Here is a 244,791-nt window from a genome sequence, read left to right as displayed (position 1 = left end):
AGCTGGGGGTGCTGCTCACAGGGGAAACTGCCGAGAGGGTGTTCAACCATGAGCGCAGCGTGCCAGCGGGCTCCGTGCCGTCTGCGAAGTGCTTGCGATTTGTTTTTCCCCATCCTGCCAGCACCTCCACGTTTTTGCTCTTCCTTACATCTCCGGATGAATTTGGCCCACGCGGGGCTGGGTTACCATGGTGTTTGCTTTCTCACACTGAGTCACAGTCTCGTTTTGCAGGCTGAAGGCACAAAACTGCCTGAAACAAGCACGTGCTTAACTTTCAAGGAGTGAATATTTACGGAGTAACTGATTCTTCTGTTTCATACAAGTTACACGGCTCAGGCTGAAGTTAGGCTATGAGAAATGAGAGCATATAAAAACCGTGACTGTGCATGCAGTACATGGCTGTGTTCAAGTCTGACTTTTGCTTGGTCCCATTTCCATGTTCAAGCAGCCTCCCCTTTTGAACTGCAAAAATACAGAATGCCTTAGCTTGTAGTCATCCACGTAGAGATAAGTTTTATGCACATCAGCACATTTCTTAGTACATAATTTTAGAACCAATTCAGCAGATTACTGTAGCATTTTAAATACACAAGTTTCGGTAGCTATGGTAGGACATAAATACTGCAAGGTAACATGTTTGTTAAATGCCTTCATGAGTTAGTTTATGTGTATAAACCATAAATCAAAAGTCAAGTGTACATTATAGTTTTATGCGAATGTTGAACTTTGGAAGCCTGTTCAATAGAAACTGTTGTCTGTATTTCGTTCTGTCATTCTTTTCCTTTTTTCTTTCCTCTGTTAACACAATCTCTACTAACTTTTTAATGTATCATTACTTGTGCACCTCCTGCCTTTTTTGGTTTTTGTGAAATAATCTTTGGTGTTTGGTAATACAGAGAGGGAAAGTACTCTTAAGAGCATTCTTTTCCATAGACTTCTGATTCAATTCTGGACACAACATATCTAGAAATTGTAGGGGACAAGTGTTATCTTTCTTGTAGGTGTGTAGACTTTTTATTTCATTTTTTTTAATGTATTACAAAATTCATTTTACAGGCAAAATGACAGGTTTTAGGCACTCAGTCTTTAAACCACCAGCTCATGTATTTATTGCAGTAAAGGAAATCCTTGCATTCCTTCCCTGGTTGATTTGCATTTCACTTTGTGGCCCGCAGATGCTACTGGGAGAGCGCTAAGGCCCATACCCTGTATTGGTGTGTTCCTCAGTTCCTGCCTGCCCTCCAACAGCTGTCATTTTCTTCTGCACCCATTTTTAGAAACTGACACTGATGTGTCATCGTGTCCTGTATACTGTTTAATTGGCAACTCAAGCCTTGCTGCCCGTTCCCAGTGTAAAAGTCTACCTTAAAGTTTCATCAATTAAATATTTTGGAATTTGTTAATGAAAAGTCTTACGTAAGTTCTAAGTAATGTAAAGATATTTTTCTATCATTTAAAATATTTTCTTCAAGGTTACTAGGCTTTGGAATGGCTTCTGTGCTGTTTAAAAACTATGCTGTGAAAATCTGTTGGCAGTTGAAATTCATGTTGCAAAGCCCTTAGTAAATAGTAATTGTAGTCTCGCAATGATGGGATTTTTGTATCAATTGCATTGGAAAATATTTTCAGACCGTACCTTTGTGTATCACTCATAAAAGAAACATGGGTGAAATCTGAGTCAGGCAAACAAAAAGAAACTTTTATTCTCTCAAATAAATCAAAATTATTTTTAGCTGTTGAGTTTTCTTTTCACTTTCTGATATAACTCCTCTGTTTCAGAAAAGAATCATCATCAGCAATGTAGACCAGCTACAGTTTCCCAGGCTGGAATGGTAATGTTTGAATTAATGTACACTTGAAGTCAGTGGAATTACATGGGTGTATGAAACCGTTGGAACATACAGGCCTGTGGGACTGGGGTATTTGGAGAAAAAAAATGAAAGTGAGAGCTGTGACTGGCAGTCTGAAATAGCTGTGTTTGAGAAGGCTGAAGATGCCCTTCCCCGCTTTCTGCACATACTGCTTCCTACACAGCTGTCGGAGCTGCTCTGAGTCAGCTTCCGAACCCCCTGGTTTTTAGAGTGTGTGTATATTTAAAGGCACACAGCAATGGTGCCAAGTTTTAAGCTGATGGCTCCACATCCAATTCATAAAAGTCTGAGGTGTCCACAGAGAATGTTGTGAATAGTAATTTTATGCCAAGCTATTCCCACTCCTAAATCAGAGCCCTCAATATGCACTGAAGCATTGATTCTGCAAAACCGCACGCGTGCCTCTAACTTGACTTGGAAGAAAGCTCATTATCATTCATGTTCATTATTCAAAATGGAGAAGCAACATTCTGGAACAGATTTAACTAAAAGTCACATTTGCAGTTCTTTTCATTCAATCATAGAGATCTATTTCCTGCACCTTCTTAGCATCTTTTTACCCAGGAGCGAGACCTTTGGTAAAGTGAATGAGAACATGATATATCATTAACTTGCAGAATCCTGACCAACTTGGCTTGGAAGCGTGGTGCTTCAAGGACAAGGTTGCTGCCAGGTTTTGGCTGCAGGGAGTTGCCTGGTTGCCGGCAGGCACAGAGTTAACTATAGCTCTGCTTTCCCATTCTTCTGTACAGATGCTTAGAGGCCAACCTACAAGAAATCTAGCTCTTCTCAGAGACAGTGGGAGGAATATTTTAGTAAAGAGGATGATGCCCTAAGTGGGTGAACCCTCAGCCAGGAAGGTTTGTGGAGAAAGGTTATGAAAACTTGCGTCTATTTCCTTCTAAACATGAAAATATTTAAGGAAAAGCCTGTTGGCTGCAGCCATGCTTGTGTTTACTACTGCATCACCCCATTAGTTTGTCAGGGTATTTCAACTAACTTAAAATACTTTCTGGGCTAAGGCTGTGCTCTTTCAAGTATGCATGGAATTACATTTAAGCATGTGGGTTGTCCCAGTAAAACCAAGTGAGCTATTCACATACTTCAGGTTAAACTGTGTGCTTACATGTTCTATGGCCTTCAGTGGCTAGTTGCTCTCTAGCAGAAGTGTCCCTGAGTCTTCTGCTTGATAAATCTTTAAATAATACAGCATTGGCTATCTCAGGAACCATCTGTTGCCTTCCTCCCAGAGCAGGATTTGAAATTCTGGGATTGGAACTCAGAGGTTAGCTGGCAAGACCTGCTTTGTAAGGGCCCCGAGTTCAGTTTCCTTCAGCATACCTATGAATACGTCATTGCAGTCTTTCCAGGCAAAACTATGCGTGTGGGTATGTGCAAGCAATGGATTGTTAAAACTAGCTCTGATTCATGTTGTTATTTTAAAAACCTTTTAATTAAATCCTCTGTCAGACAATCCAGCCTGATTGTATTGCAAATAAAATTGTATTTTAAGAAGTTTGTACACACAGACGCGCACATGTACACGTATACTGATTATTGTAAGTGTCAGTCCAATGAAAATGTATCCCAATTTAACTCCTTAATTCTGCCTATGTCTTGAACTGTCATTTTGGGTGGAAACAGTGCTGCCTGAGAACTCAACAGCGGTCTTTCTGGCTCAGTAAGATGCAAAGCATCCCTTAGGGATATCAGTTTACAAGTAAGCTTTCAAAGTCAGTTAGCATATTTGCCATAATGACATTTCCTTAGCAAAAAGCCATGGATTATGAGAATATGTGTATTTATTAATCTGTTGTCTATGCTGAAGATTTGTTTGCATTTCATATATAAGATGGGGAAATAGCTTCAGCAAGAGAGGCGGATTCACAGTATTTTTTAATATGACAAATGGCACCTGTATTCACCGAAATGCAAAAAAACCCCACCAACCCCGACAACCACCCACCACTGCCAACAACAAAAAGCACGGTAGCCTTTCCACTGTCACTTTCTAAATGCTTTTGTCTGTGGCGAACCAGACCTTTGCAAATGCCACCAAGCACTAACCTCAGCTTTTACAGTTTTCTGTAATGATTGTTCAACATGGCATTTAGAAAAGAAAAGGGAACCACTTCTGTTACCAAATGTTTGCATGTAGAAGTGAACACCTGGAAGCTTGAGTTCTTTCAGACATAATTCCTAATGCTCAGTGAAGGGAATTAAACAAACAAACAGCAAGGTTTATTCTGTCAGCTTCTCAGCAGGCTAACAAGAATTACTGCATGTTAAGAATCAGCTGCTCTTGGAAACTTAATGAATGTAGCAGCCAAAAAAGTACAAAACGTGGCCAAGACATGTAAACCAAATAAATAGGCTGTAGCGAAAAGAAATGAAGGGCATTGGGAAATCTCTCTGTAAATCCAAGGTGGGAAGGGTTCGCTGTAGCAGGGTTTCTGAGCACTTTGATGGTATAGAATGTTTCATGTAAGGAATTGGGTTTGCATCTTGAACTGTAATTCTATTCCCTTGTAATTCTGTTCTCCTTGGAGAATAATAGCAGAAAAGTATTTTTATATTTTCATCTGTCTCTGCTGTGATTTAACAACTGGAACTAAGGAGCCAAGCCAGCCGCACAGCCAGTTCTCTGCAGCACGCTAGCAAGTGGGTTGGCACCGGTCGCCTGCAGATCTGCCCTCTCTAACCACGCTCGGTTTCTAACCATGCCTTTTCAGGGGCATTGTTTAAACCTTTTTTGTAAAACCAGAATGACTGCTACTAGTAAGGAAGAGTCCAAAATATTGATTAATTATAATCAATCCTTCTACTCCCTGGTTTATGAATGAAAGCAAGTTACACACGCTTGTAAATACTACTCATTTGTCGTATAGGTTACAAAGCTTTTGTGTGCAGTTGTTTCACATTTTCCATTTTTTCTCAACTATTTTCATAGCTGCAAGAGACTTAAAAGAGACATCTGTGGTTCTTATGTAATAACATGGCTCCCAGAGCTCGATCTTTGGGAAAAAAATTTAAAAGCAAGACTCGAGATAAAGTCATAAGTGTGGTTAAGCAACCAGAAGAGATTGACGTGAGCTTTAGAGAGATGTAAATAAAGTTTATAGTAATTTAGTTATTTGTCTTTTTGTCTGTAACATCCAGAAAGATTTTTTTTTGCCAGCAGATGAAATAAATGGTCTTACTGAGATTTCAGAAGTATGTACCTCCCTGTTAGGGCTTGTCTACCTCAGAGAAATGTACTGCCTTTCCTATAGCGACAGGGCCATAGTGGTCAAATCAAAGCAGCACCGTAGTGCCTGTGATTTTTCCTTATGCAGATGTGCTCTTAGTCATGATGGGGAAAGCAGCGGTGCTTGTTTCTGCCACAGTGAAATGTGACATTATAGCAAAAGCTGTTTCTCACAGGTCACCATCTAGAGCAGGATCCCAGTGTTTCCCAGCTTTTGCTGAGGGATGGAGCACCTTCGGTGACCTGACTTGCTCTCCTTCCAGCAGATCTGACACCACAGTTACTAAGCACAGACCGTGCAGCAAGCTCACTTAATCCTACCCAGCAAACACATGAGCCACAGTTTGCGTTTCAGTCTGTAAATTGTTCTTTTGTTTTGCAGGCTTTACTGAACACAGTTTTATTTCATGTGACTGTGCTATTTATGGAGGAGTAAATATTGCCGGGGGTCTATTTAAAAAGGCCAATGACCTGAATTTTTTTCCATTTGAATTATCTCCAAGAGTCAGACATGTTTAACAACTGAGGTTTTTCCCCTTGTTGCTGTAGACTGCAATCATTTCTAACATCTTAGATCAACACCAACTAAAAAGACATGGATTTTGAGAGAAATAAAACTCATGTAGTATGAATGTGATTAGACAGTCTGTGACCTTGCCATTTTTGGGAGAGATGAATTCCATCCTGAATTACCAGTTATCAATGTAGCATGTTTTTGACTTCTGAATATTAGCTTTTTCACACTATTGTGGTAATTTGATTTTGTAACTCTGGTTTGTTCCTTTTATTATTATTTTTTTTTTACAAAACCAATTATCAAGTGTGTTTCCACATATTATAAATAAATAAATAAACCATGTTTTCAGAAAGGGAAGATTTAAACAGAGCAAATGTTCTTGCTGTTCTTGCAATCTGAATAGCAGTATTGCTTTACTATTTAAGAAGCAGAAAGTTAAACATCACTGGGAAAACAGTGCTACATTTTCACTTTCAATAAAGAGCTTGGTGAATGCAAACAGGTAGCCAAATGTCAGGAATATTAAATACATTTGAGTGTTCTTAAAAGATGAGCCAACTGTATTTTTTTTAATGTATAACATATTTTAACAGTGTAAAATGAGTTGATCACAGTAATTACAATGGGCTCCAACCTGAAATTTTGCTGTAGACATCTTTACCCAGTCCTATAAAAGCATAAAAAGATATAATTTTTGTGCTGAATGCCATTCAATTAATATTCTAATGTTTGTGGGATTTACCATGTTGTTACAAGGTGCCATGGCTTTGGTGCAATTCAGAAGTCACAACTCTCTTCTCCCCTGGAGAGATGGAGCAGGTGGATGGGATGGAATTCTCTCAGGCTGGTCTTACTACCAAAGCCATTTTCTCACCTGATTGCATTTCTTCAAAATTTCATCTCTACTGGGGAAGGGGCGTACTGGGCAACACTTAGATAATTCAATACTCTGATAATATATGTGATGAACACATCTTCAGGGTTATTCTGGCTTGAACCACACTACAACATGCAGTAGCCACGCTATAGAAGCCATCCATGCACAAGTCTTACCAGTCCTGTTTAGCTTTCAGGAAATCACTGAGAAGCAGAACTTCAAGTCCTGTTGATGTCTTAGGAAAGTTAGTTCAAGGTGTTGAGAAAAATATTCCACATAGCTAGTCAAACTAATAGACGTTTGCATAGACATTTCTTCAAATGAAACAAAACTGAATCCTTGGAAAAGATGTTTTACAGAGAATAAAGCCTTTTTTGAAAGTTTTCTGCCCAAGCCCATCACTTATTACTTCATCCTTCTCATTTTTAGTGTCCCTTTTCAAACATCAGAGTTTACCAGCAGGTTATTTCACACTTTAAGATGAAATCATCTTCCTTTAGTAAAAATTGTGAAACGAACTGCTGTCAGTGACTCCTACAGCCTCCATTAAGATGAGCCATACAAGTGTTGTTTCGTTCTCAGTTGTAACATATGTTTTCAGTTCTTGTTTGTATTAGTGAACAAGAGCTTTCAGATTCTAACTCAAACCGTCTTTCCAGATTAAATTAGCTGAAGCCTTAATTAGACAGCACTGATCAGAACGGATTGCAATGACTACATATGCTACTCTTGTCTCTCCATTAAAAAACTGCCAGCTTTTAAAGAAAGAAAATATTCAGATTATTTTCTGTCTTAATAGACCTCAGAACTGTCTGAGGTGAAGCAGAACAATTATAGTATAACAAAGCACCTGCTGTAATTCATTTCTAGATTATTTCTTACTAATGAGTTAAAACATAAGGCAGACCTTAAAGGAAAAATAGGCTAAACTATTTGGTGATGTATGTCCTCATACAGGGGTGTATCTCAGGTTCCTCTTCCATTTTTCTCCTTCTGTAAAAACTGGTGGCCTGATTCTTCTCTACTGTAGTTTTTGGAGACCATTGAACCACTAAAGTCATCGAAGTTCAGTGACAGAAAATGTACTACCTTATGTCATTAAGAATGAACTCCTCAAATAAGCCTGAAGGCCAGATTTTCTAATTAAAAATGTAAATATCACTTTTCTGGAATTAAAATTTATTTTTAAATATTAAAATTTCCTTAAAACATAACATTGAAGTGGGTATCTGGGAAGTAAGGCTGCCCATTTTACAGAACAGGCAGGCAGCAGAAGTACAAGGTGATCTGCGGGTAAAGCTCAATACTGTTCTAAGAGGACTGGTTCTAAAGGCAACCTAGATCCTGATCTCGCTGCCGCAGCTGAGAACATTGAATATATACTGGGATAGGACTGGACTAAGGCTACATATATACAAACTTAAGTATATATATTGTGCATATATATCTATATATTCTGGAATACGTGTTCTTTGTATCAGGACACCTCTGTCTCTTTGAGTACTCTTGACCTGGGTTAGACATCTTGCTGACCAGCATCCAGCTCCATTGCTATTGCCTGTCTGACTGCTTCTAGTGTCCTACTGCTGTATTATGTTAAATGACAAATTTTTATTCAATGTTATACGATGTGTTATATTCTAGTTATTCTGTTAAGGTTAAAGTGAGTTCAAGACAGTCCCTTGACTTGACAGATTAAAAGGGCCTGCAATGTTCCTTTGCACTGTGCCACTCCAGCAGCTCTTTGCTGAGTTATCTGCCTAATAATTGGAGAGTCTGGCGTCAAGTGTCCCAGATCCACAAAATCCTTAACCTCAAAAATATCTGACAGAGGCATTTGCTGCATCCTTCTGCAAGTTAATGAAATTATCCATAAGGATTCCATCCCACCATGGATGGGGTATCACATTCCCAGCCTTTCTGTAGCTGTTGCCTGTTGATGCTCACTTCTTGCATTGTGCCCAGCTGAACCACACAGTGCATCCTTGGTCCCCCAGTTGCCTTCAGCATCTTGTGTTATTTCTTGTCTGGGAAGCTGCTGCCGCCATCTCCCCTCCCTTTTCACCTGGGTGGTGTTCTGCTCTCCCATCACTGCCACTGGCTGCGGCTAGGATGGTTTCTGGCCCCAGATGGAAAATGAATCTGTCCTGAACTCTCTCTGCCCAGAGCTGGCACAAGTCCTGCAGAATTTATCAGCCTGCTCCACGCCTCTCCTGTGTTACAGGCATTCGTCAGTTGGGAACCAGTGCAACCAAATGTAGCATTGTGTCTGGATCTACTCTGCTTGTCTTAAGATAATGATTTACAGGGTTTTCTTAAGAAAAATAAATGCAATTGCCTTTTCCATAGGATGCATGATGCTGTCACTACATGCACTGCCCACTCCCTACCCCACTGCTTGTGGAAGCTTCCTTCTTCTGGGGAGCCACCACTGGGGGCTTTGAAGTAGCTTAGAAACATGAAATAGGAGAGAATTTCATGGCTGATAAACTAATGCAGTCAAGGAAAACCATAACTGGATTTGGAGATGGATTGCTTTGTAGGTTGAAGATATTTCCCATGCATTTGTCACAAATAGTTTCAATACACCTAAGGTGATACCTAATAAACAGTGTATGAAATATAAGGCAGAAAAATATTAGGTGTTCTTTCAACATAAGCCTTGGTAAAACAGGATCTTCACTGAGCACAAAATTCTCAGTCCTGTTATGACTTCAGCAGTATGATTTCAAAAAATAGACATTGTTGAACAGACCTTTTTATTCGTCTTTAGCCTAAGAATAATTGATCTAACTTGGATTTCTTGGCTTTTACTGAGCATCACATAGTAAGTTTGCTAAGTGAGAGGATCATTTCTGTAAGTGCTGTTGCCATTCCCTGAATTTCTTGTGTAGTGTGTTTTTATTCTGTCCATGTCAACATCCATACTGGGCCATGTGTCAGGTGCTGTGCTGTGAAACCTACACCTGCTTTTCCACTGTGCAAATTGAAGAGCTCAGAAAAAGAGGAGGGTATAGTTAAAAGATGCCTTCCAGTTTTGTTCCATACAGGCATAGTCAACTATTTTTCTAAATCACTCTAATAGAAGATATAGATAGAAGATGGGTTCTTTTCTTATGACAACTTGTGCTAATACTGCATTTCCAAAATAATGTAGACAAATTGAAATAATAACCGTATATTTTGATATCTGTGGTTGGAAATGATCCATTCATCCCTCCATATATATATATTCTACAACAAAAAATGTTTTCTGTCTTCAGCAGTTTTTACCACAGAGGTTTCAGAGGATGTATAAGTTCAGGGCTTTTTATTTTAAAAGTGTCTTCACTGTAGTCCAGTGTTGAATGTACAGTTGGCTATATTATAATTACTTAAACACTACAAAACTGTTGTCACTTAAATGTCCTTAGTATGTGTTTGCCCTGTTCAACAGAGCAGTGGGGATTTCAAGCACATTTCTTTCTGCAATTTTAATATTACCATTGACTACCTTTTTTGTAGGAAAAAAAAAGGGTGAAATTTCAAAATCATTGTTACCAAAATCATACTTAAATATCTGTGTTAATTGACTTAGCTGGTCAGCTGCTGTTTATGAGATTAAAGTAAGCTCAGTCCTGCACTGTCTTAGAAAAAAACTGGAAGCATCCCTTTTAAACAACATTTAAACTCTATTTGATCAGAGGCATATGGGGTGGCCAGCATGTTCTACACATCTTATGAATTTTAGACAATGTTATTATGAACGTCGTATTTTTAATGTGGAACAGGCCGTTTGCTGACTGGGTCTCTACGACATACTTGTCAAAGTGATGAAGAGCCATTAACTTCAATGGCTGTACCAGATAAAGAGGAAAGTTCTCAAACAGGAAGAAGGAACAGGAATTAAAAGAATGGCAGTTCCAGAGGGACTCACAGGGGGAACAAAGGGGAAGATTTATGAAGTCCTTCAAAGGTTTTGAATGGGAAGGAAAAGCAATTTTTTGAAGCAGGAGAAAAGAGGATTTAGCTATAAGAACCTACACAGTCAAAGAAAGGCACCTCAGTTTTGAGGAGATGCAGTGAGATGCAAGAAGCTTTTAGACAGGCTAGAGGATGCCTGACCTATTGCTGAACAACACTGTGGAAACTGAGGCTTGGGAAGTTCATTATTTTGTACATAATTGTATGCTTATTTTGTGAGCTAAGTGCAGAGACACTTGGTTTAGAGTTCAGTACAAAGTCTGCAGGGCCGTGGACCCTGCTTTGCACAAACACCCAGAGACTTACACACAGCCTGATCCCACCCAGCTGTAGGCACCTACCTGAAGCACCTAAATGTTAAGCCTGATAACCACGCTCTCTTTAGTCAGTGGAATGAAATAGGCACTCTGTAGTGGAAAGTCACACTGAGGTGGGCTGACTTGCTCTCTGGAGGCTGCCTGTCTCTCTGCACTGACTACAGAACTAGCTTGCCCTGACCATCAGCCTGTGTAGGTGCTGGATATGATTTACCGAGGCCTTTGGCGTCTAAAGCCAAAAACATCAAAGCTGGAGCTATAGCAAAGATTAACGAAGATCACGAGGAACCTGAGACTATAACTATATGAGTAAATTAAACAGCATAGTGGCTGTCCCTACATACTGAGATTCTCCCATCTCTCTTGCAATGTTATTGGAACAGCTCCTGCCCCAGGCTGACCTTCCCCAGCCCCCAGTATGCAATGCACACGTGGTGCCCTGGTTTTGAGTGTAAAAGCATTTTGTTAGTGACAAAAACTGGTTTCCAAAAACTTTAATTTATCAGAATGGAAGTATACATAACCTATGAAACACTTCAAAATCAGCTCACATTCATTTGCCTGATACGTTTGCACAGCCTACAATTGCTCCTTGGCCAAGTCACTGTGTTACCACAACCTGCAAAACCCACATGTGCTTTCCTTCTCTTTGTCCAGCTGTTCTCCATTTAGGAAGGGATGCTTCCCAGGCATGGGCTCTTTGCTTCTCATGCCTTAGCAAGTGGGTGCCACAAGCCAGCCACTTCATGGTTTCCAGGAGTAGTACTGTGGATCTGAAGAAACTTGGAAGCCTGGGCAGATGACAAGGAGAGACTGTCAGCAGCACTTGGAGGAGTGGGGTTATTTAATTTATAACTAGATTATTAGAATGTTCTGTTCATCTGTGTAATAGTAAGTATGTTATTTAAAGTATTTTTCTTTTGCTAGGTAATGCAAAGCAAAACTAGTTTTCCTTCATTTATTTATTTTCTCCCATTGTTCTTTTACGACCAACGTAATTACTAATAATTGTTTTGGGCCATTTTCTTAGTTCCATTAAGTTAAATAAGTTCATCACCTTCATTGAAGATATACTGATTGACATTAGTTGAAGATCTGGCAATTTCTTCAGTCTTTTCTTAATAGGTTTCTTTTTTTTTCTTCCCCCAACCTATTTTTTTTTTTTTTTTTTTTGTATTACATTCACTGTTTTCATTGACCAGAGATCTCTTTTAACTGCAAACAATCTGTCACTGTAGGAATTGTAGCACTATGTGATTTAGTGTTGCTTTTAGCTCTGCAGACCAGAGTTGAAATTCTTTGTATTACTTTCATAGGCTGTGTCGTGCTGGGTGTCTTTAATCAGATTGCATGCTGCTATCATTTTGCTGTGTCTGAACATCAATTAGGCCTTTAGAGGAGTAAATAGTTTTAATAAATTTAAGTAAATTTTAGTAGCCTGGTAAGAAAAGGGATCTTTTATGGATCAGATAACTGAAACAGTAGGAGCTAGTTTCCAATGCACAAGCATATGCTGGTTTTCTTGAATGCTGTTTGGTGAAGGTTTGTGGTTCTGTGAGAAAGGGCAGAAAAAACCAGAGAAACTGAGATAGGGCAGTAAGAAAGTGATCACTGCAGCCACAGAAGTACTAATAGCCTGTGCACTGTTAGGAATAATTAAAAAAAAAAAAGAGGACCTTTGGGCAGAATGCTAGCTATAAAAGGGATTGGATTTGTGAGCAAAGCCTGTCTCTCCTACTGCTGGATTCCTTTTGCATTCAAAGAATAAAAAGGATTGGATTTGTAAGCAAAGCCCATGTCTCCTACTGCTGGATTCCTTTTGCATTCAAAGACAGGATTTTTTTTTCTTCTTTATAAATAAACAGAACTGAATAAACTAATATTGGCTCCAATTTCTTCTTCTACAGAAGGTAAATTGTACGTTCCCAATTCTAGTTAGGAAACGCTTAAAAGAGGCAGCATGCTATTCTCATGGTTTCTATCTTTCTTTCCTCCTCAACCAGTCTCACCCAACTGGGTGATTCTGGACTTTCCCAAGGGCACAGACCACATCTTCTGTGGTGTGCTGCTTCCCTGGTGATTAGGGTAGTTCTCTGTAGAAGATGCTGGTGGGGATGGGGAAGGCAAGGAAATACAGCTTTTTATGATGCTTTCAAAGTTTGAAGATGGCATTGCCAGCTGGCTGCAGGCTGGTGCTAGTATGCTCACCATCTTTCTGCTCCCTTCAGTGATAGGGATGAGTGGATTCCTAAGGTACTTGTTCAGCTTCACAAGAGAAAACACTGGAAAACTCTTACACTCTTCAGTTTTCATTTGTAGCTCCATGTAAGTTAGAGGCCTATAAAGTTCTAGTTTAACGTGAAATTTCAAATAATAATAAATCAGTAGTATTTTGGGTTTTTTTTAATGAGGCTTTCAGAATGGTAATCTACAGATTATGTGAACATCAGAAGTTATATTAGAGTAGTATAATGTCATGCTATGTCAGTGTGATGCACTTGAAACTACTAGACATTAAAATATTGGCTTCTTGACAACACTTCATTGCAAACTTCATCTCTGTTGCTGTGACCTTTAACAAAGATCTTTCTTCTTTAGATTAATTGAAGGAAAGGAACAACAAGCTGCACAGCAAAACTAATGGGACCTGGTTTCCTATGACAGGTGTCTGATGTCCTACAGCACCTTACTAACCACAGATGTCCCCCATGAGTCCTTGTGACCTCCCCAGTGCCCCAGTGCTCCTGTGGGCAGGACACAGGCAGTGCCATGGCTGGCTCTGAGGTCAGCTGCACCTTGACCTGCTAAAAACCCCACGGCTGTTGAGTTTTCATAGCAATCTTTTCTCACGCTGGAGTAACTGCTGTGGTTTTCCCACCACAACCCATGAGCAGATTTGCACAACGTTCAGGAGAGCTTTTATCTTGAAGACCCCTGCCCTTATGTCAAATGTGGTTAAAGTTGGCCAGCAGACTCAGGATTTGTTGTAAGGGTACATCTGACAGACATAATAACAGACGGTGTGACGGCAGCAGTCCCATTGCCTTGAGAAAGCAGACAAAGATGTAGCTGCCATCAGGTTTTTGTGGGAGTGATAAAATGACGTCCATTTTAAATACCAGCACATCAGTCAGTGTGAGGCTGGAGGTGGCAGCCAGGGAGACTTTGAGGAATGTAGTGCTGGGGCACAACTGGCCATTGCTGCCCCCATCAGCCCCACAGGGCCCTAGACCTTCAGCCTGACCCTCCTGTATGCTCAACCCTGGGCTGAGCTACACCTCACGTACGCCCAGCCCTAGCCGCCAGGACTGCCCTAGAACCAAGTTGCTGCATGGGGCCTATCCCTCAAGTGTGCAAGACCTGGCCACCATGGCTGACCTTGAACCAAGATGCTCCGTGGGGCCTGTCCCTTGGCTTCACAGGGTCTGCCCCCATGGTTCTCTTGGAACTCCAGGGTCATATGTGAGGCAACCCCCAGCTCTGCTGGCCTCTGTAACGCTCCTTTTCTATCCCCCAGACTCTTCCATGGGGGCCAGGAGAGGCCATTGGTCAGATGTGGATAATCTTTACTGTGTACCCAAGAGAGATTGACTTCTCAGCACTAATAACATCCTGACTCTCAAGGGTAGTCTCTGACTGGGTCACCCCCTCTGTGGAGAACGACAACCCTCTGCTCCAGGATGAGGTAGGGTCGTGGTTTTCAAAATAAAAAGGAATTACCAGTGGTGGGTCACTATTCGGCTGCTTCGCTGTAGTGCTGTTTCTGGTCTGAGAATAGAAGAAAATGAGCATGAGATACAAACCATGCATATTGTATGGGGAAAAAATGTATTTTGTTTGCAAAACAAACTTACAAAACTTGCTGCTTTATTTAAACAGTTAATTTAATCTATTAGTTAACAAATAGGTTTTTCAAATTTGCCATTGCAGTTCCTTCAGTCATTACAAATTCCTTTGACTCCTATTTGTCAGGTAAAGTGTTTGATTTGTAATATACATTATTTTAGTACCACCATGAATTTCACAGAAGTCTTCTCTAGCATAATTTATTTTTAATGAGCTAGTAGGGCTTTTTTATTCTCGTGGTCAAAGAATTGCAAAAATATAACTGCACATGCTTCTTGTCAAGATGAAATTGCCAGCTAAATGGGATTATACCTTTCACATGAGGAAAGGAGACACCACTCCTCCAAAAAGACTTGTTTCAAGGAATCTGTGCTCTTAAGTCAGACCTGCTAGTTATTTTAAACAAATGCAGCTGATTTAGGAAGATACATGTGCTGGGTACCCAAGATAACCCTAGTTTATGGACTTGCTTTATTTCCACTATATGGTATTGCCAAATAGTTGTAAGACTAGTGGTATTTGGTGAAGTTTCTAAATTACTGAGCTACATGACTATGTAAGAATCAATATAATTTTTCAGACTTGACTTATGGGACATGGATGCTTGAATTTGGCTCTTACAATTCCATATTGTAAAGAGTGGTCTACATATCCCATAATCAGCCTTATCTGCATAGTATTATACAGCTACCTATGCAAAACTAGATGCAGATACTTAATCATAATTATCAGTTTATCTTTGAATGATGTTTTTGCTAACTCAGAGTGTATTTGCAGTGTGGAACTTCTAGAAGAATCTTTTAGGGAAGCCCCGATATATGGGGTAATTTTGATGAAAAAATCCACCCTTTTTTTCTTTCTCCTGCTTTCTCTCCATGGGCAGTAAGGAGATACATCTTTCTCTCCTTGCTGCTGTCGGTGCTGCTCAGGACCAAACACAGCCAGTAGTAGTGTTCCCACAATCTTGTAGCAGGAGCTAGAAGTTAGTCTTACAAAATATTTTTAAGGAAGGAAAATTGCAAAATAATTAACCTTTAGATTCCTGTCATCACGTCTGGGCAACACAGAAGTTAAGAACTGATAGCTCATAGAAACTGTCTGCTTGAATACTTATCTATGCCAATCAGTAAGAGCTTGCATCACATCTCTTTTGAAAAGGCACTAGTACCTTCAGAGTGAACCATCACTAGCGGTGAACTACTAGGATGAGCAGAAATGGGATTTTAGAAATGAGAACTGGATGGTATTTTTAGCTGTTAAGTCAGTTTGCTCAAAGTCCAGAAAATTTAAATGAAGATAGAAACTCACTATGATTCATAGTGTGTGGCCAGCATTAGTTCCTCATGTTCTGACAAGGAGCTGCAGTGTTTAATATTAGATCCGTTTTTATAAGAGAAGACTAAAGCAGCTGGACGATGGTGCTGTTGTGTAGTTTTCACTGAATACCGCTGCCCTTATTTGAGTATTTTTGTGGCTTGAAAGAGTGGTGTGAGCTCATGTACATGTTTTTTCCTTGCTTTTTTGATGGCTTATGTTACCACCTTCCGCTGTTTTCCTTTTGCTTTTACAGTGACCCATTTTTCTTTATCATCTATTTTATTTTATGATAGATGTCCCTCTGGAAAGCAGTTGGCCTTGCTTTTGTGATACGTCATCCCAGAGTGTTACTTCAGCGGTTGAAAAGAAGTGAGAATTTCAAAACCTCATGGCTGCAAACAGGTTTCAAATAAAAAAACCAAAGTCCTTGGGCTGTGCTCACTGGCTTAATATACAATAACTGTACAGGGAAAAAATGGATGTGATTTCAGGGCCCAGACTAAATACAGAAGAATACCTACCCATAGTGGTGAAAGCACTCCATAATGCTGAATCCTGCTGTCTTCTCACTATTGGTAATGGTGTGTAGAGAGCACTCCTTATTGAGTGCTTGCTTCTATGTTGGCTCAAGTAGGAGAATTTAGGATCCAAACTGGCCCCTTTTAAAGACCTGGCATATTAGTTTTGCAGGAAGCCTATGTCTGATGGTGGGGCTCTGGGATGCAGAACTCACCTAAGGCTGCCAAGGACCCCTTGCCCAGGACAGTTTTGCTACAAGGGCTTGCAAGTCTGTGCTTCTACAGCAGCCATGAAACTCCTGCACATGGTTATTTTTATCTGTATTCCAGAATAGCTGCAGGCCCATTCCTCTGGATGCTGGGTAAACCCACACAAACACAGGAACTATTCCAAGTAAGATACATATATCAGACCTCAATACTCATATCAATCAACACACATGACCGCACGGATTCATACAAACTAATCTTGGGCAGGTAAGGTGCCTGAATTAGGGATCTGTGCTCCCTCTGCAGTCAGTGGAGAAAGGGAGTTGACAGATGTGCTGAAGTTGCGTTCTTGCAGCCTCTCAGTGAGCAGGGGATGATTAGGGATCAATGCTTAAAAGGCTCGATTAATTGTTTGGAGTCATATGGAGTTAGAGTTTCCACCTCTGAAAGATGCAGTAAAAAGAGAGGGAGAAAGGTAACTGTGTCACCTTGGATGAAAGGCTATTTCGCTTGCATTGTGCAGGCTGTGTATGCACAGTCATGCTAATGGCAACCAGGAATTTCACTGGAAAATGAGGTGAGAACCAATATAGGTAGGACAAATGGGCACATGATTGTATGAGAGGCTTCCTAAAGTCATGGTCAGATGGAGGCAAAGGAAAAGATGATATGCCAGATAAATATGTGGTCTGGGTTATTCAGCTGACATCACATCTGAGTGAAAAATTGTCTTTTTGTTGCTGCTGTCTCCTGGGTTTGACTGGTAATAACTGGAAAATGGGTGGAGAGCAGCTGAGTAATGGGGATGGGAAGACAACCTGGGGAAAGACCAATAAGGGATGGCCAGTTTGGGACAGTATAAAAAGATTAAAGTGCAGGTCTGAGTTCTGAAGCCAGGGAGTGAGGGCAGGAAGCCTCCCATTGCTGCTTGTGCTGGGACTGCTGGGGCAGCTGGGGAGGCTAAACTTTGTTGTACAGGCAGCACACCTTAGCCCACCTGTGAGATCGCTAGGGCAGGGGAGCAGCTATAGACCATTACCAGGGAGACCAACAGGACCTCGACATGTCTTGGTTTCTGCTGCAAATATGGGCAAATATATATCACACCTGTTTTGAATTACCAGAGCATCCAAAATGTTTGCAAAACTGTTGCTAACAATTGTATTAACTCAAAATAGCAAACTTGATTAATTGCTGATATTGTAGGTAGACTATGTGTTTTGGTTATAGTTTTGGTACAGTTTGTTCTACTCAGATTTGGAAGGATGCTTTTTTTAACAAACTAGAGAACAAATGGGTACTATGTAAACATAAGAATGAAGCAACTGATTCATAGATTTGGAAGTTAACTTCTGCTGCTCAAGACTGTTATTGATTTTTTGTGTTCTTAAATATTTCCTCTCTTTACTTGGGCTTCTCTGCTGTGGGTGTTGAGGTCCACTGTGGCTGAGTGATTTATGGGGTCCAATGGCTTTAGACAGGGGATCATCACTGGCTGAACTTTCTGAAAGCTCAGGCTCTTTGTGTCTTTCACTGGACCAGCCTTAATGAATAATGTAGGCTATCTCCATTTTTTATATTCCTTAATTTGAAACTCTGAATAATGTTCCCCGAGCCTCATTTCTGAGCAGTCGTTTATTTCGGTGATCTAGGACTACAATGACATTCTGTTGGACATTCAAATTACATTCAGATGAAGTAGTTTTCATATCCACCTTAACATTTTACCACCTAACCTCCTAAATCCCAAATGCAACTTGTCAAGGTGAGGTGAATCATTTCCATATCATGTATTTACCCTCCTAATGAATTTCTGTGAGTACATCCAAGGTAAGGCTTCCCTCTACATTGCCAGGTTGTGTTGAATATTCTAATTAAAATTTCCCCTGCTCAAGGATGAGCACAAACCCTATATAGCACTTGGGTGCTATTTGGACCCTCAAAATCATGTTCCTTTGCAGCTTAAATAATATGTAGGATTTGCAAAGAGTGGTGGATTTAATTCCCAAGTCCTTGAGGTCCGTTTGTAAGTCAACATATTTACAAAGAAAAGCAGGCTGGTGTCAGCAGCGGCTGGTAGAGACCAGCCACCTTCAGACAGTAAGTTCACTCATGAACATAAGCAAGGTTCTCTTAGTTTGTGGTTTCTTCTAATTCACACTCTAGTTACTTTTTAAAACTCAGCATTCCTTGCAGCAAGACAATTTTGTTTTAGAATCAATCCTGGTCTCTCTGACCATTATTATAAATAACAATTTGAACCATTGGTTATCTGCAGCTGGGAGGGCGAAAGAAGCCCCCAAATAGAGAGCCTCATGGTGCCAACAGCTCAGGAAGATGCATTGCAGACCCCCTGGCCATACACTGTGCTTTAAGGCATGGTATGCCTCTAAATATCAAAAAGTGCAGGTTCCTCTGTAAATGGCTTTGGCAAGACACTGTCTCGAGGCCCATGCACTGCAGACTTTTCTCTCTTCATGTACAATAAGAAGAAAAGGTGAAATTGCTGAAAGATTAAGCCTTTTGCTCTGTGACTTGCTTATTTCAGTTTCCAGACATCTCTGAGTTAGGAAATGAGTCAGATGCTTAATACTTACTCATCTGCTCTGCAGTTTCTGCTGTCTTAATCATTTCAGTTGTAGCTGGGAGTGTTACCTTCTTCAAAATAAAGGCTTGAAAGATGAGCTACTAATTGCAGTCTTCACTCCTATGATTACAAAACAGCAGTAGGTACAAGGCTGGCAGCCATATGAAAGCCTGGGATGGAGTACTTTCCTGTGGTGTATAGAGGGATCCCCCAAGTATTTAGTCCGTAAGGAGAGTTAGAAGAGATGCAGTTAGTAATACAGGGACATCCAACCACAGAGCTGTAGCCCAAGGCCTCCTAGTGCCTCTGCACATGGATGGACTCCGAGCCCTGCCAGCTTCTCTGCTCACAGGGCTCAGAGACACTAGAGCCACTCCACCGAAGTGCTCCAGTGCATCACGTTCTGTGATTTGTCTCTTCCTAAACAAAAGTGAAAAAAAATTTTCCTTTTCTGGTCCTTTAATGGTCTCTAATTTTGACAAGCAGTTTCTCTTATTCCATGATGTCCCTTGCAGCCTAGTCCCACTCATGTGAGAGTGGAAAGAGATTCACAGCGGCAACTACCTATGAAATGTTTTCTAAGCCTGCAAATATCTGTGGCAGCCATTGCTATGGTATCTGAGTACCTCAGGAAACCATTGCCGCAACCTCTAACTGCTGGTGCTTGCCTAGACATAGGTTTAGAAAGTGTGGTATATTCTGGGGCTATCCGAAATTTAAGGTGACTTGCAACGCCACCTGACTCGCTCATGTCATCTTCCTTCTTGATGCAGCAGTTTAGTAGCTCGGTATCTTGTTTGCCTTTGTTATCAAAGCAGCATGGTAGAGGTACAGGCTTTTCTACAGAGATTTCACATTCACCCACGACTGCTAGTTCTGTAATTGTTCCTTTGATAACAAGTGCTGGCCTTGTTTGCTGTTTCTATCACTGTCACATAACTGTACTAGTCATCACTTATCATTGGACTACTGCCCTTTCTATATGTGGGGTTTTTCGGTAACCATTAGACTTTGTCACTGCACATCCCTGTATGATTTTTTATTTTGCTTTTTCTTCATAGCAGCAACTAATGGTCCTGGGGAAATACAGGAGCTGTGGTTTGAACCCAGCATGCAAAAATAAGTTGTCCCTGCCTCAGTTAAACAGATTACAGTGTAAATAAATAAAATAAGAGCCGCTGATCAGAGAAAGTTAAGCCATTTCTGTACTACTGCATTTCTGACGCTACTAGCATTTAGCGTCCCTCTCAGAATTGTTGGCAGGATCAAGACACTATGAGAGTGTGAGTGCTGGTTCCAGACAGGCTGAGAAAAAGGGGGGAATAGAAATTCATCCATTAGCCAAAGAATTTCTCTTGATTGCATATGTACGCAGACTGTAACCCAAGTATCACACCATCAAGTCCTATCCACTTACCTACTTCATTAGTTCAAAGATTGTGGTGCTTTTAATCTCTGTGATCTGGGTCATCGCAGGATTCAGGCTAATGTTTGAGTCAATACGGGGCTTCGGTTTCCTCGTCCTACCACTGCATGTTTTGCAGTCCGTCTGTTCTCACTTGAGTCGAGTAAATGTGAAGGAAGTCAGATTCTGAAGCTTGGCTTTTTTTTTTTTCTTTAATAGACACATCAATCAGGTTCTTTCCTTGGTTTGTCACTAGGTTGTTTAAATGACTGACATGAAGCAATCAAGTATCAAAACCCTGCCGTACTCAGCGCTGTGCAGCCCTTTGCTTCCCCAGCTCCCAGAGGTATAAGCTTGAAAGTGTTTCAGGCAAAAGTGAGTTTTCTTGGCTGGGCTTGTGGATTATTTCCCTGAGCAATGTTTTACAGCAGCCTGGTACGTACCCCATCTGTAAGGAGGACGTCAGTGAGATGCAGGTGGCTCTCCAATGCCCTTCTTATGCTTTCCCTCTGAAAATCCAACTGCTCCTGCAGCTGGCACAACCAGCAGAGACATAATCCTCATGTTTACCAGTCCAAAGAGTTGCAGGACATCTTCCTGGACATTCAGGCTGTAGTTAACATAAATAGACAGTTCTTCATACTCATTTTTAATAGGTGAGCCAGGGCTCTCAGATGCCTCTTCAAACTACCGGTGTCTGCTGTGGCACGAAGACGTGTACTCAGACGTAGTGGCAGTCTTCAAGTGGAAGATTCGCCCTCATTTTGCCTCCACCTTGTGATTGCCTCAGAAAAGGGTGAGTTAATGTGTGTACAGGGGCTGAGGGGATGCTGACTCCCTTCAGGAAACGTGGAGGAGTTATTCCAGCAGTGAACTCCCGTGGTCGGGAGTAATTATGTTGCTGCTACTAGACAAGCAGTAGGGAAGATGTATGTACACATGTAGGTACCTTATCCAGTTTTGTGGGGCGGGTGTTAGTTTTTAATTCAAATATCTGATACTTCTAAATGTGCGAAAGCCTCAGAGAGAACTTGTGTGGGGAAAAATAAGGTCTGTACTTAGGGAAACCTCTTTGCAATGGAAAATAGGCTGGTGAGGCAGTCTGATGAAGAAAAATTATACCTCTCTCAAATTGTATTCATTCCGTATCATCCTATATGAAAATGCAGGAATAAGTAACAGTATTGCCTAACACCCACCTGTCCTGCTGGAATAACTGGGCTTGTGTTGGCCTTCTGCTGCAGCTGGTTTGTTAACTCATCTGATAGGAAAGAAGAGGAAGTGACTGTTGGAAGGAAAACTGGAATTTGGATGATCATACCTGTAGGTTTGATCTGAAAGTGTTGCAAGAGGACTGGAAGGAGTCCAGCCTGGAATCAAACCTGGGAAGAGGTTTGAGAGCTGCAGAAGCACACATCCCCAAAGAAAAATCCCGGAAGAAGTGATGGAGAAATAAGTAAGTTCAAGTAAAGGTGACTTTAGTTAGGACTTATAACTAATTGACAGTGGGGTTTTGTTAACAAGAATGTGATTTTTCTGTTGATATATGTCTATATATAGCCAGTGAAAACTGCAGTCTGCATACAGAGCTATAAAAAATATACGCCAGTATACCTTGTTTTGCTGTGTGTAACTGGACTAAACCGTACCAGTATAATTGCTGCTGTGCCAGAAAGGCATTATGCTGCTCTGTGTTAGCATAATTAAAGTAGCAGAACTGGTAAGCATAGATGAATCCTTGAAGACCTTGGAATCTTGTTTGGAGTCAGGCAGATCTGCTGGTCTCATTTATGTTGCATTGCTTTTTAAAAATATTTTTCTGTTTTGGTTTTTGCACAGAAATACTTCCTTATTGCCATATAATCCCTCTCAGAATACTGTATGCACTTAACCGTGTAGTATGCTGGTTTGCTTTTGAAAGGTTTCTTTTTTGATGTGTGGGGCTGCTGAAGCTTTGAAGAGAAATCCTGAATCACTTTTTTAATGAGGTGTGGAAAGCGAACCGTGGGAATAAGTGGACTTGGCTGGACTGTAACTTCCCTAGATCCCCTGGGAGTTTGAGTGTCTGAGGGATGCAGGAGTTTGATGTCAAGAATATCCCAGAAACATGAAGTCACCGAAGGAAATACTGATCATCATCATCTGCATCCTAAACCCTAGCAGCTCCTGAGATTTCGAGCATTTACATTGTACCCCTTACTTCAAAGGAAGTGTGCCTGAAGTGAGTAGTTAGATGATTCACAATAAAGTCCATAAATATTGTAAGGCAGTAAAAATATGTTCTAAAACAATTAATAACATTAACATTAATAACCTGCCTGAAATACTGTAACTTCAGCAAAATGTGTGGTGGAAGATTCTGACTTCCCTCATCCTTTGAGAAAGGCGGAAGCAACCGTTCTAAATACCAGGGAAAAGAATAGCCATGGATCGTCACGCCTCAGCCCTTGGGAAAGATAAGCTAGATCCAGAAAGTACGAGAGGCATTTCTACATACGTCAGTGCAGAGCGGGGACATTTCTCTGAAGCAGTTGAAATACTTTATCTGTTTAGCGGGAGTTATAGCAACAGTAATCAACGAGATATTGGCTAACAAACTTGGGAAGTAATCTGGATGATTTTAGATGGAGAAAAAAAAATCCTCGGGAGCTCATATGTATATGTGCAACCATCTTTCTTTGAAAAGAATGAGAAATGTTTTTTTTTCTGTGGTCCAAACACTGCTAAACCCGAATGGACTCTTTCTTTGCTCAAACTAAAAGTATCCTGCTTCTCTAAGCAAGAATATTTGAATTCTGCCTGGGAGGCGCGGTACGGCTTTGCATGCTCGATGTCTGCTGAGTGTGCAGCTGGATACCTGTGAAATGCTGGGTGACCACAGGCTCATTTCCATGTACACTACAGCATTCCTTTGGGAGGAGAGGCTCTTAATAGGTCTGTTCATAATGGATGTATAAGCATGCAAGCTTTATTACCTGCCCCTGCCAACTCACCAGGAAAGTATGCCATTCCTGCACTGATGGGTATGTAACCAGGGCTGTCTAATTATCACGTGGCTGTGCTGCCAGAAACGATGCCTGGCTCTGTCCTTGGGCTTTTCACTGATATACACAAAGCAGGAGCCTCTTGCTTCTCTGACTTAATACTGGTATTATTGCAGCCGCTGCAGAAAGGGAAGGGCAGGCCAGGAAAGAGTTGGGCTCTCTGCTTACGAAGAGAGGAGATGCTGATTTTAGTGCAAATCTGTCACTTACAAAGTCTGTGCCTGCAATGCGTATGGCATTTGAGATATAATTCTAAAAAAAATTTAAAGGACTTTCTGCAAACACTGTCCATTATAATAGTTGAAATGGTAGGATTTAGACACAGAAGGTTTTTCTCTGCCTCTTCACATGCTTGCAAACTAACGCTCTGACGCAGACCCACAGTGTTGCCATTTCAGCGCTCTGCAAAAGAAGTCTGATTACAGAAATGCTATTACAAGCTTGAGAGGCAAAAAAAAAAAATAGAGCAAAAGAAAGTTGAGGGATTAAGAAGGAAAAGAGAGTGCAAACTCCAGCCAAACCAAAGCCACAGGAAATGGAGTCTGAATGTAAGAGCAGGATCTAGACAGAAAGGGATTTGGCAGGGGAGAAACTGTTGCAAGAACTTCAAGGAGAAATATAAAGTCCAGTTCTGTAAAACTGTGCTTGTGATGAGTCCTTATCCCTGCAAACGAACCCATTTGCATGACACTACTATAATTTGTAGGTCTTAGTATTAGTAAGATCTTAGGAAAACACCGTATGTTAAAAAAAAAGGGTAGCAACACTGAAATGAGAACAAAAGGTAGGAGCAAGGTAATGTATAGGGAGGAGGGATTGCTTGCTTTGAGTTCTCTTTCGCTGAGCAGCAAGGCTCGTATCCACAGAGACAGGTAGCAACTGTTCTTTTCCAAATGGGTAGGGTGTTTGTTGGGAAAACAGTGCCTCTGGTTGTGACAAAAAGGGGTATGTTTCACATATGCTTATTTGCCAGTTCTTCTGTTTCTGTCAGGATACTCCTTGTGATGCTGGATTCCTTCCCAGCCTCCTGTAGATTTTGGAAAGCCTCCCATTCAGCTGCCATGTAGAAGGCTTTGAACTTAAAATGGGAAAGGCTAAAATGCACCCAGCACTGGGGGGGGGACCCTTAGTACCCTCTCCCCATTTCTTTCTTCCCCATCAGGACCACCAGGAAGCTGGCAGGCACCATCCTGGGACTAGCAGCGCTGGCAGCAAGGAAAAGGCAGGGTTTGCAGCATGAGGTAGAAACTTTTGAAGATGGAGGCTTGGATGTTTAATTGGAAGCCAGTGCTTGATTAGTTTTTAGGATGGAATTAAATCTCTTTGTGGAAAGGGAGGCACTTGCCCACAGGAGGGGTTTAGCTGTGCAGGGTCTGATGAAGACACCTGTCCCAGAGCCGTAAAAGTGTGTGGAAAGGCTGCAGAAAGACATACTCCATTACTGTGGAAAAACAGGTAATGTTAGGATTTCTTTGTGAAAAATTAACAAAGTACTTTCCCTTCAAGGAACAGACACACGGATGAGGAAAATGCCATCTGTGCATCAGCTCCCCTCTGATTCTAAATGTGTCTTAAGTCAGGAGAAACAGCATCGCAAACTATTTAGCTGATAAGCACAATCAATTAATTTAGCTGGGGCATACAGTAGGTAAGTCTTATACCAGCGAGAGTTATGTGCAGCTAAATCTGGCTCATGAAACAAACATAACTTTGGGCAGCTACTCAGCAAAGCCCTATCCTGCCTCATCCTGCTTGGAAGCATCATTGTGGCACTGATGTGTAACGTATTTAGTTGTTGATAAGTCTGATGCTTGCGTATAGGGTCTGAACTAGAAAGATAAAGAGATACCTTGGGATTAATATTAATATTTCCCTCAATATCCTTGATACACCCAGTGCTGTGTTTACCTATCACAGCACATTTGAGATCCCCTTCTCGCTGGCATGAGGAGCTGCAGAAAGTTGTTGGTGTGAGAGAGCACGACAACCCACTTTCTTCACTTCCTTCCTTACTCTTGCATAAAGCTGTGGTCACCAGCACAGAATTAAAAATAACGCATCCTTCTCTGTTGTGCTTCTTTTTAAAGCCTTCCCTGGCACAACAGAATTAAGCTGCTGTTCTGCTGGAAAGACCCTCGCGACTGCATGGGCACTGCAGAGCTGCAGAAAATGGTGCGAAGCGCTCCCATATGTACCTCTCACAGTTTGCCTTGGGATCCAGGTTAGAACAGCAGATTTCAGTAGTGATGTAAAAACGTATCCCATCAGCTTATGGGGATTTCTCACAACTTCCAAAGTGGCTGCTCTGTAACAAAGGGTATTTCACTCATGAGGGGTTTGAGCCACACAGTAAATTTAGACGTCACAGGGCTGAGCACTGCATTGTTGGTGGGTTTGTGGGATTTAAAATATCCAGGATAAGAGTTTTGTCCCTCTACAAAACACATTGTGGAGAGAAATATCTGAGTGAACAACTGGGGCAATTTAAGAATAGTCACTTTTCCAGATGTTACACAAATATAGCTACCCACCCTTTTTCCCCCTCAAGTGTATTTAAGAAATAAATTCTTTCAGTTTTATTTAAAAATCAGCTTGGTTCTCCTGGTCAAAAAAATGCCTTGTTACTAAGATTCTAGACCTTGCACAGAGATAATGAGCTAATTTATGGATGGGAGGTACTGATCTTTAAAAACACATCCTTAAGAATATATAAAGTTTACTGGTCCAAGCCTAGCTTAGGGAAATACGCTTTAATCTGTCTTTTCCTTCAATAATTAGAAAAAAAGAGAGTAGATTTTAGGCTTTTGAAGTGTTTTATTGTCTTCCTTGATAACACCCAGTGGACCCTCTCTGAATGTCTGAATGAGGGAAGCTTATTGCATAGCTTGGGCAGTCCCAATGTGTTGTCCTGTTCACATCTCCCATCGGTTCATACATGTTCCTGGAAGAACACACATGATCCTGGCCAGACAATGTACCACTGAGCTGACAAACAAAAAGCTATCCAGGAGATTCATGGACCTGCCTTTCACTGTGCACCTTGAGGACGTGTCTTGCTCCATATCCTTTAGGAAATGTTTAGGTACTTGTTCTACCTCACCCACCCGGGGGAAGCAATCTGGCATAGTGCAGGGATGCTAAAGCAACGCAGAAAAGGAATACCAAATTCAATAAAGTAATCAAATCCAGCAGATTATCTGGGATTTTTCTTTTCCTCTGAGATCTCCTCTGCTGATCACTTGTGTTTGTGTAGGTATACAGTTTCTAGGAGAAGGAAAAACTCTCCACTGAAGAGGTTTCTGAAAGAGAACAGTAGACAAAATAATTCACCGGGAGCAGTCATCATTACAGTAGCAATGTAGCTGTGCTTTAGCTTACTGGTATTTGACTTTCAATAACACGCTTGGGCCCTGGTCACTGTAAGGATATCCTTCTGCTACACCTGACTGGGAATTGTCTGAGTCAGCAGCATTGATTATGCTTTATATAAACGCAGTAATACCACCCAATATGTCATGAGGGGGAGGATGATTTATTGAAGTAAATGATGCACCAGGAATGTTTTGATGTTATTATGCAGAGAGGAGAGCCAAGCTGCTGCTGCCTCTGGACATACCCTTTGTGTGTCAGAAATGCCCTTTGCTCTCCCAGCACATCTGCCCAGAAGACAGCCATCACACTGGAGGCCAGCTAACCTCACCCGCTCTCAAGGCTTTGCCTTAAAAACCACTGCTAGTCACGTGGGAGGTTTGAATCATCATATTGGGAAAAGTGCATAATTAAGGACTTTCTAAAGCATGCAGTGTATCTGTTTCAAACTACAAAGCATTTGAAAGATCAGTGGTCAGGGATTTATGAAATTCTTTATTGTGTCAGTGACCACTTAGATACTAAATATCAATGGATTGTTTTTCTCTATCACAGGAAGAACATTTGTTTTTATCCAGAGCCAAAACCTGAAGTCATTATTCATTTTATTACTTGGGCAAAATTCTCATTAAAGACTTACGTGTTTGGTTCAAGGCTCAATATTCCAAAGGAGAATGTATTTAGAATAGAAAACAGAAGGAAGAGCTTTGTAAACATCCAAATGTCTCTTTAAATTCATTCTACAAACACATTAAGTCCGTAACAATGCAAACAGAGAAAGTTAATTCAGCCATAATTCCCACCCTTCTTCCGTGCCAAGAGATGGATGTGTTTACTCCTTGTGGAGATCGCTTTGTTTACACTCTCCCGAGCTACACTTAGCACCTCCCCTCTTACCACTTTCGTTAGAGGTGAGCCTGCTAGGCGCTTTACCAGCCTGCTGTGATGCTTATCACCTTGGCATCCGAAAAGATCTTGGATAGGCTGTAAGTGAAAACAACTAGAGCGGTAGAGCCTTTCAAGTGTGCTGTCACTGAACAAATGACGTGGTCACTGAGGGAGCCTAAAATGAAAATAAACAGCATACAGATTAAAAATTGGCCTGAGGCCCCCCAGGGAAATATTGAAGGAGAATAGTGCAAGCCTATCAGCAGGCATCGCTGGTGTGTACTGGGCATACATATTCTTGCTGAACTCAATTAGAGAAGTCATATCTGTATAAACACAAGGTACTAGATGATTCTGCAGGTATGTTGTCAAGTTTCATTGGATACTTTTAAAATACGGAAATGGCTTACCTGTAATATATTATACTTTCATCAATCCTTAACTAGACTCGACAGTTCCTTAGTGACATATTTGTCTTCAGTTTTGGTACACATATGGATGACTATTAAAAATCTAGTAATGTATGTAAGGAGAACTGGAAATGATTGTAATTTGCTTTGTTTTTTCCGGAGTCTTAAAACTTGCTTCTGCTCACTGAGGTTACAGTGGCTCTGTGCTTGTGCAGTGGCAAGCTATTGGATTTCGGAGGTCAGTTTTCAGTTTCCTCATGTAAATTATACCACCTTCCATCCTGTAACACATTTTCCCTCTTCATCCATACATCAAAGCATAAGAATGACATTCTCTGAATTTTTAAAATTAATGAACAGGAGCAGTTCCACTTAGTGTTGAGAGCAAACACAGAGAATGGTTTTCTTAAGTATCCAAACCAGCATGAGGATGAAGCAGCCTAATTCACCTTCCCTCAATACAGTTTTAAGATTTTGAATTCACATCGTCCAATATGATCTATTGCCCGATAGCACAGAAAGCTGTTTTATTATTCCGTGGTGTATTCCCCCTAGTCAAAACATCATTACCTGAAATGACACTCTTGGCTGTTCAACCAGAGATAAATGTATATAAATACTAATTTAACTTCAACTGCAGGGTGAATCTGAGCAGATCTCAAACACTGGTGCACAGATGTGAAGCAGATTCATCATTCAAATACAACATGCATTCGTTAGGTAACCTCCTACTCAGAACCGTGTAAAGGCCATCAGCTATGATCAGATAAGATTTTTTCTTCTCTCATGTTCACCAAATAGTTGTTATGCATATGGACAGTTGATTTGCCCATCATTTATTAACCTAGACAACACTTGCATATTTCAGGTATTCCAAAATAAGTCTTTTCCATGTGATATGCGATAAATGGGTAGCAGAGAGATTAATGGTCTTCAATACATGATTGCCATATTTAACATGCACCACGCATGGAATATTTAATGTCCTTTTACTCGCTTTTTTAAGTCACAAAGGGAAGTGCTCAGGGCTGCTGAAATGCCAGATTTTTTTTTTTTAATTGCCTGTAATGCATAATTCTGTCTCTGTGCATCTGTTAGCACAGTCTCCAACTGCTAGTTTTTGGCAAGTGATTGGACCTATTTGCAACATCCAGGTGCATGGACAGGGATTTTCCCACTAGAGCCAAGATGAGCCTTTCGGGAACCGGGCACATGTTGCTGGGGCTGCAGAACTGCTGCGTGACGGTGCCAGGCTCCCAGCTTGGCTTGGCCTGGGAGAGCAGCGTCAGTGGCAAGTGGTAGACTTGTGGATGCAGAAAAAGCAGCCTAGTCCAGCGCCGTCCCACCTCAGCTGGGTCCACACCGCTGTGCACAGGTAGCCACCCTATAGTTCCTAAGGGTGCTGTGCTTGGCCTTCTGCTCTCTGTCCTTGTTGCTGCCCAGATGTGCGTAGCCTGTGCAAGCACCACCAGCCTGGCCAGGAGCAAACATGGCCAGCGTGCTCGGTCACTGACTGTACCCGAGGTGCTTTTGCAAGCTTGCAGGAGAGATAGTAAGTGAATTTGGTTTCCAGGGCAGCCTCTAGGTCACACGTAATAGGTCACCCTTAACGAATGGCGTTGACATGGAACTGGAACGGCGGTGACTGAATGAAACTTAGCTCTCTCCTATTTGAGCAATGGAATTTATTCCCAGCTCTGACCTTGTGCAAACTCTGTTGCCATATTTATCACATGGAAAGAATGACCGTGGCCACGGGCGGCAGCGTGGGCAAGAGGCCTCCTCCATGGGAGCAGCTCCCAGCCTGGTCTGGACACCAAGGAACCAAAACACACCCAGTGGTGCTGGGGGAAGGAGGGACAAGCATGTCTTCTGCTGCCCCACCTGCATCTGAGGATGTAGCAAAAGGCTGCCCAACCCAAACAGCACACGGGGAATGGAGCTGCACAGGACACCGGGCCCTGCTGCTCCCCAGTGTTTCTCTTCTGCCATCCCCTGGGAGCCTCTGGGTGCAGGAGGGCACTACCCACAGCTTCTCTGCCAGGAAGGGGTGAGGGGGACTGGCCTGAAGTGCCACTCTCGCCAGCAGTGACACTGCAGTTGAAGGTGATAAGCCAAGGGGCTGCAGCCTTCCTTTCACCCTCACACATGAAATCAACAGCTGCATCTCTGAGAGATGGGTTTGTGGCGAGAGATGCTGAGCGCGCTCCACCAGCTTCTCAGGAGGCCAGAAGGAAGGGGGATTTCTGCATGAAAAAAAATCTTCGCTTTGAATCCATACCTCCTCTTGTGCTGGCAGGAGCTACTTAGCTGCTTGTACAGAAACTGCCTGTCCTGCGCTCCCTTCTCTCCTGTGTGCCCTGCTCTGCCGGGAATGTACTTTGCCAGAAACAGCGACTGACCTCCTCGAGCATACAGGAAGCATCACACTAAAAAAAGAAAGCAGATCGTGTGAACAGAGCTAAACTTCCCACAAGGTGTAGTTTTCTCCCTTTGTTACTTTTAAATGCAAATATATAATGACAACAAGATATAGAGGAGGGATAAGAGAGCAGGAGAGAGAGCCCTTGGGACCCGTCTGCTTTGCATTCGGGTATCCTGAGCCTGGAGAGACATTTGTGCTAAAGGTTATTTTGAAGTAGTTCAAAGGGGAGGCTTATTCTTGCCTAAGGATTTTTGTTAATCAGCTGTGATGCACCTCAAATCATTCACCTCTTTGGGCTTTATCTGGAATAAGCCTGTGATTTTCCAAGCCACCGCGCTGGAGGAAAGAAACCTCCTATTTTGGCCAAAGCATAGGTTTTGGTAATAGCAGTGAGAATAAAAGCAAAGCCCAACACGCAGGCACACCAGCGCTCACACGGCTGCTTGGCAACCCGCAGGGACCATGCCGGAGCCAGATGGCCTCCCGGGAACACTGGGACAGGATTTGCTGTGAACCAGGGCTGTGGGGAGGGATTCCCTGGCCCAAGCCTGCTTTTTTGGGTGGCTTGTGGCAGCATCACGAGAACACGCAAAGGGCAAGAAGGTTGTTTCAGTGATTAAGCACTTGTTCATTTGGACCGTACAACTTTTTCAGGGTAGCTTCAGCAAACCTGAACCGGTATAATAAAATGTCCACCATGAAGAAATCATACTGTGAAGCAAACTCCTTTTTATTGCCTTAAGATGTTATTTGGATTAAATATTATTTAAAGGCCCTACCGTAGTTATCCTTCCCTGGGTTTCGCCTCCCCTCACCCACAGTGAGATGCCAGAAAGAAGGAGAGTTCACCATGAAGCATTTTTTGGCATCCCCATCTCTAAGACAAGAAGCCTGCTGTTACATTAACTCTTTGGATCTGGGGGGGGCAACATACTTTCTCCTCATTCCACCAGTTACCCTGGAGCTCCATAGATGTCCCTCTACACAGTGATTTTAAAGGATTTTGCAAGTGGGAGATGCCACCAGCATCATTACAAAGGAGGAGAAACAAGGACAAAAATGTCAAATAACCTGCAGAGGACTTGCTGCCAGCAAGAACAGGGCTCAGCTCAAGCCTCTTGTCCTGTGGGCATCGACAGGTATATGGTCACCCCACTGCCCTGGCTCCTCGGGCTGTGCCTGGCACGAAGTGGTAGACAGGGTTTGAGCTGGTGCATCCGATGAGTCACCTGCAGGCTTGCTAAGCAGAAATCATTATCTGTGGTAAGTCTGAACGCAGAACTTATCTTCCTGCTATATGTGATAGATGCAGGAATGTAAGAGGCTACCAACAAATTGCAACCATGGTACAGGAAAATTTTGTGGTACACTATGGCCCATTGAACAAATGTTTTCTGTTTCTGTGGGGGTTTCAGTTTTTCTGTTTGAAGGTGGGGCTGGGTGCTGCTGCCAACTGCACTTGGTAGCTGGCTGCTTGCATTGTGATTGTGTCAAAACCACCCAGAGAAAGTAGAATTGCAGCTGAGATACAGCTGAGCAAGATTAAACTGCTCTTTTTGTTTGCACTGTTTATCTTTTCCCTTGCCAGTGCACTTCCCTGCATTCCTCTGGTGTGCTTTAGAACAAGTTAGCCTTTTGAAATGATTCTTCCAGCACACAGAGAAACCACCTCAGGCAGTCATCAAAAAGCCAGGCTTAATTTAAGTGAGGCATACTGGCAAGAAAGAACAAAGGTGAAGCTTTGTGCCTGAAAAAGTGTGAAGCTGACTGTTGCAGTCTGCTGCAAAAGAGATTTTATTTAGAAACCCCCACACAAAAATAGTCATGTGAAATACTGTAGAAGACATTCAAACTCTACTAGCAGCACTTTCTTGCTAATGATGTGGTACAAACGGTTTGAGGCTTAAATCAGACAAGAATAATATAAGAAAATTTATCTAGTGCTTTTCTGTCTTTGCACTGGCTTCACACAGCACTGTCTTCATCACTTTTCTTGGCATCAATTCCTTCTCGATAGCATGGGCCTTTTACTTCCCCCGTGTTCTGGCCCTTCAAAACACTTTCATAAGAAGTACTGTAGGTCGCTCATATTTAAAGGTGAATATTGATTGTGGAGGTATAAAAAACAGATTGGTACTTACAGTTCAGCTGGGAAAATATGATTCTAAGGTATCATTATTTTGCCATGATAGGATGCTGCAGAGACTTACACATTAGTGTTTGATTTACCACAGCGTGAGTTCAGTGGTGGAAAATAAGCAACATACAAGTGCATCAACACAGGGCACTGAGAAAGTAGGAAATATTTTCATACATTGATCTGTCTGATGATTTGATAAATCAATAAGTTTGGCCTTTAAAATAATATAGGAGAGTTTCAGCAGCTTTGGTTTGAAGACACCAGTCTTTTCTGAGGTGAGATTTTTGTTCTCATTATCTCGACCTTCATAGTTTCCTTCAGTGAAAACAGGTTCCAGTTTGATGATGACAATGCCTAGAGTGAACACCAGGCCAGAACGGCAGGTGACAGCAGTGGAAACCCAGCTATAGTTACTCTAGGAACTGCCATCAGTGGTACCTGGGCTTACAAAGACCCTATGAGGAAATGATCGCTCCGTGTGCTGTACCTGTTCGGAAATAAGCATATGGAAAGTAAACAGCTTTGGTCCTGCCAGGTTTGGTTGGGAGTGCTTCCCCGTTCAACAGCTATTCAAATGCCAATCTATTTTTAGCATTCCAAATATTTTTACAGCACAGTTTTGGCAGGTACATTCATACCATAATTTGCAAGGACTAAGTTAAGGTTTTGCTTTTACTTTTTAAAATGAAACCAGAGGCATAATGCAATGCCCTCTTCAGCCAAGAGCCTGCCAATGAGTGTGATTTGCCTTGTAGAGGGATAGAGAGCAGGTATAAATTAGAATCTAATTCACCTGAAATACAGTGAGCAGCACCCTCCCTTAGTGTAAATGAGCAGAGCTGTGGTGTTGGTGGAGCCTGGCTTATTTACACCTGCGAGAGTCTGGCTCTTTGTCTGTGTAGCTCATGTCAGCTGTGGCTGGCAGGTCCCATAACAGCCTCATCCTCTGCTCCTACAGAGAGCCTTTCTGCTGGCCATCCCATGAGATGTGTCTTGTAGACCCAGAGCTAACCCATCAGGGGAGTGCTTTCCCCTTTTGCCTGACCTAATTCCTAGCAGGTCACCTTGGCGTGAAAAATTGCTTCTCTCTGCAGGTCTGTGCAGGGCCAGATCCCAGTTTTGGCTCCCTGCAATTACCTCTGCTCTACTTAATGAGTCAGGCTCACTGGTGCCAAAGGTCCTTGGAAGACAAAGTCCTGCTTTCTAACATTGCTGCAGAGCCCGCCTGGAAGCTGAGGGGATGAAGGCTCTCCAGGGTTTCAGGCATTCCTGAAGATGAGTGGGAAGGTGGGAAGCAAAAGCTCTGATTTCTGATCCCGTCACACCCTGCTCACGTTGCGGTGGCTGAGGCTCTCCTACTTTGTTCAATGGTAAAGCTATCATTTATTTTTATTTTTTTTTAATTCACCAGGGTGCAACATGAAACAGAGGTGATTTGCATTGCAAGCTGTCAGGGGGCTGCCCGTCAGCATGATGGATGTGTTGTGCCTTGGCTGCTGTCAGTTGATATTGCAGGAGCGACTGTGATGGTTTATTTGTGCTGTATTGCACCACCTCAACCCAAAATGGGAAACTCTGCTCTGGTGTTGACAAGTTTGGCGAGCCACAGTGACTTGATGGTAACTCTTATGCCTGGTCAATGTCAGACTGAATTAATCTTGCTATGGTAGTGGGGTTTGCAGCAGCCGAGTGTTGCTGAGCAATAAAAAAATGGCAGATGTCAGAGCAGAGAGGGCTTTTCTACAAAGCATAGATCATTATCAGGGTTATAGCATACTTCGTAAATACACTGAGAAGTTGAAGCAAAGCTAAAATACCACTATGCAACTGGAGGTGTTCAGGAAACCACTGCGTGCTCTAGCTTCGTAAAATTAAATAGCTGTGTTAATCTTCAGCTGGTTAATCTGCAGCAGCCGATGAGCCACTTTGTTTATAATAGGCAAAGGCAGCCTGCAAAGGGCTTCAGTTAGATGCAGAAATCACATTGTCAAAAAGAATAATACTCCATTAGTAAGTGCTGGAGCCCTGGCCAGGAACAGCACATCTTCAAGATTACGCCCTTATGATCAGAAGGATAATCTATTGACAATCCATTTTTTTAGGAAGAATAACTGGAAAAGCAGTCTGTGAGCAGCTGAGACAGCATTCTGCTGGGTGCCGGTGGTGAAAGGATGTATTATCACAGTCCTCATTACTTAATCATTGAGTGGAATACACAAAAATAGCCAGGAAAGTTGTAGGCTGGGCTGAATAGGTTGAAAGGTTGTGGGAACATGTTCTGGCACACCCTTGTGCTGTGGTGAGACACACGACAAGGGGGAAGGGGAGGGAATGTTTTGGCGGGCCTGGGCAAAGGGGAATATACTCTGGTTTCCATATAAACTCTCTTCTCTCTTTCACTCGGGGTCATTTTGCTTCCTGGAGCAGAAATAACTTCCATTAGTCATTTAGGGTAACACTTTTCTAATGCATATAATGTGGAAACATCTCAGCTGTAAATCTATGGCCCTGTTCAAACGCAGGGAAAGAGCATTAGTATATTATACACAATAAAGTATTTGTAAATTCAAATTTCAGAGGAACTTTGGTCAGCTGAAAAATAAACCAAACACAGGATTACAACACAACAAATGAGCCAGGCAGGGAGCCTGCCTGTGGCTCTTAATTAAACCACCACCACTGCAAGAAAAACCCAAGGCCCATCACTGGAGCAGGCAGGAGAGCAGGTACCCCAAGGAAATTAGGATAAAAGCCGCTTGGTTGGCTACCTGTGATATATATGAAAAAAAAACCCATAAACCCCAGCCATTGTGCCACAGTTAATATCAAGTTAGCCACCTTGCTGCCAGACCAGCCAAGACATGAATACTAATGCTGCCCTTAGCTGCTGTAGAAATTGTCTCTTTGCATAAGAGCAACGAAGACCTTTTGTCCTTAACTTGTTTGTGCCGGGACTAAGTCAGGAGCTCCAGCTGCATCTGCAATCAGACAAGCTCTGCTTAGCGGCACTGAACTCGCAGCATTGTATTTAACACTCACTCTCACCCACCTCCCAGGGAGCAAGTGACAAAGGAGGCTGCACACATATGCTCTGGTAGGGGTGGCCCCAAGGTGGTGTCCCTGCTGGGCGCTTGGCAAGCAGATAAAAGTGCAGCCAGAACATGCTTTTGTGAGTACTTGGGCTGTGTGAGCGCAGGGGGGGGACCTGCAGGCCCTCCCCGAGGGGCAGCGATGGGGGTGGGAGGTGGCGGGAGACCACACGGGTGATGCTCAGAGCAGCAGAGGTGCGGGGACACGGGCGCAGCCGGCTGTGGTGCCTGCCAGAGGTACCCCCAGTTACCGTGGGCAGGTGTGGAGGGGGAAAGGGGAGCAGCAGGATTTTGTGCCGATGGGGAGGCGAGCAGCAGTCCCTCTCGCTCACCAGGAAGGCGAGGGCACTGTCACCGGGCAGCGGCAGCAGCTCCTTCAGCCTTGGATGGGCAGCAGCACGTCAGCGGCCAAACCGCAGGCTGAGTTACTGCTGGAGGTGTGCTCAGTGTCACTGTTCTCTACCTGATATTGCCAAGACAAGAAAATTAAGACATTCATTTTTGTGGAGGAAAGTTTTCCCGCTGCCTTCATGCTTGAGAACATCCTTGGGTTTATTTTATGCTACTCACTCAGCAGCCTGGCATCACTTTCTTGAAGGATCGCCTACATGCTGGAGTTACTGCAGAGCTGTTACTTCAGAATAGCCATTTCTGAACAACCCTGTGCAAAAAAGGCTTATTCTGAAACAAGAAAACCTTATTCTGGCTGATCTTAATACTCTGTCAAAACTGACTTCTTTCCAAGAGTGGATTAGGTTAAATCAGATCAGGTGGAAGAAGATTGCCCACACACAGAAGGGTCAGGAACAGCCCTCAAACTCGCACTCTCTCCTGATTGGGGTGAATTGGCAGGCATGGAGGAAAAAAACTTAGAATATGTAGGTAGGAGTCTGATACGGAGGTGCAGCGCGGGCCTCCCAAGCCTTATTCTTTCTTCTAAGTATGTAACAATTGGGTGAAGATTAGTTTCTCCTGTCAGTGCACCTCTTAGCCAAGGTACTTTGTTTTTTTTAGTTTTATGTGGAGTATTTTTTCCCCTGCTGCCTTCCACAGACATCAGGTTTCTCTTTATTGCTCCGTTCCTGTTTCTTAAAACAATTGCACGTGTACAAACAGCTGATTCCTCACAACGCAACGCTTCCCATTTTCACACAGCCACCTTGCTGTCAGCTACCTGCAGCAAACCAGTGTGCTCAAGCAAATCAGAGCTCATTGCACTTATGTCAGTCACATGTTCTTTTCACGAATCTAGTAGGTCTCTTGACCTCACAGTATATAAGCTGTCACTTCCTCCATCAGTAAATCCCTGAAAATCAGCAGAACAAAAATAATGGTGACACTGAATAATTCAGTAATACACTCCGACAATATCTGCTAAACTGTCAACACAGCCTACTTTGCTGTTGCTGCAGCGTACGGTGGAACTGGCTTTACAGTCCTATGGGCTATTATTAGTCTGGTTTTTGGAGACTTAACACCTTTTGCAAGAACAGGAATAGAACAATAAACTGAGGTTTTTATCATAATGATGTTACAACAAGAAGGATGAAACCCCAACCAAACAAGAATATACTGACATTTTGCCACAGTTACAGGTAATTCAATGTGAGAATATTCAATCAGCTCTACTAGGTCAGCTTCGTCTTGGCTGCTTGGGTATGTATCCATCTCCTCCTCTGCCATGCTCACAAAAATACGATATGAGAGCACACTTATAATACAACCAGGAGTTACATAATTTATGACTCAAATAAAAAAATCCAGGCATGGTACAGAAGTGGATGGTTGAAGATACTTTACCTAATGATTCTGCCATTCCTCTTTAGACAAGGGGGGAGAAGTAAAACATAAAGCTGAGTCCTTGAGGTGAAGGAAAGAGACAGCGTGGCTTTGTATTAATATGAGTGGAGCTACTCCTGTGACACCTTAAAGTGAAGGAATGCACTTCCTTAGCTGTTTTACTCAAACCTGAGAAATGTTTTGGGTTTTGTACGTAGAATCTCTTTAGATCGTGAAAGAGGAGAACAAGAGGTGGTTCAGTCTCATGTCTGGGCTTCCTAAATACTGGATGAAAGATCTATAGTCGTAGAACTATGTTTAATCCAGACCAAAAAGTGAATAATCTGAGCTAACAGGGACAAGGCAAAACTAAACAAATTAAAAATGTCAGTCAGTCAGTCTTTTTGTAGTATTTCACCTCTAGAATAATTTATGTACAACTGTAGTGGACCTGTTATCACTTGAAGCCTTTAAATCAAGACTGAACAACTTCAAAAATAAGAATTTCTGTAGCTTAAACACAATTGAAGATAACATGTTGAAATTATTAAGACAGGGTATTTGGACTTAATTATACATAATGCTGTCTGATCTTTATGTCTAGTTGCACAAGCCTGGAGCAATGGGTCTTCCTGTTGTAATCTAGCTGTACTTCTAGTCCATGGAATTTTTCCATAATGCACAGATTAAGATGGAAAGTCACTTACTCTGATTTAAAAAAAATATATAATTCATCTTAAGACTTAAAAATGAAAGGTAATCCTTGATTATAATTTTGCTGTTGCCCTTTGCATTCATGCTGTCCTCATATCATTGTGCATATTTCTATAAAAAATTGACATCAAATGTTTCTTCTGAAGTTATTTTAGAAGAAATTACGCATGGGCTCCTTCATGTTTGCTTTATCCTTGTCCGTGCTTTCCATCATATTTGGCATTTTGTGCAGTGCAGATGGACAGCAATAGGTTACAGTCAAAGCTGTGCTTCAAAGGACAACACATGGACCCTGTATAGTAGCAGAATGTATTTTGTTTATTGTAGACTGGGCCATACACAAATCAGACAGGAAAAAATGCAAGCTGTTGGGTTCTGGTTTTCTGCGTACAGAAGCAAGGTGATAATTTCCACTCACTTGGAAAGCTTTTTAGGTCAGCTTCAGGAAGGAAAGAATGACATTTAATTGTAATGGACCTGGAGATGAACGCTGTTTCCCATTTACTGCCAAACCCATATTAGTTATGAGAAGACCTTGAGGAACTTTGTTAAGAGGCATTCTGGTGCAAGGCCTCCACGTAAACCCTTGAATATGGTGATGCCTCTAGCCAGGTACAAAATACTTTTGGCAAATCCTGGCTGGAGAACATCTATTTCTATGGAAAGCATCTATTTCTAAGCAAAACTTGTTAAGATAATATATACCATGTACACATAGCACCTAGAATACTTTTTCAATGCCAAAATAGTGTGTTTTTCTTGAACCTGTGTAGGTCAATTTTCAGGGTGGTGTGGGCACCCAAAGGTAAGATGGACCATTCAGGAAATTTCAGCCATATTCAATGGCTGCAGAAACAACGGTGCCAGAGGGAGACTTTAGCATTCCCTGACCTGCAAGAAGCTACTGACTCTACACACTGAGAGAGAGTTTGACAGAACAGTCCCCTCAGTGGCAATGCTGTCCCATACCCTCACTTCTGTCCCCTCAAAGGTTTTGGTATAACCAGCTGCTGCATTGGGGAACTCGGGCAATTACGTTTTTGGTTTTCTTTGTAGTTAGCTTCCCCAAGGGATTCGTAAGTCCAGAAGAAATGCCTGCCAAGGCTTACTGACCATGCTTCCATACAGATCCTGGGAGTGCCTCTGCAGTTTGGCCAAGCCAGTTTAGCACAAGTCACTGTCAAACTGCTGTTACACTGAACTGGTTGCTGACTGCTGGTAGCTGAGCAGTGAGAGGCCTAACTTCCACCAAAGCAGCAGTAACAGTCATTGGAAGCAGTGCCATCGTGAACTGCCGTGGTCATCCCCAAATCCCACCTGGTAATTAGAGTATAAACACTGAGGACAGGGACAAGACATCAGTAAGCAGTATCATCTGCATGGAAAAAACTGCAGGATACATAAGGTGGGATTTACATAAACACATAGGATTTGAGAATAATATCTCAAAAGGCTTAATTTGATTACAAAACATGGAGCACAGTGTTTCTGTAAATCGTTTAGAAGGAAAGGTAATTCAAAGGTATAGTTTGCTGGCTCAAAACAAGAGCTCGGTTCTTTGAACACTTAGTTCAGCAAGTGTCTCAGGTAAAGAACAGCACTGGTCACCTTAAACCACTTGACCTGTGATTTGTGTCAGCAATTCTGTGCTTTTACAATCCTGATTCTATGATAATAAGGTCAAGGCAGTTGCACGTAGAACCTAAGTTTCAGTTAATTCTCCTAGGCTCTGATTCAGGTTGACGTCAGCTTAAGGTGAAATAAATTATGCCTGGTGATCTGTCCTGGTTTCAGCTGAGATAAGAGTTAATTTTCTTAGTGGCTAGTGCAGTGCTGTGTTTTGGATTTGGTGTGAGAATAAGGTTATATAGCACACTGATGTTTTCAGTTGTTGCTAGGTAATGTTTATACTAAATCAAGGACTTTTCAGTTTCTCAGGTCCTGCCAGGAAGAGGGCTGGCCCAAAGGAGCCAAAGGGATATTCCACACCATAGAACATCATGATGAGTATATAGACTGGGGGAAGGAGGAAGGATGCGACGTTCAGAGTGATGGCATTTTGTCTTCCCAAGTGACTGTTACACGTGATGGAGCCCGGCTTCCCTGGGGATGGCCGAACACCCGCTTGCCGATGGGAAGCGGTGAATGAATTCATGTTTTGCTTTGCTTGTGTGCGTGGCTTTTGCTGTACCTATTAAACTCTCTTTATCTCAACCCACAAGTTTTCTAACTTCTACCCTTCCAGTTCTCTCCTCCATCCCACTGTGGGTGGGCAGAGTGAGCGAGCAGCTGTGGTGCTCAGTTGCCAGCTGGGGTTAAACCACAACAGTCAATAAAACAAGTTGTTCCACTAAACAAGCACTATTTGAAAGAAGAAAACCTCACATCCCTACGCAACATTATTCATCCAGGTGGTAACCCACTAGTGTAAATCATCTCTAGGTAGCCATTTACAAGATACAGGAGATAATGGTTTGGCTGCAAAACATTTCTGGACGAGGAAAATATTGTGAAAGAAGTGGAGGAACATAAAATCCTATTGTCGAAATGATGAAGTGGCTGTAGGCAAGGTGGGTTGTACCCTACACGGTTGATCAGATAATTAAAATTAAGACAGAATCCAATCCCAAATCTACTTATTTTAGGTTATATTTCTACTACTTCCATTTACCTCAATATTGAGAAGCAGGTTAAAATTAAACTAAGATTTTTTTATATTCCTGTTTTGCCCAAGATACTACATCTGTTCAGATAATCACTTTCTAAAAATCTTTTTCATTTTTTTAAGCAAGAAATCTTAAAAAATGCCTGAAGCACCATATTACCTTTCCCACTTCCCTAATGGCATCTTCTCAAAACTCATAGGATGATGGCCTGCAAAACTGCAGTAAATGATGACCAGTAAACGGCAGAAAGTTGTTCTGGCCCCTATACATACTTGAGTGCTCCTGCTAAAAGATGCAACTTGAAGATGACTTTTCTTTTTTTAAAAAAGCACACTGCACATTTACTTTTGCTCTGTAGCTGTAAGACACCTTTCACAAAAGCCAGTTTCTCTCATATCCTTTATTTCCTCGCAAAATACAATCTACAACATAAAATACAAACCAGCATGTTTTCCTCTAATCCCTTTCAGCTACCATACTATTCAATGCTACTGTAAAGTAGGTGTGAAAATTTCAGATGGAAAACATCAGTTAGTTGGATCACATCCTCTTCAAATACCTCCATTCTTTTGCAGTAGAAAAACTTCATAGTGATTCAGAGGTTTGGTTTTGTTGGTGGTTTGTTTTGTTGGTTTTTTTTTTTAAAGTTCATAGGAACTATTATGCCAGAAAACAGAGTAAATGCTCCAGCCTAAGATGAGGATCTTCTAGTAGCTCCCCCTGGAGAAAGTATGACTGAGGAGTTAATATCATTAGCAGGACAGTGATCTTATTTCAGTGACCTCATTCTATTAGCATCAGTGATGACTTACAATGGCAAAGCATTTAATATTAATATGTAAACTCTGTCAAGTGTTTCCTAATACGTCAAATGCCCTTTCCCCAATTATTTTATAGATACTGTATTATAAAAGTGTTATGGTGTTATAAGCAGTTATTAATGCCTTTGCTACAGGTGGACCTGTAAGAGGTGACCAAGCAACCAGCTGTTATGGGATGCCTATCTCTGATAGATCAAATTAATTTTTCTAACGCACCTTGCCTGTATTTTGTTTCAGAGAACTGACAAGCTGTTGGCCTCAACAGCTGTAGTGATAATGGTTCAAGAGCCACGTAAGTCTGTAAATACAGACGTTTTCAGACTGAGAGAAGAAAGGGGATGGGAAGAGGAGCACAGGCATTACATACTTGATTATACTTTGTTTCCTCTTAGACAATAATCACCATCAGGTTGACACAGGGTGTTGAAAAGCCTTTTATATTTGCTTAACACATTCATAACTTCCCTGCTGGAAGTGGGTAGTCATCGAGCTCCTAGAGGAATAACTGTAGAAATGCCATTCAGCACAAAGGGGCTCAGATCTACCTCCAGTAAGTTTCTTTACACACATTCCAACACTTGCTTTTCAGGAGGGTGTAATGATTTACACATTATTTTTAAGTAGAGGAAGTTTCAATGGCAGATTAGTAACATAAACTGACAAGCTGTATGTGCCTATCAACAACGCACAGCAAAGCTGTTGCTGTCTTTGGACCGTAACAGTTGCCATGCAAAAAATACTCCATTTTTCTTTACAAAATAATCCATCATCCAAAGTCAGTAAGAAAACATGTGAAGTAATGTGTATTTTTCCTGCACTCGGCTGACTTCAACTGTTAAAAGCTTTAAAAACAGAAGACTAAAATGCCAAGTTTATGAATGTCTTATAACCAACTGTAATCCCGGCGCGTTGTTGTCGGCCTTGCTACATCTGGTTTTGATATCACAGTGTCAACATCCATCAGGTGCAACCGCTGCATGCTGCTTCAGTCATTCTGTGCCTTTCTGTGGAAGTAAGTGCAAATCTTCCTCATGGAAACTGAAGTGGTTGCAGCCTAGGAAGAGAAAAAAAAATATATCTAAACCTAACAAGAAATATTTCTAGGTTACCAGTTCATGTGCTGCAGGAGTCTGTCTTAAAAGTCTCCCCTCCATCATTGCTCCAGTTTGTTTAGCTTCCCAACTAAGATAGTAAATGAAAGGCTCTTTACTATAATCTGTTTGGCTCGCAGATAAGAGGCTTACTACCTACAGGAAACACTGGCTAAAACCTAGGGTCGTCTTACTGCCATAAGCACCCTGGCTGCAGTTTCAGCTTCCCTACAGCAGATAAGAGCACTACAGATTTCCAAGATGTAGCAGATCAACAAAGGCTGCTGGTATTCCAGGCACCTCCTCAGGCTTTGAGTACAACACAGGAGCATCCTGAAATCCGAACTAGAGCACACTGGGCAGGAAAGGTAATTGTTCTACAGTAATCTCTCTGCAGGGAGACCTTTCTGTCTTGTGTTTAAACATGTACAGCATAAAGCACACGTAGTTGTAGGTTTCCTGCAACCACAGGATGAAGAGTTCAGCTGCTGTGTGTAACTTAAGGAGGGGTGGCTTGCCCATTTCGTGTCTGATAGATAGTGCTGGAAGAGGTGAAATGAGATACCAAAATAAGTCTTAACGATGGCAACAACTTGTAGCATCAGATAGTCAAATGAGATACAACTAAAATCCAATGACTGAAAACTTACCTAACATTTACTGAAATAAGGCTCAGTCAAAGACACTGTAGGACTTGGGAGTCCAGTTTCAGACACGAATGCAGTGTGGTTTGTTTTAAAAAAAGTAATTATGGTATCTCAGTTTGCATGTTAAACCCTCATGCCAACTTTTTAAACTGCTTTATAAGCTTAACTTTCAGATCCTAGGATGAGCTCTGTGCCAGGCTTCTTGTACATCAAAAGTAGGATTATTTAGGTCAGATCCTGCCCTCTGACTCTTTACAGTTCCTTTGTTTCCCGCTAGTTTTCAACTGAAGGAACCGAAGGCATTATTTACTCCCACAGTTTTAACATGGGTAACAAATTCTTTTGCTACCTGGGCTAGAATAGAATTTAGCTCTTTCTTCCAGTGCTAAAGTGGCTTTCCAGTAACGTAAACAGGCAGATGTGACGGTGAATACACAAACAGTAGATCTGCCAGGAAAGGTGCTGTCACTATCACGCTTCCCAGAGTAGAGCTGCATTTCAGATGATGGCTACATCCTTTGAACATCCAGCTGGGGACTGCAAGGATCTCGGAGCTCCTGTGTGCCCCAAGTCCCTTTAAAATGAGGGACACCCCCATCCTAAAAGTTCTGTTCTGGCACAGAGGGGATTAGCCGATAACAGCATTAATGTAGCTGGCTTATTAGGCCTGGAATCATCCCTTTTGTCCATAATCAAAGGGATCAGATAACTCTTTGAATGCCTGAGCAGGCATGAACAAACAAGGGGAGAGTGGCAGCTAGGGATAACTTCTTTCATGACCGCTGTCACTGGCCGTCCTACTTACAGTTTTCGGTGAGGTGGCCACTGCTGCAGCCTCCTGTCGTTTGGCACCGGGGCTGCGGGCTGAGGGGGGGCTGTTTGACGTGCTCTGGCTGCCAGGTCTGCCAGTCCGTAGCTTCTCTCCCAAAGCAGACAACCAATTTTTTCTTTCAGGTGAACTATTCTCTTTATCAACTACCTCAGCATCTTTCCCACATGGAGGTCTGAAAAGACTGGGGGGGGTCTGAACACCCGATGGATTAATATGAAAGGAAGGCTCTTTAGGGCTGCGGCTAGAGCCTTCGTGGTCGTTACCCAAGTTAGCCAGGCTGAGAGAGACTTCATCACAAGCTTTTTGGTCTGCAGCCAAGTGACATAAGTTCAGCTTGGATTTCTTAGCTGCGTGGTCCAGTTCAGTCACACAGCTACAGGCCTGCAGACACTTCTGCCCCGCGCTGTCCTCCTTGCTGCAGTCAAGCCTTCTCTTGGCACGCTTTTCAGCCTGTGAGTGTGGGGCTTTAGGAGGGCAGGTGGCTTCCAGAAGACCTTGGGTGACTTCTGCCAGGGCTTTTCTAGGAGAAGGAGCATTCTTCCCCACTTCTGGAGAAGAGTACGGAGTCCTTGTAACCCAATGTTTAATAGAGGAAGGGATCAGTTTGGGAGAAGCGCAGGGGCTGGCCCCACACTGCTTGGCTGGGGTGCAGGCTGCAGCCACCTGGGCTTTGAGAGTGACCGTCGGAGTGTTTGTAGACAGGGGAAGGTCTCCGGAATAAATGGGAGCACAGGCAGCCAGCCGTGGCGAGGAAATGCACAGGCTGCCCACTGTGAAGGCCTTGGCAGGAGTGCTCTGTGGGCTGGCTGGCGGTCCTGGTAGGGGAGAAACAAGTAGCTTGATGAGGAACACAGAACTCCGGATTAAAGGCAGCCCTTTTACAAACACCCCTTCCAATAAGGAGATGAATTCAGCACTGATCCTGCTTCTCAGATATACCATTTTTAATTAAGAGATTGCATAAATCCCTCTAATTTCGGTAAAACCGGTACATAGTTTATATAGGTAAAATCCTATATCATTGATAAGTATAACAGTACATTTGTATACACAGTACCTTTGTGTAACATCTGATATCTATCCGTTCTGTAACAAGCACCCTTACGTGAGCTACAGCCAAGGGGGACAGACAAAACAGATCTTGACTCCTCCAAGTTTGTCTAGCCTTGCTGGAAGCCTTGCAGTGGCTCGGTCTGAACAGCTCTTACTGACATACTGCCCGAGAGAAAGGCCGGTCCTCACCTGCACTACCATCTTTAACAGCTGCATAACTTACTGTAAGCAGGTCCCACAGCTAATTGCAATACCATGGAAGCCTTACGCTATAATGCCCTACCATATGAGTCATGCTCCTAGTCAGGCATTAATAGTTGCATATTTTAAAGATTAAAAAAAAGACTGAGAACAGGAAAGGACATACTTTCATTCTCTTGTCTTTTTGCTGGAGTATTTTCTGCGATGCCATATTAGTATGAAGATGGTTGTTATTTACCACACCCAGGGAAGTGTGAGAAATTCTTCACCTCCTGAGCAAGGACTTAAATTCTGAAGAAAATAGAATCTGTCACTGTGGTAATTAATTTCTTTAAAACAAATGATTCCCAAGCAGATATTTCACAGTGGCTTTTGAGCTCACTAGCTGATATGTAACCCCCCCTACTTTTAAAAAAGAGGTTCGGCATACCCAGCTTCTTAAAACAGTAGTCATAGGTAGGGGCATAAGGACCTCATTACTAACAGTGGGAATCATATATAGCAAAAATCTTGGTCTGCAGCAGTATTAGAGGGTTTCTTTTTATTTTTTCTTTTTTGATTTCTGGCACCCTCCAATGGCAAATACATTGGCAGGTTTGTTAGATGCCTGCTTCCTCATTCATCTGACTTGCAGTGATGCAATTAAATAGGATAGCACCTTGGTTACTCTATGCATCTCCACTGCTGAGCACAAGAGCTCTGAACATTTTCTGTATAGCAGGGGTTTAATCTGAACTCCTAATTCTCAGCATTAGTAGTGTATTATAAAGCACTTCATTAGGACAATAAGTCTAGTGTGAATAACTTACCGTTTTCTTTAGGATGCTGGCCTGTCACACAAATAACATGTTGAGTGAGCACCTACATGCCTGATCATATACCATACTAAGCCTCTTTCAGTTCTTCCTTTTACTGTATTGTCTAGTATCCAAAATACAAGTAGTGGTGCATCACTCAAAATTAAATAGGATCCTGTAATAACAGAACCCACTACAAATCACTCTAACACACAAAACAGAGTTAAACGCTCCTTTCCTGATAAAATATGCTACTTCATAACAACTTGCTTCAATCTGGACTAAGAGAAAGTAACTGCCAAGATTGGTTCTCCTTTACTTTAATGAGCATTACAAGACAATAGTATCTCAGTTGGGCAATTAGTTGCACTTAAAAATCTAAGCTCCTAGAGGCAGAAGAGAAGTAGCAAGGTCAGGTCTTGATCCCTAATGACCATCTACAAATTCACACAGCAGAAATATTGCATGACTTGCTGGGTATGAGCCCTCTCAATCCCAAACCAGTCAGAAAGTTATGCTGTGGAGACACTGGATAAGAGAAAAAAAGCTATCTTGAAAGTTGGATGGGTGTTATGGCCAGAAGCAAACCCAAACTGGATAAACATCCCCAAACATGAGATAAAGAACAGGAAATCAGGCTTTCTGGTAAGACTGCATGCATTATTCAGGCTTCTACTAAGCTAGTTCCCAGCTGTTTCCATTTTTGCTGCCATTGCACATAGTAGAACACTGTAAATACCTGCAGTCAACCTGCATAACACCAGAGTAGGCTCTTTCAAATGTTTGCTGCCCTCTCTGCTACAAATCTTCTAGAGTGATATTATCGGTCTCCAGATTTAAGAGTCACAAATTGTCCATGCACAGGCCTGCTCCAGAAATTTTGTTACACAAAAGCAGAGAAAGTCGTGCAATTTAAGGAAACCACAAAAATAATTTCCAAAGAAAAAGGAAACCGTGCTTGCTCTACTTGATGATATAGGTCAACAGTCAATACACAACCTCAATCCCACAATTTGTTCCAGAAGGTAAATGGGTGGGGAACTACCTAGATCTCACCCCAGCAGGTCTGAAATAGTACTTAGCTTGCCAGCTCTGAATCAGTGCTGCCGATAACTCCTGTATTCTAACAGCACGTGCTTTGTGTTCAAGAGCTAAGGTCAGCAGGAAGCCTGCTGTTGTGTTTGCAGTGTCTGTGTACTTCCTCTTCCCTCCTGTGTTACTTTAACGCAAGAGCAAGGAGAAGTTAAATTAATTTTCAGGTATAATTGCCAAAGCTAACTTGTAAAGTGTAAAGCTACTTTAGGTTTCAGGCTTCTGCACTAGAACTATGCTTACTTCTCTTTTGCTGAAACTAGTACACAAAGAGATTTTTGAGCCCCCCCTGAAGCAAAGCATGTGCACACACAAACCATTTACTGGCTATGGAATGGACCTGGCACTCTCCCTGCTATTGTCTTGCAAACTTCCTGCAAGGCTGTTACTCACTGGCAAAAGGTTAGAGGTAATGTTATCCCATTAGTGGGATTTGGAGACCTTCAGCCTTTATTAGTGTTAGCCAAGGTGAAATTCATTTGGAGGGTGGCTAGAAAACATAGGTGGAACACAGGAAGTCACACCAGCAGCTGCTGGGAAGCTGTTGTATTCTTAGTTTCAGAGCTACTCTACAGAGAAGCTCATCTTACTTCACTTTTTGGGGGCGTTATTCTCCTTTCACCTACTCTACTGCAACAACACACGAGTTTCAGACAAGTCAAAGTAGTGCTGTGATTCAGGGCTCCTTTCTTCTGGTCTAGTGTGCCGTCCAGTGAGTAGCTTCTCTGCAGAGCCCAGATCCGCATGCTGCATAGCTTGTCTGACTGCCTAGGCTTTGTAGAAAGGTATTGCATTTGTTAACTAGCCTTAATACGTGAATAGATGAACGCTACTGATAAATTCTGGAACATTATGATCACATGATGATTGTCTACATGCATTTCTGAAGTACTATCACTTTGTGGCTTTTGTCTGAAGAGATGGTACCATTGTATGAAGCTGAAGAAAGAGATGCAATATTGATAGCAATATTGCAATATTGAAATCTGTGTGGAATTCAACTACTGGCCAGGAGGAAACAGTTCAGAGTTCCAAGGCTGTATATGTGCCATCGGACCTTTACTGGGTAAACTAGCAAACTGGAAAAAGCATGTGATCTTACTGCTCTCAGTTATTATTCGGTATTAAAAAAAAGCATGACTTGTTGCCACAGTGCATGCACACATGACATCTCCTTTGGTTGTTCAGTTATTGGACCCTGCTGATACCCGCTGAAGATCTGGCTGCCCAACAAGCTGTATTAATGAATATTTGCTTTGCAGTCTGGTCATACGGACTTCAGCATACTTGTAAGCTATTTCAGCCAGCTTGTCTCCTTGGTGGCAGAAGTATTTACAAGTAGAAGTGTTTGTCTGGCTATATGAATAATTGCCTAATATCAACAAAATAGAAGACTAGCAAGACAAGCCAAAGGCTTTTGCCGGTGCAGAGAGAAGCCAAAATTCAGAAGCTATGTTGCAGAGCAAGATATCTCAGCTCAAAAGCCTTACCTGCTCCATGTTGTTCTTCTGGTTTCTTCTGAGTGACCCAGCCCACCAAGCTGATTTTGCTGAATGCTGACTTCTCCTCCTCAGGACGACGTCGTAAGCGCCAGATCCTCACAGTGTTGTCATCAGAGCACGTGGCAATCTACAGTACAAATTAGTTTGTTGGAGTAACCAGGGCACATCTTATGGACCACTGGACAAGTGAACTAGAACAGCCACACCCAACACACCAAGCCAATACAAATGAGGGCAAAGCCTGGTTCAGGGAGTGCAGGATTTGCCCATAAAACAAACAAAACAACACAGCTCTGTTTCATTACTGTATCAGACAGCAGAATTTGCTTTAAACCAGGCAAAGCTGCCACCTTCGTGGCTTCCTGCTAGAGAAATCTCAATCACTAGCAACCATTTGCCTTGCATAGCTCTGCAACAATCTGCTCAGGAAGGGCCAAGGCATATTCTGAGATTTCAACCACCCAGCAGACAAAAGCAGCCACGCTGCACCTGCATTTAGGTCTGCCTCTGCTACTCAGGACCTTTTCTGCTTGGGAACAAACATTTCCAGCACACTGAGAAGGTGACGTTGGAAGGTCATTATACTAGCCTTAAACACTATCTCTTCAGTCAGATGTCAGCACTATCTGGCAGAGAAACCAACTCTGCTAGAAACATCGGTCTAGTTTTCCACCGCAGCATCAGATGCTCCCAAAGCATCCATGGAATCTCAGCTGAAGAAGCAGCAGAACCCACCTAGCCCACATTTTATGGCTCTCTTTGGACAGATTAGCTGGTGACTCACATGGGAATTAGCAGTAAGAAAAAGGAAATGCTGTGGCCAAAGTTCATAGTAATCTGAAAGGGAATGTGCCTCTACTCTGACCTCTGTGACACCAATATTGTCCCTACAGAAGGAAATTTTGTCTCTCAAGTCACTCCAAGCAGCTTTCTGATGTATCTTAGCAGCACATTTTCCACTTTTCCTCATGCTTCAGCACCTGTACAATGGCTGACTATTCCTTACCTGTGTCAGTTATGATTTTAAAGTCTGTATTGGTCTGCATTTACAATGCATCCTGATCAGAACGCTGGGCTACCTCTAAGCAACAGATTTCATCTGAAGTGCTAATTCTTATATTTTTGTGCATCTTATACAACTAGAACAATTCCTCCTGTTTGCCTCCCACCCTACCACATTGCAACACTTTTCTGAAGACCCAGTGCTATAGTGCAAGCTGGGGAAAGTGGCTGACTTAATACTGTGGGGTGAAAGAAACTCTGGCTATTATTAGGACACTGTGTAGGATTTTTCAGGGTTATTTCTCATTTTGGGCTAGGGCAGTCATTCAAACTGATGTCCTACTGCAGTTCTCTTCCTTTTGGTGATACTTGGTACATAATTACTGACCCTTTTCACTGTAGTTTTTGGGTGTACATAGCATATATGTCATCAGACTTTGAAAGAAGGTCACAATGAAAAGAGTCCACATGTTTCTTAACAGGCATTCAAAACTTCTTGCAGCTCTGTACAAAACTAGCAGATGCATCAGTGGTCAGAAAGGTAAGGGAGCTGTATGTATGGAACCACAAAACAAGCTTTTGGCTTATGAAAGCCCTGATTAAATGGTTTTACAGTTCTGTCTTTTAAAGGTAGCGTCACAAGCTCTCATCAGGAGAGGTCTTTGTTCATTTGCAATTTCCTAGGTCTTATCAAATAGCCCAGATTATTTGAAAATAATGAAAAAATTCTAATACATGGCACTCATGTGACAAGCTTGGTTCACCACCCCTCTAAATGAACATTTTTAGAAATCGTTGACTAAAAATTTCCACCCAAATAAACAAATATTGCTGCAATTTTGAAAAGCAGATGTTGCCACATCACATCTATTGTTGCACTGGAAAGACAATTTTCCAGAAAACAAACCTTAGTGAAGTCTGAAGGACACCAAGCAATGGAGGTAACTTCTTGAGAGTGACCAGTGAGTATCCATGGAGGAAGGCTGGGCTCAGAAACCTTAAAAATTCCATAAAAAAACAAGTATACAATCAGAAGCCCCACAGCCTAATATACATCGTTAAGAAAAGACCCCATAGCCCACCCACGAAGCATGCAAATCTTTGCATCTTTCCTGTACGAGATGGATAAATCAAATGCTCTCAGACTGTCTTGAGGCAACAGCTGATGGAGCCCTAAGAGTCAGTTCACGTTTCATGTCTAGAAGTTAAGCAGCTGGGCAGCAATAAGAGGTACTGACTTGCCTGGAAACGCTTGTTCAGTTCCTGCTACACACAGGATTTCTGCCTCCAGCTGTCAGCCCAAAACACAACCCAAGCGTTTTATTATATTAAGTACCTCTACCTGTTCTAGGTAAGATGCTTAAAAATTTGGGAAACTCATACTTTGAATCAGGACAGGAAAATATATTCTGCTGCCATTTTACAAATGTCCCAATCACAGGTCAATGGTTTATTAAAAAAATGAAACCGCTACCAACAAAATCCTATAGATGAACTCCAGTGGCTTCAGAACTGGCATTTGTGTGACTGCCAAGTGCCTGTACCTCCTCCAACCAACCAGCTGGACCAGAGACCCTCTTAAGAGCTTATAAAATAGCTCCCCTAAATCACTCATGCTCATGAAACTGATCTCCATTTCTCTTACACCCTTCATAAAAATCTTTCTCCTGTTCTACATTATTACTATTAATCATCGATTACAGCTCATGTAAGTGACACATACAGCTGAAGCTAGCATTAAGTGGCCTAAGGAAGAAAACACACATGCACACGCGCGCACACACACACACACACACACACAGATTATACCCAAGTTTTGCACGCTTTCATCAGGCAATCCTTTCTGGAGCCATGAGTCACCGTTATTGATGTGACATTGTAAGGGGGATTTATCAAGGGGATTTGCATAAATGACTAAGTGAATGAACAGATTCTTTACTGTGTGGGAAAAGGAGTAGACATTACATGTAGATTTCAAAGGAAGATGCAAGACTTTGCGGAAGGTTTCTGATTTACACACAATTTTTTCTCTTTGGATCACCTCCTACAACAGCCTGCAAACCCACAATTGAATATACAGCTTCAGATCTTAAAGCTGTTCTGATAAAAACAGGTGCATCTTAACAGAACACTTTTTTTTTTTTAACCTGTCATAGCAGAGGCAATCACTTGACTAAATATCCACTAAAAGTCTTGGTCAGGGTATTCCCTTGTCTGCCAAAATAGGCAATACCATGGGAACTAAATCCTTATTTAGGGAATAAACAACAGGAGATGTTGGTGTAGAGAACACCTTCATTTACATTTAATAGCAGTCTTGCTATACACTCATAACAGACACAATAGCGGTCCAGTAGCCACAGATTGCTGAAAGGAGAGCAGAGGAAGAGAACTATTCTTGCCGGGACATATTGGTTTTACACTGTACTAGTGTAAATTAAACCAACTACACCCAGCTTGTATTATTGTGTACTAAAGGACGATGCATAATTATAGCTGTGTCCTCTGTGTTTGGCAGAAGCCAGCCAGCCAGCCTGCACATGTGACATCAGGATTAGCCGCAGCACATGCTGCTTTTTGCCTGATTTGACAGGATGTTGGTGGGGAAGTTAGAGCAATTGTGGGCAGGTTAAAAAGAGAAACCTAGGAAATGAGACTTTATTAGTTACTCTACTCACTGAAACAGCTGTTGTATCCATCTTCAGGATTCAGCATAAAACGCTGTATATAGTTTTGTGCACCATATGATACAGAAGCACTTCAATTCCAATGCTGGGACAGACTAAAGGGTAACTTGTATGGTCACCTTGGAGTGGTCCATCCCAAAGGATTCAAAGGACAATGGAAGTTTATGTCTATAAAGGATGTTTTTTTATTACCAGGAAAGTATCATCTCAGCCAGAAACCATCTTTGTTGAGAGAAAAATCTCTGCTCTCTGACTTTTATCATCTTAGGCTTGTTCAAGAGTCAGTTCATCAATCAACGGACTAGTAATTAAAAAAACCCAAAACAACAAAACAATAAAGCCAGTGTTCATTGCCTGGAGGTGATTTATATATGGAAACAGACCGAAACAGCATCCTCATCAGCAATAACTTCTAGCCACAGTGCTCCTTGGGAACTGCTGACCCAAACACAACTTAGCACTGCTGCAAAAGTTTCTCAAAGAAATCATCTGGATAGACAAGGTCTTGCTCTGCCTTTCATTCCTTGACAAGGTCTTCCTCTGCTTTTCATTTGTCTTTAGATATAGAAAGCTAGCGTTCTTCATGCAGTTCTTTCCAACATTACCTGTTAATTGCTCATGCAATATTTAACCATATATTTTTCACAAACAGTAAATCCTCATCCCAGGAAAAGATATGTATGTTTCACAGTCAGTTAAATCTGCCAAGACTTGAAACAAATTAAGAAGCCTCTGGATATGACAGATCTCAAGAGACAGTTTTGCTGTAAGTCCCACTTTCTAACACAACTATGGAATTAAAATAAAAGTAATCATTTGATGATTTACTTAATAAATATGCAATATGATCTGTCACTCATATGTGATAGCAACAGAAGCCTTCCGTACACGAATGCATTTTAAACGTGCTTAAATGCTTTAACTTTGAGATGTAATGATATCCTTAAATGCTCTCAACCCAGTCCCAGTGTGTGTTCCAAGTATCAAAACACACGAATGCAGGATGCAGAACTCAAGTTTGCACAGGTATTTTTGCTGAACTCGCACAGAACGTGACGAAGGTTAAAATAACACCACTTGGCATGGGAGTAGCCATGGTACCGCACTCCTGCTACTACTGAGTAAGCAACATAGCTGCTTACAAGTGTTCTCCAAATCAAAGAGACTACATGCTCAAACTACGACCTCAGCAGACTGACCCTCTGCTCTGAAGGGTTTGTACGTTACTTTCAAACTCAGCGAGAAAGGGGTAAACAAGTCAGCATTCCTTAAAAATTACCCCAGACCTGAAACAGGCAGTCACCTGTGGTTTCTGTCTATTCTGCTTCAGTAAGAAGCCCGCTCTGGTCCCATACGGCTGTTGAGTACGGAGAACAGAACTTGAAGCATGCCTTATTCTGAAGTCCCTGCTATCAACTTGGTGACGTTTGCATTTCCTACACGTCACCCTCTCTCACCCTCTCAGCTGTCAGATGGTACTTCGGAATTTTGCTGAAGGCTCTGGCTGAGCCCTTGCTGTAACACAAACGCTTTAACTACTGTAAATTAAGCATGGGAAACAGCTATGTCTGAAGGAAGAGCTGGAAAAAAGGGAGGTGGGGGAAAGACTGCCCTTTAAAACAATTAAATTGTTAGGTTTCTGCTAATGTGCTCCATTGCTAAATATGAACCAAGAACTGTCTGTCTACTTGTCACAGCTGGCTGAATCAACAGGCTTGAAGGAGGATTTTAATGCCCATTAAAACCAGATTAAGATCAGCAACTTGCAATAAGCAGCGGTGATGAGAGGTATCGATGGCGGGAGGTTAGCTCTGTTTTACATTAAAGTTACATCTAGCCTTGCCAGCAACAAACACAGTCTGGGCACAACATGCCAGGAGCTAACCCCACGCTGCTTATGAGTGGGAGTGGAAGGCAGGGAGTGTCCTACGTGAACATGAAAAGCAAATGAAATGAGAGAGCGGAGCCGCTCCAGGTTGCACACTTGGGTCTCCACCAGTCGCCTCACCTTCCAGATGTACGCGTTGCAGTCACTCGAGCCACTGACCAGGAACTGGTTGTCTGGGCTGGTGCTGGATTTGATGTAAAAGGTTGAATTCTGGTGCCCGCTGAAAACAGCCACTGTGAAGAGAAAAGAAAAAAAAGGAAAATAAAAGACCCACTCAACGTGCTGTAGAGTCAGTTGCGTAAGGAGGGCTGATCTTACAGGCTTTTCCTGCCTGGCCACATATCCTCTGGAGAAAGTGGTTGCACTGCTCCCTCGCTCTGGGGCTCCAGCAGCAGGAACTTTTTGTTATTCAACTGGAGCCCTTCAGGCTTCCCAAACAAAGCAGCAGCTCTCTCCACAGCATTAGGAAGCGGTGGCAGCTTTATTAAAGCTTTGGCTTGACCCATATCTCAAGCAGGCAGAGACATCGCCTGGGCTGCCCCACTGCTCTGGTTAAGGCTCCTTGTCTCTTCCTCCCTCAGCCGCCATCACCAGCCCCACTACATCAACAAAGGCAGTCTTGCAGAAAACATAGAGAGGGCTTTCTTCCACCCAGGCGGCAACAAGGGCACTTGCTGCTTCTTCCTCCTGCTGCCGACATCTTTATTTTGCCAACAAAACTTGCATCATGTCAACCATGCTCACCGGCTGCTTGTATTCAAAGCCTCAGCAGCATTTGCTAAAGTCTTGAAATCCTCGCCTCGAATGACTGCCATTACCCCTGTTGTGAGGACCTGAAGAGCTGGCAGCTGACACAGGGGCTGAGTGTGGATCTCGAGCACTCAGACACACCACATCCCGTCCCCTCACTGGGGCAGAAAGGACCAATTTGCCGATGCAGAACCAGGTAGGACTGGCAGCCCCTCTACCAGCCCTGCTTTAATTGCGGTTTTGGCAAAGGAAGCAACCCACAGACCACGTGGCTGCCTTCGGTGGTTTTTGAAAAGTTGTAAGACCCCAAAACATCCCTCAATTTTCACCCACAGCTCTCTCAGCACAGCAGTTACCAGACAGCAAGTCTCTTCCTAAGCCAGACCTACCAGCAAGTCATGTTACAGCTGGTAACTGTACATTTCTGTACATCCCCCTGCAAACTAAAGCTGCCTCAATACTAGCTAAGAGCAGCCACGATCAGGAGAAAAGCCGGTGAGCGAGGAGAGAGGCACCAACCCGCGGGCAGGCGCTGCCCTCTGCGGGAACAGCGGCACACCGAGAAGCCGCACGGGTTTCATCCAGCTGGATGAATTCAGATGCTTGCTGGGTTTTATCAGCTACACACGTTAGGCAAGAGCTCCATGAGGAGGCCGAGGGTGGGATGCCCTGTGCTTTGGAGAGAGCCCACTCCTGCGGGGGGGACAGACTGGTGAGTGTATTTCCACAGCTTAGCAGTGGCACCCGGGGTTCACCTCAACAACTGATCTATTAATATTTACTACTTGGACCATTTCTCAACTCTGGAAGCGTTCCCACCCACCAGACTGCCTTCTTGAAAAGGCAGACAGAAGGACACATTGTTCATTTAATTTCAGTTAAGTGAGAGACTGAGAAAGGGCAGTGGAACTAAATCATGTGTCTGCCTGGCTGGAATGCATCCAGCAAGTTTTGCCGCTTCCTAAGAAGCAGCCACTGGCCGATGGCAAAGCAGCTTGGTGCACCAGGTCACAGGTGCAGAGCCAAAGGAATCTAAAAAGCTGAAGCATCTCCAAAATATGCTGGGGATACTTTCTGCCAGAAACTGCAGCAGGAGCCAAATTTAAAAGACGCCTTAAACATACCTTAATACAACACATGAAGTGATCACTTTACATGGATTCATATCTAAGAGTTTGAATAAAATCAGTGACTGCCAGTAAGCAGAAGATTCAAACTTGCTTCAGGTGGGTAGCAGTGGGACACTAGCCATTCCTCACCAGGTAACTAGAGTCAACGTGCAAACCAGCATTAGTATCTGTCTAGAAAAAACAGTATCTGCACTTTCATAAGTTTTTATGCTATTAATTTTAAGTGGATGGCTTAACACAAAATATGAACACCCCTTGTTACAGGTGCCTTCTCTCCCGAGTAAGCTTTAGGCAAAAGCGCATGGAATAGGTTTCCTAAGTGTTCAAGAGGTCTCTGTCTCTCTAGGTCATAGGGAGAAACTTGCCTTTCTATGCTCTGTAACATCTATATTTTTTGCAGTTATTTCCAATGATTATCGTGCTTACCTGGAGTGGTCCTTAAACTTGCCATGTTGAACATGTAGATACTGTCATCAGTGCAGTTAGCAAACAGATTAGCACCAGTGGAATCCAAAACCAGGCTAGAATATCCTATAGAAAGAGAAAAGTTCTTAAAAAAATGTTTTGGAAAATAGGCATTCTCAAAGAAATGCCTAGAGAGGCAAATTTGGAAAGGATCTCTATCATGTATGAGATTGTCATTGGAAAGGTTTGTTTGACAGAGCACTTGCTGGAGAGGAAAGTTTCTAGACTAACATCTACATTTTGTCATGAGGGTTCAGGGTGATATTTAGAGAGGAATCTCACTTTCAGAGCAGGCAGGCGATATATTATTTGATAATTTCAAATGGATAACAGAACAACCAATTGTAGAAGCAGAGATTAAAAATAAAAACCCTCATGCTTTGGTAGAATAAGCCATTCTCTGATTTGCTAGTGATTTAGGTTCAAGAAAAATCTTCCCCTGCAAGCAAATTATTGCACAACCAGCTCCTCATCTTCTTGGAACTGACACCAACCATTAATACATCAAGATAATTCATTAGACAAGTCATCAGGAATTACTGTGTTACATCAAAACACTGTAAGGCATTAAGATACAAAGAAGCCCAGAGCAACATGAATAAGAGCACTATTGTTTTTGGTAACAAAAAGCTTCAAGTATTGCTCGACTCTGCAAGGTTATAATGTAAAAATCCCGCCCGGTCTGTTGTCTTTGCAAGATATAATGCAAAGAAAGAGTTCCATCTGATTTCTACTCATGCATCAAAACAACTAGCTAAATTCTACCTCAATAGCTCTACTATTCCCTCATCTCCATTTCTGAAAATGCACTGCTGAAGCTAATCCAAGCTTTTATCATCGATGCAGTGACACCAAGTGGGGCACTTCCACTCTTCAACTTGGTATTAGCAATCAAAATACCCTGCTGAGCTTGTCATTTTGATCAATAATTGGCTAAAAGGGTAAGAGACGGCACTGTCAGTACTTCTTAAACTCACTTTGCACTTTAACGAATACGTCCTCCAATAACTTACCAAGTTTGCGAGTGCTAGTCCCAGGGTAGCAAAAAGACTTGAAAGGCACCGGGTCCTGACGGTAAGCGGCATAGTTCTTGCGCAAGTCCCATACTTTGATCACACTGAAATAGAAAAAGACAAGCATCTTCAACTGCAAAATTTCTTTTGCAATGCTGACAGGGCCTTCTAAGAGCATGGGAAGACAGGTTGCTTGTTACTGAGGAGCATCCAGTGCCAAGAACCAAAACTAAGCAGGCGTAGAGCAGAGACGTGCTGAAAGCAAAACAATTGCTCCGAGTATGGGTGAGGAAGCAGCACTACCTTCTGTAACTAACACAAGATAAACAAGAGCCTGCAAGCCAACTTGCTTCAACTAGGAAAAGGAAATATAAGGATGCCTTTATACTCCTGACTTTTAGTTTTATAAATGAAGTCCAAGGTTTTTCTTGCTCCCCAGGAGCAAGTGTCTCTCACAAGCCATAGGCAATAGGCAATCGTATCTGCCTCAGAAAGGCTCTGACCGCATGGAGCCTGCTAAGGTATCAAGTCCTGAGAGGCTAATCTCCATGCTAATCAATGAGACAGTCTGCCCAAGCTCCGAGATGCTGCAATGGATCTGGCACCTAAAAGAATGCATCTTTTGTCACTTAAGGCAACATTTTCTCAAGCATGCCTACACATATCCAGACACCAACCACCCACTTGCATCCCAAAGCGGCTCACTGTCTAACAATAGTTTGTTTATGTGTGGTCCCGTAGGTCCATGAGAATAGAGAGAGATTATAAATTCTGCCCTGTAGCTAAGACAATAAAATGAGCATTTACCACATACACACAATTTGTCTCAGCGCTGCAGTCTCCAGTAAGGAAAAGAAGTGGCATTCAGCTTTGCCAATGCAAGCTGGCAGCATAGATCTGCTGATTCTACCTAATAGTAACTCTAGCCTCGTAGGCCACAAAGCGATCTTAGAAAAAAATCTCCCAAGTTTTTTGTGCCACTAAGAAGAACACACAGAACAGACAGAAAAGCAGGCATCCTCCCTCCTTACCCATCAACAGCTCCTGCAGAGATAAGAGTATGCTCATCCTGAAGCAGCACCACAGTTACACTCTGCTGGAAATCCTTAAAAAGAAAAGAAAAAAAAGAACTTTATTTTCTTTCCAGGTCAGCAAGATCTTGCTGCTTTGTTCAAGGCCAACTGAATACTAAGAAGACCTTCTCTTAGCCAGACCGGAGCATCTGGAAATACCAGATACAATGGACACAACAATCCTTCAATACTCCAACTTGCCACTGAGTGTTAAGTGTTTGGGCAGCAGTTTTAGATTACGCATTTCAGGTCAGAGATAAGAGAGCTGCCTTCATCACAAGGTTTAATAGATTAAATAAGACCAGGTCTTACTCCAGTAAGGCAGTAACTCACATGGTCAAATGGGAAGGGGCGGGGGGGGGGGAGGCAGGGAATGGAGAGAGAAATAAAATTACAACCATCTCTATCACTCCCCTCAAACAAGGAATGCTGCCCACTCCTTTCCTCTTCGGCAAAAAAAGTATTTTCACATGGCATTTGCAAAAAGAAGGCTTTGATGGCACGTGGGTTGTTGCTGACAATTAAACCACGTGTAAAGTCAGCCACAGCAAGTGACCATGACACAAAAACCTACCGCTGCAAAGATAAACGGAAGCATTTACTACATTCAAACCAAGTATTTTTCATAATAATTACTTAGGAAGACTTCTGTGAAAAACGTTGTCCTTCAGAAGAGAGGCCTACATTTCCTTTGTTCCCCAGACACGTACCACCAAGGGAGCAAGCCCTCGCAGGTTCTGCCTCTTTTTCTTTGGTTTGGAAGGAGTCTGCTTGTCAACCACATTGTGTGCTCCGCTGATATGATTCACCTGCCTATAAAATCCATCTGAAAGAAATCAAAGACATCTCAATTAGTAGTTTCTATGCAATTTTGCTACCACTTTACTAAAACAGGCGTCAGCTTGGAATAAGTCCTAAAAAGTGGTTCAGACTAACCTTTAAAATCACAGAAGTATTCTGAAGACAAAAATTGTCAGTTATATATGAAACTGATAAGCACACAGTAGCAAACAGGAGCATACATTGAAAAAAATTAGAGGTCAGCTTACTGTGGACATTGAAACTAAAACTGGTCTAGGCAGGCTGCCTTTGGAAACCTTCACCCCTTGGTCTAGTCTTCAGCATGCATCATGGTCTGGAGCATTCAACCCACCTCATCCCAAGCAGAACTGCACTCACAGGAAGGTTTCCAGTGATTTTCCACTCTGTTTTATAATTTTCTATTTAGCCTTTTGTCTGCTACTTCTTGCTTTATGAAACTTAGTGCTTTACCAGAGTTAAGTGACTGTTCTACTTTTTTCCTATACCTTCCACTTCAATCACATGGAGCCTCCCTTTTCCCCCCAGTTTGCCAGTTTGAAGAGCCAGTGAACCTGGGACAGATGGAAGAATGAGACATGTTCTGGCTGTGCAGGCCAGGAAACTGCTGGGACAGAGCAGGGAACTGGGAAGAAGTATAAGGGCATGACCTGACCAGGGAAGGAAAAACTCCAGGAAACTGAGAGGAGCAGAATGAGCTCACCCTGCATTTAGTAGGTGCTCCCGTAGTATATTCACTCACTCCCAGTACTCACAAGCCCCTTTGTTCCTGCACTTTCTGCCTTCCTACTCTGGTAGGAGCCTTCCCAGCTTTTCTTCATCCCTCTGGACGGCTCTGACCTAAGGACTCTCACCCAGCCCATCTACCTCCATGCTCTCCCACCCACACAGGGATGTATTCTGTACCTCCTTATCTCCTTACCAATACACAGGGTATTAGCAGGCCAGCATATATATCGTGCTGCAAATCTGAGACTGTTACCAAGTGGGAAAATGTATTATACATAGAAGAAACACCTATTCCATCCTCTTACTGTACTAAAGGCATACCCTAATCTGACAATCCTCTTCTTATCGAAGTGTTGCCTATATTGTAATTGAAAGCGTTAGTCCAACAAGTACATCTGAGTATTTACATGAGATACAGAGCTTTTTCAATACATATCTGAAAGTTTAGTTACCTTTCTTGTTGCATCTGGTATCCCAAACCATGATGTTTCCATCTCTGCCTCCAGTACAGAAGACAGCTGAGAAAGAGAAAGCGTGTATTAACTTCTAAAAGTGTTAATTAACTGGATGCAGTACAATGCCACCTATGTGCCTCTGGCTTTTCTACCCCAACACTTGGGATGCCAGTCCTAGAAATACAAAAATCAGGCCATTGTTCTGCCATGGTTTTTTACTACTACTCTAGAGAAACCTGCATATGAAAAGAGTATTTTCACACTTACATATGGAAGTAGGGATGATATCTTAACCTTGCCCAAGATCAGAAATGTGCAGATGTTAGCATCAGGTCACCATGAAGTTCAAACAAGTTAGTTTTGCTTTACTGGCTGGGTTGCTGCTCAGTCAGTCTGTGCTACTTGTAACTGTCAGCTTCCAAAGCCCTTTCTTAGCCCCAAAAGTATCGATGTGCCAAGGGGAAAGAAGGAAAAAAAAGACAGCAGGGAAGATCAACATTTACCTTTCTCAAATCTAGAAAAAGCAACTGACTTGAGGCTACACTGATGACCTTTGCATATGCCAAGAAGCTCGCCGGCTCTCACATCCCACACCTTGGCTGTCTGATCTCCTGAGGCAGTGACCTTCACAGGAAAAAATAAAAAGCTTTAAACTGCACACAGTTACCAAAGCATTAAAAATAAAGTGAGATGGTAAAAGATTGCTTACAATCCTGTGTTCCCCTGGTACCCAGGCAAGGTCAAATACAGCATTTGAGTGAGCTTGCCATTCTAGCAAAAAAACAAAAGCTCAGATTAGTTCAGTGCATTGCAGCATGGTATTTTGCAGAAGACTAAAGAACATTAGACAATGAAATCAGAAAACTTGTCAACAGCTTGCCTTAGGCATGAAAACCAGCACAGGAAAACTCACCCATTACTGCTGTTCAAAGAGCACACTCACACTGCTGCTTTGTAAAGGAGACTCAGCAAAATATGTGAAAGGATTTAAGTACTGCACACGTTTATGTTTAAACCTTGTAAAAAGCTTTCTTTGACTCCAGTAAATCACATACTTGTCACACCGAATAAGGATCACATTCTATAAAATATTTACCCTTAAAGATGAGTTTGCTGGTAGTTTGAGCTTCCGTATCATACAGTCTAACAAATCCTTCTTCATTTGCAACTGCCAGTACGTGCTCCAGATTTGGGGCTGAAAAGAAATTAAAACATATTTGTGTATTATTTAGCTGATTCATAATCATACTCCTGCTCTTTGCGAAGGGCCACAGGCACTTTAGATAGGGTACACAGCAAACAGATAGCTGTGAAATAAACTGTATTTATAGAGCAATTTAAATGTTCAACATACAGAAATATTGGCAAACATTTTTCTGAGATGTTCCATTTGGAAACTAAGACACATGAGCAATCGAATGGCTTCAGAAGCAACTTTTGAGATAAATGTCTCTTTCACCAGCTATAATAGTTCTCAAGTTATAGTCCTGTGTATTGAAACTACCTATCATCTACAACTTCCAGCACTTCCTATGGATCTGAACTGGAAAAGCAGGAAGCTGCTTTGGAGAAACGTGTAAGCTCACACCAGAAATAGAGTGCTACATATGGAAGTTTTGCCCTGAAGATCCAGGAGCTGCCATGCCTACTTCACCCTTTATGTATTTATCAGGGGGAAATGCGGTGTAACGGCCTGGTGACAGCCATCCATGTCTTTTGATTTCTACATACCATTCTCCATCCTGTTAGATCTTATATTTTTCGCACAAAGCCCATTTTTTCAACTGTGTAGCCTACCCCTGTCACGAAGAGGACATAGCTTCACACAGACAAAGCTGAAACAACAAACGCTTTGTAGTTACTTCTTTAAGGGAATACTTCCCAGCAGCATACCTAGGAGCACCATGACACAATTTATATCACATCTAGGTGCAAGCACACTATTACCGGCTTCCTTTAAAGCAAGACACTCTGAAACCAAATCCTGACACATATTTAAACAAAGAAAAAAACCAACCAAACAAAAAGCTGACAGCTCCGGCCCCTGAAAGGGCCCTTGGGAAGGTGACCTTACCTGCCGAGAAGGTGCAGCCGAAAGGGGGGACCGGCATCCCCGTTTCCCCGTAGGACAGGTGGTCATCTTCTCGGCTGCACTGGTAGCTATCCAAGAGATGCTGCAGGGAAAGCGGCGGGGACCGAACTGCAACGAGACAGGCGGACCGTGAGCGCACCGGACAGCCCAGGTTCAGATGCGGGGAGCCCCGCGGGCCCCGCAGCTGGTGCGGAGATACCCGAGCCACCCGCTCCGCCGCCGGGGGAGGTCTAACCCGGGAGCTCCGAGACCCACGCTTCGGCAGCGGGCAGCCCGGGCTGGCGCCGCCCGGGTAGGGGCGGGAGGAGGCGGCAGCGGGCCGGGGGGCCGCGGTACTCACGGGGCGGCGGGGCCGAGGCGCGGCGGAGCAGCGCGCAGCACAGCATGGCTGGGAACCACCGGCGAGCGCGGACCCGGCTCGTGGCGCCAACTCCCGCCACCGAGCGACCCGCCAAAAGCGCCTCGGCCTCCCATTGGGCAGCATGCGCCCGCCGCGCCGCATCCTCTTCCTCTGATTGGGTGGCGTGGAGGGGCAGGGCCTCCAGGGCAGGCCTTGCCGGGCGGCTCTGCGGGCTGCAGCCGCCGCGGCTGGGGTGGTAGGTGGTGCGCGCGCCTCGGCGTCGCGCCTGCGCGGGAGCGGCGGCGGCGGCGGCGGCGGCGGGAGGGTGACCGCGCATGCGCGGCGGTTGTCCGCGGCCCTGAGGGGGCCGCTATGGCTGCCAGCGCCAAGTCCTTCCTGGCTGATGCGGGCTACGGCGAGCAGGAGCTGGACGCCAATTCCGCCCTCATGGAGCTGGACAAAGGTGGGGCCGCGCGGGCTCGGGGCTGCCGCCGGGCTGGGAGGGGGAGTGGGGCTGCCTGACCCCCGGGTCGCCGGCGCGCTGTGGGGGTGGCCCGGCCCGGCAGTCGGTCCCCGCGGCTGGGGGTTTCGTCCGTCCCGCTTCCCGCGGGCGCCGTGGTGGGGCGGGTTGCGGAGGAGCGCTGGTGTCGACAGTCATTGCTGTTGTCTCGTTTAGGCCTCAGGTCTGGCAAACTCGGGGAGCAGTGTGAAGCCGTCGTTCGTTTTCCCAGGCTCTTCCAGAAATACCCTTTCCCTATTCTCATAAATTCAGCTTTCCTGAAGCTAGCAGATGTTTTTAGAGTGGGGTAAGTAACATCAGTTAGTTCCCATCCGTTCCAATCTCTGATCCGTAGTCATGCGTTGCGTCTTGGAGTGCTGCTGTGTTGGAGCCTGGGCAGTCATGGAGTGGTTTTGCTCTCCTGGTAGTACCACGGTGGTACTTACTCAGTGGAGGGCAAGTTGTGTTTGACTGAAGCTTGCTGTCCTCGACTCTAGTGGGCTTGAGTGGCTGTGAGTGATGAAGGACACGTGGTTCCTTCCCATCTGTCCAGATTTGAGGATTCACTTGCTGACGGGTGTAAATTGTGTTTTGTAGGCATGTTCAAAGTCATCATTAATTAACAGGTGAATGATCACATGTAAATTCCATCTCTAAGGAATGTTAATAACAAAGCCTGAAGTATAGCTTTTTCAAGTGCCTGATGTCTAAATGATGCATGTGATGGAAGTGGAGCTACTTTGTAACAGCTTACAAAACTTACCTGTTGCTGTTGTGGAGTCTTCACTGTTAGCTCCAGGAAGGAAAAGAAAGTCATTCACAGCTGGCAATGGTAACTAGACTTTTCTGTGTTAGTCCTGGATGCGTTTATCTGGTGGAATTAGATCCCTAAGTGTGCACAAAATGGGTACCTGCTTACACTCTTCCTCACTGGTGTCAGCAGTTCATTTCCCTGGAATTGGGCCTAAATTGGATGCTACCTGTACTCGATAATTAAACGATAGTGTGTTAATAGTCTCTCTTTTTACTATATCTACTTGAATATAATGTTTCTAAAGCATAGGCCTTGTCTTGTTTTAATTTACCCTTGGAAGTTTTTTAAAAATAACTTTTTTTACAGTGTTTGAATTTTTATTATAAAGCAGCCTGGTAAAGAAACGTGTGTCTTCCAACAGAAACAACTTCCTGAGGCTCTGTGTGCTGAAAGTTACTCAGCAGAGTGAGAAGCACTTAGAGAAGATCCTGAATGTGGATGAGTTTGTCAAAAGAGTTTTCTCAGTAATTCATAGCAATGATCCAGTTGCTCGAGCTATTACACTTAGGTATGTATTATATAAATGAACCTAATTTACTTCACATTTCTAGCTAATTAGTATGGTAGTCTGGAATAACAAAATCTGCATCCACCACGAATGAAATGTAGGAGGTGTCTTATACATTGGTTATAGAGTTAAAAGCAAAGATGTTGGTCTTTAGAGGGAGTGAATGATAAGGGTCTGTGATCAGAAGAACACGGTTATTAACCATTTGTGATGGTGAGAATTTTGTGGATGGCTCCAGGCAAAACAGAATTTGCAGTGTTGAAATTTTTTGTACTCAAGGAGGAAAACGAACCTGTTGTATGCATAACCCAGACAGTAGCTATATGCAATACATCCTGTGTTATCTATGATATATTTAAATCAGGACCAAAAGGGATATGCTTCCTTATGTGTCAAAATAATTTTTGTGGAATTGTAACAGAGATTTATTTATGTGAACCTTGTTATGCTTGCACCTAGATCTTTCATTTATTGTTGCCCTAGAAGTTTACTGCTTGTTGGTCTCTGAACAATAACTTCTAAGGAAGTACCGTTGTATTATTGATTGCTTTGGACTTCCTGGGAATCAAATGGAAAACCAAAAAAAAATTAAGCTATCTTTAATACCACTGTTTGGCTGCTTTTGTGTCTGTCTCTCTAATGCTATCCAACATGATCTTCTTAACTGCTTCTTCCAACTCTTGTGCAAGTGAATTTAAATGTGAAGAGAGCACTTTTCTTTTCCCCTTTGTATTCTTCTTTTCTATCCACCTGGAACTGTTCCTGATTTCACTACTAAAAGATGGGAGACAGTAACAGGGGTTTGCTTGATTAGCTTACATGTCCATTTTTTTCACCTTTTGATAGTCTATTTGAGTTTATACTTCCATGCTCTGGTGTCTCAATTCTTTAGATTCAGTATATCTACATGTTTTCTGGTACCTTCACTTCAGTATTCTAACATAAGATAACAATTGTTGACTGGTATTGAGGGCTATCTTTACAGACTGCTAAAAATCCCAGGAATCTGTTAATTTTGAAAAAAATAATTAAATTACTGATCAATTCAGAGGTTGCATTAAGTAAAAAGTTAAAATTGCTGTTGATCCAGCAGTTTCAGGTGAAATTCTTCAGCTGATTTTGGCTTTGTCCTTCTTAAGTAGTGTCAGTAAGAAAGAACATGCTGAAAGAAAGATCTGCTAAAAAACCCTTTGTGCCTGTGAAACTTTATTTACACAGAGCACTATCAATATTGGTATAGAACTCTTGCTAAAATTACCATCAGTGCAAATCCTGCATTCATTGTTCTATTAATTGGATTATGCTAAATATGTCTGAAAAGTATCTTAGAGATACCCTTAGCAAATAGATTGATTTTTCTCCTTTTTTTAACAGTTACACAAAATGCATTGCACTATTTCCAGTAATAACCTTATTTCACATCAGCAAAAGGTCTTAGAAACAAATGATGAAAGTCAGGTATTTGTTTGCTTGATCATGGTACCACTCTAGAAACTGCTTTTGTAGCATGTGGTTAAAATTTATGACTGTTCAGACATTTGTCACTCGCTTCTGCAGTCTTCAGTGGAAAGAGGGCTAGAAAAGGTGGAAACAGTTCTCTAAACCTTGTTCTTTTTACCCTCCTAGACTACCACATATCTGAATTTATATCACATGATACATCACGCTTCATGTGTGTCTGAAAATAGCTGTCAGTACACTTTCATGTTAAATCTGTTGTATTGATATCAGAGCTTGAATGTAAAAGCATCTGAAAAATACTTGTTCCTGATGCAGTAGTGCACTCTTAATTTTGTAAGAATCCTTGGTAAGTTTATTGCTGTGCCTATTTCAAACTAAAAGGAGTCAAAATGTAATATTTTTTTTTTAATTAAACTGACATAAGCCACATGACAAGACTTCTTATCTTTTATTTATATGCCTATTTTTAGCATTTGTTTGTTTTTGTAATATATGTGAAAAAGCACGTATTTATATAAAAATAGTCTTCTAACCAGTGCTTCTACACTTCTGTTCAGTTTCATCTTGCATTTCTTCATGATTATTGTTCTTCCTGATTTTGCTGTGATTTGTTTCTGTAGGATGTTGGGCAGCATGGCGTCTATTATTCCAGAAAGGAAGAATGCACATCACAGTATTCGTCAGAGTTTGGATTCCCATGATAATGTGGAAGTTGAAGCTGCTATATTTGCTGCTGCCAACTTCTCTGCACAATCAAAGTAAGATGTAATTTTTTTTCAGTTTCTTACATTACAGAGATTAGAAACTCCGTTGCCACTGGCACTCACAAACTTTAATTATTCCTTCTGTAGTGCTACCCATGTCATTTATAGCAGAACATTTAATTGCATGCAGTAACAGTATTGTGAGGAAATCTGAATACAGGTTTTAACAGATATTTTTTTTTTTATTATTCCTAAATAGTAATGGAAAGCTCGTATATATGGGAATGCAAAGTGGAATAGCAGTTTTAATCAAGGATTATTTTACAGAAGCTGTTAGGGAACAAAATGTAGGGCTGCTTGTCACCAACACATTTTTGAAAGCTTCCATTTTATCGTACAATCACGCCTACATGCAGGGGCTCTAAAACAACAGGTCTTGGCAAGCACTCTTTAGTGAAAGTTTTCATTGTTAAGACACAATGTTTGGTAGTACAGTTGATTTTTATTTTTACTTCTTTTATTTTTCATTTCACCTCATACTTTGTCTTCTCTACAGGGATTTTGCTGCCGGAATATGTAATAAAATCAGTGAGATGATTCAAGGTACATATGTATAATAAATGATAAAAGGGAAAAGCTCTAATTTCTCTTGAGAATTCTTTGTTAGCATTCTGATATCCAATCTTTACATATGGCTGTTGCCCTTATCCTCAAATGATTCCAGTTTTTAAATTAAATTAGCTAACCAATAATCCAACATCTGGCTCTCATGTCCTATTGAAAATGAAGTTCTCAAAACACCCGTTTAGTAAAGAATAAAAACTTATCTATAGTATGATGAATAAACTTGCACAGATTATCACAGGTTGCTTCAGATGAGTTAGTGTGCATTACTTGCAATAAAGCAAGGAGCAACCTTCTCAGAGAACCATGGAAGTGCTTGATGCCGCTTTCATTATGCTGCTACTTAGTAGATGAGTTATCTGAAGCTGATGCAGGTGTCTGCACAACCTACATTCAGCAGTGGTAGCAGTGCAGATATATTGTGTGCCTCAGTATTGCCAAAAGCCAGTACAAAGGACTAACGTTCCACCTGTGTTTCTCTTCCTTGTTGCAGGTTTGGCCACTCCTGTGGACTTGAAATTGAAGCTGATCCCTATTCTGCAGCATATGCATCATGATGCTAGCCTGGCCTCCAGCTCCCGGCAGCTGCTTCAGCAGCTGGTAACATCATATCCCTCTACCAAGATGGTCATTGTTACTCTGCACACTTTTACTCTTCTTGCTGCTTCTTCTTTGGTTGACATTCCTAAACAGGTAGTTCTTCCTGATTCATTCCTTCAACTTAAAAGTGCAAAGTACGCTTATAAAACCCCTTGGATTTTATCTGATGCTGAAAATAAATTGTAAAGGATATGCTAGGATGGGTTCTGTATGTGCTAGAGAAAGAACACCCTGAGAATTGTTGCTGCTGGCGTGTTTCTTTGCCCTATCTGGTCCTGTTTCCAGGTGGGCTCATCAAACACCAGAACCTTTCTTTACAGATCATAACCTTTCTATCTTTAAATCAACTGGAATTAAAATGAACGACAATCAGTTGGTATTTAGGAAAGCAAACACCCTGACTTTTTCTGGAAACATTTCATTTTACCTGTAGAACCTAGGCTTCGCTTATCAATACTGTGATTTTCTTGGGTTTTGAGTGTCTTTTGCCTTCCTTGCATGCAAGCAAATGAATATTTCAATAGTGTAGAGTGCATTTAAAAATGTATTTCTTGAAGAACTCTGAGGAATTTCAATCTGTTCCTATAATTTAAGACTATGAACCAAGCTGTGGGAAAGCAGTGATGGAAAAATACAATGCTTTTATGTTCTGATAATGCGATTTGTGGATCTGATTTATATAGCAGGTCTGAACACGGTGACATTTGAGATTCATCCAACTAACCCTTCTAAAGTAGTCATGAAAATCTACCTCCTTTCTTTCAATTCTGTACAACTATAGAAGGCTGATGTCCGTTACTGTTAGACTAATAGCATTGATCTGCCTGAAATGTTTTTTGTATGGCTGCTTTCTGTATTTCAGGAGATGCTTTTGATAATACTGATTCTATGCCAACTGAAATAGCATTAGAACACTTGATGTGATTTTTGTTTTTAATGATGATAACCATTGTGATTTAGGCTGTCTTTCTGCAACACAACAGCCAATGCTGCTTAAAAGTGATGTAGCCAGCATAGGCATGGAGAGCAAAATCATGGCCAGCATGTTCATGCTTTCATGTGCTGGCTGTTCTCTGTCAATTTGCACGCAATGAACACAGCAAAAGAAGTGCAATTAAGTATCACTTAACTTGAGAGAAATGGTTTGGGGGGGGGTGGGCAGGGATTTTTTCTGCTTGGGTTTTTGGCATGTCGGTTTTGCCATGTTAACTGCAGATCATGCAGACATGCAAATTAGCATCAAATGCACAGAAGACTTGCTAGTAGCAGAATCATGACAGTATAAGGTGTTTACTGAGCTTCTCGGGGATGTTTTATATTTCTGCGAGTGCTGAAATAGCTCTCAAGGCTTCTCAGGGGTGTAGGGTGATGTAGAGAAGGATGTGTGAACAAGGAGTGCAGGGTGGTAGAAATCGGCTGTCAAACTGTTTTAGCTTGCCATAGCATCAGAGCCTAAGTAGGACTTTTTCCTGTGGCAATCAGACAGAAAGTCAAATTGGTTTTGGCTGAGTATGCTCAAGACTTCTTCACAAATACTTTTGAAAATACTTCCTTCTAGTAGCATCTTTCTTAAACAACGAATTTACTTTGTTGCAGATCCAGCTGTTGTTGCAATACTTGAAGAATGACCCCAGGAAGGCTGTGAAGAGGCTTGCAATCCAAGATTTAAAGTTGTTGGCCAACAAGACACCACATACATGGAGCAGAGAAAATATTCAGGTTTATAAATTTCTTTAAGGTTTATTATGAAACTTTGCAATTAGTTTTAAATTTTTTTTTTCAGAATAATTTTGGAGATAAAGGAAGGAAGAGTGTACATCTCCATATCCTAAAGTCAGGTTACTCTGGATATAGAGTTCATAGAATCATAAAATATCTTGAACTGGTTGAGTTGACCTATAAGGATCAAAGCTGAGGTATTATAACTGAGGAAAGGCTTGTGTAGTACTGTACGGAAATAATTTTTCTCACAAACGCATCTAAGATAATAGACGTGAGAGCTGAATGTTTACACGAATCTTATAAATACTGGGTATATATTAATACCTTCATGTAAAAGGGAGAGTCTCTGTGCTGTTTGTTAAAGCATGTCATCCAGCAAGGTATACTTGAAAGGACAAATGTAATTCTGACTTCATTTCTTAGGATTAGTAGCTCATTTTCAGTAGTATCCTTGTGGTTCCTATTGCATGAATGAGACCCTAGAAGCTGTTTATAGTGCATCTGTGTTATCTGGGGAAACAGTTGTTACAGTGTAGATAGTATTGCTGCTTTCTTTCAGTCACAGTTACATACGAACATTTTTTTCTCCTTGTCTTTTTTTCTGGTAGAAATGACAATAGTAAATAACTTGAGGTTAGATTAATGGGAAAGTAAATATTTCAAGAACTTAATGGCACAGGCTTATAGCTCTACTTTTTTCTGGGTCTTTTTTTCTCTGTTTTTACTACTTTTGAAAGCTACTCTTGATATATATGCGGTTGGACCTTAAGGCAGCTGGGAGGAAAAACTATGTGCGTTTTTGTTAATAACTATGTGAGAAATAAAGCATGTTTTGCTTTGTCTCCAGTTGTCAAATAAGATTATTTGGAGTGTGCAGAGGTTTTGTTTTAGTGTCGTAAGGTAGGTGTCCTGATGGTTGAAATGCATGTGAAAAGCTTTCATTGTTGTCAGACTAAACCAGTGACTGAGTTACAACAAAATTGATGGACTGAAGCTTGTTAGTGCTTGCTGCATGGCGTGCAGAAGTGATAGTTTTTTTCTGACTTCTGAAATATAAAGCCATTATTTTGAGTAGGGCACCTCTTTTCCATATGTTTAAATAACTTGGTAATGGTTATACAACAGGGACTAGAAGAGACCCTCATTTTCTCATAGAAAAACCTGCTTGTATCTTTTTACCAACAAGAGTAGCAGTGGTGTTAATGTCTTCAGCATTTTGGGTTGGTCTGTGTAGGTCAGGTAGGAGAGGCTTGGTCTTTGTATTGTGGAGACTTCACTGATTTCTAGACACCAGCTTTAGAAGCTGTTGCTGTTGACACAGCAATCCTGCTGATTGTGAAGGTAACAAGCAGTCTGTGGCCCATCCTGCTAATTCTTTTGTGCTTCTGGCATTCTTCATAGTTACTGTTTCAAGTATGCTGTGTGAGTGGTGATCTAATAGCACTGGAGTAAAATACCAGTTTCTTGGGAGACATCAAGACTCATTTTCAATTCTAATCATTGTTATCTTCTTCTGTCTGTTGATGCCATACTATTCAGTGGGTTAGCAGAATACTACAATGGTATGAATTACAGATTTATTTAGGATTTAACACTTGCACCATATAAGAACATATATATGCCTGGTAAGAACACTATTTGGGGTTTTTATTAGTTCTGTGGAACTAATTCTATGTCATTGCTTTTCTTTATTGAGTTACTGGATGTTATCATTCAGCCTTGGTACTCTCTGGGGCAGGACATAGTTATGTTTTCCATTTGTGCCTCATGCTGACTAAAAAAGCCTCCAAAACCAGTGAATGACTACATTGTGGACAGTGTTGGCATAATGCATCTCAGAACAACATATGTTTTAAAAATTATTCTGATCTCGATGTGATAAGGCCTGAGTAGATCTGGCAAAAAAACCACAAAAGCGTGACAGGAGCTCTACTATAAACACGTTAAAAAATGAAATACGCTTCAAGATGTTTATCAAGAAACTTAAGCTGTATTCTGTAGGACACCAGGACTGTTACAGGAAATGACACTTTAAACTTCACTCTTGAGATATATACTTACATAGATCCCTGCGGGTTGTTATAAGGCAAAGTAATCAGTAAATATTGACGTATTTAAGACTGGGGAACTGTCTTAAAATCTTTCGCAATATTTGATCAGTGAGACCCAATATTTTTTCTACTGATTTTTAATTAATAGATGACTTCTAATCAGTGTTTCCTAGTATATGAGACCCACTCTCTTTTCTGCAAGCCATGTCCTCTGTCTTCTAAAACAGGTGCTTCAGCACGTGACTTCTGACTTTTGATTTCAGTATAATATTTTCTGTGGGAAAACCTTGACTCTCACAACTTCTAATAGAGAAGTGCAACTATCAATACAGATAGCTCATGGGACTTCCTTTCCTTTGTATCTTTTGTCCTGCTAATCTTTAGGCACTCTGTGAATCTGCTCTTCACACTCCGTATGACAGCTTGAAACTGGGCATGCTGTCTGTTCTTTCCACGTTATCGGGGACCATTGCCATTAAACAGTACTTCAGCAGTGCTCCAGGTAAGAAAGCCAGATTAAGTGACTACCTTTGGCATTTCTAATGGGTTGGCTATCTACTGATAATTGGTTTCATCTAAACACTTTGTAGCATATTTTTAAACTTATTTTTGAACTTCAGAACGCTAACTGAGGGTCAGACTGTGTTCATCTTATATAAACTTAAAATGGGATACTGTATACCCATGAATATTCATGGTCTAAAATTTTGTTCTGGATTTTGTGGGTAAATAGCTATATGAAAGGGGTTTTTACCTTTGGGTCTTCAACTTTTTTTCATTTTATGAAGAAATGTAATACCTCTCAAATAGCTGACCTGCATTCTGCTTAAGGTGCATTGAAACCATGGTTTTGCATAGTTTTTGAGTAGCATGGAGACTTAATGGTGCAAGAGTAGGCTGGTATGTTACTGTGGCACAGTGAAGCTATGCTACCCTTTGTGGCAATGACCTGCTCTGGTAGCAGGTGAACCTTTCTGCCTTGTGACTATATTCTGGAGAAATAGAGTTGGCATTTTAAAGTCGTTCAAGGTATCTTGTTCTTAAAATGATGATCATACTTTTATTTTTTCTTCTTGAAAGCCCAGCTACTTGGGCTGCAGAGTTGGAGAAAAAAAGTACATCCTCTTCAGTCATTCTGGCATGTCTTAATGATTAATAGGCTCACCAGCTTTTTTTAAGCAGATGCAATATTTCTGAGTCCCTGAAACATTAGCCTTCAGACCCAGATATTCTTTCGCACGTATGTCTAATTTGTATAATGTTCAAGAAAGGAGGGAGAGCCTCTGTTTGAGTGTGGGGAGAAAGAAAGGTATGTTTTCATCCTACCCTTAAAAAATATGGGGGGAAAAAATCCTAAATCAATATAGGTTTGTTGTTTTGGTGGGTTTTTTAATGAATATGCTTGAAAAGATCTGTGGTGTAATTATGGATTGTGATATTTTATGTTTGCCGTGTCTTTACTTAGGAACGACAGCTACAACCGCGAGATCGCTTGATTTAGTAAAACTAGCACAGGAGTGCTGTTACCATAATAACCGTGGCATTGCAGCTCATGGCGTGAGAATTTTGACCAATATATCAGCCTCCTGCCAGGAAAAAGGTAAATGAAAGCAACGACAATGAAATGTCTGTTTAATCAGGCTTATGCACTTAATGCCCATTAACTGGTCTTGTCTGTGAACCTGTCTGTAAATCTATCTGATCCTTGATGCTGATTAGGGGGAATGGGGACTATAACCTAGTAGAAAATATTTGGTATGATTTTGTGAATAGCTGGGAAGATTTCATCTTAATCTAATTTAAAGAAAAGTACTGGGCGCAGTAGAACTCGTGCTCAATAAATGCTTGTCTTACCTTTGCTGTAAGACTAATGAATTGATGTCAACTTTTTAAAAAATATCTTTGCACAAAGTCTGTTGCAAAAGAATGTGGACTAAGACTTGTAAATGTCCTGTTAGACTTATGCATGCTCTATAAATGTCATGGTGTGACTGCTGAATAGTTACCCAAGACACGGCATGGCAGAATTGTTTCTAAATCAAAATAAGGTAAGGCAGAAGTATTAGGAAGATACTTACCTGTCATGACTGCAACACCAGTGCAAGCATTACACCGTTTATGTTCAGAAAACATAACAGGGAACTAACTTACCTTGCTTTTCTTTTCTTAGATCTTCTGCCTTTGGAGCAAGATGCAGTTTTTGGCTTAGAAGCTCTTCTTGTTCTTTGTAGTCAAGATGACAGTCCAGGAGCTCAGGCAACCTTGAAGGTGACATTACTGTTGCTTTCCCCTAGCACAGCTTAAGTTACAGTAATAGCTTGTATAACAAAGGCTAGCATGCACCACATGGTGGAAGCATAACATACTGGAAGGAAACAAAGATTTTTTTTGATGTTTTGCCTGTAATCGGGGCTCAGATTGGTAGAACAACTGAGCACAACTATAGTGCAATTCGTGGCAGCTCTAGAGTAAGTTGACTGCTTGGGGCAGGGAGAAAGGGGGAAAGCATTCCTGTGAGAGGAACAGCTATAGGGATGGAGGTGCCTCTGGAGGACAAAGAATCTTGGAGAGAACCTGCTTTTTGGAGATGGGTATGCAATGTACGTGGTTACAATGTTTGTATAAACTATTATTTTTATTTTCCCACTTCATAAGCAGTTACCAGTAGTTTTATCTAGTTATTTACCTGTAAAGGCTGGTTGTATGAGAAGATTATTGTTCTTGAATTTGTGATGTGTTTTTGCACTGTGAGCTCAGGGACAGAGGCTTGGGCTCTTAGAAAAATCTCATCTTTTGTAGAGTATATGGTTCTGAAAATACCAGATCTATATTTCTGCAGTCATACTTGCAGATCAGTGTGTCTGGCTTTGTATTTTTAAGTAGACATTGTGCTTACTGTACCTGTTGATTATATGAATTGCAGATCACGTTAACTTGTATGGTGAAGCTGGTGAAGTGCCGTCCTCACCTGAGTCAGTCAGTAGTTGAATCCCTGCTGACTCAGTTGCACAGTGCCCAGGACACTGCTAGGATTCTCATGTGCCACTGTTTAGCAGCTATTGCCATGCAGCTGCCTGTCTTAGCAGATGGGATGCTGGGAGACCTAATGGACCTCTATAAATTAATTGGACGATCTGCCACAGATAAGAAACAGGAACTCTTGGTAAGACCTACTGGTGAATAGCTCTTGATGGGTGAAATCCATATAAACTACTGTGGATGGATTTTATTTAAAAAGGCAGCTAAGCTGTTTGTTATGTCCAAGTTGATGTGCCAGTCTATAGTAACTTTTCAGTTTTACTTCAACTTCTATTTCTCTGTGTTCAATGTGAAGTAGCTCACAGATGGAGCAGAACTACGCAGTGTATTCCATTGTATTTTCCAGCAGATGGCACTGCTTAGACAAACCTAGCTACTGAAATTGGGGGATCTGTAAAATAATGGTTATAGAAAACCAAAATGGCATTTTGCTCAATTTACATATAGTACTTGGATGCCCATGACTTCTACTATACTGTGAGAGATAAAAATGCTTTTTTGACATCCATTTGAAAATGTATTTTAATTTTAAATTAAGATTTGTAATTCCTTTCTTATTTGGAGCATTTGAATTACCTCAGTTAAAAGCCACAGTAAAGAGTCTTTAAGTGACAGATGACTTTCACTTACAAGAAATACTTGGGTTGCCATAACAACTTGAAAGAAGTCTGAGAAAAGTTCCTCAGTTAAAATGCATATGTAATTTTCTATGTAGTTTTGAGTCCAAAATCAGTCAAATAATTTCTGGTAGTTTAGGAAACAGTTAGCTTTTTTTTCTTGTTTTGTTTAGTTCCTGATCTACAACCTTCTTCACCCCTCCACTCTTCCTTAGGTTTCTCTTGCCACGGTGATATTTGTTTCCAGTCAGAAAGCTTTATCTTCAGAAATCAAAACTGTTATAAAACAACAGCTTGAGAATTCTTCCAGTGGATGGACAGCCTACAGGATAGCCAGACAGGCTTCCAGAATGGTAAGTGAAAATACCTGGAGGAAAATGGTTTGATGTGGTTGGGCAGATGCTAGTGATTTCTTGGAATTAGAAAAAGAAAATAAGGAAAATAGTAGGGTTGGGGATGAGGAAATGAATGTGGGGTCAAAAAAAAAATATTTCCGTCTTAATTTCCTGGAATGCTGATTCAGATATATATGCCATTTAGTGTAGTCATCCCATCAGGTTAGTTTTTCACTTGTCTTTTTGCAGTATTTGAGAAGAATGTAATGACCTGGTACTTCCTTGAGCACATGCCTAATCTGCATTGTGTGGCTGTTCTTTAGGAGGTGATATAGGCCATCCTGATGTCTGCTTCTCCAATGTGAGGGAAGGAGAAGGCACAGTTTCCCTTTTCCCTTCAGTAAAGTCACAGCTGGGGTCAGAATTATGTAGAAACCCTAGTATGAGATGCTGGGATAAAAGTAAATTTTGATATTTGTTTCTCCTTTTGTTGAACTATTTTGTGTAAATAAATACTACGTTTTATACAGGCTGATGCTTCCATAAAATAAACATTTGTGCTTCTATTTATTGTTAGGAATGTCATGATCAGATAACTGGAAGTTTCACTAATTCTATTTATAAAGTAAGGGTAGTTTTGGAGATGTTACTGTTTTCTTATTTGTATTTGTTTCATAGAAATCCACAGCCTTCTTTCATGTCTCCTCTTGGAAACATTCTTGTCATTACAGGGCAACCATGACATGGCCAGAGAACTGTATCAAAGCCTGCTGACTCAAGTAGCTTCAGAACACTTCTACTTCTGGCTGAACAGCTTGAAGGAGTTCTCCCATGCAGAACAGTGTCTGACAGGTTTGCAGGAGGACAACTACAGCTCAGCACTTTCTTGCATTGCTGAAGCTTTAAAATCCTATCACAAAGGAATAGCATCGCTGACGGTTAGCACAGATCTTCTACTTTAGTGATGATGTTTCTGTATACTGCAGCAAGTCTTTTTGGTTTCTCTTCTTAAACCTCTGACAAGTTTTTAAAGACATCGGACATCTGCCAGACTCTCTTTCTGAGAGGACTGCAGGGAAGATTTAGTTGTAACACACTGCATCTTCAGAGGGAAGATCCTGTAGCTCAGCTAAGTGTGATTAGCTAGACTTGACTTCCCCCCCCCCCCCCCCCCCCCCATTTCTTCTTCACCCCCCACTTCCTGCCTTGATCAAATCATATGGTATGTGACAGATCTTTTTAAAAGTTACAGTACTTAAAATTTTCCACTCCTTGTCTTGGCTGAATAAATACTATTGTAATAATAGGACATCATTCTTGAGATGTGGAGAAGGGTTTAATTGCCTTCCTCCCTCTTGCTGAGTTCATGTTGACTTGTATTTGATAATGTGATCCTATAGAATCCTAACAACACTGCAACACCAGTTTAGTGGGAGGAGAGAGGACAATTCAGTCTCATCAAATCAACAGAGTTCAAATGGTACCTGCTTTTATGCAAATACTTTCTGCTTTTCTGAAGTGGTGAAAATGCCAAGAAGCTGTGTGATGTCTGTGAATGTAAACAAAAAAAGCATTAATGAATACAGACCTTCAGTTCTTACTGTTAAGTGGCTCCTTAACAAAAGACTATCTGGCTTCACACAGCGCTTGCTTTCATGTTTTAGTTTGCATGAAGAAACCTTTACATACAGTTTTTTGTATGTCTTTTGAATGAAGCTGCTCTCCCCCTGCCCAGCAGTGGAACTGTCAGTGTCGTAACAATTCTGATATTAATGTTTAATAAAGTTCAGATATTACTGTTTATTAATAAAACTATCCCTGAATAATAAGCAGAAGGATGTAAATTTTACACCTTTGTCCTTTGAGAGAAAGCTCCATTGTTCCTGAAGTATGTCTTTAACTTGTTGACTGAGTGAATAAGGCTTTTAATTCAATATTTCAAGATTTCTCCAATGTCTAGAAGACATTGAGGGGGGACCTCATCTAATTAGATGTTCATATTTAATAGAGGCAGGAAAATAAGCTGTTTAAATAGGTCATTCTGTGATTCAGTAATTTAGTTAGCCTTTCCCTAGAGTTTAGGGTTTTTTTTCTGTTGAAGGATTCCAGTCATCTCCTCGGCTGACTTCACTTCCTGCATGTTGCACATAGTGTTTTTGTGGGTGCAATACCTTCCTTGTGAGTTGTTGTGGTCCAGAGTAGTAAGTACAGGTTTCAGAGGGCTAGAAAAGAGGAAACTGAGTGTTACTGCTGGCTGTTGCTGACTTGTTGCACTGCTCTGGACAAATTCCTAACCATGCTGCAGTGTATCAGTTGTGAAAGGAGCCAGTCACTGATTGTATCTACAGAACTCAGCATCTTGAAGGAGTGAAGTGCCATAACATGCACATGATAGTTTTACTGCTATAGACTTTTTCTGTCTCTCCCCTATGACTTTGCTGCTGCTGTTTTAGTGTAGGGCATGACTCAGCACTGTTGGTTCCAGACACCATTAGTGCATATCATGAACCCTGTGTAGCTTGTCTGCTTTGTAGCAGGAAGACGCTTTGCTGGTAAATCTGTTGCAGATATTTGGTCAGCCCAGTTTAGCAATGATGAAATATTTACAGTGTCTGATCTTGTCAGAAAATTTCTCAATTCCTTCTTGATATGCATGCAACTGTCTTGCATTGCTATATGCAAGATGCTCTTTCATGTGAGCTAGTCTGCTTGAGGAAAAAAATCCCATTACTTTATGGATGAAGGGTGTTGGGGGGATGGCAGGGACTTATCATAGAGCATATTGGCCACAGTCCCCATCTGTCTCACTGCGTACTTATTTGTATAGTTTTTGAATAGGACCCGCTCTTTCTGGCGCAGAACATGCATCTTGTGAAAAACAAACACAATGCTTTCAACTGCTGGTAATCTAGAGAAGATGCAGAACTTGAACAAAGCATTAATATAATCATTGATTAAGTAGCACTAACTCCAAATATGTTGATAACAAGTGGTGGTGGTTGAAGAACTTGGCTGAGCCAAAGAACTCTGTCATTTTCAAAAAAGAATTGTAACTCATTTATTGCCCGTGGCTATATGGGTAGCAGATAAGGTAAATTGCAGTATTAATGAGGCAAGCTTGTATTTCCATTTACAAGAATGGAGTCCAATTTGTGCTACTAAAAATGTCTGGATTTTCTGATACAAGTACTGGTACTTTACTCTCAATAAAAGCGTGTAGTCTCTGTAGAGCAATTACTGTGCAGCGAGATCTCTTCTACAGAGGGTTTTCTGAAACCACCCTTGCAGAATAAACTGAACAATTTCCATTCAAAAGGGATTTTTTAATGCTCTTGGAGAAATGAAAATGAAGTGATAGATAAGAGAGGCTAAATGGCTCAAGAGAAGAAATAGTCTTATTTCTTTGGCTGAAATCTAGTTTAGTGGTTGCAGTTGGCTGATGTTTTTTCATTTTAGTGAGTAGTGGGCCAGTTCTCAGTGGGTGGGATGTTTTGTGAGGAACTAGTTTGCTGCTTTCCTGCCAGCAGAAGTGGTTCTTAGTAAGGTTTTGGGATGAATTGTAACAACTTGGTTCCAGAAGTAATCTTTTCTGGTGAGGAATAAAAAGCACTGGTGGAAGGTATGTGTGAGTTTAACATCCATTCTGTGAGTAAGAGAAGGTTCCAGTTCTTTGTTTTGCAGGTGGCTTTTTCCCCCCTAAAGGAAAAAAGTGTACTCTTCTTAAAATCCAGCAGTATAAGAAAAGATAGTAATAAGAATAAAAGGATTTTTTGCCTTAAGTAGTATCAAATCTCAAGCGCTCCAGCTTACTCCCTCCTGGGTGTCCTAAGCTGTCACAGGTGTTTCTACAAGTCAGATAAGCTCCCAAAGTCTTAGGGAACAAAGTTTCCCAGAACCATATATGCTAAATAATAACATGTCTACCATTATGGAGTTCTCTTACTTACTGTTGCTAGTTGTCACTGAACTTGTGTCTAGTCTTCGTCAAATGCAAGGTTCAGTGCCTTCCTAATGTTCCTGTCTATTTCACAGTTAAAAAAAAACAAACCAAAGGTTGTATTACCCCTTCTGCTTGCTGCAGGTAACCTAGGCAATTCTTTCTTTTCTGGCTGATGCAGGGAATCACTTTTTCAGTCCTCTGTTTCAGTTTGCCTTACAATTCGGTGTGCTTTCCTGTAGTAAGGACTGTCTGGACTAATGTAACTTGAAGTCTAAGGCCTGGCCTTGGAGGAAGAGGAAATAGGTGCCCTAATAAATAGCATTTTAACAGCTTATCACATTTGTTACAAGGGTGATTGCTTGCTTGAAATACAGCTTAGTAATTAGCTGACTTCTGTGTTGTTTATATTCAGTATGATTTAAATTAAGCAAATCTATTAAATCTAGCCTTAAAAAAAGCAGCTTTCAGAATTGAACTGAAGGGTTCTGTTGTCTCGTGAGACAGTTCAGTGACATTGTAAAGTTACTTAATCATGTTTGCTTTCAACCTAGATTGCCAGCATTCCTATTATTGTGTTTCAGGCTGCTAGTACACCACTTAATCCTCTGAGCTTCCAGTGTGGGTTTGTGAAACTCAGGATTGACCTTCTGCAAGCTTTTTCTCAACTTATTTGTACCTGCAACAGCCTAAAAACGAGTCCACCACCAGCTATTGCCACAACAATTGCTATGACATCAGGAAATGATCTCCAAAGGTGTGGACGCATCTCTAACCAGGCATGTATTCTTGTTCCACTCTTGTGCAGTTACATTATGGCTCTGGTGTGAATGTTGCTTCTCAGCAAACATATCTGATGAAAGAAAAGTGGTAGTAAACAGTTTTGCTAGATAGTGGGCCTTGGCTTTCACCTGTCACTGTAAAAAAAGTCTGCCTGTAGCAGGCCATATTTTGAAGTTGAGCATGTATGTACGTTTTCTCACACATTGATGCACAGAGCTCCCAAGGACATGCATGCAGTTAAGCCACTCAGTACACTCAAACTTGCAAGACCTTTCACACCTTGATTCGAAACACCTCTGATACTGTGATTACACTTCAGGATCATAATGCAACTTCTTTTGATAAGTGTTGGCAACTCACTTGATACCATACAGAACACCAAAGCAGTCTGCTTCTAAAATGCATGTACCCTTCAAGAAGGAATCAGTGGGTAGTCTTTCAAAGACAGAGCAGTTTGATTGACCAGTAGGAGTTGGAGGAGGTTGGTGGTCGTTTTGTTTTGCTTTCTTTTTAACCCAAAGAGGATATGTTGGTGATACGTTACAGGAAAAATATCTGTTTAATGTGTGGACAATAAAAATCACCAAAGGAACAGGCTATCTGTGTGAAGAAGCAAGAAATTTATATGTTTTGCCAGAGTATGTTGTCTTACTCTTTCAGTGTTGTATGTTTAATGTTTTAATGTGGTTTTCTGGATGTGTGGGGCTTTGATTTTGTTTTGATTTGATTTTTTTGACTAGTAACATTGCCTCTGTAGATGAAACACTCAATGGAGGAGTTCCGAAACCTGGCTACGCGGTATGGAGATCTGTATCAGTCATCTTTTGATGCAGACTCAGCAACTCTAAGGAATGTAGAACTGTATCCTTTTAAAATCTTAGAAATGGTCCACTTCCCTTCTCATGTGACCTGCGTGAAGCTTAGTAATCCTTTTTTCTACAAAGACTGGCACAAAATCATCTTGAAATTAGTAATGTAAAAATTAGGTACCAGTTGCTTAAAACCTATTTGGAATTGCCATACTATTGTCAGGAATTACTTTATGGAACAAATTACGACACAAAAATTGCAATAGCATAAAACTTGGGATTTTCATGGCTTTTGCTCTGCATTTACTAAAGGAGTAATGACTGCAGGATTACTTCACAAAAGCTAGAGAAATAAGGAAAAGTGCCAGTAAATATACTGCATGTCTTGGTTTAGGTGCCAGTTTTGTAAATCTTCCAGCTCCTTAGTATTAAGATCAGACAACAGCAGAGCTGCCTGTTAATTTCACATGCAATAGAAGCTCTGATTTTGGATCCAGAATCTGCAAGGTATGTTTGATAATTAACTTTCTACTCTTTTGCTATTTTTTTCTGAATTCTTGGGGCTTTAAGCCTAGGAATTTGAAGAATGTTCAGAAAGTTTCTCAGTGGACTCTTCTAATTCTACTCTGGGCAGGCTTGAGGACCTGTTGCTGCTGTGCTATACCTGGCAGGCTAGGAACTGTGTTTTGAGTTCTGTATTTTATACAGATTTTGCTCTTGAGAGCACTATACAGAACTTACCTTAAATATAGGCTTATGTTAAAAGAAAAAACTACTTTTAATCTCTTCTTTAGCCACCTGTTTTAACTTATGTCATTGTGTGTTAGCTCCTATACCTACTGTCTGCACTTGTAAGCACACATTATTTTCCTTCAGAGTCCTGAAAATATATGCACTAAATTAGTTTAATCTCCTAATGTAAATCCATTGCCTCTGGCTCTTTTTAACAGTGAAGGTATACCCACCAGAAAATCACATTGAAGTACTTATGAATTGAATCAATCACTCTTTAAAACTGCCAGGCTGAGATTAAATGGAAGATAATGTGGATAAACAGATTTTTAAATGTATGATTTTTATAACTAAAAATACAAGCAAACATCTGAAGTGACTGTCCTCATGAATTAGACATTGTTTAGAAGGTGTATTAATCATACTTGTAAAAAGTAGGAAGCCATGGATTTCAAAACATGGGATCCCTAGGAGATGGAATTGTATTCAAAGCATGAGATTATAAACTTCCAGAATTAGTTTTAACTCTGGCTGGCATTCTTGCTTTTTCTTGAGTTGTGAGACTTTAAAAAACTTTATAAACATTGCAGGCTTAAATAAAAGCCAGTGGAATTAAACACTGCAGGCTTAAGTAAAAGCTAGGGGAATTAAGAACTGTAACTGCTTCAAGTGAGAGAAGGTGGGGACAGAAAGCAGTGGGTAAGCTGTAGTTAAGTAAAGGTTTAAATGTAAAGGGCAAGTCTTATAGTGGAAAGATAATAAGGGAACAGAGGAAACAGTTTGAAAGACAGTTCGTTCTTAATGGATTTCAGGTTGTAACAAAGGGTGATCTTGTTGGACCCATTCGGGTGCGAGAGCCTCCTAGGTCACGGTGAGGAAAGTATGTTAGACAGGATGAAAACTTGTTTTGGTTTGGGTTTTTTTTTTCAGTTTCCAGGAATATAGCTCAAATGGAACAGCACATGTTGAGAGTGAATATGAAAGAAGAATGATGTCTGTATTTAATCATGTACTGGAAGAAGTGGAATCCCTCAACAGGAAGTATGCTCCTGTGTCTTACTTGGCAAGTAACAGTTTTAAATGTATAATTCTGTAGACAAAGTTTCCAAAGACATGGCAACTCAGTATATTTGTGGTGGTCAAGAAACTGAAGAGTGCACTTGATCAATTAACGTAACCTCTTGCTGGCACAAGTAGTCTCTATGAAGACTCACTACTTCAAAAATACTTCAAAAAAGGTTCTGCAAAGACATTTGTAACCGTACAGATTAAAAATAATGTTTTAAAAATTCTGATACTAAGAATATAGCAGATGCTGGTAAGATACCTAAAAGTAATCGTTCTCCTACCACACACAGCACTGGAGGGTCCAGCACTAGCCTAGCTTTGGCTGGTGAGTCGTTGGCAGTTCACGCTGTGTTTTGTGAGTATAGCATTTCCCTTATCGGTGCAGGTCATCAGAGAACACAATGTAAAGTGTGCTGTATGCAAACAGTGAGCTGTAAGTGATAACACCTTTACGGGGCTGGTATGGTTTCTTCTTTTACTGTTGGTGAACATCATAAAACTGAAGTGCATGTTGATGGGAATGAGGTACTTAATTTGTCACGGCTGGCATCTATTTGCCTTCTTTCTGAATTCAACAGTCCTTACCAATTCCAAATAGAATAGAAGAATGAGTAATGTAAAATATAGCGAAGGTAAACCCTGTAAACTTGGTTATCACCAGCTCCGTATCAGTGCAGCTTGGTGACTTCAGTAGCACTCCCTTTGCTCGTCTGAGCCAGAAGGATGGTGTAGTGCAGTGGGGAAGAGACTTAAAACTTAATTATTGCACTGCATTAAGTTGTGGTAGATGCCGGTCTTGTTCGCTTGGAGAATTGCTTATTTCAGAATTTGTGTGTGAGGGTTTTGTGTATGAGCATTTCAAGCAGATCCTGCTCTGCTGACCATAACGCTAGGACTGAAATTATTTGGATTTTTTCTTTTTCTTGGCCTCCTTGTTCTTTCCAGGGCAGAATATAAACAGGCTGAATGTAGTCATCGTAGCAGCTGTTGCTCTATGACTGTATCAATATATTTCTGGACTTCTAGTGGAAACTATTGCAGTTTCAATAGCATGAGTAAATGTCTTTTTCCTATGCTATGAATGATAATTTTTTTCTCTACTATTTTGGTTCTGTTTCTTACAGCATACAGCTTGTCTGTGCGATGCTGTCATTGCATTGTTGAAGGTACCCCTTTCATTTCAGAGGTACTTTTTTCAAAAGCTGCAATCTACAAGCATTAAGGTAAGTGTACTGCTCAAATGTGGCCTAAAATTACTCTTTATAGAGTCTTTACTTCATGACAAAAGTCTTACTGAAGGCACAAGGTTTCAGCATTTCTACTGAAGATACTTAAATGCAAATAGCATCTGGGTTTATCTGTTAAGAAAAACTTCAATAATATGTACATGTAGTCATTAAGAACTACTAGGCTGTGACTTAGGCAAGTAGGATTCAGTTCTTTGATTGCAAAGCCTTAAAGATAAAATCTAACTGGAGTTTTTGTTGATTCTGAGAATGCAAAGCTAAATAACATTCTAGTCCTGTGAAGGCAACTTCTATATATTTTTTTTTTTCTTTTCCTTTTAAAAAAGCAACGTTTACTATCTTGGAAGGAAATTGTGGTATTCAGCTGACTGATTAAGATTGGCTGTATGTGACCTTTAGTGGTTGCATGTTGTTGGGTTTTTGGGGGGCTTTTTTTGTGGTTGTTTTGGTTTTTTACTTAAGTGCTCCTTTTTCTAGGAAAAATGAAAGCCTTGGGATTTTTAATGTTTACTTTGTGCATTTTACTACCTTGTTTGACTTAATATAGTTACCTGTGACTATTTTGTAGTAGATTTTCTGCTTCTTTTGAAGAAGTGCAATTAATGAAACTGATATAAAGACCACATCTGGTATTGCTGATGATGCTTGTTAATCATTATAGTTACGAGTCTCAAATATATGTCTTGTGTTTCCATTTGCTGGTTTCCCTACCAAACCCTCCTTGGAAATTTTTCTATAAGGTGGTGTTCGGTTTCAGCCTTGAATTGCATTTGCTTTTCTGGAGGCATGACATTACTTTTTGGTCTGTTTTCTTGTGTTTCAGCTTGCTCTATCCCCATCTCCAAGGAACCCTGCAGAACCTATTGCAGTACAGAACAATCAGCAGTTGGCCCTAAAGGTGGAAGGAGTGGTTCAGCATGGGTCTAAACCAGGCCTTTTCCGTAAAATCCAATCTGTCTGTCTAAATGTCTCTTCAGTGCTGCAGAGCAAATCTGGACAAGACTATAAGGTATGGATAGAACAGAGCCAGGAGGAGGCTTTAAGCTTTCTTTGCTGTGTTTTCCTGCTCTTTTGTTTGGCTCTGGTTAGTGGAACTTTCAGGTTGAAATGGATGGGTGGTTCTGTAATCTCACTCTTGATAGTTCACAAAAACTGGACAGAGCCAGGCATAGTGCACGGAAGGGATCTGGGATTTTGAAGTCTGCTGTGTGCTGATACCTTTTTAGTAACAGCTTTTCTTCCAAACAAAAGAGGCTTTGTGATGTTTAGAGCAAGTCATTAGGAAAACGCTTGAGATCAGGAAAATTGAACCTAGGTATATATCGTGTGAAACTCCACAGGGGGGAAAAAAGGCAGGAGTAGATTATTCTCTGCCACATAGTTTCTAGAACTTTTTGATCTGCGTTTTAAATTGTTTTTATTTGCTTCTTCATGGGAATCGGGGGGATGGGCTTTCCAAATTAAATATTAGAACCTGAACTTTAGACATGCAATCTTTGATAAAACTGTTGACTTGAATTTTTATGTATTTCCTCAGGTGCTAATGTATGACATATAGTGAAAGGCCTGTTTTGGTGGCGTTTGGGGTTGGTTTTTTGTTTTTGTTGTTTGGGGTTTGCTTTTTCTTTTGAGGAGGAAAAGGAAAAAGTCATTTGCTTCTAAGAGAACAGGGCTAGGAAGTGTGTAATGTTTGTCTGACTCCTTACTCTGGGAAACTAGAACCTCGAGGAGAAAAAGACTTGCTAGCTACCTTGCTTCTGTGGATAGATATAAAAATAACCCATTCATTGATGAAAAAGCATGTCAAGCTGGCTCAATTGTGCACACGCATTGGTTTAGGAAAATTGAGGATAAATATGTTTCTCTTTCTCTTTTCTCCTTCAAGTGGAGAACAGAAAACTTATTTTAACACGTTTATATAAATTGGCATTTTAACCTTCCATGTGTTCTCAGATTCCTATTGACAACATGACCAATGAAATGGAGCAGAGGGTGGAACCACACAACGACTACTTCAGCACTCAGTTTCTGTTAAACTTTGTGATACTTGGCACCCACAACATCACAGTAGAGTCCTCTGTAATAGATTCAAATGGTATTGTCTGGAAAACTGGGCCTAAAACAACTATTTTGGTTAAATCTCTTGAGGATCCATACTCCCAGCAGGTTCGTCTTCAGCAACAGCAAGGACAGCCACCATCACAGCAGCAACAGCAAAGAACAGCATACTCGCGGTTTTAATTCCCAGAAATGACTCTGTTCTGGTCAATGGTATTATAGTTTTTTCTTGGACACTCTTGGTTTTTTGAAAGGCCTACAATTTTAATCTTCTCCTAGAAAGTCTTGGATGCCAATTTGTTGCTTTTTAAATTATCTGGGGTAGGTAAACTTGGAATTTGATTCAGCAGAAGCAACTCTGTTCAAATTTAGAGTTGTGCTTTTCATATAAGAATTTCTATCTGATCACTTCTGTTTACAAACCCATTGCAGCAGGCTCCACAAACTTTGATAGCAGGGGACAGGAAGAACTCTTTGATTAGTACTTTCTCTGCTTTCTTTTGTTGAAGCATATAAGTTCTAATGTTAGGCCTACAGAGCATCAGTAAACACTTTGGCTAGTTATACAGAACTGAATGTGATACCAAGTCTATGTCTTTTAATGTGAAGTAATTGGCAGGAATTTCCAGGGATTTTTTTTCTGACATTTAATAGCAATTTCCAGTATTTGGCTGGTGTATGTGTATTATTACAATTCATCAGCACTACTTAATGCATGCATCTGAAAAATAAAAAAGTTGCAGCTCATTTCTCATACCCAGTCATTGTAGAGGGAGGAGACTGCCTGAGGAGTTGCTGTCTAGGGAGTCTTAAAATTCTGAGGCAGAATTTTACAGGTGGGAACAATTAACTGTTTCTCAGGTGATATAGAGAAGATTACTGTGGTGTTTTTAAATCTTCATGCATCTGTATTCCCGAAGGCTTTGGTTTTGTTGGTTTTTTTGTTTGCTTTTTTAAGAGGGAAGTTAACTTGCAAGTTACCATTTTTTTAAAAAACTCCTTTGTCTTCTAAAAAGAAATTTCATATACCAAAGCTTTGTAATCTTGTGTACTCTTTGACCAATTTAGTAATCTTAATTGTTACTTTTACAGGATAACTTGAAGGAGAATTTTACCAATACTAGAAATTGATTCAGAATAACTTTGGAAATATGCTGCTTCATACATAGTTTCCTTGCTTTCTTTGAGGTGCAAAGGGCTGGACTCTGCCTGTGTCTGGACTCCCAGACAATAGATCACATAACATGTACTTCACCTGGTCCTCATAAATAATCTCTGCTTATCACTCTGCAGGAAAGTAGGGCCCACTTGCTTGGGGAGGAGGAAGGGTGGCAGTTCTTACAGACTTCAGTTTGTAAATGGTTTAATCCCTTTCATTGGAGCAGAAAATTTCATTGTTATTTTCTCGGTGAATTCTGAAGATACTATTACTTCAAATTGCTTTCACTGCAGAAGCTGACTAGAGCTTGCAGATTCTGCTTGCGTTATATGCAGGGAATATAACAAATTGTCGTAAGCCTAGGTTTCTTTGACATAGCTGGATAAAGAAGAATTTTCACTGTGTTTTCCCGTAATAGTTGCTTAAGCAATCAACTTTCATATTCTTGGCTGGACACTAACACCAAAAAAAAGGAAGTGATTATGATAGATTTCATAATATCTTGGTCAGGCTGTAATCCTAAGCAGAAAAGATGATTGGGATGCGAAGTAAAAAAAGAAGATTCAGAAAATTGGTGAAAGATTAACCAGCATACTACTTAAATCTGATTTTTATTTTGTACAGGAGACAAACTACCACTCCCCTTCGCACTGTCTGAGGAAAGTGGTAGTTTCTGTTCCCACTTTCATGTTTATATACTTAGGTTTGCATGTTTGCATGTGTATATGTACATAGAGCTATGTATGCATACACGTATCTATAGCTGCGTATAATTATATAGTCCAGAAAGAGATGATTGAGCCAGTGTTGTGTATGCTGTTTGTCGGACTGAAGATCTGAACCCTTTGTGGTTGGTTGGGTTTTTTCATTAAATTTTTAGATCAGTGCCTTAACCACAAAAACCTCCTTATTGTAATGCAAAAAAGAAAAAGACTAAGAGGTCAAACATTTTTTTTATTTTTTTTATCCTGCATAGTGAATGTGTTTCTTGCTGTTATTGACCAATATGTTGCTGGAAACCTGTGATGGCGGCGTTCCAAAACAACTCTGAAATGAAACAAAATTTCCACATTGGGGAGCAGACTTATTTCCTAAATCTGCTGATGCTCACAGTGCAGAGCTAAACATATGAGAAACCTAGTAGAAAAAACACTTATGCAGGGAAAGCCTGACCTGGCCTGAGGCTTACTTGTCTGTGAGCCAGTAAGATTAACCCTGAAGCAGTTGAAAACAATTGTTCCTTCTCAAAACAACTTTGTTCACCTCATCTGAGAGGCCACTAGAACTCCAGGAATGTGTATCAGTTTTGGAGCCTGGCAAATAGTAACTGAGGTCTGAAAATCTGGATGCTAGGTATGGGAGACCACAGGGTGAGGGTAAAAGTCTTCTGGAGAATGGCAAGTCATATTTCTTGGAAATTATCTTGTATAGGAGGGTGGCTTACTGTGCAAGTATCTGGATTTCTGACAGAAGGATTGCTCATGCTGGCTCATCTGTACGTTAGTTATGTGCATGCTGATCAAGACAGACCCTGGACCTGTTACTGAATGTCCTTTTATGTAAGCACAGTGTTTTATGTTATGTGGTGTCTGTAGTGAGGTTATTCTTTGGGTGTTTGGTTTTTTTTCAAACATTGTGTATGTTTTTTCCTAATACACTTGGAGAACAGGAACCAAGACTTTTCATAGAAATCAATGACTCGGAATACCCAAAGAAAAGTGAGGGTGTTACGGTTACAGCTCCAACAGCAGCTTTCTGTACATTGCTATCAGCAGTGAATGTGATCCTTGATTATTAGTAGAAGCAGGGATTGAATCTTTGGATATCTTGCTTGAATCCTGCATTCTGTTTGTGGTGCTCCTACTTGAAGATGTGCAACAAAGAATCTAGAAAGTACTTCTATGATATGGACATAAGTTAAATCCCCTTAGTGTTTCCAATAAACAAAGCAGTAACTTGATCAGTATGCATAGCTGCATGCTAATAATGGAAGACAATTCAGATCTTGTTCGCTTACTGGCAAAAGAAAGAAAATATTCAGTGGCTAGACATTGGTCTTGAAGCTGCTGCTAAGAATTCAAACAACAAAAAGGCTTATGCAGGCAGCTACATCGTTGTCTAGTCTTAGTAATAAAGATACGCTTTCATCTAGCTTTGATAAATTCTTGGGCTGGGAGGGGTGGAGATGATAAAATTAAGATGACAGGAGGTATTCGTAATAGTGCAGTTCTGCATTAAGCCAGTATAATTGATGCTTAGGCTGTAGAATTTAACCCGGCTTATCCATGGATGATGTAGCCAGTTACTCTCGGAAGTACTTAACATTCACATTCTTGTGAACCTGTGCTCAGACATACTACGAAGTGTCATTTCTAGATTCCTGGCTAATCTCTTGCTCCAGGCAATACAGAATTCAAATGGGTAGGGAAGGCATTTCCCCTGTCAAATTCTGCCTTCCTCTGGAGTTTAGTGTAATCTTCTGCTAAGGTATTTAAGTGTGTTTCTTAAGTGATTCACTGCAGTTGCGCTCGTCATGGATATTCATGGAATCTTAGACTTCCCTTCCCATTTTTGTTTCCTTGGATGTCCAGTCATTTTACCTGAGGACTGAAAAGCCTTAATTTAGCTAGTTTTTGTATTTGATAGTGGATATACGTATATCTTTGACTTTCTGTGAAAATGTACAGGAATCGTCTAGAGGCAAGTTCATGGTTAAGCATATGCATAAACTTTTAAAATTATTTTCTTCAATGATGTCACAACTTTAGTTAAAAACTTATTGAAGGAACTAACAGGATTTGAATGAACTATATTGCATTCCTAAATTCCTCTTCAAATTATGTTCAGTATGTGTATGTATATATAGAGGGATCTCATACAAAGCAGTATTGAAGCATCTTGCCTTCAAAGTAGCTTTATTTCTTTTCTGGCTGTTGTCTTTCTGCTGGCCTGCAGTGCTTTGCTGTCTCCTTGGTCAGCATATTTGCACGTGTCCTTTTAATATTTAGGATCTCCTCAAAACAATCTGTTCCTTTTGTGGCAGCACAGGTGTAGTCGGGTATCTGCATTGTCCAAACCGAGAGGAGGAGAAAACATAAAGGAGGGTAGAGGAGGGGACTTGGGAGCCGTGCCAGCTTGCAAAGCACTTCTGAGTTGAGTAGGGCCCAAGAACTGGTAGTTCTCTTCACCTGGCTGCTGTAACCCAGCATCCAGCACTATTGGAGTGGCTTTTGCTTCACCTGTGTAGATGCCTCCAAGGACACAACCTTGCTAAGCAAAAGGAGGCTTATCCAGCCAGAACCTTGGCCTGTTAACCTCCAAAGCAGAGAGAGTGATAGAGACAAAAGCACTTCTTGAAGGCAAGGGAAACATAAGTGTTAAGTTGCTTTTCTTGCAAGGTGTATTATGTGGTTCTGCGGTTACCTTCTCCTCAGTGGGAATTTTTAAGCCAGATGCTCTTTTGTGTTACCAGGAAACAAGCTTATCTTAATGGTGACCCTAGATAGCTCCTGAGTTCTTTGTACGCTGAGGGACATCTCTTGGACAAACAGCAGCTGCTCAAACTTGCTATTGAAATCGCAGATTACACGTATTTTAGTGAGTAGCCATCCCAGTGGTTGTTCTCAACACTTCAGAATTGCTGTACTCTGCTGAGTGTCAGCGTAGTGCTGAGAAATAGGAAGTATCTTGATGCTCTCATTTGCTTTTAGGATGAAGTCTTTATCTACCTCTTGCTTGCCCACCTCAAAGCAATGCTCTTGAAATTAAGGACAGCTTCGCTGTATGTTAATGAAGTTTACAGTTAGCCTCAGCCTCCTGATCCAAGGATCTTGGGTAAGGTAAGAAGAGCATTTAGTGAATTTTGAGAGAAAAATCTTAGGCTAGAAAGAGCCTGTGCCAGCGTCTTAAACTCTTTAGTCTACTGGACACCTAGCTGTAGTAAAAAGCTGATTTTTTTTTTCTCGTTGTCAGTGGTCCAGTAGAACAGTTGAGATACAGCTCTTCTAATGTGTAGAAATAAAGCTTACGCCATAGCCACTTCATAGTCCTAAAAATCATACACCTCCCACCCCTTCCCCCCCTGTCCCCAGACAGGGAGTCTTACATTCATATTTCCTCAGATTTGAGTTTGGGGTTTTCGAGAAGTCTTTTAAAATTGATTAATAAAAGCAATTGTTTGGAGTTTTTTACAGGTATCAGTGGGGACTACAAAGCTCAAAAGAAGATAAGACTGTTGTGGGTTAGCTGATTTAAAATAACTTTGCTCAATGGTTTAAGCATGTGACTTGCTGGCAGTCCATCTTATACATCTCTTCCCTGCTTCCTAAAGTACTAAATTTAAGAATGCAGTTAATTTGAAATTAATAGCTGTCAATGTTTAACACATAGCTCCTAACTACAGGGCAAAAACATTGAGTAGCAGTTGAACTAGAAGAGACTGTCTGTGGTAAGTACAATCTGAATGGTATGTGGATGGATAAACTCTGCTAGAGATGATGGGTGGATCTTCAGGGTACAGTTTTGTGCTTCACTTAACACACTCTAGGTGTGGTGTGGCTGAAAGGGACACTCTGCTGTTTATTCCTGGCTCCACCTTTGCTCTTTGCATCTGATCACGAGTTTATCCAGTTAAAACAGTTTCATTTTGCTAGGGTGTTTTTTCAGCTGAATTGGCAGGTTTGTCTTGGCAGACAGTGCAGCAACTTTATCAACAGAACCAGTACAAGGGAGATGCTGGGAAAGACGCATGGTGTATCCTAAAAGTAATAACTGTTGCACTGACCATGCATCTGTGGTCACAGGTCTGGAGGGAACAATCTGTTCACATACATTTGAACTGTGATGTTTCTGCATGGCCAGTTTGAGAGGGCAGAGATCGCTGCAGTAGTTGCCTTCCCATCTGCTGTGAGTCACCACGCACGAGTGAGGCAGCAGAAGGGAAGAAATACCCTTGCAGAGCAGTAGTTGAGGGCAAGTCTGCAGTGAGTTGTCAGTCTTTGCTCTGGAGTGGGTGAGGTGTGCTTGGTGATGTCCTGATTCGCCAGCAGTATATGTGGGCAGTAGCTAACAGCTGTGAGTGATGACAGCAGTCTGACTCGCCTTGTTTCACAGAATCCTAAATTCTGCGGGTACCAAGGTTCTGATTTCACATTTTTTAGTTAGATTTAGTTATTCCTACATTAACAGTTTGAATTTTGGCTGAAGCCAGGCTTTTATCACTTAATCTTAAATCCACTGGCACCAGTTTCATGGGTATGTATTTGTAGAAATTGGTCTATGCAAGTGGCAATGTTCAAATTAGATCGTTGTTCACTGAGTGAAGTGGAAAAGCAGCACGGGTGGAGACCTCTTGGAGTTAGTCACTCGTTTCAGACAGATGGGAAATTCCAGGAGGTGTAATGATTCACAAAAAAGTCGTCTGACCTCTCCAGAAGGTCTCTCGGAGGAACAAAAGCTATTGTAATCAACTCTGTTATAACTTGCATAGTGAAGCCGTCCCTCTGCCACATTTTTTCCTAAGCAGTGTGGACTGATCCTGTCTGCAATATACAAACTCTGATAGTTTTTCCTTTGTGTCTCTATATGCCACCAGAAAATGCACATCAATTCTTTACATCCTTGCAGAGGAAAAGATTTACCTGACAGTCTTCTGTGTCCTGTGAGGGACAGATGCAGAACCTTTCCTTGTTTTGCCTCTTGTAAGGGTTTGTGTGTTAGTGTGGACAATCTTCGTGAGTTGGGTAGAAATTTCTGAGGATTAATTCTGAGTGCATCTGGGTAGCACAACCCACATGATAGATGCCCTAGAGAGATTTGTATTTCTGTTGGCATGTGTACACTAGGTTAAAAACAAAGTATACTCTGACTTATTTTTGGGGGGAGTGGTGCAATACAGGTGAAATGTAATGGTAGTGCAGCTTGAAGGCTATAAGTTTAGTTGTCTTCCTGGTATTTTAGCCTGACCCTAATACAAGCACCTAGTTATTTGTGTTGGTTTTCCCATTTAAACAAACAAACAAAAACCCAAACCAAACCCCTAATTCTCTATGCTTTGCTGTTCAGAGTTTTAGAAATTAATTGGAAACTCTATAGAACTACAAAATTCTCTCTCTCTCCCCCTCTCCCCCCATTTGTCAAAAAAAAGTGTTGCAAATCAGGTACTCATGTTCAGGTCTGCCCTTTAATGATATAAGTGTACTAAATGGCAGATGGGAATGTTGGTGATTCACTGAATATATTTATTTATGTATGTAAACACTACTTCACCAGAAAGCAGCTTACAAAGAGGAATATGGTAACTTTAAAATTTGTTTTCAGTGAAGCCCATTTTGTAGTGTAAACATAGTGAGCTCTTGCTGTGACAAGACAGATGGGAGAGCCTTCTGCAATGCCTGCCTAATCACCTGAAATGTGCCTTTCTGCTTCTCTTGGGCTTTGTGCTTTCTGGGCACTGCCCTTATCATCACGGCTAATAACAGCATTTACAGGCTAATATCTACTGCCAAGTCAGCCACTGCTTACCTGTTGTTTAATGTAGTTTTTCTGATTGATGAGTTCTCACCTATGTCTGGCCACTTATCTTCTGCTGGCAGGGATGAGAATATTCTTTGATATGAAAGCTGCTGGGAGCCTGATGCCCTCTTCCTGCTGTAAATCTTCGTGCTTCCAGCTGCTCCAAGGCAGCCCAGGGAGAAGTTGGCATTGGCTACCCCAAATAGTCTGGGATGCAACCTGAATAAATTTTTAAAATGCCACTTTTAATCTCTTGAGTTTTTACTTTCAGCTGCTTCTCCACAATCTTGATAGCCATAAATCATGTTTTGCATAATCTCATTCCTCGTTTTTATGTTTAGTACTAGACTCCAGGAAGCGTAGCTTAAAAAAAAATATTAAAAAATACAAAGAACCAAATGTTCAGTACAATCTGCCCTTCCAATAATATTGTTAGATAATTCAATTAGCTTGGATTTGGCCTTTGAACGTCCAGCCTTGCTGGGCTGTGCCTGACATTTTGGCCATTCAAGGAGTAAAGGAACAGCAGAATAGGAACTTAATACAAGTTTCACAAGCCAAGTGTCTTCCGCTCAAACCTGTAGAAGAGGAAGTGTGGATGGGAGGTGGGGAGCACTTGTGTGAGACTTGCAATCACTTTTGTCAACTTGGAAGTCAGCAATTTAAAAATGTATCACTGTAATTATCACTTGTTGTATCTTCTCATGTCCACCTTTTGGAAGGGGAAAAAACTCAACACCATCTGATTGTGGTCGTATAAATTATTACAGCTAATAAAGTCACATATTCAGTGAACTAGGGTTTTGAAGTATTGAGAACACTGAAAATAAAAACATAACTCATTTTGTCCTTTACCTTCAAAGAAAGGCTCTGACCAGTTTTCTAAAGAAACTGTGGAGCCTGGTTAGTCATAGCAGTTTAGCTGTTTGAGCACTGATTCATTTGTACCTGTTCTTAGTACTAGTTTGGTAATGAAAAATTGATGGCTGAAATTGCAGGACAGAGATGGAGAGGGCCCTGTCCGGCAAGAGAGCAGCAATCTACAGCTGTGCTGCCTGAGATGTAACTTGTTCACCAGTGATCTGGTTACTTGACAGTCTAGATGGATTCACAAGACATTCAGAGGAATCAAATTTCTGAACAAAATGTAGGCAAAAGTTTCCTTCAACGTGGGACAAATCATGTTAATGCTGTACTAGGGTTAACAGAGGACACAGCATCTCTGCTGTGGTTCTGTATTGGACTTTGTTAAAATGAAGTACATAATTCATGCTCAGCGGAGGCAGCCGAGACCATGACTCATTTGTGCCACTCTAAAATATTAAAACTTCCAGGCCAGTTCAATTACAAGCCTGGCAGGACATACAACCTGATACAGTGAAATATTCACTGGTGTTATCCAGGCAATGGCAAAGAATCCAGTCATTGCAAAGAATGCTACCTGTGATTAATGATGTCATTATTTAAATTTGGGTTTTAATTATTTTGACTACCTATGAGTAGAAGGGGCTACAGCTGACTGGGTATTCCACTTTTTAGTAAAGTGTGTTGGAGATACATGAAAGCTTTGTAGCTTTTCTTCAAGAATTTAGTATTTAAAGTATTTGTGCGTGTGTAAGCAACTGCTACTCTGAAGGGGGTTGGAAGGTAAGAGAAACTGGAGAAATTTATATTTCTGTAATAGCAAAGATTAAAGAATTCTGAAAGAGAATCTGAAAAGGATCTTGAGGTGTTTGAGTTTCGAGGGAGAGAGATGTTAGTGCATTTGATAAATACACTCAAATAACATATATTAAGTAATGAAACTACTGATTAAAAACTAGTTTGTGTACTTAATGAAGTGTAATGCAACAGAATTAGTACTTCTGAGTTGCTAAGACTAAAATCATGTTCATAAGCATCTGTTTTTATCTAGCTGATAGCAATGGCTGGAATTTATGTGCTGCTCTGCTTGTTTGGTTTGGGTTTTTTTGTGGACAATCCAATAGCATTGTATCACAAATTCAAAATTTAGTTGTGTGGGTTTTTTTTTTTTTTGCATTTATGCAGGCAGCTCTGAACTCTGTTTTGCAGACAAGAGGTATACTTAGGAGTGGACTTGGCCTGGACGTGAGTGTATGCAAATAGCTCCGTATGTGAAACTGGGCTCGACTGAAAAATCTGAGTATTCCAGTTCATGATTCCCTGCATAATGAAGTCACAGACTAGTACAATCAGATTATATAAAAGTCTTCTCTAGTGTATATATAATAACTAGGCTCACATGAACTGGTTTTAGTCAATAATTCGTATTGCTTATCTTTCACGATGAAGGGATGTAAGTAAACGTACATTTGTGTACATTGTGGTAATCTTTGTAGAAACACTGCAGGAATTTTTAACAGTTCAACTAAAATCCAATGTGAATCAGATCAGCTGTTACAGGCTTGGTAGGATCCAAGCAACATACCTCACAGGATGAACTCTGAACAAGGGCACAGAGACCTAGAAAGAAATAGTTAATTAAGTAGAGATTCTACTGAAAAACAGTGATACTACTTGAAAAATACAGGCTTTCAACTAAAATAGCAAATATATAGGTATTACTGTGACACTAAACACTTCCCTGTTGAACAGAATATTAATCCATTGTGTTTTGCAAGGATATTTCATTTATTTTCTGTTTTTAAAGAAGTGACCGGAGACAGTGTGAGTTCTTGGCAGCTGCTGATGTCTGGCCTACAGGGTTGCAAGTCAATGTTTTTATCTTTTTGTTTTGATCATGAAGTAAGGTAGTGGTGGTTTCTAAGGCCTCTGGTGAATAATTGACGGTGCGTTGGTTAAAGCAGTGATTTGCAAATCTTCCTGACTTCCTGCAATGGTTTAGGCTTCTCCAGAGTGTATTATGTAGTATATTTGAGCAATCTTACGTAAACATTGGAGCAACCTTTTTTCCCCACCCTACAATTTATTGCCTTCATTCTTCAAATCACAACTGAATTTAAACTCATTTGTGTCTCCATCCAGCTGCTAACTTGCACCCTTTCATCCATCTCTTCCAGACTTAATCCATAGCTTCTAACAGGTCATCCTGTGCAACAGTGTTTGCACCCAGTCCTTCCTAATGTACCTAGTGTTACTTTTTGTTACTCCCTTAAGTTATCTTTCAACAGCTGTGATACTTAGGAATTTATATTAAAGAAGGAGGAGCAGAGGGAGCTAGGAAATAGTGTGTTTGTGGAGTAACAGTAGGAATAGTCATCGCTGCTTTTCAATGAGCGAGAGCTGCTGCCTGACCAGGCTGTGTTAGGGCTGCTGTCTTCCTTGGTCATGTTTCGCTGGGAAAATGTTGTAGCCAGGAGCGAGCATTACGGTGGTTGGCAGCATAATGAATAGCAGAGATCCAGGTACATTTCCTCACCTGGAACGTCTTTCTGCTCTAGACTGGGGCGCACACAACTTAGGCTTGCTTGCAGTCCTAGATACTGCCTCCTGCCATCTAGAAGAGTGGAACCCAGGGAATGTTTTAGTGGCCTCATCTAATGACTGCTGTTGTTTTGGGTTGGTAGGGTTGGGGTTTTTTTGTTTGTTTGTTTGTTTTTAATGTGTACCCCATCCTTAGGGGAGAGATGATCAATGTTTATGGTATGTAACAACCCTTATGCTACCTCCCCTTGGAGACAGAAGTTACCACAATAAAAGTGTGTGTTGTAGGGAGTGGAATGTGTAATATAATTTGCGTATTCCAAATTACTAGCCTCCACCCCAGCCTGAGCAGCAATAGCTGATGTGGGACTAGAAGGTGTCAAGCCTCTGCTTCCACTCCTCCTTGCCTTCAGGAAAAGAAACAGTTTACAGCTGGGCATCGTAGATCTTCCTGCAGATTCCTGTGTCCAGGACATTGCCCTAGCTAGGGTTGTTCCCTACTAGGCTATCGGCTGGTAATCTCAGGCACCAAGATAGTCTGGAATTAAGGTACCACCCCATAGTATGTCCTGTTTCTTCACTGCTCAAGCCTGAGAATACTTAGTAACAAGCTGTAACAAATCCAATACAATTTGTTCTTCAACTGCTGGATTTTATTTTTGTGTTTATCTTCAGTAGCTTTTCCTTGATAAGGGTCTAGCTCCAGTCCTCCCCGAGTATTAACAGTGGAAAAGAGGATGCTAGGCTGGTTTGGGGAGGCAAGAATTGCTAGAATACACAAATACTGGAATACACAAGAAAAGAACATTGAAAAGTACGTTAAATACTGAACCCTACAGTCTGCTATATGTAGCTATTTCTCCAGCATACTACTGGTTTGATCCTTACTTAGATTTGCCAATCAAGACGTGTTTTATGACAAGATAATAGTTTACTTACTTTTTTTGTATTCTTACTCTGACTGGAACTTTCTGCTTTTCTAAATTTTTAGCCTAAAAGATTTGAATTAATGTCTTGCCTTTAGACAGATGCTGCCATTTCTAAACGTTATCTAAAAGACATGCAATTAAATTTTGACCTCCGTTAAGTCAGTGCAAAGTCTTCATAGCTTACTGTGATAAGCAGTTATGGTTTTGTGATACTGAATTTGCTGTGATGTTTCATTTTACCACTTGGCATTAACACAAGGCACATCTTTTGATAATTTCTCAGAACCTCAACACATCAGCCTGTTTCCACTTCTCCTCTACATTCCTCTCCCCCCACCCCACCCCCGAATCTAATTGTAGTGGCTTTCACTGCTTTCTGTTGATCTTGACAATAATTAGTGGGAGCAAGCAGAAAGACCTGAGTTATACCAATAACTAGACTTCATTTATCAATCTCACAACTTCATTTAACTACCATTTTTTTAACCCTCAAAGCTGGGGATGCATCACCATCTGAAACAATGTGGTGAGTGTCTGGGGGTAAGTATGCTGCAGGTACTATGTCCTACTCAAATATGCCATCAGACCAGGTCATGCTCTTCTGCCTCCTCCTGCTCAGAGCTCTTTTGGCACCAGCTTCCATTCGAACCCTTGGGAATACAGAGCATGAAGAGGTGAAAACTGGGACTGTAGTGAAACTGCATTTGAGACAGTGTGAGGCACTAGGCATAAAATGCTGGTAGGTTGGATCAGCCACAGCCTGGGTCAAGTGGGATCAACAAGGGTGTATGTGTGTCCAAAGGAGGTCAGTGAAACCGGGACAACTGGGGGCAGAGTATTCATATATGGAGAAAAAGGGGTAATAGTTTAGTAGATGTTTGAAAGGGTTTTTTCTTTTTTTTCTTTTCCCCTTGCATCACTTCTGTGTAGTAAAGAGAGTTTGTGGTTTTATGTTTTAATCATTTTTTTTCTTTTGCAGTTTTTTTCCTTGTGAAACCTTAGTTCTGTTTCCCTCTGCCTTTTTGTTGTAAGACTTAGGCTGAGCAGATCAAACTACATAATCCCTTGTGGTCTGGCTGGATTCATCCACACCATTAGGATTGCTTTTCTTAGCCAGAGTTAACAATGGTGTAATGGCTTTTATAACATTTTATTAAGTTGAAATGCATCAATAGCACTAATGATAAACAATTGTGGTATTTTAGGAAGAACAATTTCCAGCACTTACTGCACATGCCAGCCTGCGGAACTTCTGGGCAGCACTTGACCCTGTGGCATGAAAATAGGGACTATTTGTCCCTTACAAACGTGTGTGCTGTGGCACAGGCTTGGTCTTGGATGTCTCTGGTAAGAAGTATTAGAAGTATTACTTCCATCTCTCTAGATTAAAATTCCTCTTCAACTGTTGCTTAAATCTGCTGCTGGCTAGTATAAATCAAGATAAAATGGCCTAGCTTGCATTTGCTGTGGGGAGGATGGGAAAGGGGCCTTCTTGTTGATGGCAGTCATATGACATAGCAGTGGCAATGGAACCTCCTCCCTTCCTCTCCCTCCAATGCACATTGGGACTGTCCCTGGCTTAGGATGATAAATTTAATGTGAAACTACAACCAAGATGTATAAGGTTTTTCTTATACATTCTTTATATATAAGTATATACATAATGCATATTTATTATGTATAAGAATATACATAATATATATGCATTTCTTATTATTCTTTATAAGGAATTCAACCTCCCCCAACATCTTTAATTCTGAAGGAGGGGAAAAAAAGGCAAAAATAAGGCTACCTTTTTAAGGCCCAATAGCATTATCTAACTTAATGATTACTGATTAACCAATGCCAACAATAGCTTTAACTGAACTTTTCCCAAGGAAATAATTAGTTGCCATTGACAGTATTTACTACATTCAGCAGAGAGACAATAGTGTGTTTCACCCATGAAAAAAGCAGGTAGTGAGACTGCAAAGGATGTGGGTGAAAGTGTAGCTTAAATGCAAATTACGATGCGACTTCTCCTTTTGGATTTCCCAGTGTTGCGCTGTTGCGCTGTTTGTTCAGTCAGATTCTGCTTGTGCGAAAACTGCAGAACTAGCTTGCATATTCATCATTACCTTCTTTCCATAACCAAATAAAACATAGTCTTGAGGAAGCTAAGCAAAAGAGTTGCAAAGAGGCATATGGCACCATAAGACCAGGAGGTCACATGCTGTGCTGAGTTGGGAGAGGGAAGATTGTGTTTTGTTGTTTTTTTTTTTTTTCTTTTCTTAATAGACCTCTGTCCTGATCAAATATCAGTGATGGTATTTATGTTACAATACCTACTTCCTAGAAATGCTCAGTGGACCTTGGATCAGACCTGATTGCTTTGTCCCCAGTTCTTCTGTCAGCTGAAATGGGATGGATCTTTGCACTTTGCACAGGGCTGTCTGAAATCGCTGGAATTCAGCACATGAACAAATAGACTCCCCCACAAAGGCAGCTGTCATTGTTACATTGGACTCTCTACTTTCTTTTTCAAGTAGAAAACCCACCACTCTTCTGAAACATCAATATTAATTTTAGTTTGTAATGATACAGAATCCAACAAACATAGAAAGGATAAAGTAGTCTGAATACCTCTTCAACTTTATAACCAGCTATTCACTGGGGCTTTAAGTGTGAGAATCATCTTAACAATGATAAGTATTTGTTTAGTTCACTTGTATTTGTAGTTTGATGTACAAACATTGACTGGATGTTGATAAGTTTACCAAAACCTAAGTCAGTCAGTCTGGCAAATGTTGACTTGAAATGAACTTTAATGAGTTTGGAGAGAATAGGAGCTTCATCTGATGACTGACCTCGCAGCATATTGATCTGTATGATCAGAACCATGCATTGTAGTGCTTAATTTGCCATTGCAGATGGAGATAAATAGTAGAGGTAACTCAGTGCAGTCAAGTCACCATTTTTACTACATTCTTTTATTTAAAGTGGCTAATGGCAAAACAGTGTGATAGCTAGAAAATGTTAGAAGTCCCATCTGCTTAAAGACAGGTTGGCTTCGTTTTTGTGTTTGTACCGTGCTTCCATATGCAGACTTTATGGGCTTATAAAAATCTTGCAAAATGCAGTCTTATATATGATCATTGTTTGAAGTAATGTGATACTGTAGAGGCGATTGAACTAAATCTATTTGTCATGGATGAAAGATTTCATAACCACGCTAGCACAGAGGTTAAAGATTCAGTAAGTAGTTGGAGTAATTCTAGAGCTTCCTTAAAAAACCCAAAAAAACTAACAAAAAAACCCCAACAAATGCAACCCCCCCCCCCCCCCGAAAAAAAAAAAAAAAAAAAAAAAGAAAAAAAACAACCAAAAAAACCACCCCAAGGAAACAAAAAGAACCAGCCCCAGACAAACCAAAAGTAAGCCCTCGGCTCAAACTCACCTTGGTGACAGCAGTGTCAATGGCTGAAAAACACCCATGTAACTGAGACGAGAACTCAGCTTTGTTGTGCTCTACTGAGGCTGCCCATTGATTGACACACACACTGTGACAGAAACACATTATGTGCAGTAACAAATGAAAGTGTTGCTTGCTGACCATCTGGTTGCATTGCAGTGTATCTGTTACACATCTTTAATAAGTGGTCTCTGTCAAAGTCTTCAGTTTAGTTTTAATGAGAAATTAAACACCTAAACCCATCTGAGTTATTCAGCTTGAATTGACAGGCATTGGTATGGGAAAGCTTAGTATGGTATGAAATGGTAGTGTAATACCTGGAACAACAGGGGTTTTTTTCCTGTTGGAAGATGTATATATTAGGTTACTGCATCAAATGTGTATTTTGTTGAAAAAAACCCCAACCAAACAAAAAATTACAAACCTGAGACTCAAGGCATTGTCCTTCTATGGTTGATACTGAGGTTTTGCTTATTTCATACCCTTATGAAAATAGTAGCCAGAAAAGGGAACTTCAGATCAATGCCTGCATCTTTAAGGAGATTTAAATATCTTTTGAGGGGTTTAGCTGTTGAAAACATAACTTTTTTGAGAGCTAACCTCTCCTTTTTTGACAAAAAAAATGAAATACATTACAAGTAATCTGCATGTGAGGTAAAGAACATGTACCTGCACCAAGAGGGCTTATATTCTTGATATGCTAGATGAAAAGCAACTAAAACAGATGGTACATACATTTTATGTAAAGCAGATTGAGATGGAAAAATCCAAGAGTGGCATTGTTGTAAAGGCTAACAGTCTCTATGTGGAAAATTAAGAAATTTGCATATAGCTGGTAGGAGAGAGATGGTTACAACTGCCTCACCTTCTGCTAGTCTCGACTAACTGGCAAATTGTTCGTATGTGGTGCATTCTGTTTTTTCACCTTTCTTACAAATGGTGAAGGTCATGAACAAAGATGAGTGTGCGTGCCTACCCAGCTCCAAACTTCCTTGATTTGGGTTGCTGTGATGTAGAAAGAGTAAGTACATTCAGATGTGAATCTAGCCAGATTCTTTTGGGAGATCAGGATAGCCTTGAGTGAAGCACCATATGGCTTGGACCCCTTCTGTATCTTATACTTCAAATCCCTTTAGGTTCTTTGTGGCGGAAGTAGTACAGATACTGGTTATCATGCTCCTTTTTTGCTACGAAGAAAATAAATGTGTCCAAAAATAGTTAAAAACAAACCCTTGACAAATCATAAATAACAGAGTGCTTCTAAATTGTAGAACATAATCTCCACCTGAAAAAGTTTGTAAACTATTGTTTTATGTGTCCATACCCAGCAAATCTATTTTGACACTGCCTTGGCCTCCGGAAACTATTGGGAAACATGTGATAAAGAAGAACTAGCTATCACATGGGTCAAAAATACATTGTTATAGAGAGCACCTGGCTATGTTGGCAAATTAAATTGAACAGCAGTAAACCAACAGGTGAGCTCAATCTGAGGTGCAGAGCAGAGAGAGTGCAGTACATGTTGAGATTTCTCACTGTATAAAGACTCATTTTGCTGTGGGACTTTAATTAGACAGTGATGGGACCGTAGCCAGACCCAGCATTAGGTATGAGTGGGCTTCTCTCTTCCCCAGTAGCACGCTTGATAATGTGTACTTGCACTGATTTAGCATAGCTGTGTCTTCCATGTCATATGGCCTCCTTGGCTATAGCTCAGCTTTTCTTTCCCCAGAAGCTGTGTGTTGAATTTTAATTTTTACTTTGTTGGACAAAATTCCAAGCATTATGCTGGAGTTTCCTTACTGGAGCCAGAGTTTGTTCTTCTGTCTGTGTCTTAACTATATAAAATTCCCTAGAGCAAAATTACAAAGGCAGTAATACCTGGTTATAAAATGTTTACTTAGTCTCATTTAGAGATTCCAAAATTACAAAAATTTTTGAATGAAATATTAACTCAAAGAACTATGTAACAATACAACTTGCATAATATTTAATGATTCCTGATATGTAAAAAAACAGCCTACAACATATCTGGGGTCCAGCAACATAACAACGTGGCAGTGCTACTTCAATGCTGTTTTGATTTACTCAGAAGAAATACCATTTGTTTAGTCTCTCTTATCTTAGCAATAACTTGGTTTCTTTGGTTTGTTTGGTTGTGTGTTTATATAGATTGTTTGTTTAAAACCAGGAAATCTTTGCTACTTTCTCCCCAGAAAAAAAAAAAAGGCCCTAAAACAACTCAAGGCCTTAACTTGGTATCATGCAGTCTTGTTAGAACTAACGCTCTCTGAGTCTGATGTCAACTCAAGCTAGTAGAGGGGTGGGGAAAAAGCATGCATTCATCATGAACCTGAAATCTTTGGTCACAGCTGTGACACGTTTTTTCTGAGGCCCATAAATTTTTAATGTGAAAAAAACTTAGCCTCTCATCCAAGAACTTAAAATATTAGAAAAAATGAGCAAAAATGACAACTCTATGCTAGAGCTGTAGGAACTGGCAAGGCTGTCTTGTCTGTGAGGGATACTGCATGTGGGATCTGGAGAGGGGGGCAAGGGAAGGGGCCTTGTTAGAAGGCTGAGCCCTGTGTCAGGTCAAAGCCTTTTTACATAAATACAGGAAGGTCACAAGTGTTCAAGTCAATGCCACTATTTACTTCCATTTTAATGGTTCCTTCACATTACCCTGAAGTGTCCTTAAAAGAATGAAGATGCAAATAAAAGCATCTTTGACTGAAAGGTCAAATAGTCTGGTATCATTTACTTCCCAGAGAAAAATCAGAAAAGGAAAATGGCCTGGGTTTTGCATTTTGTGTGTGATAAATGGATGTGACCCTTCAAAAGGAACTGATGTATCTTAAAGACTACTGTTGGATGGGTAAGAGAAAGGACATTAGAACAGCTTGCCACTGAAGATCAAGGAACTTGAAGCATGTTTCCTCTGTTCCTCTGAAGGTACAGCTGGTAGAGATGGAGTGACTGATACTGCCCTTTAAATTTAAGAATTTACTTGGAAAATGGAGGTGATTTTCCCTCTCATACATAGGATGTAATGGAAGTTGCGGTTACAGAATATTTTTGGAAGGTTTAACTGTCATTATGAAAATGAGTGAAATACTTAACTTTCTGAAGACAGCAATGCAAAAATACTCCATACAAGGGCATTTGACACTCTGTAAAGCAGCTCAGAATTGGAGGTTAAAAATGTAATTAAACCTTTTTTTTTTTTTTTTTTTTTTTTCCTTCCCCAAAGGGCACACGATTTATTCCCTTTGGGTTTTGTGTGTGTGTGTGATTTTGGTTTTTGGGGTATTTTTCCCCATACTGGTTCTTTTCCCTTCTTTCTTTATTGCAGCCTGCAGAAAACATAGTTGTGAAGTTATTCTTGGTGCTTCTTTAAACTTTTTTTCCCCAGATCTAATGCTAACTACTTAATTCACTTGAGATTCTCTCTGGATTTATGCTCCCGTGAGTATAAGCCCTGTTTCATGTTATGCATCTTACAACAGTCTGTTCTGCACATGCTCCCAACTTTGTAGTTCCTTATGGCAGTTTTGTCTACTTTCATCTTTTCTGTCATGCTATTGTTTTGTTGTGTTTTTTTTTTTTTATAAAACTGTATACAATTTCTCAAGTGGCAAGTTGCTGCTTCTGAGAGGTTGGAAACAGTAGTTGTTTTCTGCTGTGTGGAATTTCTGAGATTTCTCAGGCTGTTTTCTTGTCTTTGCTTTCTGTATGACAAGCCTTTATGATTTTTAAAGGCAATTTTGGTTTTAGTGTCATCAGCACACAAGTGCATCCTCCTAACCCCTTTTTCCTCTGACCATATGGCATCTGTGACTTCAGTTTGCTAACAAGGAAAGCAAGCAGGGAGAACTGATTCAATCTGGTTAGGACAAATGAGCAGCTTTCCATTTCCCAACCTTTGACCCAGACAGAGGTTGAAAAGCGTTCCAAAGCTTACTGTTTCTGAACTCCAGAAACAAATCTTTTAGTTGGCTTGGTGTTTACAGCTTTGAACCTGAATTTCATTATGGTTATCCATGCCTCTGTGACTTGTGGACTACTTGAATGTCTGCAATGCATTCCTTCCTTACAGCTATGCTTGCAGGCAGCTCTAATGCTACGGCAAAGTTGGAATGCAAATATGTGCCATTGAATGGTATCATATGAGAATGACAGTGGCTAATCGCTTCTTGAAGTGTACCCAGAGACAAAAAACGTTATCTTCTTCAAAAGCCTCTTATGACAAAAACCTGACTTGAATCTTACAGCCAGATACTGTGGTCAAATCCAGCCTGTGTGAATGAAGAATCTTCCAGATTGCAGCTCCCTTGCAGTAACCTACATGCTGTTTAGGGTAACTTAAGTAACTGAATGTAACAGATGTGTGTGCTTATTACTGTGTAACGTCCCCACCTCAGTAATAAGGTGTTTTTCCTTCTTATAGGCAGGAATAAGTCTAATCTTTTTTGTTTGTTTGGTCTATAGGGGTTTTTTGGAAGTGAGTGGGAGACAACTCCAATATTTAATTATCTGCTCCAGTGATCCTTGACATCAGTTAATCACCTAGTATTACCAATATTAGAATCTGTATCTACTGCTTAATAAGCACATTAAATTGTATTTTTACAATGATCAGTAGTAACATCCCTGTCAGTATTTCTGCAAGGCTAAGAAGACACAGTTATGGGGGGTATCCAGTCAAAAATATGTAAACTTTAGAGAAATCATTAAAAAGGCAACAAGCTGAGAGTCGCTTATATTAATTGTTTGCCTTTTTTTGCATTTGTAATAGTAAAATGTCAAACAACATACAATGAAAGGTCATGAAACTCAGGGATTATGAGGAACTGCTTCCAGAAATCAGATGTTTTTTTTAAAAAATAAAATCAAAATGAAAAAAACAATTTTGAAACTTTGAGCTTCAGCATTAACAGTTATTGACCAAATGAAAAAAAAGAAATTCCTACTGCTTAGTTTTCTTCTTTTTGTTTGCAGTAATGGCACAATATATACATGTACATTTTACTTTATACTAGAAAGGATTCTTCAGAGGCTCAGACTGGATGACAGACAGCAGGCTTCTCAAGATCCATGACGGGTATTTCATTGTGCACGCTTCCTAGGACTTGGGTTGTCCATGTGAAGGCCAGGAAATGAGGAATAGGGGTGGGTCTTTGCTACTAGCTCATTCAGCAAAATGCTAAACCACAGCTTCCTAAGCTTTAAGGCAGTCACTCTGACAAAGAATGCTTTGTACGCCAGCTTCCCCATGTGCAATTCCTTTCTGCAATATAAATTGCCTAATTCATTGATTGTCTAACATAATTTGTGCAGTCCCTCATTTTGATACATCAGATTAGAGAATGTTATTCTAAATTGTACAGTAATACCAAATTTGATTCAAAAGTCATTTTTTTCATCTTGGAATAATACATAAACAAGGCTTTATATTGCTGTTGGGATGTAAAAATTAAGATGTAACATTAATTATGGCTTGGAAATTTTTCTTGCTCTGAGGATTTTCAAGTATAATTTTGGTGAGAATAAGTTCAAGTGTATGCCCAGAGTTGTTTGCATGAGATATAAAAGGAAAAAACAAACCAACCCCCACAACCACCCCATCTTACAGAAGCTGGTAACACTTCAGAACAGCTCAAGATGACTGCATAATGATTACTGAGCACAACTGTCAGATCTAACCCAGTAATAAAAATAACGTAGACAGAACACCCTGACTTGGAAACACTTATGCAAGGCGTGTCCTTTTTGTCAAGAAGGTCAGGAGTTTTGTTTTGTTTTGCTTAAATAGAACATGATGGCATTATTTAGTAGTTTGTGGTTTTAAATTCTCAAATTAAATTTATCTGCAATAGCAACTTTGTTTTCTTCCTGGAATGGAGGTTGGGATTCAATTTTGTCATCTCTGAAGCCTCATTGTCTAGGAAACAGTGGACTAGCTTTACATATGGTATGTTTTGTATGTGAAAGTGATATGTTTCTCAGTCTACAATTTGAAATAAAACCCCATTCTAATTTGAAAATTCTGTAAAACCTTCTAGCATGTCTCCTTTTTAAGGTGTAGTTGTGTTTTTTCCATCTGTTTGGGTTCTTAAGGAATAGAAACAGAGTTAATGTGACTGGCACAAGCCATTCTGCTCAACATAGGTCTTGCAGTACTTGAAGGAGGCTGAGGAAGGGGAGCCTGGTCGGTCCGGAGGGCTGAAGGAGGGCTGGCGCTGCTTTCCAGCCCAGTCGGGGTGTGCAGCGAAGGCAGGGGAGCAGCAGTCCCGTATTGCCACAAGGGATGATGCAGTTACACTGAAGGCAAATATTCCTCACCCTGGAGAGGCTGTGTGGGGGGACAGGTTGGTTGGGGGGGGGGGGCTGGGAAGCCTTCCCCCCCCCCCCCCCCCCTCGGCTGCTTCAGGGTCAGGGTCAAGTGCTGCTGTAGATGGTGTAGAAGAAGTAGGTGACGCCTGTGGCTGCAGGGGGAGGATGCTTAAGAAAAACAGCAGGAGAAATAATCCATAAAAAGCATGCAGAAGGGAATTCTGACTACAGGGACAAGACAAAACATGTTGCTGCTGGCCGGGCCCGAAGGGTCCTTCTGGCGGTGCTGCGGCGACCTGTGGCAGCGTCCCCTCTTCCGCCTGCCCCGGTGACCCAGCCCTAACCCAAACCGCTGACGAGGGCCGCGGGTGGCCGCGGCGGCGTGCGGGGTCGCTGCCGCCCGGCCGGGCTCTGGGGCGGCCACAGGAGCCGCTCCTGCCCTCGGGGGAGCGGGGGCCCGGCGCGGCGGTGCTCCCCTCCCGGGGGCGGGCAGCCGGGGCCCGCTCCGCGCCGCCGGGCGTGTGTGCGTGTGTGTGTGTGAGGGAGGGGCGGGGGGCGCAGCCGCCCGCGCTCTCCGGCGGGGGGCGGCGCTCGCTGCAGCGCCAGCCCCGCTTCTGGGCTGCGAGCGGGCGGGCGGTCACGGCGGACACGCAGCCGGCGGGGGCGGGGACCGCGGCCCCAGCGGCCGGCATGAACCCGGGGCGGCCCGCGCTGCCGGCGGCGGTGCCGAGGTACGGACCCTGCGCGGGCCGGGCCGGGCCCCCGCCCCCAACAGGTGCAGGGTCCTCCCCCCGCCCGCGGCACCCGCCTGTCCTTGCGGGGCCGGGGCTCGGCTCGGTCCCGCCCGTGGAGCGCCGTGCCCAGCCGAGCCGAGCGGGCAGGGAGGGGAAGGGTAAGGGGCAGGGCGGGGAGGGGAAGGGAAGGGGTGCCAGGCCCGGCCCGGCCCGGCCGCCGGCGCGGGAGAACCGAGGTGAACCCGCGGTCTGCGCCTGCCCGCCCGGCCCGGCGCTCCCGCCTCCCCGCCCGCCGGCCCCCGCGCTCACGCCGCCCGCCCCCCTCTCTCTGCAGGGAGCCGCAGGGCGAGTAAGCGCTGCCGCGCCCGGGCCAGCCACCTCCGGGTCCATGAGCCGCCGCCAGCCGGGACTGCCGTCTCTACCGCCGGGCCCAGCTCCCCCAGCCCCGCCGCCGCTTCCGCTGCCGCTCCGCCGCCCTGCCGGAGGTGAGTCCCGCGGCCGGGCCCGCCGCCGCCCGCTCCCCTCAGCGCCGCCTCCGGGCCCCGGCTGCTGTCAGCCGCTGCGGGGCAGGGGGCGAGGCCGCCGGCAGCCGCGCTATCCCCCGCGACCTTTTTTTTTGGGGGTGGGGGGTGGGAAGACGGAGGCCGGCTGGGGTCGCGCGCGTGTCCCCCTCAGGCGGGCCGGCGTCCCGCTGAGGGGAGCGGAGGGGAGGTGGCGCCGGCCGGAGGGTCGCGGCGCTGCCTCCGAGCCCCCTGGAGCGGGGGCCGCTTCCTTCCCTGGTGACTAACGGCGGCGGCGGGTGGTGGGTCCGCGGGGCGCCCTCGCCTCGCCCTCCCGGGGAGCGCTACCTGTGCCTTGTCTCTCCTCTCCCCGCAGGACGGTCCCGCGCCCTCCGCTGTGGAGAGAATGGCCGTGACTGTAGAGCAGGCCCGGCGGGTGGGCTATACCTGCCTGAAGGCACTCCTCAGGTTCGCTTTTATGGTCGCCAATAACCTCGTGGCTATTCCGTCCTACGTCTTGTATTTAATTATGCTGCAGCCTCTCCGAGTGTTGGACAGTGAAAGCTTCTGGTATATCGAAGGAGTATTATTTAAGTGGCTTTTAGCTATGGTGGCTTCCTGGGGCTGGTGGGCAGGATACACAGGTAAGGATGTCTTACTAATTTAAAAACTACAAACGTAAAGGTGTAACTAAGTGTTAAAACACAGATGTGTTCGTATGGGGATGTGCAGGGGAATATCTAAGTATAGTGGATGTGTGGGGTGGTTCTTTTTTTCAGGTTTCTTTCAGAGATGCATTATTATTTCTGAATCAGGGTGCTGAGTGTACTGAAACAGGTTTTTAAATCGTAGGTAAAAACTTAATCATGTGTTAAGTAAGAGTTTCTCAATCGATATTTTGTCTTAGTATAATCAGAAATACGCTTTTTCCTAAGTATCCTGATCGCTTTATTTTAGTTTAACATGGAAAACGTACATCTCTTCAAAAGAGAGTTGATTTGTACTGTAGCTGATAGAGCCAAACTTTTCTTTATGGAGTCTGTGCGTCTCTAAATCTTCTCTGCTTAAAACTATCAGGACACAAAGCTAAGGAGTTTGACACAAAGCTCATGTCAGAAGAGTAGGTCTTCTATTCCTTGCAACAGCGACTGTCTTCTGCTGCTTCAGAACAGAGGGAAGCAGAGGGAGCCTCTTTCGTACGAATAGCGATATGCAATGTTTCTCGACTGTATGGCTCTTCGTTTATTGTTAACAGAGCTAATGACAGAATCTGTAGGGGTTTTTCCCCTCTGCATGCTTGCTTTGCAGCTACTATTGAACTTATTTTTGCTTGTTAGTATTCATAGGCTCATCAAAGTGATGGACTGAACTGAAATATTAAGAAATGCTCTAGTCTTGTCCTCGAACGCACTGATTTTCATCCTGGCTGCTGCACTTTGTTCAAGAAAACAGCCATCTATTCTTTGTGTGTGCTTAGACCTTGGAAAGGGAAGAAAATGAATCTACTGAGTGCAAAATATGAACAGCCCTCCTAAAATTCTTTCCCTCTCTTCTGCCCAGGCTGCATCTGCAGGTCTTGTCCATGTAAACAAGGAAAAAAAGGAATGGCAGCTCACAGCTCTGGAGTCTGGTCAGACTCCTGATTAGTCAGAAAGTCAGTGTTGACCCTGATGGAGCCCTCTTTTTGTTAGGCTACAAGAGCTGAAGCCTCTGATAATGTGCCTTTTGGTACCCTGTCGTGTGCCTTTCCGAGATGCACAAAGTTTCTGTGGATACACTAGGTGAGCTTCCAGTTCTTCTTAAGGAGATGGTGGCAGCAGCAAGCTAGCTAGATTCTGGTCTGTCGGGCTAGAACTGTCGCAACATTGCACTGCTTCAAAACTGCCTTGCCTGGTACAGCTCAAGCTTTTCCAGATACGCTGTTTCAAAAATCTTTTTATATGTTTGTATTTGCTCATTAAAAGAAGTCCACATAGTATTTGCAGTGGCAGGTATATTTTTAAAAGTCTGCTTTGTGCTTTAAAGCACAAAGGCCTTCTAGAAGGAAGGATTGCCTTTCAAGGTGTCGTGTGTATTGTTAATTGGAAATGGGAAAGTTTATGGGCATAATGGTAATGTTAAAGTCATACAGCATATGACCCTGGGGATTCGATGTGTGTATCGAACGTGCTAGTTAAAATTCAAGCCATTGTCCCGTGACAACATGGTTGTCAATTTTTGAAAGCAGCTCCCTTGGGATAGTTTTACTGCTGACTGCAGAACTGTGTGGTTTCTTTTGCCTATTGCTTGGAAAGTGGTCTTAGCATGATCTGCATATCCTAGAGTCTTCCTGAAGCATCTGTTGATTGGTGTTGTTGATGTATCTTGACAATCTGAAATAATTTGTTTTACAGTCTTGAAATGTCTTAGTATGTTTATTTGAAGTATCATTTACAAACAGCTACACAGAAGTTTGTTCTGGGATGGTGTTTGGGTAAGGAGGCCCTTTTCACTTTTTCACTGTAAAGCATGGCTTTTGGGGAGGATTTTAAGCAAATGCTTGTACAAAGTCTCAGTTTAAATATATTTAATTTGATATGAAGGCATTAACTGTTTTATACTGAAGGTACAAAATGGCAAGACTAGTTTATTTCTTTGTTCATTCTTTCTTTACCCTCATCAGTCCTCACCACCATATGCAGAACAAACCTGGAAAGTGTATCTTTCTGGTTTCAACAGATAGTCATTTACATGTCTGTTTCCAGACTGATACACTTATAAAAGACTGTTGCTAGGTCCACTGTTTTTATGGATTACGACATAACTAATTCAGAACTGAAATACTACTTTATTGGTGTGTAAGACTTTCAGTAGTGCATCTGAAGGAGACATTGCTCCAGAATTCTTCTGTTCTCAATTCCAAATACGAAGTCAAAGATAGGCTTCAATATGTTCCATTTTTGCAAAAGTAAAGACAAGGTAGCAGATATGTATAGGTTCATTGAGAGACTAAGGATTCTTCTTTCCCTTTGACTAGCAGAGCACTTGATGAGTTGTTTGGTTGGTGGGGTTTTTTTTGCTCTCGATTGAGAGGGTAAGCAGCTAAATAAGTTTACTTGTCTCTTAATTGGAGGTAGTGTGCTGCTTCAGTTGTGTTCAAGGTGTGTTTCAGTTTTTTAATTTATTTACTTTTCTTCTTTTGAGCTTGGGTCATCAGTTGGGTAAGAGGCGACGTAAACTGTTTGTAATAAGGGACTTAAACTCAGCCTGCAAAGTACATTCAGGGCAAACTTTTTTTCTCTCCTGTAAGTTTGTATGTAATGTGTAGGATAGAGCTCGACACCAAATGAAGAAAATATGGTGAGTGCTAGGTTTTCCTTCTGGGCTTTGTTGCTTTTGTGTATTGAATAAAGCTGGAAGAGCTGAGGAAAACTCATGAGCTAGGTCTGCCCTTCTCCTCCCTACCCCCGCATAAACCTGTGTTTTTGTGCTAGGATCCTAGAGGATTTGTTACAGAAATTACATGATCTGTGTCTGTATTGGCTGCTTTAATCTGTGCTTTTTGATAAACGTGGGTGTTTCTGCTTGCAGATGCACTTGATGTTATGTAAAGAGATAGTATATAACTGGACAAGCAAAATAAAGGAAGGAATGGGAAGAGAAATTGTAAAGGTCGCTCTCCTTTCCCTAATCTCCTTCTTAAGATGCAAGTATGAGAGAACTTGGGGATAATTAGTTGCCTTTGATGTTTTTTTAAAGGGCAGAGTACGATAAATATCAATGTTGTTCTTTTGAAAAGGAAAACTGTCTTTTTATGAACAATGTTCAGATAGCCTAGCAATGTTATTTTTATACGCTTTCAGAAAGGCCTGATAACTTCTAAGCCTTTTTCTTTTTTTAAGGCTTTTTGTATAATCGTATTGCTCTTGTTGTAGGAGCCGTTTGGTTATGACACTCAGAATCTGCGTATTGGTGTGATGTGAAAGGCACCTTTGAATAATACTTTTAAATATTTTCCTGCATTTTTTGGAAGATACATTCTAAAAAAAGCAAACTTGAGAGTGCTTGATCCTTTGTTGGCAAGTACCTTTTTTCCCCCCCCCTATACTACAGTTTGTCATTTAATATACAAGTATACCAGAAGCCACAAAATAGTGCAGTAGGTGTAATGGGAGAGAGATGGAGCATATCTGTGGTTGTGTATTTCTGATGACCTCCTACTCACCTAAAAAACTAGTTATTAAAACGACCGTCTTTTAGATCTGAACAACTTTGGGCAACTAACTATTGCAGACTAAAGTTTAATATCCCTGTATCTAATCAAATCACTAAAACTAGGACTGCTAGAGAAAAGCTTGCTTTGCTTAAATACGCTTACTGTTTTGTAGTCTCCTGCTGTCTAAATGCAGAACTTAACATTAGCCTGTGATAGTGTTATTGCGGTATTGCAATTAGAAGTCTCTAGGACAGCAGAGTAATCTGTTGGCAATGCAGTCCTTGACTGTAGCAACCGTCTGCGCTCCTCTGCCTGTCAGAGCATGAGGGGAGAGGGGTGCTGTATGTGGTTAGCAGGGTTGTAGGCATCTTGGGAAGGGTTTTCCTTGAGAGCTGTGCTTCTGAGTATTTCATAGTCCGGCACTGAAGACTACAACTTGACAAAACCTTGTTACAGCCTCTTGCCGACACACATAGTCTTGAAATACTGTTGGACAGGTTGGTGGGCTGCGGGCTGATGAAAGGAAGAGTAATACACCTCTGTTATGACACACAAAAAAGTCTTAGTGGTGTGAGTATGCTTACTGGTATGATGCAGTACTTAATAAAAGGTGAACTCATCCTGTGCTATTGCCTGTTACTGTTCTCTGTCGGCTGGGAAGGTGGCATTTAAAGAATGTAAGGATTGTCAAGTTTTGTCAAGTAAGGAGAATTTCCCTTTTCTCCTTTGTTATTCAGTCAAGTAGAGTAAAATTCTGATTTGGATTTTTAGTTGTGTCCCTCTGCTCTCCCCTCAAGTGATTTAAAATTTATTGGCTGGTTTCTACGTATGATTAAGTAGTGACCACTCTATAATACTTTTCAGCCGTCATACTTTGTGCCCCCCCCCCGCTGTAATTCGAAATCTTCCTAGTTTCCATTTCATCAGTTCAACAGCCTCAGCTCCTCTGATCTTCTAAGAATGTGAGTATTTTTGTCTTTCAGAACTGTGAAAGATACAGGTGGAGTTGCTGTGACAACATTTCCTCAGTGCAGACAGCGTGTGCGGTCTGTGCTGCTTCTCATGACAAGTCGGCCCCTCTCTGGGCAGGAAGTGCAGCAGAAGCTGGAGAACAGCAGATGAGATTAAGTAAATTTTTTGCTCCAAATAAGGCAGGAGGTGTTATTTCAGGAGATCTATCTATGCCTGTAACCCTGCCATTGTTTTCTACCCTCCTCTGTTCTTATGGTGTGATTTTGAACTGGCAGTATTCTGTTTTGGTCGCTACTCTGGGAACCGGGCAGGGAGGGGCATGAGGGGAACAACTCGTGTTTGGGGAGTCAGGCAGCGTATGGAATGGAGAAACAAAGTTTTTCTTGTTTTCTTTGAATGTGCAAAAATACCTGATGTGACTCAGTAGATTTGGATAGCAACATGCCTCACAGAAATTTTTCATTTATGCTAAGGTTAGGTGTTGAGTTTCTAGGTAATCCATGAATTAAATGCAGCTTTCTCTGATATGTATGATTTATGTGTAGGTTATGCTGAGGTCAAGCGGGGATCTTTGAATTTATTTTGCTGTTTGTGAGAGGACGTTTGTGTATAATTTGTGAGCTCTCTTGATAAGAAAAAGTGAGAGTTGAACGAGTTGGGGACATTGTAGCTGTTTTTACTGTGGCCTCAGAGCAAAGGCTCATTGTGCTTTTGTGTAAGAGGTACAGTGAACTTGCTGTCAACTTGGTTGTGCAAGTGATGTGTCTGTCCGTAAAGAGTGCTATACAGTGACCCTTGTCCTGTTTTAATAATACATAAAATCACACCAGGAAATGCCCCATCTCTTCTTTTTGGCACAGGAGTTACAGGCTTTACCGTATTTCTTTATAGTTCATCTAGTGTCAGCAATTTGTCAAAAGCAATAAAGTTTATATTTCAGTTTCCTATTGTATCATTTAACTATAAAGAATCATTGCAAAAGACTAGGTATTGAAATGCTCTCTGAATTTTATTTTTATAAAGCTACTGCCTTCTGGCACAAAACTTAGAGTAAAAAGCACATGCTATTGTGTTTTTGCTATTGATACTTTTGTTGTTTGTTGCTACTTAACGTGGGGATTTTTAGTGGATTAGTCTCTTCTCCTGCTTCACCAACTCTGGATAATACAAGAACTATTGCAAGTGTACCAAATCTGTCACATCTGCCTAAGGATAGTAAAGGTGAAATTACCGAGGAATACCTGTACAGAAAGGTATGGTTATTTACCTCTAAGTCCAGGAATGGCTGTGGGATGCTTCTGAATTAGCTTATGTGCTAACAGCCAAAGGAAGAAAAAGTTTCAGGAATTCGGGGTTCTATTCCTGCTTATAGCTGAGTCTACTATTTTTAGGATGTGTTTTCATCCTTCCTAGTTCTGGGCCTTTGTTTTTAGTGTATTTATTCGTGCTAGTCATCTTATTTCTCCCTTCATTACTGATTGAGTGTCTGAGAGGATGTAACTCGGAATGCTTGAGAGATCTGTCTCTGTTCTCTGTACCTTTTCTGTTCTTGTTCTTGATGGTAGGCTTTTAGCAACCAGGTGAAATAATTACAGGAAAGCTTTTCCCAGCTCTGATTGGAGAAGCAAAATCTTAGGGACTTAAATTATTTGTCCACAGATTCTTTGCAGAGTGTACAAAGGAGAAATTTTTTTTCCACTTCGACACCATGATTGCATCTGTATTGAAACATGTCAGAGATACAATTTCTCATTCTCCTTTAATGTAACTGTTCTAAAGCATAGAAATTCTAGGCCTTTGCAAGAAAACTGGAGGAAAAAAAATGGGTAAGTGTGGATATACCCTGTTTTCTCTGTCATTTTGTTCTGTACCTTTTCAAGAATGAAACTCAAAACAGATGAACAGAATGTATCGCTTCCCCTTTCTCTGTCAGGTGTATGTGAGGGACAGAGAAGTCTTGCCAAAGGTTAGTTTGGCAAGGTTTTACGCTGCTGAAAACAGGATCTTAAAAATGGAAGAGTTGTGCAACCTTAATTAGACAGGGTAGTTACTAAATCCTTTATGGAATATAAGCTTAGTGGTGTAACTTTCCAGTGTGAACTGAGCCAGCATACAGCTCCAAGATATGTAATCTGCTCGCGTTTATTACAGTGGAATATAAACTCTAATGCTTAAGATGACATGTCAAATGCGTGGTTGCATAGGCATGTAATTGTGCTGCTGTTGCAGTTGACACAGTTGAGATAATAGCGCACCCGTTTGTATATGCAGTTACAGAAAGAAATAAGGCTAATATGTTTGCATCCCTAGAAATGTTCCGTGATACCGCTGAGGGACTCTGTGTATAAGGCTGTTGTTTTTTTGTGTTTGTTTGTGGGTGTTTTTGTTTCCTCCTCTCACAAGCATTTTAAGCAGGAAGTACCACTGAAGAAAGCCAGTCCTCGCCTTTCAGATTCATCCTTCTACTGCTGCTTGAGTTCTATTGGCCAAATATTTTAATGATTGTGTGGTGGTCTGGATCACAGCCCTGATCCACACTGAAACTACCCACCCCCTTTTTTTCGTGGGTGACTCACAAAACACTGTCCCTAACCCAGTTCATTTTGCAGGTGTGATGGAAGAAGGTGGCTACAGATAGCAAAGGGAAAGAGGAAGGAACTGCATCTTTTGGTCACAGTACCAGCTTTAATGTATTTTTTGAACTACTATTTATGGCCCCAATTCAAGAGAGCAGGATAGGACCCCGACTCCTGTGCGCTATAGGGCTTTAGTATATGAATAAAACGTCACTGGATAGACTTCTTCACCTTTTCTTATTATTTTGTTAACTGGTTAGTGTTGGTTAGACTGAAAAAATGCTTTCTGCAAAGTTCCTTTAGAGAGAAAGATAAGCATAGAGTGAGAACAAAGGGTTATCATAAACTGAAAACCGGTTGGTAAAGGGTTAGGAAGCCAGTGTTCATTTTGGTGAAAGCTTAGCAGTGGGGTTCCTCTGAAGTTTTGTATGCGTACTATTTGAGTTTGTCAGCTACGGAGACAATTGTAAAGAACTTCAGAAGTCCTTAAGCTCTATGAATAGCCAACAAAATGGAGAAGTTGTTGAGTGGTGAACAGTCCAAAGAAATAAACATTTAAGTAAAGTAGCAGTTTAGGAAAGATATTAGTATGGTGGTGGAGAGCTTAGGGAAAGTTGTGGTTCAGTCCACATCTGTACCTTCTGTTACAAAATATGTAAAGAACAGGAAGGACAATAATGCTAAAAAATACCTGTGGTTCGACTCCAGTTTGCTGGTTTTGTCTCCATTGTTTTAAAGCTCTAGAAGAATTAAGAAGGGGCTCTAAGAGGGTCAGCAGCTTCATTAGTTCAAGTCAAAATCAAATTAGAACAATTTCATTCACAGTCGAACTTGAATCAGAACTGAATTAGACAACTCAGTGATTCTGTTTCCTGGGCAGAACAGAGTTGAAGAGATGCAATCTTCCTGCCTCTGTGTAAAGAAAGGGGAGTTTTATTGTCATTGGAAGGTAGAAAATTTAAGATTTAATAAGACAGCAGTGCCTGGAGTTTTTGTTTGTTCCTTTTTTCTTAAATACTTCCATTGTGTCTTTTCACAAATATTTACTTTACAGGATAGTGCTAATAGTGTTACTTCTTTTGAGTCATGCAACATAATCTGAAAACTTCTTGTTTAAATATTATAGTTCTAAAAGGCAAGGAGTTGTCCCTGTTTAAGGTGTCTTAATAGTTTAAACTAGCTTAGAGGTTCACCTCGGTTTTGTAATTTAAGTAAAGGGGAAAGGAAAGATTAATAGCTTTATTACTGCTTCTTGCTTATGTAGAACTAAAAATAGAAGTGGTGTTCTAGGACCAAGGGCCAGCACTGCTGCTGTTTGGGAGGACGTGTGTTCTGGAAAGTTGAATTGTTAGGACAACGACATGAGTGCTTGTGGATGTGGGGTTTTTTGGTGGCAAAAAGGAGGATTTTGTCAGAGGCTTTTAAATTTAGTTTGATTTGTTTTCTATGATCCCAAAGTTACGAGCTTGTGCAGTTTCTGTGGAAGTCTGTAGTGTCTGTGGTTGCTTGCCAGAAAGGAGGGCAGGGGGCACGGAATTAACTGAAAAATACATATTCTTAAAAGTAAGAATCAGTTATGTTTTAGTGTGGTGTTTTTAGGGTGGGCCATTGAACACCATGTTAATGTAATTTGGTGACTTTGGTATTTTATTAACTATGTAGATAAATGTGACAGTGTTTTAAGCATGGTTTCCTGATGGGATTAAGCTACTTTTGTAACAGCTATTCTTTCTCTCACCCCTCCCACACTTCTGACTTGTTTCCCTGCAAATCTGTCTGCGATTGACCAGATGGTTCAGATTTGAGACATAATGGTCTCCTCATGAGTTTTGTGAAAATTGGAAGCTGAGTGGAGGAGAGAGAGACTCAAGTTAGTTCCTCAGCTGAGGGTAGCGCAGGCAGGTTTGGCCATTGTATGTCTTGTTGACATCTGCTGCAGGTCCAGCCAGTGCATCAATGGTTTTGGGTTTGCCACAGTGTCGACGTACCTTGTCCTGCCTGTTGAGGAGAAGGAGGTTAGACAACAAGTTTTTGGGAAACCATTTTTTTTTGCTCTGCTGCTTCTAGAGCAACATGTTAATGTGGCAGTGGCAGGCAGTGTATGAAGCAGAATCTTGTCCTTTAGATGATGTTTAGTTCACCTTGCTTATCATAGCCTTTTAGATCCAAAAGGCATATATAGATAACTGTTTGGTCTTAATATTGGGAAAAAGGATAAGGTAGTAAAAGAGCTTAAAGTACTGTGTTTTTAAGACTTTCTACTCTATGTAAAAAAACAAGAGTTGGTGTAGCCTCCTAAAATGAGCACTGGAAGGACATTAACCTGACTGAAACTCTTGAGAAAGAGCAGTGATGCCCAGATTACTGTAGGCAGGGCAGAGAAAAAGTCAGCTATGAATCTGACCCAGGGAGATATAGAAACATGAGGCTCAAGGTGTGTTTCAGTATATTTCAGGAGACCTAGAAGAGAGCAATGGTATGGATGGTAAGCAGCATGAGAATATATCAGGAAGGGTTCTGTACCACCATGTAGCAGGTGTGAAGGCATTACATTAGAAATGTGGCCTCTAGATTTTTGTACCTGAACCTGCTCTGTTTTGATATGCATAAATAGATATAGATGGCCTGGAAAGCCTCCAACTCTGGTAACTGCCAGTTTCCTTTCCAAATGCATTCTTCTTTCATATCTGTTTTTATTGCCTGTGCTTGTTACTGGCATAAAATTCAGTTGCTGTTCCTCCTAGCAACAGCTTTACTTGGAAATAAATATAACCATAGCCTGTGTAGACACTAATGTAACATGAAAGACCTCTGAAGTTCAGTTTACATTTGTAAAAATGCTTTCAGATGCAGGTACAGTTAGTATAAGTGTCTGTTAAGCCTCTTGCATATAGTGGTTTACATGAAAACAACAGATGAGTATTTTTTTGTATTTGAGACTCTTCTGTTTGTATCATCACACCTAATACTTCGGTCTTATAACCTAGTAATGTAGGAAGGGAATGTGACATCAGCAAGGCCATTGCGCAGGTAATTCTCTTATCTCAGATGTGTTTAAAGATACTTTGATGCCTATGTTGGGCTTCTGGAGCTTGACAAGATTTTTACAGGCTGGAGAAGCACTTTTGTCCTTCATCTGTTTCACAGGGAGAAAATAATAAAGCATGCATTTATTATTCCCCCCTTTATTGCTTACATTTTTTGAGAATGTTTTAATAACCTACTAAACTTTTAAAGCTAAAATGCAGAACTGAATTCATGTAACCATGAGTGATGTTGCCATGTGTCACTGTAGAAGGGCCAAGGGTTATTTGGGTGGCCGCTGTGGTGAAGAACTGTAGCAGGTGGCCTGCTTCTTCCTTTTTCAGTCCCATTACCACCCTTTCCTGATACTTTGCAAAAACAATGTGGTAAATCTGAGTGTCTAGTCATTCACTGGATTTGCTTTGAGGCAGGGTTTCTTTGTGCAAAGTATGAAGGGTTTAGTTGGATAGGCAGTATTCAGTGATTGACGTGTATTGACCAAAGCTGTTACTTTGTGGGAGTGCTGGACTTTTGTAGCCTGAATAAATTTATTTTTGCCTAGTTTTCTTTTTTTCTGAGGAAAGAGTAATCTGTAACACTTCCGGCAAGTGCTTCATGAGTAAGCCAAGGCACTTGTAGCCACAGATCATGACAAGTTGCATGTAAAGTGCTTACAGTGCCTATTGCTACCCACAGACTTAGGAGTATTCACATTACTCATTTAATTGTAAAGTGGAATGTTGAGATTTGTAATGTCTTCTTGCATTTGTGGCACACTTGCAGTATTTGAAATAGATAAGTCTGTTTCCACAGTCTCTTCAACAAGTCTGTTGTTCTACCCCTTTATGGGTGCTCTCCAGAAACACTGCTCTGCAGTGAAGTACTCAATTAAGTACTCTGTCTGCTATTTTTCTTTTTTTTTTTTTTGTTCCCCCAGCATTTCTCTACTGTAATTTTTATCATTTGTTCCCAACGTATAGAAAAACTCTTCGATCAACATGTGGATTTTTTTCTTTTAATTTGAGGAGGAAGAAGAGAGAGAGGAAGAGGATCCTCAATTACTGTCACTGCAGCAGTGTATTTCAGAACTGGCACCTGGTTATTTCATTGACAGTTGCATTGAATGTTAGTCTGTGTGCTGAGGATGAAAGGTAGATATTGGATCCAGCCATTCAGAATGTTTGGATAAATTTGTTTGTATTGAGCCCAACCATTTTATGTCAGTAAAAAGTACTAATAAAACTCCCAGTAAGGCTATCAGCCACAAATCCAAGGTATTTTTTGCAGTTGTCAGCAGGTGTAAGAGGATTATTTGTTTTGTAATAGTAACAGATGCCAGAGTGCTACACTTTTTTTAAAATTAGGATCAGTAAACTTTCTGCTGCTACTTTGAGGTACATCAGAATGAGAGAGGCAGATTTTTCTGCTGATGACCTTATTTGTGACAGCCTGAGAGTGCCGTTAAGGTGTTGCTTCTGATTTTTGTGGTGATGGACTTCTTACTGGCAACCTGAAACGTGGCCACACAGTTCTTAAGAGTTGCTGAATCGGTATAGGATAACCTGGGGCAGATTTAAATGTGGTAAGATACTTTGGCTTGAATCATTTGCTGTGTCATACCAGCAAAAGTACTATCTTAAGTTCCTGGCTAGAATTATTACCATACGCTTTCCAGCATGCTTTTCAAACTGTTGTGGTTTAACCCCAGCTTGCAACTGAGGACCGTGCAGCTGCTTGCTTCCACCCCCCTGGGCCTGGTGGGATAGGGAGGAGAATCAGAAAAAAGGTAAAACTCATGGGTGGAGAAAAGAACAGTTTAATAATTGAAATAAAAGAAAATATTGTAATAATAATACTATAATAATTGTAATGAAAAGGGAGACAACAAAAACAGAGAGAAAAGTAAAACCAAAGCAAGGCAAGTGATGCGCAATACAACTGCTCACCGCTTGCTGACAGATGTCCCGTCAGTCCCCAAGCAGCGATCAGTGCCTTCTGGCCAACTCCCTCCAGTTTATATACTGAGCATGACATTCTGTGGTATGGAATATCCCTTTGGCTACTTCTGGGCAGCTTTCCTGGCTCTGCTCCTTCCCAGCTTCTTGTGCACTGCCTTGTTGGCAGAGCATGCGAAATTGAAAAGTCCTTGATTTAGAGTAAGCACTACTTAGCAACAGCTCAAAACATCAGTGTGTTATCAACATTACTCTATACTAAATCCAAAACCACAGCACTGTACCAGCTATTAGGAAGAAAATTAACTCAATCCCGGCCAAAACCAAGATACAAAGTTACTGTGGCCTCTTATTTTAATAATGGGACTAGCATAAACCGAAACATAAAACTGAATAGAGAAATTTTCTGTTAATCTGCATAATTAGCTTCTTATTTTTTTATGTTTAAATTGTTTTCATTAGATTTGTGGTAACTGAACATCATTTTCCCCCAGGCCTTTATAAAATCCATTGTTTGAAAAAAAAAAAAAAAAAAAAGGAAAAAAAAATGAACGTAGTATCTAGAAGTCCAAGGGAAATGTTTTACAGTTCTTGTTCATGGTGTAACTTCTTTATCCTGAAGACTGTTGTATGTAGCATGGGTGAGAAATTTAATAAAGTCCTTGAAACCTAACAGTGCAAACATTTAAGGTTTCTTTTGAAAGGTTTGTCCTTCTGCTTCCTTGCATCTGTATCCAGTTATTTTGTGATTCTTTGCGTGCCTGCATGCCTTTCATTTTTAAGTTTTCTCCTGGACACTGCAACTTGAAAATGTCCAATGATTTGGTTCTGTTTTGTGGTATATGGCAGTGCTAACCCATTGGAGCTGGAAGATGGTGCAGAGATGTTGGGGGAAGAGAATAATGCTGCAGCTGTTTAATTAGTAGCCAGTTTTATTGCTTGAGGATATTGATTTTTAGGTTATGCTACTTCTGTAGTCTCAAAATACACTGTTTGAATACATATTTCTGTTCATATGATCATTCAGGCACTCAGGAGCTCTGGTTTTTCGGTCCAGAGTTGCCTGAGTTGAAGAGGTTTAAATGATCGGCATCCTTAAGCACAGACAAGCCGCTCAGGTCAAAGGTCACTCTAGGGACATGGTAAATAATTGCACAGAACGGCCTTTTGCCTTTCCCATGTAGACCATTTAACAGAGATCATCTAAAAGTAAAGTTTTTCAAATACATGTAGCACTACTTTTACATGGTGATCATTTCTACTGTATCATGAGCTGGACTGAAAAATGTCAGTGTAACAAGACAGCATCAACAGAATTTTGCAGTAACTCGGGCCAAACCTAAAAGAATGTGAAGAGGTAACTGACCTTGATTTAGGTAAGCAGAAGGTAGTGACCAGAGTTGGGATATAGGGGTGGTCTTATCGTATTTAGAATCTTGATTTCCAGTAATAGTGGTGCTGGTTTTCTTGACTTGGACCTTCAGCCAGTTATTGAAGTCATGCAGTTTGCTTCTGTTAGGAGGAAACATTGGTGAAGATCTGGTATTTTTTTTGAATCAATACAAATTATTTAAAGGAAAAATGCAAAAATCACATATTTCTGAGCTCAGCTGGATTTGAACACTGGGAAAATGGTTGCCTTGCTCGGTAGTGTAATTACGTTGGGTTTTTTTAACCTAGCACATCTTCTGAAAATTATAGTCTTAGTTCTTACCTGTAGTCACTCTGGCAGCTTTTCTTGATATGTACCCTTCTGGCTGTAACCCTTGCCTGTGCCCTATCCTGGTGCTACGGTTCTAGAGTGAAGTAGTTGAATGCTCGGGGGCTTATCAAGCTTTTTCACCATGCTATTTAATTAGGTGTGGTATGTAGGGAGAGATGAATGCAAACTCTTATTTGGAGTTTTAGGCAAGTTTTGTTTAAAGAGAAAGTAACGTTTGCTCACTTCCAGCCCTATTACAGTTTTCTGGTTCCTATATGTGATAAACCTCAAGGCACTTCAGAGAATTCATGGGTACCAGAAAACCCTTGATTAGTTATTTTTCAGGCTATAATATAAATGCACTAGATTAATGTGCTTCATCAGCTTCCTATGGGAAGTTGCTCTCCCTCTTTATGCAATCCAGTGCCAAATTTTTGCACTCGGCATGTCTTTTACCTGAAAGAGCCTGTTAGATAGTGCTCTGAAAAGTTTATGGTCCCAAAATATATGGTAACTTAAAACTTGCAGTTAAAAATGGAAATGAGGCTTCCAACTCAGGTCTTTTCATTGCTAGCTAACCTCTCCAGTCCCTTATGCAGCAGGTAATAACTAAGTTCTGTTGAGTTCTTCTGCTGTCCCCAGAGAGGCTTGCTATTCTGTGGCCTTGGGATATTTGTTGTAAGTGCTGAATGTGTCATGTTATTTCTGCAGTTGTGTTTTTTGGGAAAAACATCTGAAAATTTGCTAGATGCTCCGGTTTCCTTGAAATGGTGTAGGAAGCTTGCAATACATAAATCTTAAAAGGGTGAGGAAATGGTCATCTCTTCCTGGGCAAGTTCATTGCTGTATGCCACCCGTTACTTGCTGTTTAAAGCCATACTTGTAACTGACTTGACTTGGAAATTCAGATTAAGTAGAAGCAGAATCTTCTGTATGGCTGGAACGTTTGGATTTTTTTAAATTTACTCAATTTAAGAGCCAGGCAAACAGCAGTTTTTTGCAGAATTTTGTGTAATAGAGCTTGCTCCCTCTTAAATAACAGCGAAAATTTTGTGCAGTCTTTATCAGGAGTTCATTTTGGGCAGTTCAGCTGTTATCACAGAACATACTTTTTGTAACAAGTTCCTTCAGGTCTTATATATTGCTGTCCAGAAGCAGTAAGGACTCGAATCTGTCCACTTCAACAGCAAAAGCAAAATACCTAGTGTGGGTTACATCCACCTACTTACCTATTTGTTGTAACAGATTATTCTTATCTTTATTTTTTTATAGCCATCAAGACTGTGTTCGTGTATAATTTTCTTCTTGAAACAGAATTACAGATTTTCCTCAATTATTTATTTGAAGTCTTGCATCTGTCTTGGTGCGGGTTTTTTTTCAGTGGTGTCTTTGTCAAGTTTCCCCAGCACTGGTATTATTCTGGACTACACAGTGCAGACTGTTTCTGTTGTCTGGATAAGAAAGCTTGATTCCTAATAGAAAGTCCTGTGGTGCAGTGTGCAACTCTGCATAAGCAGCCAAACAGCCGAATGGAAACTAGGAGTGCTGTGGTCCTGTACAGTGGCTTGTTGATTAGTAGTTTGTTTTAGCCAGCTTGCAGTAGGCCAGCTAGTTTGCATCAAGATTCTTAGAATTAACAGCTGAGGCTACAAAGTAGGTTTTGGTCATTCCCCCCTGCTTTGAAAGAGGTAGTCTTCTCACTGGAGGAACAGGACTGCTATTGCAATAATTGCTTTGCATAGACCATTACCCTAATGGGATTTTTCACACGGCTGGTTTGGATATACTGGTTTTTGGTGTTGATTGCACAATCTGAAAAGTATCCTTTTGCTTAGGGCCATGAACCTGGGTGTATTCTCTGGGCACTGTCTTCCCTGGAACCTGTCTGGGAAGTTCTGCTTTTGTCCTCTCTGTTAGCTCTTTAAGGCTGTAAGTGTGGTGGTTGTACTTTTTGAGCCAGCCAACTTAACAGTTGAGGGAAGTGAAGTACCTTATGAATGACTCTGGCATGACAGGGAACTTCACATCTGGAAAGACAAGCAACAGGATCAAATTAGTAATGCATACCATTGCCAGTGACTCAAAAGGAAACTGTAGTAATAGTATTGTAGCTTGTAATACTGCCCCTGGGTAAATTCTGCTGCCTAGGCAGTTGACTCTGCAAAGACAGCTCAGGTTATTGTTACGGTGCAGTACTTGATCTGTGGCGGACAGAGGGTGTGCTTTCAGGATGCTCTCTTAGGGAGAAAATATTTTCTTTACTTTGTTTTCCCCAAACAAATCCAATGCCTACTAAAAATCAAACAACTGTCACCCTGTCCCTGACTAAATATTGGTTCTGTAGTGTCTGTGGCACATGGCTACAGAATTTTTATAACAAGGACATTTATCTTTCTCTTGTACTTGCAGGGAAAAGGTGAAGAGTAGGGGGTTGCATGTTTTTAACGTGTTCTAATGTTCTTTTAAAGGACAAAACTCTATGCTTGCTATGCTCAAAAGACCACTAACAAGTTTGTTTTTAAAAAGAAATTCATAGCAATTTCAAAGGTAACTTAGGTGACTCGTGCTGGTTATGCTTTGCATGTTGGGCCAACTGGACTTGCCCAGCAGGTCTTCCAGCATAGCAGACCACAGTTCCCTAAGGATTCATTCTAGTCCAACTGGTGCTTGCTGCCCCATCATCCCATCTTCTTCTGATAGGTCTGATTGTGCTGGCTTGCCCACCCACCCCACACCCCTCCTCCTTTTTTTTTTTTTTTTTTTTTTTCCCCCACCAGCTCAGACGTCCTCACAATGTTGCAGTGGCTTTCATCGGCTTCTCAAGTATTAGAGCAACTTGCTCAAAATCGGAAAACCAAGAAATACCTTAGATAAAGATAGTAGGGGAAATAATTGAGGCATTCCCACTTTATATGTTGGAGGGTTTTTTGTTTATTTCTTATTACTCTAAGCTTTAAATTTTCTGTTTAAGTAGGTGTCAGTAGCTGTATCTGACTGTTAAATAATAATATGAATGTCTTGGTGTTTGAGTAACTAAAAGTAGCTCAATTTCAATGTAGCTGCATGCACACCTCATGTTTGACTTGCAGATAAAACAGTCTTAATAGACTACTTTAATTTGCCATAGCATTTCATAATATAGCTAAAAATACAGATAAAGGTATAAATTAAGATCTGAAGATCTCGAGATTTTACAGCAGTGAACCCAGTGGCTTATTCTGGCTAAAATGCATCACTGCCTCAAGTTTGTGGTGTTGCTTGCTTGTCCTACTTTTTTGCCTGAGTCTGATGATCCCAGGTGAATCATACTCTGCTTTTTCCTTATTAAGGTTTGAACTATCCTTCAAATTTATGTCTTTGCAGCAGTAAGACAGAAAAAACTTGCCGGTTTGTATTTGCAACATGTGCCTTGTAGAGGCTGCTACTTTTCATGCCGCAGGGTGAAATTGTAGGTTTTGTTGTAGTTGAGGGTATCCACTAAGAAAGAATTATGTTAGCATTGTGGTTTTCCTCCTGGTGTCAGGCTGTCGATCACAGAATCTCAGAATTGTTTAGGTTGGAAGGGACCTCTGAGGATCATATAGTCGAACCCCCTGCTCAAAGCAAGGTCAAATAGAACAGGTTGCCCAGGTGCACCTCCAGACAGGTTTTGAACAGCCCCAAGGATGGACACTTTCACAACCTTACTGTGCAAGCTGTGCCAGTCTTTAACCACTCTTAGGGTAAACATTTTTTTTCTTCTTTTTTCCCTTGTATTGAAGTGGGATATGGTGTTAATTCAATTTGTGCCTGTTGCCTCTTAGCCTGTCACTGGGTACTGCAGGAAAGAGTCTGGCTAAGTCTGTACTTCTTTCCCTGCATCTTTGTCAGGTACTTACACATGGGTAAGATTTCCCCCCCTGAAGTCTTTTCTTCTTCAGGCTGAACAGTCCCAGCTTTCTTAGCCTCTTCTCATATGAAAGATTCTCCGGTCCCCTAATCATCTCAGTGACCCTTTGTTGGACTCACTCCACTAAGTCTGCATGTTACATTGTGCTGGGGAGCCCAGAACTGGACCTGGTGCTCCAGATGTAGCTGCCTCAGTGCTGAGCAGAGGAGAGGGGCCACCTGCTTTTGCTGATGCAGGCCAGGATACTGTTTGCCCTACCATGAGGATGCATTTCTGGCTTGTGGTTAGCTTGTCCACCGGGACTCCCGGGCCTTTTCTGCAAAGCCTCTCCCTAGGTGTGGGGCTCAGCACTTCCCCTTGCTGAACTCCCTGAGTGTCCTCTTGGCTCATTCCTCGAGCCTGTCTGCATCCCTCTGAATGGCAGCATGACCATCTGGCATATCGACCACTCCTCCTGGTTCTGTGTTGCCTGCAAGCTTGCCGCAAACTTGTAGAGGGGGTACACTCTGTCCTATCATTCAGGCTGCTAATGAGGATGTTAAACAGTACTGGTCTCATCAGTATTGACCCCAGGGTACAACCCTAGTGACTGGACTCCAGCAGGGCTTTGTGCTGCTGGAAGTGGTGATTTTCTCTCCTGCAGCTTTCCTTCTTAAAGCTCAAGTCCCACTGTTGACATAATGAATTGCAGACTAGCTTACTCACTCCTTTTTGTGTGCTCTAAAGGAATCTTCTGCTTTCCTCTTGTTTGATTTCTCATTCTTTTCAGATATAGGTATATAGAGGGAAAGCCTACCTGTGACTTGTTCTGACTTGAATCCAGGAGGGAACAAGTTCTCCATCTCATGCAGCAGATGGAATTTTCTTTTAAAGAGACCTGTAGTTTTTGAAGGGAAAATAAAAACAAAAACACCATGGCCCTTTTATTGAATTGTTCCTGTCTGTTGGTATTTTGATGTGTCAGACCCTGTTTGTCAGCTTTGTTCCTGTTTGGTTAGTTGCACAGCAGTAGTGATGGGGCAGATGAGTATGGGTAAAGTACTGTAGTAACCTGCTGGGTTCAAGTTATTAAAAATACAGAGCTGCAGCCAACTGTCCTTGGCTTGAAAGAGTGATAAGGGTAACAATAATAGCCAGCTCTGTATTGGTAGCATTTTTTAGTTACCCAGCTGCACTGGTATGTTTTTTGATCAGAGAAAAACACTCCTCCTCTCGCTGCTCTTCTCTGGAACTTAATCTTTTACAAAGAGAAATGTGCTTGAATTGTAATGGTTTTGTATTCTGAAATTTCCCTGTTTTCAAAGTAACCTTTCTAATTCTAGAAAAGCCAGTCAGTTTTCCATAAAGCAGTCTTACAGATACATCCTAAGCTCAAAGAAAACTGTATTTGCATTGTAACCATACTGATAATACAGTAGTTTCAATATATGCAGTATAATGAATAGGACTTTTAAGACTGTGGTATCAACTTAACAAGGTAGTCCAAATTCAGATTTGCTAAGAGTAAACATCACTGTTAGGGGGGAAACTGCAAGAGTTTGGCTCTTGCATTTAAAAAAAAATTGAAGTGTTCTGTGGATTTAGTATATAAAGTCATGTGCTTGAGTGGTGAGAATCTTTTCTCACTTGTAAAAATTATCCTTGTAGGTAAAGAGACTGAAATGTAGGGCTCCCAGCCTTGTCTGACAAAAAGGGTCTCTTTGGGCAAGTGCTGGACCTCTTTGTGTTGGGGGATTGACTGTGGCGTTTCCATCATTGTCGCTGACCCTGAGTTTGAGTATCAGAAAGTGTAAACTAGTAAAAAAAACTTGTATGTCTGGGTGGTTCTCCTTAAAATTTTCAAATCCATAGTGTCTGTCTAGGGAGCAGATCTGTGGACCAAATTTTCATTGGACATTTTTTCATACAAGTGGTCTTGTGGCCCTGCAGGTTGTCATAGGGGGTTTCTTGCCATGGAAAATTGCACGATCTTAGTAAACTGTAAATCTTGTCTCTGCTCTGTGTAACAACTTGCCTGAGAGCCTTCTATTGAGAGTCTCTTCGATGCTTGTTTTACAGAAATATGTTTCTTTCCCTCTGTCACTTATGGTGTTTCATCTTTTTGGTCATTAGAAGCTTTTTAACCAGAAAAAGGCCATCTTTAGCTTATATACCTTTTTGGGGGTTATGATAATCTCAAAGATAGTCCTGTAAACTTTGTCTTTATTTGATATTGGAAATAAACATATTTATACATAGATTGACAGTGTTTCCTTCCGCTGTGTAACTAAGAATGACCAAAATGGTACTGAGTATCAACTTTAAATATGAGCTGAAGTGATAGCAGTTAATCTGAAGTACACTTACCGTTGGTTCAGATTCTTCTGTCTTTTGAGGACTTTGATGACAGTGTGCTTCTAACTAGGTAATTTTTTGTGCGTACTTGGAAACTTAGAGTTGTTTTTAACTTTCAGGCCTGACTATTTGATTTTTAGTATCCCTTAAGCTTTACATGTTGTTCTGGTGTTTCTAAGTGTGTTAAAAATGTAAAAAAGTCTTCTTTCATTGTGGGGAAAAAAACGCAAGACTGCCCCATTGTTTTGCTTTTCCCTTTTCTAGGCTTCAAACAAACTTATTTTTTTCTGGCAATTATAACATCTGTAGTATGCAAGGTATTAGAGCATTAGGATATTATTTCATGAATGCATTGATGTTCCTCTGGGTAGTTAATGTATTTTATCTGTCACCAAGGAGGAATGTGCTGTACAGCTTGCTCTTTCTGCAAGTGGTCTGACTCATGAGCATGAGGTACTTCAAAAGGATTTCAGCACTTCATCCCATTCTTCAGTCTTGCAGTTGCTTTTCTAATAATAGAAGCAGCAAAACACAGTGGAGTTACTTCTCGGCTGCTACAGTTTATTACCAGTATAGTCATGAAAGCTGACATCAATCACAATCTTCATGCTTCACAGTCCACATTTGCCTGTGTGGCTACGAACACGGAGTCTTTTGTACCACTCCTTGAAAGCAGTAACCACCATATGCAACTGGGGTTCCAGTTTGGATGATCAGAATTACAAGCTGTGGGACGTTGGTGCCTCTGCAATTTAAGCAGTGTTGTGGGAATGGCATAAAATAGCTGTTGGAGACCTCCAGCGAAATATGGAGCCTATGTCCAGTGAAAGATGTGTTGTTGTAAGACTTAAAATACATTAGAACTATTCCTTAAATATCTGTAGGAGCATAGCTTGTGTATCCTGACAGAATTTGTTAACTTTAAAATTTTTCTTACCATATAAACTGCTCGTCTAGTGTGATTGTAAAGAGGTGAGGCTCTTCAAGTGATGTTGCCTGCACCAAAGTCGGTGGAAGAAGTTCACTTCACTGAGGGTGAGCTAAGGTTTCGCTTTTATTGATTCTCAGTCACATATGGGTAAAAGGAGCCCTTTTTTCAGCCACAAGCATCATCTCTTGTGCCAGGGAATTATAGAACTCAAGCAAACTGTACCCATGAGGTCTTGAACATGCACTCCAGGAAAATTAAGTCAATCTTCAAAAGCAGTCATTGCTAGGGCCTATTTCCAAAAGGAACCGCTGTCCTTTAAGAAAGATGTGGTTCTTGGGTTGGTTAGAAAGATGAAAGAGCCGGAGCATCTTTGTTGTAATTGTCTCCTGCTTTTAACACCTCTTATTTGTCATTTAATGGCAGTAAGAGTGTGGGTTGACTTTAGGGCATAAATATTGTGACTTCTGAAGTCCTCTTCTCCACAAAGCAGATCTGTACACTGTACACTGCAGAAAGAGAGGGTGGAAGCTAAGAGGAATGGAACTGAAAGCAAAAGAAAATGTGTGTTGTTTCCTACAATGAAATGTAGAGGTGTGCAAAGTGATTTGTCACAGAAAAATGGAGGTGGTGATGGGGACATCTTGAACCCAGCCCTGGTTTAGTAACATGTACTGTAGGAACAATTTCCTTTATTTGCAGGCTTCTTTTCCCCAGCTGCTGCTGCTTCTCTGACTTCTCTATGACAAGCATTTCTCTTGATTCAGGTAAAAGGAAAAAATTTTCAGTGCAGGTCAGTTTATCATCATAAAAGTCTGAATCAAGCTGGCTGTAAAAGATACTTTTTTGGTATCAAATTCTTGTTTGAAACTGTATATCCACAACCTTAAGTTGCGCATATTGTAATAGCATGGAAATTAAAAATACTTTTGTTATTAAGGTACATTATTTAATAGGAAAAGAAAGATAACACATTAAGTGCATTAAGTGAAGCTGTGTTTAATGAGATATGTTGTCTGAATGTTCTTTCCCTCCTTTCCTGGATTGTACTTTTATTGATCACCTGTATGTCTTCTGTGTACCTAGAGACAATACATGCAGGTTTCCTAGGCAGTATGAATTTCGGAAGGAACGGGTGGGATAGGAAGAGCTGTTTTTCTCTCTCCAATAGTATGTGTCTGATTTTATATAGGTGTTTTCTAAACATCTTCTAACCCTAAAGTACATGCTTAATAAATGTAAAAAAACCTAGCTGCTGATTTGCTTAGTCCGTTGTTTGTTTTCCTTTTTTTCACTGTAGCCAACCTTTAACCTTTTTGTTAAGGACTAAAAACACCTTTAGCCTGTCTGTCGTCTTTTTTTATTATTATTTTTTTATTTAATGTGGTCTAGATGTGTGAAGTAATACTTAACCTTTGGCATCACTTCTGGGATTTCTTATTGCCAGCTATCAAAGAATCCCATCTATAAAGGAGAGACAAATGAGTTTAACAACTGCACATAGCTACTCTAGCTAAAACATACTTTGATGAGCCACTTGTGAATAACAGTAAAGCAGGGTTGCAACTTGCCAAACACAAATGCTTGAGTATGAGGAGGAATGTTTAAAATGTAGAAACCTGGTTGTCATGAGTTACAGTCGCTGTTTGAATACCTAATAATAACGTTCCTTCTTTTAGAAAGAAGGGTGGCTTTTGAGAAAGCAAAGAGATCTGTCCATTAATAATGCACTTTCTGTTACTGAAAGTTTCCAAGTCATTGACGGAAGGTGGTACCGTTCAGTTCCAAGTGTTACCAACCTGCAACTTCTTGGAAAATATTTTCTTGAAGCCTTGCCTCATGGAGGCAAGTGATGAGAAGATGAGAAGAAAAATGAACTAAGCGGGTGAATGTTTTGGAGTAAAAGTTCTTCTCCAGTTTCTGGAGGAAGTGATGAATATTGTTTGTAGACTCAAATCTAAAGGGAAAATTGGATATTCAAATCAATTATATGTTTATGTATATCATAACTTTCAGGTGATTTATCTAGCTGTTTTATGAGCTTGGGGGTTTTAATAATTGTGGTTAGAACACTTAAAATTCCCTGACCTTGCCATAAAGCAACAGTCTTTTCATGTTTTTTGTTTATGGGATTAATACTGTAGCTTTTAGATTTAGATAATGCTACTATGGGAATTGCATCTGGTTCCTTCACTGCCCATTTCCTAATGGCTGTAGAAATTTCTGGCAGGAGATGTGTCGTCATCAACCCCCAGTTGAGAAATAAGAAGTTAAAACTCAATATGTTTTGAAACAATAACCCCAGGTATTCATTAGACCTTATGTTGTTAAGATACCAATAAAATTTATGCCAATTCTTACAGCACACACTGGAGTGAAACTGTTAACTATAGTGAATAAGAGACAGTCAAAAATTTCAAACATTTTTTAAGCTTTAAAATGCAGTGTGCAAAATGAAGTAGCTCGTATTAATTGCTAGGCAGCTGTGCAGAATACTAGACCACCATTCTTGCCAGGTATATTCAAAAGTGTAAAATCTACTAAATTGTGAGTTAACAGAGTAGTCATTTGCCCAGTCTAATGACACACTGCAATTAAAGCGCTTGAATATTTATTCATAGCATCACTTACATGCACACAGTTATGTTAAGGACATGATTACAAAGCAGCCAAGTGTTCTAAGAACTCTCAATAGCTACATTTAGATGTGTAATAGTTGAGCAAAAATGTGGAAAAAAACCTCTTTTATTGCTGCTGCTGCTTCTTTAAGCCCTGCAAGGATTAGCTCATAAAAACTCAGTTTGCAGCTCATTATATGAAATACTTTCTTGATGTTTTAGAGGTGTGTGTACATCTTGGATGACTTTTATAAGTGAAAGAAAAATCTTTTTGTCTTACGGCACATGCAATTGCAAGTAAACTTGACTTCATCCTCTCCTGGAGAAGCCCTTTGCTTACAACACTAAGTACAAATGAAGTATCTCTAACAGCTAAGCCACTTCTGTCTCAATCTTGTGGGTAAAAGATGTCGTTACTAACCCGGATTACCAGATTTTTCTTGGTACGGAGTTTACCATGATTTCAAATCGCCATGTTAAACTGATTTCCTCTCTTTCCTTCCTTCACGTTATTTCACTATGTTAAACTGCATTTGCAGAAATCTTAACTATTGCGAGGCTGTAGACATAGAACCAATATCCTGATAAAACATGCCCTGGCCGTAGAAGGAGGCCATGGAGGAATGTTTGCTGGTTTTCAGGCCCCGAGTGACAAATACTTGTCTTTGAACTGTTTTTTGTCTTGTTACAGTGGAGCAGAGCAGTGTTCCTGGTTCTGTTGCCATGCAGCTGAGGTCTTGATTTGAATGTTTCCAACTGCAGTGGAGGAATGTAATAGCACAAGTATTTCTTAAAGCAAAAGGTGCTCCTTTTGAAAATTTGTGTGGTGAGAAAATCGAAGACATTTATTCCCTCCACAGAGTTTAAAGGGACACTGTGAACTTAAAATTCTAGGTATTTAAGGGGTTTCTTTTCTTCTTTAAACAGTTGTGGTAATGGCAGTGGTTTTTCTGCACTTCTGTGGTTTGCTGTTGTGTTTCCGATCCAGAAATCTCTGTGAAGGACTTGCACAAACTGATTCTTTTCTCCTTGATAATCAGGTCAATCAATTGACTATAAAGTGTTACTAAGCACAAGAGACAGCCTGATTGCCTGAGGAGAAATGACAGAGGGAAAAGAAACTAGAGGATGTCCAGCTGAATCACTGTGATTTAATAACTTACTACCTGTCAGCTGAGCTGTGGAAGTTGAGCTGTTAGCCTGGCCAGTTGCTAGATAAAATGAATAGAATAAGTAAATTTAAAGAATTAAATCAAACCTTTTTTTTCTTTTTTTTTTTTGTTATCTTGCATTTGGAGTGGGATAACAGAGCCTGCCTTTTTGCTAGTACTCAGCTGAAACTTGTTAGTGCCTTGTAAGCAGGCTGTGTGCTTTTACCCTCTTGTTTTAACAAAAGTATGTGTGTAAAATACTCTAAAATACTCTAGGTAGCAGCAGAAGCTTTTTTTCCCCTGCTTTTCTTTGACTGGGGCCTATCTGAAAGTTTCAAAGTCAGGCAGTAGTCTTCACCTGGTATGCTAAAAATGTACTTTTTAATAGCAACTTAAGCTTCATAAGTTCTTCTCTTTAGTTCTTTTCAATTGCGTGTTGCTTTTCATGGTCTACATTTTTTCAGTCGTGACCTTTATTTCAATCATTCAGAAAGCTGGATCTGTGAAACACTTTTGAAGATTAAAAATAGTTTCTTTTTAAACTGCTCTACAGTAGAAATAACTACTAGTAGAAATTGATACATCCCAGGGAAGTATCTATAGTAAAGTAATCCCTTTTTTTCCCTCTGAGTGATCTACAAATAATTGTATTTGGAAATAGTTAGATACTTGTGAGAGAACTTATTTTGCAGATGCTTAATGTATTCAGTACTTAGTTTTTATTACTTTTGGAAAGCCACAGTTCAGTAAAACTATTGTATATTGGCTGCTTAATAAAGACACTGAAGTAACAATTTCAAAATCAGTAGGCGGTTGGTTCATTTCCCTTTAAAACAATTCTGGTTTCATCTTAGTTTCTTGCCTTGTGGGGTGCTGACATAGGTAGATATGTTAAAAACTTGTTAAGGAGGGTGCACGGTCAACTATGACTGCCATGACCAGGCGTTTTCCAACTTCCAGGGAGTTAGAGAGGACATGGGAGGGAATTGGATTGTAATCGAGGAGGAGGGATAAGGAGGATCTTCCAAGTTCATGTTGAGAAAAATAAGAAAGGATCTGTGCTTAGCTTGCCTGGGGAAAGGAAAGGAGATTGGACATTATGGAATGAATAGTCCTCCCGCCTTCATATGTCTAGCCTGATTCTATGTACTTGTAACCAAATACAGCGTTTTATTTTTTTATGGTGTGTTCAAGTCTCAATTCAGTACTAAATCAGGAGCAATTACAAAGTAATGGAAGTGGCAGCTTTCAAAGGTGTGATGCTAATTGGATTTCTGCAAGAACAGGGGAGCTATGCATGGATTATTGCTTCTTTTCTTTGGTGTGTAGCCTACTGCTTTTGTATCGGTTAAACCACTGCTTAAAAGACAGATAGTAAATTAATTAATCGTCCTGTGATGGGAGTCGTTCACTGCCTGGGGACCTGTTAATAACAGTACTAAAGATTCAGCAGTGGAGGTGAAGTATTTCCTTTTGTGTCAGAAATTAAAATATTAGCTGGTAAGAAATACTGAACAAACAGAAAAATAATGATGTCCTACGTGCATGGGCAACGCATTGTACTTTTCCTTTTGAACTTCACAGAGCTACTCTGCCTGCCCATCCTTTCCCTTTCCCCTGCACTGCAGTAGCCATCCTTCTTATTGAAGAGGGCCAGACTCTACTTGCTTGTCTCTTTGCCCCAATAACAGCATCAGGCATATTCTGGTTTTTAATTTATGACTGACTTTTTCTAGTTTTCCATCCTGTGTTCTTCTTTGGGAGGCAGCTTTCATTTTCTCTACTTAGTTATTTTGTGAAGGTGGAACTAGCAAATTTTTATTTTTTTTCCTTACCTCATCATGTTTTTGCTAGTCAGTGTGAATGATCAACACTTAGATGATCAACAGCTGTAGCTTCCTACTGACATCATTCTTGCCTCTGGAGTCTCTGGTCTACAAAACAGTGACTAATAGTTTCTGTCATCTGAGCAGCAGTTTCTGAACCCACTATCTTGCCTATTGCTAACTTGTTTAGATTTGAATTACTGGGTTTCTTTAATGTAGCGTTTTAAATCTAATGATCCAACTACAGATGTTTTGTTTTGCTTTTACTGGAGTAGCTTAATAATAGTAAGTGTAGAAAGGAAACAAACTTGCTAAGTGTAAAAAAAATAAAAATAAAATTGACATCTCGTTTGTTTTGTTTGTTTTTTTTTTTAAAATATGATGAGTTGAGACAGTTGAATTTGAAAGCTGGGTCAAAAGCTTATGTAATTTTGAGACCCTAAATATAGAATGGTGTAATGACACAAGAAGATTGATCTCTGTGCATATGTTCTGGTAGAGTATTTTTGTTTTGTTCTTTTTCTGTGCATGTGATTTAAAACTAAGCTGAATACCCTCTGCTTGGAAAAATGGTCTTGCTAATATTCCTATCTTATGCTGTGTGACAATTTAAATTGACATGTAGCATGTAGGTTTCTTTATTATAATTGTCTGGGTGTGGGGTCTTTGGGTTTTTTCTTTTGTTGATAGTAGAATTTCCATTTGGTCACTGTAAAATTTATATTTTATTATTTTTTTTTTAATAGTAGTGGAATGGGGTGATGATGTTAAAGCAGTATCAGAAGATGAAGCCATGGTACTGGTGAACCATCAAGCAACGGGTGACGTCTGCACTCTGATGATGTGCCTTCAGGATAAAGGCACGGTAGGCTACAACTGGGGAGTGGGATAGGTTTTGTGTATGTGATCTGTTACTGTGGGTGTGCTTGCAATCTGTGTGCAGTACTGGTGACTGACTTCTGTGTGTTAATCCACCAAATAGTCTCAGAGTCCTGAACGAGAAGCTTTTTGTTTAGATTTGGTTTAATGTGACAGCCAGTAACTTGGAGAATGTTTTAGACCATAAATGTTGCCTTTGAGGGTCTAATATGAGGTGAGTCAGTGTGCATTCAGTCTAGCTTAACACAGAGGGAAGCAGATCTCTTTGCAGTTTACTTGACTTTCTCCTTTCACCTCATGCCCACATGCAACTCAGGCCAGCTTTGTTCAGACCAGCACAGATCTAGCTTCTTGGTTACAACTTTATTCTAGCATGGAATTTTTCTCTTGAGTTAGAAGCAAGTTATGCATGGTATTTTGAAACTGGAAGTGACTTCCCTATGAGGGCATGTCCAAGCTAAGCTAAGACTAGTTAAGGTCAAAATTGCTTGAACTCTTATTTCAGAAACTCTTAAGCATTTCTCGGTGAGAGGTGCAACTAATGTCGGGGCTTTTTTGCACATTACTGTTAAGAAAATTCACGTCTAGAGAGTGTAGTGCTGGAAACTAGAGTATGGGATCTAAACAGGAGATTAAATTTATGTGCCAGTCAGGAGGAAAGGGATATGTATGATTAGGTTACAAAGGGTGGGAAACATAGCTGGCAAGGTGAAAAAGTGCATCAGCTATATCTGCCTTAGAGTTGTTGTCTTTTCTGCAACAACATGGTGAAGAAACAAGGAAAACCAACTGCTTTTTGTTGCATCTGCACAACTTGTAACTGGCACTGGTTTTCTTAACATATATTAACATAGGCTGTGGATACACTGTATCTCTACCAGTGTTTTAACATTTTTGAGGAATTTTCCCAGATCTTACTTATGACAGCAGAGCTGATTTAAAAAAATAAAAAACCTAAAAAAAAAAAGAAAATGGCACTCAAGATTGAGCAAAGACTGATTTTTCTTTCTACTGTAGCCTAAAGAAGACTTCATTTTAAAAGTACTTCTAATTGCTTTTATTTCTTTTAGAATTGAGGAGGTCGGATATATATGGTATTCTGTACTGTACCCCAACGAGCAGAATGACAGAATAAACACTCTTTAATTCCCTTCATCAAAATTATGCATAGGACAATCTTGTGATAAAGATATGACTGTGAGGGCATGGTTCTGTGGATATGTATCGCATATAATCTTAAATATTGATGTCTCAGGTGTTTTAAATACCATAGAGCTTCCTTGACTCATCTATGTCATGGTGTATGCTAAGCTGTATTTATCCTGTTTGACTCCATAGCTAGAAAGTTCCAGCCAAGACAGAGTAAGTTGCGGTGAATGTAGATGATGATGTAGGTGAAAGGCTTGCTTCCAGTTCACACAGAAGGGCATACAAAGTAGTAAAACAGTTTACCAAAGGTGGCCTCTGGAAGAACTAGGTTAGAACTAGGAAGACCACCTTCCTGTGCCAGTCCAAAATTTCTCCTGCTTGCTTTTGCAAGCCAGTACAGACTGAAAACAGGAGTAATCTGCAAGCGCTTACTGGTTAATGCTGCTTTTTAAAGAATGTTGATTTAAGACATTGGAAGTGTTTGATTTGAAGTTCTATATTTTTCTGTGTAGTGAGGTAGAATAATTGAAATGTTGTTGCAACTTGACAATATTTCCTAAGGGCCATGTCAGGAACTGTGATGGTATTTTTTTTTTTCTAGTATTTTATAAATTCTTACATACAAACGATAGTATAGCCTATCTGTTTTAAGCAAACTTAATCTCACTAAGCTGTAAACTCAAACACATGTGTTAAGACATTTCTTGTCTTTCAGGTTCACTTACATGAATAGGAAAAACACAATCTCTTATTAGGGAAGTGGAACTTGGTAGAAGTTCTGATTTTTATGAAAGGACTGGACTGGTATTGTTTTGACTAGTACATGTTACCTAAGGCAAGCCACGCAGAGCAGGGTTTCAGGTGAATCAGAAGTGACCTAATTACACTTTTTATATAGTTCAGGAAATAGTTCCAATTTGTTTGTGTAAGTAAGTGTTAAAAGAAACTAAGTAACTTAGTTGAGATCTCATAAACATCAAAGGTTATGTGTTTAAAAAGAGAAATAGGTTAAAATGCTGCTATTGCTGCTTTCTGACTGGATTAGAACGGATAAATGTGGCAATGTTTTTGATTTAGAGCAGAAAGCAGTGCCAGGAAGGAGTGCAGTGGAGACAAAAAAGTAGAGCTTGCAGCTGTTGGAGTGCGAGTTTCAAGACATGCATTCCCAGGTTTCATTGCTAAGTTAGAGGTGCTTGAAAGATGAAAGTCAGTCTATTCAGGTTGCTTTGTTATGAAATCTGTGTAGAGTGAAATGAAAGTGGGCCTGTGAATAGGAGACACCTAGATTTTTTTTTTTTTTTATAAAACTGTTAAAAGCTTTTTCTACATTCTGGATTTAAGCAGGAAGGATGAACCAAAAAGAACCTTAAACAGCATCCAAATACTCTTCCAGTCTGTAAACAACTATGAATATGTGCTCAAAATGCTGCTGAATGTCTTTGCTTAAAACCTACTTGAAATGCAAGTGATAAGAGACTCATCTGATAAACGTTGTTGCATTCCTGAGGAGACTAGATGGAAAAGCTGCCACCAGTACCTTGCAGTGTCCTCTGCTCCGCCCTTGGTGGAACAGAGTGAATCTCCATTAATCGTTTGCCTTCTGATTGCAAACAAGATAATTGTGTCCTATTCTTTGAACTCCTTCTTTTTGATTATGTGTTAGAGTGTGTGTATATATTCATTAATTCATACATAAAAATATTTTCTCTTTGTATTTCTTACCACCGCCTAGGCTTATAGGCAGATTTGTAATTACTGAGCTCTGGAGTTTGCTCACACTTGGAGCAAATTGCCTGTATGTTTTGTCTTAGTTATAACTTCTGTGCCGCACTGATCTTTGACACAATTGCATCGCTCCTCAAAAAGACTGAGGAAGTCCAAGGATCCTAGTTAGAAGCTCTGTGTCACCTAAAACATGGGGAGATGGACTTAAGACTCTGAAGAGCAGTGATCTTCCAGAATAAACGTACTGTCATCTAAATAAAGACAATAAAAAGCGGTATGGGAGGAGAGAAGCACTAGCATTCCTGGGCAAGTGTTCCTCCTCCAGGACTGACATAGAACATCTAGGGACCAACGTTCATTCCTCGAAAGACACAAACCTTTTCTTCCCAAGGAGGCAGATTATTAAGCTTGCTTATCTCCTCTGGTAAAATAGATCATGTTGGTTTAACTTCTGCTTGATATAATAGAACGATAATTGTCAAAATGCCAAAGTAGTAGATGAACGCTGACAGTCATACAGGTACTGCTGCAGGCTACACCATCATCAATGGAATGTTGGTGGTGTTTTTATGAAAGGATATGGTTCCCTACACCAGCCTGTCATCTTTGGGCTGATGCGTAGGCATGAACTTAAGATACTGTAGTGCCCTGGAGAGCAGTAACACCTCTCAGTGATGCTTTTTTTAACTCTTGTCCTTAGGGCACACCTTTTTTCTTTTCCCTCTCCCTAAGACTTTCTACTTTACTGAAATGGAAAGAATGTGAATCTCTGCAGAGAAGAATTTTTGCTTTAAGACCCTCTTTTATTTAACACAGGCCCAGGGATAGCTGTATGAGAAACCATTTGACCAGTATTAGTCTCAAGTGGGGAATTATATCTAGGAACTAATTTTTCTTTTATCACTCACAAATACCTAGCGTGCCTTTGTTCGTTTGTATGTGTAGCATCTGCCAAAAGAACCACTGGCAGACAGGAAAGGATACTAGCCTGTCACAGAGGAAACGGATGCTTGTTTCCAAAGCAAAACCTTTCATATCTTTGAGAGCTGTCCTTATCTCTCAGATGTGTTTTCCTTTTCCACTTTCAGAGATGCTAGAAGTGGGTGCCCTTGCATTATCCATGATCTTCAAATAGAAAGTTCGCTAGTATTAAAAAAACTGCAAAATTTGAGATGTTTTTAATGCGCTTTTAGGCAAGGATAGCTAGTTTCTAAATGTGACATCCAGACTTAGCTGGGAGACCAGTAATGTGTCTAAGGCAATAAAGGATCTTAAATGTTTTTGGCCAGTATGTTCTTGCAACATATTCCAGCTACAGTTGTTTAAGGATGAGTAACAGAAACAGGGTATGTGACAATTATCTTTCCCAAGTATATAACCAAGGATTCATTTATAGCTTCTGTGGTCAAAAGGGAGAATAGGTAGCTGGAGCATTCCAAGAGATAATTAGATTTTTTTGGAAGAAAGATTTACTAATACATGCAATTCTAAATACAAATTGCAAATTATCGAGCTGCTTTTACAAAATAAATTCTTGCATAAAATATGATCTGCTTCTTTCTGGGAATTCCACATAAACATATGAAGATGTGAGAACAGGTAAAAGCCATCATCTTTCACTGTATTTTGTTAGAAGTAGTATTGAAGGCATGGACAAGGATTCTGAGTATTTCAGTTACTGTGCAAGCCTCTGGTGTTTGGAGAGAAGCATAGAGTACACCTTAGCAGTAGATGTAATCAACTAAGACATCAACAATACGTTGTATTTTCTAGAGGAAATCTTTATTTCTTAGACTGCTTTCCTTCTGTCTTTGCCTCAAATTATGTTATTTTAAACAACTGAAAGGTGCCAAGCAGAAGGTTCGTGTTAAAGATTAAAAAAAAAAATCTGGCTACCAGAGAGATGTCATGGTTCTCTGTATGCTTTTTTGACAGTGGTAAATGGAAGAGTACTGTGAATCATTCTTGGTGTGGCCTTATAACATAGGGAAGAGTAAAGGCAAGTAGCCTGGTGTATGATTGAGAGCATGTAAGAGGCACTGGATTTTTCCAGTTCTGGAGAGCCAGTTCCTACCCCTCTCAGAATCTACATGTAGGACCTATAGAGAGGAAAGACCTTGTGGGAGAAGCTTTTCCCTTCTGTTATTTACCTCTTCTGGAGTAATTCTTCCATTTTAAATCTCAATGGACTGAACAGGTATAGTTATCAGCCTTCACTGTCCTGTAAGAAGTGATGGTCAAAGTGAATCTAATGGCTCAACCTCTATTTTTTGCCTTCTTACCTTGCGTCTGGGCTGGGCCAAGGAGCATGATTTAATGAAATACTCAGGGATGCACGTGGCTGCTCTGCTATGAAAGAAATTAGTAACGGCATGTGGGCTGTGCATAGGTCTCAGTGAACACTGCTGTTCATAGATAGAATGAGCATGTATGGAGCATGTGCACATTAGTAGCACGAGAACAACATGATCTCATCCCCAAAATCACCAAGTGCAAAAAAATTTAAGGAGGCGTAAAACAGTTGGAGATTTCAAATACAGACCTCTGTTGTCTTGTGTACTTTAATGAATGTTGAAAATGGTTTTCATTTGCAACTGGCTTAAAATTGCGGTGGTATGTCAATAAGAAGCATTATGCTACCTGTGTGAAAAGACACGGGAATCAGCATATGGCTAATAGTGCAGAACCATATATTATATTACAAAAAGACAGCTATTTATTCCTACGCTTGAAGGAGAAGTGTGGCACCTGTGCTGCTTTATACTTCGGGGCATAAAGGACTTTATTTCATCTATTTGCTAGTTTTATTGCTGTTGTGAGGGTGACAAGAATGGGACCAGTATATACATAATTCTCTGCACTTTGTATTTACTAAACTTTTTTTTTTTTTAACTTTTCAGGTTGTCCGTCAGATGATGTGGCTGATGGATCATATTTTTAAATATACAAACTTTGGTATTGTGTCTCTAATCCATGGAGACTTCTTTATAAGACAGGTAAATGGAAACATGTTGTAGTGCTTTGCTTTATCCTTATATTTGGAATATTGTGGTGTTATGGGACTTACCACCGCCTGGATGGTTTGCAGGATGAAGTAACTATGCTGTAATGTGTATGTTTGGGTAGAGCTTTTTTGTGAAACTGCTTTTTTCCAAGCTTATTTTTAGAGCTTTGTTGTGAAACTGCTTTTTTCCAAGCTTATTTTATTATTTGCCTAGATACAAATGTTTATGGAACCCAATTATGTTGGGAGCCTTTTATGAGAGACTGGTACAAGTGAAGTACATGGGCAGCCCTTTCTCTCACTTCACTTCTGACTGCCCATTCTTGGCATCTCTCTTCTTTCCTTAGTGACCTTGAAGCTGTGTGATGAGTTTGGGTAGTCATTATTCTGATTGTCAAAATTTCAGATAAGGAAAGGCAGGGCCATCCCTTTTGATGGTGACATGGTAGTAGACCAGTTTAAAGTGTTAATGGACTTGCATAAGTAGTAATTAACTGATTCTTGAATCAGTTGTTATTTGAACCAGTTTTACAAATTCATGAAATGAACCAGTTTATTATTATTTGAGCATTGGGAAAGAATGTGTTGAGCTCAGCATCTCAAATGTTAAGGAAATAAATAACCTCAGGTTATTTCTTCCAATGTGGGGTGTTGGGTTTTTGTTGTTGTTTGGTAGTTGCTGATGAAACTGCACGCTAGAAGTACAGTGATGAGCATGAACCTGCTGCCAGATATTTGAACTGCAGCATCCAGCATACACATTTCTTTCCTCTCCTTATTTTTATTTGTCTGGACTTCAAATTTATAGGCAGCCAGAGAGAATTAATGAATTTTCACTTTACAGTGGAGGAGAAGCTAATTTACTCAGAACGAAATAAAGAAATATTTAATCACAGCTAAAGTGAGATTTCTCACTAAGACTAGAGGCATGGTTAGAAAACCTCAGGCAAAATTAGATAATAAAATAAAGATCTCTAGAGATAAACAACTATGTACTGTGAAAGTATGGAAAAGAACAGGTCTGGCACTTCGTGAAATACAGGTCTATTTCAGTAGTTAAAATTGACAAGATACGCATTCTGAGGTACATGTGGGTATGAACTTGTTAATTGTAATTTTCTGAATGTGATGTTGCAATTCCAGTTACAAAATCAAACCCTTACTGAGCTGCAAAACCTAAGGCTTTTCATTTTGTAAAGCGGCTGAGATACACAATGTCACAAATAAAATGTCATCATGAGTCTAAATATAAACCAATTGAAAATAAAATATTTCTTGGCTATTAGTTAGCCTTTGGGTGTAGCAAAAACACTTAAGGTGAGTGAGTAATGATCCTTTGCCTAACTATAGAAAGGCCCTAGGTAATATTTGGATGAGCAAATACTTTTTTTTTTCCGCTGTTAAATAATGTAATTTGATCATGGTACAGTACATCCAATTTGTTAAAAATGTACATTAGCCTAATTTTCCTGAGCAGCACCAACGATAGCTTTAGGAATGCCTCTGAAGTCTGCTAGATGTTGGCTAGTATTTTCTTTTCTCCCATTGAAAATGTTACTGGAAACAGAGACTGTTGGTACCTTGCCATATCGGTGACATGAAATGCATGGCATCCTGAATTTGTCAGCAGTCTGCTGCTATCTCTTTTCTTTCCTTTAAATGAAAGAGGGCCAAGCCCCTTCCCTGTGATGGTGAGCAGCTAGCCATGGTCTTCAAGAACTGGTTATATTAAGGAGCTGCTTCTGCTTTTGTATGACGTGCTTTCTCTTCTTTTTGATCAGTATGTTAACTGTGGTTTATCTTCCAGTACTCCTCAGTATTCTACTAGTCATGGTTGTTTTTAAACACTCCTCTCTTGCCCATTAGTCCAGTAGATTTTTCTGTATTGCAGCAGCATCTTAAACCTCACGGTATTTGCTAAACTGAAATTTATTCACCAGTCATATTAATCAGGTTTGTTTAGGTTTTGGAGAGTTCTAATATCTAATGTGTGAAAAGTTTATTATTCACTGCTCTTTTCTTAACTGCTGTGCTATCCTGGAGTCCTGTGGTGTGGTGAGAAGGGACTGGTTTAACTGAGGAACGTTTATGTTACTCTTTAATTGCATTAATATGAGCAGGCAGAGCTTTTTCCTTCCCTTTCATGAGGTAAGTTGGAAGTAGTTGCCATTGTGAGACTTAAATCTAGGAGAAACTTTCACCAGACTAATCTTCAATAAAATACTGGTTCTTGTTGTCTTCCACTCAACCCCACTCTTTCCCTCTTCCTCCTCTAATCAAAAAACCTAGCCAACCACCAAACAGTGGAAGGTTTGTGGCAGTTTTGCTGATGTTTCAGAGAATTAAAATCACCTCTGCTGAGGAGATCTTAAATTTTGGACTTCTGTGTCTTTTGAGTGATTTGGCAAAGTCACTTTGGAGCACTCAAAAATGCTAATTGATGTAAATTAATTCCTGTGAAAATTGGTGTAGCTTGCTCTTGCAAGTGTGCAGAGACGGAAGAGAAAAGATTGTGGTTGAAAATATCAAAAATACTTCTGCAGTAATTAAGGACATATCTTACTGTCTTAAGTGAAGAAGTTGCGCTAATACATCAAAGAGGAGAAATGAGTCATTCAAGCGTTGCAGATTTGGGTGAAATCTGTGGTTCTGCTGTGGTAAGCCCCCTCAGGCCTGGTCTCGGGGTCTGTCTGTGGTACCTCTGCAATGCTAGTATGGGGTGGAGGTGGGGGGAGAGCTGCGTAGAAAATAGTATAAGCAAGGATACTGTTTGGCTTGCAGAAATTACTGATGATAAGCAGACCTCCAAATCATAGCTTGACCCCTAGACTGTGTTTGCAGAATGCAGTTTAGCAAATTCAGCTTGGGACCCAGTAACAACTAGGGAATTCTGTAAATACATCCCTGTAAATACATCCTCCTGTTACGTGACGCTCCCACTTACAGTCTGGACGTCACTCTTGTGGAGAAGTCATCAAATCAGGAGCTTCGTTCTCAATTTCAGGGACCTTTTTTCAGCCTTTCTGTAAAGTGGTGTTAATTTGGCCACCATAGGTACTCTGAGGAGAACATTGTTTTGTGGTGTTTTAGGGGCTTATTTCTATCTCTGGAAAGAGAGAAATCTTAGAAATGTAGTACTTACCTGTCTAATATTATCTCTTTTAAGCACTCATTTTATTTAGGTAATGTTTTATCCTTACAGGGAAGAGCACACCGTGACCAGCAGCTTGTGTTACTCAAGGAGCATCTAGAAAAATATTACAGGAGCCGCAATCGGAAATGGATTGTTTTATTTCCAGAAGGTGGCTTTCTTAGGAAAAGGAGAGAAACAAGCCAGGCATTTGCCAAGAAAAACAATTTGCCATTTCTTAAACATGTCACCCTGCCGAGACTTGGGGCAACACAAGTAATTCTGAAAACGCTTGTAGCGCCGCAAGAAAATGGAACTCCAGCAGGTGGAGATGCTGTGATAAAAGGTAAAGACTGCTTCACTCTGGTGGATAAAAAGCAAATTGAATGTGTGAGATTTGAGTTAAGCAAAAATATTGTGTTGATTTGGTCTCTTTAAATGTCAAATACATCCATAATGGACCATCATATTTATATAAATGTTTTCATGTTTACTTTTAGTTCCACTAACTTTATTTCTGATGTTGAGACAAAAAAAGAAAAAAGAAAAGAAAAAAAAAGAAAACCGTAGTTTTAATTTGATTTAATCTATGGTGTGGCTGTGTGAAAGCTTGGCTTGGCACACATGATGGGTAAATATAAAGATACTGGAAGAGCACCCAGAGTGAGGAAGGTGGGCTGCTCCTTTCAGCAAGACTGATGATTTGTCCTCGTTTATGGTAGTATGGAAATATAGTAAAAGTATTTCTGGAATATGCAAACTATATATTCATATTTCTATTCCTGGCTGTAGAAGTTTCTTTGCATCCAGTATTGTATACTTCATTCCTCTTCCTGAACTATTTGCTATTGGGTTTGAGTTGTTCTGTTCTCTGCAGATTTTTATGAGAACTGTCCCCTCTGTTGCTGGAGTTAACTGTCGCTGGTGGCTAGATTTGAAGGATTGTTTTTGCTGCCTTATGTTAGAGTTATGAGGGAATAAGAATATTCCTGTAGCATTACTGTTCTGGAACACCTGGGCTGTAGAGGGAGGGTGTAGCTGGGATATAAATAATGCCTGTAGTTATTGGACTTGATGCTTTTACTCTCTTGATTTTAAAATTAACTTCCTGGCACGTTCAAGAGCGGGTTTAGATCTTAACCTAGTTGTAGGTTTCTGTTACTTCATATAGAAACAATGACTGGGGGTTTGTGGTGGTGTCTTGTTGATGGGTGGTGCTGGTATTTCCATAGCCAAATTATTGTAGTTGTTTAGCGGTTTGGAACAAAGGTCCATGCTGATGAAGCCACATATGCAGATGACTTCAGGTTTTTTCTGTCTGAAGGTCAAATTTCAAGGTTAGTAGGAACCTTTATACAGAAATCGCTTCCAGATGTTTCGTTTTGAAGTTAATCTTGTCAGCATAAGAAATTAATGGAGACGATGTTCTTGCAGGGGTGGAGGGAAGATTTTAAATGAACTGAAAATCAAGCCATGGAATGCATCAGAATATTCCAGGCTACATTCAGAAGTGAAAAGCTGAAGAAAGCCCTTTCTGTCTTAGAAAATTTTAGGTTTAGAAGAGAGAAACAGTATACCCCAGTCCTTGTTGTTTTTTAAGGGGAAAAATTTGGCCTGTTCCTTTTCTATTTCTTCCTATCTCAAAGGCAAAAATGTATGAAAAGCAAGAAGTTACCCAGATGAATTACAGTCCCCCTAGTTCTGTAAAGGGACCAAAAGCACTTGTCAAATACCAATTTTATGTTTTCATACTCCTAGATTGCTATCACCTTAGCTGAACATCAAACCTGACTCTTTTTTTTGAGCAGCATGATTCAGACTCTGGACAAGTGAGCATTTGATAGTGGTTGACCTAACTGGGTGCTAAAATAACGGAATTGTCTCACAAATACAGTGGAGCCCCATCTGTCCACCCTACTCAAAAAAACAGAAGGAAAGATAAATGGGCAAAAATAGGAAAGAAATGTGTGGGTTCAGCTATCATTCTTTGAGAGTAATGGACATGAAAACATAATAAAAGGGATGAAGAAGGGAAGTAAAAGTAAATTTTATATGCTAGGAAAGAGTAATATCGATGCATAATGAAGCTGAGAGTGTTTAAGTCCTCTCTTCTTTTAAGCTTACAAAACTGTTTCTAGCATGGTAAAATTTCCCATTCAGAGATGTATGAAAGGTAATTCTTGATCAGTATCTCGTATAGAAGATTCTTCCTTTAACCTTCTGCTTCCCAAATGCTTTTACTGTACTCTTGCCACTGCCACTTCAGAAAATTTTTGAAGAATGTTCAGTTGAATGAAGTATAATTGTATAAATTGATAAGGTTATAATATAAAATTAGAAGCAAGTTAGTGATCACCTGTGCTTTTTACCTGTTCTATCTGTCCCAGTTTTTTAAAACCACATGAAAAACCCTGGCTCAACCTGAAATCAAACATGTCTGTGTCCTCTTCGAGGTGGCCATTTGAGCGGTGGGTGCTAGAACTAGATGTGGTGTATACAGCAAAGGTTTCCCTGGTGTCTTGCCTAGAGATTGCATATAGACTTTTGCGCATCATTACTGTACTCCTTTGCTTGAGAAATGGCGTTTTTGTCAGTAGCATCACACGTGAACGTCATGGTTGACTGAAAATGTTTCTCCTCTGCACTGCTTCTTGTACTTTATACTATCTTATTTAGCAACGTTCCTGGTGTCCTGGGTTACCAAATTATTCAGCCTACTATAATAATCTTTCTTCTCCATTATGTATCATTCTCTCAATCTTTTTGTTAATCATCGAGCTTTATTGATAATGATGGGAGTTCACCTCCCTCCCCCACCCAGTTTTAAATTGGTTTGTAGATTAACAGTTAATTCCTCCTCATCAAAAACTGTGTCCCTTTCCTGTTGAGTTTCCTGGCTAGCTATGTTACAATGAGTCATGATAAACAGTTGCAGTGTTCTTGAGTACTGTCACTGTATTAGTACTTTTTTAATTTTAATTTTAATTAATAATTAATTTTAAATGATGCTTGTAGCTTTTATACCATTGTAGATTTTATAGCATTCTACTTCCTGAGCTGGAACGGTGTATACTACTGGGTGAAAGAAGGAAAGATGATTAATTTGTAATATACCATTACTCTGCACCCTAATTTGGTACTAGCCCAGTTGCTTACAGTGCTCTCGTCATGTCAGCTCCCCAGCCCAGCTTGCTTCTGTCCGTCAAATGTCACTGAAGTTTTGGCCTTCAATAGTTCAAGAATTGTGCAACAGATAAATGCTACATCATCTGTCCTTCTCTAAGGTCTCTAATCTGATTTCTGTTGTCCATTTCCTAAGAGGTGGGTTTATGTTGTGAAGTGCAAGGGTTCAGTAGCCTCCCCAGAATTTCGTTAGCCTTGATTTACGATATTACTATTCTTAATAACCAATCCCCTTTTCAGTTTATTTTTGTACTAGTTATAAATTTTCCACATTGTCTTACCTGATTCTTTCTCTGTAAAGTGACAGGAAGAACAAATGTTCCTGAGCTAGACGATCAATAATATTTAATTATTCTTGTACTTAAACTGATCAGTTCTGTATCAGTTGCTTTTCCAAGGCAAACAGCCTCTATTGTCTTAATTTCCTCCTCCCTCCTAACAGTTTTCCAAGCCTTCTTTCATATTTAAAGTCCCAAGTACTAGCCTTCATCAGGGTGAACTTTAACTTATTGCTGGTAAATACCAAGTTAAATGACTAAAACAGTTGTTGCTTTTGCTGCCTTTTGAAACACTTGTTTAATTTAAGGAAATCTTACAATTTTATTTCTAAATAAATAGGATGGAAAAACACATAGGAAAGATAGTACTATCTTTTGATGGCTTGAGTGCCTTTGAAGCTAGAAAGTACACACAATGTAGTAAAGTGGTGTCTGTGCCTGAAAAGGTGGTGTAAGTTAATTCTGGTGTCTGATGAAAGCATCCCTCTGGGCTCAAGCATCTCCTCAGCACCTGCGTTTGAGGAGAAGTTTTTAGTGCAGAACAGAAATACAGGCAGCACAGAAATGCTTGATGCATAGCCATCATCACCTTCACCCTGTAAGAGAGGGGGTGGTGCGTGCCTGCGGGGGTATTTTATGGGTTCGGGTTTGTTAATTTTTTTAACAGGACACTTAGTCTCTGACATAGTTGCAAGTACAATGTTCCTTCACTTCGTAAGAATTGATCTTGCGAGTTTTAGAACTAGTAAAATGTTCTAAATGCCAAACAGCTGCCAATTCACAGGAGTTTGGAGCAATTGTTCACCAAAGATAAACCTTCCAGAGCTTATTTTTGATCAACCTTGCTCTAGTATGTTTTTTTTAATTCTGCTTTATTTTACCATGTGGCATCTGATCAGAGGTTTTTATGAGTTTGCTTAAAGCTATATTGAAATCTTATCTTCCTGCTTTCAAATGCAGCACAGTACATTCAGTTATGATGCTTTTTGTCAGAAAAATTCAATTTTCTTTTCTGCAGAGCTGGACACTGGACTTCATAATTGATATTTTTTTTAAATCAAACTTTTTGATTCACTGTTATATGAGGAATGTGACTGGAATAACATGTGGGAAGGCCTCCTTTTTTTTTTTTTTTTTTTTTTTTTAATCCTGGAAAAGGGGCTTCTTGTTTTGTTCCAGGTGACTTCTTACAGAGAAATCTGGGAATGATAAAATGTTACATCTGAGAGCTAATCTTTGAGAAAAAAAGTTAATTTTAGGGTCAATGGTCCAGTTGATCACGTAAGGATAAGTAGAGAACAAGGGGCAAGTTACAAGAATGCATTACTGTGCAGGGGGAGGCAACAGCCTCTTCTGGCTGCATTCAGGGTGATGTAAGTGTTCAGGAAACCACACCTGAATACTAGTGAATGCTAGTAAGTATTTTCTTTTTCAAGTGGAAGCTGTGGTGCTCAGGGTCAGGCCTGGCTGGTGCATTCTTTTCCACTCCAGATCCAATCTGGCAGTATCGCACCATCCAGAGCTCGGCTGGGGGTGAGGTTTCCTGCTGAAACCTGTCTTTGCAACTTGCTCTTTTTCTCAGTGGTAAACACTGACAGTGTGCTGGCGGGTTTGAGGAGTTCTGCGCATAGTCAAATCTGGATTTTAGCACTGGTTGAGGGTAAACCCGGGGAAGAAGAGAGAGGGGATGAAGAGAAGCTCTGAACCACAAGAAATTTGTGATTGTAGACAGTCAGGTATATGCTGTGAGAGGAGAGCAGAGGGTGACAAAGCACTGAATGCCTTGAAGACACTGATGTAAGTCGCTTCATAACTAAATAAGAAGCAACTATCACCAAATCCACAGCTAGAACAAAAACAAGGAAGAAAATAGTTACAAAAATTTGCCTCTGCTGGTGACTTAAAAAAAAAACAAACAACAACAAACCAAACACAAAAATCCCCAACCAACCAAGAAGTTAAGAAACTGTTTAAATTCTATTTTGATTTTTTTGTCTAGGCCAGAAAGCTACTGTTAGCTGTGATTGTTCAGTCTTCTCTTAACACTCACAACACAAGTATGTACCATGCATACCAGGGTACATTGTTACTACGTAGTTTGGATGCAGCTGTGTAGACAGATGCCTGCAGGCCTGTTTTGAACATTTATGTACTATTTCAAAAAGAATCAGGCTGCTCACATTTTGAGGCAATTTGCGGAATCAAAATCCTCCACCTGCGCTGAAAGTGGCAAGCAGACTGATACCACAGAAAAAAAACCTAGTGCTCGAAGAGATCTGCTTAGATCTGGCCTCTGAACAGTTTCTTCTGCTGCAGTCTCCAGCAGGCAGGCTGCTCAATCTTTCAGCAGGTACTAGGAATGAAGGATGGGGGTGTCTTCTAATGGTAGGTAGAAAGTAGGTAGAAAAAGGGTTTGGCAAGCAGAAGCACCCATGGCTGCATTGGCCAAGCCAAGCTTGGCAAGAGGAGTTCTTGAACAGGTATATGCAACTGCCTTTTTTTCAGCTACATGTGCCAGGCCTGATTCACACCCCGTTATAACTAACGCAGCAATCTTTCTGTTCCGAGTTTCTGTTAGTGTGTATTTAAAAAATAGAGTTTATTCTTGTTCAAAGGTCTGCTTAGGCCTAAAAGCAGTGTCCTCAGAGAGACTGAGGTCCTACCCTTTGTGTTGTGTTTGTGTTGTCTGGTATTTTTTCAGTTTCAGGATCTGTTAGAGCTTCATGTCTTTAACATAAATATGCTCATGAGCAGGGTGCAACATGGTATAACCCCCCCGAAAGCACTATAAGATTTATTTCACAATTGATTTTCTGAAATCCTTGGTGACTCAGAGGTTTTTGGCAGTGTGAGATCTTGGATGATTATGTAAGGCTTATTTTAAACCAGAGCATGCAGAAATATGCCTGTGGCTGATTTGATAGCATGTCTTGGTAATTGTACATGGAGGGAGTTGTGCTAAGACCTGCTTGCTTGCTCTAAAGGAGGGTCTATGGAGGCTGTTGTTACTTTCAGAAAAATTGTTGTGTGGGTTTTTGTGGGTTTTTTTTTTCCCTTTCTTCCCCTAATCTGGGGTTTCTGGTGGCTGTCAGAGGCAAGTTTTTCTTCCCACCCTGTCCTGGAGGGGCTCAAGGTGAGTTTGGAGCTGGTCTGAGGAATCCATGCAGCAGCTCTGCTCCACAAAAGCAGAATGTAGGACATCAGCACAGAAGAGGACTGCAGGAGTCTTCCCGTAATGAAGTTTGAACCATTAACCACTGAAAGAACAGTTTGAAATACTAGCTAAATATTTAATAAATGATTTTAAAAGATTTTACTGTAAATAATAAGATAATGTGCCCATATTCATCTGGCACTTTTTAATTGCAATTAAAATGATCTCTGTTGCTTACTCGGACAATTTACTTTATCCATTCTTACTTTACATCTGGGAAAATAATAAATTGAATGGCTTTGTTCAGAAATCCATTTCTAAATGAATACTTCTGTGGATCTGCTATTAATTTGTTATTGGCTTTTCTCTAATACATTGCTACTTTTAAAATGGAGGACTCTGTAGTTAGTGCTTTTCTTAAGAGACTTGACAAGCACTCTGTCATGATGCTGGCAAGACTGGAGCCTCTAATGGGACCTCGTGTGCTTATTTTATGTCTCTTGTCAGGGTTTTAAAATACTGCATCTCCAGAAGGCGACACTGGATGTTTCAGCTTAACTCGTGTAGCTTGCTCTTGGTCAAATTTTGGAATAGCATATTGCATGCTACTAATAACTCATTACCTACATACTAGGAAATACTGTCTAGCCTTATTCAGGTAGTGTGCATACATTTGTAACAAAGCAGTACAACTCCGCTGTTGAGTAGACACCACTACTGAAAACACTAGCTGCTTGTTAAAATAATTGATAGATCTATGTGATAGTGTTGCTGTAATTGTCTTCTCACACGTAATTAAATTAAACACAAATTAAATGAAATGGAGGTAGAAACTTGCTAGTCAGTCCTTGCATGTATGTGCTGGTTTGTGCTAATTAATAACAGTGGGGTTTAGAGTGCGCCTCAGACTGTGTGTTGCAGATTTCTTCGTGTGTGGGTAGCTCTTCTGTAAAATTTGAGTGGTGATTCTGGGCAAGAGCAAACATCTGTCTAGCCCAACATCTTGTCCGTGGCCCCAAGTGGGTATTAGAGGAAGAGTGTGAACACAGCAAACAGGCATCATACTTCTCCCACGTGCTCTCCTAGTTTCTGACTTGTTTCCAGTGTGGTAGGTTTCCCAAGCCAGATGGGGGCTGCTGCCCATTTAGTTAACCCTCCAACGGATTTCTTCCATGTACTTGTCCAGTTTCCTCTTGAACCCAACTCTCGGCATCCTTGACATCCTTTGGCAAGGGGTTCCCCACAGTTCTATTCCCCTCTCTACAAATAATTATTTCTCTCAGTTTACTCTGAAAACTTTTCCTTTCGGCTTCATTTTGAATATGCCTGTTCTCGTGTTGAGAAAGACAGTCTGTCCCTGTGCACCTTCTTTATGCTGACAGCGTTTCTGTCAACCTCTGTCGTACGTCTTTCATAGCTATATCAGCTGCAGGCTCAGAGAGTCTTGTACTTTGTACTAAAACTTAACACCTCTTACGTGCTTCTGCCAACAGGTGGCTGTTTTTAATAGTCTACCCTTTAAGTGCTTTAAGATACTGCTGGGTATGATGTAAGCATATCACTATACTAGTATATTAGACATTAAGTAAGCATCTTACTATACTAGTCCAAACATAACGTGACCTCAGATACAAGGCAGCTCCAGTTCCCACAGAATAAAGTTGACAAGATAAACTCAAAGTGCCATCTTGGCAGCGTGCCCCTGCTTCCTGGTTGCTTTCCAGGTCTGCTGCTCTCCCTCTGCAAACCTGTGAATTGAAGACATACTAGAGGGAGATCATGGCTTGGCTGTGTCTGACCTTGACCATTGCTGGTAGTAACCTGTGTTTGGATTTAAGTTTGACTCTCCTGAATCATCTCCACAGCAAATATTTTCACCTCCTTTGATCCTTTTTTTCCCGGTTTCTAAATGTGCTGAGCAGCATTTGAACTTGCACTGGTATCAATCTTACTGGAACCTTGTGGATAAAATCTCCTCTCTGTTGTGAAAACTGACGATCTTCTGTTTGTTGCTTTCTTGTCTTTAATGCACAAAGTGTTGTGTTTACTCTTTATCCCATAACTCAGATTTTTAAGAACCTTTGAGGGATCTGCATGTCTCTTGTTTCATCAGTGAGCTGCAACTGCAAGCTCTTACAAAGGCCCAGTTGTAAATGTGCTTAAAGTCCAGACCAAGAAAGTTGGATTTTTATTTTTTAACTTCCTTTTGGTAGAGGAGGGAAAGCACCTAACTTTTGGGCCAACATGTTTTGTGACTATATTCACACCCAGTGAGTGAACTTGTTCTGTTCTGTGTACTACAATACGTAAGAACAACAGAAATAACTGTGAAAATAAAATCCTGGTCTAGCAGAAGTTTGTAACAATATTTTTGTGCTCTGTAATGAAATCTGGATTTTATTTTTGGCTGTCTAATTTTATTTGTGCCTCATACCTCATGAAGTAATATAAAAATGGAGTAAGTCTCAAATAAAAGACTTGGACATTTTGATTACTTTTAATACCATGTTTCTTTTTGTTTCTAGAGAGCAAATCAAAAGGCCTCCAGTGGGTGATTGATACAACCATTGCGTATCCCAAAGGTGAACCTATAGACATCCAAACTTGGATTCTTGGCTACCGACAACCGACAGTGACACATGTACATTACAGGTAGGAAATAAACCTTCTACTCTTAGATTGAACTCAAATACTAAAACCCCAAGTACTTACAAATTAGTAACATCAAGTTTTAGGATATGGAAAATCTGTAGCAATGTCGTCTTTATGTGTGTGTCTCACAGGTGGGCAACTCATATTATCTAAACAAAACACAGCTGTCTTTTCAAAAGTTCGGAGACCATGCCGTATCTTAGCACATTTAAGTTTTTGGCTAGTGTCCTGTGGCTGGATATAGTAATGAGATATATATTTGATGGCTAGGTCTTCCTTTCCACTGTAATGCTAAGGTGCTGGCAAACCGATCTTGATTGTTGTTTTTTTTAATAATGACAGCAAATTAAAAATCACTGTGTTATTAAATAAACAGGTTTCCTGAGAGATTGTTATATATTGTATTTAACTTTCTGACAAAGAAATGTCAGCTTTTTGACTCAAAGCATACTCTTAATAGTTGAGCAGAGCAACACTCTGGAAATTGACTCTCATCGACACCTAGGATGGGTTACTATTAAAACTTTCCTCCTCAGCAGTTCTTTGTCTCAAGACCTAATCTAATGGAGAGAGAAGCTGCATTATGCTTTTGGTTTGCAGTTAATTGCATGTCTGAAATTTCAAGAAATATTTTAACACTTTTCCTATACCAAATAAGTTGATCACATTTTATCTCAAAATTGCATTATTTTTGTCTTAATTCCCTTTTGCTGATTTTGGGGAGCTTTTAGACTCTTACAGTAAGCTTTCAGATATCCGCGTGTGGATCCCCTGGGGGGATCTGGTTTAACTGGGAATGACCTTCTCCAGCATTGCTGCTGTGTCAGTGTTGTGTGGTGCAGACTCCAGGCTGCTCACTGGAGTTCCTTTCCACGGCCATGTTTAAAATCTGTCCGTGCTTTTTATAGAAATCTGCCTTCAAGTTTTTCTGAAGGTGAACATACTTACACCCTAATTTACGTAAGATACCATAATATCTGTTGTGCTTTATTCAGGTCACCTTAGTGTACTCTCTCAGATATCTGGGATAATTGCAAGTTGAAGGTATTTAGAATTTTACTGAAGAGTATTTCTAAAAATACTTTGAAAAAGAGAGAAGGTTATCTTAAGTTGAATTAACTTCCTGATTCTAAATGTGTATATTCAAAACCTATTTTTGAGCACAAGCATAAAGATGATGTAACCTTCCTTGTATTGAACTTGAATATTACAGTCTTCTAGTACTAAAATTCTAAGAAAAAATACTAGAAATTGTTTATTGTTGGGTGTAGGTTTGTTTTCTTCCAGAGGGTCTAAATCACTGGTTTGGACAAGGACAAGCTTCTCAATTTGATTTTTCTTTCTTAAGATTTATTTTATTTTTAATAACCTCTAGTTGTTACGACTGACCTTTAAAAACATTTGAAGTATGCCCCAAATGGAAACTAGCGCAGCGGCATGTCTCCGAAGGCGGAGTGCTGGATGTAATACCTCTGAAGTGCAAACAGAGGGTTTTAAGTGGCACTTTGGCCAACTTTCCAGTCCTGGTAATTCTTAAATCGACATGTCGAGTTTAGGCATGAGTCCTCTAGACTGTAAATGCTTTGGTTGGATGCAGGTTAGCAGTTCTTAAAGATGTATTTAACAAAGTACTCTGGCTGTGACAGCGGGCAGTAGCAGCAAAGGTGCAGGAAGGCAGCCCGTGCACCGTCCCTCCACACGTAAACATGCGGTGGCTGCGATGTGTTCTGAGCAGGTGTTGCATCTGGATCGTTCTTTTGGTAGGTGCTGATGGACCTGGCCTTCATGAACTTGACTAATACCATTTTTAACCTGCTTATACTTAAACCCTACAGTTGCCCATGACACAACGTGTAACTGTTCTTGAGAGTGGCAGCCAGGACCAGTTCCGTTTTGCTTGTCTTAAATTCCCCACCTGATGCCCTAAGTGGGTGCAGCCTGTTTCCTATGTTGTGCCAGAAGTGGATGAATCATTCCTCGGTGGCGCTCTCCCTGGCCTGTGATTTTACGAGCTTTCTCATATCCTGCCTTAGCTCCCAGCCCAACAAGCTTTCATCTATTTGGTGTCTCCTTACGCAAAAGCCTTTCCCTGATTATCTTGTTACTTCTGTCTGTGTCTTTCCTGGTTATGCTACAACTAGGTTGCGAGTTGACTGACATCCTGAATTCCCCACAGGGATTGTGGGATCGCTTACCAGAGTAATAAATAGCTAACCTTAGAGGCCGTGGCGGTGTATGCATAGCTGCTGGTGCTTTTTCCTTCCCCAGTGTTCATTGCCTTGCATTTACTGGTATTTAATTTTGTCTGCAACTATTGTCAGGTCCTTCTGCAGCTCTTCTCTTTAACTAGCCAAAATAATTCTATACCAAAAAAGTCATCTTGATTTTGTATCCTTTTTTCCAGCTTAAGTGTGTCATCTAGCTATGATATGCTAAGACAGACCTTTTAACGTATCTGGAATTAGAGCTGTAGTTTGGAATGAATATGGTGAATTTTCACCTTCAGTGTTTTTGACAATAAAAATTATTTTTAGATATTTTTGTGTGGCTTTAAGAATATTGTTCTGTTTTACACGAAGGATATATTTATCCATGGCAGGATTAGCAGAGAGTGACTCAACAGCGTATGTACATGACTTCACTCATGTTGCATCATCCTGTTCTGTTGCTTATACAGAAATTTTCCTGTTGGATTCCCTTCAGGGCATTAGAGCAACTGATTATTTTTTTCCCAGATCCCTTGACTAGACTTCTTAGGAGTTATTTTTTTAGCAGAATGCTGTAACGTGATGGGCACCTTCAGGGTTTTGCCAACTTTAAATCATGTATGGATGGTTTGAACAGAGTTATTGGTACCACTGAGGACCTGTGAAGATGGAGCATGTGCCTGGGAAACTGGGGGTGGTGGACAGGGAAGAGTAGGGAACAACTCTCTCTCTGGAGTTAAAGAAAACACTACAGCTCTGCTGTCGCTGTATTAAACCTTCTCCGGGATCAGGAAGCCAGATATTTGAAGCCCAGTGGGCTGACATCAATTTCTTAGAGCTCATTTTTGAAATTACAGGTATGGCCAGTGGAAAACTGTCTCTCAGGAGCTTTGCATGTGTGCCTCCTGGGTACTGTCCTCACTTGTCTGAAAACACAATGATGTCTTGAGCCTGTTTCTGTGTCACATCTTCATCGGGAGCAGTTATGGAAAAACACCAAACCCCTTTATGCTGGTTAAACAGCGCATGCTACAAACAGCTGTACTTCGTGACCAGTTAGCTGATCCTTACCCTGTCAGCCTCCTTCCTCTCATCCCTGGCACTTCTGTTTGGGAATGCAGAGCTACCTCTTACTGTGCTGAAGTGTCCTGGGAGGTTTCTGTCCCATGTTGCTCCCTGGGAGCTGGTCAATCCATTGGGCAGAGGATGATACAGCAGACCTGCATAGCTGTACAGCTTGACCAGGAAACCTGAACTGCTACATTTAAGTTCATCTTCCATGAAGAGACCAAAACATTGCTGTAACAGAGCCCTTAGAGTATCTGGGGTTGGCAGCTGGGAACGCTGGCACTTGTTCTGCAGGTCACAGATTTGAGGTGGTTCCTCAGTATTTCTTGATTTTGATAACAATTTGGTATTAAGTACTCTTTGTCCTTAACAGTGTAGGCAAGGATTAAATCTGTGGCTGAGGTTTGTCCTGTTTGCCAGAAGGCAGCTCTGCAGAGAAGGACCTGGGGGTTCTGGTGGGCAGCAAGTTGCCCGTGGGCCGGCAGTGTGCCCTGTGGCCAGGAAGGCCAATGGGATCCTGGGGTGCATTGGGAGGAGCGTGGGCAGCAGGTCGAGGGAGGTGATCCTGCCCTCTGCTCTGCTCTGATGAGGCAGCATGTGGAGTGCTGTGTGCAGGGCCGGGCTCCCCAGTTCAAGAGAGACAGGGAGCTACTGGAGAGGGTGCAGTGGAAGGCTACGAAGGTGATGAATGGGCTGGAGCATCTCGCTGATGAGGAAAGGCCGAGAGAGCTGGACCTGTTTAGCCTGGAGAAGACTGAGAGGGGATCTTATCAATGGCTACAAATATCTTGGGGGTGAGTGTCAAGATGACAGGGCCAGGCTCTTTTCAGTGGTGCCCTGTGACAGGACAAGGGGCAACGGGCACAAACTGTAGCACAGGAAGTTCCATGTCAATATGAGGAAAAACTGAGGGTGACGGAGCACTGGGACAGGCTGCCCAGAGCGGCTGGGAATCACTCCTGCTCTGGAGACATTCAAAACCTGCCTTGATGCAAGACTGTGCAACCTGCTCTAGGAGAACCTGCTTTAGCAGGGGCTTGGACTAGATGATTTCCAGAGGTCCCTTCCAACCCCAATCATTCTGTGATTCTGTGACCAGATGCCATCTCTACTGTGTGAAAGGACAGTCGGGATTTAAACATGCTTTTCCCCTTTTAGAGTAGCCCAGAGCAAGGAATTGATGCATGACAGCGGTGGGCAAAAAAGCAACGTTTTCTGTGCTAGTCGAACTGGAGCAGGGGAGACTGCAGAGCTTTTTGTTCTGGTTGCCCGGTCAGTCCTTTCTGCTGTTTGCCTTGGTCACAGCCTGTCTCTGTCTGCCTTGTGGTCTTTCGAATCTAGTGTTTTCCTCTTCTCATAGTGATTTTACTGCAGGATTATTTTTTATCCTACCTCGGGAATAACAGATGAGTGTAGAGGACATAGCAAGCAGCCTTATGTTTTCATTTTTATATGGTTTGCTAGCTGATGGAAATGGCAGAGAAGGATCAGTTTAATCCAGTAAAGCTCAATTTTGATGATGAGCTAAACGTTGTTTTTTCAAACTTCATTTTACAGTATAAATTACATGGTTTTTTGAAGTTCATAATCAGGCTAAACTGTGGCCTGATTTTCTTCAGGATGTCAAAAGTAACTTCCCTAGAAAAAAGGACAACTACTAAGTTTCAGTTTCTTTAGAACACAAAGATGTAAGAACTTGCCCTTCTAACTATTGAATCATTTTTTTGACCCTGACAGATTAGTCTCAAAATTCATTTGAAAGTGCTGAAAAACTGGGTTTGCTCCCTGAAACATAATGATGAAAGAGAATATCTAATTAATTTCTTCCAGGTCGAATGGCACTGGGATTTTGGGGGGGATTTTCAACCCATCTGTTAAAGCAGTAAGCACTAAAAAAAAAAAAAAAAAAAAAAAAGCTGGAAGGTGCAAGTCATCTCTAACTAAAAGCATAACTGGGAGACCTGCCCTTTATTACAAGTTTCTTGGAAAGGTTTGTTTCCTCTTCTCAGAATGCTTTAGCTTTATGCTTGGGTCGTTTTGTGATGTGCATTGGCTGTAAGTCCGGCATCACTGCAGTTACACTAGCAGAAATGGGCTGCGTGGTTTGGGGTCTGTGTAGCAAGACTTCATACTGTCTGCTATTCTCAGCTCCCACCATTTCCCCACAGCACGTTGAGCTATGGGATTATTTCTTTTCTTCTTAACACCAGTCACTTCTTTAGTGTACTGACTTGGTGTTTCTCAGCTAGTCTCCAAGTTTCTCTAATAGTAAGATCTCCCACGTGCTGCAGCTCTGTTGTCCAAGCCCGAGAGATAAAAATTGCAAAGACCCTGGCTGTGAAGTCTGTACGATGCGTGGCTTCCCCTCAGTTGAGAATGGCGTGGGGTTGGGGTTTTCTTGCATTAGCTTCCTGCTGGGTCGTGCCTGTGTATGGCCATACCTCCTTGCCTTGGCACTGTGGCAGTGCTTGCGGCGCAGAGGCCCCGACATCGGAGCCAGCCGTAATCGCCTCCACCGCAGACGATAGCTGCATTTAATGCTGCGTGAAAGTACCACGCTATTTCCAGCCGACTCAGCTGTCTTTGTGCCATAATGCGGACAAGTACTATGTCACCTTTCTTTGTCATACCAGTTTTTGTACTGTGCTGCTGTTGAAGCAAGTTTTCGGCTGCTGAGGAAGTTCTTTTTTTGTGTCTACACTGATACACACTTATTGAAATAAACTAGACTCCTAGCTATAAATAAGATGGAAAACATCGTGGTTGCTGTACAAGTTTTGCAGAAATGTGAAGGGTGTCTAGCTTGGCAGTATATTTTAATACACTTTTTAAATGCAAATAATCTCATGCCTGAGAACTACCAACAACCTTCATCGTGCTGAGCTTATTTAAAGAGTCGTTGAAACAGCAACTAATACTATGATTTAGGAAAAAGCAGGGGGTAATAAAGAACTTTAATTCAGGGTTAGGACAGATGGTGAAAGGCAATTAGTACTTCAAGGTGGTACCCGTGAACTTCAGTATTTTAATACAGAATCAAAAGTTGTTTCTCCAATAAGGACCATTTAAGAAGTTTAAATGTTTCTGAAATGCTGTATTTCTGAAAATTATGTGGTATCTTTTGAGGAATGGCCTATCAGTAGCTCCACAATTAGTAGTCTCCATGATTTCTTAGTTACGCCAGTATGTCTTTGGCAGTTACATCTCCTTTTTTTAAAAAATCCTTTCTTCTTTCCTGGACTATCATTTATGCTAATACATTCTGGTTTGGGACAAAATACACATTTGTGTAGTGGTTTAAGAAAGTTGCTGTCCCTCAGTCAGCTATATGGAGTGTCCCACATCTGTTGTCACCTCACAGCTGCAGATGGGTAACCTCCAGCTAGAAGACAGTGCTTCATTACTGAGACAGCTTTGTCAACTCAGTCTTTACTTCTACCACACGCTTAACTTCCCGGGTGCAACCTGTGGTGCCACTGCTGTTACTGAAATTTAGCCCCTTCCCCACCTCCCCCTGATGATAGCAAAGTAGCTGTTCCCTTGGTGAGAAATGAAATATTTCCATTCCACTTGAATTTTCTGGTCAGGTTATCTTATTCAGTGCTCTTAGATTCCTTGTTTGACACACCAGGAACAAAGGTGCTCTTATTTTCGCACAATGTGAGGTTAGTTTTGTCCAAAAGCTAGAGAGATTCAAGTGCCCAAGAAAATCTAGAAGCTTCAGATATTACCTGTTGACCTTATTCCTTGTCAGGACAGCTCTATGTGCTGGCAACATTTCATTTTCTTCACAAGATCAGCAAGCTTTGCTCGTAGTGGCGTTCCTGATGCTGGCTACCCAAAGGTGGGGTAGAGCCAAGACTACGCTCACGCTGTCCACAGTGACACCTGATGCCATGTCTCATTGGAAAGAAGAAACTGTTTCCTGCATCTTTTAACAGCAGACCTGGCAGACCTCGCAGCTGATGGTTGGAGATCCAGTCAGAGCAGTGGCTTTCCGCTGCTGTTTTGGATCAGTTTGGAAGAGTTTTGTAACAGCAGACTTTCTCAGTTACCTGTCCTGAACCCAGACTCCTTAAAGAGGGTGTGCTTTTAAACCACAGGTGCCAACTGAACCATCTGATGGACAGAGAACAATGATACTGGCAGTATGTTTAGTGTAAATACTGGGGAGTTTAGCTTCACCTTTTCTGCTACAGGAAGGGCTTGTTTCCAGAGTTTAAGGGGTTTTTTAAACATTTCATCTCTGATTTAGCTCAGTCATTAGTAAGAATGTTCCACTTGTAAAAATAGCTCTGGAAAATCTAAAAATATATTTGTAAATGCTTCTAAATGCATTCGTGCTTACCATTGCTAAATTGTGACAGCCAGTGTAGCATTATTGGAAAACCAGTTGTTTTCCACTCTGCACTAATATTCATTCAAACTAGTTGTAACAGTGATTGCTTTTTAAACTTCTAAGAAGCAGAGTTTATATCCAGAAGTTCAAGTGTTCTGATACTGTATTGATTCATACAAAAGCCTGGATGGATTCAAGCAAGAAGGTGGCGTGCTGCATTCCATTAGTCTCTCACAATATTGGTATCACTTACACTACTTTGCTACTCCATTAAAGTGCCAGCTTGTAAATTATTTCTAATGAGCATCTTGTAAGATCTTGTAATAATGTTTTCAGACCAGGAGGTGCATCTCTGGAAAAATACCAGGCTTAGCTAGGTTATTGAGCTGTAGAGTTGTTACCCGTTAGGTAACAGAGAAGTGAAAGTGGAGGTGAAGAATATCTCCAGTTTACGATGGAAACGGCGTATGAAGCCAGGCAATCCTAGACCACTGTCCTGAGTCCACACACACGTTCTGGTGGTTCTGAACCATCTTCAGACTTGCGTAAGCAAGCATCTGTCCTTCAAAAATATACCATGAAACACAATATTCAGTTGCTGAGTCTTTTTATCTCTTCACAGCAGATAGGCAGAAGAGAGTATAAATAGCTTTGGCAGCTCGGTTGTGTTTGGGGACAGAGAGTAAGTCTTTCTTAGTGTTATACGCTCAACAAAGATGGTCCTTTCTCTGTGGGTGTGCTTTTTACTTGCCTCTACATGATTTAATTTTAATGCGCTGTACAACGTCTGTGTTTCAAGATAAAATAGTTCTTTATTACCTGTCATTGTTCTTGGTATGCACACTGAGGACCTGAGATATTTACTGGACCACCAACTATTTCATAGTATCTGTCTTTGGCCAAAGACTTTTCTTCAAGCTGTATTTTATGTGAGTTAATAGTTGCTGATTTCTGGTTACTGAGACTGGTTTTGCTAGAGAACTCCAGAGCGTGAGAAAGATGTAGGTAGAATTGCTACAAAGACTACAGTGATGTCTGAGTTCATGTTGATGCCACAGTTGATAAATAAAACTGTTCATCTCCTGACACTGAAGTTATGTCTGTATACCAAAGCACTGTTATTTTTAATTCGCTTACTAGAGCAATGCTTTGCTGCTTTTCTTCTCCACTTAGAGCTTATTTTCCCATGCATCAACCTGAAAGGAAGAGGTACAAATAGAGGTACAAATGACTTGGCAACAAAGCAAGCAAAGATGTTGAAAACAGTAACAGCAGCAAAAGCATTCTTCACGAGCATCTTCTGCAGTTTGACATTCCTGTGTCTGTTCAGACACTGCCCACGTGATTGTGGTGTTACTTCAGATTCTTTTCAGTAGAGTCAGTCAAGACTGTGTTGAAAATGAAATGAAAAATCCAGTCATGAAAATAGAAGCATGGCGTAGATGACAGGGTAAATGGGAGCTCACCTGAAAAGAGAAACTTACAGGTCTTTATGTTTCAGAGTATGACTATTTCAGGCTAGCCTGATACACAAATCTCTTCTGCGCTGGCCTTCCAGTGAAATGTAGTGGATATATAAGTTCTTGTATACGTCAAAAGGCACTTAGGGTCTACTGAGCAGATTTCACAGTTACTGTAAGACTTGAAATTCTTTTTTGGAAAAAAAAAAATCTACTAGGGTTCGGTGGGTCATTTTGGGGGTTTCTGTATGCATGTATCTCGGTGAATTCTGCCCTGGATTTTCTAAGTAGATCTGGTATTCACTGTGGAAGTACCAAAACGGTAATTCTTCCAGTGGAGTTTTTATAATATAGCAGCAGTATTTGAGTACACTTCCTTACATGGTCAGTTTTCAGCATAAAACCTGCCTTAGAAATTTCAGACAAAGATGCTGGCATCCTTTGAAAAGCCCAGAGGACATATTTTCTGGAATACAGAAGAGCTATTGGTATTTAGTGATGTTGTGTGGCTTCTGCCTGTTGAAGAGCTGCTTCTTCAAAACTGTGGATGAACCTTCCCAGTTCTTTATTTCATTCTGTTTCAGTGTGTGAACTTCATTGCTGCTTGGTTTGGGTTGTGGTGGTTTTTTTCAAGGATAGTAATATAGTGTGGTGGTATTCTATCTAAAAAAAAACTCCAGCAACTTGGTAGCTTTATCAAATGCTGCAGCACAGCATTTGCTAGAAGTTAATAATGCCAATGTCTTCTCTGTGCATCTGGCTGGCAACCTGGTGTTTCATATCCTTAATACCCATGTTATCCGTGAATTGGAGTGAGAATGAACCATGCAGTTAGGTTTATACCAGAATCACCTTCTGTGTTTAGAGGTGGGCTGTTGCAGAAGGGGAGAGTTTGTGCTTCGCATACAGAATGCATTTCCTAGGTTTAATTTATGTTTGTTTCTTCGGTAGGATTTTTCCAGTTAAAGATGTACCGGCAGAGCCTGAAGCTCTTACACACTGGTTATATCAACGGTTCATTGAAAAGGAGGATCTCTTGACACATTTCTATGAAACAGGTAGGATGATATCCAGCAAAGAGAGCTGTGCTTTGTTAATGTCTTATCTTGCAAGGATCTCAAGATGCTTGAAGAACATGTGTGCATTCTTCACACAAATGTGGTAGATATAATTAGTACTGCTTTTTATGTGGCAAAGTATGATAAAAATTATCTAGGAAAGGTAAATTACTCAGATAACGTTAGAATGGGGTAGTGTTTGGAAGCTGGCACATTCAAAACAGATCTAAGGAAATCCTCCTTTTTTCTGCAATAACATACAGTTCAGCTGTGAAACTTGCTGCCATGGGCTTTAATTGAGTGGAATAATTTAGCAAGATGCAAAGAGGTAGTGAACATTTGCATACATAGTAATAGTATTCAGAGCTTACGTTAAGTTTGGAGACGATATAAAAACCTTCAGGGTTTCGAATGAGCAAGTTCTTGACTAAAAGGGATTAAGAAAGACCGTTACGGCAGGTTATTTTATCTGCTTAGTCTGGCTGTTTAGCATGTTCCTCTGGCACTTGTACTGTTAGAGAAAACTGACGTAAGTAGTCTGCAGGCCTAATCCAAAACCATAGTCCTCTTCTGTTTCCTGCTAAGTGAAACAGAGATGTGCTATGATTGGAAGGATCTGTAAGAATTACACAGCAGAAAGTCTCTGGAGTCTTGACCTGCAGCCCTGTGCTGGCCCCCTTGCTGCGAGGTACTGAGGATCGCTTCTATCGTGATACACTTTCTATGTTAATGGATCAGAGGAATCTAAATAAACTTGGGCATTAATAACATTACCAAAGGGATACTGGCAAGGATGTGAATTAAAATACCAGGTAAATACTTTGAAACTATAGCTGGAGAAGTGTTTCCTCAAGGCATTTTTTCCCCATCCAGTTGATCCTGAACTATGTGCCCTCCAGCAGGGGGGTGTGGGCGTGTGTCAGAATACAAAATGGAAGAATTCATCATCCTGAAAAAGAAAATCAAGACAGGAAAAGATAGTTTTATTTCAATGTACAGGAAAGGAAGTTTATCAAACAGACTGAGTAGGAAGACTCCAGAAATGATGCAATTTGTCTCTGAAGAAAAATAATCTCTTCATTAACAAGTATCACAGTTGTTGAGGGGGGACGGGGGATATTCCGTCACCCAAACCGAGGTTAATATTCCAGAGTGGCTATGTTTAACAAAGACACTACTTCTATTAGATGATTTATTGCAAAGACTGCTTTAATTTGATTGTGAGTGCTTAATTTATCGTTTGTAGTTCTTAAAAAGATTAACAGACTTCTTTAACAATCCAAAGATGTATTTTGTTTTATGAAATACGGCTGTCACTCTGCCATCATTGATGGCAAAAGTCAGACCCTGCTGTATGTATCACATCCAAATGTGTATAGTGGACTTCATTAGCCAAATAACTTTGTGAATCTGTTTAAAACTGCAAGTGTAGTCTATAGGAGGTAAAGAATTCTTGTTATTGAGACATTATTACACAAATACTATTAAAATAAGTCATACCCAAAAAATCTAACTAGTCCAGAATTTCAGAGAGCATAATGAAAATAATCAGATTTGTTCACAGAAATGTGCTTCCAAAATAGGATAATTGTTTATAATTTGCCAGTGTAATCAGTATGAATTAATAAGATGTTTTAAATGTAAATGCTATGACATAGGCATGTGCCTTACTAGGCATAAATTAGCACAATTTAAAGCTACTACCATTTATGCCAGTTGAGATCTTGCTGGCGTTGCTTTTGTTGGCTTACTGCAGAAATGGTGTTACAGTTTTTGGAAACCCCCTGGAAAAGTCCTGAGGCCTAACGTGAGGGGAATCACTGAAGGTGCTCAAGAGTGAGCTTTGTACTGACGTGTTACGTTGCCTCAAGTTGGTGGGGTTTTAAGACTTAGGGCTGTCTCAGCATTTTGATTTTTATGGGGTTTTTTAGTTTTGTGGGTTGGTTTGTGGCTTTTTTTAAAATACACACTACTTAGGAACTTGTCTCACTTCACAAAGCTAGAGTAACACAATATGTGAAAAGTTATGATATGTTAAAATGATAGGTTAAAAGTTCAAAAGTTAAAAGTTGCATTGGCAATGTCATTGGTAGGAATACAATCTTTTGGCATATTTTTGTTTGGGAAGAGGAAGAAACAAAGCCTAAGACACCTTTTTCCTTTTTGCTGTATTCCTAAGTGTTAAGAACTTTAATTGATCTGGGAAAAACCTGTAATATTAGACCTCTTAAAAAGAAAAGTATCTCCCTAAAATCTGAATATGAAACTGTCCCATCCTTTCTTACAGGTGCAGTTTACACATTTCATTTATAAAATTTAAACCATTTACAGTTAATATCTGTATGAATAAGCAGTACAGACTCCTATTTTAGCAGCTAGTAAAAAGCTCATGTTGGCAAGTTCATGATTTCTCTGAAGTCTTCAGCAAGATAACCTTGAACACTGCAGTAACACAAATGATTACATTCAGCAGGACAAAAGCACGTGGAGACTAATTAAAAAAAAAAAAAAAAACAAACTGTAAACTAGGAGCTTATCAGCTGGAAATAAGTAATTTTATACTGAAGTCCTCATGCTCCTCATTCACTCTGATCGTAAGCCAGCTGGTGATGTCACTAAGAAAGTAAGCCATGTCATCGTACGGGGCAACAGAAGAGGGTTTTCACTAGTGCTGTGGAAATACTTTTCTTTGTATCAAATCTGAAACCTCATCTGGAAATTCTGTGTTCAGGTCCATCATCCCAGTTCAAGAAACACCAGCTGAACTGGGAAGAGGGACAGATAACAGGTGCTAAGGTGATTAAGGGGAAGGAGTTGTTCCTGTGAAGGACAGCTAAAAGTGCTTGGCTTGTGTCAGCTAGGGAAGTAAAGGATTGTTTTCCCTGAAAGATATGAGTTGGGGTGGGGGAGAGACAGTTGCTATCTGTACCAAGGAAAAAAGAAAGTTATTTAAACCAAAGGGCAGTGTTGGTACAGAAAAACAAATGGGCCATGGAAGAACAAGTGTAGTGTAGAGCAGACAAATGGAAGCTTAGCAGTGAGAATTACTGGGGAATAAATGGTGCGGCAAATCTGCCCATGTGTGAAAATGCATATGGGGAAAGGAGGATGGGACTTATCAAGGGGTTTTTTTAGGGTTTGGTTGTTTGGGTTTTTTTAAAGTTGCATTTGGGTTTGGTGTTGTTTTTTTTTTTTATTTAAATTTAAGAGCATTCATACAGGAAAAAAGGCTTTGTCTTAAATGCTTGTGCAATTCCTCCAGTGATTGCAAATATGAAGTGTGGAGATCAGTTGCTGATGGTATCTAATTGCCTAAATTGTGTGGGTTTTAAGATTAAAAATTGACACTGCTATATTGTTACTCTTTGAATCATTCATCTCTTGTTCTTGTATGAGTAGCTGTGATTCCATAATGCTGCAGCAAGTACATCATCTCTGGTATCTTTAGAGTTTTTATATCCACTGTTCAGGATTAACAACAACAAAAGTGGTTCGTATCGTTTAAGCTTTGTGCATCTCAGTAAAATTTAACGCAAATTATTTAGTATGCTGATGTAAATATATGCAAACAATTTGCTTATCATAAAACTGATGCATTCACAAGATACATTTAATTTAGTGTTGTAGGTCAGAAAATGTCAAAATAGGAAAAAGTGAACTTTTTTAATTGTCAGCTGTTATCTCCTGCCAGTCTCTTGTCTAAACAGGCATTTCAGTAAAATCTTTCTGGAAAACTGTGTGGCAAATCACAATGCTTCCTGAGGCTATATGACTGGCTGGCCAATGAATGTTCAAACAACATAAGGAAACTGTTGTTTAAAAAAAAAAAAAATGTGTGTATATTTATATTTTCAAGAGGAACCTTGAGAATATATGTGTGTTGCTGCTTCACGGTATAGAAAACCATTACCAAGCAACTGTGAAGTTTAATATGGAATCCATTCAATTTTATCATACAGATGTTACTAAAACTTCAAAAATTACACAGAAAACTTATTTGACAGTTGGTTCTCCCTGCAAAAGTTGACTACAGTGAGGACAGCTGCTTTTAAGGAATGAAATGAAAATTATTCTTAATAATTATAAGGGCTTTTGTTTGGATTTTTTTAATATTTTCTTGAAGGTAACTGATACTGCTGGAGAATTTTTTGAAAGTTTAAATAGCACAGAAGTAACCAACTAATTGTTTGTGGGCATGGCTGCTGGGACAAACAGTGATGGTAAGGAATCGTGCGTTAGGCTATCATTCCTGCTTCAGAAGCATTAAATGCATTTTCTTTTCTCTTTTAGGAGCTTTTCCTCCACTGCAGGGTCAAACAAAAGCTATTTCTCGGGAGATGACCCTCAGTAACCTGTGGCTAGTTGGCATACAATCACTTGCATTTTTGTCAGGCGGTATGTGGTACTGTATCTTTCAGTATTTTTATCATTGCCTATTTTAAAAGTGGAATGGGACCTGAGGACACAGTGGGAATCCAGGCTCTTGCAAATGAGTATCATGTTGTATGTGCAAATGTGAATATTCAAGAGTAAAGGAAAATACTGGACAGACTCTTGCCTCTCTTTGGGGAATTTTAAGCTCCACTAAAAGTGAAGATCAGTAACGTAGTGACCTGATGATGTATTATTTTAAGAATTGTCTGTATTTTTAAAAATGTATACTCTCACCCACACTTAAGCAAATTCAGCATTTGGACAAAAGGTGCAATTGTACAACCACCGTAGAAGAATGTCTGTGACAAGAAAGCTCTGTCACCGCAAGTATTTCTTGGCATTGTAGTTAGAGCTCAGAAAATTCAGCAACTTGTCTCTTCAGTAGTCTGTACAGCATTGGTGTGGTAGAGATTCCTCATTTGCACAACTTGTACTTTATTGCAACTCATTGTGCTGGAGTCAAAGATACTCAGCAGAGCTGGTGGTGGTATCTTTGTGGCTACGCAGTCAGCAGTTGTTGTATTAGACACATTGATCTAAAACCAAGACCCAAATAAGATCCAGCGTCAAGTGTGTTTTGTGAGGAATCAGTCCTCAAAAAAGCATTGCAGCAGCATCGTGTGATTAAAAGCTATCCACATTTGATGAATCAGCCCATCCCTGCTGTGGTCTTACCACCAGCTCCCTGAATTCCATGTGCTACCAGTATCTCATATTATGAGAAAACTTGGAAAATACAAAGTCACTTGGTTAATTTTCCCTTTTTGTTCAGAATGCATCTTAATGATCATTATCAGTTTTGAAAATGCACTTTTAAAGGTGAAAATACAGTGAAGGAAAGGCATAAAACTTCGGGAATAGAGGAAACCTTTATTTGTCACGCGTTGGAAGGCAGAGCAATTCTAGCTGTTTCTGAAGGTCTGCTGGTGCTGCTGGTGATTTTTAGCCACCTTTGTATTTTGTATACTGCAGTCCAACCAAGGTGACCTTTGAGTGGTTTATAGAGGCCTTTTTCTCCCCGCTAGTTGCAACCGCGCTAAATATACTTGTGGGAGAGTTTAAATAATTCAATGCCAATCATCTTAATGTTTTGCTAAGGAGTAATAGAAGAAAAACTAGTTTTGTAAAAATTAAAAATAGGTATAATTGCTATCATAAATCCATAGGAAGATACTACTGCAAAAAAAAAAAAAAGGTAAATACTCCAAGTAACTACATGGAGGGCAGTATTAACTAGCTCACCACCGTGCTGAAATCTTACTGGAAGAAAGATGAGTTGAATTGAAGGGCAAACTGGAACAGAAGACACGTTAGGATGCTTTTGAAAGGATGCCTGTGATGTATGGCCGTACTTCTGGCAGGTCTAGTTGGCATTATGTTCATGTGATTATATACAGATTTGAGAGAGCTGTTCCTAAAATAAAACTAATCTCTCTAAATACAAGCAGGATAGCCAGAACTTCAAATGTTGGCACACTGCCTTTTACAGAGTAATTTTACTGAGAACAAAGTAAGCCCTCAGTAGTTTTGGCTCCGAGTTAGCAGTATTGATCCCCCTGCTCTCCCGCTCCTGCCACATGAATCACAGTGGGTGGTGTGCAGAATATAAAAGCTAGCCCGTGTTCCTTTTGCGGGGGGAGCTGAGAGCATACTAAAATACAAAGCAATGCCAATTTCCCTGGCTTAATGGAAAAATACCTGGTCAAATATGCCACCCCTGCCTCCCCTAAAGCAGTAGTTTTATCCTAAGGTAGCTCAGTGGGGATGGTTGCAAAATGATACCCCATAGTAAGTTCCCCTGAACTGAGTCCCCTCATTGACTGGGAAGAATCACTGCAGCTGCCAGGGAAAGGGCAGTGTTTGCCTACAGCTTCATGTTTTCAATAAGACACCGTTTCCAAATCCCAACTCTTTACACCCAGTCACACACCGCACCTGAATTCTGGTATAATGTAAAATCAGTTTAAAGAAAGGTATGCCCTGAAAGGGAGGCAGTCTTGGGAGTATTTTTTTTTCCTGTTGCTCTTGCTAAAGTACAGCTGATGGAATGAATGTATTTAATCTGCCATTTTACAGGAGGGTGTTGGGACAGCTCAGCGCCGTTACCAAAAGTGGTTATGTGTGCTGCATGTGGGCGTAAATGGACTCTCAACACTGCAAATTGCAGATGGCAAGCTACTTATTTCTGTCCTCTACTAGGTGGTTTGATCAGAACCCCAGAGATGCCCATAGTACAGCTGGTTTTATTTTGAGCTAGGACAGACTGGAGTGATATAAAAAGGGAAGTTTATATAAGCAGATTGCACAGCAGTAGCTCACATCAGGAGATTGTTCTTTATAGACCCTGTGAACTCTGTGTAAGAGCACACTGTTTTTTCAAATGCAGTATTTTTTTTTCCAGTGGATTGCAGTCAATAGTGAGTGTTCACATGCTGCCTAAAGAAATTAGTAATGCGCAATAATGTTTCAGATAATCATTTGATTTATCTGGTCCTGTTCATTTTCAGTTTATTCCTCTGTAGTTCTTTTACTATCGTGAGCCATTTGTTTTCAAGCACTGATTGTTGTTTCGATAGGTGAGTAAGTAGTATTAGGTCTTGGGCTTCTTTCCTGCCTGCACTGGAAAATGTGAAGAGTGCCTGGCGTTGTGTCTCCTTACGGCTGAGTTGCTGTAGATGACAGTGGAATGAAACCATTGTCAGGAAACTCCAAAGTACCCTCCCGGCATGAACTTGGATGCTGCTTCATGAAAGAGAATAAATTGGATAAAAGAAGTTTTTCTATTAAGGGAAAAGCACAAAATGGATACAACATAGAGGAGATTCTGTGCTAATAATACCATTATTGGTCAAGACTGTTTGGAGCTTAGCAGGCAAGTGTGTAAAACATCAGTTCCTGTCGGTTGCAGTTCAGTCCTACCTTCTGGCAGTTGGCTCGTGTCACAGATGTAGTGGGCATTTTGCTGAGCCATCCATGGGCTTCCTCTTCTGAAGCATTCAAAATGCATTTGGTAGAAAACGGTGTTAATGAAGCCTACATTTGATCACAAAATGGTTAATTAATGTATGTTTGACTTTATATTAGGGGGAAATATAATGGAAGAATGTATAAAGTGTTAAAGAATGAAAAATTCACAGAAAAAATGCTGTTGCACACAGAAGTGAGAACACAGCGATTTAAGCCTATTGTGAATAAAGATGGTTCTCTGCCAGGGTTGCACACAAAACATCTGTACGTTTCTATGTTTAATTGTTCATAAACAAGTTGTTACATTTTGAGTCGATGTAAGTCCTAATGGTATAGCGTTGCTGCTCTTCAAAGCCCATGACATGAGGAGTGTCTGCTCCTTCACAACGAGCAGCGTTTTCTTCAGTGCCCGTTGGTGAGCGCGCTTTCCTTACAGGTTCTCATGTATTCTACATACGGTTCTATCAAGTATTGCAGTAACGATGTCTCTTGCAGGAGGGATTTCTTTTTTTTTAAGCTGCTCTCACCAGATTTTGAAAAGCACTATTTCAGCTTAACCTGCATGCTGGAAAATTACAAGCTTCCTTCTCACTCCTGCAGCCCCAGCATCAAAAGAAGATGCATCTTATTGCAGTAAAAATACAATGATCACTGTGGTACTGTTCATTGTTCAATTGTTTTGCAAATGATGTAACTTTTTTTGTCTGACACTGCCGTAAAGTGCTGTTCACTTTTTTCACCTGTTTGTACAAGATAATACAGATACCGATCACTGTGTGTGACAGGACTCAACTGCTCCGCTTTGCCTTGACATAAAATTTTGGGACCAAAGGTACTTCAAACTGGGATTTCCAAATCATGAGTCCGGGGTTGGGTGCGTTCTCCTGATAGGCAGCTGGAGATTTTGTGGTGATCTGATACAGTCACACAAAATAATTACACATCTGGGGACTGTATCGTTTGGAAATAATGGAGCCATATGAAATAAAAGGTTATTTTTCAAAATTGCGTATTTGATAGTTTTTACACTTTTTTTAAAAAGAACAACAATTGGAAGAGCAAAATTGAAACCGTTCTCTGGTTTAAAATGTCAGCATACATTATGAACACTTCCGAGCAGCTTTTTTTTTTTTTCTGTGAAAACTGTAGACTACCTGGCTGTGATACAAAACAAATATTTAAAAGGATTCTATGCATTTTAAAATTAAACCTTTTATTTTAAAATTGGATGAAGTAATTATTCATTGAACAACTGTCCTATTAAAGTTCCTTAAAATTACTCTACAATGGTGTTCATTCTGTATGACAAAAATTGGTTTTCTTGATACCAGTTATTTTCACCTCCGATTCTCTCCTTTCCTTCTGTGTTACCTGCATTTTTGGTTTGTGTGATAAAATGGATGCAGAAGCCTTTTGTGATTTTGCAAAGGGCTGGTTGTGTTTGGAATTCTCTTATTGAATTTGTTCTTATTGGATTTTTTTTAATCAAATCTTTCCAGCACCCAAGATATCTTTCAGAAATGTACACAGAAACCAGAAGCAGCATTTCTCTACAGAGGTTATTAGGTGTCTTTCCCTTTTTTTTTTTTTTTTTTTTTTTTGGTGTGTGGCAAAAATAAAGCTGGTTTTTTTTTCAGGATTATTTAATGTGCTTCTAATCCTTAATAGATGAGATGTTTTTTCTTTGATGGTTGTATTTATCGTGCTTATATCTATTAGATACACAATCTCTATTGTGCTTACCATAAACACAACTAATAGTGAAATAATGCTTTGTTTCGTGATACAGCTGCAGTGTTAATTTGTGATAGATAACATTGCTTATTGGAGTGTTCATGAGGAAAGGCACAGAAACTAACGTTTCTATGCCAGAAGTGGTACGGGGAGGAGCGAAGCAGTACGGAGGAAGGGGGAAAGTAGCTTCTGCAGCACTTGCTCCCTCCAGCACCTGCTGGAAACTGCTGGTGCTCAGGCTGCAGTTTCTCTGCAGGTCACTGCTTAGCAATGAGTCTCCTGAAGTGTCAGGGCCGAGGGCATGCCACGGGCAGAACCCGGGCCATCGACCCCGGATTGCCACCATCCTAGGAAGATGTGAATGCAAACCTTTTGCAATCAAGGCTGTAGTCATTTTGTAGATAAATATATTTTTGAACAGAGTGGTCTGTTTTTAAACAACTTCAGCTAGGCAAAGCAATATCAAGTGGAACAGTGCGCCCGTCATTCTGTGGCCCTGGCATCTCTCGCTAGCGATAGCTCTTTAGCTCCGTGTTGCCTTTCATGTTAACTGCTGGTGCGTAATATTGCAATATATAACAAAGAAAAAAAGAACTCCTTGGAGCATAGTAAGACATCTTGCACAATTTCCAAAACAGCACCATGGTTGTAGTTATGTCTACCTCTTGGTTTCCCTTCTGGGTTTTGTCTTGGTTTGTCTGTGTGGTGTTTTTCTGTGAGGGGTGAGGGGAATCGGGGAGTGGGAGGGAGAAAGTGGGAGGGAAGACTTGAAATCTGAATATTAAGACACTGGTGGGGGATCCAGTGCTTACCAGCCGTGTTGTCATATTGAAAAAGCCATTGTTTTTAATTCCTGCCTAGTACAAAATGTTTGTTTTAAAAAAATCCTTCCTGCCGGAAAGAAAAATGTATTTTTAAAAAGAAAAGACATCCCTCTTTTGGCTATGAGAATGTCAGCTGTATGAGTTGTGACCATATCATGACATGCTGATCAGATATAAATAAATTTTTATCTCTCAGGACTCTATCTTGTATTTTTACTCTTCTGGTCATGGTCAGAAGTTTTCTGAAAGGATGCTCTGCATATTTTAATATCAGTAATTTCAGCTGAGGCAGCAAATAAAAAACTTACGTGAATGTAATGTGCGCTTACTCCAGTTTACAAAGAAATGTTCCTTCTTGATTGAAAAAATTCACCCTGTGAAATGTACTGAAAGGCTTGCCGCAGGTTAGCTCAGGGCCCAGGGGAACTGCTGCTGTTTGGTTCCAGTTCCAGGTATTTCTCTCCCTCCTCCTCCTCCTGCCTCTTTGAGAGCTGCTGTGAGCTTCAGCTATACCATAACGTAGCACACTTAGCCCGTGGGCACGTGGGAGAGAGTACGTAACTTCCAGGCTGATTGTAAACGGGTGGCTTCTTTTGGAAGAAGCGGCAGTGTAGTGGGCAGAGCTGTAAGAATGGGGCTGGCAGCGGACTGGGGGTCTGAAGCGTGGGCAAAAACGGGCAACACAAGGTGGTCAGATGTGTTACGTGCTGTGGTCACCTTTTCTTTCCTTCCAAGATCACAGTATCTTTCTGAAAAAAAAGGCTTTCTTGTTAAATACTTACAGATTCTAGCTATATAAAGTTATTAAACTTCCAGTATGTCCTTAGGTTCTCTGTGGAATAAGGAAGAGGTCTCTTCAGTCAGTTGTCCTTTCTAATGTCAGTCTGGTTTTGTACCAAATTAGCCAGTTGGTTTGATTAAGACTTCTCCATGAAGTTGGAGAAGCGATACATCAGGAAATTCAGAGCAGCTAGTGCTAGCATCTAGTGCAGCTGAAGAAAGGCTGCTTATGTTTTTACTTTAAAAAAAAAAAATTGTAGAATTTGTAAATGATGCTATTGCACAAGTATTAAAGGGTGACAAGAACAGATAATTGATCTATGAGTATTAAAGATGGCAAGGAGCTCACTGGATTTTTAAGTTTACCTTGGAAAATTTGGGAAAGTTCCAAAAAAGTGGACATTGTGACAAGTATAAGTAAGATCAAACTCTGGGCCTATGCAATAAGCTACGGTCAGTAAGGCCCGTGGGCATGGCCTTGGGAAAAAGCAACAATGGTTTTGCTAAACAAAATGACGGATCTAAACTTGAGATGGCAAGTGCAGCCAACTACAGTATGACAGAATATAGCTCATACTTTGTAATCTTACTTGAGAATCTGAAGGAGAGAAACTAGGAAAGGTCAGTTTAGACTATATTGCTTTTGAAAAGAAAATTTTCCGTTTGCAGTTAACTAGTATAATTCTGCAGATCTGTTTCACAATTGACAATATTTTCATAAATGATATTATTCTACCGATTTGTTATTTATGAGGACAAGTCACTGAGTACTCCACATCACTTTGTAAAGGGTGTGTTTGACAGTAAGCAGAAGGAAGGTCATCTAGCCACGATAGATGTCTATCAGGAAGATAAATGATCCCAGAAGACAGTGGCACTGAAAAGAGTTTAGAGACTGGCACCTGATGTCTGCATATGAGTTTCCATTGTAAATAAATACTTATAAATAAATAAATGGGCAGATCTGACCCTTTGAGCAGATCATGCCCAGTAGAAGCAGAGGCTGGTAGGAGTTTGGTCTGCAGCATTAGTGAGACCATATATTGCATATTGACTCAAAATGGCTCTGCAAGATGGAAAAGTTGATGAACTAGCCTTTCCCTCCCCAGAGTGTCCTTGTTTCTAGGCTAGGCACAGATGGCTGGCTGGCGAGTTGAAATGAATGCTGCCCAGCCCCTTAGTACGGTTTTCCTCACCTCCGAGGGGTGGCTGGCTGCTCACTGCTCCTCCTGGCTGTCATGTCTTTGGTGCAACTGCACACTCCCTGCTCTGAGTGAGCTATGGCGCTTTAACTCATCGGCCTGCCACACCTTGGGCCTTCTTTTCTTTTCCCTTGCCCCATAATTTTGCCTGTTTTTTAGGGAAGAATCATTGTCCTTAATCCACTGGCTCTCTCCTCAGAAGCAGCGGACTCCATCACACAGGAGGTTAGAAGCTGGAACTTTGGGTTTAGACGCAACAACGTTAAACACTCCTGCTCAGTAACTTCAGTCACACCCGCACCTACCACCAACACATCCAGTCAGCAAGCCTGTTTCCTTCTTTTCTTGCACACACCTTTTCTGAGGAGGTGGTGATAGGTACAGCAGCACTGTGAACCCCCCAGCCTGCCAGAGCTTTCTCCCAAGGTGAAGCTGCTGGATATTCTTCTCACTCCACACTTTTGAAAACACTGAAGATGCTTTTGTGGTTGTTCTTGTTGTGTTCCCTTATACCTGTGTTTTTCTTAGGCCGACACATTGCATCTTAACTCATCGGCAAGTATGTGAAGGGTAGAAGGCTAGACCGAGTAGATAAGGGCTGTCCTGCACCCGTATCTTGAAGTGCACAGGATGTTACGCATCCTTCTGAAACAAGAAGGAACACTCCCTCCACTGGACAAGAAGGTGATTTTCCTGCATTGAAAATGGCAAACATAAAATCTGTAGAACAGACCCAATGGCTTGGCATGGGGCGGGGCAGACGGGGTTGCTGCTGCTTTGAGTAAATACTCCCTCGCAGCTGGTAGAAGCAGCGGAACATTTTACGTGCCGTGCTCTGCTCTGTCACACCACAGCCAATGGCTTACGGGGCCTGTGCGTGACAGGCACAATTGTAAGAGCCTTCAGAGCTGAACCTCATATACTATAATTAGGGTGGGGTTGTTTTCCTAGGAAGTTTCTTAGACAAAACTGATGACAAAAGTAAGTATAAATATTATCTTAATAGACCATTAGAGTCCTAAAACTAATTGCCCACAAGCCTGCAGTAATAGTTGCTGAAACAGCATCGATGAACTACTGCTGGATTATTTTTTGGCAACTAAATTTCCTCCCGCTTCTGTTTATTCCAATACTGCGTATTGATTCCATTGTCACTGAAAGTTGTAGCTGATGGGTTTTCTTACTCCAGCCATTGCCCTGTGGTGATACTCGTGAGGCGTGCTATGTGTTTTATGTTTACACTGAAGCTGTTAGCCAGCATTCGGAACAGTAGTATGTTTTGCAGACAGCTAAGTATTTGCTAAGTGGACAGAACATGAATGGGATGACAGTCTCCAAAGGTTGGCTGTAACACCTACTACTGTGTTCCCCTTACACAAGTCTCTCAGCCGTGCTAAGAGAAGGATCTAGATCAAGACTGATTTTTAGCATTAGCTGTTGAATAAACTTACACACACACACATGAAGCTATACCACCCCACCCTCTAAAAGACTCCAGACAGAGCCATTTAAAGTTACAAAGGTAATCTGGAAAAACTTATTTAAGTGAAAGAATAAAGTCTAGTCTGCTTAGTTTATCCAAAGGTGAGTAAAATACAATTCTGTTATGTACAAGTACTCAGCAGGTGCTGTCAGTCATGGACTGCAGTCTGGAAGAAAAGATTTAAGATGCAGCAATTCAGTGCAAAATCTAGCCGGGTTCAGAACGAGGAAGGCAGGGAAAGCTCCACCTTGGGTATGTGCTCAGTTCTCCATCCCTCAAGTCTTGAAATCAAAACTGTTGTCTTAAATATTTTATTACAGAGCTGAAATAGAAGTAGGTACTGTTTAGCCTAATTACAGTGGGAGGTTGCGACCTACATTATGCAGGTAACTAGACTAGGTAATTGTCATGATGGTTTCTGGCCTGCAAGTCTATGAAACTTGCAATTTTATTAGTAGATAGATGGCCAATTATTTTTTTAGGCTTGTAACTTCTCAACACAATGTTTCTGTTTTCTACTTCAGGCTTGCGAAGACCCTGATTCTGCAAGAAACAGCAACAAATACAGTACTAATGTTTCAGCCTACTCAATAATTTTCATATTTGGAGTTACTATTAAAATGCTTTCCTTTATTACATAAACACAGATGACTGGAGCTAGAGAATGAGGCCCCAGAGATGTCTGAGCCATTATCCTCACACCCAGAATAGCCAGAACAAGTGCCTCAGGGAAAATTGTAAGGATCCCTGGAGTGGATGAGCATCGAGTAACCTTGCTATATATAGGAATTTTCTTCCGAACCCTTCCATTAGAAGCTGGATTATGTCCTGGCCCGCTGAAATTTATATCCCTATGTTGTTTTTCTTTTAGTTTGCTTCCTCAGTATTGGGTTTGTTTTGTTGTTCTGATATTTTTTTGAGCTTGGGGAGGTCAATGAGTCCTGCAGGCCACTTACAAGCACTTTCAAAAGTCCGCTTTGTTTCAGAAAAAGCTTAACTTGTTAGAAATGTTCTGGTTTTGCATTGGTTGTTCCTTCCCTCTTGTGTTATGAGGAGGTTTAAACAAAAAAATCCCTGATGTAGCTTTTTTTTCTCTACTTTTCCTGGGTTTATATACCTCTGTCAGCCTACCACAACTGAGGCTTTCTCTGAACTATTTAAATGTCTGGTCTCATTCTGGTAGATCCATCACCTGCATAGTTAAGTTCCTTCTGCTTTTTATTATAACATTCAGAGAATTGATTGTCCTATCAGTATAATTTATTTAAATACAGCTTGATGGTGAGAGGATTAGATTTATTAATGGATTTACCATTAGTGATTTCCTGACTCCAGTGAAACGTGTATAAATCAAGCAGTAAATACGTTAGCAGCTGCAGCAGAAAAAATCTTCTGCCATTAGTTTTTAATTTCCTGCACAAAAATACACACATTTAATTTTATTGCATAGTGAAGACGACTGAAAAGATGAAGCTGTTCCGTAAGGTAAAGTGAGCTAATGGGGAATCTACTTTCTTCATCCTAGTCTGTCTGTCTTCAGAAAGCAAAGCAAAAACCACTCAAATGAAGTTAAGTTTAATAAGCCTCTGCTGGTATCCCCCTGAAATCTTGGAGACCCGAGCAGTTGTTTATAGAAACCCATGTGCTGCTACCCTGAACCAGAGCCACTGGTTGAGAGCTCTTTGGGGAGCAGCTCTGTCTCCCTAAAGTTGATCTATGAAAAGTTGGCCTCTGATTTTTATTTACGGACCTTTAATTTATCATATGAAAATAAAATCAAAATATTTTTAAGCCAAAAAGTGAAGATGTGGAAAAACTAAATACTACTATGCAAAAAGCTCCTGATCTTTATTTTCTGGTTTGCATGTCTCTCTCCAGCACTTTGTTGTGCAAGGAGGTATTGTATGTGCTGCATATGGTAATGCAGGCAGCACAGCAAACCTGAGTTTATTAAAGGTAGATATCACAAGGTCAGAAGTGCCAGTTTCACTAATTAGCGCAATCCTGACTAAGAACAGTTACATGACTTTATTTTTAATGAGCACAAGGATTATGGGAATTTAGATAGAACAATAATCTATTTTTATCTCGTATTTTGTAAGCTCAGACGATGAGTCAAGAATAAGCTGCGTAGTAAGACAGGCCAGAGCCATAGCTAAATGAACAAAACTTCAGGAACGAAAAGTTCCTTGCTTCGCAGCACTGCATGGAAGCCTCCAGATTATGGCAATAACCCTTGATAGCAGAAGCATGTGTTACAACGACAAGGTAATGTACAAGTGTGGCACCCACCTAGGAAATTTAGTATGACAAAATTTTTTTATTTTTTAATAGTTCTGTGTTTGCAGTTCAGGAGGGAAATAAAATACATTTTGCTAACAGTTAATTATACTTATTTCTTCTAACTGCTGCATCGTCTGCTATTGAAGGTTAAGAAGGCTAAAACTGTTGGGGCGGCGGAGAGGGGTCGACACTAAAAAAGGAGTTGTAGAAAACTGCATCTTTTCAATCAACCAGTCTTCCCCTATGCTATAATCTGAGAAAGGCGTACAAGCTTAACGTTTTAACTTCATCAAGAATTCTTTAAAGACATTGATGGTTGTAAGGAATAAGAGATGCCCAATCTGTAAAGTGGTCAATTACGTTGTCATTACTGTGTGTGGCACTTGGTTAGAGAGTGCCCTGAAGCAGCACCACACAACAGTTTCACAGGCTGTGGGCTGAAAGTAAATGACAACAAACGCAAATAAGGCTCCTGTGCCTAAACCTGACAATTGAATAAGCTGCAACTCAGAATCCATTTCTGGCTCTTCGTAATGTGTCCTTTCATGCTTGGGGTTGTATTGATTTTTAATTATGATTCTTGTAAAAATAATTTTTAAACACTTATTTAATAATTTTAAAGCATTGTGTTTTAGTGAAGGGACTAAATGTTGTTAATCCAAGATGTTTTATTTAACACCCATATCTTCCAGAATCAGGATGTGAGATGGTACATAGACATTCTTCCTAGAAAAAACATGGTATTTCAATTTAATAAAAAATAAAAAAACAACAAACACCCCACATTTCTTTGAAATGAAAGCCTATGTTCTTACGTCACTGCTGTCAATATATGCCTCGAAGACGAAGTTGGGTGTGTTACTGTGATGATAGCTGTTACTTAAGACTAAATTATTGAGTAAGCAATAAGGTGCATGCAGGAGTCTTGGGTATGTGTTTCCGTGAGGAGTAGGAGTTGACTTACATGATTATGCAAAATGTATGTTCTCTGCTCTGCACTGAGATTTGCTTACTCTCTTTCCTGCCTTGTGCAATGACTGCTAGTAATTAAATCAAACATTGAAGATGGTATCTCCTTTTCGCCAGGAAAACATTTGCATTTCTGAAAAGCTGGAGGCAGACAAAATCGAATTAGTGGGAAAGTAAGAACAATTTTCTACAGCTCGAGAAATGGGAAAGGGGACTCATAGCTTTTAAAGGGTCATTAAATTTCATTCAGAAAAGGATGGGGATAGAAAGCTAGCTTGCTTTGTCCACCTGGGGTCTCTCTGCAAATGCAACCTAGGTTAAGTGGGTATGCCCAGCACCTACAGTTTCTCGGCTTAATGCCTGCCCTTGAATGCCTTCAAGATTAGATTCAGAATAGTGTGACTTTCTCCTGTCCTTATAAACCTTTACAAAACTTTTTACTTTTCACAATTAATTTGCTTTTATCCCTACCTGACCAAAGTTCCACATAGTTTTAGGAAGATTGGATCTCATGAGGCACCATCTACTTGGATATCTGATTCAAAAAACTTGTGTGCTCTGGTAGGTCCCTGTATTCCAGTACATTTTCCAGGGGGCTGAAAAGATAATGAAGTGTACTCCCACTATGCTACATGAGCTGCCTGAATCATTTGCAGTACAAGCATGGGTGTGGACAAAGTATTTTTGAGGGATTAATCTTAGTTGGGAAGGTAAATGGAATCTTTGTATCCCATAGGGATTTATAATAACAGTTGATAATTGAGTCTTTTTTAGATACTACCTTTTCAGATAAAACATAGACCAGGATTTTTGCTATATCAGAATGTAACATTACTGTCAGGAAAAGTTAAACTGGGTCTGATTTGTATTGTGTTGAATTTCCTCAGTCAAGCAAATCCCCATGGTACTAAAAACTGGGTGATACAACATTTGGATTGACATTTCATGCCCAGGATCCCATTTTAGGTTGCAAACAAGAAGCTTAAGAGCACACGGAGAATCTAAAATTTAGCATGAAGGATAAAATTATGGTTTCAGTTGTACACAAGGCTGTGGGCTGCTTGCTGGCTATTGTTTGTTCTTTGTACTCCAAACAAAGAGTTGCTGCAAACATGATTGTACAGGCCAGCCTGTAAGAGAGTACTGACTTTTGGCAAAGTCCACAGTTCCTTTAAGATCATAACCCTCTGCTAAACACTTCCCAAATGTAAAATCCTTCCAGAAATTATCTGCTGCAGCTAGAGAGAAACCTGCTATTTCTGTCTAATTCTCATTTGACAGTTGGAGAACATTTCTGAAAGAACAGCTTGTAGCTGCCAGCTGCACCTGGATTGCTCAATACCTTACTACCTGAATAGTACAGAATGACAGCATTACTTCACCTGCTGTGGTTCTGCAGAGGCTCTGCTACCTCAGTCCTTCAGGACACTGAGTATCTTTCTTCCAACTTGCATCATCAGTGGAAGTTTCCAGTACTAAACTGTTAGTCCTTCATCCTCTCCAAAAGGAGATGTAGAAATAAGAGGATTTTTACATCTATGGTGAGATTTTTGGACTGGACGTGTTTGTTATTTTAAAAGATCTTTCAAACTGGTTGCTGTCATGAGTTTTCTCTGGTGATGTAGCAGGTTACTAATTACATTACACTCACCTCATCTGTGGTAGATACCAGTACTTGTTAAACTGACTATCAACCAGATTTACTAGGAAGGCCTGGGCTTCTGTGGCCTTGGCTTAGCATCTGTATCCCTTGCCGTGCTGGCCCAAACAGGAATTTCTTGGACCAATAGCTGTGGCATCTTGAGCTTGTCCTCAACCAGTGACTGAGGGATTTTACAATAAATGTTCTAGCTAAATAGCCAACAAGAAGCTGCTCTCTTATCAGCCTTCCTTTCTCCCTGCCCACATGCTGTTCCAGACCTAGGGAAGAACTCTGCTGACAATGTTCTCTCTGGATTTTTAGCTAAGTAATGGCTCATACTTAAGCCTCACGTGATGAGAAAGCTCACTTACTTATCTCAGGACAGCTCCGTAAAACACAGAAAGTAAAGAGGTGGAAAGTTACTTCTGTTCTGCCATGTCTACAAGGAAGACTTAGAAAGATTTTTAGAGATTGCAATTTGCTTTACCATTTGCATAAAAGTGGAAAGAAAAGGTAGTAAGTGCATGTGTGGTAAATTTAAAAAGAAAAGTAGCATTTACAGCTGCTTAGTTTAAAGTGATGAGTAAACATGATGTAGGGGATGCATTACTGTATGCAGGGATTGCACTGTAGTGGAAAGTCTTCCAAGTTTATAAAACATTAATTTTTATGTTTTTAAGTCATGAGGAATCTAGGATTAGCGTTAGTTATGTATAGACCAAATGTTAGGGCTAGCAGATTCCTTTTTTATATTGTGTAATGGCTTTTTCTCAACAAAAGATGTTTCAGGGAGGGAATGAATGTCAAAGTAAATGCCTGAGGCTGGAGTTGGGACACGTGATTGCCTAACTTGGGTGAGATGCCCTGTGGAAGAGTACTGCTCAAACACAATCTCTCACACCCGGTCAAGCCTACATCACTAGGTAATGTTTAAAACACAATCTGCAGCCAGTTCCTAGCGATGTGTGCAATCAGTGAAAAGCCTCTGAAACTGCCTGTTCACAGCAGTGCCTCTCCTGTCTGCCATACTGGCTCCCTCCACGTTCCCCAATGGATGGGAGCACTAAGGTCTTAATTCAGTGTCCTCATCTGATTTATCTGTGGCAGGTGAAGAGCTTACTGCTGGCACCTTTCAGTTTCTCTGCTAGTGGTCACCACTATACATTAAAGTTGTAGATGGGCGGTATGCTTTCAGATGTAAGATTCAGAGTGTGGCGTATTGATTTGAACGGGCCCTGATTTCAGTTTGTATTAACACGCCAGGCCAAGAATTGAGGCAGCAGAAGGCTGACTAATAATCCTTGTTTGATCTCACTATGCTGGTCTGAGAGGCTACCAAACAGAGCTAGAGGAGAAGGAGAAGAAAAGTTCAAGGAAGAAAAAAACAGACTTTAGGACAAGGGTCTGTTGAATTCACCACTGAAGACGAGGTTATGGGGCAAGTACTCAGTTCATCTTTATGGGTGTTGGTTGTCCCTCCAGCAGCAATTAAATGCTCTCCCCTGCCCTCTTTTGAATGGTTCCTTGCTAGGGGACCCATAGTGTTTGTATTACAATGTGCCTCTTCCTGCCTTTTACTCTTTTCTGATATAAAGCACCTTACTTCTAGCTTGTTCTTTCCAAAAATCGGAAGAAACTTGACTGAAGCAGTTGTTTTGACTATTAAGAGATAGGAAGCAGCTTTATCGAAATAATTATGTACAGGCTTACAGTGGTTTAGTTAAACTGATTCAAGCATACTTGAGCATGCTTATTTTGCTCTGAGACATACCTTCTACTGTTCCTCCTGAGTCTCCAAATGCTCTAGTTGTATTGTTGTAAGCAATGCCTTGAACTGGTGCTGCACTGCAGCTCTGCATGTAGACTAGTATCTCCCTTTTCTCTCCTGCATCTATTACTGCAGAAGTAACACCCAGAGTTAGGAGTTATTATAATAGTAAAATAGCCTGCTCTGGCAAATTGTATCAAGCTTTGAAAACACCTTCCATAACTAAACAGAGGTGATCTTGTTCTTACTTTCAGGGAGAATGAGAACAATGTCTCAAAAGAACCAGGTCACCTGTTCCTTGGACCCCTTTTTAATGGGTGGGTGTGTTCATATCTCTGATGCAATGTGTTAACAGGAACACTGACCCCTACGAAGCATATGCCTCTTATCCTTGTTGACTAATGCACACTAATAGAAACTGTGGGTGAAGCGCCGTTATGTAATTGTGCTTGTGTTGCAGACATTGAACCTTCCGTGACATAACAGATCCTGTATTAAAGACAGAAGCAGCTTTATCCTAAGTATTATGGCTAATGTGAACAGACCTAAACATGAGCAGATGCACTGCTGCTACGTACAGTGTTATGCTACTCTGCCATTAATAATTTTCATTTTAAAAAACATATATTGCTTAATTTGTTCATAGAGAAAAAACGGATCTTTGGGTTCTGAAGGTTTTGTAGTTTAACATCTGTGGTGTTATAAAGTCAGTATTAGATAATTGTAAGATGTACATTAAGCAACATATTTTGACCTTGACCACTCAAATCTCAATTATTCAACCCTTCTGGTTATTATAAAAGGGGTCAGGTCATCTGATGTCTACTAATTAAAATAAAAAATGAAAATGTTCCAAATTGTCTGAAACCTCAAAACATATTTAGTATACCAGCAGAGAGAAAAATTAAAAATGTGGAGGGGGGGGAAGGGAAAAGAAAATGAAAGGCCCAATTCATCAAAAGACTATTGATTTCAATAGTTGGAGGCCATTTCAATAGTTTAAACAACACATGCAGCCTTGTGGTCAGTCCACTGGACTGCATCAGAAGTCTGGGAAGTCATGCCCCTCTGGCCTACCAAGTGACTTTGCTTCTCTGTGCTTTTGTGTTCTGCACTGAATAACAATGACAAAAACCTTGTGCCCACCCAAACCAAAAACTAGCTATTTTCTGCCAGCACAATGTGCTGGATTACCTTGTGGAGGGATCAAACACCAGATTCTGTGATTCTGTCTAAAGTGAAACTACAAAGACTAGGTAACAGGTCAGTGTTTCCCACTGGATGTGACCCATATGACTTTCACCCCAGCAACACAGGACTAACAATTCCATTTCAAGTGAGGTTTAAACTGGGGTCCTGCACCTTGTGGCATGTCTTCTAGGCTTCCTCTTTGCTTGGTGCACATCCCATACAACCACAGACTGTGTCCTCAGATTTTCTAGACACTGATACCTTATTTTCACTCAAAATTATAAGTTATCTTTCTTTGATTGTCACTCCAGTACACCAGTACTATTTAATCAATGAATATTAAAGGACATTGCTATTTTTTACAAGTAGTTGAATCACAGACAGCTAAAGCAGTAATATTCATCTGAATTTTTCATTTAAAAAATGAAACCTTTCATGGAGCTGATGTAAGCTGTCTGTGTGAGCCAACAGGCGACAGGATTGATTGATTTCACAGGGACTGTGCAGAATTCAGTGATCTGTACCACTTGAGAAGCAGAGAGCAAATGGGCACGCTGTTACTGAACTTACTGAATTAAAGCTATAGTGCAGGCCAGCACATCTTAAGCAGGAGAATTCAAAGCCAATTCTTGCTAATTAGGTGTCACATTATAACTATATAGTATGTTTTTCTATTAAAGACATTAGGAAAGGCCTACTGGGAAAAGTATTTTACTAAACTGAATAACAGAAGATACTGCCTCTTCCTGCAGTCTTGCTTAAATCATATCCATGTAGTTACAATGATCTATAGAAAGTTAAGCATCCATTTTTAGATACTTTGACACAATATATAGCAGCAAAGCAAGCATGAAGCTTCCAGGAAGTGTGCTGCAAGGTACAGCTAAGCTGAACATGTAAGAAAGTGATTGAAAGGCAATTTCTGATAGACACATCAATGTAAGAGAAATAAGAAAATATAGTGGTTTGTACCCAAAAAAAATCATTATAAAAGTCTAACATCCGCTTAAATTGTACCCTTGCTCCTTTGTTTCTGAGGTTAATCATTGGTCACGTCCAACTGGACACAATGACCTATCACTTCATCTCCATAAACATTTGTATGTTGACTGACGTTAATTGAGATAACTAACATCTTTACTGCTATGGCACTTTCACAGTAACACTACTCCTTTTTGGCATACACACAGCTGTTGGCCTTCCTGGGTCTCCCCGTTAGCTTAGGTAAAAGCATACTCGGGGGGGGGGGGGGGGGGGGGTGGGGAACCTGAACTTGCTTATGACTTTCCTGTTAATGCTAACATTGTAAGTGCAAGTGTACTACACTTGTCCTGGTTTGAGCTGGGATAGAGTTTAATTTTCTTCCCAGTAGCTGGTATGGGGCTGTGTTTTGGATCTGTGCTGAAAACAGCGCTGGTAACCCAGGGATGTTCCCGTTACTGCTGAGCAGCGCCTACCCAGAGCCAAGGGCTTTTCTGCCTCTCACACCGCCCCCGCAGCGAGGGGGCTGGGGGTGCACAAGGAGCTGGGGGGGGGGCACCGCTGGGACAGCTGCCCCCAGAGACCAAGGGGATGTCCCATTCCATATGGCGTCATGATCAGCATGTAAAGCTGGGGGAAGGAGAAGGAAGAGGGGAACGTTCAGAGTGATGGTGTTTGTCTTCCTGTTACACGTGATGGAGCCCGGCTTCCCTGGGGATGGCTGAACACCCGCCTGCCGATGGGAAGCGGTGAATGAATTCCATGTTTTGCTTTGCTTGCATGTGTGGCTTTTGCCTTACCTATTAAACTCTCTTTATTTATGTCCACAAGTTTTCTCACTTTTACTCTTCTGATTCTCTCCCCTTTCCTGCCATGGGGGGAGTGAGTGAGCGAGCGAGCAGCTGTGTGGTGCTCAGTTGCCAGCTGGGGTTAAACCATGACAACACTATAACCCTCCTAAAGAGTAAGATGTATTAAAACAACTATTTGGACTGTCTTCAGTTAGCCAGGCCAAAGAACAGGCTGCTTCTTGTACTTTTAGCTACACTTTTTTCATCAGCCTATTGCATAATGGAATACTGACCTTAAGACCAAAAACCTAGGTTCAATTGTAACAAAGGACAGCTCTAAAATGAGGCTCAATACTTTATATTTTCAAGGCATTAGAAGTGTAGTTTATCCATATATGACATTTTTCATTATGAAATTTATAGACAAAATTATGTTCTCCATTCTCTGCCTCATATTAGCAATCTGCAATAAAATATGCTATAGGAATGTTGCATTATCCCCAAACCAAAAAGTTTTAAATCTAGAATGCTTATATTAAGAGGTGAGATTATTAAATGCTTATCCAGAACACGAAAAAGAATTCAGCCTTGTCATGACAAGCATATGGAAATTATCTTTAAAACATTAAAATGCCTTTAGAGTATTGTATTGCCATAAAACAGAAGGTTGTCTGGGAGTCTTGATGTTGTGTTTCCATCGTACATATTAGGGATTGCAGAAATATCCCCAGTTTCCTAAGGAGAAATGGGTTTTGTGGTTGATCCATCTGTTGTTCCCCTGCTCCATAGCTTTCAGGCCTATTGGCCATACTCAGGTGCATTTAAATCATGTAGAAGTCTCAAGTGTGATCCTAAGAGGTTTTTTACTGAAAAATTGATAACTAGACAGAGGGCACACTCCCCCGTTTAATGACCCCCATGAGATAAAAGTAGCAGAACACAAGCATTTTACATAACCTGGTCAGCTGGCCAATCTGTGGATGGCTGCACAGTAACTGCAGCGTGTGCTGTCTATGCCCAGTGGGCATTCCAGGGAAACATGCAGCAGCACTACTATTATGGGGTGGGAAGTAGTGTAGGAGACAAAGAACTCAAATCTGTAGGAATCCAGTGCTTGTTGTTACTCCTTTCTTTGAGGAGTAATTCTTGACTTGTGCAATAAATTACTAGAGGATAAATGTATGAGAATATTAATAATGAAAGCATCTTGCTCTTCTATGCTGCAATGCATCAAAATAACAAAATCTTGATCACTACCTGTCTCCTGTGAAGCGGGTAACAGAGCTCATTTCATTCCAGAGAAACAGAACTGACACACAGCTACTGTGCCTGACTTGCCTATGGCTGCACAGGAAAGCCAACAGGGAGTGTTTCTGTCAAAACAAACCTCACCATTTTTAACAGCAGCATGTGGGTAACTGGCTTCCTGTTGTCCTTGTTTAAAGGAAAGGAAGGACTTACTCAAAAGTGGAGCTAGACAACTGTATTCTGGTTGTAGTCTACTGAAATAATTGCTACCTGGAAATAGCAAATATGTTGCTTGCTAGACCAAGCAAGTGATTCTTTTATTTCTGTAGAAGTTACATTTACAGAAGCCCCCTGAAACCATCTTGTTTCCTGAAGCTTTTCAAGTATCATACTTCAACTGATTTTTACAGATGATGTCTTTCTATTATAGTCACTGTGATACAGGTCTAGTTAATAAAATAAACGCCTACACTAGCTATTCTGAGTGAATTCAGAGATGAGGTACCTGTTGACTTGAATAGAGCTGAGACGTCGTGTTAATACCTTAGTACATCATTAAGTTCTGATTTCACAAATTCAGCTGTTAAGATATTAAAAGGTAAGGAAATTTCTTTCATCAGCTGAACAGGAACCTATAGGGGTATCTGGCACGGCAGCAGCCCAGCTCACACAAGGTAGGTTGAAATCACGTTTCTTTTCAGAAAGGGGAAAAGAAGATGAAGGGAAGTGAGGCTGTTCTGAGTGGAGTATAAAGAGACTGCAGACAGGTTTTCTTTACCCTAGGCCATTCATTATTTCAGGACTTTGCCTCATTCTCAGGGTTGCAAGACCTAAATTACTGTGTGTGTCTTAAAACATCAAATCATTAAGATCCACTCTGTGTAGGGACTGCAGCCAGCAGTGTCCATTTTTATGATTATATTGGCCTCAATGCTATTAATTCTGCATTGATACCAGTGTTAGAAAGAAAGGAATTGTGCATATTTAAAATTTAACCTGTACTGATTTTCCTAGCTACGTACACAGAATGCATCCTTTCACTGCCAGTTTGTTTTGGGCAGTTAGTGGAAAAAGAGTCAGAAAAAAATGTTTTCCTGTTTCCTGATGGAAATAGCTTTAGACATCCTATGATTTGAGCAAGGTGTTGGACCACATGATCTCCAAAAATCCCTTCCAATCAAAATTAGTCTGTGATTCTATGCCTGACTCACGTTTAGAAGGAGTTGCCACTTCCTGTGGACCTGTGCGTGTTACGCACTTTGTAGCCCCATGCTGATTATTTTCTGTCTCCAAGCCAGAGTTGCAGTTTTGTGGGACTTCAGGGCTCATGTATCCACAGAGGCTGTTGAGTCCAAAGTTGCTGCTCTGCCTAGACAGCAGCGTATACGCATATGCATTGTGTATGGGGTTGTCTACTGTTCACAAATTCCTTGTAGCACCAAAACCTGTGGGCAGGGGGGTGAAATGAGGACAGGATGACAATGTTCATAGCAGAAATACCTCACAGTAATAGTTGTCATCTCCATTACTATCAAATTAATTCTGAATTGTTGCCCATCATACACTGTTTAGCTTGAGGGAAGCGAAATGGTGGCTTTGCTTCCATGGCAGAAATGAGAATAGTTCAGCCCTCTGAGGAGCCTTGCAGAGTGGCAAACGAAATGTCAAATATTGTTTGGTCAAAGAGGGTTCTTGAAATCCTCTGAGAAATACTCCTTGCTCTATACACTTTATCTCCATCATATATATGAAACAGAGAAGTGGAGCTTTTTATTTAGGAAGTATCAGCTTTCAGACAAAGCTGGGGATGTTTGTAGTTGAGGCTACATTTGGACTGAGACATAAGTTTTACAGACCAAATCTGCACTTTCAAACAACTATACTTCAATTTGCAGGCAGTAAAGAACAGCAGATGGGACAACAGACTGAAATTCAGCATTAGCAGGCTCCATTTCTGGATCAACAATTAACTCGTCATGTGACACCAGGCAGTTCCGTGGCACTATCACCATTCCTTTAATCCAGCACAGTGAGAATCAGTGCAGCAGACCTTCTAGTCCAAATTAACTATCTCAATATTTAAACTCTTAGACAGAATGTAGATTTAGGCACTCTGATAAATGAGCTTGTGTGACAGTAAGTGTTAAATATCTCAATAAATGAAAGAACATCTATTTAGATGTCTATTTTGAATTAAAATCCCAAAGAGGTTTGTTTCTGCCTTTGTAGTGTACATATTATGTCTAGAGAAAGGAAAAAATGAGCATACGCTGAAGAGAAAACAAGGAAAGCTCATCCCTCTGTGGACCTTAATGAGTTTTTCCCTGGATGCCTTTCTATCAAGTTGCTGGTTCATTTAATTTTTTTCTTCCCTCACTTGAAGATGTGAGCTCTTCTTGGATCACCCAGCTTACCAAACTGAGATTTTGTGGAAATACATTGAAGAAGAAAATGGGAAAGTGCAGCACAAGTCCTGTCTCTAAGAGTCATTTAGAGGTCTTGAGAAAGAAACTAATGGTGCTGAGTTTAATGTCATGGCCTTGCCTAGAAAGCAGTATTAAGCCGAGTGCTACCAGACATGTACATTAATACCAGAACTATCTTAGATGTATGGCGTGTGAGATAATGATTAGGCCTTCTGGTCTATGATGCTACTGGTGTACTGTACTAAGAGAATTAAATGTTTAAAAATCACATACTTGGGGTGATTACACAAAACCTGGATTATTCTCTGTGGTCAAGCAACTGCCACTGTTGCTTAAGGCTTCACAGATTAATGGTAATCCTCCATTTTGCAAAGTGACCTTAAAACTGCAGTCAAAAAGGAACTTAGAAATTCTGATGACAGTCTGCACTAATTACTTTGTGTGCAAGTAGGTACAAGTAGTTTGCTACATGTGCATTCTATATGCCTGGCTAAAACCAATGCAAGATTCTCAGCAGGAACCGGTGAGAAAACAGCTAATGGGAGCCCAGGTGCAACTGGTAAGGTCACCTCAAGGAGAGATCAACCTCTGTATTTCCTGGTGTGGAGTTGAGAGACTCTATGGATTTTGCCTTCTCCCTTCTTTATTCCCTGGGCTCATAATGGTGGCTGTGTGGCTCCCTGTGGCCAGAGGGAGAATCATTTTTTTCTGTAGTGAGCAACTCCGGTGGAGATTTTATTTGTGGGGTCACTGACATAATTCTAGGAGGTGGCGTTGTAACTCGCGGCTGATAAATGCTTAAGTCTATTCCATATAAAGCTTGCGAGCATGACTAATTAATATAATAATCACCTCTAGCAGAGAACACATTAACTGCCTGAACTCTCAGGGTTTAGAAGATCAGAGAGAACAAGTTGGAAGACACTGAGAAATTGAATTAGCAGATTCTCAGGATGGCAGCCAGTAAGAGACTTCATGCACTCATGTGTGCTAAGGGATGAGCTCTGTGCCCTGGGGACCCTGGCAAAGCTGCAGTCTTCTCTGGGTTTACACCATGTGGGTACTTCCCTGAGGACAAAAGGGAGTGAACTCCAGGGCATTCTGGAGCACTGTATTTATTCCAACTGATATTCTTTGAATCAAATGATCTCATTAACTAAATATGCATTTGACCACAAAAATGTTATGTTATTTTTAGCTAACACTGCAAAGCTACATCAGGGTTGCTTCTTTTTCTCACTGAAACTGCATCTATTTTCTATAAAATTCCTTTATTTTTCTGAATTAAATCATCAGTAACCTGTGTAGCTGCTCTTGAATTTTGATCTTCAGAACCTGGTCTCTTCATCCTTTTTAATGATGAGATAAGCTTCTAACAGAAATACAGACAAAAGTAATCAGGCTCTTTGAAAAAAGTTGTAACCAACAATTCAGGTACAAGTTTTCTTTTTTGTTTTCAAGTAAAATAAGAGAGGAAAATTACAGATCAATGTGTTCCATAACATTACATTCCAATTTGGATTTTTATTACAGATTTCCAGGCTTCAGGCTTTAAGTTTGAGATGATACTGAAATTACCAAAATGGAAACAAATAAAATAGTCTCAGATCCTGAGCTTCAGCCTTTCCAAAACTGAATGAGGTATCACAGAAATCAGATTTCACATTCAGAGAGAGAAAGTCTCAATGGCATTAAGTATTTATCTGTTATATACCACAATAATTGTTATCATCCTGATTTTGCAGACTTGGGGACTGTAGACTGCCTGAGGTGCCAGCAGCCACTACTCTAAACTGTTTCTTTTATACTGTAGCCACTAACAACGTGTCACCCTACTGTGTAACATGGCTGCGACATTTTGTCCCATTCTCAGTTTCCAGAAGGATGATAGCAATCTGGAAGAAAAAGAACATGATCAAAGGCTGCACAGATGGTTCCGTAACAGCTGATAGGTAGCCGTGGTTGTTGATGACTATTTTGGAGGTGACAGACAGCAAGGGCAAAGACTTACCGCCAGCATTTAAATGCCAGGCCACAAAATAATTCTGATGAAAGAAATGCTTAAAAGAAATTTCCAGCACTGAGATTTCTTAAATGGGAATAAATTCCCCAAAAGACAGGGACATATCTCTCTCCCTCCCCCCCACCCCCCACCCCCACCCTCCAAAAAAAAAGGACAATTAAAGACTCTGCTGTGCAGTAGCTTTAAGAAAATGTGACCCTGGAAACAGAAATCTCTTTTAAGTGTCTTGCACAAACTGCTGTGTGCTGCTGTGAACAATTACAGAATTACTTTCTGTTGTAAAGTGGTATGTGTAGTGTCTTGCAGGGAAGAGCTCAGGTTGTAATGAGTAATCAAGTTGACTTTTGACAGAGTACCAGTCATGTATCGCTGCTAAGCACAGAGGGCTTACTATGGAAGGCTGTTTGACACCACAGGTAGATCTTGAAGGTCCATTAAGAAAAGCCTCGATAGGCACCATGAGGCCAAATCCATCAGCAAGGGACTCTGTTCACACCCAGGTCAAGACATAAGCGTGCCCAGCAGCTCACGTGGTGCCCAAGGCACCATGACATGCATGGCAGAGGCTCAGGAGCCTGCAGCTACCTGGACTCCTCTGGGAAGAGTGTTACACAATGATGGTCTGAGCCTGTGGATTGCACCTCTTTGCTACGTTACCACATAAAATTTCAGCCATGCAACCCTCCCATTTTCTGCTGCAATGCATGTCAAGAGCAGCAGGAAGGAGGCTATATATCACCTAGACATGCTGAACAGCCAGCCTACCCCAAATTGTTGGATGTATGATTAGAAAGTTGTTATGAAAGATCATGCATGGTTTCAGGCTTGGATATGTGTGAAAAAAAATGAAGTTTGTATACCTTCAACAAGAGAACCTAGGCCTTGATTAAAGCAGGGAGACATTCTCTTGGACCTTGACATATCCAAGGCTGTGGACTTCCCCATAGCCTCAGCAGGTTGACAGGGTGACTGTCAGATTGAAGGACAAGAGGTTTCTGAACACAAAGGCATCCTTATAGAATGAAAGGGTACGTACTGTCGCTCTACCTCCAGAAGCCTGCCATCCAGCAGAGGGTTTTAAGGCAATTGGGTCTTTCAGCAGCCTGAGCTTGCCACCCACCAACAGATATCTAGACAGCCAGCATCTTTTTCACAGAAGATGTTTCACCACTTGGAAGGTTTCATGATGTGCCTTGGGGTCTTCCAGGTAGGTGAGTCATTCCATCAGTTTTCATCTGTCTTGGCAGGAGATGGAGGAGTTCCTCCTGAGAAACAAACTCTAAACTCTGAGACAACATTAATGAGTAGCAAAATGCTGGTGAGGTGCTTTTCATGTTCCCCAGTTATCCTTAGCAGTGGGTTTAGCATGTGATATGACAACCAGACATAACTCTTAGCTAATGCTCCCAAACATTATTCAATGAATGACAGGGACTGATAATGGTTTAGGATGCTGTCTTAGGAGCTCATCCTCATTACAAATTTTACACAGTCGTTCCTGATGCATTTAGCCTCTTTAGACAGTTCTGCTCTTTTTATAGGTGTCATCGCTCTGAGGGTCCACTCCATGCACAACTGAAGCATACCCATCTGACAACTGTAGTGCATATGTCCCTATTAGACATTTTACTTAAGCACTCTGAACTGCCTCTAATTTCTGATTGTGTAGTCCAGCTTTTCCAGAAAAGCCTGACAATAGTTGGGGTTTTTTTTGATATAAAACTACCCTGTACTGCAGTGACTTTTTTTCCCCTGTGGTCTGTCACAGGGCTGAGGGTAAATAATCCTACTGAAAGTGGATTTTCCTCTGGAAAGTGCTATCAGACCTAAGTAGAGATCTTTCATGCAGCAGGTTCTCCCTCTAGTCCCAGATATTTCCAGTTAGCTGTTGACATTGTCTGTTGTTGGATTTGTTGAGTGCCAAGATGTCATGGTTTAACTCTAGCTGGCAACTAAGTATCGTGCAGCCACTCACTCATTCCCTGCCCTCCCCAACAGGATGGGGAGGAGAATTGGGGAAAAAGGTAAAACTTGAGGGTTGAGATAAGAACAATGTATTAATTGAAATATAATAACAACAATAATAATAATAATAATAATTTTAAAAAAAGAGAGAGGAGGGGAGAGGAATAAAATCCAAAGGGAATGGAAAAAACCCAAGTGATGCACAATACAAATGCTCACCATCTGCTGACCAATGCCCAGACAATCCCTGAGCAGCAATCAGCCAGCCCCAGCCAACTCCCCTGAGTTTATATACCGAACATGACATTATATGGTATGGAAAATCCCTTTGATTAGTTTGGGTCAGCTGTCCTGGCTGTGTCCCCTCCCAGTTTCTTGTGCCCTCTTGTGCCTTCTTGCTGGCAGGGCTTAAGAAACTGAAAAGTCCTTGACTTAGTATAAACATTACTTAGCAACAACTGAAAACATCAGTGTGTTATCAACATTATTTTCATACTATATCTGAAACACAGCATTGTACCAGCTACTGAGAAGAAAAAATAACTCTGTCCCAGCTGAAACCAGGACACAAGCTAACTCTCCTCTGAACACGAGAGGAACAGCTTCACTGACCTGGAAAACCATGACCTGTTTTTTCTCTTCCACTTGGAAGATTAACCTTGAACTTCTGATGCCTACCACCAGCAGCTAAGTCTCACTTTTTGGCAAGTTGTGGTGGGTCGCATGAATCATAGTGCTATGACCTTAGTGCCGAGCCTGCTTGAGGCCTGTGGCTATACAGAAACTGAGAAAGTTCTCCCATCTACGATTGCAGGTGTCCTTAGCTCACTCACTGAAGAATGATAGCATTCTGAACCTGATTTCCCAGTCCTAGCCTCACACCCCTTCTCTGCAGTGAGATCAATGTATGTCAAGGCAACACATCTGTGCAGGATCTGAAAGGATAAATCAGGCTGTTGCTACAGGATGGCATTCAGGATCATGGGTGAAGTACAGGAAAGTCAACTACACTGCAAGTATTGCAGAATCCTACATTAAAGGGCTGTGCTGGTTTTAAGAAACACCCCAACTGACTCCCACTGAAAGCAACCAAATTTTCAGCTGCTTTTGTTCCGAAATGCTCCTTTCCAAAGTATTTCTGTATGAACAAAACCTGCAGAATGGAACAAGATTTCATAACCATATCAGCTGCATCATTCCTGCAATAGCTGCCTTTCTGCTTTCTCCATTTCTCCTCAATGTATTATGTCTATCTTTTCTCTAATGAGTTCCACTCAGACCTTGGTGATCCTTGGGCAAGAGATCATGCTAATGTCATTAAGTCTCTTCCTGGAAGCCTCCTACAGAAATAAGGCTTTAAAATTGCAAGGGCAAAAGTAAGGTGGTCACCTTGCTCTTTAAATATGTCTAACCACTATATTTGTTGACTGTTTCAAGAGGACAGCTGAAAATATTTAAACATATTTGAGCATGAAAGCAAAATTTGTTAAACTGTATCTGTCAGGTGCCAAATGTTCTACAGGCATCTAAAACAGATGGGCCCTGCCTTACCCAAAGGATATGCTGAGGCAGTGAGATCTCTAAAGAGTTATATTCAGACAATCATTTCCCTTCTGTTATTTCCACTGATGACTGTGAGCCTCCTCTACAAGCCTCACTGCCCACCTTTTGCTTGCTCATGAAGTTTAAGCCAGAAAGAAACTTGCTTTCATCTGATATAACTTCCTGACTAGAAGATTTCACTCTGCTATCATGGATAGAACTTAATAATCTGTATATGGTTAAAGTGAACATGAAAAAATCAGAGAATCTCCACTCACCTCAGTTGTTTGCTCCTAAGGTCACTTGCTCTCTCAGCTAAAAATCTGTGCCTTTTTCTCTGGTTTGTCTTTCATCTTCCGAAAATCGGTTCGTGTTATGCCTTTCTCCAGTAGTCTAAAGAGCTTGCAAGTACCAGGTGTTTTCTCCACATGAAAGCACTTATTCACTATAATCACCTTACTGTAATACAAGTAGGACTGGATTTCAGTTTGCTTTCAGAATAATACATGACATTAAAAAAACACATGTAGTTCAGTAAGCAGTGAGCTAATGAAGTTTGTTTGCCTGTGGATTTGTAATCTCATAGTTAGATTCTCTGTGTCTCAAGAGTACGCATCAGTTTTCCCAGCAGTTAACCCATTCATCATAATCATCATCCATGTGGATTCTCTGGTCTAATAATATTGTTGAGCACTTTAGGATGTTTCTTCCCTCTCTGCTGAATTATTTTCTTGGAACTTGTAGGAGAGGAAGGAAGACTGATAGCAATATATAGGTGATATGATCAGTTAAGTCCCATTTCCACAGGAACCCAGACAAAAACATTAGTGCTGTGCAAAGTAAACACCATCTTTTAAACCTTTGCAGTGGAAAATGCCACTCCAGATGGCTGCATTTGACCTGTCTTGTTTTCAAAGTCTTTTCTTGTTATCATCATCAGGAAACCCACACACCAGGATCCCCACTAGGCAATGGGTGTTACAGTTGCACAGCAGCTCCAAAATTCAAATCTTTCCTGTTGAAAAACAGCAGCTAGTTTCTCGTAATTTGAGCTTAGGGACACCAGGGAATTCTGTACCATATGGTACCAGAATATTTGTCTTCTGCCAAAAATTTCTGTCTCCCCATCCTCTGCTCCAACCACATGGCCTTTTTTCCCTAACAGTCAATTACATCAGATATAACTGATATTCTTGGCACAGGAATTTATTCATCTCCTCAAAGCAAAGGATTGTTACGAGGTTTCTGCGTGTTTCTACAGGGGACTACAGTATGGCATGTACTGTCTAGAGTCCCAACAGTGACAGGTGCCACCTGTTAAAACACTGCTACAACTGTTTATGGATCCTGCTCCACGGAAAATACTGTCTCTAACCCATCTAGCTAATGCTTTTGTAACCTTTAACATTAAAAAATCTGACTATGTTATGGGCAGTGCCCAAATAAGATTAGGTGTTGTAATTTGAGATCAGTATGGTACTCAAACTGATTCCTTCAGTATCTGCTACAAAAAATACCTGAAGCAGGTATTCTACTTGTAATAGATAACTAAAGTTTTCTCCATTTGCTACGAAATGAGCAAAATGTAGGACTGGTGAGGACTAAACTCTGCCTTTGTCTAAATAAAATAGGAATAGGGGTGGCACTGTGTCTCTGCTGGCAGTCTGTTTTACAGCCAAAGGAAGTGTGGTGTGAATGAAGCTGGAGAGAGCTTGGCTGTCCTCCAAGCTTAAAAGCTCAGTTATCAAGACTTTACAGAAGCTGCTGTGTCATTGAAGAGTGCCCCAGAGTATTTTGAAGCCTTCCATTCTAAGGTTCTGCTGCCTGCCTTTCCAAGCATGGTGGCTTGTAAGGCAGGAGATATTTGGCAGCAACTGCTGCCTTACTACCTTCTGAATGTGCAGAAAGCTACTGGATTCAGAGTAAGCCTGAATTGGATGACAGTTTGCAGGTGTGGTGACCTGGGAGAGAACGAGGAAGAGATTTTGCAATCATTATTAGTGATCACTTTGACATTTAATGTGATTTCTGTGGATTTTTTCCCCTACGGTAGAAATAAGGCAGAGGAAAATCTATTCTTCTTATCATAGCATGGGTCTATAGACATGGGAGGTTAGAGAAAAGATGACTGGACTAGTAATGAAAATATCTGTGACAATAATGGTGCATGTAGATCTGGTGATGGCTGTACTTGAAAACATTTATCTCAATATATCTGAAGGGACTGTAATTACAAATAAATTAATGAAAAAACATTTGAGACTGACTATTCCACAATGAGAATGCTTTCTAAAAAATTAAGCAGCTCAAGCCAGCGAAGTATTTACTTATTGTATCACTTAAGGCATTTTTTGTCACATATTTTGAGAGGTACACCTATAAATGTTAATCTGGAAGGTAAATATACTTTCAAAAGAGAACAAACTGAGGCATAGATCCTAAACTTGCCTGCTTTCCTAGGAATGAGTTAGTCAGAGGCCCAGAACAGAAACCACAGATTGTCATTCTAGAGTTCTTGCTTAGAGACAATTCCAGTTCTTCAGATTTTGATGAATTTAGGATTTGAGGTTACTCAGGAATTTCACTTTTGAAGTTCTATGCACATTAAAAAATTGGTCTTTAACCAGTTTAAACAGTGGTCTTAAAGATCAATTCAAGCACTTTCTTAAGGTTAATGAACACCATTTTGAAAATTAGCATATATATGCAGACATATATAATACATAAGGCTGTTTGTTTCATTTTAAGAAACAGAGCTAAGTAATTATATACTTTCAAAATGTCCAGCCATGTATTGTATTTAAATAAATCTTTTACAGAATATAAGGAATGAATAAAGCAAATCTGGAGTTAGTAGAATTCATATTCCCCTGTCTGAATGCAAAACCATGTCTCTTTTACACTCCTCAGTCTCCTCATTAATTCCCGTGCTGTTAGCTTTTTGTTTTTCCAGTGCTTCATGTAAAAACTTAACCTGCTGCTGAATTTATTTCATGTCAGTTTATGTTTTCCTCATTTTCATGCAAAACCATGAAGGTACAGCTGCTGCAACAAACTCGCTTATTGAAGCTTGCCTGCTGCACACAGTGATTATTGCTTTTGGAGTCTAACTTGGCTTTGAATCCAAACATTACAAAAAATGAAAAGTAGCATGGTCTTAAGCACTATAATTGATGCTGCTAAATTTTGTTCCTTTGCTGTCCAGCCCACAGCTGTGTTGTACAGAATTTCTTCAATGAACATGTTCTTTGTTTCCCTCCCAAACCAAGAGAGGAAAAACACTATGAAATTTTACCCTCTGGTACTTTTTAGACAGTGCTTCTGTCTAACATCCCAGCATTTTGTATTTTTTTGTTAATCTTAGAATCGAATTTTGACATTAAAGTCAGCAGCTAGAAAATTAGAGGGGAAAAAAATGGTGTCTTCTGTGTACAATAGTCCTAGGTAAATGTAGAATTTCTATGCATGGACCAAATGAGAGAAGGCAATGAAAAAAAACACAATGTGCATGATGACACATAAGGACAAATGCAATTGAATATTAAAACCCCCAAATCACTTATGTACTGAAAATGAACTGAAATAAAACACTCATGTTCCAGTCACTCCAATATTTGTAATTCTTCTTGTAATTAAAAGCATAAAGCATTCTTAAGATCTCTTACCTTGCTAATATTTGCCAGAAGACTTTGGCACATTTCTGAGATCCTGGAATACGATTTTACATCTCTTTGGCTTTCTTTGAAGAGAAAAGACAAGATTTTTCTCAGATATTTTTCTCATTATTTTTATTCACTGCATTTTTCATTATTCATCCTCTTCCTGTGTTTATTTTCAGTACTTTTCCTACTGAGATTCTTTTCTGTTTCTGAACCTGAAAGTTGCTTCCATGCAACTTTCTCTGATTGGCTAACAAAAAAATTTGCCAAAAATATAATTTAATTTGCTACAGTGCTTTACAATACCTTTTTGCTATTAATCTATACAATTATACTGGGTTGTGCTCCCACAGCAAAGTGTTAACCATTTATTTTTACTTATTTCCATGTGCAAAAAAGAAAATATCTAAGAGAAATATCACATTAACTACCATATTTTTTATCTTCAGCATTTAATATTTTCTCAGTTAACTACGCCCTGACATAAGGGAAAAGGTACTCCTTACAGCACAAATGACAGATGTCACAAAAACTGACCAACTTTGGTTAAGAACTACAAAATAATTTGTGTGTGTGTGTGTGTGTGTGTGTTAAGTTTTGGGAAAATACTAGTGAAATTAGATGTAAAAAAAAAGCAGAATAAAATATTAGAAGCAGTATTATAAATAGATGATTGAAAACTATTTGGTAGCTTTCAAAGACCTGAAGTCAGCACACATATTTTCAAGACAAGAAATCTAAGAGCTGCTCCTGAGCCAGACATCAGAGCTGAAAATACAATATCTGAAAAAAGGCCCCCCCATTTCAAACCTGATATATATTTTTGGAATCATTGGACTCTGGGTTCTCTTATGTGGCCAGCGTGAAAATCAGAAAGAAAGAAAATAGAGTGCCTACTGAAAATTTTAATGACCACTTTTAGAAATGCATTTTTCTCAAAATTACCCAGCTCTTAAAAAGTAAGTATAATCAGAAGTAAAATGACTGTGCTACTGGTTTTTAGAGCATGACATTTTGACTTTTCTCTAATTCAAACAAACATTTCTAAAGAAACTTCCAAGATAGTCCCTAGACAAAACACAGTATTGAAAGCCTACTCTATTTCTTTTGAAATATAAAGAGAAAGACTCCCATTGATAACAGTGGGAATGCATGATGACCTTTTGCTAATTTGAAAGTACAGAAGTTTGAAACAGAGATATTTGAAACCAGAAATGAAGCTTACAGCCTGAATAATACATACTGTACTTTTTTTGTCATTTTTATTGCAAAATGCCATAATTTATTTACTATGCTAACAGTGTATGTGAGGATTTTCTTTTAAGGTAATTAAAATCAATGATAAAAATGAACCATTTAGACCACCCTGTTACTCATTAACAACAAAACTAAAATGTCTTTACACTGTGTAATTAGTTTGCTCTTTTTTTCCTCTAATGAGTAGGCATTCTCTATGGATAGAGAGCTATAGGATTTTTTAAATGGGTAACAGGAGCTTTTGTGCTTCCTGATGATGAAAGTAAAGGCTTAAGAATTTTTCATAAAAATTCAGTAATAGCATGACACTTGTCCCCCTCAAACTTTTTTCAAAGCCTGAATACAAAACAGGGAAATGATTAATGGCACCATATGGAGATGGAATATGAGAAACTACTCTGTCCTATTGCTGAATTTCGAGGTCAACAAATACAACAGTTTCCTTTCACACCAGGTTCAGGCATGTTACAATTCTTCGCTCAGGAACTAGGAGTTCTTGTTTCAGTCACAGCCACTTCCACGTGGAGAGACATTAAACTGAATTCAGAGCTGCACTCTGATGTCATTCCCAATTTATCCTAAATGATGCTAGAAAATACATTACTCACTTCTTAAAATTTGTATTTTTTTGTGTCATTTAAGGTACCCATAATAATTACTGAATTCCAAAAGTTCAACTTTTGGACTCATGCATTCCTGTTTACATATATCTCTCTATAAAATACATAAAATTTACATTTTAAGCCATTACATTACTTAGCTTATTTTCAAAAGGTGTTCATGTACGGTGTAACACAGGTGTTCATCATATATGGTGTAACTGTAAAGCTGCCATGACATTTGGAGTTTTTAACGAATAATTTCTTGAAGAATCATGAGGAACTTTCCTCACCGGTTTTAAAGGACAAGCTTCCAGAACAAATTTATGTTGTTTTACAGCGCTTGAGGGTGCTTTTTTTTTAAACACTTCCCAATATTAAAAAACTCTTTAAAGTCTTCCAGTTTTCTATCGATATCTATTCAGTAGACTAAAGTATTTCAGGAAAGGGGATAATTTGTTATTTTTACTGGGAAGATTGTCTGCTCCTGCGCAGCTACGAGTGCGCTATTGCCCGTGCCCACGGGCAGGGCGGTTCGCCCGGCCCCGCCAGGTGCCACCGCCCCCTTGCGAAGGGCGCTGACACGATGCGGGCAAGGGGCCCTAACGCAAAAGCGGGCCTGGGCCTGCTGCTGGGAGGCCGGTAGTTAAGAAGGGCACGCCAAAAGCTCATTTACTGGGAATTCCAGACCTTGTTTTCCTCAGAATACCTGAACGAAAGGAAACCAAAAACCGTTCTGCTGGCGGAACCCTGAGGGGTCGCCCTTAGTGCCTCACCCGGTCTGCGGGGAAGGACGGACAACGGCCGCTCGCCTTGCTCCGGGAAACAGCCCGGGAAAAGGGCAGCCCGCCTCCGGGGCGGCCCCATTGCCTTGCCTTGCCTTGCCTTGCCTTGCCCTGCCCTGCCCTGCCCGCCAGGGCGGGCGGATGAAAGCCCATGGCAGAGGCGCCACCACCGCAGCCCAGCCAGCGGGGAGTAAGGATCAGCGCGCGGCGAGGCGGGAAGTAGCACAGCCCTCACTCTCGCGATAGCTGCCTGCTGCCGCCCCCCGGCGTTGTAACGGCCGTTACCTGGCCGTCGCTGTTTACGGTGGCGTAGCCAATGGGAAGGCAGGGCGTGTGGGCGGGACTGGGACGCGCGGCCAATGGGAAGGAGGGGCGGTGCGTTTAAACGGCGTGTGCGCCCAGCCGGTGGTCTGTGTTGGTTCTGTAGCCATGCCTAGTCGCCCCGACGACTACGAGGTGCTGCTTACCATCGGCGCCGGCTCCTACGGCAGGTGCCGTAAGGTGCGCCGCAAGGCCGACGGCAAGGTGAGGTGGGGGCTGGGGTGGTCCCGGCTGGGTGCTGGCGGCTCCGGGAGCGGCGGGTGGTTTTGGGAGCCCCTCTCCCCCTGGGGAGCTCTGCCTGGTGCGTGAGGCACTCCCGAAGGGATCGCGCGTTGTTTGTTTTATCTCCCTCACTAGATCTTGGTATGGAAGGAACTGGACTATGGCTCAATGACAGAGGCAGAGAAACAAATGCTCGTTTCCGAAGTGAATTTGCTACGCGAGCTGAGACACCCGAATATCGTCCGCTATTACGATCGCATCATCGACAGAAGCAGCACAACTCTCTACATCGTGATGGAGTATTGCGACGGTGGCGATCTGGCAAGCTTAATCGCAAGGTGCACCAAACAAAGGCACGTGTCAGCTTTGGAGTACATGGTGTGAAGTATCTTGGGCAACCCAAAGTGAAATGTATCTCAATAACTTACAAATAACTAGGTTTAATCCTTTGAACCTGACAGCACTTGTGTAATGTGAAAGGTTTTGTACAAAATTGCAACACTGATGGGAATTGCACTAATGAGTGTGCTGACTGATGGGATGTGTATGTCAAAAGAGTGAGGGGGGAAAAAAAAACCAAAACCCCCTGAGCTCTCTTATGAGGCAGAAGCTCTTGAAGGGTTTCTGGATGCAATGCTATGCATGGGGTTAAAAATGTAAACCAGCAAGTCACAGTTCATGCAGACTGGTAGCTTGATCTGTGGGTTCTTCTTGCTTGTAAAAACTCGTACCCTGTTTTTTGTTAGAACACCAAAATATGTGAAAGGGAAAAGTGGTTTTGTAAGTGATGTTAAAAGCTGCTTTATGTGCCTGCATGTAAAGCTTGTGGAGATGTCAAGTTGATCCTTGGTCTAATCTTAGACTTAGCAGCCTACTTCTTAAATATAATATCAGTTTTCACATTCTTAGGTTACACCATGTGTGCTACTTTGAGAATGATCTAAAATGGTGCTGCAGCTGCTCCCAGACATTGGTGTTTTCATTTAAAGAAAGTTATATTAAAAATCAGTCCCATCTTGGCTCTGTTGATGTATACTAGTCATGATAAACAGCTGACAGGATACTGCCAAGCAAAGGGATGGATCTCATCACAAAAGCAACAAATTGATATTTGTGTTGTAAGCAAGGGAAATGCTATGTATTTGTTAGATTCTTTGGGGGAGGAAGGAAGTATTTACAGGGACTCTACAACAACAGTCTAGATGTCTTCCAACATATTAGGAGGGATTTTTTTTAATTCCCATTTTTAAAATAGCATATGTAGATGCCTGTTCCTGTTAGCTTTCTATAAAGGTGCTGGGGTCGATTCAGTGATGTTTTGTAATAGTAGTATTTTAAAAAGTTACAGAACTTAGGCTGGAGGCAACTACTTAAAATGGTGTATGCTCAGAGAATGTTTGTTAAACTATGTGTTCATCTTTCAGGCATTATTTGGAAGAAAGCTTTGTTCTCAGAGTGTTGACTCAATTAACATTGGCCTTGAAGGAGTGTCACAGACGGAGTGATGGTGGAGTCACTGTGCATCGTGACCTAAAACCAGCAAATGTCTTTCTGGACAGCAAGCAGAATGTGAAACTTGGAGATTTTGGACTAGCTAGAATATTGCACCATGACACCAGCTTTGCCAAAACATTTGTTGGGACTCCATATTACATGTCTCCAGTAAGACCTCCCTTCTGTGCCTTATCTTCCCTTTTGTTCCTCCAAGATCTGTTTTCTGCAGTGTTAGTCTGAGAGTCTGTGAATGTTTGGGAGGTTTTAATGAAGAGTCACTAGTCTCAAATGCAGGAGACTCTTTCATAGAATTTATATTTTCTGGAAGCAAGGCTATTTTGCAGTTATTTTCATCTTCTTTTTCCCACACCTTTTCACTGTATAGGTTTTGAAATGTGCTTGGAATATCAGATATATTGGAGTATATTGTTCTTGAAAAGGAACAGGGAAGCTATTTTATGTTTCACAGTGTTAAAGAGCTTATTAAATTACCTCTTGACGGTAGGATTTTAATTTGTAGTGGAAATGAGCAAGAATGAGTTATTTCCCTGATACAGTGCATTTTGTATGGGAAAGATTAACGTTGACTGAAACATGGAGTTTTATCAACTGAAGACTGGTGCAACACTTCAGTATTCTACAGTGTAGTATTTCCAGAACTTTGTAAAATCCTGCTAGTAAGAGTACCTGTGGAGATTAATTAAGATGGGATCTTGAAAGTAAGCCAAATAAGTAATAGTTTAATTCAGGTTTGAACAGTGGCTGATTATGCTGCAATGGTAGAACAATCTCCTAACTAATAAACAGAAGACTGTTCTTTTTCTTTAGGAACAGATGAACCATATGTCATACAATGAAAAATCTGATATCTGGTCTCTGGGATGTCTCCTGTATGAATTGTGTGCTCTTTCGTAAGTATAGTAGTATAGTAATTAAAATGGAAACACAGGTGTCAATGCATGTATGATTAAATTTTTTATGGATGAAAGCTTAAAGTTTTAAGAGACTAGTCCTAGATTTTTATTTCTGTATTGGTCTTGACATTAGGTAGTCAAACCTTTGATTGCAGCTTTTTTCTTAATCTGACACTTTTTTTCCTGAAAAATAAGTCTTGTAAAACTAGTGAAACAATCCAAGAAAAATGTTCTTTTTCAGGCCTCCGTTTAGAGCTTACAACCAAAAGGAGTTGGCAGAAAAGATAAGGGAAGGGAAGTTCAGACGAATACCATATCGTTACTCAGAGCAGTTGAATGAACTTCTCAAAGAGATGCTGAATGTAAAGGTAAGAATCAATTACTAAGTTTACCTTCTGTAGTTTGAACTAGTACTGAAATACTAGTTTTTCTTCTCAGTTATGAAACAAGCTGATCTGGAGTAGTGGTTGCTATCACCTAGTCACTGTCAATATCACTTGTAGGGGAAGAAGGGAGGAATTGTGCTTTAAGTCCATTAAACAAAGGCAGCAACTCAAGTGATAGGCCAGGTTCACAGGATGCAAAAAGGCTGCCTCGGTATTGGCTTATACAGAATTTCCTAACAGCATGCTTAACAAGGTCTTATAACTTCAGGGTTAAAATGGCTCCATTGTGCTTGGAAGCTGGCAGGGTTGGCTTTTTGTCTTGATTTCTGACTTTGCTTTATATGGATAATGTATAGCTCTCCTCCCACGGGTGGCATGGGGGTGTTGAGAATAATACTGCATGGGAAAACAAAGCTGTAAGAAGAATGCAAGTATCCAACAGGTATGTATCCTTCAGGAATCAAGTGACATCATCTGGAACCTACTGACAATTGCCTCTAGTCTCACCACCCCATTCTGGCTCTGAAAGGAGTGGGTGCCTGGGCTGGGAGAGCCAGACTTGCAGCTTCTGGAGCTGAAGGCTGGTAACCGCTTCCTCCCTCACTTTTTGTCATCTGGTTGTGCTACCCCTTCCTAACTCCCATTTTTCTCCAGCTTCTCTTTCACTGTATAGCACCTCAGCTGGTCTCTACCTGCAGTGGGTCTGTCTTCAGAATCCCTGGCCTTAATGTTTCTTGGTTACAGATGAAACCTGTTGGTAATGTCTTTTCCTTCAGGATTATTGCCGACCTTCTGTTGAAGATATTCTGCAGCACCCCTTGATAGCAGACTTGGTGACAGAAGAACAAAGACAAAATTCTGATAAAAGAGGCTGGAGATCATGGGAGCCAGAAAAACTGCAGCATTCAGATGCTGCAATGAGCGAGCTGAAACGGAAGGAACAACACTTACAGGAGCGAGAACAAGCCATTAAAGAGAGAGAACAACGTTTGGAGCGTATGATATTCAACTTTGGGAAGGGGGTGGCATTGGGATTCTGATTCAAAAGAATAAGTGCAGAGAAAGGAAAGGTAGACAGTTTCTAAAACTCATTTTAATGCTCTAGGATATTGTACTCTGCATTCACTACTAGAATTCTGTCTAAAGACTAAAACAAGAATGCTTGAGCTTACTAATCTATACTAATTCTTGTTTAAAGTTACTAAGATATAATTGGCACTTTGGATATAGAAGTCTGATTTAGGAGGATTATTAAACATGAGTAGCAACTAGGAAAGTACAGAAAAATGGAGTCTGAATATATTCTGCACTGTGCAGTGTAGGTTGCTTTTCTTTCACTCTGTGTAAGTTAACATTGGCTATACTAATGTGTAGCCTAAGGTAACCTGCTATTGGAGCAAAGTAGACTTGAGTAACCTGTCAACTGCTTTTATAAAAGCTGTAGTAGCTTACGGTCTCACTGGTCCTTAGGTGTTGGGATTTCCTGCCCATATAAAATACCTCTTGTATATGCAGCAGACCCTGTAATACAGATTTTAACTATATATTGTTTTCTGAGCCTGAATAACAGCTGCTGCTGCTGTAAACAGGGTGCTTAATTATATACTGTAAATCAGCTATGGTATCTAAATAGATCTGGTGTCATGTGTGCCACTAGTTAATGTGCAGAACAGAAAGCTGCTATAGCTTCATTGTTGCAGATATGTAGAGTCTGGGGGAGAAGAAAAGCCTACCTGGCATTTCAGAGTACTTATCCATGCTTTATCAGTGCATTGGTAAAGGTGTATCTACAGAGCAGTTACCTTTTGTTTAGAGCCATAGAAACAGCCTGTCAGATGCACCCATATTTCTGTTACTGGTGTCTTTCTGCAAGAAAATCTGCCATGCACAATTACTCTAACATTTACATTTTAACACTGCATACTACCATATTTCTACTTCCAGAGAGAGAACGGGAACTCTGTGTTCGAGAGAGACTGGCAGAAGACAAACTTGCTAGGTATCTTACTAACCTATAGTTGCCTATGTTAAAAACTCTACAATCTTACAACAAAAAGCTTAAACTTTTTCTTTTTCAAAACAGAGCTGAAAACTTGATGAGGAACTACAGTCTCTACAAACAGCAGATTGCATTAGCTTGTGCAGATGGTCCAGGTATGAAAATATGCAAGAAGCCACTTGTACTGATAAATGTAGGCTGTTGTGAGTAGAAGAATGTCCCTGATGCTCAACGTGCTGTATCTAGTCCCACTGTAGTGATACAGTCCCAAAGTATTCCTGCGTGGTTGGGAAGAGACACTTGACTTTCATTAAGGTTTTTTTGCAAAATAGAATGATGTTCAGCCATGAGTATGAGTTACCACTGTCAGCACTGTGGTCTTGTGCTGTTTTGAAAATCGGGTTCTTGTGGTAAGCTGATGGAAGCACTGACTTGTAACCCAGACTCTTCTCAGCTGCCTGTATTTTATTTATGGATGTTTTTTATATACCTTTGATTTGTTCATTTTAATAAAATTGCACATGTCCAACTATTTCAGCTTTAGTTGAACTTCCAAAAACTTCAAGGTGAGAAGTAATATTTGTTGCAAGTGACTCAGATGTGATTGGTGATGAGCTCTGAAGAATACAAACTGCTATTATCATACTCCAGTTTAACTCACTAGGAAAAAAAAAAAACAACAACCAAACAGCTCTGAACATGTGCTACAATGCTTCCTGACCTGGAGTCCAATCTGTTTTACAGTAGTTATTACCCTATAAGTGTATGACACTCACTTTGTCCATTGCATCCATCTTTTAATAGTAAAAATGATCAAAATGATCAAAGTATCTAAATGAATTTTGAAATATTGTAGAATATTAAATGGTTGGGTCCTAGGTAGTACTCTAGAAGAAAGACATGTAAAAACCTTTAAACATGCAGCAACACTCTCTTCATTTAGTTTTGGTCAGATAAAGCAAGATAAGCATGTCACTGCCTCTCTACAACTAAAACTGAAGTTGCGTATTTTTATTTTTTCAAAAAGTGTCTATCACTGCTGGAAAGAACACAGTGAAATGCTACCAGAAGTTAGTGGCACTTGAGCTATTTCTAACATTCCTGTCCATTTTGAGAGTTCCACCTATGACATTTCAACTTACTGTCTTTGATGCATTAAAGAATATAAAATTACCAACAAACTTGCCTTGGGCTTTCTGATGTTGACTCTAATGCTGGATGGCTGAAAGTAAATGAGCTTCAACATTTGTTTCTATTCTTTTCTGCATCTTCCACCCCTTTACATGATATTTTGACCTTAACAAGGATATTAGTTTTTTGAAGATGGGCAAAACCACTTCGAGTTTTTAATGCCTCAAGACAAGCAATGCAGAGAAGTGAATGTAGTTATTAGAAGACTAACCAAATCTTGCAATATCTTGATTAAATATTAGTCACAATGTTTGCTACTCTTCCAATTAATTTCATAGTACTCTTGTAATATTGTTTCTAAAATTCTCCCTGTTTGGATATGGATGGACTTGGTGTTTCTCCACTATGTTACCAACATCACTTGCTTCCATTATCTCCAGTTTTCAAAACTGGCTTGTGTCTCATGCATCCCTTGGATCCCTGAATTCTCCTTAAAGTCAGTTGTGTGGTTCACTTCACAGGGAAGCAAACGAAATACCAAAAATCTGTGTTTCTAAGTCAGTGTCCTAGACACTACCTTATTTTTGCAGGGATTTTCCAATGTTTAGGGAAGGTTTTAACATTAAAACAGATACAGCTTACGGATATAAAAATACAAAATGCTGAAATATTCACTAGCTTCCTCAGTTTGGGCCTCCTCACTCTCTTATGCTTATTGCATCCTTGATCTAGCCTAATGAATTGAAAATTAAGGCTTCAGCATTGTTAAGATTAGGATAGTTAGATCTTTGATTAAAATGGAAACATCACACATTAAGTTGAGCCTTATGAAGCTGGCTCTTATGAGAGGCAGATCAGCTGTTTGAATAGCTTTTTATGGTAGTTTTGTACCCCGAGTCATTAAAAACAAAACAAACTGCCTTTTAATTTGTGGCAGTTCTATACAACTAAAGCACAGCTATACTATAAAAATTCCTATTCTGCAGGCTGCAGTGAAAGTACTTGTTAATTTTTAATGTGCCTGAACTTGTCATTCATGAAGTCCAAGCCTAATTTTTACCCCATTGACTTAATACAAGGATAGAGTTGGAACAACGTGGGTAATGTAGAAAGACCACCGGATGGGTTGGGTCTGCCCATGCTATGAAGGAAAGAAGGCTTTCTGGTAGCTGCGAGCCTAATTCTCCATTTCCCTTTGGAATTGCATTATGTTACTGTTTAATTTCTGTCCTTCAGAAGAAACTCCATGTCTTTTCTCCTTATATCAACAGTTATCTTAGGCGTTGGGAGGTGCACCCTAGAAACTACAATGGCATATATCCTTTTACCACAATCATGTAAAAGCTTTGTTTTCAATTATTCCTCAAAACAGGAAAAAGAATTGTTACTATGAACTAAAATGCAATTAATTAGGTCACTTAAAGCCATAGGTAGATAGCAAAATGGGTAACAGGGTTAAAAGATATCAGCTAAGCAATAAATGCTGAAAAATGCACTAATTCAGTACTTATTTTTTGATTTCTTAAGATAACGCACTCCTACTCCCCTTTTCTACAACCAAGAAGAAAGTACACTTTGGAAGTGAAGAGAATCTTGTGCCTTCTGTTAATGTGGAAAACCATCCCCTTTCTAAAGGGAAGTCATCTGATCTCAGAAAACGTCTATATGCTGCAAATCTACGGGCTCAAGCACTGTCTGAACTGGAAAAAAACTATCAACTAAAGAGCAGACAAATCCTGGGCATGCGCTGAAACTAATAGAGATGTAAAGTATTTAACTTTTAAAAGTTGATTAAATGTATGGGAAGATACTTGTGCTTCCCTCTTTTAAGTTGGAACCTACTGAAAATTTATTATAACAGTTGTTATACAAACTCGTAGTCTATAGGTAGTTCACAATAAAGGCTTAAGAGATTATATTATGAAAGCGGGTAGTTTTGATACAAATTAAACAAATTTAATTATTTGTATTATTCAGGAAAATACATTTTAGTCCTCCTTCTGTTTACTGTACATTACTCTTCTGAAAATATAAAGAATGAATATTGTAAAACAGATACTTTAAGATCCGATGTAAAAAACTTTTCAGATAAAAATGTACAGATTCACAATCTGTAGGTTAAAACGATGCTGTATGTAACACACAGTACTTGATTAAAAAAAGTATTGATATTTTATATATGTGGAAAAACTGGCTTTTTGTCTGTGCTTGTGAATATTTTTTAACTATCAAAAGAGCAAAAAGAGATTTTATGCTATCTCTTCCTGCTAAGTAGGTGACCTATCAAAGCAGGCTACTTTTAGTTTCATGTCTTTAACTAATCAGTGGAAGGGGTCAGCTTAGTGTAATTGAGTTTATACTTCTTTCTGCCTGCTCCTGAAAGGCCTGCTTCAGGGCAGAGCATTTGAAATGATACCTTCTTCGGTTTGACTTGAAACTGTGTGATAAACTGAACCTCTGAGACTGCTGTCCTGGATGGGGCACCATCCAGGGTATTAGCACCTGTGTTTTGGGGAGGGACAGTTGTACTTTGAATAGAAAATCCTTATTTTTGTGATGCTAATGAGGTATCTCCATCTTCCCTTTCACAATTCTTTGCCAGAGTAGGAATTGCTCGCTTAAGATGGTGTAACTTTTGTGAACTGACTCAGACACGTGAGCTTAAAAAAAGCCTTTGGAACTGTAATGTCTGGCATAGTTTATATAAAGATTTTTTTATCTCAGGGTTGAAATGCCACAAAACATACATTCTTAGAAAACAGCTAATTTTCAAAACATGTTTCCTTATTGGACCGTGAATGTTATCTAAGGAGGTATTCTAGATGGTTTTTACTTGAAAAAAGAGAATCTTATTTGAAACATCGATTTGACATATTTGCTGATAGACACATACTTGTGTCATCAAACAAGAGGTTTGCTCTAGCAGATTCATAACCACCCAGCAGAGCTTATCATATTTGCTTGCGTAGTGGTTACTGGTTTTGCCACAACCTTTGCTTAAAATAATTAGAATGTGACTGTTTTCTGTGCTAGTTTAAAACTGCCACTATTCTGGTGGTCATTACCCAGTGCTAGGTGTGGTTGAAATGTCTGGCTGAAGTAGCTGTGCCATATGGATCAGTGCAGCTCTCCTTCAGCATTCTTTCATGTTGTTGAAGATTTTCATATGTGTTTTGAGGGATTCCCCTGCTTTCTTACCACGTTTGTACATTCAGATTTTTCTGTTCTGTGCCTCAATCAGAAAATCTGCAATGCAGTTCTGCTGGCCTTCAGGTGGATCTTCACTGTATAGCCCATAAAACATCAAAGGGTAAAACACTGGACTTAGTCCAACCTGAAAAAAAAAAATCTAGGATGCAAGAGTTTTATTGTATGCTTTGCCATCTGCAAAATGAAGGTACCAATTAGTGAAAGGAGGAAATCAAGCAACCAAGGAAATAACTTGGTAATTAATGAATCAGGAATGACTATATTGTGACACGGCTGGTGTTTGCAAATGCTTTGCTTTTAACAAGGCCAAACTAAGAAAATGGCTTGAGAGTCTTTTTTTTTTTTTTTCTTGGAACATATAGATGGAACAAATAATTTCTGCACTTAAATTTTGAATACCTTCAGAGCAATACTTGTGGCTTTCCCTTTAATTCTTTAGTGACCTCAAGATGGCACTGTTGCCCTGTAATTGTTGGAATTTCTTTTAGTCTATCGATACATTCACACAAAATTTTAAGATCTGATTTAAATATATTTTTACCTGTTTTGATTCAGAAAATCGTAAGTGTGTTGCTGCAAGATGATGATTTTCTTAGGCCACAGATGCTTTAGTACTTGCTGGTGCAATTAATGGTAATTATCTCCCATTTGCCATTTTGCATTTTTTATGCATGTTTTATAAAAATAGTTGAATCAAAATCCTAGCTAACAATTACACTATTATGAATAAGAAATGCTACAGAATGTGCAAACTGTATCAATCACAATGGCAGTAATAAATAGAGAACAGCTTAAGTTACAGCTGCAGCATTGAGCTATTTAAGCTGCCTTACTCACAATCTCGTCTTGAAGTATTATCACTCTAATATAATAAATGCAGTGTTTCTTGAAGGTTTTGAAATAAGAACTTCCTACCAGTTATGTCAAACATAGGGGAAAGTCATTCTTTGGATGCCTTGGAGACGGTCTTCGTTCTCTCTCAGGATTTTTGCTTTGGAATCCTGCAATCCACATTTCCCTACAAAGGCATAATTGTTTTTCCCAGAGCACGTGTGTAGCATTGGAATTGCATTCAGGATGTAATTTTAAAATATAGCCAGGAAAATAAATAGAACGTTTATGGCAATAGTGACTGCTTACAGAGTCCTTCCAAAACATTGCCACCACGTTGATGGGTACTTATCTCTTAAAAGTAAATTTGTACATATGTATATGGTACAGCTTAAGCCTTACAGGATAATAATAATAATAATAATAATAATAATAATAATAATGTTGTACACTGTGGAATGTTGTAAGACAAAGTCATTAAGTTTAGCATAGGTACCAGGAGTTTTAATGTTTATATGTATAGTTGTGGGCACAAAACTGATGTACAGAAGTCACCTCTGAAGTTACAGAAGTTTTATATGCATAGACCATAATTTAGCTCAAGGATAGACTGGAGGGAAGTTGCATCATCTTTAAAAAATGCGGGTGAGATCGTGGATTTTCAGCCTTTGTGTGTGAGCTTGATCAAGTCCCTGTCCTGGGCCTCGGGTTCCCATCTGTAACAGGCTCGTCACAGGGGGGTGCTCAGAGACAGCACTGTACAGGTCTGCATTTTGGGCAGATTTTTGGTGAGAGTGGTTGCACCACTGTCTTCTCCTACTTTGAGAAGCTGTGCACGTAATAGGGAATGGAATTTACTGGGAAAATAGTGGTGAGTTACCGAAGTAATTTATTTAATGATTAGCCTGGTCAACTGTCCCCTCTGCAGCCAGATGACAAGGCCATTACATGTGACGACAGTGCTTGAAGAGTGTGAAAGATGCTGGCTAGCTAGGCAGATAAAATGCTTAGAGGAAATCAGTCTTGAATATGGAGGAGCATCAAGCTTCTTCCTAAACATAAATATCAACAGGTCATTTAATCTATACTATATAATTGAACAGGTGGAGAGAAAAACCCCTCTGGAATAATTATAAAATACTTTATCATAGGGAATCTCACATTTTTGCCTTTACTATCGGTGAGTATCCCAGGAAGAAGTGATCTGGTCCTAATAATGGCACAAGCTGGTTCATAAGCACTCGCTGCAAGACTCAATCTTCTGTAGTTTCCTGCAGGTATCAGAAACAGTGCAGAGCAGAAGCTCCCTGCTATTGCTCGTCTTCATCTGAAAAAAAGAGATCGCTCCTCACTTAGGCTGCTTGTCATCCTAGCACCTGGGTGTAGCTCTTGCTGCGCAAGAATGGAAGATGAAGTCCATTTCCCGGTAAGCAATGCTTCTAGCATTCATAGTGCAAAATACGGTTGGACCCAGTAATGGTACAGTGACAGCCTTTGGGCCATGTCTGTCTTATTTTTCCCTTGTGTAATTTGTGTGAACCCAGTTGAATCCTAGTAGCTATAAAGCTGGTGTATCAGGCACAGAAGCCAAAGCCTGCCCTGGAAGCCTGCTTAATATGCATTTCAGCACTGTGGAAGACTTTGGTCTAATTAAGGCTGCATACAGTATAACATCTGGTATTAGAAGTGAGTTTTATTTATGTATTTACCTTAAAAAATAGCTGAGAGTTAAATATTAATCTTTACAACTTTAAAAAGCTCCACAGACTGATAGCACAACGCTACGTATTGTTATACTGCTTTGGCGTTTAATCTTGCTTTCCACCAGATCAGCAATGCTGAGAAGTTACTATACTAGAGGCAACAGTGCCTTTATCTGACATACTATTTTGAAGGCAAAGTGCACTTCTGAGGCTCAGCTGCTATGAAAGGATGAAGCTTTGTCGGAAAAAAATCCTTTGTATCCTACAAAATGGACTCATGCCAGAGTTTTATCATATAAAGGGAAAAGAAAGGCTACAGAGACACCTAGAATTAACTAGCTCCAGATAGCCTTATTTTTCAATGTTGGCTCTTTCTGGGTAAGAAAACATAACATATTTATGAAACCTTTTGGCTAATTAACTTTCATTTTTAATTGGTTTAATTTTTGACTGTCGGATGATGCTTGTTGCTGGGTTACCTGGTTTGAGGAAAAGTAATTTATGGGCCCAGTTATTACTGTATTGTTCTCTACTGTGAATATAATTAGTCTCAGTGCATTATATCTACTTCCTTGGCAACTGAAACTGACTTGGACATGACATAAAGTGAGTAAGAACCAATAATGCAGCTTCCACTGTCAACCTTCATATGTATTTTTTTGTGGTAATACAGATTCATAAGGAATATTGCAGGTACTTAGCAGGTGCTGGAATACTTGGCTCCAGCTAGTAATTTTTCCCCATTATTCATACTAATCTGAAAAACTTTTTTGTTTGCAAAAATAGCTGCTAAATACTTTTTTACTGTTTAATCAGCTCTTTTAGAGGTCCTGCTCTTGCAAGGTCAGCGGAAGCAAGCGTATACAATAATACAAATTTTTGCACATGTTTGTGTCAGTCAAAGTCCTAAGGACACAACAGAAGCCCAGTAAAGCCAGTTACAAGCTTTCCTTCAAATTCAGTGAACCCTTGGCTGGACTTCAACTTCATTAGCATTAGACATAGTAGACATTTGTAAATACTTACACTTGTTTGCTATCTGGGGAGGCAGAGCATTGCCAAAGGCACAGCAGGAACAAATGATCCATCTTCCTCAGCAGAAATGAAGACAAGCCACTTTAGGTAGAGCTCTCGATCCTGGCTTCTACCAAATCGGACTTTACTTGACAAGAATTGCATCAATAGCCCTCTGGCAAGCTTAGGCATTGCACAGACCCCTCTGGAGTTGTGTGTAGTACTAGGGAACAGTGAATGCATTTTTTCTGCTCATAATGCATTTATCATCCAATTGCAAATAGAAGCAATATTATGTACCTGAACTCTCAGCGCTTCCTAGGCCATCGGGGAACACTCCAGTGACTCCAGTGACTCCAGAGCTCGGTGGCTATTTAGGTCATCCAGGAAGTTTAGAAAATCTTTCCTGACAAACGCAAGTGTTAAAGTCACTGACTGACTTGAGTGCTAATTGCCATGTAAAGTCTTTTCTGACTACTACTAATCAATCTTTAGATGCCACTAGGGAAAGATAATATGGACTTTATGAGGCCTGGATGATAACATAAACAAGGCCATCAGAGCAAATGGCAGATCATGACAGCTAATGATTTCCTGGGAGGTAAAACAAATACCTCCTATGACAATGATCCACGTAATTAGCTTGTACTGGATTATAAGTACTTTGTGGCTGCAACTAAAAGCAGGAGGAAGCATTAGCACTAACGAAAATGGTATGAAGGAAGTATTCACTTGATTGGAAAAATAATATATTTTTATGAGAAATGTTACAGACTTACCTTTAGGGCATGTTTTAAATATTTCTCCCAGGTAAAGTGAAAGCTAGGAAAATCTCACCATTGTGCCAGTTTCTAGAGGGACAAGTGTGATCAGAGAACTGCTGCTGTAATGTAGTTTAAGGGATCTGTCTGCCTTTGAGGCAGGCTGGGGCCTCACTCTTATCAGGTGTAAGATAATTTTTCACCAATCTTAACACAGTCAACTTCAACAATGTGATGGGTACAGAACATCAATGTAATGAATACAGGTGAACAACCAACAATGCATCGCTAGATCTCTGCATAAGATGCAATGAGTAAAATTCCTTTCTCTAAATTTCCCACTCTTTTTCGAAGCCAAATTAGAGTCTCAGTGCTTGAGGTCTCAGGGTGAAACGAGGCTACAGAAGGACCTCATTCTCAGAGAAAAGCCACATTCAGTGGAGCTCCATGTGTTATCAAAAGGGGAAAGCACATGAAACCATTTTCTCATTATTGATCTTAAATAAGGGACTGAAAATCTAAACCCTGCATTGCCTGAGTTCAGGGAATTTCTCTGGCAGAGCCCTGGAAGCTGTGTTTCAGAGACTTAGAATGGAATTTGTGTACGAACAACCACAGCCTTCATTTGTGCCTGTTTTAACTTCTTTCCATGTTCATTTTGCTGTCTCATGTTCTGGCTAAAAGAATCCATGACAGACTCATCTTGTAACTGCTGCTAATTTGCACTTGCTGCTGGCATGGCTGTGGGTGCAAACCAGACAGTTAAGTGCTGGCAAGAAGCAGTGAGTTAATCATGGCCTTGAAAGCATGGTCCTCTACTTGTGCTCCAGGGAATGAACTCAACTGAATGGCAAAGCCCAGCCAGGGAACTCAGCTCTGGGTTTGTGCCAGGCAGTAACCATGAGTTTTGTTTTCAAATTTGGCTCTGCAGTAACTTCTTACATAAAATCCTAGAGCCTGGCTCAAATTCACCAGATGTTCTAATGGTCACTTGCTTTTTTAATTCTATTTTTTGACAGTTTAGATTCCATCTTCAAAGGAAGTGGAATAAAACTCGCTACAGAAGTAAATTCTAAGCTCAGTATTTACTGCAATGATTTGTAGTGCTTGCAAGTGGCCTGCCATATCTGCAATGCCTCAGTTGCACGCAAAACTCTCCATCAGAAATGGGAGATGTTTCTAAAGGCTTGCTCCACATCCTGCCCCTGCATCCCTTACCAAGCTTTTTCTCCACATCTCCAGCTTGGGCAAAAAGTCAACTTTCTAAAAAAATGAAAAGATCACTTTTATAAAGTGGGATTGAAGAAATTACTATGCTGTGGTGAAGTACTTTCAGATCTGTACCTGCTGAATAATGTTTTTTCACTCCTCATAACTTTGGAGTTAATGGTGGATGTGTTAAGAGATACGGTATGTAACCAGCTGGCATTGGTACAAAGTTGGAGAAAAACTATGTGTTTTGCATGGATTTATTATTGTTATTATCATACAAACAGGTACTACCAAGGATGATGTTGGCTTTAGTCCTAATCCAGTATCCCACAGTACCAGGCTGTGAATGAGTATTTTTTAGTGATCCTACAGTGAAATCGCCAGTTGGTCACTTACAGAGAATCAGAAGCATCAACAAGAAAAGCACTGAATAAAATCAAGTCTTTGCAATGGTAAGGACAGCTTTCAGCATATGCAAACACAGAATTGTCTTCTACTCTTCTTGTTAGTAACCAAACACAAAACAATTAGCCTCCTTCCCTATTTACAGGCTCATTCTCCCTGGTGACTCAGCCTGGAAGAATAGTAGCTGCTCACTTCTTTAATGCCAGAAGTCCTTATCGTGCTGTAAATCATCCTGTCCTGTTTCAGCCTCAGCAGTGCTGAGAAACAGGACGTGTACCCAGCCTCAGCACCGCATGTCCTTAACCACATGCAACAAATCTAAGACCCCTGATTGCCAGTGAGGTCCCTTCCTGCCCTTGGTAAATAATAAATAATAATAAATGCGTGAAAAGAACACTAGACATTTCTCAACCTGGGAGGTATTCTAAGGAAATTCTTACTTGGGACTTGCACTACCTGGCAGTGACCTTTTTGATTTGTTCTAAGCATGCAGCTGGCAGAAACAAACCCATGCCGATACACTGCCTTTGCACAGCTATTGAGACCTTCACAACACACCAACGCAGGCCATCAGGTAAAGTGGAAATCCCTCCATGGCAACATCTATGGTTCTAATTTTATTACTTAAATTAATACCAGCCTTCTGATTGACAGCTCTGTAGCCTGCCTTCCTCCCTTCACAGATGTAGTTCATTCTGAATTAACAGGGCGAGCCTGTCTATATGTACTCAGTGATCTGCTTTCCCTTGGAGGTTGCTCAGATTAGTGTCACTTGCTTATTTCTTTTAGGATGTGGTTACTTCTTCAAAAAAGAGGAAGGATAATCTTAGGTAATTTTATATAGATTACTGAGGAGCTATCAATTGATAATATTTTGTATCTTCCTTTTTTTTTATTTTGTCTGAACTAATCATCCTTTGGCATGGGAGTGAGAATGGCTGTTTAAACAACAGTAGTTTATTTACAGCTACTTGGGGTTTCATTGTCATTTGTCTGCCATGGTAGAAACATTAACCCTAATTCAGCATTGTTGGAAGCAAACGATTTCCATGTAATTAACTTTGCAAGGCATATGTTACAAATAAGAATGCTAATTTAGTACCTGTTTCACAATCACGTCTTCCTCTGAGAGTTATAGGGAAACTTTTTTTGCAAAATTTGGGCCAAATACCGCAACAAAAAGTCCACTGTCCCTTCAGCTGTTGTTTCACAGTCATCAGCATATTAGTTCCGGATATTTTCTTATATTGATCCTCATTAATGCTTTAGTTGTCTACTTCTAAAACATTCCAAATACCCAGACCTGAGTGATTGTGGCTGCTCTTGTTAGAAGATACTGGCAGCCAGGGAATAGCCACAATGCAGGGCTGCGATACTGAGGAGAGAGATGGCTTCCCTGTGACCTGAAACCCTTCCATCACTGCTGCCTAGATTTCAAAAAGACAGTACACAATTTAGGCAGGGGTCTTTGATATGAGCATCTCTGAGTCAGGGTTTAAGGTTATCACAGTGCTACAGCTCCTAATGATCAACCTTTGAGCAGTAATTTGAGAATTTGTCCTTGAGATTATCTGTAATTTTTTTCTTGCATCTCCTTTAGAGCATCTGTGAAGGACAGGGGATTCCCAAAGAAACAGGGGATTGATTCCTTTTTGACAAAATATATCCTACTAAGAACTATCCTACTAAAAGCTCCAGATGCACTCCCCCGCTGATGAGTCTTTTAAGTTTCAGGCCTGGGTGACATCAGAAGGATGATAGTGTGGGTGCTCAGCAGCTCTGGGAGACATCTGCCATACATCAGACACCAATGAACTGAGAGGTTTGCAAACAACCGAGGAAAGCTGCTGAAGCATGCAAAGCTAGGGCAAGATTATTAGGCTTTGTCTTTTGATTGTAAATGCAGGAGGAATCCTGGCCCTGTGGGAGCCATTGATGATGCCGTTGTGGCCTGGGTTGCGTACAAAGTCCTGCCTTTTTGATTTAGAGTGTTTGTTTCCAAACCTCTTTCCCCACCATCCCTCATTTCTACCCTCCCTGGGGACGATTCAGTGGAATAAAGCCACATAACGCCCATCCAGCAAAAACACTTGAGGACAGACTTTAAACTGAGCAAGTGTTTCATTACATCCAGAAGAATTGTTTTTACAGAGGGATACCCTTATGCTTATTACAAATAATATGTCTTATTAATAAGTCATTTCAGCTAAAGAGGAACCTATAGAAACTGCCCTCACTGTCCAACAATCAAGTGAGACTGGCAGAAGGAAACAAGAACTTTGGAATTAGTGGAAATAACTAACTCTGCCTATTATTTGCTTTTGATTTTTTTCCCTTTTGCTTTCTTTGCTCCATCTTGTCTGTTTACTCCATTTCCTTTGTATTTTTCAGTCACACTGTTGTTGGGTTGGTTTTTTCCCTTGGAACAAATAGCGCCAAGATTATTACATTGTTTGACCACTGTACTAGTCTCCAGCAGCAGCCAACAGTGTGTTCCCAAGACTTAGGAAAGCAGAGATCTTTGCTCTTAACTTTCCTCCTGAACTACGTCTGCTCTGTGTGTGTGCCCACATGTGTATGCTGACCTAGTGATGCCTCTAACAGTCACTCAGTTAGAGGGGAGATGACCACATTGGTAATTGTCAAGATTGTGTGCAAATAGGTGCCTGTGCACACTTTATGCTACAGTTGTGGTCATGTGAAGTTTCCCAGACTGAGATGATCTTGGAAATGCAGCTCCTTCCCCTTTTCACTTTAAGGACAACCACCCTGGGAACTTTGAGAGGGCTGAAGAACTCACTGATCTCACTGAAACTGTCAGGGGAAGTAGATAGCAGCACAGAAACCAGCATGCTAAATGCAGGCCAGTATTTACCTTAGGTATCTGCATAGTCTTTTGATGTAAAAGGAGTATTGTATTCTCCTTAGTGCTTTGCTACAGAAGCATTTCTCCAGCAGTAAAACCGAAAAAGCAGGTTTAATCATTAGCTGCTTTGCCACCTCTGCGGCTTCAGCAGGCTGTGTGCAGACTTTGCAGATCATGGCAGTCCGGCACACCCAAAGGCTGCACAGACAGTCTTGAAAGGAAAAGCTGGAGGCAGCTGTCCCCTTCTGAAGGCTCTGCCTCTCCCAGATAAACAGCTGTACAAGGGTGAGTACAAGGAGCTGGTTGCAGTGCTGCTGCTCCTGTCAGCTTGCTGTGGGCAGGGGGGTGCCTGAGCACTTGTGCTATCCCGCTGGCCCAGAGGGACAGATACATGCAGGGTTGCCTTGCTGAGTGGAGCAGATCTTATAGAAACATGAAACTGCGCTGCCTCCAAGGCTGGGGTTGCACTGGGACATGTCAGTCAGGGGACGTGGTGCTGAGCTCCAGGCTCTGCCCCCCGCTGCGCTCTGCCCGGGCAGGGAGGATGGAGGGCCAAGTGCCTGGCTGGAGCCCAGCACAGCTCTGCCTGCAGCCTACCACGCTGCCCATGGCCCTGCCCTCCGGGCAGCCCTGAGGAGCCTTCTCTAGGCTGAGTGTGATGGAGGAGCAACTACTTCTTTACCCATGGATGGATTAGGTGGCATGCAAACTGCCAGAGAGGGATATCCATATGCAGGGGCCCGTGTTATCATCCTGACCAGCGCAAGCAGGCTGTGTGACACAGTTACAGCAGGTGAGAGAGAGACTAAGGAGGTCAGGAGGACACTACGGTATGTGGGGCTAGGATGAATCACCTCGATAAAGAGAAGACTCAGTCATGCTACATGCCCTGGTAGGAAGTGCTGGGCTGTGTAGCACTGCCAGACTGCCCCAGCTGCCCCAACTGCTAGATCAGGCCACAGTCAATGCCAGGAAACCATTGCATAGGACTATGGTGAATTATAATGACAGAGATTGAGCAGCTCCTCCTCCCTCCTGCAACACTTCCCACCAGCCTACGAGCTGCCCGCGTGCCACCATACCGAACATTTCAGGAGGGGCCACACACGTGCACACCCGATTCCTTGTCCACCCACACAGACTGTCCTAGATGTTGCCTCCCACAGAGGACTGTGTCAGCCCAGCCTGTTAGGACTCCTCAGGGAAACATGAACACACGAGCACTACTGGCTGCCTTTCTATGTGCTTGCAGGCTGCAATCCAGTCTCCCTGAGTCTGAAATATCATGCAGGAAACTTCTTCCCACTTAGGATTAAACATAATCATTATTAACAAGCATAGAAGCCCTGAAGACCAGCTTGAAAAAGATCTACTAATTGATTTATAACAGTGTCTATCTATGTGTGTTTCGATAGTGTTTATAGTGATTTTATATCCCTGTATGCATGTGCCAGTGTATTAACGACACTGGTGTGTTGTGATGCTGCTCATCAAATAAGCACATATTTTGCTTCTTTACATATTTGCTTTTTTACAAGGAGAATATCTTCCTACAGGGAATTTTCCAAGAAACAGATAGGCTCTGCTTTATCTAATTAGCAAAGGCACAAAGTATGTCTATTATATGTGGCTAATAAAACCTGAACAAGCATATTCCTAGAACTTTAGTTGGCACTGTTCATGATCCTAAGGTTATACACAGTTTAACTGCAGCTTTTTGCACAAGAGCTTGACATACGGCAGGAAAAAGACCTTTATCCCCACTGTTAACTAATGAGATAATATACATTGTTAATCACTAAGGGAGATGGAGCACGTATTTCACAAACAGATTACTTGGAAACTTGATGGACAAGTCCTTCCTGGGACAGCCATGGCAACTGCTGTATTTAATATCTGCTTTGTCATCTCAGCAGTGGCAGAAATGGAATCCCTCCATTGGCTCTGCAGTTACTGTGGCACATCATTTAATCCACGCATGCTGATGTGAACTTTTGTTTTCCCAAACATTAAGACCGAAACACCTGGCTAGATATAAAGCAGGTCAACACAAATAAAGCTTTCAAGAAGCAATGTTCACAGTCACTATTTCACTATGCAAATAGCCATTCATAATGAACTGTATAGCATTAGATTGTAAGATTTAGATGAAGTTTTTATGAAAACACGTCTGAAGCGAGGCTCCTCCATGCTTAATCACCTAAATGACATGCTTTCTAAAACTCCTGTTTGTTTCTGAGGGAACTGCTGGCTGCCCAGGACTGATTAAATCAAAATACCTCCTCTATGCCTGTGAATTTTAGCTTGGAGACAGCTTTGAACATCACATTTCTAGTATGCTGGTATAAGCATTAGTATTAGCAGGATGGACCACTGGATTGTACTCTTCCTTCTGACATTATTCAGTTTGTGGCATTAAAGGACTCACTTAACTCCTGCTTTAATGTACGAATAAGAAAAATCCTTGTCCTATAATGGGCAGAACTAACACTAGGGGGCAAGAGTTGCCTCATTAGCCTCATTAGCCATTGACCCAATCTCTGAGCTATTCACACCAGGCTTTCATTATAGTCAGCGACAAAAATGGGCATTCTAAGGGTGGGATTCATCTAATCAAGTACTTACTACTGTAGGAGGAGATAAACCACATTGCAGGCTCCACTGACAAAGCTGATTAGATCTCCACTGACTCTAAAGGGAGGTCCATGATCTGAAGATGTTTTGTGCGTCAGCTACCAATTCCCAGGAGTGAATCCCTCCCTTATTGTCCAGTTGAGGCTGTGGTTTCATGACCAGCATCAGCAACTATGTGCTGTTGCCAGTATATAGTCACGCACTTTTCCCTGCCCTCATCACATGGTCCTATGTGTCAGCTCTAGCAATCCTGCAGCCCTAGGTAAATAGGATCAACTTGCTGAACTGGCTGAAAACTAACACTGAAATAAAAGATTTGGTTTTGGTTGCACTGGCAGGCAGAGCTGATGCCCCTCATGGCATCACATGTCCTAATTGCTAGATCTGAGGCTTGGTTGGGGTGGGAATGTAATTTCTGAAGGGGGAATGTGACTGCCCATTTTGGCACCAGCTTTGGTTAGACCTGCTTAAGTTGACCACAAAATGGCCTCTGTGGAAAGCAGTTCTGAAAATGAATAGAATTAGTTACAGAACATAAAGTTAACGTGTTTATGCTTACTGTCTTGGGATATGATTGACAAATATCAAATACAATTGATCCTTGAAAAGAAAAGAGGTGATGAGTCAGCACAGACCTTCATGTCTCCATCCTTATGTGAAGGCCATGTTTGGTGCCTGGAGAAAGGAGCATGTCCTGCAGGTCTCACAGTCAGGATTGCAGCACATTCCAAATCACAGCATCAGCCCTGGGGAGAGGCAATGTTAAATGATCAGGACTGAAAATATGTTTCTTCTGCTCTGGGCAAAGATGCTTCTCAAACACTTTTTTCTCAAAACGGTTATCTGCAGAAAATTTTTATAGTGGGTGCAAATTTGCTTTTAGTAGATGGCATTAATTATATGGTATCATTTGCTAGAATGACTTCTTTCTAAATATCTGTAGCTTAGAAGGGGCAGTTTTTGTCATGAGCTTGTCTAATGCCTGATGAACAGCTAACAGCACCTCCAGTCCTAAACACGATCTAACAAAAACACTTCAAGCAGCGAAATAAATGGTGTTTTTACACCATTTTTACACAGACATATCCATTTGTGTAGTAAAGGGAAATTCACCCATCTCAAGCTGATACAATTAGTATCTGATATATAAATGGTAAAATGATGAGTGTGCTATTGCTCAGCCACCTGAAGGACTTGACATAAAGACTTCGTGTCACCAGGACAGATGGATGCAGCTCTTGCCTGATGTGTGTTGTGGCAGCAAGAGCAGCAGAGACCTGTGAGTAGATGAGCTGGTTGGAAACACCAGGTGTACCTGGCCTGCCTGCTGAGGATAAGCCTGAGGCTGCCCTCCAGATCAAACCTGTTGGTGCTGGGTCAAAGTGGGAGCCTGTAAACGTGTGTTGCACAGGGCCCCCATGCCTGAGCATGCCTTACTGGTCCTGTGCCACCAGGCTGTTTGCCGTGCTGCAGGCGGGTCTGTCTTGCAGAGCAGAAAGAATGGGATGTGCCATATCCCATGCTCATGGCTGTCCCAGGAACCACCCTGTAAGCTCTGTATATACACAGCCAGCACGATGGCTTTCATTCCAATTTGCCTGGGGATCTTCCTCTTCAGAGCCAATACTGTTCTCATACTAAGTTCTTACATTGCCTAGTTCAGTCCCCAGGACTGATGAAATCAGATTTCTGCTGCACAGTGTGCCCTTGATGTCACTGAGCTCCCAGCAGACACGGACGTGTGTGAGCATGGCCCCATTTATCAGGGCAAAATGTGCCACCATAGGGCATTTCTTCTTTGGCAGCATTACACAGAGGTGTTCTGCGGCCTCACACAGTTCAAAGCTGCAATTGTTGAACTAGTTTTGAATTGACTTTTCAAATGCCAGAACATGCATGTTTATGATTTCCCTACACTATTAGTTGTTCTTGTAGGGACCTCTAGGGACTCGAAGGACCCAAGTGACCTTCTTCCAGCAAGAGACCTTTAGATACCCTGCACCAATAAAATCCAGCATCCTATAGCAACAGTGGGAATCCCTGATATACCAACTTTGAGGCCAGGAATCCCTAAATAACCAACTTTGAGGCCAGAAAATCTTGTATGCCTCCTGACAGGGCCTGATACTGAAGGTAGGTGGAGCAGGCACCCCAGCAATTAACATACATGTCTCTCAGCATCTGTCCTCAGCAAATACCCATTGATGCATTGACATTCATTGCCACAGGTCCAAGAGAATTGGCTCAGCTTAGCGCTAGCGATCTCATGTTCTTTCTAAAGAGAATAAAAGGCAGAACTTTAGAATATGATTTCTAAAAATGCTGTATAAAGGATAATCATTTCAGTAGCAATGAAAAATGTTACCAACCAATCAGCTGCAAAGACAGACTTCCAGAATTTCATTCTGTTAATTCCATATTTACAGGATTTTCCTATCTGTGTTGAGTCATTGTTACTATCTTTCCAGCAGAGCCACACTGTGTGCAAAAGCGAGTAACACCACATTTTTTTCTGACTTTTTTCCTTTAATGATTAATATATAGTGGTGATTTTTCTAGTAAGATCCACTTGAACATTGGCTGAATAAGGTATTAGCTCTAACTAATACCTTATTAGTATTAACTTCACAGCTGATTAGAGCAACTATTTTGCCCGCCTACTTGTGAATTTTAAGAAAATACTAGTTGTACCGTAAGCAGACAAAGCAGTAACCAAAGCAGCCAGGAAATGCTCTTAACTCCACCAAAGAAAAAAAAAACTACCATGTTCGTTAAAAATAGTTATAGATTGGCTTTGCAGTTAATTGTGCCAGAAGTTATGAAGCAGTTGCAGGCTGCCAATTGCCTTGTATCAAATGAATGGCTTGATAGTAAGAAAGCAAAATAACTACCCTAAAAAGGAAAGATCAAAACGGGACATAAGAAAGGCATATTTTTAACCAGTTCTTTCTCTGTTAGGGAGAAAATATTTTGGCAGGGAAAGAAGTGGGGGGTTTTAATCTGCTTTGCAAAGTTCAGAAGTATAGCGGATGACATACTGACCCCCTCAACTTGTCTGGAGTTCTCTGACTGATTTCCAAAGAGCCCAGACTTCACAGACACAGTAACCAGGTAGAAGAAGAAACCTCTTTTATAGAGCAAGACATTCTTAATTTCCTATCTTAGTGTAAGTTACAGCTATAGTCTTTCTTCACAGGTCACAAACGAAAGCATGTAAGCACATGCTTAACTCACCCCTGTTCAAAGAAGGCCTTTTAATTAACTGCAAACACATGTTTAAGTCTTTTCCTTGATAAAGCTGCTTTCCTGAATCAGGATGTAACACTGAATTTGACATAGAGCTATGTGAACAGTAATACTTGCTTTCCACTTGTATTGTTTTTCATTACGAGGAACAAACTTGTTTATGCAGGTAACTGGGCAGTGAACGCTTCTGTTGGCTTTGGTGTTGCTGACTGCATCTAATTTGAAGAAACCTTGTAAAGATAGCTACCAGAGAGAGACATTGCCTGCAAGAAACACAGCCTAAAATGAACACTGACAGCCTTCAAGTGGAACAGACAGATGGAGTCATGTTTGCCAGAGTCCCACAAGCCTTTACTAAAAGCAGACAGGCCTGATGACTGCACAGAATGGGAACAAGTTAGGTGTTAAAAGGAGGCAGTGTGCTCTGTAGTATGTGACTGCATTAGCGGTTTATAGACAGGGTTTCACCTTTTCCAAGTGGAAAGGCACTGAGTGATGAAGAGCCCTCTGTGGCGGAGATCTCTCCACTTGAAAACTTGCGCAGAAATTCAAAGGAAAAAGCAGTGACTTTATTTACTCAGCAAACATGCTGAGTAATAGCAAATCTCCCAACCAAAGTCCTATTCTTCCCACAGTGCTCAGCTGACTTAAGAGCTCAGCAGCACCCAGGGCAAAACATTGTACCTCAGAACAGGCAACAGGCAGGAGCTTTCTGTTCAGCCTTTCCCTATCTTGTCACCCAGCTGTGGGGCAGCATGAAGCTGCATGCTGGAGATTCAGAGTTACTTCTCCACTCAGAACATGGAGCATTTTTACGGTAAGTAAACAGATTGGAGCCGGGTCCTTCCAGACATGCCAACCGGAAGCAGAGCCGAGAAAGAATGGGGTGAGTCACGAACAATGACTGGAAGCCTGAAAAAAACAACAACAAAAACCCCGGAGTCCTCCCTACTTTGAAGACATAGCATTCTCCTCAAAAGCATAAGCAGGAACAAACTGTTCTCCTGTAGCACTCCATTTATGGCTTCATTAGGGACTTTTATTAGTCACCTTCTCGTTAACCTTAACATTGATAATATTGCCAGATGGACAGCCCTAAATTTAGGAACTAAATGCTGATAATACAACTGAAAAGCCTGGGAACAGCAGTGTAGAGCACACTGCTTTATGAGAAAGAGTGTGGGGAAGAGGTAGCGGCATGAACTCTTGTGTGGTCCCGCTGCTGGCCTGTGCCTGACATGTGCGGCAGTGGGACTGGGCTGGCACAGCAATTATTCATCAAAGTCCCTGTATTTGAAGCCAGTGAAGACAATGGTGGCTGCTGGGTCCCATAGGACAAAACTATATGCCCAGCCCTATTCATCAGGGAGCAGTAGAAGGCCTGAGGAACCATTATTCCTTCCCACCTGGGAAGAAACCATGCCTTCCCACTCTCCTGAGGTGTACGGTCCATGTCTTGTGGCTTTTGGCCCCAAGAGGAATTCAGTATTCAGCCTGGTTTAGTGGGCAAGGGCAGGATCAAGAACATGCCATCCCCTAAGGGGAAGACAGCAGCAAATTGACCAGTGGTATGGTATCCCTGAGTAGGTTAGGAGGTCTCGTGGTGAAGAAATGTTAAAAGGATCACAAATTGATCTAGACATTGTTTACATATCAAAAAAGAAGCCAAAAAAGCCGTAACTCCCCTCCTGTAAGTCAGTCACAGCTCTTGACACAGTTACGTTCAATGCTGATTAAGTTTTATTCATAAGGACGGTACTGATACTGATATCCTGTTTATTTCATGCAGGAGGGGACTGAGTACTTTAATCAAGAAAACTGCGATGACATCAGGGGGTCGACTACCTAACACTCACATTCAGTAACTCCTGAAGTCCCGCCAATGAAACAGTGAACTTGTTCCCCCTTTCTTCCTACCTAAATTCCATTGGATTAACAACAACCCCTGTAAAATGGTAACCTGCCCCACCCGCAGGAATTAAAAAAAGATTTGAGCTGTACCAGTTTCTTTGACCTATATATCCTAAATCTGGGTAGTTCTTCCTTATGAACTAATGGCCTTGTGTGGGGGTAAGTAGGAGAGGACATGGGCATGTTCTCTTCCAGCATAATTGCTGGTCAGCTTCCTGATTATTTACAACATCTTATTGAATATTATGGCATATATGGGAAGCCAAGTAGACGAGGAGAATGTTATAGCACGGTAATTACTGACTCTCTTAAAGTACTCTTTACAGTGGTCATTAAAGCATTCCACAAGGGTTCCTACCGCTAAACTAAAAACACAGCAGACCTAGATTTTGCTATATGAACAATCTCACAGAACACAGGGTTCAGGGTCACAGGTCAGGACAGCAGTGCCTGTGGTGCCCAAGCTGTGACAGCAAAGAGCATAACACTGCATCTTAAGCGAAGAAGAGGGGATGACACGCACAGATTAGAGCAACGTGGTGGATATACGTTGATTTGCTGGGACTCTGCTGAGCTTAGGGGAAGCCTGTCCTGAACCCCTTGGTCTCGGGTACGCTTGGTGGTAACTCTTTCCTTGTCAAAGCATGAAGACCTTCTGTCATTTTACTAACGACTAAAACTGGCTGTCCAACTCCAGCTGTCAGGACCCTTTGTACAGACCCTGAATCATGATCCCTTTGGAATCTCCAAGTATAGCAACGGACTTTTGCATTCTTGCTAGACCCTCCTTTTCAGGGCACCAGTTTTCTTACTGGGTCTATATATTCATACACACAACTACAGCTCTATAGCTACAAATAACTATGGCTATTTGTTTCCTATTTCTCCATTTTCTACTCATGAAATGCTCTTGGATGCTTTTTCTTGCTGCCATGTTTGTTGGCTCCCTGGAACACAGCAGCCAAAGTAAGAGGTCAGCTCTGCCTTTTTGCAATTTTTGCGACTTGCTTTTTTGTGATTACATTTTTGTGATTTTTCTGGATGTCTCAAAATACTTGCTTTCCCTTTCCTTTTTTAAACAAGTTTAATAAAACAAATAGCATCTAGGGACTGACTTTTTAGCATTTACATACTTTCATTACAGCTTTTCAAAACTTCCTCAAGCAAAATTGCTTTCATCTTCTCTCCAGATTTTTTAGCTGCTCCTCAGTTGTTATTGCCTCATCGCTCACCCTAACTGCCTTCAGCAGCAAAACCAGGAGAAAAAATAACTAGAAATTTCCCTGCAAAAGGCCAAACCTCAAACAAAACCAGGAGTTAGCAAGGTGGTAGGACATGGCTGTTGGGCTGCACTGTGGCACCCGCGGGCCCGGGGATGTGGTAGCTGGGGACGGGTGCCAAGGCCCTGCAGCCTGCGGGCCGGGCGCTGGCTCCTTCCCCCTCCCCGAGCAAGCAGGAACGGAGGGGCCTGGGGACCTGCACGGGCGGCGCGGCGCCCGTCCGGGGCCGTAACCCAGCGGGCACCTAACACCCTCCGGTAAAAGCCGGGGCTTCAGCACGGACAGAGGCAGGAGGGGCGGGCGGGCGGCCCGGGCCCGGGGACGAGGCGACAGCGGCCAAGTCCCTGCCGCGGCCCCTCCGCCTCCCCCCTGCCCGCAGCCCGGGCCCCGCTGCCCCCCGCGGCGGGCTCGCCGGTGCTGGCCAGCTCCCAGGGCCGCCCTGCTGCCGCGCCGGCCGGAGCGGGCGCCTGGCTTGGCCTCGCGGCTCCCCCCAGCCCCTCACGACCGACGGCCGGTAACGCGCCCCAGGCCCTCAGCGGGCGGCCGGTGCTGACCCTAACGGCCCCCGCGTGACGTCACAAAGGCCCACGGCCGAACGCGTGACGTGACAATGCACCCCCGCAGCCCGACCGACCCCGCACGACTCCCCCTCAAGCGGAGCTGGCCCAATTCCGGCCCGGCCCGCAAGGGGAGCCCCGCCCCCGCGCCGGCCCGGGGCCGTGTGAAGCGCACCTTTTGCACGAGTCCCGCTCGCCGCGGGGCGGGGCCTGCGGGGCGGCGGGAGGGGTAGGCGGGACGAACCCGACAGGTTCGACCAATCGAAGTCGTCGCTCCCGGTACGTCACGCGCGGCCCCGCCCCCCCTCTTCTAGCACTGTGGGGCGGGGCGGGGCGGCCGCGGCCAACGGGCGGTACCGAGGGGGTGGGGCCTCCTGTCGCGAGGGCGAGCGGACCAATGGCAAGCGAGGCCGGGGGCGGGGGCGGGCGGGCGCCGCGGGGAGGGGGGGCGGTGGCCAATGGGGCGCGGGCGGGGGGGTGTGGCAGTGCCGGCTCGGGTTCCGTGTGGAAAGAGTGAGGGGGCTCGGGTGCAAAGTTTGCTCGCCCAGCGTCTGCGGAGGGAGCGGCGGTGCCCGGGCGGCCGGCCGCGGGGAAGGGGCCGCGCTCGCCCTCGGGGCTCCGCTGCGCCCGCGGGCCGCTCGCCGCGCCGACCGCCGCCGCTCTCCTCGCGCCTCCGCCGGGCCGGGCCGGCAGCCGCTGCCCCGGCGCGATGTGCGGGGGGATGGCGGCGAAGGGGCCGGGCGGGCCGCGGTGGTGGCAGAACCGGCGGGCGCGGCTGCTGTGCATGCTGGCGCTCACCTTCCTCTTCTTCGTGGTGGAGGTGGTGGTGAGCCGGGTCACGTCGTCGCTGGCCATGCTCTCTGACTCCTTCCACATGCTCTCCGATGTCATGGCCCTGGTCGTGGCACTGGTGGCCGTGCGCTTCGCCCAGCGCACCCGCGCCACCAAGAAGAACACCTTCGGGTGGGTCCGGGCCGAGGTGATGGGCGCCCTCGTCAATGCCGTCTTCCTCACCGCCCTCTGCTTCACCATCCTGCTGGAGGCCATCGAGCGCTTCACCGAGCCCCATGAGATCCAGCAGCCGCTGGTGGTCATCGGCGTGGGGGTGGCGGGGCTCGTCATCAACCTGCTGGGGCTCTGCCTCTTCAACCACCACGGCGTCGGGGGCCACGGCCATTCCCACGGCCACGGGCACTCGCACAGCGGCAGGCAGCACCCCCGCGGTGGCTCCAAGCCCGAGCAGCCGCCCGGGGACGGGGAGGCTGCGTTGCACCGGGAGGAGACCAGCACCTTGGTGGAGAACTGCAGCAGCTCCAACGGAGTCAGCCAGGAGAAGCTAGGTAAGCCCTGCTGCGCCTCTGTCCCGTCCCAGCGTAGAAGTGCCAGGGAAGCGGGAGAGGTCCCTTCCCTGAGTGGGACGGTGGGCATCTCGGCCCTGCCTGGCGCAGGCATCATGGGGGCTGCCTGGCCTTTCTCCCAGGGAAGAGGCCAGAAACTTTCTCAAGGTGCTCACGGGCACATGGCTGTTGTGCCTCTTCCTCACACCTTTCCTTCGAGTGCTAAAAGGAGTGCCCGAAGTTGCGTGTTTGTTTTACAGATGGGCTAGAGTGTGCAAGAGTCTTAGGGTAAAGCAGTTTGCCTTGGAAAAAGCTGGTGCTGGTAGAGAAGGCACATGACGAGTGTTTTTTGGCTAGTGACACAAGCTGTCACAAGACATTGCCCTAGTGCCGTCTGAACTGGCTGCGCATCGAACGGAGCACGGCTCGACATCTTGGCCCTGGCAGCCAGATCACTACGTTGGGTCGGTTATGAGCTACCTGAGAAGCTAATCTCAGTCTCAGTGTAACATACAGAACTCTGTTACATCACAGTAGCATTGAACTTCTTTGTGACATGATGTTAATAGGAAGGAGTCTTGGAAATTACCAGTTGGAACTGTGGAAGTCGTGCAGTAGGCACTGAATGTGGAGCTCGCTGGTGTCAGAGTACATGCGTGGTTTCTTTTAGTTAGTTTTCTTTAGCATTCTAAAGCACGCACCTTCCCACTCACTTGCACATAGAGATAAATTTAAAATCTTCCCTTCCCAATTGTGATCAAACTGTCTGTTTTGTGGGAGGGAGTTTCTTCGGTTTATTTTTTCAATGGATCCAGAAGCCTCAGTAGTTTATTTTGAAGTCACTTGGTTGAAGTCAAGTACTGAGTGTTAGCAGAGTGAAAGGTGCGTTAATTGCCACTTCTCTAATTGTATGGCATCCCTGTTACTAGGGGGAAGGGGTTCCAGTCTTCACAGCCTATGTCTTCCCTTCATTTTCAGGGCAACATCAGGAGACCACTGTTTTAGCTTAAATTGTGCATTAATTGAGCCGAGTGGACTTTTCTTACAGTTGCAGTTTTTCTGTGGTCAGAGGTTCCAAGAAACATTTGAGAAACTTTGCAGTTTCTCTCTTCTTTAGTGTTTTGACTCCATGTTGGTTTTGAAAAGACAGGTTTTGCAAGAGGATAGGAAGGTTCTGAATATAGTACAGCATTTTCTTGACCACATAACAAGCTCTTAATGTTGGTTTAGTTCCAACAAGCGTATCCTAATAATTAGTTTGGAACAATATAAAATTCCCTTAACTTTTGATCTGATAGATATCTTGCATTGTGAATTGTTCTTGCATGGTGAAACATGGGGAAGAGTTGTGCTTTTTAGCCAAGTTTGGGACTAGTTCTAGACTAAAAGATTGACTTATAGCATGGGTTAAAATTTGTACTGTTCTGAACTAACTTGCCTGGAATTTCTCATGGATGTCCTTCTGGCAGTAACAAATAATTTGTTGTGGGTGTTTAGCTGGTAATAGGGCATAATTTTGGTCACAGTGAAACTTTGAAATAAGTTTGTATTTCCTTCTGTGCTCTGTCATGGTTATGTAGTGGATGGAGTTACTAATAGTTTACCCATGGAACTGTTACGGGTGAAGGTGCCTGGAGATGTGTGAGAAGCTGTAAGATGTGTAGGTGAAGACTAGGGATATGACCAAGAGTGGTTCTATGCCTTCACTGGAAATTACAAAGAGGGGTAGACCCTGATTTCCTAAGGTGGAAAGTTAGTAATAGCCTTAGGGACTAGTCCTACACAGATATCATTGTGCATGTAATCAGTTTATAGTTAGATTTAAATGAGTATATTTCAAAGGGACACGTTTTTACCATTTGCCATTTAAAAAAATCTGAAGAGCTTTCTGGAATTGTGTTTCCTGTTATCCGCCCTTACAGATAGGTCTACTAACTTCCAATCTCCTTTGCTCCAAGCACTTGGTATGCAGCAGAGCGTTCCTCTTCCTTTGCTTTCGTCATGGACCTGAGGTCTGAACTCTGTAACCTGAGATATTTCCCTCTAATTCATCAATTTCTTTGAAAAGTTACAGGTCCCATATTCCATAACTCCTAGAGGTTGTAGCTGGAGCTTTAGAAGTGTGATGCATGAGATAATGAGCCTGGGGCTTGGAACTCACCCGCTCAGCTGCTTTTGCAGGAGCCCACCCCTCCTTCAGAGAGGAAAGAACTTGTGGATACTTTATGACCACAGAATCACAGTCTTGAGAGCAGAGCAGCAGAAGCTGCAGGTCTTACATGTTAATGTTTACAAAGCTTTGAACTGAATAACCAAGGAAGCAGTAAGAGCTCCTTGTTTGTTGGGCCAGTGGCTGTTAGATTTCTTTAACACTGGGAGTTTTCTGTCCAAAGAAGAACTTCTGAAGAGAAGTATGAAGTTCATCATGTAAAATACTGGCAATTTTGAACATTGGAAGATGTTTTTCTTTCAGAAAACATTGGTCTTTGTAATGATACATTTATTTCTGTGTAGCTAGTTAGGTGTGATGGGGTGAGTGGTAATAACACAGACAGTTTTGACAAAGGAGGGCACTAAAATGTTCATTTGTGCATTGCACAGTCCGTGACACGTGGCTTTGGGCATTAACAGCTATATGTCACTCAACGGCTCTGTCACATAAAAAAATGTATCTTTAGTGTTTGTTTTTTTTATTATTCTGAAGTATAAATAACACTAGTTCATAGCCTTTAATAGTTTCAGTGATAACTTGCACTGTCCTGTAGTCAATATGGCTGGTAAATTCTGCATTTTAGACCCAAAGGCTCAGCTTCCTGTATCTTACAGTTCTGCTGGCTCTGTGCACCATCTCAGAAAAACTTCCTTTTCCTTGAACTCAGAAGTCTTTTGGAAATGAACTACTAAACCTGAAAAGAAGTTACTATAAAGCAGTATCTATACAGCTTTTGAGCTTCTGGGCTCATAAATTTTAATATAATGTAGCAATGCAGTCCTATGGTTTAAGAGAGATTTTAGCAATGTGATTAGCCTTCTGGCTTTTTGAAAGAGGCAACAAATGTAAGTTACTTAGCTACCTAACCAGCTTTTTTTATATATGCTCTGTAATTCTGCATTTTGTTTCAGAAATGAACAGTGAGGAGTCAAATGGTTAAAAAGCTAGAAAATGTGAAAGCAATTTTTCAGTGGAATAAATTAAAATGCAGTCATCTTTGTACTTGGCCACTCTATATCTTTAAGCTCCATGTAGAAACAATTGCCTTCTAGACAATTTAGATCACTTACTGGGAGAGCTGAATATCTCTCAGCCAGAAAAAAACATTGCTAAGTGTCACGGGTAGAGTTGCTTGCTTTTCAGTTTCATGGTCAATGTGGCAAGTTTAATATTGGTTATTATTTTATATGGAATTAATGTGTAGTAGTATAGCATATACCTAATTGTTCTACTGTTTCCTTGTCAGGTGATATGAAAGACGACATGACTGACCTACAAGTGAACGGGAATGCTGGTCATTATCCTCTGGATGTAGAGGAGGTTGAAGAAGACTCTAGTGCACAGCTTAACATGCGTGGAGTTTTTCTGCATGTTTTTGGAGATGCCTTAGGTTCAGTAATTGTGGTAGTGAATGCCTTGCTCTTTTACGGGTTGTGGAATCCATGCCCCAAAGATGGGCCCTGCTTTAATCCATGTGTCAATAATCATTGCATGGAAAATGCTACTTTATCCCAAATACTTGGCAGAGCAAACAAGTCTGAGCAAGAGCACATTACGGTGGCTGGTCCATGCTGGTTGCTATATTTAGATCCCATCCTTTGTTTGATGATGGTTTGTATACTCCTTTACACAACTTACCCGTTACTTAGAGAGTCAGCCCTTATACTTCTACAAACTGTTCCCAAACAAATAGATGTTCATTCTTTGAACTCAAAATTACGTACCCTTGAAGGAGTTGAAGCAGTTCATGAATTACACATTTGGCAGCTAGCAGGCAGTAGGATCATTGGCACTGCTCACATCAAGTGTCCTGACCCTTCCACATACATGATGGTGGCAAAGCGCATAAAAGAGATCTTTCATGACGAAGGGATTCATGCAACTACCATTCAGCCTGAGTTTGCCAGTGTCGGCTCTGAATCAGGGAGAGGGAAATGTGAGTTTCCTTGCAGGACTCAGTGCGCTCTGAAGCAGTGTTGCGGAACAGGAGAAGATAGTACTGCAAAGAAGACAGAAAAATCTTCGTCACTTAGTATTTCTTGTTCAGAAGTTGTCATTGAATTTCCAAAAACTAGGAGGACTAAGTCGGAGAGCATTCCTTCAGTTAAGCTAGAGGCAAACACTGATCAAAACGAGCAGTTTGAGTCATCCTTGTAACTCCCTGAATGGTGCTACCTGAGTTTTTGTGACTTTGACAACAGCTGTATTGCAAGAGGAAGAGACAGACGTTTGAGATGCAATTTTGCCAAGTAGTGTAATTGCTAAAGTCCTTGTTCTTGTCATATTGCTAAATCTAGAATGCTTGTTTTAAAGAACATAATGTCACCGTCATGATACAATGTGTTTGTGTTGACTTTGTACTGAGACAGACAGAAAGTGCACCAATGCTGTAACAACTTCAGAAATCCAGTTTCAACATTTCAGCAGAGACACTTTTTGCTGTGCTTCACATTAAAATATTTTTTTCCAGTGAAAAGGTATTTGAGGGATAAGCATGTAGGAACTCAATTTGTGTTACAGATTTCTTGGACCTACTCTTTCCTTTATTATTTGATTTGTAGATATTTTAATATATTGTTTATTTAGAAGCCCTAAGGAAACCAAAGTTCATAGAACATTTTTAAAGATATAACTACTTAAAACTGGAAACCACTTTGCAGTTTCACATATTTTTTCTTAAACCTATATAATAATAAATGTGAAGGCTTTTCTAATGAATTTATTCTATAGTATATTTTAAAAGAGAGCACCATGTGATTGTTAGAAACTGTCCCCACTTTTTCTGGTAAGGTAGCAAGGTTATTAAAATCAACTGCTTGTGAAAATACCAGATGTGAAAGATTTTTTTCTTTTATCAGAATGGAAGTTCAAGCTACTGTATACTGCTCTGTGATCGAGCCATGAGACTGACCGATAAAGTAACGCATACTTTCATATTTTATGGATTTTCTGGTGTTTTTCCTTATTTCTAAGTTGTGTCTGGTCATAAGTCTTCGAAGTTTAAAGAATCCTTGACTCACAGTGCTATGAATGAAGAGCTAGAGCTTCATTTTTAACTGATGCTCAGTTTACTAAGATAAAAGAATTAGTTATGCCAATAAGTGCTCTGTCGGGGAAAGTCTGCCAAGCACCAACAGTATAATTCATGCTTCTAAGCATAGACACTAGCCTCCACAGCAAGTAATTCAGTGGTGCATTTTGCTTGTAGTTGAGTGTGTCTGTAAGCACTTCCAGTGACTGCAGTCCTGGTCCCCACCATGTCCTCAGGAGCCTTCCACTGACTTAAGGAAGCGGGGCAGGGAGTAGGATTTAATTTGCTGTGTTTCACCCTTTGAGGTGCTTATGTATCACATAATTCCATTTATTAAGTATCTGAATCTGAGGTTTAAAATGTTAACCCAATTAATTGACAACTGGCTCTAAAGAAGCTGTTACAGTATGCTGCCAACTTACACCTTAACAAAGGAGAAACTGGTCTACGGAGTCTGTAAATTTTGCAGAGACTAGATGAGAGCTGAAGATAAAGTATACAAGAAATCTAATCTAAAACCCTGGACCTTTCAATCTATCCTGAAGTTATGTATGGGAAATAATGTCTTGTGATTTAGTTGACTGCTCCTATGCTCAAAACTGGAAAATGATGCAGATCTTCCATTGTTTGCTCTGACTTTGGACATGGTAAACACTCTGCCTCAGTTTCCCTGTCTTAAAATGGGGATCATACCTACCTCACAGGGGTGTTGTGAGGCTTAACTGTTGTGTGAAGAGCTCTGAGATCTGTTACTGGAAGGCACTGGAAGGAGTATAAGATACTAAATTACATGGTATTTACTACTTCTACAAATGTATTGCAATACCTAGGCACAACAGAGGGAACTGAGGATAGTTTTGGCCTTATGAAATTCTTTGATGCTGTGGTTTTCAGGTTTTTAACAGTATTTAAATGTAGAATTTTTTAAAAAGAATGTTTTAGTGAAGGGAATGTAGCTTTGCTTCCGGATACGGAACACCTCGCTAGTTTGCATTTCTAATATGTCTCGTATGATAATTGCTCCTAAGTAGTTCAAAATAGTCTGCTGCTCGTCGGACCTGGATTGACCCAGGTCACAGCAGTGGTCTTACCCTACCCGACTTCTCAGCAGAGCATTGCAGTCAACTCTCGATTATCCATGGGTTGATTACCAGTGTTTTATTTTAACTGTGCAGTCTACAGGGCCAGACTAGCTCTGTATCGCATGCCAATGCATTGGCCAAATGCTGCGCACCAAAGCATTGGAAAAGTAGAGGAGCCCAGTCCAGTTTTGCACGGGCCCCCTTTAGGGGGTTTGTTAGCTTGGGTGCAGCGCAGCACCATGCAGTTATTTTGCTTTTTGGCTGCTCAGATGCATCCACAGGGAGCTGCAGTGTGTGGATGGGTTGGTTCAGCTTTGTGCTAGCTTGGGAATGTTGGTGCTTCACAGCCATTGGCATTGCTCACCTTTTTCTGTGTTTATGCTTGTTGTATAGTCTCATAAACTAACTTAAATATGTTAATATAGTATTTATATATGTTTTTGTTTTGTCTGAATTATCTTAACTCTTTAACTCTTTCTTCTGTTACCTATATACAATCTAGAGTTGACTGTTAAATGAGATCTCGTATGAGACTACATTTGCAGAACATGCTACCACTGCTAGTATACTACAGACTATTAACCAAGTAAATTTTGAAATGAACAAAGTGCCTTTTTTTTTTATTTTTTAGATGTGTATCCTTGCTTTTTATGGTAAACTTCCACTAATTATTTTGCTCGCTAGTTTAAAATTGGTCTCAGTCATTAGTATGAATTATTGAGGTCCTGCTGTATATCACTAATGCACAATAGAACTACTGCTTTTTAGTTTATTTAAAAAAAAAAAAAACAACAAACAAGCAAACCATAGTAGCACTGAGAAGCCTGACTTACTTCTTTCCTGTTGCTCTTATAAAAAGAGAGCAACTATTGAGTCTTGACAGTTGCCATCATTGGTTAGCAGTCTCAGTAAATGCATCTGAATAGATGGAGTTGTAATCACCAATTCCATTATAACTATTTAATCTTTTTTTTTTCTTTTTGTGTGTGTGTGTGCGCCAGAAGTCATATTTTTCTATTTCGGTGTCCATTGCAGGCAATGGCTAGCTTAAAAGACAAAAAAGCTCTCCCTCCCTGTTATTTTTATTATCAGGACAGGGTGCAGATGTGATGATGATGATGATGATGGGGGCAGCAGGCGGAGTTGCTTGGCCTTGCTGTCATGTACTGTGTTGCATGTGCGGCAGCAGCTGGTGTTAACAGGGCCCTTTAGTCTCTTTAGCCCTTGTTGGTAAATTCCCTGAAAGCATGTAGTCAGGTCAAGGTGGGGGCTGTACAGCAGCAGGAACACAACTTTTGTGTTTGTTCTGTCTGTACGAAACCCGACTGTAGCCTGCTAACTTGTGATATAACTTGATATTTTTTTTTTTTTTAACCTGATCAATCTGTGGTTAAACAGACTGGATTTGTTCTGAACATCACAGTTCCGGAATACTGGGAGCATTCAAAAACACTGCGCAGTCTCTCTCTTTTTTTTTTTTTTTTTTTTTCTTCCACAAAGCATGAAACTAGTGAATCTCATGTAAGTGAACACTGCAGTGGTGGGGAGCTACTTGTATTGTGTATCACATTCCTGAATTTTTAAAATAAAAAAAAAATATGGAACACTCATTTTAAGGAAAAATAAGTTTGTATTTCAGTGTCTAGATTGTTTAGGCTTCTGATTAAATGTGTCAGAGATGTACCAAACATCACCAAGTGAAATATTTTACACTTTGTACACGTCTTATCCAGAAACATGCTATTTTAGAATCACTTCTTAGATTATATCTGCACCTGAGGTGCAGCACAGAACCAATTCAGACACTCAGTGGGCTAGCCACAGTGCTGTGAAGCTTTACTTTTTAACAGACTAAATTGCTTCTATGGAACCCCTTACGATTTTAGCCTGATTGCTTTCAACATCCACTCTAGGCTTTTGGTGATACCTGTTATTGCTGCATCATGGTATTTGGTATGGACATACACATAGTTATGGAAAAGACAAAACTAGCCCAAACTTGCGACTCCCCAAAAGTCATGGCAAGGGCTCAATCCTGTACATTTCTGTATTCATGAATAGTTTCATCGGGCTGACGAGTAGTTACTTGCATGCAAGGAATTACTTGCGGGAGTGAGTCCAGAGCTTCTGCCAGTACAGCCTAGCTTTTGAAGAATGACTGAAAGTACCTAGATTTTGTGGGTCTATTAAAATCAGGAATACCACGGTGTTTCTGAATTTGCTGCAGAAATACTATTGGGTTTTTTATAATTCCAGCATTTATTCCTTTTCCCCATTCTCCAAAAGAAAGACAAAAAGCTCAGAGTGTCCTAAGACTTCCTAACAAGTCTAGCTAAACTGACATGGTTGTTTGCTTCTGAAATGGGGCTCTCTGAATTTATTAAACACTGCCTAGTGGAGTTTGGGGAGGAGGGATAAAGATTCTTGCCATTCTCCTTCCCCTGCCCCCTGCTTTGACTGCACTTTCTAATCTCTTCAGCTATGGAGAGACCCGGGGGGGACACGGAGGGGGTGAATTTTGTAGCTAGATGTTCTGAGTCCCATGTGGAGGGAATGGGAAATACTGCTAACTATATTTAAAAGCATATAAATATGCTCTGACTATTTTAGTTTCATAGCATAGCATCAGTTACGCCCTTTTTAGGTATGCATTTAAGTTCAGTTCTGTAGTAACTTTGTTGTGTTTTTCTTTCTCTGCTGGACAGAAAGAGGTGAATGCTCTGTTTGCCTGAGCTAAAGCCAGTCTTGACAATTTTCCAAACCAAATGTAGCTTTGCTGATAACAGGAGGTCTGATTATTCTTTATGACCTTTGTTTTGTGTGGTTAGCTGCCTGTGAGGTACAGTGCCATGTTTTAGCAGGCTCACATTTATATTTTTGCATTCACTGTGTTATCTAAGTAGTTGAAGAGAAAAACCATGATACTGAAAAATATATTTTCATCTATATGTCTCCAAAAAAGCACATGGGATTAGTTTGGCTTCTTTTTTTTCATGTCCTGGATCCTGTTTGTGAGCAATGTTAAAATATAACTGGCATAGCTAGTGTTCATTGATGATACTTCTTTTTGCCTTTTAACAGAAATTATTTTTACAGAATTTTTTTTTTTTTGTATTAAGTATTAAAGTCCTGAGAAAATAAATGGAGCTCTTGAATGTCAAATATGTTTAGTTGGGATTTCTTTTTCAGGTCATTTCCTCAGAAGAAATTTGACTAGTAGAAATGCACTTTCACCATCTCCCAGGCTCTCAGAAACAAGTAGGAAGAGCACAGGTAGAAGAGGAGGTTAATAAATGGGTTATAAGTGATGGTCTCCAACTGTCTGGATTCCAGGTGTGATTAAAAGAATGGTTGCTCAGTTCTAGTATCGTGTGAAGAGTTGATTATGCAAAATGCATTTATTTCCCGGGTGGTTTTTTTTTCTAAGAAAAACGGCTTTTGAAAGGAATAAAAAAATCTTCCTGTCCTGTTAATTGGCTGTGGTTAAGTATCTAACATACGGGTCATTAAGGTAAGCTTCCTAATACAAGTCTGTACTGGTTTATTTAATGTGTTTGGAAGACAGCTACTTTAGAACAGAAGATGCTTTGGAGTTTTCCAGCTTCATTTGTTTCGGTTCAGAAACACTGCAGTTCATCAAGTTTTGTTGGGAGAAAAGTACTGACTACAGAAAAAGATAGAGCTGCCAGCAATAATACTGAGGATTGTTA

At 40.9% G+C, this 244,791-nt stretch overlaps 5 protein-coding genes and 1 long non-coding RNA gene across 13 annotated transcripts; 4 read left to right on the top strand and 2 right to left on the bottom strand.

Moving 5' to 3' along the window:
• Positions 1–42,441: 42,441 nt before the first annotated feature.
• Positions 42,442–64,015, bottom strand: DTL (denticleless E3 ubiquitin protein ligase homolog; the record flags this gene model as incomplete). Its single annotated transcript, XM_080407944.1, has 15 exons — positions 42,442–43,074; positions 44,564–45,405; positions 49,224–49,362; positions 51,145–51,234; positions 54,933–55,045; positions 57,119–57,223; positions 58,171–58,274; positions 59,202–59,275; positions 59,954–60,069; positions 61,244–61,309; positions 61,750–61,870; positions 61,956–62,017; positions 62,343–62,441; positions 63,321–63,446; positions 63,679–64,015. 15 exons carry the CDS (start codon positions 64,013–64,015, stop codon positions 43,006–43,008), a joined length of 2,463 nt encoding a protein of 820 aa, XP_080264070.1. The 3' UTR covers positions 42,442–43,005.
• INTS7 (integrator complex subunit 7) lies at positions 64,011–108,800 on the top strand. 3 transcript variants are annotated; one of them, XR_013931354.1, is made up of 21 exons: positions 64,011–64,141; positions 64,355–64,484; positions 65,353–65,499; positions 67,581–67,718; positions 68,221–68,267; positions 68,782–68,981; positions 70,485–70,607; positions 73,046–73,163; positions 74,127–74,261; positions 74,832–74,929; positions 75,585–75,824; positions 76,533–76,670; positions 77,384–77,590; positions 81,174–81,368; positions 82,130–82,233; positions 82,620–82,688; positions 83,844–83,976; positions 85,106–85,204; positions 86,052–86,237; positions 87,182–100,639; positions 101,628–108,800. XR_013931354.1 is itself a non-coding variant. In XM_080407941.1 (20 exons), the coding sequence occupies exons 1-20, from the start codon at positions 64,051–64,053 to the stop codon at positions 87,467–87,469; spliced, it is 2,886 nt and encodes a 961-aa protein (XP_080264067.1). In that variant the 5' UTR covers positions 64,011–64,050; the 3' UTR covers positions 87,470–108,800. The 3 variants fall into 3 exon arrangements, 1 of the variants encoding a protein (XP_080264067.1); XR_013931355.1 differs by having other exon boundaries at positions 101,570–108,800; XM_080407941.1 differs by having other exon boundaries at positions 87,182–108,800.
• Positions 108,801–109,209: 409 nt separating this feature from the next.
• Positions 109,210–176,926, top strand: LPGAT1 (lysophosphatidylglycerol acyltransferase 1). 3 transcript variants are annotated; one of them, XM_080407978.1, is made up of 9 exons: positions 109,210–109,810; positions 110,148–110,298; positions 110,690–110,957; positions 138,230–138,348; positions 144,137–144,232; positions 147,443–147,716; positions 156,511–156,637; positions 166,663–166,769; positions 171,060–176,926. In XM_080407978.1, the coding sequence occupies exons 3-9, from the start codon at positions 110,720–110,722 to the stop codon at positions 171,209–171,211; spliced, it is 1,113 nt and encodes a 370-aa protein (XP_080264104.1). In that variant the 5' UTR covers positions 109,210–109,810; positions 110,148–110,298; positions 110,690–110,719; the 3' UTR covers positions 171,212–176,926. The 3 variants fall into 3 exon arrangements, with proteins under 3 accessions (XP_080264104.1, XP_080264105.1, XP_080264106.1); XM_080407979.1 differs by having other exon boundaries at positions 109,210–109,971; XM_080407980.1 differs by lacking the exons at positions 109,210–109,810; positions 110,148–110,298 and adding an exon at positions 111,874–112,094 and having other exon boundaries at positions 110,828–110,957.
• A 22,346-nt stretch (positions 176,927–199,272) lies between these two features.
• Positions 199,273–233,788, bottom strand: LOC308071888. 4 transcript variants are annotated; one of them, XR_013931356.1, is made up of 5 exons: positions 233,595–233,788; positions 228,593–228,700; positions 227,061–227,171; positions 214,988–218,953; positions 199,273–202,761 (listed from the first exon to the last, which is right to left on the bottom strand). It is a non-coding gene; the product is annotated as an uncharacterized lncRNA (long non-coding RNA). The 4 variants fall into 4 exon arrangements; XR_013931358.1 differs by lacking the exon at positions 233,595–233,788 and having other exon boundaries at positions 199,273–199,481; positions 202,688–202,761; positions 228,593–233,583; XR_013931359.1 differs by lacking the exon at positions 233,595–233,788 and having other exon boundaries at positions 214,988–215,123; positions 216,992–218,953; positions 228,593–233,583.
• Positions 205,514–213,979, top strand: NEK2 (NIMA related kinase 2). The gene is made up of 9 exons (XM_080407977.1): positions 205,514–205,847; positions 206,001–206,218; positions 207,290–207,527; positions 208,188–208,270; positions 208,515–208,641; positions 209,436–209,655; positions 210,604–210,658; positions 210,743–210,813; positions 213,317–213,979. The coding sequence occupies exons 1-9, from the start codon at positions 205,752–205,754 to the stop codon at positions 213,538–213,540; spliced, it is 1,332 nt and encodes a 443-aa protein (XP_080264103.1). The 5' UTR covers positions 205,514–205,751; the 3' UTR covers positions 213,541–213,979.
• Positions 233,789–233,953: 165 nt separating the features above from the next.
• Positions 233,954–244,389, top strand: SLC30A1 (solute carrier family 30 member 1). The gene is made up of 2 exons (XM_080407976.1): positions 233,954–234,759; positions 238,215–244,389. Exons 1-2 carry the CDS (start codon positions 234,129–234,131, stop codon positions 239,123–239,125), a joined length of 1,542 nt encoding a protein of 513 aa, XP_080264102.1. The 5' UTR covers positions 233,954–234,128; the 3' UTR covers positions 239,126–244,389.
• The last annotated feature ends 402 nt before the right edge of the window (positions 244,390–244,791 follow it).

Source organism: Falco punctatus, assembly GCF_963210335.1.
Source record: "Falco punctatus genome assembly, chromosome: 12".
In the NCBI taxonomy this organism is placed as follows: domain Eukaryota; kingdom Metazoa; phylum Chordata; class Aves; order Falconiformes; family Falconidae; genus Falco; species Falco punctatus.
The sequence above is the reverse complement of the archived record's forward strand: the minus strand, read 5'-3'. Positions and strand labels throughout refer to the sequence as shown.

Coding starts and splice junctions, on each gene's coding strand:
- INTS7 (XM_080407941.1), top strand. CDS start 64,051: ATGGCTGCCAGCGCCAAGTCCTTCCTGGCTGATGCGGGCTACGGCGAG. Junction 68,982..70,484: donor TGGTTGACATTCCTAAACAG/GTAGTTCTTCCT, acceptor ACTTTGTTGCAG/ATCCAGCTGTTGTTGCAATA. Junction 85,205..86,051: donor TGCAATCTACAAGCATTAAG/GTAAGTGTACTG, acceptor CTTGTGTTTCAG/CTTGCTCTATCCCCATCTCC.
- LPGAT1 (XM_080407978.1), top strand. CDS start 110,720: ATGGCCGTGACTGTAGAGCAGGCCCGGCGGGTGGGCTATACCTGCCTG. Junction 138,349..144,136: donor GCCTTCAGGATAAAGGCACG/GTAGGCTACAAC, acceptor TTAACTTTTCAG/GTTGTCCGTCAGATGATGTG. Junction 156,638..166,662: donor GTGACACATGTACATTACAG/GTAGGAAATAAA, acceptor TTTCTTCGGTAG/GATTTTTCCAGTTAAAGATG.
- NEK2 (XM_080407977.1), top strand. CDS start 205,752: ATGCCTAGTCGCCCCGACGACTACGAGGTGCTGCTTACCATCGGCGCC. Junction 208,271..208,514: donor TATGAATTGTGTGCTCTTTC/GTAAGTATAGTA, acceptor GTTCTTTTTCAG/GCCTCCGTTTAGAGCTTACA. Junction 210,659..210,742: donor GCAGAAGACAAACTTGCTAG/GTATCTTACTAA, acceptor TTTTCAAAACAG/AGCTGAAAACTTGATGAGGA.
- SLC30A1 (XM_080407976.1), top strand. CDS start 234,129: ATGTGCGGGGGGATGGCGGCGAAGGGGCCGGGCGGGCCGCGGTGGTGG. Junction 234,760..238,214: donor AGTCAGCCAGGAGAAGCTAG/GTAAGCCCTGCT, acceptor TTTCCTTGTCAG/GTGATATGAAAGACGACATG.